Consider the following 226,052-nt stretch of genomic DNA (forward strand, 5'->3'; position numbering starts at 1 on the left):
CACTGGGAGCAGGGGGAGGGAAGCTGATGGGGGGGCTGCTGACGTATTACTGTGGCTCTTTGGCAATGTACATTGGTAAATTCTGGCTCCTTTTCAGGTTCAGGTTGGCCACCCCTGCTCTGGGCCTTGGGGGAATAGGTCTATTTCTAAACGGGATAAGGTACAAAGGAATAAAGAACGAAGTGACCAGGTAAGCCCTCCAACTTAATTAAGGAAGATCTGGGAGGTTTTCTACAGTGAGGATTTACAATAGAAAAGCACTAGACATAACATACAGATTTCTATTAATGTCTTTATTAATCTCATTTTGATACAGTATAACAAATACTACATTGTCTTGACATTCACATCCCGTAACATTTAGTTTCCACAGCACTTTTCTTTTTCTCTAGGCTTTAGAAGAGAAAGAATGCATAAGCTTCCAGAGCAGCACAGGCACATAAGGTGCCTGCTGGTATATGTAAACCAAGAATTACCATGATGTAAAGAAAACTGGCTCCAGTTTCACAAAGGGTGAAATTTACCTGCAAGGGGCTAGCACAATGTCTATGCACCAAACTAAGTCTCTCTTAAACTATGCTGCACAGAACAGGATGGAGGCGGTTGTATTACCTTAAACTGTGTTGAACTAGAAGCTCAGCTTTAGAAGTAGAGGGAGAAACCTTTATTTCAATGGTTGCCTTTCACACCATCTTAAGGGTAATAAGCAGAAGGTAGCCTTCTGCTTGCCTGGCTTCCCCTGTACTAGGGCCCAGCCCTCCATGGCATCATCTGGAGGCTAGCTAGCAAGGGTCGGGTTGGGGGCAGGGGCGATGGCTTGGGGACTTGGGGAGGTGACGGTGGGGCAGCACGAGGGAGGGAAGATTCCCCCTGGGGCGGGCCCTCTCCTATGCCCGGTGGTATTCCTGTTGCACCCTCCTCCACAGGCCCCACCAGATGGCAGACAGCAGGGGCGGGGCTCTCCCGCTCATCTGGGCATACTGGAGGAGGTGCCCCTTGGGCTCGAGTGGGTGCAGTGGTGGGCTGGGAAGGAGGAGGGGCAGCGCCGGGCAGCCAGGGGCACTGGCGATGACGCAGTTAGCACCCTGCCGAGGCTCGGGGATCCCAGACGCTCCTCCGTGCTGGGCCAAGGGGCAGTCCCTTTGGACGTGACCCATCGCCCAGCAGAGGTAGCACCGTGCCTCCCCCATTGAATAATGCACCCGGTAGCAGGTCCCCTGGTAGAGGACCAGGAAGGACCCCTCCAGCACCTCTCCGTCACACGTGCTGCCGGCAGCAGTTGAAGCTGCACCTGCCGGCGGAATGAGAGGATGTGACAGAGGGCAGGGTCTTTGCAGCCCAGTGGGAGAGGGCAGATAATGGAGATGGGTTTTCCCAGGGTAAAGAGGGCGGGTAACAGGGCAGCACTGGGAAGGAAGGGAGGGACAGAGGTCAGGACTATTCGGACGCCCAGGTCCTCTAGCGGCTCCAGGGGGACGAACATGCCCCCCCACCGCCAGGCTCTTCTCCACTGCCTCCTGGGAGGCGGCCTCCGATGCTAGGAAGAAGACAACTTTTCTGTACATTTTGGAGGCCGCCATGATGGCCGTGGGCCCCACCACCCTCGCCAACACCCGCCGTGCTTCCTGGTCCAGGTGGGGAAGGGGCACCGGCTGCTATAGATGGTAGCAGAGGAGTGGTCAGAGGAGATGACATAGCAGCAGGCGGGGGGGCTGCTGCCACCTGGCTGTCTCCCCTGGGGATCGGGGGGGGGGGGTACCCGCAGAGCTGGTGGAGGGAGCAGCGGGGAGGGACACCGCGGCCAGTGGCAGGGCCATGGCAGTGGGGGCAGTCCCTGCCATGGAGGTCCTGGTCTTTTTAGCATGGTCTTTCCCTTTCTCCTTGCCCTGGCCCTTCCCGCCACCTGGGAGGGTTCCCCCAGAATCTGAGGGGGCAAAGGACATGGCAGCAGCAGAGGTCACCAAAGGTCCATCCAGCTGAGTATCCTGTCTACCGACAGTGGGCAATGACAGGTGGCCCAGCGGGATTGAACCTAACGGGTAATGATCTAGTGATCTGTCTCCTGCCATCCATCTCCACCCTCCGGCAAACAGAGGCTAAGGATACCATTCCTTACCCATCCTGGCTAATAGCCATTAATGCACTTAACCTCCATGAATTTATCCAGTTCTCTTTTAAACTCTTGTTATAAGTCTTAGCCTTCACAACCTTCTCAGGCAAGGAGTTCCACAGGTTGACTGTGCACTGTGTGAAGAACTTTCTTTTGTTTTAAACCTGCTGCCCATTAATTTCGTTTGGTGGCCCCTAGTTCTTATATTATGGGAACAAGTAAATAACTTTTCCTTATTCATTTTCTCCATACCCACTCATGATTTTATATACCTCTATCATATCCCCCTTAGTCTCCTCTTTTACAAGCTGAAAAGTCCTAGCCTCTTTAATTTCTCTTCATATGGGATCTGTTCCAAACCCCTAATCATTTTAGTTGCCCTTCTCCGAACCTTTTCTAATCCCAGTATATCTTTTCTGAGATGAGGAGACCACATCTGTATGCAGTATTCAAGATGTGGGCATACCATGAATTTATATAAGGGCAATAAGATATTCTCCATCTTATTTTCTATCCCTTTTTTAATGATTCCTAACATCCTGTTTGCTTTTTTGACTGCCGCTGCACGCTGCATGGACATCTTCAGAGAACTATCCACATGACTACAAGATCTCTTTCCTGATTAGTTGTAGCTAAATTAGCCCCCATCATATTGTATGTATAGTTGCAGTTATTTTTTCCAATGTGCATTACTTTACATTTATCCACATTAAATGTCATTTGCCATTTTGTTGCCCAATCACTTAATTTTGTGAGATCTTTTTGAAGTTCTTCACAGTCTGCTTTGGTCTTAACTATCTTGAGCAGTTTAGTATCATCTGCAAATGTTGCCATCTCACTGTTTACCCCTTTCTCCAGATCATTTATGAATAAGTTGAATAGGATTGGTCCTAGGACTGACCCTAGGGAACACCACTAGTTACCCCTCTCCATTCTGAAAATTTACCATTTATTCCTACCCTTTGTTCCCTGTCTTTTAACCAGTTCTCAATCCATGAAAGGATCTTCCCTCTAATCCCATGACAACTTAATTTACGTAAGAGCCTTTGGTGAGGGACCTTGTGAAAGGCTTTCTGGAAATCTAAGTACACTATGTCTACTGGATCCCCCTTGTCCACATGTTTGTTGATCCCTTCAAAGAACTCTAATAGATTAGTAAAACATGATCTCCCTTTACAGAAACCATGTTGACTTTTGCCCAACAATTTATGTTCTTCTGACAATTTTATTCTTTACTATTGTTTCAACTAATTTGCCTGGTACTGATGTTAGACTTACAGGTCTGAAATTGCCGGGATCACCTCTAGAGCCCTTTTTAAATATTGGCGTTACATTAGCTATCCTCCAGTCATTGCGTACAGAAGCTGATTTAAAGGACAGGTTACAAAACATAGTTAATAGTGCCTCAGTTTCACATTTGAGTTTTCAGAACTCTTGGGTGAATGCCATCTGGTCCTGGTGACTTGTTACTGTTAAGTTTATCAATTAATTCCAAAACCTCCTCTAGTGACACTTCAATCTGTGACAATTCCTCAGATTTGTCACCTACAAAAGACGGCTCAGGTTTGGGAATCTCCCTAACATCTTCAGCCGTGAAGACTGAAGCAAAGAATTCATTTAGTTTCTCCGCAATGATTTTATCGTTTTTAAGTGCTCCTTTTGTATCTCGATCGTCCCCACTGGCCCCACTGGTTGTTTAGCAGGCTTCCTGCTTCTGATGTACTTAAACGTTTTGTTATTACCTTTTGAGTTTTTGGCTTGCTGTTCTTCAAACTCCTTTTTGGCTTTTCTTATTACATTTTTACACTTAATTTGGCAGTGTTTATGCTCCTTTGTATTTACCTCACTAGGATCCGACTTGCACTTTTTAGAAGATGCCTTTTTATCTCTCACTGCTTCTTTTACATGGTTGTTAAGTCACAGTGGCTCTTTGTTAGTTCTTTTACTGTAGTTACTGAATTTGGGGTATACATTTAAGTTGGGCCTCTATTATGGTGTCTTTGAAAAGTGTCCGTGCAGCTTGCAGTGATTTCACTCTAGTCACTGTACCTTTTATTTTCTGTTTAACTAACCTCCTCTTGTTTGCATAGTTCCCCTTTCTGAAATTAAATGCCACAGTGTTGGGCTGTTGAGGTGTTCTTCCCACTACAGGAATGTTGAATGTGTCCACTCTGTCTGTTTTATACCCTCAGTCCATGTGCTTGGGGAGCACAAGGCCAGGCATGTCTTGGGTCATTGCTGAGTCTCTCCAAGCAAGGTTGAGCAATTCCCCTGGTGTGGCCTCACGCAGGTGAATCATTGTCCAGCAAGGGAGCTACAATGCAATGGTTGTTGATGGGTTGTTTGACACCCCACCTGGGCTTGGTTACTTTCCTTGCTGCCGCTTCTGGGGAGCTAATATCTGGCTGATTCCCCAACTTACAGCATGTTTTAGTGACCATCGTACAACATAATTCTCCTAACTTCATAGGCATTAATGATACACATATATGGATAGAGAAATGACTTTCAGAAGATATGGTTCTGAAATGGTTCTGACTGCAGAGTCTGCTGAATCGAGGGGAGGCTTGTAATGAAATCTTAGCCACTGTCTTCCCTTCTTCGATTAAAGTCGCAAACTCAGAGTGAGTCCTGGGGCAGGCGATCCTTAAACTTGGACACTGCCATCCAAGAGTTGAAATTATGTCTATTAAGGATTGCCTGCTGCTTGGCTATGCATAACTGGAGGCCTCTGGAGGAGTAGACCTTCCTACCGAAGAGGTCCAAACGCTTGGCTTCCTTGGCCTTTGGGGCCGAGGCTTGTTGGCTCTGTTCCTTTTTGTTGACCGCTGAAATGACTAGGGAACAGGGAGTTGGATGGCAGAACAGGAACTCATAGCCCTTGGAGGGAGCGAAGTATTTCCATTCTACGGCCCTGGCCATCGGCGTGATGGAGGCTGGGGTCTGCCATATTGTTTTGTAATTCGTTTGTATGGTCTTTATGAGAGGGAGCGTGACTCTGGAGGGACCCTCGGGCGTCAGGATATCCTCCATTGGATCCTCCTGCTCAACTGTTTCTTCCACCTGGAGGCCTATATTGAGGGTGATCCTACGGAGCAGCTCCTGGTGAGGCCTGTGGTCCATCGGTGGCAGTCCTGAGACTGATGTACCTGCCACTGCCTCATCTCGGGAGGAGGAAGTGAGGTGCTGCAGGTTGCCCTCATCTAGACCCTCCTGTGTGTGTCCTCATATGCCTGGGTCATTTCAGGGCCTTGAGGGGCTGACACCTCTCGAGGTGTCGCAGAGCTTAGCACCACCTCGGGTATTGGGCCTGGGGGCGCCGGTTGCTCTTGTGGGTCCAGTGGTGGCCTAGAGAGAGTGACCTCCCTTGCCCTTGATGAGTGCCTGTGTGGTGACCTGGAATGGAGTCGCATAGATTGTCCGGACCTAGAGGCTCTGGAGGAGATGCCCTGTTGCTGGTGGTAGGCCCATGGGGTCCAGAAGGGCCACTGACCCGGAGGAGGCCACTGTGGCTGCCATACTGGCTGGGATTCTCTGCTGGCTATTGTTCTATGTCTGCTATAGCTAGAGTGACTGGAGTCAGCCTTGGAGCCAGAGGATGCCAACAGAGAGGATCAGGGCGGTGCCGAACCTTGAGCAGTGGCAGGGTGCCAGGGAGCCGGGGAGCAGTGCCTGGCTGACCGGGAACGCGAATGGTACCAGAAGTCTCAGGACTGGGATCGGTGTCTCGCACTCAGTGCTGGTGAGGTTAGCGGTGCCGTACTCCGGTGCCGGGTGACCGATGGCTGGTTTGCCTCCAGTGCTGTAAACTCACGCTGGGTCGTGGGGAATAGTAGCTACAACACTGCCATGGAATTATAGGGACCTCAGGAGGTCATATAGTCCAGTCCCCTGCACTCAAGGCTGGACTAAGTATTATCTAAACCATCCCTGACAGGTGTTTGTTTAACCTACTCTTAAAACATCTCCATGATGGAGATTCCATAAGCTCCCTAGGCAATTTATTCCAGTGCTTGACCATGCTGACAGTTTCCAAGTTTTTCCTAATGTCCAACCTAAACTGTCCTTGCTGCAATTTAAGCCCATTGCTTCTTGTACTATCCTTGGACGTGACTGAGAACAATTTTTCTCCCTCCTCCTTATAACAATCTTTTATATACTTTAAAACTGTTACCATCTCCCCTCAGTCTTCTTTCTCCAGACTAAATAAACCCATCTTTTTCCATTTTCCCTCATAGGTCATGTTTTCTAGACCTGTAATCATTTTTGTTGCTCTTCTCTGGACTTTCTCCAATTTGTCCACAGCTTTCCTAAAATGTGGCACCCAGAATTGGACAAAATACTCCAGCTGAGGCCTAATCAGTGTGGAGCAGAGCAGAATTACTTCTCGTGTCTTGCTTACAACACTCCTACTAATACATCCTAGAATTATATTTGCTTTGTTTGCAACAGTGTTACACTGTTGACTCATATTTAACTTGTGATCCACTATGATCCCCAAATCCCTTTCTGCAGTACTCCTTCCTAGGCAGACATTTCCCATTTTGTATGTGTACAACTGATTGTTCCTTCCTAAGTGGAGTACTTTGCATTTGTCCTTATTGAATTTCTTCCTATTTACTGCATCCTATTTCTTCAGTTTTTCCAGATTATTTTGAATTTTAATCCTATACTCCAAAGCACTTGCAACCCCTCCCAGCTTGGTATCGTCAACAAACTTTATAGGTGTACTCTCTATGCCATTATCTAAATAATGGATATTGAATAGAACTAGACCCAGAACTGATCCCTGTGAGTCCCCACTTGATATGCCCATCCAGCTTGACTGTGAACCACTGATAACTATTCTCTGGGAATGGTTGTTTGTCTTAGCAATTGGCTGAACAAGAAATAGGACTGAGTGGACTTGTACGCTTTAAAGTTTTACATTATTTTGTTTTTCAATGCAGTTACGAAATTTTTTACATACATTGCCCTTTCACAATAAAGAGATTTCACTACAGTACTTGTATGAGGTGAACTTAAAAAAATTAATTTAGTTTATCTTCTTCAGAGTGCAAATATTTGTAATAAAAATAATAGTTATCACTGCACACTTAGTATTCTGTGCTGTAATTTAAATAAATATATTTGAAAATCTAGAAAAACATCCAAATACATTTAAATTGGCATTCCATTATTAACCGTGCAATTAAAACTAAACTATTATTTTAATCTAGTTAATTTGTTTTGCATTAATCACTTGTGTTAACTGCAATTAATTGACAGCCTTGCTAGCAACCAGGGGGTTGGAAGATACCAATCTACTATCCATTCCCCCATAGAAGGGAGTGATTGCTGCCAAGTGAATCTTTAGAAAACTCACTGAAAGGCCTGACGACTTGAAATGTAAGAGGTAGTCTAAAATGTCCTGGATTCTTGCTTAAACAGGTTGTATCCCCCAGGCAATGGACCAAACAGAGAACCTTTTCCAGTTGGCCAGTAAGCAGACATAATTGATTGGTTCCTACTGTTGGACAGAATCTCTTGAACCACCAGGGAATATTCCCACTCTTTATCTAGACACTCAACAACCATTTTGAGAGGTGGAGACTGATGGGTCTGGATGTAGCATTCGATTGCGTTCCTGTGATAGAAGGTCTAGGCGGAGAGAGAGAGAGAAAGAAGAGGTTGAACTAAGAGAGAGAGGAATTCAAAAACCAATACTCCCTTGGCCAGACCAGGGCCATCAGGATTAATTTGGTGTAGTCTTCCTTCAATTTGTGGATGATCTGCAGAATGAGAGGGATCAGGGAAAGGTGTACACTAAATCCCCAGTCCTCTTCTATGTGAAGGCATCAGTGAGGAAGCCTGGACTATGGAAGGCCTGAGAACAAAACTGATGACACTCCTGTTTTCTTTTGTAGCAAACAGGTTGACTGAAGATCCCATATGTGAAAGGTGGGCCTCATTACGCTGTCAGATTTATGGGATTTTTCCATTCGTTTCTCCTTTGATTTAATCAGTGAGTGGAACAGCTATGAAAAACAAGTAAAGAAGGTTTTCCCTATAGCAGGTTCAATTGTTGTAGCGCTAGAATTAGATGACCTTTTCTGGGGCTTCTGTCTCTCTTAGATGAAACATATTGTGTCTGGGAGGACAGAAAGGTTGTCTGTGACGGTGATCAGAATATTGCTGTGGGGGCTTATACTGATCCTTCTTAGAGGTTGGAGGATAAATTCTCAGAGAGCTGTTTGTGAATCTTTAAAAGAGTGAAACACCTCATCTCTCTAGTTTGAAAATAAAAACTGTCCATTAAAAATAAGCTGTCCACTTTAGATAAGCTATTACCAGCAGGAGAGTGAGTTTGTGTGTGTATGGGGGTGGAGGGGGGGTGAAAAAACCTGGATTTGTGCTGGAAATGGCCCACCTTGATTATCATGCACATTGTAGGGAGAGTGGTCACTTTGGATAAGCTATTACCAGCAGGAGAGTGAGTTTGTGTGTGTGGTTTTTGGAGGGGGGTGAGGGAGTGAGAGAACCTGGATTTGTGCAGGAAATGGCCCACCTTGATTATCATACACATTGTGAAGAGAGTGGTCTCTTTGGATGGGCTATTACCAGCAGGAGAGCGAGTTTGTGTGTGTGTGTGGGGGGGGGGGCAGAGGGTGAGAAAACCTGGATTTGTGCTGGAAATGGCCCAACTTGATGATCACTTTAGATAAGCTATTACCAGCAGGACAGTGGGGTGGGAGGAGGTATTGTTTCATGGTCTCTGTGTGTATATAATGTCTTCTGCAGTTTCCACGGTATGCATCCGATGAAGTGAGCTGTAGCTTACGAAAGCTCATGCTCAAATAAATTGGTTAGTCTCTAAGGTGCCACAAGTACTCCTTTTCTTTTTGCAAATACAGACTAACACGGCTGTTACTCTGAAACCTGTCATTAAAAGATAGATCATCTACAGATTATTGGATATCTGATGCTATTCTAGAATTAAATAACCATGGTACACTCCTCATGATGATTGCAGAGGCTATTGCTCTAGAGGTCTCATTAACTGCCAAGACAACTAAGGAGTTTGGTTCAAATAGAAAAACTCAAACCCTGGGGACAGTATACCTTTTTTCCATTTGCTTGGCTGTTAGGGCTAGCGATGCCAGTGTGTGCCTGTAGTGGGGTGGTTACTTGCTACGGCCCTGAAAGGGCTGAGGCCAGCCCTGGGAGAGGGCTGGGGCTGTGGGAAAAGCCCAGACTGATTAAAGGAGCAGCTGCAGCTGTGGCCAGCTCAATCAGGCCCAGCTGGCTCCTATAAGAGGCCGTGAGCCAGAAGCCTACTCACTCTCCCTCTGCCTGTAGAGGGAGAAGGGCCTGGCTGCAAGGTGCCAAGCAGGACACCTAGATTGGAGCAGGACTGGGGAAGGGCCAGAGGCACTGTTCCCTCTAAGCTGTGTGTGCACACGCAAATCCTAAACCCCGTGCATACGGCGAAACACTGTGTGCACAATAATTTGCACAGAAGAATTTTTTGAGCACGCAGCCTGTCAAAAATTAGAGGGAACACTGGCCAGAGGAGCTGGGAGCTCCAGCCTGGAAAGCCTCAGGCTGCAGGCTGAATAGGTGCAGGGTTGTAGAGGGGCAGCGCATGGGTAGGTGGAGGCGGCAGGTCCAAAACCCCCTTGCCTGTGATGAGTGATGTAGACACTGCAGTCTGTTCCCAATACAAGGGGCTAAGTGTGGACTGGCAGTAGCCCAGACTGAGGAGAGGTGGGGTTAGAGCGTGTGGGTTCCCCTGGGTGGGAAGACCCAGAACCTGAGTGTGTGGGGGTACTGCTGGGGGGGGGGGGCAGCACTCCAGAGAAAGGGGCACCGGGTCCTGGGAGGGTCACAGGGGGCCAGCGGTAAGGCGGATCACCAGCCTGCAGAGGGCGCTCCAGTGGCTGGACGAGCTAATTCCTGACGACTACCAGCAGGAGGCGCTGGAGGGGTGAGGCTGAACCTTTACAGTGCCACATAGATTTGGCCAGCTGTAATAGGGCATCATTAAGAGGGAAGGCAACCCTTCTGGGGCTGAAGTCTGGCCACCAATTTGTACCAGCTCAGCTTGAATACTCAGAGTTGCAACCATTCTCCTGAGCAATTCCTAGTAGGACATGAACTGAAACTGAAGAAGCTGAAGTCAGGACCACTGAATAGTTCAAGGATGGTGATGACTGGGCTGCTGGAGCTTGTTAGGATATAGATACTGCGGCCTGTCTGTAAAGGCCTATACTCTAAGAATTTAGGTGTATTCTTATCACTTAGCTAGTTATAGAAGTATAAAAGAAAATCAAAATCACTGTCTGCTAGTGTAAGGGTCTTCTCTTACTGTGACTGTCTGAGGCCCTGTTCTTAGGCTAAGGCCTTTGGCTAAGCAGCAGAGGGAGCCATAAGCTGGGAAGCGACCGGTCACATCCTCACATTCCAAACTATTCATGCTGAAATAAGGCAATCTGGGGCTGTTAGAAAGGTGATCTGATCTATCACCTCCCAAGAAAGGGAAGAGCCTAGAGGATGTAAAAGGAAGTTTAGTTTGATAGTTTTCTGTTCGGTAAGAACTCACTTATCAATAGACACAGCTGGAAAACCCTTATGTCTTTATAGATGTAGTTGTGAAATCCTCACTTCTGTATTGTTTTGTCATTATAGTTCCCACTTTGCCATTGTTTATTTACATGGTCTCTGTTTGGTTCTGTGATTTTCTGTCTGCTGTATAATTAATTTTGCTGGGTGTTGTCATAAATATAAAGGGAAGGGTAAGCCCCTTTAAAATCCCTCCTGGCAGGAGGAAAAATCCTCTCACCTGTAAAGGGTTAAGAAGCTAAAGGTAACCTCGCTGGCACCTGACCAAAATGACCAATGAGGAGATAAGATACTTTCAAAAGCTGGGAGGAAGGAGAGAAACAAAGGGTCTGTGTCTGTTTTGTATGCTGCTTTTGCTGGGGATAGAGCAGGAATGGAGTCTTAGAACTTTAGTAAGTAATCTAGCTAGGTATGTGTTAGATTATGATTTCTTTAAATGGCTGAGAAAAGAACTGTGCTGAGTCACAAACTGTGATGCAGCAGGGAAATTGTGAGGCGAATCCAACAGAGGGAGCTCCAACTCAAGTTGCAGGTGGTAAGAAGGAACTGAGTGGAGTCAGGGTGCTGGCACCCTTATGTATCATAGAATATCAGGGTTGGAAGGGACCCCAGAAGGTCATCTAGTCCAACCCCCTGCTCGAAGCAGGACCAATTCCCAGTTAAATCATCCCAGCCAGGGCTTTGTCAAGCCTGACCTTAAAAACCTCTAAGGAAGGAGATTCTACCACCTCCCTAGGTAACGCATTCCAGTGTTTCACCACCCTCTTAGTGAAAAAGTTTTTCCTAATATCCAATCTAAACCTCCCCCACTGCAACTTGTAATATGTAGGCTGCAATATGTAGCCTCAGGAAGGGCCATGAGAAGGTACAGGTGTGGCAAAAAAGTCTCCAGCTTGCAGTGGGCAAGACACCAACACACCAGTGTGGAATACACATCTGCACACACTGTAAGAAGAACCAGTGGTATCATACTTTCTGATCACTTTGCACTCCCAGTTAAATACACAGAAGTCATATGAGGCATTAAATCTTAGAAAACGATCCCCAGACAAAGGAACCAAACTTTTTAAAAAACTGTTTTGTTCCTTCAATATGCTTCTCCCCTCTCTGGTTGAATCTGTCAAACACAGCACCTACTGGGAAGGAAACAGAATTTTAATAAGTTTTTGTTAACCACCTGCCAAAATCCAAAAATGACGAACAGTACAGCAAAGCTGCTTTAGAGGGAAGGAGATGGTGAGGAGGTTAATTTCAGTGTGAGTAGGCAAAGTCTGCCTTGTTGGTCTGAACTGGGAGGTAGGTAGCCTCAAATGATGTTGGAATTAAGATAAGGCTTTAAAGAAGGCAATACACCTAAGCTTTGTTTGTCTTCAAAGCAGCACTTGAGATCTAAAAAGTGTCCAGGCATACTGAGACTATTTAAAAGGTAACCTCCCAAGGAAACAAAAACAACCCTCCTCCCTTGACCTCACCCAAAAAAGAGAAACTGGGCTTGTGTCTTTCCTTAGGATTTAAATAAAGGAAAACAAAATTGTTAAAACACTTTCTGCTTGTTTTTTACATTAAAGATTCAGGACTTATTCCTACTTCTCCAGTTACCATAGTCTTTTAGAGTAGATATCACAAGAGAAAGGAGACTGAAAGCTGAGCAACTGGGAAGAGAAGAGATTTTTAAATCACTATTTAAAACTCCATTTACTTTTAGTCTCTGTTTAAAACCCAGCAATTAAGTCTCTGTTTAAGATTCAACAGCCCCACTCTTTCAGTTAAGGTACTAGAACTCTCGTGAGTTTACTGTGAGCTTACCGAAGTCATTTAGCAAATCTAGGAAAGGAGAACAGACTTGACATTATTAAGGTAAAAACAAGTATTCAAAAATCTGTTTTCTCTTTGGAAAACAGATGTCATCCATGCACTTATCACAAAGAAGTAAAAACATTTTTGAAAAATTCTCTATAGTTCTCGTGAAGTTTGTTATTTTAGGCAAGCCAGAAAACAGTGCTACCTAAAACTGCTAAAAGTGTCAAAGACCCTAAACCTCCTAAACCAGAAATAGATACGAAATGTAAACTGCAGAAGTCATTAGGGGACTAGTAAGCAATTAAGGCAAATCGTTTACCAGTAACACTAACATTCTTGTATGAAAAATAAAAAGTGGAACAAAGAGTACAATGGAAAAAATAAGGAAAGCAGAACATGTCATGGAAGTGGGTGAGAAGACAGCCCCTGAAAAGTACTTGAGAGAGTTATCAATCTGGAGGAAGACGTAAATCTTAACCCATTATTTGCCAAAGTTACTGCTACTGTCATAAGTAGTGCATGTCGTGTTAACAGTGTTCTATTGTTTGTGCCTGCACAGATGTGTGGGGGCTGAGGTACCTCTCACCACTACTCCTTGCTCAGTGGCTGGGTATAATACTGAGTACAAAGACTACATGTAGTGACACTACTAGCACTAGATTATCCATGGGGGGTAAGGCAAGTCAATCCAGTGTTTGTGTGGGGGTAGATAGTACACAAGCACCCACTGCTATGGTGCAATATATGAAATCTTGGAGGTGTTGTGCCTGGCTGAGGCAGAAACAGCAACAGGTAGAGGCAGGATAAGAAGCAGTACAGGCACCACTGTAGTTCCAATGATGAAGATATGATCTTACTAAGGCATTTATTACACTGTGCTCCAGATAGGAACAGGATGGCTGATTCTTCTGTCACTATCACCTTATCCATCAGTTGTATTTTATATGTTAGGAAACGAACATAAGTGGCACTGAAAATGTTCAAAGAAAACCTTTAGGCTAACTTGTTGGGAGTTGTTTGTGAACTGAATATTTTCAGAAGAGCAGCCACCATCATTCAAAGTCAGCCAACTCCATGACGCACACCTCAGAACACAAATGGAATCACAATCTTCCTGGACTTTGGGTAGTCTTCAAATTTCTCAAGATACCATCTGAAAAAAGAAAGCACTTGAATTAGTATTCATCTTCAAAATACTACAAAAGAGACTAAATTATTGTAGGAAACGGACAGAGAAACATTTATAGTAATATAAGTAGATTAATCTACAAAGGAACATCACCAGGCCTCACTTCATGTGCAGAACTCCTATTTTAAAATTATCACACCCATCCTCATGAGATCAGAGTGCTGACTACAAAAATGAATTCAAACCTATTGTTGCCAACAATGGTGAAATCAAATTAATGAGAGTGGTGTGTGTGGAGCCAGTGTTGGACTAGATTGATGACTGATATCTTTCTAATATGGGAAATGTAAGAAAGAGTGACTCCACAGCAGACCCCAGAATTTGGCCTGATCTTTAGAAAGAAATATGTTTCGCAAAAAGAAAAGGAGTACTTGTAGCACCCTAGAGACTAACCAATTTATTTGAGCATAAGCTTTCGTGAGCTACAGCATCCGATGAAGTGAGCTGTAGCTCACGAAAGCTTATGCTCAAATAAATTGGTTAGTCTCTAAGGTGCCACAAGTACTCCTTTTATTTTTGCGAATACAGACTAACACGGCTGTTACTCTGAAACCCATATGTTTCTCAGGTACCCTACTGAGCTTGTGTTGACTGAAATTGTCTGCCAGTTTTACAACCTCAGTGTTAATTGCAGAAACACATTCAGAGACAAAGAGTTTGTTCTAAAAGTAACAAGATAACAGCTGACCTTTATGGCTGGTACAACTTTGTTTTTCTGAACTCTGGAGTAAGATTTGTGAAATCTCCCCACTCTTGTATGCTTATCTTGTTCATTTCCTTTTTGATATAACAAGTGGGATGAATAGACTTATTGAAGTCTGCCATGTCCCACTGATTTTAGAGCGGTTGTGTTAAAGGATGGGTAGGTGATAAAATACAGATGTGACAGGATATACATTGGAGTGTGAATATAGTTGTATGTAGGTTTGAATGAGGAATGAAAGATTAAAGGTTCAGGTGCCAGCCTTAAAATAAGACCGTTTGGCTGAAGAATGCAGTGGACGAGATAGCCCGATAACCCTGAGGGCATACTTGCCCCAAGGACAGGAGGGCTGAAGTACAAGATAACAACATACCATCATTTTGTCATTGCTGTGCCATCTGCGTGATTATCACTTCAAACATGAGAACAGCATGATGAAGCAAACCCTACACACCACACAACAAAAACACTAACCCAGGAAACAAATCCTGCAACAAACCCTGGTGCCAACTATGTCTGCATATCTATTCAAAGGACACCATCATAGGACCTAACCACATCAGCCACACCATCAGGGGCTCATTCACCTGCACATCTAACCAACGTGATATATGCCATCATGTGCCAGCAATGCCCCTCTGCCATGTACATTGGCCAAACCGGACAGATTCTACGCAAAAGAATAAATGGACACAAATCTGACATCAGGAATTATAACATTCAAAAACCAGTAGGAGAACACTTCCATCTCCCTGGTCACTCAATAACAGACTTAAAAGTGGCAGTTCTTCAACAAAAAAACTTCAGAAACAGTCTCCATCGAGAAACTGCAGAACTGGAACTAATTTGCAAACTGGACACCATCAAATTAGGCCTGAATAGAGACTGGGAGTGCCTGGGGCACTACAGAAACTAAATCAATGTGTTAGTCTCTAACGTGCCACAAGTACTCCCTGTTGTTTTAAAAAAATCTAATTTCCCCTTGCTAAATACTCACACCTTCCTATCAATTGTCTGAAATAGGCCAACTTGTTTACACTGGCCTCATTAACACAACAAAAGTGACTTCCACTCCTTCTTGTCAACTGGTTGAGAATTGCCTACCTCCAACTTAAACTGAATTGGCTTGTTAGCACTGACCCCCCCCCCCACTTGGTAAGGCAACTCCCATCTTTTCAAATGCTGTGTATTTATACCTCCCTACTGTATGTTCCACTCCATGCATCTAATGTAGTGGATTTAGCCCACAAAAGCTTATGCCCAAATACATTTGTTAGTCTCTAAAGTGCCACAAGGATTCTCGTTGTTTTTGCTGATACAGACTAACATGGCTACCACTCGGAAACCTGTTGCCTATAAACTTGTATGAGGATAAGTTCCTATAAAAACAGACCCTGAAGATTGAGGACTTTGGTCTGATTCTGCAAACCAACCTCCAAGAGCATCGGATGCGCATCTGACAAGACCCTGCTCCACCCTCGTGTCCAGGCCACCTTGCCAGACACCTGGCACAAGCAACTTCTAGGCTGGTAACTATAACAACCTTGCAGAACTTGTGGGTGTATGTGTAGAATATCAGGGTTGGAAGGGACCTCAGGAGGTCATCTAGTCCAACCCCCTGCTCAAAAGCAGGACCCATCCCCAATTAAATCATCCCAGCCAGGGCTTTGTCAAGCCTGACCTTAAAAACTTCTAAGGAAGGAGATTCCACCACCTCCCTAGGCAACACATTCCAGTGTTTCACCACCCTCCTAGTGAAAAAGTTTTTCCTAATATCCAACCTAAACCTTCCCCACTGCAACTTGAGACCATTACTCCTTGTCCTGTCCTCTTCCACCACTGAGCATAGTCTAGAACCATCCTCTCTGGAACCACCTCTCAGGTAGTTGAAAGCAGCTATCAAATCCCCCCTCATTCTTCTCTTCCGCAGACTAAACAATCCCAGTTCCCTCAGCCTCTCCTCATAAGTCATGTGTTCCAGACCCCTAATCATTTTTGTTGCCCTTCGCTGGACTCTCTCCAATTTATCCACATCCTTCTTGTAGTGTGGGGCCCAAAACTGGACACAGTACTCCAGATGAGGCCTCACCAATGTCGAATAGAGGGGAACGATCACGTCCCTCGATCTGCTCGCTATGCCCCTACTTATACATCCCAAAATGCCATTGGCCTTCTTGGCAACAAGGGCACACTGCTGACTCATATCCAGCTTCTCATCCACTGTCACCCCTAGGTCCTTTTCCGCAGAACTGCTGCCTAGCCATTCGATCCCTAGTCTGTAGCTGTGCATTGGGTTCTTCCATCCTAAGTGCAGGACCCTGCACTTATCCTTATTGAATCTCATCAGATTTCTTTTGGCCCAATCCTCCAATTTGTCTAGGTCCTTCTGTATCCTATCCCTGCCCTCCAGCGTATCTACCACTCCTGCTAGTTTAGTATCATCCGCAAATTTGCTGAGAGTGCAATCCACACCATCCTCCAGATCATTTATGAAGATATTGAACAAAACCGGCCCCAGGACCGACCCCTGGGGCACTCCACTTGTTACCGGCTGCCAACTAGACATGGAGCCATTGATCACTACCCGTTGAGCCCGACAATCTAGCCAACTTTCTACCCACCTTATAGTGCATTCATTCAGCCCATAGTTCTTTAACTTGCTGATAAGAATACTGTGGAAGACCGTGTCAAAAGCTTTGTTAAAGTCAAGATACAAGACATCCACTGCTTTCCCTTCATCCACAGAACCAGTAATCTCATCATAGAAGGCGATTAGATTAGTCAGGCATGACCTTCCCTTGGTGAATCCATGCTGACTGTTCCTGATCACTTTCCTCTCATGTAAGTGCTTCAGGATTGATTCTTTGAGGACCTGCTCCATGATTTTTCCGGGGACTGAAGTGAGGCTCACTGGCCTGTAGTTCCCAGGATCCTCTTTCTTCCCTTTTTTAAAGATTGGCACTACATTAGCCTTTTTCTAGTCATCCGGGACCTCCCCCATTCGCCACGAGTTTTCAAAGATAATGGCCAATGGCTCTGCAATCACAGCCGCCAGTTCCTTTAGCACTCTCGGATGCAACTCGTCCAGCCCCATGGACTTGTGCACGTCCAGCTTTTCTAAATAGTCCCTAACCACCTCTTTCTCCACAGAGGGCTGGCCATCTATTCCCCATGTTGTGATGCCCAGCGCAGCAGTCTGGGAGCTGACTTTGTTCGTGAAGACAGAGGCAAAAAAAGCATTGAGTACATTAGCTTTTTCCACATCCTCTGTCACTAGGTTGCCACCCTCGTTCATTAAGGGGCCCATACTTTCCTTGGCTTTCTTCTTGTTGCCAACACACCTGAAGAAACCCTTCTTGTTACTCTTAACATCTCTCGGTTGCTGCAGCTCCAGGTGCGATTTGGCCCTCCTAATTTCATTCCTACATGCCTGAGCAATATTTTTATACTCTTCCCTGGTCATATGTCCAATCTTCCACTTCTTGTAACCTTCTTTTTTATGCTTAAGATCCGCTAGGATTTCACTGTTAAGCCAAGCTGGTCGCCTGCCATATTTACTATTCTTTCGACACATCGGGATGGTTTGTCCGTGTAACCTCAACAGGGATTCCTTGAAATACAGCCAGCTCTCCTGGACTCCTTTCCCCTTCATGTTAGTCCCCCAGGGGATCCTACCCATCCGTTCCCTGAGGGAGTCGAAGTCTGCTTTCCTGAAGTCCAGGGTCCGTATCCTTCTGCTTACCTTTCTTCCCTGTGTCAGGATCCTGAACTCAACCAACTCATGGTGTGTGTGTGTGTGAATGAGATGTTATAGCTATAAGTGATTGCTTACTCTGATTCTTTTTGTATTAGCAATAAACACGGCATATTGCCATATCCAGTTTAATAAGATCCTGCTGGTTTTTATTTTCTTGGTATAACACAAGGGCAAGTGGGTGGCCCAACATCATACGAAGTAGATAATGTACCACAGAAAGTGCACAGATTCCATTACAAGATGGATACATTGGGATGATGAAAGTGAAGTGGGTGGATTTTAGAGCAGCTGCAAGAAACAGCATGAGGAAGGACTGACAGGTTGGAACAATAGTACCTTCCTCTAGGTAAGGATCTATATCAACTCTCATCAGAATTTAGATATACCAATTCAGACTGCTGGTGAGAAAGAAAACAAATCATGAGGCTTAATCATCTCCAAACCTGGAAAAAGACCCAGGCTTATTTTGGTAGTATTGTAAAAGATTTGTCAGCTTTCAAGCTACTACACCCTCAAAAGGGACGCCATCAACTTCAAAACAAGACCATTTTAAAAAATGAGTTAAGTGTTTTGAGGTACTACACCTGTTCCTGGGTCCTTGTTTTACAAACATATTTTCCTGTTTTAAAAATATTTTTCTTCCCCTTCTTGCTGTGTGAATTGGGATCTGACTCTCACATCCTGGTGAAATGGGATCTGACTTGTGTTCATATTACCAGATCCAATGGCAGGATCAGGGTCTAAGTAACTATTAAGGGGAAACATTAAAACTGACTACACAGAAAAGACTGTCAAATGCACAAAATAAATCATCTGGCATAATTTTTCTCTACTCTTTCATTTAGGGTTTTTTCCCCCCACACATCCCCTCCTGCTTGTCTTCTATGACACTCTTTTTTCCTCCTCCTCGACCTTTTCTACCTTTCAACAGGCTCCCTGTGCAAAAAGTTTGCACAAGGCAACTGGCAAGGATTATTCAGTTTTCTTCTTCTTTGAAGGAGTTGGCAAAAGCTTGATGTAGGAAGAAACTGGAAAAATCCTAGGCAATTTGCCTTGGCAAGCTATTTATACCTGATTGTGTTTATATTGAGCTTTAGGAACTCTAGCCACAGTTGATCTCACATCACTGCAGCTCGACAGTGCTAGCACCTTGTGGAAGTGCTCGTGTAGAGCAGTGGTAGCAGGGAGGATTTGATTTAAATCAAATTGACTCAATTTGGATTTCTACATAAAAATGCATTCTTGTTGGTTGTTATAACCTTAATACATATTCTTCACAACTCAGAGATAGATGAAGATTTCATTTTTAGAAAGTACACACTGTACATTTTAAAAGTGATTTATTTTGAAAACTTTTCAGATTAGTTTTACAGCTATATCAGAAAATGAATGATTGTTTGGTTATTTCATTTACCAAAGGTAACTGAGGCTGATATTTATGAAGTCATTGGGAGATGAAATATCTCCAATTCAACAGGTTAATCATTAATATTTGGAGGATTTTCTTGCTGTGCTGTATTAGGAGGACAACACCACCAGACCGACATTTAAATTGTTTTATTTAACTAAAACAACAATGTTATGTATTCTGTTCTTCAACAGCAAACATATAATATTTTAACAAAACAAGCATATGAAGTTTTGAATTTAGTTAAACATTCAAGTTTTTTAAAATCAGGTTTGTTTTTGTTAAAATTGTTTTTAACTAAATTATTTTTATCCACCCTGAGTGGTAGAGATTTATCACTATGTCCTAAGTCTGGAAGAATTGCCTATAATTTTAAGGAGTCTACTACAAAAGGAGTAGGTTTAATCAGTTTAATTCTGCAGTTGTCATTATCAGCCTCCAGCTACTTAGTCTAATCCAATTGCTCCATGCCACGTATCAGGGTGGATAAAAATCAATTTAAAAAAAAATCAAGAAAATCAGATTTTTTTTATTTAAATCGGATTTTTTTGATAAAACACTTTTTGAGGAAAAAACCTATCTAAAGATAGTTTTAATTACAATACATTATAGCTCAAAGATATTTCATCATGGAATAGAGATAATAAATTCTAATTCTATAGTATGAGACCACATATTCATGTAATGTTAAAGAAAAGTTTTGTAAATGAGTTCCAATAGTTCATGGATTAGGGACCCAATCTTACGGGGTTTCAGGGGCTTCTGTTTAGATTATTTAGGCTAATCTTTCTATCCACCCAATGGGACTTAGCGCTCAGTCTAGAAGATACCATCCGAGGTGCTTAGTTTTGCAGTTCTCAAACTGGATTTGTGTCGCCAGAGACAACATACTTTTTAACAGCAAAAATGTTTTATAATAAATAAATAAATACATAATATACAGAGGTGAGAAATCACAGACCTCAATCCATTTGTCCCTCTGCAAATTTGTGTACACAAAGTCAATCCCCTACCTCTCTCTAAAAGTGCAAAGTTTCAAAAAGTTCAATGAATAGAAGATTGTTGGGGGAATAGATCTGGACATGGAGAAGAAGTCTGGAGATAAATGCAAGAAGGGAGGAACAGGCAGTAGAAACAAAAGTGAAACTGAGCAGCATATTCCAGAAGTCTTGAGGTCTTTCTGAGTGTAGCCTTCATTGATTTGAGATCTACCATACCAGTCTCTCACTAGAAGGGAAAACCTATAATGGCAGCAGGCCATAAAAGAGACTCAGTTGGGAATATTTTAATGAAGTTCCTCTACCTGTGGGTAAGACAGGTATGTGTGCACAATGCAAAGAGTACAACAAAGAAATGCAAGGCCTGGTTTCCCGAATGAAACAACAATATGAGAAGTGTTCCTTCTCAGGAGGAAGCTCCATTGAAGATGATGAAAGGAACATGTCTGAACATGCAGGATCTTCAGGTTGGTAAACGTTTTATTTCCTGCTTCTTTCTTAAAGACTGCCTGTCTTCCTTCTGGACTATTCTTGAATTCTCATGTTTGAGCAAAAAATATAGTTGTTACTCTATGGTACTATCGTTTTAGATGCAGTTGTGATAAAAAAATAAATAGCTGAAATAGGCAGATCTTCCTTTTACAATTTCACTTTTAAAGTAGTACTGAGTGTCAGTAAATGCAACGAGTAATACTAAATGAGCAGTATGATAATAATAGTGAAATAACTGCATTGACTTATTTTGTTTAATCATAGCCCTGGTCTACACTAGGACTTTAGGTCGAATTTAGCAGCCTTAAATCGATGTAAACCTGCACCCGTCCACACAATGAAGCCCTTTATTTCCACTTAAAGGGCTCTTAAAATTGATTTCCTTACTCCACCCCTGACAAGTGGATTAGCGCTTAAATCGGCCTTGCCGGCTCGAATTTGGGGTACTGTGGACACAATTCGATGGTATTGGCCTCCGGGAGCTATCCCAGAGTGCTCCATTGTGACCGCTCTGGATAGCACTCTCAACTCAGATGCACTGGCCAGCTAGACAGGAAAAGAACCGCGAACTTTTGAATCTCATTTCCTGTTTGGCCAGCGTGGCAAGCTGCAGGTGACCATGCAGAGCTCATCAGCAGAGGTGACCATGATGGAGTCCCAGAATCGCAAAAGAGCTCCAGCATGGACCGAATGGGAGGTACGGGATCTGATCACTGTATGGGGAGAGGAATCGGTGCTATCAGAACTCCGTTCCAGTTTTCGAAATGCCAAAACCTTTGTCAAAATCTCTCAGGGCATGAAGGACAGAGGCCATAACGGACCGAAGCAGTGCCGCGTGAAGCTGAAGGAGCTGAGGCAAGCCTACCAGAAAACCAGAGAGGCGAATGGCCGCTCCGGGTCAGAGCCCCAAACATGCCGCTTCTATGATGAGCTGCATGCCATTTTAGGGGGTTCAGCCACCACTATCCCCCGCCGTGTTGTTTGACTCCTTCAATGGAGATGGAGGCAATACGGAAGCAGGTTTTGGGGACGAAGATGATGATGATGAGGAGGAGGTTGTAGATAGCTCACAGCAAGCAAGCGGAGAAACCGGTTTTCCCGACAGCCAGGAACTGTTTCTCACCCTGGACCTGGAGCCAGTACCCCCCGAACCCACCCAAGGCTGCCTCCTGGACCCAGCAGGTGGAGAAGGGACCTCCGGTGAGTGTACCTTTTAAAATACTATACATGGTTTAAAAGCAAGCATGTGAAAGGATTATTTTGCCCTGGCATTCACGGCTCTCCTGGATGTACTCCCAAAGCCTTTGCAAAAGGTTTCTGGGGAGGGCAGCCTTATTGCGTCCTTCATGGTAGGACACTTTACCACTCCAGGCCAGTAACACGTACTCTGGAATCATTGTACAACAGAGCATTGCAGTGTATGTTTGCTGGCGTTCAAACAACATCCGTTCTTTATCTCTCTGTGTTATCCTCAGGAGAGTGAGATATAATTCATGGTCTCCTGGTTGAAATAGAGTGCTTTTCTTCAGGAGACACTCAGAGGAGCCCATTCCTGCTGGGCTGTTTGCCTGTGGCTAAACAGAAATGTTCCCCGCTGTTAGCCACAGGGAGGGGGGAGGGTTGAGGGAGTAGCCACGCGGTGGGGGGAGGCAAAATGCGACCTTGTAACGAAAGCACATGTGCTGTGTATGTAATGTTAACAGCAATGTTTACCCTGAAAAAGTGTAGCCACTGTTTTATAAAATATGTCTTTTTAAATACCACTGTCCCTTTTTTTTTTCTCCACCAGCTGCATGTGTTTCAATGATCACAGGATCTTCTCCTTCCCAGAGGCTACTGAAGCTTAGAAAGAAAAAAAAACGCACTCGAGATGAAATGTTCTCCAAGCTCATGCTGTCCTCCCACACTGACAGAGCACAGACGAATGCGTGGAGGCAAATAATGTCCGAGTACAGGAAAGCACAAAATGACCGGGAGGAGAGGTGGCGGGCTGAAGAGAGTAAGTGGCGGGCTGAAGACAGGGCTGAAGCTCAAATGTGGCGACAGCGTGATGAGAGGAGGCAGGATTCAATGCTGAGGCTGCTGGAGGACCAAACCAGTATACTCCAGTGTATGGTTGAGCTGCAGCAAAGGCAGCTGGAGCACAGACTGCCACTACAGCCCCTGTGTAACCAACCGCCCTCCTCCCCAAGTTCCATAGCCTCCACACCCAGACGCCCAAGAACGCGGTGGGGGGGCCACTGGCCAACCAGCCACTCCGCCACAGAGTATTGCCCCAAAAAATGAAGGCTGGCATTCAATAAATTTTAAAGTTGTAAACTTTTAAAGTGCTGTGTGGCATTTTCCTTCCCTCCTCCACCACCCCTCCTGGACTACCTTGGTAGTCATCCCCCTATTTGTGTGATGAATGAATAAAGAATGCATGAATGTGAAGCAACAATGACTTTATTGCCTCTGCAAGCGGTGATTGAAGGGAGGAGGGGCGGGTGGTTAGCTTACAGGGAAGTAGAGTGAACCAAGGGGCGGGGGGTTTCATCAAGGAGAAACAAACAGAACTTTCACACCGTAGCCTGGCCAGTCATGAAACTGGTTTTCAAAGCTTCTCTGATGTGTACCGCGCCCTCCTGTGCTCTTCTAACCGCCCTGGTGTCTGGCTGCGCGTAACCAGCAGCCAGGCAATTTGCCTCAACCTCCCACCCCGCCATAAACGTCTTCCCCTTACTCTCACAGATATTGTAGAGCACACAGCAAGCAGTAATTAACAGTGGGAATATTGGTTTTGCTGAGGTCTAAGCGAGTCAGTAAACTGCGCTAGCGCGCCTTTAAGCATCCAAATGCACATTCTACCACCATTCTGCACTTGCTCAGCCTGTAGTTGAACAGCTCCTGACTACTGTCCAGGCTGCCTGTGTACGGCTTCATGAGCCATGGCATTAAGGGGTAGGCTGGGTCCCCAAGGATACACATAGGCATTTCAACATCCCCAACAGTTATTTTCTGGTCTGGGAATAAAGTCCCTTCCTGCAGCTTTTGAAACAGACCAGAGTTCCTGAAGATGCGAGCGTCATGTACCTTTCCAGGGCCATCCCACGTTGATGTTGGTGAAACGTCCCTTGTGATCCACCAGAGCTTGCAGCACTATTGAAAAGTACCCCTTGCGGTTTATGTACTCGGCGGCTTGGTGCTCCGGTGCCAAGATAGGGATATGGGTTCAGTCTATGGCCCCACCACAGTTAGGGAATCCCACTGCAGCAAAGCCATCCACTATGACCTGCACATTTCCCAGGGTCACTACCCTTGATATCAGCAGATCTTTGATTGTGTGGGCTACTTGCATCACAGCAGCCCCAACAGTAGATTTGCTTACTCCAAATTGATTCCCAACTGACCGGTAGCTGTCTGGCATTGCAAGCTTCCACAGGGCTATCGCCACTCGCTTCTCAACTGTGAGGGCTGCTCTCATCTTGGTATTCATGCGCGTCAGGGCAAGGGAAAGCAAGTCACAAAGTTCTATGAAAGTGCCCTTATACATGCGAAAGTTTCGCAGCCACTGGGAATCGTCCCAGACCTGCAACACTATGTGGTCCCACCAGTCTGTGCTTGTTTCCCGAGCCCAGAATCGGCGTTCCACAGCATGAACCTGCCCCATTAGCACCATGATGCATGAGGACTGGAGTGGTTATTTGTACAAACTACCTAATGTCTCATTCACTTTATAGGGTGCTTTAAGCAATCACTTAACATTCCTTAGAAGTGACAATTAACATACTCGGTTAAGAAAGGAAAAAATGAAATTGGCTATGCTATCATTAGGTTACAGAGTAACAGCCGTGTTAGTCTGTATTCGCAAAAAGAAAAGGAGTACTTGTGGCACCTTAGAGACTAACCAATTTATTAGAGCATAAGCTTTCGTGAGCTACAGCTCACTCTAGCTCACGAAAGCTTATGCTCTAATAAATTGGTTAGTCTCTAAGGTGCCACAAGTACTCCTTTTCTTTTTATCATTAGGTTAGGAGCTTTTAATAATTATTCCTTACAAATCTTTCAGACCTTATGTAATTTCTTAAGAGGGAGGGAAGATCTGAAGCCTTTGATCCATACCCTACTCCTAATGAATCAGCTTTATAACTAGATATAGTGTTTAACTCTTCATAAATGTTGGTGGTTTACATGATAATGTTCTAAATATGGCCCCAAACCTACACATGCACAGTTCCATTGAGTTCAATAGGAATAGCTACATTCATAAAGTTACTGTAAAGTTTTTGCATGATCAGGACTTGTATCATGATACACTATCTCTTGGTCAGCAACTAGACAGCATCTTGATTATTTGTATTACCATAGCACTAAGGCGTCCCAGGCATGGAGCCAGACCCCAATGTGAGGTGGTACACAAAAACAGAACAAAAAGATTGATGTAATCTCTTTGTGGCAGGGACTAATATAATACAAGACACAACAGATGGATATAGAGAGATTGAGAGGGGATGTTAGGATATAGATATTCAGGCCTGTCTGTAAAGGCCTATACTCTAAGAATTTAGGTGTATTCTTATCACTTGGCTAGTTATAGAGGTACAAAAGAGAATCAAAATCACTGTCTGCCGGTGTAAGGGCCTTCTCTTACTGTGACAGTCTGAGGCCCTGTTCTTAGGCTAAGGCCTTTGGCTAAGCAACAGAGGCAGCCATAAGCTGGGAAGCGAACGGTCACATCCTCACATTCCAAACTAATCACATTGAAATAAGGTGCTATTGGGCTGTTAGGAATACAATCCTGTCCTGATAGTGCCTATCACATCCAAAGAAAGGGAAGTGCCTAGAAAATGTAAAAGGAAACTTAGTTTGATAGCATCCTGTCTGGCAAGATCTCACTTATCAATAGCTGGGATGTGAAATCCTCACTTCTGTATTGTTTTGTCATTATAGTTCCCACTTTGCTATTGTTTGTCTGTATAATCTCTGTCTGGTTCTGTGATTGTTTCTGTCTGCTGTATAATTAATTTTGCTGGGTGTAAACTAATTAAGGTGGTGGGATATAATTGGGTACATAATCATGTTACAATATGTTAGGATTGGTTAGTTAAATTTCAGGAACATGATTGGTTAAGGTATAGCTAAGCAGAAGTCAAGTTTTATTATATAGTCTGCAGTCAATCAGGAAGTAGGGGGGTGGGGGTGGGGGCGGGCATGCGGGTGGGGGAAATGGGAACAGGGAATGGGGGTAAGGAAACTGGAATCATGTTTTGCTAAAAGGGGAAATGGGAACAGGGAATGGGGCTGGGGAAACTGGAATCATGTTTGGCTAAGGGCAGGAATGGGAACAGGGACACAGGTGTAAGGCTCTGTGGTGTCAGAGCTGGGAAGGAGGATACTAAGGAAGGAAACTGGAATCATGCTTGCTGGAAGTTCACCCCAATAAACATCGAATTGTTTGCACCTTTGGACTTCGAGTATTGTTGTTCTCTGTTCATGCGAGAAGGACCAGGGAAGTGAGTGGGTGAAGGAATAAGCCCCCTAACAGGGGAGTACAAGGAGATCAGTGGAACAGTTTTGGTCACCATGATAGGCTGCAATTTCAGCCCCCCCGTAGTCTAACTGTTGTCATGTTGTGTGGCTGCCAGGGAACTGGTTATGGTGCCCCGATTTTCAGGGTAGAGCTGTACTGATACTGTGAATGCCCCACCTATGCTCCTCTCCATGTCCCCTGTGTCATAACTGAGTGTGGAGAGGCTGGATGCATCAGCTAAGGAGTTCTCAACTGAGCGGATCTAGCTGCTTTCTGGCCCTCTTGTACTCTGCAGGCAACATAAAGGGTCCAAAACACAACTATGAAGCCAATCCTCTGTTTTTTAAAAGCCCAGTATTAACTGAATTACTTTAGGGGGTTAATATAGATATTTCTCTGGAGTATTTCCATCCCAAGTATTCCAATATTAATTGCTAGCACATCCAATTTACCAAGGCTAGTGATATTTTTAAAACCAAGACTGGACGTTTTTCTAAAAGCTATGCTCTAGGAATTATTTTGGGAAGTTATACGGCCTGTGTTATACAGGAGGTCAGACTAGATGATCACAGTGGTCCCATTTCGCCTTGGAATCTATGAAAATTAGAATTGTTTTTATTGCTTACTACTTACTTTTCACTCAGCTGAAACAAGCAACAATTACCTGCAAGTAAATTTGATTTTAAGCATTCCTTTAGGTTTCAGAAAAGTGTTCTTAGTAACAAAGGCAATGAAAGGAACATTGGGCAGGGTCCTCCTCTAATGACTTAATTCAACTGAGTTATGCCAACTTATACCTGCTCAGGAAATGGCCCTCATTTTTTTTAACATGCTATTCTCCCTCTGCCATTTCTTAAAAAGCCCCATAAGATTAGGATAAATTATTTTATTTTAAAATGCTTTCAGTAATCCAAATGTAAAGTTATCAAAAGAAAAAATACTTCAGAGTCAACATTTTTGTATGGCTACATATAAAACCCTCTTATATCTTTATGTTCTAGAAATATTTTTACACCCTAGAATTTGAGACTCAATAGCAGATAATTTAGAGGAAAAGTGAAGAAGAGGAGATTGAAATTTTTAAATTTTGAAAACTTACTGATGATGATGGTGTGCCCTGGAACCTAGGATGAAAAGTGTGCATATGGCAAAAGCAGCACTTTCAAAGGTGCAGCTGGCAAGAGCAAATCCAAACCATTCAAGAATCTCTCCAAAAAAGTTGGCTCCAGTTACATATTCAAACAATCCTCCTAAAGAACACAACACATTATTATAATTCGATGCAAGGAGAGTTACAATGGCACCTGTAACTGTAGTAATAGTTGAATCAGGAAGGGCTGGCTAGATTTCCTTTATTAACCCCATTTGTGGTAAAAGAATTACTTCTTTGCAAGGTTTCTACTATGAATGAGTTTCTTTTGGGCTAAGCAGTTCTGAAATCTCAACTTTCAGACAATTTTTGTAAATTACTAAAGTATGGGCAAAATAAGTTAACTGATTTCAGAAGGCTTTGTGCCTACATACATCGCTATTTTACACTGAAAAAAGCTGACTGTTCCATCTACAAAGAAGTCTTTTTGTATTGTAGAAAATTCTAAAATGGTTGAATTATTCATATTTGTGTGTGCTGTAGGGCCCAGTCTTCCTCAGTTAGTGAGACTACTCCCAGTAGTAATAAGAGCAGGAAATGGCCCTAATTTTTCCCTCTAAGGTTAACAAGCATATCTACATTCATAACGGTGCAACACATAATACAGAGTATTCTAGACATCAATTATGTTGGTACAGTAGGCTCTTATGACATATATTTCTGAAAGTAGGAATATAGATATATAAGACTGATAAATGACTTCAAAACATCTGTAATAATTTACCATGTCAGTTTGCAAGCAACCAGACAAAATATATTATAAGTGACGAGCAGGACAAGCTATTCCACAGCTATCTTAATAGCTATAAAGACTATGCAAAACTTCGTTGATTATATAAAAATCATAAATTCTACTACAAAACACAGTTTTCATACAATCATAGAATATCAGGGTTGGAAGGGACCTCAGGAGGTCATCTAGTCCAACCCCCTGCTCAAAGCAGGACCAATCCCCAACTAAATCATCCCAGCCAGGGCTTCATCAAGCATGACCTTAAAAATATCTAAGGAAGGAGATTCCACCACCTCCTTAGGTAACGCATTCCAGTGTTTCACCACCCTGCTAGTGAAAAACTTTTTCCTAATATCCAAACTAAACCTCCCCCACTGCAACTTGAGACCATTGCTCCTTGTTCTGTCATCAGCTACCACTGAGAACAGTCTAGATCCATCCTCTTTGGAACCCCCTTTCAGGTAGTTGAAAGCAGCTATCAAATCCCCCCTCATTCTTCTCTTCCGCAGACTAAACAATCCCAGTTCCCTCAGCCTCTCCTCATCAGTCATGTGTTCCAGTCCCCTAATAATTTTTGTTGCCCTCCGCTGGACTCTTTCCAATTTTTCCACATCCTTCTTGTAGTGTGGGGCCCAAAACTGGACACAGTACTCCAGATGAGGCCTCACCAATGTCGAATAGAGGGGAACGATCACGTCCCTCGATCTGCTGGCAATGCCCCTACCTATACATCCCAAAATGCCATTGGCCTTCTTGGCAACAAGGACACACTGTTGACTCATATCCAGCTTCTCGTCCACTGTAACCCCTAGGTCCTTTTCTGCAGAACTGCTGCCAAGCCATTCGGTCCCTAGTCTGCAGCGGTGCATGGGATTCTTCCGTCCTAAGTGCAGGACTCTGCACTTGTCCTTGTTGAACCTCATCAGATTTCTTTTGGCCCAATCCTCCTATTTGTCTAGGGCCCTCTGTATCCTATCCCTACCCTCCAGCATATCTACCTCTCCTCCCAGTTTAGTGTCATCTGCAAACTTGCTGAGGGTGCAATCCACACCATCTTCCAGATCATTTATGAAGATATTGAACAAAATTGGCCCCAGGACCGACCTTTGGGCACTCCACTTGATACCATCTGCCAACTAGACATGGAGCCATTGATCAGTACCCGTTGAACCCGACAGTCTAGCCAACTTTCTATCCACCTTATAGTCCATTCATCCAGCCCGTACTTCTTTAACTTGCTGGCAAGAATACTGTGGGAGACCGTGTCAAAAGCTTTGCTAAAGTCAAGGAACAACACGTCCACCGCTTTCCCCTCATCCACAGAGCCAGTTATCTCGTCATAGAAGGCAATTAGATTAGTCAGGCATGACTTGTCCTTGGTGAATCCATGCTGACTGTTCCTGATCACTTTCGTCTCCTCTGGGTGCTTCAGAAGTGATTCCTTGAGGACCTGCTCCGTGATTTTTCCAGGAACTGAGATGAGGCTGACTGACCTGTAGTTCCCAGGATCCTCCTTCTTCCCTTTCTTAAAGATGGGCACTACATTAGCCTTTTTCCAGTCATCTGAGACTTCCCCCGATCGCCATGAGTTTTCAAAGATAATGGCCAATGGCTCTGCAGTCACATCCGCCAACTCCTTTAGCACTCTCAGATGCAGCGCATCCGGCCCCATGGACTTGCGCTCGTGCAGCTTTTCTAAATAGTCCCGAACCACTTCTTTCTCCACAGAGGGCTGGTCACCTCCTTCCCATGCTGTGCTGCCCAGTGCAGTGGTCTGGGAGCTGACCTTGTTCGTGAAGACAGAGGCAAAAAAAGCATTGAGTACATTAGCTTTTTCCACATCCTCTGCCACTAGGTTGCCTCCCTCATTCAGTAAGGGGCCCACACTTTCCTTGACTTTCATCTTGTTGCTAACATACCTGAAGAAACCCTTCTTGTTACTCTTAACATCTCTTGCTAGCTGCAACTCCAAAACTTCCTGATTTCACTCCTGCATGCCCGAGCAATATTTTTATACTCTTCCCTGGTCATTTGTCCAATCTTCCACTTCTTGTAACCTTCTTTTTTGTGTTTAAGATCAGCAAGGATTTCACTATTAAGCCAAGCTGGTCGCCTGCCATATTTACTATTCTTTCTACACACCAGGATGGTTTGTCCCTGCAACCTCAATGAGGATTCTTTAAAATACAGCCAGATCTCCTGGACTCCCTTCCCCTTCATGTTATTCTCCCAGGGGATCCTGCCCATCAGTTCCCTGAGGGAGTCAAAGTCTGCTTTTCTGAAGTCCAGGGTCCGTATTCTGCTGCTCTCCTTTCTTCCCTGTGTCAGGATCCTGAACTCGACCATCTCATGGTCACTGCCTCCCAGGTTCCCATCCACTTTAGCTTCCCCTACTAATTCTTCCTGATTTGTGAGCAGCAGGTCAAGAAGAGCTCTGCCCCTAGTTGGTTCCTCCAGCACTTGCACCAGGAAATTGTCCCCTACACTTTCCAAAAACTTCCTGGATTGTCTGTGCACTGCTGTATTGCTCTCCCAGAAGATATCAGGGTGACTGAAGTCTCCCATGAGACTTCCTTTTACTATTCTTGCAGCTGTGTATTAGCAGAGTTACTAATGTATTCTGCAGGAATTATTTCACAACAGGAAATAATTTTTTCCCCAGCTGACAGTGATTTTTATGTAAGAAGGCCTTAACAGAGTGGACTGTCCCAGTGAGGGCTAGGACGCTTGGGGCCAGCCAGCCCTATTTAGTTATCAGACCCAGCTGGTATGGAATCAGGTCAGGTGTTTGGTTTCTGTGATTAGCCCTTAAGTAGAGAGAGGGGCTCCTGGGTCCTGGCCGCTTGTTACTATTTATGGTTGCTGGTGAGTATTTGCTTCAGGTTGGGGGGCTGTCTGTAAGCGAGGCCTGGCCTGTCTCCCAAGATCTGTGAGAGTGATGGGCTGTCCTTCAGGATAGGTTGTAGATCCATGATGATGATCCTGCAACCACATACCACACAACAAAAACACTAACCCAGGAACCTACCCTTGCAACAAAGCTCGTTGCCAACTGTGTCCACATATCTATTCAGGGGACACCATCATAGGGCCTAATCACATCAGCCACACTATTAGAGGCTCGTTCACCTGCACATCTACCAATGTGATATATGCCATCATGTGCCAGCAATGCCCCTCTGCCATGCACATTGGCCAAACCGGACAGTCTTTATATAAAAGAATAAATGGACACAAATCAGACGTCAAGAATTATAACATTCAAAAACCAGTCGGAGAACACTTCAATCTCTCTAGTACAGACCTAAACGTGGCATTATTACAACAAAAAGACTTCAAAAACAGACTCCAACGAGAGACTGCTGAATTGGAATTAATTTGCAAACTGGACACCATTAAATTAGGCTTGAATAAAGACTGGGAGTGGATGTGTCATTACACAAAGTAAAACTATTTCCCCATGTTTATTTTTTCCCCCCTACTGTTCCTCACAGGTTCTTGTCAACTGCTGGAAATGGCCCACCATGATTATCACTACAAAAGGTTTTTTGTTTGTTTTTTTCCTCTCCTGCTGGTAATAGCTCACCTTACCTGATCACTCTCGTTACAGTGTGTATGGTAACATCCATTGTTTCATGTTCTCTGTGTATATAAAATCCCCATACTGTATTTTCCACTGCATGCATCTGATGAAGTGAGCTGTAGCTCACGAAAGCTTATGCTCAAATAAATTTGTTAGTCTCTAAGGTACCACAAGTACTCCTTTTCTTTTTACAATGTATAGTCATTCCAAAAAAAAAGTAGCAAAATGTGTATGATTTCCACTGTTTTTAAATGTACGATTCACCTAACAGTACACCTTTATTCACATGCAGATGTCATTCTCTCATGAATTCTCTCATGTTGCTAGTACCTACGCTTGAAAATGTGGTACAAAGCCTACTAGAAATCCTGACAAATGCCTGTAAAGCAGTGGCCAATCTGGTCACAGAGCCCCACAAGTACACATTCAATTAACTGCTTCCAAGTTTTGAAATATGTGAGAGCCAGAATTTATGAGAACTCAAAAGTGTGATATTTCTATTTATAAATTATAGCCTTTTTGAATAGTACCAAAGTGTTTTCAAAGCGTCATTTAGTTAGATTAATACAATGTTTAAAATCTGTATCCTAGTGGGATACCTTAGAAATTAAGTTAGTGCCGAACTCTCCACAATTTTACTCTTCTGAATGACAGTTTAGTCCTAAGTATTTTACCCACTTAAACCACAGAATTCGTTTGCTTAAAGTTTGGTTAAAAAAACAACACCTCACTAGGAAACAGGAATAAAATAATCTCAGGAGAATAGTCAACTTTACTGTTTTAACTCTGGCCCCTATTGAAAGAGACAAGGTATTAAAGAGTCCCAAATTGTATTTCACAGCTGTGTGAGCCTAAAGTCAACTCTTCACTACTGGGAATTAGAAGTAAAATAAATAAAAGGATTCTCGCACTCTTATTCATTTAGAAGAGCACTGACTCAGATAGTTCCATTGTCATCAGTAAGAGTACTCAGATGAGCAAATGCTATTCAATTTAAGGGAGGCAAAAATCAGGGAAAAAGTTTTAAAACTGTTTTCTTTAAGTAATAAAAATGAAACAGGTATCAGAAAAGTACAGTGGATGCCAAGCACAGTACTTACTTTTGACATGAAAATTCCTTACATCACATCTTGGTTTAAAGTTGTTGATTTTATTTAGGTAAATACATTTTTAAAAACAGCATCCTTCTACCTGTGCAGCAATTAACCTCTCACTTCTTTTGCAAAACTTTATACGTTGATCGTTTCATAGGAAGCCTGCAATCAAGTCCTGCGTGGGTATTTTATTCACAATTGTCAATGTGAGAGGGTAATCTCAAAATTCAAATAAGAAGAATGATTGCCAAGGAAAGATTGCAAAATGATTGCAAAAGATGGTTGCAAAATTCAGTGGAAAGGCTTGTTAATTCTCAGAAGAGTGAATAAACACATTAACAATAACTGTGAGAAAGCAGTGCAGAAATGGAGTATCTCAAAAAACTGCAGAGCAACAAATATTAACAGACCTTGGGTCATCACTAGGTTACTAGACTCTACAAAAGCAGCCTTTTGCTCTGAGGCAGTTACACAGAGATAGGCAGGGTTTTTGCGGTGTAGTCAGATCGTTTCCCTTCATTTAGAGTAATAAAGGCAATTTCTTGTTTCAGGAAATATGCTTGAAAATCCTCTTGCCATTGGTTTCCTGATCTTGATATTTGTTATGTCCCTGAGCAATTTATGTCCTTTAAATACAATAGAACCAAGTTCTGAGACATTCCTTTGCAATTTTAAATTCCTTAACTTTTTACTCACCTCTTGGTATTTTGTAGCCTGTTTCCCCTGGTTTTCTCAGATTTCTGAGAATGTGATCAGAATAGATATTAATTGCCATGCCACTCAGCCACCCTGCAAAACCTAAAGAAAAAGAGTCAAAGTAATAATATTAAAATACTGGACTGAAAACACCTGTTTTAATAGAACAAACTATGGTTTATACAAACAAATAACCCTACGTTTATATAAAAAAACATAAGCAGTAGTGTACCTCTAACTCTACATGAACCTGTAAATCCATCAAGCAGTTCTGGTGACACTGTAAAGTATGGCCCCAATCCTCCAAAGAACCAATTGCAGGATTGGGAGCTATGAAAACAAGGACAGAAGGCTTTATTCTTACCACTACCCCAGATTTAAATTATACTTTTAATATATGCATATGTTCTCACACCCATATTGATAAACTGAACTGCTCAAATAAACTAACATTCAAAAAGATGTTAAAGAAATTAATCTACATTGATCACTGTCTAAAAAGCATGCTTTAACCTTCTCTTTCACTGGATGTGTTCCTGAATTTTCCACAGCAGATTCATCATTTTAGTTTACACAGAAGTAAGCACTGCAGATCCTGTTGCAGGCCCAGCACAGAAATGTACATCCATGAGGCCCCTAATTCTAAAAATATTTATGCACTTATAATTTTGTGCATGTGAATAGCCCGATGGTCTGCATCAGGTTGTCTCTCAGTATTTTCCAGATACAGCTTGTACCTTGTTAATATTAGAAATTCCCATTTTTCCTACATTTCCTTGACTTCAATGAGACCTCTCATATGAGTAAACTTAAGCATGTGCAGGTTTGCAGAATCAGGGCCTAAAACAGGAACACCTACTTCTAAAAATTCTGCTACAGAGACTGAGTGCTGAGACTGCTGTCCAACTTGGATGGCAAGCTTTTGAGTAAACTGCAAAGGCTCCATGAGCCCATATGGAGGCAGAGTTCTCTAGATTAGTAGGTCTGTCAGCCCGGCTGAGAGCAGATCAGAGATGAGGAGACTTTTCATATTAACTTTCTGCAACAACGGAAAATAAAGAATATTAAATATTCCAGATTCACTCGCTGCTATCTGTTCCTACAAACCTCCTCCTTTTGTTTGCAGCCAAGAAATTGAATGCAAATGCTGACCTTCTTTCCAAATGGTGTGTGTGTGTGTATACATTAGTGTGTGTGGTAAGTGGACACTAAGGGCTGGTCTCCACTATGGGGAGATCAATGGTGCTGCAATAGATTTAGTGGGTCTAGTGAAGACCCGCTAAATCAATGGCAGAGCTCTCTCCGGTGGACCCTGGTACTCCAGCTCTCAAAAAAGAGTAAGGGTAGGGTGGCCATATTTCCATATGCTGAATATGGGACACCTCGTAAAATTACTTGTATTCAAGTGAGTTCAATGGCAATCAATTGTACAAACATTCAAATTAACATCAAGTTGACTGAGCCCCTGTTAAAAAGAAATACCTCATAGTTGGATTCTTTTTATTTACCTTATCTTTAAGGCTTTATAGTTCACACGGGGAGGAGTGACACCCCCCCAACCCCCGCACACAGACACACAGGGAGGGGTGACATACACACACTTCTATACACCTCTCTCACACAGGAGGGTGACCGACTGACCCCACCCTCCCTGCCTGATGCTCTCCGCCCTCCATGCCTGACTGGGCCCCCGGGATGAACCCAGCTCTCCTAGTACCTGCCACCACATCCGCATCTTCCTGAGGCAACACGTGGGGGAGCATGCAGGGTCATATGTCCCCCCTCCCCACATTTCTGCCAGGGTTCACACCAGAATGTGGTCAGCAGCAGCCTTTTGGCACTGCGGGAGGGAACGGACGGGAGCTGCTTCCAGCCACAGAGAAGGTGGGAGGATGAAAGAATGACCTGGCCTGTGTCTTTGCAGAGCTCGTCTCTTGCCATCCACCACCTCTCCTGTGTGGCTGGAAGCAGCTTGTCCCTTCTTGTCCATACGGTGCCAAAAGGCAGCTAACACCTCCAGATTGCTGCTAGCCAGCACCATAACCCAGCCGCCTCCTGTCCTCCGGCTACAGTGTGGGCAGGAAAGGGTTAAGCCTAAGGCTGCATTGTGCAGCAGGGCCCAGGGAACCTGACTTCAGGGGCTTCAGTGAATCTGACCAGAGAAGTGGCTCAACAGAGGAGGGTGCCTAGGGAACAGAGCAACCCTGTGCTCCTTGGGGGCAGGACCCGGGGTGGAGGACGAAGAGGGTTCTAAGCTCCTGCCCCAGGGGCTGCTGTGGACCCTACAGGTTCCGGGTGTGAACAAGCTGGAAATCGCTTCCCCTACCCTGCCATGCCAGAGCTTAGGTGAGGGGCGGAAAGGCTTCCCCATGCCAGTGCTGTGCGGGGCTTTGTCACATGCAGGGCTTGGCTCCTCCTGGCCAGCGCCCTGGACCAGAGGGTCTTGAGCTTTCTTGGGGCACTGGCCCAGCCAGAGGCAGTGGGGGAAGGAAGGAGCCTGCTGACCAGGCTGTTGGTGACCTCAGCACGCCAACCAGAGCCTGGTTCTCCGCACAGTGCTGGAAGCAGGACACGCCTCACCGAGGTGGGATATGGAGGAGCCGCAGGGCTAGGAATGGTGAAGGGGCAAAGCAGGGAGAGGACAATGAGAGGGGGAGAATGTAAAGGGCTAATGGGTGGGTGACAGAGGCAACACGTAACCAGCTGGCACCTACCCGCACTCATCAACCACTGCAACTCGCAGAGCACAGACAGTGCCAGCTGGAAACAGGACAGGGGGAGGGGCTCTGCTGGCCAAGAGCCAACACACAGTGTGGGCTGCACAGATGGAAAAGCAGGGAGAGTGGCATGCTGCATCTTTGCCCTGCCACCAGCCTTGCACACCTACTCCCATCGTCAGCTACTGGTGGGTAGGCCGCTGGCAAGCAGGGATCCAGCCAGCAGCAGGACCCACCAGTACTGATGTGGTGGGAGACAGAAAATACGGGACAATTTGCCTGTTTTTAAGAAAAAGTTGGGACACCTGCAGGAGGTCTTAAATACGGGACTGTTCCTTTAAAAATGGGACGTCCGGTCACCCTAAGTAAGGGAAGTTGACCGGAAAGCATTTCCCATCAACTCAGCGCTGTGAAGACACTGGGGTAAGTTGACCTAAGCTACATCAACTCCAGCAATGTTATTCACATAGCTGGAGTAGCATAATTTAGGTCAATTTACACCCGTAGTGAAGACAAGCCCTAAGCTTCCAACAAATATGCCTTTAACACTCAGGGATGAAGAAAAAGTGAGGATTGAATGTACAAAGGATCTTGCAACGATGGGATTACAACCATACCCCTAGCAGCCCTGAGCGGCAGGAGAATGGAGACCTCTGTCAAACAGGCTGCATGCAATCAACTAATGAAGACTGGTGAATCAGCAGGATCTCATGAAGTCTCCTTAACCCCAGGAAAGAATATAAACCAGAGCAAAGAGAGAGAGGTGATATCTGTAGAAAACTAGATGACTGATGCTCCCATTTGTTGTCTTTGGGGGTCACCGTTGAAGACAGCCCATTTCCATCATACTTTAAAGGACAATGCCAACTTAAAAATCACAGTCTGAAAACATACCTCCTATTGTTACAAGAAATATATACGATCACTATAACTGACAAAATTAACAATATTTTCCTCTGTTTCCAGCTTGCTTAATTTTGTGAATTGACTGCATTTTGGCCCAAACCCACTTACATGCCTAACATCCCAGACTCAGGTGCCTAAACTGGGGGTTTAGGCACCTTGGGTCCCACTTTAGGCTCCACTGCAATTCACAAAACTCCCACTGAACCCTGTGGTTGCCTAAACTTGCTCAGTGTCTAAGTTTTCAGAGTAAAAGTTCCTTACGCGTCTACATTTCTGGGCAAATGCATGGCTGCCACCCTCTAGGCGTCCAGACATTTATCTCCTGCCTAAGGCCCCAGAGAAACTAACAAACTGGGGGAGAAAATAAGCGTGCAGCCACCTCAGTTGCATGCAGGGCCCAATCCGGCATGTGACCTCTGAGCACTACTACCAGAGCAGGTCCCTTTCGGAATGCAGCAGAAGGAGGAGGATATGGTTGCGCCCACCTAAAAACTTTTAACCCAGGGGTTAGAGCACTCACCTGGGTTCAATTCCTCCCTCTGCTGCAGAGAGGGAAAGGATTTGAACATGGGTCTCCCAAGAGAGTGCTCTAACCACCAGTATAATGTGGGACTCCCTCAGTATCTCCTGTTGAAGCTGTGGGTAAATAATGAAAGAGTGATAAGAGCAGCGGGACTGGGGACTGGACCGTGGGTCTCTCACATGAATGGCCTAACTACTGGACTCCAGTCATTCTCTTTCTATATATAAGTATTTATGCACAGTGGAACAGTTTCAACAGGCACCCACATCAGACTATTCCATAGCTCAGTGGCTAGAACATCCTCCTAAAAAATGGGAGACCTTTGTTCAAATCCTTTCTTCCCCTCTGGTGATGAGTGGGGTGTCACCCAAACCCTAGATGAGTGCTCTAAACACCAGGCTAAAAGTTATAAGGTGAGCAAGGAGTGAGGTAGACAGGTAACTCATTCACACAAGAAATGACTTAGGCCCCTCAGGCACCTAACTCCAGGTGGCAGGTTCCCTTTCATGGATTGCTAAACAGAGATAGATGCCTATCTCAGAGGACATAGTTTAGCACAAACCCCTATCATCAGCATCTCTCATTGGCTAGTTTGGGCAGCTCCCCACCTACTGTGTTGTTTTTGTGAATCATGCTGTAAGGCACCTTTCCCTCCCCCATTCCCCATTCATTGTATAGTGAGCCTAGGCACTTAATTCAGATTTTGTGGATCACAGTGTTGTTCCTGTGATTTCCTAGGCACCTAAAAGTTTGATGCCATGATACTGAGCATGGCAACAACTAAGTGCCTGTGTGGATCCAGGCCTTTGTATATAGTTAGGCACCAATCCAGAATGAGCTCTGAGTGAGCATAAAAAACTATTGCTTACCTATACTATAACTGTTGTTCTTCGAGATGTAGGTGCAGATGTGTATTCCACTCAGGTGTGCACACCCAGTGCACTGAAGCCAGAGAACCCTGTAGGCTACGCCTACTTGTGGTCCCTCCTGAGACTAATTAGGGGCAGTGCTGCCATGGGTGGCAGTTTTAATAGCCCAGGGTACACTATGCCTCCCCAAACATGATGTGGCACACCTCCCTTTGGAGGCACACTGACGACCCACCACATTTGAGAGTGCGGATGCCTGGGCCGTAGCCTCGCCTGCGTTTCGCCTCAAGACCCTGCTCCACTCTTCCCCCATGGCCTTGCTCATGCTGCTCCTCTTCCAGCCCTGCCTCTTTCCGCCAATGCCTGCCCTTGCTTAGCCCCTTCCTGTCCCCGCTGCACCCCTTCACCTAAGACCCCCATAGCTCATCAAGTCACTCCTCTCCTCCAACCCGCCTTCACTGAGGCCCCCTACAACTGCTGCCGCTGCTCACTCCTCTCCTCTACTGAGGAGAGGAGCGAGCGGTGATTGTGTGGCCTCAGGGGAGGGGGCCAAGCATGGGCATGGCCTCAGGGGAGGAGGCCGAGCAGGGGGCAGGGCCACAATCTGGGTGCTGGGGGAGCTTCCAGCACTCATGCCAGCCTTCCTAAATTCCCTCCTAGCAGACGTTATAGCAATAAGAAAGGCGGTCTTTTGGCAAAGGACGGAAAGAGAATGTGATGCTAGGGACTCAAATGGAGGTCCCACAAGGGCAACAAGCACAATGTTAAGGTCCAAGAGGAGAACCACTTCTTTTACTGCTGGTGGAAAGCGACTGACAATACCTTTCAAAAATCTAACTACCACGGAGTTGGAAAATACTGACTTCCCTTGGATTGGGGGATGAAACGCTGAGATCACTGCTATGTGGGCCCTCAATGAGTTGAGAGACAGACCTGATTTACGATGTAACAGGGAATCTAAAATGATGCATGCTAGCTGCCCTATGTGGACAGTGCTCAAGTGAAGAGAAGGTTACTCACCCAGTACAGTAACTGAGGTTCTTTCAGATGTGTCCCCCTAGGGGTGTTCCATTGTAGGTGAGATTGGAGAACTTTGGTAGCAATGCCTGCTGGCAGAGGGGAGGAGGGCAGGTAGTGGAGCACCCATAGGAACACACATCTTGAAGAATCTCAGTTACTGCCCAGGATGACTAAACTTCTCTTATGCTTATAATAGTGTCTTTATGGGTGCTCTACTCAGACCTCCTCATTCCACCAAATGGATACACTTCAGCGTTCCCCTACCCCTTTCTTTTCCTTGTTTAAAGTCAGACTCCCTCCTCCAGAGCACTGCAGCACTACACCAATTTGAGGCCAGATTCACAAAAGGACTTAGGTAGCTAAAAATCAGAATCAGGCCCAACTGGAATTCACAAAACCCACGCTCAGCTACGCCCAAAATCCTGTAGATGCCTAAATTCTCTCAGCAACTAAATTTTTACAGTAAAAGTTCCCTAGGTGCCTATGTTTCTGCCTCTGAACAAAAACACTGCAGTCCCACACCAAGCATCCAGACGCTGAAGCTCCAGAGCAATGCATGAACCAATGGAAAACAGGGGTTTCTCCACCTAACTTGCCTATCTGGTAAGCATGCTCAAAGCCTGCCTATCAGATTGGGCCACTGTAAGAGAGCTTATTTAATAGCAAAGAATAGACATGCAAGTGATAGAAAATAAGAAAATTAGAAACAAATGGTTACATATAAAACAAAATCATAATATGCTTTCTAGAGCCCAAACTTAACTGACAAGGCATTCACCTATCTCCTACAAAATAGCTTACTCCTAATATTTTCTCCAGCGTTTTCAACCAGTTTGGCTGAGATGCCTCCTCAGACGTTCAAGCCCACTGGCGTCTTGTCCTTACACACTGAAGGAATAACTGGAGATTCATCTGTATCTCAGATATAGTTTCAAAAGTTCATTGTCTTATCCTTTAACAGGATAACCCATGCTGTTTCTCTTTTTTCCCGCAACTTCCACAATCTGTTAGCATTTTGCTCAGGCTGTGAAGGGCCATCCACTGTGAGCCTTAGAATACTTAATCAGTGACCTGCCTTAACTCACAGACCTAAAGAACATACATTTTAGTACATATACATAACTTCACATATTACCCATACATACATCTCAAAATGATTATGATAACCAGTTTCAGCGGGGTAGCCGTGTTAGTCTGGATCTGTAAAAGCGGCAAAGAGTCCTGTGGCACCTTATAGACTAACAGACGTATATGAGCATGAGCTTTCGTGGGTGAATATCCACTTCGTCGGATGCATGGAGTGGAGATTTCCAGAGGCAGGTATAAATATGCAAGCAAGAATCAGGCTAGGGATAATAAGGTTAGTTCAATCAGGGAGGATGAGGCCCTCTTCTAGCAGTTGAGGTGTGAACACCAAGGGAGGGGAAACTGCTTTTGTAGTTGGCTAGCCACCTCAACTGCTAGAAGAGGCCTCATCCTCCCTGACTGAACTAACCTCGTTATCCCTAGCCTGATTCTTGCTTGCATATTTATACCTGCCTCTGGAAATCTCCACTCCATGCATCCGACGAAGTGGATATTCACCCACGAAAGCTCATGCTCCAATACGTCTGTTAGTCTATAAGGTGCCATAGGACTCTTTGTCGCTCTTATGACAACCAGTGTGATTCAGGTTTTTATTGGAGTCCTTACATGGCACTCTTTGGTGGATTAGTAGATAGATGCCTTACCCAAGAGATCTCTGTAATCCTTTTGTACCACTGTGCATCTCTCAGTTTGCATCAATTTGTCCTTGAGTCACATCCCCGTCTCCACCTCAGGGGGCGAAGGGATAAGAACAGGGATCTGCCACCTCTGTTAGTTAGTATTCTAATCACTAGACTATAGGATATTCTGATGTGGAGTTCCCTCAGCCTCTCTTGTTGAAGCTGTTCCACTGTAGATAAATACTTGTAAAAAGAAATTGGGCCAGACAAAGAGAGTGAAAGCACACAAGCCTGAGAATGACTAGATTGACTGGTGTTAAAGCACTCACCTGGGAGGTGGAAGACCCAGGATCCAGTCCCCTGGCTCCAATGACTCCCTGCAGCCCAGACATAGGTGCTTATCTTTATGAGAGTGGCAGGGCTTAACATATATACCTTGCTTTTGGCAGCTCCCATTGGCTAGTTTAGGTGAGAAACTGCCTAGAATGCTGACTTTTGTGAATCTCATTGTGAGGCACCTATCTCTCCTTATTCATTGTATAGGAAGGCTAGGTGCCTAACCTAGGCTTTGTAAATCCCAATGATTTTCTAGGTGCCTCAAAGTTAGGCATGGTAGTGCTCAGTGTCATCACACTTATGTTTCTTTGTGACTCTAGCCCAGCAGACAATTTCCAAAAGAGAGTTTTTCATAAGAACATAAGAATGGCCATACTGAGTCAGACCAAAGGTCCATCCAGCCCAGTATCCTGTCTTCCGACAGTGGCCAATGCCAGGAGCCCCAGAGGGAATGAACAGAACAGGTAATCATCACGTGATTGATCCCCTGTTGCCCATTCCCAGCTTCTGGCAAACAGAGGCTAGGGACACCATCCCTGTCCATCCTGGCTAACAGCCATGGATGGACCTATCCTCCATGAACTTATCTATCTACTAACGTATCTTTTTTGAACCCCATTACAGGCTTGACCTTCACAACATCCTCTGGCAAGGAGTTCCACAGGTTGACTGCTTTGTGTGAAAAAATACTTCCTTTTTTTTTAAACCTGCTGCCTATTAATTTCATTTGGTGACAGCTAGTTCTTGTTTTATGAGGAGTAAACAACACTTCCTTATTTACTTTCTCCACACCAGTCATGATTGTATAGACCTCTATCATATCCCTCCTTAGTTGTCTCTTTTTCAAGCTGAAAAGACCCAGTCTTATTAATCACTCCTCATATGGTAGCCATTCCATACACCTAATCATTTTTGTTGCCCTTTTCTGAACCTTTTCCAATTCCAATATATCTTTCTGATATGGGGCGACCACATCTGCATGCAGTATTCAAGATGTGGGTGTACCATGGATTTATATAGAGGCAATATGATATTTTCTGTCTTATTATCTGTCCTTTTCTTAATGATTCCCAACATTCTATTTGCTTTTTTGACTGCCGCTGCACATTGAGTGGATGGTTTCAGAGAACTATCCACAATGACGCTGAGATCTCTTTCTTGACTGGTAACAGCTAATTTAGACCCCATAATTTTATATGTATAGTTGGGATTATGTTTTCTAATGTGCATTACTTTGCATTTATCAACATTGAATTTCATCTGCCATTTTGTTGCCCAGTCACCCAGTTTTGAGAGATTGTTTTGTAGCTCTCCGCAATCTGCCTGGGACTTAACTAACTTGAGCAATTTTATATCATCTGCAAATTTTGCCACGTCACTGTTTACCTCTTTTTCCAGATCATTTATGAATATATTGAATAGGACTGGGCCCCGTATAGACCCCTGGGAGACACCACTATTTACCTCTCTCCATTCTGAAAGCCGACTATTTGTTCCTATCCTTTGTTGCCTATCTTTTAACCTCTTTTAACCAGTTTTCAATCCATGAGAGGACCTTCCCTCTTATCCCATGACAGTTTACTGAGCCTCCATTTACGCTTACGTTGAGACTTGTAATTTAGCCAGCCTTTAATCCATTTAATGTATTCCATGTTCATTTTCTTGTAGCTTCTTAATTAAAATGTCATGTGGAACCAAGTCAACTGCAGTACAGAAGTCTAAGGATATTACATCAACACTATTACCTTTATCAAACAAACTTGTAATCTCATCAAAAAAGGGTATCAAATTGGTCAGTTTTCCATAATCCCATGTTGACTGACATTAATTTTATTGATTTCCTTTAATGCTATATTAATCCAGACCCATTTCAGCCATTCCATTTTTTTGCCCAAGACCGATGTCAGGCTGATAGATATACAGTTGCTGAGACGGCACATCAGAAAAGGGAATCAAAACTCAAAGATGGAAGTAAGGAGAGAAAAATAAAGATTAAATGACCTCCATTGTATCACAGTAAGGAGGTCTAACAAACAAAAAGTCTAGACCACTGGATCCCCATGTATGAGAACTATAATTTTATGTTCATTTTTTATAAAGATTTACGATAATCAATTTTGCTTTTGGTTCTCATAAAACAGCATGCTTTTATTCACCTCACCTACAATGAAACAAGGACCTTTCAGCCAACCAGAAGGATATTCTGCATAATTACTTAAGCTACGACCTTGCAAGTATCCATTATAGACACAGAATATGAGTGCTAGCGCAAAAGTAATGAATGGTGTTGGTTTTCCTCCACGAATCAAGACAGGAAAGATGAGTGCCCTAGAACAAACAGAAAAAGAAACATTTTAAATTACCTAGTTACTATTATTGCAATACATAACAGTAGGGAGGAACTGTATTTTAAGGGCCCAAATCTGCAATCCTTATGCTTGGAAAACTCTTAGTTTTGCCTATGATCCCAATTCAACAAAGTGCCAAAGCATGTGCAGAACAATAAACGTGAATATTCTGATTTACTATGTTTGGACTGCATGATCAGGTCCCAAGAGGCAAGTTTAGTCTTTACCAAATCATCTTATTTTAGTAAGGTCTTTACTGAAGATAAATAAATATTAAAATTCAATATATTGTAGTTTTATGGTAAATTTGTTATATTGAGTAAAGCATCTTGGATAGCTCCTTGCTTGGAAAAGGACAACATGCAGCTGGTGTGTAATGCAGCACATAATTTGAGCCTTATTTTGTCCAAAGCCTTCATCATGGCGCTACCAAGCATTTCCTTTAAGGCAAACATGACCTCATAATTCCTGTGTAAAACCTGCTGAAACTAAGCATAGGGGGAAGCAACCTGAGGAAGGCTGATGCTTTTAACCCTAAGGGACCCCAACAGGTTACCTCTGGAAAGCTGATCTAGCAAATGCATCTTCCAATTCCGTTTTGTTTTTGTCACTGTCTTCTCATAAAGTACTAAGGACTCACCCTCTGAAAAATCAATTCTATTTAAGGTCTCTAACTGAGCTCCCCCACCCCCAAATGCACACAACATCATCAGTCATTTGGAAGTGACTACTTGGCCTCAATCTCTAGCAGGTTTCATAGGAATTAATTAAGGATGTGGCAAATCCCCAACTGGCGGTCATCTGTGAAAATGTGGAAAATTGTTCAGATAACATTCCAGAAAAAAACATGGAATATCATTTGATGTCTTGATGATGTGCCATGTTCATTCAGCCAAGTTCTGATCACAGAAATATTAACTTTATTATTCAAATGATATAGTCACAGTATTTAGGAGTAAATCAAATTAAAACAACATCATGTAAAAGCTGAATATGCTTTAACAGTGCTGCAGTTATCCAGTAGTAACAAATCTTTGAAGTGGATAAAATGACCATCAAAATACATCTTTCCTCCCTTCTTCCCCCCGAGTGGAATACACATGTGCAACCACATCTTGAAGGACAACACTTACAGTATAGCTATGCAACCATTTTTTTCCACATTGCCATATGACATATGGTAGTTACAGCTGTTTAAACATTTTTTCCTAGAAGAGTTCTGGCATGATTTCCCTAATCACTCATATGGGGAAGTGTGGCAGTCTATAGCAACATGGTTGTACAATGGTTATATATTGTACAACATGGTTATACTTGAAGAAAACAAAATCTGCTGACAATGATACCTTTTCAGAATCTTGTTAAATTATGTTTAAACAAAGTAGTAGGTAGACTTCTGATTCTAGGTGCAATGTCTATACTGGCAAAAGTCTGACCTGTAATTCACTGCCAATGCAAATTCACCTGTGGTACCAACAGTGGAAGTGGTACTGCAGACTCAAGCTCTTTTACCATCTTGTCATAGATTTTTTTTGGCAAAAGTTTCCCACCATTGCTAACATCACTGATAATAGCAATGGCAGGAACATTAGCACAGATAAATCTGCAGCCACCCGTGGTTTTTACCACTCTGCTCAGAGGAGTCTTAAACAATGTAAGAGTTGTCATGGCAATCTTGTCTATGCCAACAGCCCCAATGTTGCTACCACTAGTAAAACTGCATATGGCATTCCCCTGAGACCTCTTCCACTAGGTTACCCAAGAACTTAGTTCGACTACAGTCTTGTCACTCAGAATCCTTTATTTAGCATACATCAAAGCTATGCTAAATTGATCAGACTCAAGTTTATGGGGTGGGACATAGGGTGTGGCTCACATTCGAAGTTACACAACAAACCTCTTCCTTTATATACATTTACACATTACATTGCATTTACTACACATTGCGTCACACATTTTGGGATTGGCTTGATCACTTTGCAGAAAACAGTTCCTGTACAGCATGCACTGTCCATGCACGTACTCTTTACCTCATTTTACAATTCAGGCTTATTTTCTCCATTATCTTATCCATTGTGCATGATCCCTGGGTGTTCAACCTTATCTTAACTCACAAAAGCTCATGCTCAAATAAATTGGTTAGTCTCTAAGGTGCTACAAGTACTCCTTTTCTTTTTAACTAGTACAGACATTCTGTTTCCAGCCTGCTGATTTATTTACCTCCCTTAACCTGTTTCCCCAGAAATAAGGCCTCACCCATGTCCAATTACTCATGTCAAGCCAGGCCTATATTGCATTGGGAAACTCTTGCAAATTCCTTACCACAGGCAAGGTTTAAGAGTAAGATTATATGACATGATTGAGACCGGTCTGCAGTACAGTTTCTACTATTGCCACTATGAGCTGTTAATTACAGGTCTGCTGTTTCTTAATGTAGGTAAATCAAAATGGTTTTGGCCCTGCCTATTCTTTAATCACAACATTGAAACACTTCTTGACTGCATACCTATTTCTGAAGATGACGGAAGTTTTCAGTGGGTGCAGCTGAATAAAGTTTAGTGGCAAGTGTGAGCAAACAAAATGTTTAGCACCATTTCAGAAACTAAGCCCTGGTCTATACTACGAGTTTAGGTTGAATTTAGCAGCGTTAGATCGATTTAACCCTGCACCCGTCCACACAATGAAGCCATTTTTGTTGACTTAATGGGCTCTTAAAATCGATTTCTGTACTCCTCCCCGACAAGGGGATTAGCACTGAAATCGACATCACCGGGTCCAATTTGGGTTAGTGTGAACGCAATTCGACAGTATTGGCCTCCGGAAGCAATCCCACAGTACTCCATTGTGACCACTTTGGACAGAACTAACTCGGATGCACTAGCCAGCTACACAGGAAAAGCCCTGCAAACTTTTGAATTTCATTTCCTGTTTGGCCACTATGGTGTGACCACACAGAGCTCATCAGCAGAGATGACCATGGAGTCCCAGAATCAAAAGAGCTACAGCGTGGACCGAACGGAAGGTACTACATCTGATCGCTGTATGGGGAGACGAATCCATGCTATCAGAACTCTGTTCCAAAAGACGAAATACCAAAATATTTGAAAAAATCGCCAAGGACATGAAGGACAGAGGCTATCACAGGGACCCACAGCAGTGCCGCGTGAAACTTAAGGAGCTCAGGCAAGCCTACCAAAAAACCCAAAAGGCAAACACCCACTCAGGGTCAGAGCCCCAGACAAGCCGCTTCTATGATGAGCTGCATGAATTCTAGGGGGTGCCCCTACAACTACCGTACACCTGTACATGGACTCCTGCAAGGGAGTCTCACGCAACATGGATGAGGATTTTGGGGACGAGGAAGATGATGAAGAGGGGGAGGTTGAAGATAGCGCACACCAGACAAGCGGAGAAGCCGTTCTCCCTGGCAGCCAGGAACTGTTTATCACCCTGGAGCCAATACCCTCCCAACCCTCCCAAGGTGGGCTTCCGGACCTTGAAGGCAAAGAAGTCACCTATGGTGAGTATACCTTTGTAAATATAATACATGGTTTAAAAGCAAGCGTGTTTAATGATTAATTTGCTCTGAAGACTTGGGATGCATTCGCGGCCAGTACAGCTGCTGGAAAAGTCTGTTAACATGTCTGGGGAAGAGGCAGAAATCCTCCAGGGACATCTCCATGAAGCTCTCCTGGATGTACTCCCAAAGCCTTTGCAAAAGGTTTCTGGGGAGGGCAGCCTTAGTGCGTCCTCCATGGTAGGACACTTTACCACGGCAGGCCAGTAGCACGTAGTCTGGAATCATTGCATAAGAAAGCATGGCAACGTGTGGTCCCGGTGTTTGTTGGCATTCAAGCAACATCCATTCATTATCTCTCTGTGTTATCCTCAGGAGTGTGATATCATTCATGGTCAACTGGTTGAAATAGGGGAATTTTATTAAGGGGACATTCAGAGGTGGCCATTCCTGCTGGGCTGTTTGCCTGTGGCTGAAAAGAAATCATCCCCGCTATTAGCTACGCGGTGCGGGGAGGGGTGAAGCGATTATCCCAGAGAATTGGATGTGTGTGGGGGGGGCGGCTTAGTTGGGTTTGTGCTGCACATTAACCTGAAAACATCAGCCCCTCCTTTTAAATGGCCAATGCGTCTTTTTCAATTTTAATCTCCCCCCCCCCCGCAGCTGCAAATGTTTCAACGCTGCCACTAGGATCTCCATCCCAGAGGTTAGCGCAGATACGAAGGCGAAAAAAATGCACTCATGATGAAATGTTCTCTGAGCTCATGCAGTCCACCAAACTGAAAGAGCCCAACAGAATGAGTGGAGGCAGATAATGGTAGAGTCCAGAAAAGCACAAAATGAACGTGAGGACAGGAGGGACACGTGAGAGGACAGATGGCGGGAGCAACAGGAGAGGTGCCGGAATCAAGAGGAAAGGTGGCAACAGCATGATGAAAGTGTTGCCGGCACCCAGTGCCCAGAGGCAAAACAACAGCAGGGGTTCGTTACCCGGTGAGCTTCACTCAATAATCACAACGGGGTGGAGAAGCAGAAAAGTTTATTTGCAGCTGCAAACAAGGTACAGGGAGAATAGAATCTCAAATCCTGCACATTAGAGCAGGTCATTACACACACTTTTATATTCCTTAATGCTACTGCACTACGCATTAGCCAATCAAAACTTTGCACAATGTTTATTTCCTGCAACCTCTAACAAGCATTCCTAGCAACTTAAACAACCAGCACATTCTGTCTGGCCTTGTAGTTGTCTCTCCTATTATCTTTAACTTGGCGTCAGCAAATCTTACACTATAAGGCATTATCTGCGGCTGCTTTAAGAGCAAAAGAGCTTACTCAAACCAGCCAGGCCTGAATTCTATTAAGGGGGGTTGAGAAGAAGCCCTTAGGCTTTCAGCAGGGAGACCTCCTCGACCCTTATGGCCTTCCATCCCCTCGACTTAACTAGTGGCCATGCCCTGGGGTCTCCAACAAAAGGAAGCAGGATACAATGCTGAGGCTACTGGAGGATCAAACTGATATGCTCCAGTGTATGGCTGAGGTGCAGGAAAGGCACAGAGTGCCACTGCCGCCCCTGTGTAACCAACCTCCCTCCTCCCCAAGTTCCATCGCCTCCTCACCCAGACGCCCAAGAACGTGGGGGAGCACCTGCATACAGAATGGAGAACTGCACTGAACTCTGGGACCAGAAAAGCAGGGAAGCACTGCATCATGGGAGATTGTCACATGTTAATGAACCTATGCCCGCACACCCCCAGCTCAGCAGTTATCAGACGAATTCTAGTAATGAATCTTTGATTGATACCCAAAATACTGAAGCAAGCTAATTGTATTGTGAGCTCCCTGGAAGGAACATCATCCATATCCAAGAATGATCAGCTCCTATTGTCTAGCCTAAAGAAAACTCTTGAGTCACCAGTTTACCCATAAACAAATCTAGTGTTCTCCCTTGAACCATTGTATTCTCCCTACAAAACCCCCTACTCACACTCAGTAAGTGTTCTTATGCTTGGATCGAAACTATGCATCAGTTCCACTGGGACTCCATCTTCTCCTGACTGACCATGGTGGGGGCTCTGCCTGTCTCCAGAACTCAGGACCCTGAGCTACTACCATCACCTGGGAACCCCAACCAGCTCAAGCTTCATGGAAGTGGTGAGATCCCCCTCTTTTTCTCTCTCTGTTTTCCTTTCTACCTCAGCTATTAACCTTTAATAATGTAACTGCTACATTGGTTTAGGCTCTCCTTGTGTAGTTATCACTACTACTTTTATGGTTAAGCTGGTTGCTTCCCTCTCTCTCTCTCTCTAAACTTCACTCTTTTGTGTTTTTAGGTTCCACATTTATTCTGCAGCAACGCTTCTCTTACCTAAGCTAAAGATCCCTGTAGAGCCCAAAAATACTGTGGGGTTTGCTCATCAAGGGGGTTACTACCAGCATAACTGTGATGTGAAAGAGGGGATAGGGATGTGCTAAAACTGTGACATACGAGGGTGGCAGCTTGAAAGCGCTGCTAGACCCAGACTACTGAGTCCAGGGGTATACGAGGGTGGCAGCTTGAAAGTGCTGCTAGACCCAGTCCGCTGAGTACAGGGGCATATAAGGGTGGCAGCCTGGAAGTGCTGTTCAACCCAGCCTGCTCAGGCTTACTCTGTTCCGGTGTGGTACTTGTGGCACGTAAGGGTGGCAGCTTGAAAGTGCTGCTTGGCCCAGCCTCTTGAGCCCAGGTACATATAAGGGGTCTGCTGGAAAGTGCTGACTGACCTGGTCCACCCAGACTTGCTCTGTTAATATGTGGGCGTGCGCGTTCGTTCATCTGGTTCTGGGGCTGGAGGAACCCAGCCCTGGGGAACCTAGGTCCTGCAGGATAGCTCCATTGGGAGGGGACTTACAGAAGGGAGGAGCAGAGCACACCATGAAAACACAAGTGACACAAGCAGTACATTAATAGAATTACAGAAACAACCCCCAGAAGAGGAACCCTAATAAATGAGCGTACCCCAAAGTAACGGGCAAAACTGGTAACATTAAATACCAATTAACACCACCCACAAAAGGCTTCATGGGAAAGGACATAGCTATGAGAGCCTACGCTGCCCTGCAATGTTATGTGTAAGTCCTGCTATCATTTTGGAAGCTGAATGAAGGGGTGAAGTGAACGTGATAGGGAGATGGAATGTGTGGGAAGAGTTTGGGGAGAGCATGGAAAGCCATTCTGTATCAGCTGCGGTGGGGAAGCGGCAAGCATGCATGTGTTCAGCGTGGAGCATTATTAGGGACTACAATATCTCTGTTTGTGCCTCCATCACTTTAATCATCTACTCCTGGTCTTTTACAATTCACTCCTCACTCTCCTTTCTGTTCCGTCTTTCTATTTTACATTTTTCCTTGAGGGTCTCTCTCCACTTCCTTGTTTCTTCCCCCCGTGGCCTCTGAAGATTGGAGCACCTCTCTGAAATGTCCTCCTTGCTCTGCCTTGGTTGCTTCTTTATCTGGAATGTACACAAGCCACTGTGTAAGGGGTTGCCCTGAAGGCCACATCTGCAGAAGCACGAGAAACAATATACAGAAGCATGATTGTTAGTTCATGCACAGAATTGAATCAATACACCTCTTTTAACATACAAATCACTTTCTCACTGTCCCCTCACAAGCACATATCTCGGCGAATGCCCTGAACATGGTGAGTGTGGCCTGGGTGGGGGTTCGGCGTTCAAGATGGGACTAAGGGTCTAGGTGTTTTCTTAAGGGGATCAGTGCAGTCGACTAGGGACAATATTGTAAATTCTGCCACCATTTTCCATGGGGGGGAGGGGGAGGGGCGGTCATTGTAGCTGATATCGCACCCTGAACATAAGCAAGGATGCTATTTCTTGCATGTGTGTGGCTTCAGACCCAGCCTGTATGCTGCTCACCTGTGTGCTGCTTTGTTCCCTACACAAATTATTGCTGAGTGGCACGGGAAAGTTTCCTATAATGGTGGGAAGGAACAAAGCAGCTCTGCCATGGAACCTTTGGCAGAGAATTGGCAAGTACATCCAGGAAAGTTTCCTAGAGATCTCTTTGGAGGATTCCTGAAATCTTAGTGTGCATTAATACACGGTTCCACCACGCTGCTTAGTTGTACAGGGGAATGTGGAGCACACTCGAATGTGGAGCACACTCAAACACAAGTAGTCCTGGATATTTCCAACCCTTCACCCACTTCTAGAATACACAAAGCAAAGGAGAGCTCTATCTCATATAACTGAGCAGCATCTACTCAAGAAGATCACTTACCAAGGCTCTCCTCTCCTGCATTATACGTGTCAGAGACGGACTGCTGGTACTGGCTAGACCCCTTTGGTGTGGAAAACAGTTCCTGACTTGCTGCGCCACCAGAAACCCTGCTGTGTATTCCACATCATCCTCCAAATTTACCTCCTCATCCATGACTTTGTCCTTGGTGTTAAGTCCACTGCCTCCAGCCCACCGAAGTATCCACAGGGCTTGTGGCAGTGGAGGCTGGGTTGCTGCCAAGGATGGCATCCAGCTCCTTGTAGAAGCAGCAGATCTTCAGTGCAGGACCAGAGTGATGGTTTGCCTCCCTTGCCTTCTGGTACGCCTGTCTCAGCTCCTTTATCTTCTCCTTTATCTTCGCATGGCACTGCTGCATGTCCTGTTTGTAGCCCTTTTCCAACAAGCCATGAGAAATTGCCTGTAGGCATCGAAGTTCCTGTGGCTGGAGTGGAGCTGGGACTATACAGCCTCTTCTCCCCACATACTCATCAGATCCAGCACAGCTTTGGTGTGCTCCAAGCGGAAGCTGCATGGAGTCACCATAGTCAGCTGGGAAGATGCGATGTCCACACCAAGCAAACAAAGTGGAATTTCAAAAATTCCCAGTGCTTTCAAGGGGGAGGGGCAGATGCCTGTGTGCCTTAGTGCAGCGCAGCTGAGTTCAAACTGCTGACTCAGAGTGGTCAGGATGGGCACTGTGGGACACCTCCTGAAGGCCATTTACGGTGACATAACCAAGCGTGGGGTCTACACTCACACTCTGTCAATATGAATTTGCCACAAAAAGCTCTATACCTCTCATCGAGGTGGTTTTATTTTGGTGGCAAAGCAGGAGAGTTTTGTCCGCAGAAGGAGCATTGCCGTTTGTACACCTCCCGTGTTTCGTCAACAAAACTGCGTAGTGTAGACCAGGCCTGAGACTGTTAAGTCTTTCTTGAACTGTTGTAGCACATAAAGAACTTTTTATCCTTTTTAAATGTGAAAAAAGACCTTTCACCACTGCACTTTGAGACTGGTAGCGTCAGGTAAATGCGTTGTGCAATAAAGACATTTGGAAATGCTGTTTGCAAATTATGCATGTTGATTATCAGCATTTGCAGTGGTGTAGGCAGAGCTTGTGATAACAGCTTGGAGGCAAACTGCTTTATAAGCATCTGATGAAGTGAGCTGTAGCTCACAAAAGCTTATTCTCAAATAAATTTGTTAGTCTCTAAGGTGCCACAAGTACTCCTTTTCTTTTTGCGAATACAGACTAACACGGCTACTACTCTGAAACTTGCTTAATAAGTGAGCACCATTGTACCCATTCTTCAAATATCTCTTTATTGAGGTCTTCTGAATAGAATTCAATTAAACTTCTGAGAGGCTAACAACAGTACTGTCAAGGTCACCTTTTAAAAAACAAACGGTTGTTTATTCTTGAATATGCACGAATTCTTCCGTTGAGATGGCTGACAAGTGAGTCAGCTAAAATTATTCAGCTTTAGGAGGCTTTAGGGGATTAAGTCTTTCCCAGGAGCTGTGTTTTTTGTTTTTGAGAGTCTGGCCATCACTTCCTTGGGTGTAAAGTCAGTTTCCAGGACACCTGCTTCGTCGACACGGGGGCGCTCTGGGCACTGTGCGTCATTCTGGGCTATGCAGTTGAATACATCCTTGAAGTAGCTGTAGAGACGCTCAGATGGGTTCCTGCAGTAGGGCGAGGGCCCATCTAGGATCTCCCTCATGGCTTTTGAGCGGTTTGCCCGATACAGCTTTTGGATCCTTGAAGCTGCTGCTGGATCGTAGCGGCGGCTCGCGTCTCTACTTCTGGCTCCCTTGGTGGTGGTGTTGAGGTTTGGAGCAGATGTTCTGTGGGCAGGCGGGGCGTTCTCCTGGTTCAAACTTCTCCTGGGAGCGGTTTCAGCAGACAGTTCTTGGGTGAGCTGGTCTACGAGGAGGTCAAAATCGTCAAAGGAAACTGTTGCTTGTAGCTCCTTGGTCCAGGCAGTCTGCCATGGAGTGGCAGCCCTCACCATTAGCTTCTGGCCCTCATGGTCCTCGACCCCGTCTGGTGCAGGCTCAAAGCCTGCACGGTTGGCCTGCCATCTATCTTGTGGGTACTACTCCAAAATGTTGTCATAAATGCTATCTCCAGCCAATCCATGGTTTCAACACATGAGTTTGCCTCTGCTTGTGTGTCACTCTTCTGCAGGGTCTGCACCAACAGCCTGAAGCACAGATTTGTAGCTTTTGTAGTTGAATGATAAAACTGCAAAGTGCATCTGTTAGAGCTGACCACCTTGTGTCACTGCGGCACCTTGGGAAAAGTTCTCTCTTACTGGCCACAGATGGCTCCTCATTCAGAGAATCTCACAAGAGGCCCCAGCAATAAGTTGATCCTGTGAAAAACATATGCAGTTTTTGGACAAATTGAAAAACTGATTGCATGAATGCATGACTCTGCAGCAGCAACACCACATAGGTCATGCATTGGATGTAGACTCGGGTATAAGCACTTGGGTCATAAATTGGATGTACACTGCTTTCTCATTAACTGCAATTACCTGAACTTGCACACCAGAAAAAGTGTCAGACATGTTACTAGTATTATCATATGTTTGACCTCTGCTGTCCTTTAGATAGATATTTAGTTCATCACTTAGGATTTCCTTGATAACAATAAATGAACAAACAAAATTCAAGAAGTGTTCCACAGGTGTACAGTTATTCAGCACGTAGCTCACAGTAAACGTCAGCTGATCAGTATGACGTGAAATCAACGCTGAAGGTAAAGTACTTAGCCAGTTTTAGCTCATCCACAATATCGTGCTTTACCTTGTCAGCCATGAATTTGATGAACTCTTCACAGATTGTTGAGGATAGATTTGATGTTGTGCCATGACCAGCATTCCCATACTTGTTGATGTGGCAGATCAGGAAAGGGTCGTATTCTGCTAAGAACTCTAAGCAGCCAAGGAAATTGCCATTATTAAGACTCCCAAAGGTTTCATTAGTCCTTCTCAGTGCCAGACCTCATGTTGTCAAAAATTTTATTGCTGATACAACTCACTTCAACACTTGTGTCCAATAATTTCCTTCTTTAATACATCCATCTGCTATATGTTTATCAAGGTTTGAGCCTTTGATAAACACATTATGTAAGTGGTGAGAGCTGGTTAGTGCTCAGTAGAACTTTCATCGTCACCAAGTCTGCCAATTTGATTCCATGAATCAAATCCTCTCTTGGCTAGTGCAGATATATTATTCACAGAAAACAATTTGTACACAAAACAGAAGACACAGCCAGTCAATGGTGTACATATGAGCCAGGGCCTCTCAATTGTTGCATCATTCGGGGACACCTGATCGAAGACTGTATCACAGAGTTTCCCAAAATAAAAAACATTTTAATATTAATGCACACTCTCCAACATTTATAATGAATATAGTCACATTTGTGGAGACATTAAGAGAGTAAGCAACATACAATGTACATTTTTATAATTAGAGACAACAAAAAGTAGTTTATTTCAATTGTCTCACAAAAGCAAAAGTAAGTCAACCCCTGCTGGAAAAAGTTGATCTCATAAAATAACTCAAGTATTAAAAAAAGCATAACAAAAGTTAATTACCGTGTTTTGTTCTTATGTTGCCTTGGTGATATTGCATATTTTCCATTGCGATTTTGGCAGAAATCAGGGCCCGTGTCTACACAATACTGCTGAGTGAAAGCATCAACAGTCCACAGGGTAGCATTGGAAGAAGGTAATCACACTGGTATGTTTTGCAGCAGCAGGTTATCACTTTTTTTTTATTTGGCAAAAGGATTTCATCTGAAGAAACAGCATGTTCTTCACAGCCATCATCAATGTAGGCTGGACCCACTGCCATAATAGTATAATTTATTACACACTCATCGGTACCAGTAGTATTAATATCATCACCAGGAATCTCTATACTGTTATTAATGAAATAACTGTTTACGCAACACAGATTTGCATTCTGATCTTCAACTTCTGCTTTATGGCTCCGTTTTTGAGTGACACAAATGGTTTCTCATCATTATTTTCTTTATCATTTGGACTTGTTCATTTGTTCTTCTAGATTTATAGTCTCCTGCTCTGCTCCTCACCCATGCCTGCAGTATATCTCAGTGCATACATACGAACCTACGCTGCTGACAGCATGACACCATGTTCATTACCGTAAATGACTGCAGTGCAGAAACAAAACGAAAGGGCTGGGCTGGCAGGGAGCTGTGGATTGGGAGTGAGGGGTACCAGCAGAGTGTGGGGGGGAATTCAGGACTGGGGTAGCAGGAAGCTGCAGGGCAGCACGAGCGGCAGCATGGAGGGTGTGGGGGATGAAGAGACCAGAGCTGGGCTACTAGGGGTCCTGCCTGGGTTGGTCTCCGAAATAAAGCAGGGGCCAGGGCAAACACAGCAGAGAAGGAGGCAGATCAGTCCCCGGAGCGAGATAGGGGCCAGAAACAAGAGCACAGCAGGGTGGGGGAGGGTCTACCCCCAGACTGAGGCAGGGGCTGGGGGTAAAGACAGTAGGGTGTGGGAGAGGGCAGATAGGATCCCTCCCAGGGCTGCACGGAGTTGGATCCACTCTGACAAAGATGTAGGTACCTTGGGAGACAGTTCTCTCTCCCGCTGAGCTGCAGCTCCTCCAGGCAGCAGCAACTGCTCTGATTGCGGTTACTGCTATAACCGAACTTTTAATGTCTGGTCAGGCCAGGTCTGTGGACACCTGGCAACTGGGGCACTGGAAAAAGGTAGGGAGGGGGGGAGAAAGAGTCACAGGGCCATGGCCCCATCACTTTTAAAAGTGGGAGGGCTATGCCACAAGGATGAATAACAGGTGTGACGGGTTGGATCACAGAAACTCCCTTGGGGCTGCCAACTGACGTGCTAAGACTACTTCTGTCCCTGCTTTCCCTGGCAGCTTGGGACTCCTGTCTTGTTGAGCCAGACATGCACCCTGTCTTGTAGAGCCAGACACGCCAGTCTGCTCCAACAGAGACCCAGGGTCTGAACCACGTGCCCCAAAGCTGCAGGCTTAAACAGAAAGCATCTTTAACACTCAGATGTATAACTCCCAATGGGGTCCAAACCCCAAATAAATCCGTTTTACCTTGTATAAAGCTTAAACTCATAAATTGTTCGCCTTCTATAACACTGATAGAAAGATATGCACAGCTATCTGTCCCCCTCCCAGGTATTGATACACACTTTGGGTTAATTAATAAGTAAATAGTGATTTTATTAAATACAGAAAGTAGGATTTAAGTGGTTCCAAGTAGTAACAGACGGAACAAAGTGAATTACCAAGCAGGTATCCTTGGGGGTGGAGAGGCTCTCTCTTTAGCCAGCTGAAGACCAAATGGTCTCTTGTGGGTGGAGACCCCTTCCTCTCTCCTATGCAAAGTCCAGCTCCAAGATGGAGTTTTGGACTCACCTAGGTAAGTCACATGTCCATGCATGACTCAGTTTTTACAGGCAGCAGCCATTGCTCGCATGCGACCTTGAACATCCTCATGTAGACTTCTTATGTGGATTGGAGCCTTCCAAGATCCACTGTCCCTTAAGTGCTGGCACTTAATTTGTACATTCCTTTCTCAAGAAGCTGACCAAATGCTTTACAAAGGCTACTTAAAAATCAAGCAAGTACACAGCCAATATTCATAACTTCGAATACAAAAATGATACATGCATACAAATAGCATTAATAGATTCAGTAGATCACAACCTTTACATCTCCTCACTGTATTTTCCACTGAATGCATCCGATGAAGTGAGCTGTAGCTCACGAAAGCTTATGCCCAAATAAATTGGTTAGTCTCTAAAGTGCCAGAAGTACTCCTTTTCTTTTTGCGAATACAGACTAACACGGATGCTACTCTGAAACCTTTACAGAGATATGTTACATGGCATATGTAGCATTAAACATATTTTAGTTATGAATATGACATAAGCATATTTCCATAAAGCCTTATGGGGCGGCAACATCACAAGAGGGGGCAAAAGACAGTGAGCAGTGGGTGTAGAGAGAGGCAAAGGAGCAGAGAGGAGCGAGCGGCCAGCAGGGTCTCAGGGGAAAGAGACTGAGCGGGTGGGGGCCTCAGGGGGAAGCACAAGTAGGGGGGCCACAGGGCCCCTTTCGAGTGTGGTCCTGGTACCACAGGCACCAGTGTCAACCCAGTACAGCAGACAAGTACAAAACGCTGTCTACACAGCTAGTTATCAGATTTCAGAGTAACAGCCGTGTTAGTCTGTATTCGCAAAAAGAAAAGGAGTACTTGTGGCACCTTAGAGTCTAACCAATTTATTTGAGCATAAGCTTTCGTGAGCTACAGCTCGCTTCATCGGATGCATACTGTGGAAAGTACAGAAGATCTTTTTATACACACAAAGCATGAAAAAATGGGTGTTTACCACTACAAAAGGTTTTCTCTCCCCCCACCCCACTCTCCTGCTGGTAATAGCTTATCTAAAGTGATAACTCTCCTTACAATGTGTCCTTACAATCAAGTTGGGCCATTTCCAGCACAAATCCAGGGTTTAACAAGAACGTCGGGGGGGGGGGGGGGGAGGGAGAGAGGGTAGAAAATAAAAAGGGGAAATAGGTTACCTTGCATAATGACTTAGCCACTCCCAGTCTCTATTCAAGCCTAAGTTAATTGTATCCAATTTGCAAATGAATTCCAATTCAACAGTCTCTCACTGGAGCCTGGTCTTGAAGTTTTTCTGTTGTAATATCGCAACTTTCATGTCTGTGATCGCATGACCAGAGAGATTGAAGTGTTCTCCGACTGGTTTTTGAATGTTATAATTCTTGACGTCTGATTTGTGTCCATTTATTCTTTTACGTAGAGACTGTCCAGTTTGACCAATGTACATGGCAGAGGGGCATTGCTGGCACATGATGGCATATATCACACTGGTGGATGTGCAGGTGAACGAGCCTCTGATAGTGTGGCTGACGTTATTAGGCCCTGTGATGGTGTCCCCTGAATAGATATGTGGGCACAGTTGGCAACGGGCTTTGTTGCAAGGATAAGTTCCTGGGTTAGTGGTTCTGTTGTGTGGTATGTGGTTGCTGGAGAGTATTTGCTTCAGGTTGGGGGGCTGTCTGTAGGCAAGGACTGGCCTGTCTCCCAAGATTTGTGAGATGAAGGGTTAATGTTTAGCTATTCCACCTGGAAGCAGGCAGGGCACACCCTGACTGTTTTGTAGAAGCAATGCACACATTGCTCTATCCAAGGACAAGGGCTAGATATGAACCATGAGAACTTGATTGTTGGGACAGCGTCCGTGGGAAGCTTTCTTAGCCTGGGCTCAAGGCCTGAGAACCAGGATTGTAGTAGATAAAGGATGGTAAATAAGTATATTAATCAACGTCATAAATTCCTTTGTGTATCTTTTTGCGGTAGCAGTGTGTAATGCTTAGGGGGGAGAAATATAATAAAAGGAGAGGGTGGAAGGCGGGGGGCAGAAAAGCCCATCTCAGCTAACCAGCCTGCTTGCTTGCATAAAGCTGTGTTCTGTCTCATCATTGAACTGCCACAAGGAGAGTGTTGGGTCAACCTTCAGGATAGGTTGTAGATCCTTAATAATGCGTTGGAGGGGTTTTAGTTGGGGGCTGAAGGTGACGGCTAGTGGCGTTCTGTTATTTTCTTTGTTAGGCCTGTCCTGTAGTAGGTGACTTCTGGGTACTCTTCTGGCTCTATCAATCTGTTTCTTCACTTCCGCAGGTGGGTATTGTAGTTGTAAGAATGCTTGATAGAGATCTTGTAGGTGTTTGTCTCTGAGGGGTTGGAGCAAATGCGGTTGTATTGCAGAGCTTGGCTGTAGACAATGGATCGTGTGGTGTGGTCAGGGTGAAAGCTGGAGGCATGTAGGTAGGAATAGCGGTCAGTAGGTTTCCGGTATAGGGTGGTGTTTATGTGACCATCGTTTATTAGCACTGTAGTGTCCAGGAAGTGGATCTCTTGTGTGGCCTGGACCAGGCTGAGGTTGATGGTGGGATGGAAATTGTTGTAATCATGGTAGAATTCCTCAAGGGCTTCTTTTCCATGGGTCCAGATGATGAAGATGTCATCAATATAGCGCAAGTAGAGTAGGGACGTTAGGGGACGAGAGCTGAGGAAGCGTTTTTCTAAGTCAGCCATAAAAATGTTGGCATACTGTGGGGCCATGCGGGTATCCATAGCAGTGCTGCTGGTTTGAAGCCAAGGAAAGTGTGAGCCCCTTAATGAATGAGGGAGGCAACCTAGTGACAGAGGATGTGGAAAAAGCTAATGTACTCAATGCTTTTTTTGCCTCTGTCTTCACGAACAAGGTCAGCTCCCAGACTGCTGTGCTGGGCATCACAACATGGGGAATAGATGGCCAGCCCTCTGTGGAGAAAGAGGTGGTTAGGGACTATTTAGAAAAGCTGGACGTGCACAAGTCCATGGGGCCGGACGAGTTGCATCCGAGAGTGCTAAAGGAACTGGCGGCTGTGATTGCAGAGCCATTGGCCATTATCTTTGAAAACTCGTGGCGAACCGGGGAAGTCCCGGATGACTGGAAAACGGCTAATGTAGTGCCAATCTTTAAAAAAGGGAAGAAGGAGGATCCTGGGAACTACAGGCCAGTAAGCCTCACTTCAGTCCCTGGAAAAATCATGGAGCAGGTCCTCAAAGAATCAATCCTGAAGCACTTACATGAGAGGAGAGTGATCAGGAACAGTCAGCATGGATTCACCAAGGGAAGGTCATGCCTGACTAATCTAATCGCCTTCTATGATGAGATTACTGGTTCTGTGGATGAAGGGAAAGCAGTGGATGTATTGTTTCTTGACTTTAGCAAAGCTTTTGACACGGTCTCCCACAGTATTCTTGTCAGCAAATTAAAGAAGTATGGGCTGGATGATTGCACTGTAAGGTGGGTAGAAAGTTGGCTAGATTGTCGGGCTCAACGGGTAGTGATCAATGGCTCCATGTCTAGTTGGCAGCCGGTGTCAAGTGGAGTGCCCCAGGGGTCGGTCCTGGGGCCGGTTTTGTTCAATATCTTCATAAATGATCCGGAGGATGGTGTGGATTGCACTCTCTGCAAATTTGCGGATGATACTAAACTGGGAGGAGTGGTAGATACGCTGGAGGGCAGGGATAGGATACAGAGGGACCTAGACAAATTGGAGGATTGAGCCAAAAGAAACCTGATGAGGTTCAATAAGGATAAGTGCAGGGTCCTGCACTTAGGACAGAAGAACCCAATGCACAGCTACAGACTAGGGACCGAATGGCTAGGCAGCAGTTCTGCGGAAAAGGATCTAGGGGTGACAGTGGACGAGAAGCTGGAGATCAGTCAGCAGTGTGCCCTTGTTGCCAAGAAGGCCAATGGCATTTTGGGATGTATAAGTAGGGGTATAGCGAGCAGATCGAGGGACGTGATCGTCCCCCTCTATTCGACATTGGTGAGGCCTCATCTGGAGTACTGTGTCCAGTTTTGGGTCCCACACTACAAGAAGGATGTGGAGAAACTGGAGAGAGTCCAGCGAAGGGCAACAAAAATGATTAGGGGTCTGGAACACATGAGTTATGAGGAGAGGCTGAGGGAACTGGGATTGTTTAGTCTGCGGAAGAGAAGAATGAGGGGGGATTTGATAGCTGCTTTCAACTACCTGAGAGGTGGTTCCAGAGAGGATGGTTCTAGACTGTTCTCAGTGGTGGAAGAGGACAGGACAAGGAGTAATGGTCTCAAGTTGCAGTGGGGGAGGTTTAGGTTGGATATTAGGAAAAACCTTAATTAGGTCTAATGGGGCAGAAAACCTGGATTTGTGCTGGAAATTGCCCAACTTGATTATCATACACATTGTAAGGAGAGTGATCACTTTAGATAAGCTATTACTAGCAGGAGAGCGGGGTGGGGGGAGAGAAAACCTTTTGTAGTGGTAAACACCCATTTTTTCATGCTTTGTGTGTATAAAAAGATCTTCTATACTTTCCACAGTATGCATCTGATGAAGTGAGCTGTAGCTCACGAAAGTTTATGCTCAAATAAATTGGTTAGTCTCTAAGGGTATGTCTACACTACGGAATAAGGTCGAATTTATAGAAGTCGGTTTTTTAGAAATCGGTTTTATATATTCGAGTGTGTGTGTCCCCACAGAAAATGCTCTAAGTGCATTAAGTGCATTAACTTGGCGGAGCGCTTCCACAGTACCGAGGCTAGAGTCGACTTCCGGAGCGTTGCACTTTGGGTAGCTATCCCACAGTTCCCGCAGTCTCCGCTGCCCATTGGAATTCTGGGGTGAGATCCCAATGCCTGATGGGGCTAAAACATTGTCGCGGGTGGTTCTGGGTACATATCGTCAGGCCCCCGTTCCCTCCCTCCCTCCGTGAAAGCAAGGGCAGACAATCGTTTCGCGCCTTTTTTCCTGAGTTACCTGTGCAGACGCCATACCACGGCAAGCATGGAGCCCGCTCAGGTAACCATCACCCTATGTCTCCTGAGTGCTGGCAGACGCGGTACGGCATTGCTACACAGTAGCAGCAACCCCTTGCCTTGTGGCAGCAGACGGTACAGTACGACTGGTAGCCGTCATCGTCATGTCCGAGGTGCTCCTGGCCACGTCGGCTGGGAGTGCCTGGGCAGACATGGGCGCAGGGACTAAATTTGGAGTGACTTGACCAGGTCATTCTCTTTAGTCCTGCAGTAAGTCCTATTGAACCGTCTTATGGTGAGCGGGCAGGCGATACGGACTGCTAGCAGTCGTACTGTACCATCTTCTGCCGAGCAGCCATGAGATGTGGATGGCATGCAGTCCTTCTGCACCGTCTGCTGCCAGCCAAAGATGTAAAAGATAGATGGAGTGGGTCAAAACAAGAAATAGACCAGATTTGTTTTGTACTCATTTGCTTCCCCCCCTCCCCTGTCTAGGGGACTCATTCTTCTAGGTCACACTGCAGTCACTCACAGAGAGGGTGCAGCGAGGTAAATCTAGCCATGTATCAATCAGAGGCCAGGCTAACCTTCTTGTTCCAATAAGAACGATAACTTAGGTGCACCATTTCTTATTGGAACCCTCCGTGAAGTCCTGCCTGAAATACTCCTAGATGTAAAGACACCCCCTTTGTTGATTTTAGCTCCCTGAAGCCAACCCTGTAAGCCGTGTCCTCAGTCGCCCCTCCCGGCGTCAGAGCAACGGCAAACAATCGGGCATCTGAGAGTGCTGTCCAGAGCAGTCACAATGGAGCACTCTGATGGGGCTAAAACATTGTCGCGGGTGGTTCTGGGTACGTATCGTCAGGCCCCCGTTCCCTCCCTCCCTCCGTGAAAGCAAGGGCAGACAATCGTTTTGCGCCTTTTTTCCTGAGTTACCTGTGCAGACGCCATACCACGGCAAGCATGGAGCCCGCTCAGGTAACCGTCACCCTATGTCTCCTGGGTGCTGGCAGACGCGGTACGGCTTTGCTGCACAGTAGCAGCAACCCATTGCCTTCTGGCAGCAGACGGTGCAATACGACTGGTAGTCGTCCTCGTCGTGTCCGAGGTGCTCCTGGCCACGTCGGCTGGGAGCGCCTGGGCAGACATGGGCGCAGGGACTAAATTTGGAGTGACTTGACCAGGTCATTCTCTTTAGTCCTGCAGTCAGTCCTATTGAACCGTCTTATGGTGAGCGGGCAGGCGATACAGACTGCTAGCAGTCGTACTGTACCATCTTCTGCCAGGCAGGCAAGAGATGAGGATTGCTAGTAGTCGTATTGTACCATCTTCTGCCAGGCAGGCAAGAGATGAGGATGGCTAGCAGTCGTACTGTACCATCTTCTGCCGAGCAGCCATGAGATGTGGATGGCATGCAGTCCTTCTGCACCGTCTGCTGCCAGCCAAAGATGTAAAAGATAGATGGAGTGGGTCAAAACAAGAAATAGACCAGATTTGTTTTGTACTCATTTGCCTCCTCCCCTGTCTAGGGGACTCATTCCTCTAGGTCACACAGCAGTCACTCACAGAGAAGGTGCAGCGAGGTAAATCTAGCCATGTATCAATGAAAGGCCAGGCTAACCTCCTTGTTCCAATAAGAACGATAACTTAGGTGCACCATTTCTTATTGGAACCCTCCGTGAAGTCCTGCCTGAAATACTCCTTGATGTAAAGACACCCCCTTTGTTGATTTTAGCTCCCTGAAGCCAACCCTGTAAGCCGTGTCGTCAGTCATAGAATCATAGAATATCAGGGTTGGAAGGGACCCCAGAAGGTCATCTAGTCCAACCCCCTGCTCAAAGCAGGACCAATTCCCAGTTAAATCATCCCAGCCAGGGCTTTGTCAAGCCTGACCTTAAAAACCTCTAAGGAAGGAGATTCTACCACCTCCCTAGGTAACGCATTCCAGTGTTTCACCACCCTCTTAGTGAAAAAGTTTTTCCTAATATCCAATCTAAACCTCCCCCACTGCAACTTGAGACCATTACTCCTCTTTCTGTCATCTGCTACCATTGAGAACAGTCTAGAGCCATCCTCTTTGGAACCCCCTTTCAGGTAGTTGAAAGCAGCTATCAAATCCCCCCTCATTCTTCTCTTCTGCAGGCTAAACAATCCCAGCTCCCTCAGCCTCTCCTCATAACTCATGTGTTCCAGTCCCCTAATCATTTTTGTTGCCCTTCGCTGGACTCTCTCCAATTTATCCACATCCTTCTTGAAGTGTGGGGCCCAAAACTGGACACAGTACTCCAGATGAGGCCTCACCAATGTCGAATACAGGGGAACGATCACGTCCCTCGATCTGCTCGCTATGCCCCTACTTATACATCCCAAAATGCCATTGGCCTTCTTGGCAACAAGGGCACACTGCTGACTGATCTCCAGCTTCTCGTCCACTGTCACCCCTAGGTCCTTTTCTGCAGAACTGCTGCCTAGCCATTCGGTCCCTAGTCTGTAGCTGTGCATTGGGTTCTTCCGTCCTAAGTGCAGGACCCTGCACTTATCCTTATTGAACCTCATCAGATTTCTTTTGGCCCAATCCTCCAATTTGTCTAGGTCCTTCTGTATCCTATCCCTCCCCTCCAGCGTATCTACCACTCCTCCCAGTTTAGTATCATCCGCAAATTTGCTGAGAGTGCAATCCACACCATCCTCCAGATCATTTATGAAGATATTGAACAAAACCAGCCCCAGGACCGACCCTTGGGGCACTCCACTTGATACCGGCTGCCAACTAGATATGGAGCCATTGATCACTACCCGTTGAGCCCGACAATCTAGCCAGCTTTCTACCCACCTTGTAGTGCATTCATCCAGCCCATACTTCCTTAACTTGCTGACAAGAATACTGTGGGAGACCGTGTCAAAAGCTTTGCTAAAGTCAAGAAACAATACATCCACTGCTTTCCCTTCATCCACAGAACCAGTAATCTCATCATAAAAGGCAATTAGATTAGTCAGGCATGACCTACCCTTGGTGAATCCATGCTGGCTGTTCCTGATCACTTTCCTCTCATGCAAGTGCTTCAGGATTGATTCTTTGAGGACCTGCTCCATGATTTTTCCAGGGACTGAAGTAAGGCTGACTGGCCTGTAGTTCCCAGGATCCTCCTTCTTCCCTTTTTTAAAGATTGGCACTACATTAGCCTTTTTCCAGTCATCCGGGACTTCCCCGGTTCGCCACGAGTTTTCAAAGATAATGGCCAATGGCTCTGCAATCACAGCCGCCAATTCCTTCAGTCGCCCCTCCCTCCGTCAGAGCAACGGCAGACAATCGTTCCGCGCCTTTTTTCTGTGCGGACGCCATACCAAGGCAAGCATGGAGGCCGCTCAGCTCACTTTGGCAATTAGGAGCACATTAAACACCACACGCATTATCCAGCAGTATATGCAGCACCAGAACCTGGCAAAGCGATACCGGGCGAGGAGGCGACGTCAGCTCGGTCACGTGAGTGTTCAGGACATGGACACAGATTTCTCTGAAAGCATGGGCCCTGCCAATGCATGCATCATGGTCCTAATGGGGCAGGTTCATGCTGTGGAACGCCGATTCTGGACTCGGGAAACAAGCACAGACTGGTGGGACCGCATCGTGTTGCGGGTCTGGGATGATTCCCAGTGGCTGCGAAACTTTCGCATGCGTAGGGGCACTTTCATGGAACTTTGTTACTTGCTTTCCCCTGCCCTGAGGCGCATGAATACCAAGATGAGAGCAGCCCTCACAGTTGAGAAGCGAGTGGCGATAGCCCTGTGGAAGCTTGCAACGCCAGACAGCTACTGGTCAGTTGGGAATCAATTTGGAGTGGGCAAATCTACTGTGGGGGCTGCTGTGATGCAAGTAGCCCACGCAATCAAAGATCTGCTGATATCAAGGGTAGTGACCCTGGGAAATGTGCAGGTCATAGTGGATGGCTTTGCTGCAATGGGATTCCCTAACTGTGGTGGGGCTATAGACGGAACCCATATCCCTATCTTGGCACCGGAGCACCAAGCCGCCGAGTACATAAACCGCAAGGGGTACTTTTCGATAGTGCTGCAAGCTCTGGTGGATCACAAGGGACGTTTCACCAACATCAACGTGGGATGGCCGGGAAAGGTGCATGATGCTCGCATCTTCAGGAACTCTGGTCTGTTTCAAAAGCTGCAGGAAGGGACTTTATTCCCAGACCAGAAAATAACTGTTGGGGATGTTGAAATGCCTATATGTATCCTTGGGGACCCAGCCTACCCCTTAATGCCATGGCTCATGAAGCCGCACACAGGCAGCCTGGACAGTAGTCAGGAGCTGTTCAACTACAGGCTGAGCAAGTGCAGAATGGTGGTAGAATGTGCATTTGGACGTTTAAAGGCGCGCTGGCGCAGTTTACTGACTCGCTTAGACCTCAGCGAAACCAATATTCCCACTGTTATTACTGCTTGCTGTGTGCTCCACAAAATCTGTGAGAGTAAGGGGGAGACGTTTATGGCGGGGTGGGAGGTTGAGGCAAATTGCCTGGCTGCTGGTTACGCGCAGCCAGACACCAGGGCGGTTAGAAGAGCACAGGAGGGCGCGGTACGCATCAGAGAAGCTTTGAAAACCAGTTTCATGACTGGCCAGGCTACGGTGTGAAAGTTCTGTTTGTTTCTCCTTGATGAAACCCCCCGCCCCTTGGTTCACTCTACTTCTCTGTAAGCTAACCACCCGCCCCTCCTCCCTTCCATCACCGCTTGCAGAGGCAATAAAGTCATTGTTGCTTCACATTCATGCATTCTTTATTCATTCATCACACAAATAGGGGGATGACTACTAAGGTAGCCCAGGAGGGGTGGTGGAGGAGGGAAGGAAAATGCCACACAGCACTTTAAGCACAGCACTTTAAAAGTTTACAACTTTAAAATTTATTGAATGACAGCCTTCTTTTTTTGGGGCAATCCTCTGTGGTGGAGTGGCTGGTTGGCCGGAGGCCCCCACACCGCGTTCTTGGGCGTCTGGGTGTGGAGGCTATGGAACTTGGGGAGGAGGGCGGTTGGTTACAGAGGGGCTGCAGTGGCAGTCTGTGCTCCAGCTGCCTTTGCTGCAGCTCAACCATACACTGGAGCATACTGGTTTGGTCCTGCAGCAGCCTCAGCATTTGGTCCTGCAGCAGCCTCAGCATTGAATCCTGCCTCCTCTCATCACGCTGCCGCCACATTTGAGCTTCAGCCCTGTCTTCAGCCCGCCACTTACTCTCTTCAGCCCGCCACTTACTCTCTTCAGCCCGCCACCTCTCCTCCCGGTCATTTTGTGCTTTCCTGCACTCTGACATTATTTGCCTCCACGCATTCGTCTGTGCTCTGTCAGTGTGGGAGGACAGCATGAGCTCGGAGAACATTTCATCGCGAGTGCGTTTTTTTTTCTTTCTAAGCTTCACTAGCCTCTGGGAAGGAGAAGATCCTGTGATCATTGAAACACATGCAGCTGGTGGAGAAAAAAAAAGGGACAGCGGTATTTAAAAAGACATATTTTATAAAACAGTGGCTACACTCTTTCAGGGTAAACCTTGCTGTTAACGTTACATACATAGCACATGTGCTTTCGTTACAAGGTCGCATTTTGCCTCCTCCCACCGTGTGACTACCCCCTCAACCTTCCCCCCTCCTTGTGGCTAACAGCGGGGAACATTTCTGTTTAGCCACAGGCAAACAGCCCAGCAGGAATGGGCTCCTCTGAGTGTCCCCTGAAGAAAAGCACTCTATTTCAACCAGGTGACCATGAATTATATCTCACTCTCCTGAGGATAACACAGAGAGATAAAGAACGGATGTTGTTTGAATGCCAGCAAACATACACTGTAATGCTCTGTTGTACAATGATTCCCGAGTACGTGTTACTGGCCTGGAGTGGTAAAGTGTCCTACCATGAAGGACGCAATAAGGCTGCCCTCCCCAGAAACCTTTTGCAAAGGTTTTAGGACTACATCTAGGAGAACCGCAAATGCCAGGGCAAAGTAATCCTTTCACATGCTTGCTTTTAAACCATATACAGTATCTTAAAAGGTACACTCACCAGAGGTCCCTTCTCCGCCTGCTGGGTCCAGGAGGCAGCCTTGGGTGGGTTCGGGGGGTACTGGCTCCAGGTCTAGGTTGAGAAACAGTTCCTGGCTGTCGGGAAAACCGGTTTCTCCGCTTGCTTGCTGTGAGCTATCTACAACCTCATCATCATCATCATCAGAGGAGTGAAGTTTTGGAATAGCCTTCCGAGGGAAGTAGTGGGGGCAAAAGATCTATCTTGCTTTAAGATTAAACTCGATAAGTTTATGGAGGAGATGGTATGATGGGATAACATGGTTTTGGTAATTAAATATTCATGGTAAATACGCCCAATGGCCTGTGATGGGTTTTTAGATGGGGTAAGATCCAAGTTACCCGGGAAAGAATTTTCTGTAGTATCTGGCTGATGAATCTTGCCCATATGCTCAGGGTTTAGCTGATCGCCATATTTGGGGTCGGGAAGGAATTTTCCTCCAGGGCAGATTGGAAGGCCCTGGAGGTTTTTCGCCTTCCTCTGTAGCATGGGGCACGGGTCACTTGCTGGAGGATTCTCTGCTCCTTGAGGTCTTCAAACTACAATTTGAGGACTTCAATAGCACAGATATAGGTGTGAGGTCTTTTTTAGGAGTGGTGGGTGAAATTCTGTGGCCTGCATTGTGCAGGAGGTCAGACTAGATGATCATAATGGTCCCTTCTGACCTAAATATCTATGAATCTATCTATGAATCTTCTTCGTCCCCAAAACCTGCTTCCGTATTGCCTCCATCTCCATTGAAGGAGTCAAACAACACGGCTGGGGTAGTGGTGGCTGAACCCCCTAAAATGGCATGCAGCTCATCATAGAAGCGGCATGTTTGGGGCTCTGACCCAGAGCGGCTGTTCGCCTCTCTGGTTTTCTGGTAGGCTTGCCTCAGCTCCTTCAGTTTCACGCGGCACTGCTTCGGGTCCCTGTTATGGCCTCTGTCCTTCATGCCCTGGGAGATTTTCACAAAGGTTTTGGCATTTCGAAAACTGGAACAGAGTTCTGATAGCACGGATTCCTCTCCCCAAACAGCAATCAGATCCCGTACCTTCCGTTCAGTCCATGCTGGAGCTCTTTTGCAATTCTGGGACTCCATCATGGTCACCTGTGCTGATGAGCTCTGCATGGTCACCTGCAGCTTTCCACGCTGGCCAAACAGGAAATGAGATTCAAAAGTTCGCGGTTCTTTTCCTGTCTACCTGGCCAGTGCATCTGAGTTGAGAGTGCTATCCAGAGCGGTCACAATGGAGCACTCTGGGATAGCTCCCGGAGGCCAATACCATCAAATTGTGTCCACAGTACCCCAAATTCGAGCCGGCAACGTCGATTTAACCACTAATCCACTTGTCAGGGGTGGAGTAAGGAAATCGATTTTAAGAGCCCTTTAAGTCGAAATAAAGGGCTTCATTGTGTGGACGGGTGCAGGTTTACATCGATTTAACGCTGCTAAATTCGACCTAAAGTCCTAGTGTAGACCAGGGCTAAGGTGCCACAAGTACTCCTTTTCTTACAGCTAGTTATAGAGCAACAGCATGAGCCCCCACTACCTTGAGTCTAGCAAGCTGCTGCCACCGGGCCGTGTGGATGGACTCTCACTTGAACTGTGTCGACACTTCAAAACACATGAGTTCTGAGCTACGTCAGAGGAGGATTTGAGCTCTGACCCACCACCTCCAGCAGGGTCCATAGGCCCAAATTCAACTAGTTTCTGTGTGGACAGAAGGCGGGTTTGGACTCGAGCCTAAGTTTGCGTGGACATACCCTGATACACCAGTGAGCCCAGCCCCATGGGAGCCCATGTGTGCAAGATGTAGAGATAGGGTAAATTACTCATGCATTCCCAGAATCCTGACATTTCAGTACCCTGCTCCAGGATCCTCACACCCCATCTCAGCATGACCCTGTTCCCACATGACCAGCATTACCTCACACACAGGACATCACCTCAACCTACTGTCCTTACCCTCAGCCCCTGCCATTTTGAAGCACATGCCACTCCAACCCCTCTGGCATGACCAGGCAAAAAGTTAGGATGAGGTAGACTGACCAGATCGCAAATGTGAAAAATCGCAACGGGGATAAGGGGTAATAGGTGCCTTTTATTAGGAAAAACCCTGAATACTGGGCCTGTCCCTATAAAATCAGGATGTGTGGTCACCATAGGGCAATGGTTTTCAAACTGTGGGTCGCAACCAAGTACTGGGTCACGGAATGAAAGGCACTGTGTTGCGGCAGCTCTTGTCATCACTGCCAACCGGGACGTTAAAAGTCCTGACGGTGGTGCTCTCCGACTAAGGCAGGGTAGTCCCAACCTGTTCGGACACTGCGCTGTGCCCCAGAAGCGGCCTCGAGCAGGTCCAGCTCCTAGGCAGGGGGTGAGTGGGGGAAGACAGATATGGGGCTCTGTGTGCTGCCCTTGCCCTGAGCACCAGCTCCGCACTCCCATTGGCCAGTTCCTCGCCAATTGGAGCTGGGGGAGGGGGCGGGGATGATGCCTGCAGGACAGAGCCGTGAGGAGCCGGACCTGCTGCTGGACGCTTCCAGGGCGCAGCATGGTCCGTGGTGCCAGGACAGGCAGGAAGCCTGCCTTTGCACCCGGCGCTGTGCCGCTGACCAAGAGCCACCTGAAGTAAACCCATGCCCCAATCCCCTGCCCCAGTTCTGAGGCCCCCCCCGCCCCTTCCTCCACTCCAACATCCTCATCCCCAGCCCAGAGCCCTGACCCCCCCCACACCCTGGACCCAACCCAGAGCCCTCACCTGCACACCCCAAACCCCTCATCCCCAGCTCCCTTGGGTCACAGGCATCAATAATTTTTTTCAATTGAGTCACCAGAAAAAGTTTGAAAACCACTGCCCTGGGGTGAAGTCACAGGGGCAAGGGGCTCTTCAAGATTACGTCACACCCTTCCACACCAATACCTGGCAAATCTTGTGCCTTTTCCTCTCAGGGCCAGACCTGGACAAACCCCCAGGCTAGGCTGAGCCTCCCGGCGGAAGCTCGGGCGCCCAGCAGCCCCCTGCACGCTGTGATTTCCCCGCGGGGGCTGCGCAGCGGGGGAGCCCGGAGGGACACTCCGCGTGGAGCCGCACTGGTACCTATGCGCGTAGTGCACGATGAAGAGCGCCACCAGGACCCGGTTCGGCCACTCGGAGAGGCGGGCCGCCCCGCTGAAGAGGCTCAGCCCCAGCGGGACCAGCAGCGACGGCAGCTCCTGCAGCGTCCAAGCCAGGCGGGCGGGCACGGGGTAGCCGAAGCGGTGACTGAAGTAGCGCCCGTACGGCATCCGCACGAAGCACAGCAGCAGCGCGGAGAGCGCCCCTATGCCCACCAGCCCGTAGGACAGGATTTCCAGCAGCCGCCGCTCATCCGTCCTCGACTGCCACTGCCACAACTCGCCCGCCGCTTCCATGGCCTTTCGCTCAGCCCCCACCGGCCGGTGCCGCAGCGCCGCGCGCGGGGAGCAACGGCGGGGTTTGCCCACGCGGCACCAGTGAGACCACTGGGTGGAAAAGGCGCTGGCGCCTCGCCGGCGTGGGCACGGCGGAACACTCGCACCGGCGGGACAGGCAGCAGGCCAGCCAATCTGTATGATGGAGTAGGAAGAGCTGCGCTGAGCCAGAGCCCCGCCTGCCTGCCTGCCCTCGCCCTGAGCCCGCCCACGCAGATGTCACAATCGGAGAGGCGATATTTGGGGTGCGGCCTTGGGGGGGGGGGGGATTCTGTTGCAGCTTTTCATCGACATACGACGGCACGAGTCAGGTACCCAATCTCTGCAAACATCGACTGGAGAAGTTGTGCGGTCAATCGTTTAGATTAGCTAATACAAATTTGAGACATCGGGCCGAGTTCCTACCCTTATTTCCTCATGTGGGCGACACACAGGCGCCTAAAGACGGCATGCTCATGGGCTAGTCCAAAAAGATAAAACAATGAATCCCCACAAGTGACACAGAGATGTCCTCCCCGCCGGCTAGACCCCGGTTCATTAAAACAACGGCGCTTCCCGCTGTTGGCTGGCTCAACGAAGAAGACCATTAGCACCCGTGAGTTTATGCTGCATGCGAATCCGCGGTCAGCCCTTAGGGGGCTTTCTATGCAGTGCCGTCAGCCGGCAAGGACTCTGCGCACGCGCAAAACCTCGGCCACGGCATGCGCCACGTGACAACATTGGGTGACGGCTGGCCTTCGGCTGCGGGACAATTGCTCCGTGGCGCGTGGTAGCCGCCGGTTTCGTGCGGCGCGCGATGGGCCGCAGGCAGCGCAACCGCCAGAGGCAGCAGCAGCGCCGCGAGCGGGGCGGCGGCGGGGACGGGCAGGGCCGGGAGCAGGCGGTAAGCAGCTGCCGGGCGGGCTGGGCTGGGCTGTAGAGGCTCCGCGGGCCGAGCGCCTGTGTCCCCCGCACGCATAGGTTGCTCGGGCCCGGGGCGCGCTGACGGTCTCTGACTCCTAGTCAGATCCTCGCGCGCGAGACCCCCCCCCCCGCCGGGAGCTCCCTGTTGCCAACCCGGGAGCCGCGCCCATGGGGCGATCTGCTCCCCTGCCTCGCGCCGCGTCTGACCCGCGGACCGCCGCCGCCTCTTACAGGGCTGGGAAGGCGGCTACCCCGAAATCGTCAAGGAGAACGCGCTGTTCGAGCGCTACTACCGGGAGCTGCGAATCGTGCCCGAGGGCGAGTGGGAGCCGTTCATGGCGGCGCTGAGGGAGCCGCTCCCCGCCACCCTGCGCATCACCGGCTACAAGAGGTGAGCGCGGGCCCGGGGGAGGGGGGGGCGTAGGAAGCGCTCCGCAAAAGGCTGTTTCTGCGGAGAGTGGGGGGAGCCGACCACGCCCGCTGGGGACGCCGATGGCGCGATACACGGAAGCGGCGTCACCCGCCCCCTGCTCTTACGCCTGCCAGGCGGTGTGTCCAGGTCCGGCAGGGGTTGTCGTGGGGGTATTTTCTTTCTTCTGGCCTAATCTGTACCTGTTTTCATCTGTAGGGTAGAGATGGCAATGGTGGCGAAAAGGTGCCCCACGTGAGAGGGGTTTATTGTGCTCTGTAATTAATTCTTCATTCGTCTTTTTTCTGTTTTTACACCCCCTGACCAGTGCCCCAGCAACAGGAGCAGCAGCACAGAATTGCACTAGTGCACATAGCACTTCACCCAACAGGAGCAGCAGAGTGAAACTGGTGGCAGTTTCTCTGTGTTGCTGGAGCTGCTGGGCAGATGGTATATGCAGGACCATCAACAAAAGTGTGATCTTGCTTCTTAAAGTGGGAAGGATAAAATCTAGGTGGTAGAAGGTAACCATCAAACAGAAATGGGAGAGAATTGATGATGGTGCCCTCAGCCCCAGATGGAAGTGTTGTAATCAGAACAGTTTTGTTTCATAGAATCATAGAATATCAGGGTTGAAAGGGACCTCAGGAGGACATCTAGTCCAACCCCCTGCTCAAAAGCAGGACCCATCCCCAATTAAATCATCCCAGCCAGGGCTTTGTCAAGCCTGACCTTAAAAACCTCTAAGGAAGGAGATTCCACCACCTCCCTAGGCAACGCATTCCAGTGTTTCACCACCCTCTTAGTGAAAAAGTTTTTCCTAATATCCAATCTAAACCTCCCCCACTGCAGCTGGAGACCATTACTCCTTGTCCTGTCCTCTTCCACCACTGAGAACAGTCTAGAACCATCCTCTCTGGAACTACCTCTCAGGTAGTTGAAAGCAGCTATCAAATCCCCCCTCATTCTTCTCTTCTGCAGACTAAACAATCCCAGCTCCCTCAGCCTCTCCTCATAACTCATGTGTTCCAGACCCCTAATCATTTTTGTTGCCCTTCGCTGGACTCTCTCCAATTTATCCACATCCTTCTTGAAGTGTGGGGCCTAAAACTGGACACAGTACTCCAGATGAGGCCTCACCAATGTCAAATAGAGGGGGATGATCACGTCCCTCGATCTGCTCGCTATGCCCCTATTTATACATCCCAAAATGCCATTGCACTCTTCAAATCAATCAACTGTTTTTTAATCAAAAACATTTTGTTCTTTCTTTAGCCATGCAAAAGAAATTCTGCACTGCTTGAAGAACAAGTATTTCAAGGAGTTGCAGGACCTGGTAGTTGATGGGCAAAAAATTCAAGTGCCACAACCGCTAAAGTGGTAAGAAAACTAAGACACTTTGTAAACTCAGAATATGTTGTTTCAAGAGTTTAGCTTGCTCTATTCCTTTGCTACCTTATCTAGTAATTAATGTATATACTATTAGTAGTGGAATTCACTGACCTTAAAGTTGAACCCTGGATTTGGCTAGTTGTTCTTGAAAGATACCCACTGGCTAATCAAATCTTATTGCTTATAACTAATGACCCCTTTTAGCATTAAGCATATTTTTTATACATATTATAACTTTTTGGTGCTACTAAAAATGGATTTAGGGTGCTCAGTAGTACTGTTCTTGGCAGATATTTCTCTATCGCATTTTAATACCCAAAATGAAGTTTCTTATAGAATTAATTTTTTTTTTTTTACATCGTATATATTTTTTAGTAAAAGGAAAACGCCACATAGTTATTTGAAAAGTTTTGTATCCATTGTAGTTACTAGTGACCACCTAAGATTATTATAACTGAACGGAAAAAGATCTGGGGGAGGGGAGAATCTCTATTTTTCAGTTCATTTTTCAGAATCAGTCTTAATTTGTCTGATTGCAGAGCTAAGTTAACCAGAGCTAAGTTCCCTCTAAGCTGTGCAGCCGTGCAGCAGCCTATTAACCACTGTGCAGGTGCTCAGTGCTGTGGCAGGGAAAGATGCTTCTCCCCTGGCCCCAACCCAGCCTGGCCTGGACCTGCCGCGGACAGGGAAGAGGCGCCTATTTCGTGGCCCCGGCCCCAGAGCTCTCTCCTTGCCGTAGCCCTGGGCAGCCTTCACCCCAAACCCCTTATCCCTGGCCCTACTCCAGAGCCCGCACTCCCCTGCACTCCAACCCCACCCCCGCCACGTGAATTGTTTCTCCATATTGTTGCACATAACAAAATTCATTCTGGACATGTGTGTAAAAAATTAGAGGGAACGCTGTTGTGGCTGTACTTCGCTGTACGCTGACCGCTTGCCACAGCACAACTAAGTATAGTCCAGTGGAAGTTTTTGGGGCAGTGGTTTGTGTGATCTTTCTGATAGTCTGCTATGAATCACAGCTATATCCGTTGTGATGCTGCTGTAGTGTAAAGGTTAATAATAGCCTCACAAAGTGTATCCAGTACTGACATAGGTAGGAGCGGGAATATTGTAGTTTGATAATGTCCTGTTCTGTTGAGTTTTTACATTTTCTTACTTTTTCTTTCTTATGTTCTTATGAGATCAGATGGTCCCATGACAGATTTTGGCCTGGGTATCTGTGGTGTGGATTCAGCTAAGCTGTTACAATGAAAGAGTCATAGTGAGAGTTGTAACAGAATTGTTTAAAGCCTGGAATCTTAAAAGTCTAATATTTCCCTTACTTGACCATCTTACATATTTTAATTTTGTACTGTGTTCTGCACGCTTCAGACAACTTGTATGTAAATAATTTAGACAATTTGTAAATTGCCTAAAGAAAAGTGGGTGTATATTTTCATTTAGAAAGATTTTTGAAGTTGCATTAGTTTCTGGTGAGTTTGCACTGGGTGTCTCTCTTTGTTTATTCAGGTATCCAGAAGAGCTAGCATGGCACACTAACTTGAGCAGAAAAATCTTGCGGAAGTCACCACAACTGGAAAAGTTTCATCAGTTTCTGGTTAGCGAGACAGAATGTGTAAGGCTTTTTTTTTTTTTTTTTTTTAAATAAAATGTAACAAACAAATAAATGAATTGTGTCCAAAGCTGAATTTTCTTTTTAGAACCAGAACACTTTTTATTGGGAAGTGAAGACTTGTCTACGTATTACTGACAAAGTGCTCTATAGGGTGTGATTTGTAAAGCCCTAACGTGCTCAACTCTTAACTGCTTCATGTAGGAAGTCCTAATGCACTCTGAACAGGTCCCTAGTTCACGTTAATGCCAGCAAGATCTACGTGGGACAGTTAATATGAACTAGGTACTTTTTAGATTGAGCCAGCAGGGTTTATGTGGGGCAGTTAGAACGGCACATGTTAGCGTGCTTACAAATCACCCCTGTGGTGTACTTTGCTACACTGAGTAGACAATCCATGATAGTGATCACTTAGTCTATAATTATGGCTTCTGTTTTTGTGGATTTATTAATTTGATGATTTGGGTTTGTTTATTAGCAATTTTTGTGTTTTATGTAGCTGTTCATATCAGAGTTGTGGGGGGAGGTTTTTTCTTTGTGTATGCTTTAATGAGTAATGTGTATTATATACATTACTCACTGTAGAAGTATATACTCTGATGAGTAGTCTCTTTGTAATGTTTCCTAGTGCACTTCGTGTAGTACTGTTTCAAACAAAACTGTTAAAATGCTCTAGGGAGCCTTTTATACACACCAACAGGTTTACACGGCCTAATTAATGTGCAACACGTTAGTGTGCCTTAGAAATCACACCCCTGTAGTCCACAATACTGCTCTGTATAGACAAGCTTTCAGGTACAAGTAACTGTTTCTCCCAGTGCTTTTCCAGTGTTTATTGGATAAACACTGCTATCTTTATTATTATTTATTATTATTTATTTTGTATTTGGGGTGTTTTATCGGTGTTCAAAAGTCCTGTCTATGATTTCTGGAGAGGTAGGTTAAGGTCACAATAGGTCTCATGAAAATCTATTTGATCTCATCCTAGTCCATTTTGGACAGTGTTTAATATCACAGGACCAGAACAGAGCAACAATAACAAAAAGTTTGGCCTAAATTTTAAAAAGTGACTAGTGGATTTTGAGTACCTCTAATTTTGAATTGCCCAACTTGACGTGCCTTAAAGGTGCTTTAATACCCCTCCCCCCCACCCCCTTTTCCCAGAAGGGTTATGCAGTGCTGAGCATTTCAGGTGGTTCAAGGTAAGTATCTGAAAATGCATGAACCCAAAATCACTAGTTACCGTTTGAAAACATAGGCCTTTGGCTGTCTCTGTTAGAAAGGCTTTTGTTGAGAATAATAGAACATAGGTTTCAGGATTCAAATTCATTAACAGAGAAAGGTGGGGAAGCTTGTACAATGCTTATCTGAACTATGCTTGACTGGAGACACTTGCTGTAGTTGCTTGCTCTTGAGTACCAAATACATCCCTAATCTTAAGGGAAAGAAGAGACGTTCGAATAGGATAAACTAATGTTGTTGTTCGTTTGACTCATGTTTGTCAGTTTTGTGTGAGCTTGATATTTAAATTTGTAATGAAATTTAGAATGCATGAGTGCAATGTCAGAATTATTCTTATTATTTATGTTACCATAGTGCCTAGAAACCTTAATCATGGAACAGCACATTATTGTGAATGGATATGAGCAGGGCAAGATTGTATTTAAGGCCGGAGAAAAAGATGTTTGTAGTAATTGAGGTGTGAGATAAGCACTTGACTGAGAGATTTAGCTGTGTGGATGGATTGGAAGGGCCACATTTTAGGGATGTTGTGGAGAAAGAATTTGCAAGGTTTAGACAGCCTAGATGAGAGGGCCTAGAGAAAGATCTGAAACTACGATGATGCCCTGATCATAGGCCTGAGTGACAGGCAACATGGTGGCATTGAAGAGAGGTTTTGGAGGGAAAATTAAGACATCTGTGTTAGCCATGTTTTGCTTGAGCTGATTGGTAGGCATCTGTCAGGGTTCCCTCCCCACCCTGAACTCTGGGGTACAGATGTGGGGACCCACATTGAAAGACCCCCTAAGATTATATTCCACCAGTTTAGGTTAAAAAATTTCCCAAGGCACAAATTCCTTTCCTTATCCTTGGATGGTATTGCTGCCACCAACAAGTAATTTAAACAAACATTCAAGGAGGGGCCACTTGGAGCCCTATCTCCCCCCAATATCTCCTCCCAAGCCCTTCCAGATTTGAAAGTATCTTCTTTCCCCATTGGTCCTTCTGGTCAGGTGCCAACTATGTTATTTGAGCTTCTTAACCCCTTACAGGTAAAGGAGGGATTTTATGCTACCTGTAGCTGTATGTTTATGACAGCATCCATGAGGGAGAGGTCAGAGAGACGTGTTGAGATTTTTAGTTTGGACAGAAGGACTTAGGTCTGGAGGAGGGGAGAAAGATTGGTGAATCATTGGCAAAGAGATGGTAATCGAATTTATGATTGTAGCTAAGATTACCCAGAGAAAAGGGGCAAGAGAAGGGCAGACCAAGGGCAGAGCCCTGTGGAATCCCCCCAGAAAGCTGGAATGGGAGATGAGGATCCTCCAAAGAACATGTTGAAGAAGCAATTAGAAGCCAAAAGAGGACACGATTTCAAGACAAGTGTAATTGGTGGTGTCAAAGTTGGCTGACTTCAAAGAGGATGAGGATGGATTACTGGTTCTGAGTTTTGGCTAAAAAGAGATTATTAGGAATTTTTGCAAGAGGAGTTTCAGCGGAGCTCAAGGGGCAGCAGCCAGATTGGAGAAGGTCTAGGATGGAATGGAAGGAGAGGAGCTCCATCCAGGGATGGTGGACTGTAGATTATAGTTCTGGAAATTTAGTAGGGAGGGAGATGGGACAGTAGTTGGATAGACAAGTGGGGTGAAGAGTGGGTTTTTTAAGATGGGAGAGACTGAGGCATGTTTATATTGTGAGAAGAAGGAGTCGGAGGAAAGTTAAGGAAAAGAGTAAGGAAGCGGAGGAGTGAGTGTGAGAGAGATCAGAAGATGGGATGGGCTCATTGGAGCAAGTGGAGTGGTTAAAGGAGGAGAGCAAAGGAGGAACTTTCTGCATCTGTGACAGAAGAAGGAAAAAGTTGTGGGGGGGGGGGAGTTGCATGGTGTTTTGTAATGCTGACTTTTTCAGTGCACATTCATTTATACAGCACTATTAATGTTTTATTGTGAAGTAAATCACATTTGTATCAGATCTAATGGATGCTGCACATATGTTCATTTTATTTCAGGGAAACATTAGTCGTCAAGAAGCTGTCAGTATGATCCCTCCTCTGCTGCTTAATGTTAATCCTCATCATAAGGTAATCTTCAAAGTAATGTGAGAATTGGAAGTATTACAGGAAAAATAAGAAAATTACAAACCCCATAGCATTTGTGTTGATGCTTTATTTGTTAGAACAGACCATGTGTTCTGCATACAGAGATTAGCAATGACTCTAGGTTCCAGTTCGTGTATACTGAAAAATAAGAACAGATTTTTTTTAACTCTGTATGCTTAAGTTTTTGAATCAATTCATTGCCTCCATCCTTCAAAAAATATTTTATCTTCAAAATTCAACTGTATTCATGTATTTTTACCTCCTTCCTTTTCTGTGGCTTTCTCTGTTTATAATATTATAGTCACTGTTTTTAAGCTCTCCATTGTGGCTCATTTTTTCATTTTGAGCAAGAGCTATTTAGGAGCATTGTTTTGTTTTGCTTGGAGTGCTATCAACACCACAAGATGTGTGACTCAACCCAGGGTGATTGGTGGTTATATTTCAAGATGCCAATTAACTCAAAGTAGTTGACATGTTTGTAAAGGGTAATCTAGGCAGTTCCCATAGGTTTGTCCATGGAGGGAACAAAGGGTTGGAATAAATGGTCAGTTTTCAGAATGGAGAGGAGTAAATAGTGGTGTCCCCCCAGGGGTCTGTACTGGGACTAGTGCTGTTCAACATATTCATAAAAGATCTGGAAAAAGGGGTAAATAGCGAGCTGGCAAAATTTGCAGATGATACAAAACTACTCAAGATAGTTAGGTCCGAAGCAGATTGAGAAGAGTTACAAAGGGATCTCACAAAACTGGGTGACTGGGCAACAAAATGGCAGATGAAATTAATGCAAAGTACTGCACATTGGAAAACATAATGCCAACTTTACATATAAAATGATGGAGTCTAAATTAGCTGTTACCACTCAAGAAAGAGATCTTGGAGTCATTGTGGATAGTTCTCTGAAAACATGCATTCAGAGTACAGTGGCAGTCAAAAAAGCTAAGAGACTGTTGGGAATCATTAAGAAAGGGATAGATAATAAGACAGGAAATATCATATTTAAGGCTACATTTTAGTCATGGGTATTTTTAATAAAAGTCATGGACAGGTTGTGGGCAGCAAACAAAAATTCATGGCCTGTGACCTGTCCATGATTTGTACTATATACCCCTCACTGAATCTTGTGTGCTTTCGGGGGTAGGGGGTCGCACAGGACCACCACCGCTTCTGGGGGCGGGGTGGGGCTTGGCGGGGCTGGCAGGCTCCCTACCTGGCTCCACGTGGCTCCCCAGAAGCGGCATCATGTTCCTCGGCTGCTAGGGCCAGGAACCGTGGCCAATGGGAGCAGCACCTGTAGGCGGAGGCTGTGCATGGAGCCACCTGGCCTCGCCTTCACCTAGGAGTTGAGGGAGGGACATGTCGCTGCTTCCGGGGAGCCTCCCGAGGCAAGCGCTGCCTGGAGCCCTAACCCCCTCCCACACCCCAACCCCCTGCCCCAGTCCTGAGCACCCTCCCACACCCAAACTCCTGCTGCTGCTGGGGGGAGGGAGGGCGCGGTGGCCTGAGACTGCCCCAACAGTGGCTCCCAGGCCAGTCGCATTGGCCGCAGCAGAATCCGTGACTTCATGACAGATTCACAACCTTAATCATATTGCATCTATATAAATCCATGGTACGCTCACATATTGAATACTGTGTGCAGATGTGGTCGCCCCATCTCAAAAAAGATATATTAGAATTGGAAAAGCTTCAGAAAAGGGCAACAAAAATTATTAGGGCTATGGAAAAGCTTCCATATCAGGAAAGATTAATTAGACTTGGACTTTTTAGCTTGAAAAAGAGATGACTAAGGGTGGATGTGATAGAGGTCAATAAAATTATAGCTGGTGTGTAGAAAGTGAATAAGGAAGTGTTGTTTACTCCTCATTACACAAGAACAAGGGGATTGGGTTTAAAACAAACATAAGGAAGTATTTCTTCACACAATTCACAGTCAACCTGTGGAACTCTTTGCCTGGGATGTTGTGAAGGCTAAGACTAACAGGGTTCAAAAAAGAACTAGATAAGTTTGTGGAGGATAGGTCCATTAATGGCTATTAGCCAGGCTGGGCAGGGATGCAAAACCATGCTCTGAAGTGTCCGTAGCCTCTGTTTGTCAGAAGCTGGGAATTGGCAACAGGGGAAGATCACTTGATGATTACCTGTTCTGTTCATTCCCTCTGAAGCACCTGGCATTGTCCACTGTTGGAAGACAGGATACTGGACTAGATGGACCATTGGTCTGACCCAGTTCTTATATGAAAATTTGTAGTTTACTGTAAATTGTCCCTTAAGGTAAACCACAAACTCCTGGAGAGTGTCCAGACTGGCCTTTACAAATGTGTTAATTTTTAGTTCACCAAAGATAATTAATATGAAGTAAAAAACTGTAGTTTAAAGGTATCCTTAATGTGTATGAATAGTTCTCATTAACTCTAATGATAGTTGCTCAAGTGCATGGAGACTGAACTAGAACGCCTGTCTCAGGCTTTGTCTACACTAGAGAGCTTACAGTGGCACAGCTGTACCGATACAGCTGCGCTGCTGTAAGATCTCGTGTAGTCTTTCTATGACAACAGGCGAGAGCTCTCCCATCAACATAATTAAACCACCCTCAACAAGCAGCAGTATCTGTTAGCAGGAGAGCTTCCACTGTCCACATTGGTGTTATGTCGGTGTACCTTATGTTGCTCAGGGGTGTATTTTTTCACACCACTGTTGGCAAAACTTATCTCGCTCAGAAGTGATAGGGTAGCTACAGCCTTAGCTGATGGATATATGCTCAGAATAAGGGTAACTCATCTGAGAAATAGCTAGAATGAACTCTTTTGTGTCATACTTTTGAACTTTCTATTTTATGCTCAAAAGAAATCTTTGCAAGAAATCACAGTTTAAAATCAAAACTGCTGAACATATTTGAGAAATCTTGAAATGTTTTACTTTTAAAACTTTTTATTGGTAGATTCTAGATATGTGTGCTGCACCGGGGTCTAAGACTGCGCAGCTCATTGAAATGTTGCATGCAGACATGAATGTTCCTTTTCCAGGTAAGTCTGAGAGTTGAAGTAACATTAAATGTGATTGGAGCTTAATTTGTCCATGTAATTAAGCAAGTGTGAATTCAACAGACTGTATCTTGGAAATTTTTGTTCTAGTGCTCTCCTTAGATATTACATTAGGTTGTGTTAGTTCTTCATTATAAGAACCATCTGTTTACAGTCACTTTTCTTTAACTTTAGAATTCTTTTTACTTTCTATAAAATTGCTGCAAAAATATCACGTGTTGCGTTCAGCAGAGCAACTTTGTCCTTTTCGGGCATCAGTGCATATCATCTCTGCGATTAAGCTCTGCTAACTCTGGGATGAGATGCGGAAGAACTGTATTTTCTTGCAGTTGCATAGTGTCAAGATTGATCACTTTTAATTTAAACAGAGCACTCCATGTTCCAAATGTTTGAAACGAGGCTTAAAAATTAGGACTATAAAATGCTCATCTCCAAACAATTTATGTAATATGAAGGGAAAAGTGTATTTTAAAAATATAATTATTGAATAGTAAAGCCACGATTTGGTTTCTGTGATATATATTTTTGTAGAATATTTGCTGGCTAATATATGAATGCAAAACACAGATGCTTCCTGTTAACCTGTAAATTTTATTTTGTTCCCAGAGGGGTTTGTAATTGCTAATGATGTTGACAACAAGCGCTGCTATTTGCTGGTTCATCAGGCTAAGAGGTTAAACAGTCCTTGCATCATGGTGGTAAATCATGACGCTTCCAGCATCCCCACTCTACAAATAGAAAATAATGGAAGAAAAGAGGCTCTCTTCTATGATAGGATTTTATGTGATGTCCCCTGCAGGTATATTGCATTTACTTCTTAATACACATATTAATTGTGCTACTTTTAATGTAATCTTTTTTGTTATTAATTTGTCCTGCTGTCTTTCTGCGAAGAAAGGCAGGGTTCGCTGTGATTTCCAAGACAGGCTGTTTCTCCTTTCACATCAGATTAAATAAAGAATTTTAGTTTAAAATAAGTGATCTTTTGCCTCACTCCAACCTATCCTTAGCCTCCATTAGCCAATGAGCTAAGTTTGTCTTCTAAACCTTTACATCAGGAATGGGAGGGTATATATGGAGCATATATATGCGATATAACACCTTTTAGTTTTTGTTTAATTCCAAAACTGCAGGAATTAATGGAAACAAAATTCATATTAAAAGCAAATACAATCTTATACACTAATACTGTATCTAAAATGAGATAGCCAGTCTAAATACCTATGGGAGAGCAGGCACTACTAAATCATGCACTAATCTTAATTTCTTTCATTTGAAACAAGTTGAACAAGCATAGTTGTTTGTACTTCTTTCAGGGCTTAAAAGTGCAGTTCTGTTCTGAAAAGCGACTCTCTCAAAAAATGGCGTTGTAGGATTCCTAGTTATTGTCTCAATCACTTCCATATCAAATCTACCTAATTTACAAGTAAAACCTCTTCACCCCCACCCCCGTTACCCCCAACTGTTTGGAAATTTAGCTTGGAATCTGAAAGTCAGAATTCTTCCTAGTTCATCACCAAGAAAAAAGAAAGTTAAGGGAAACGTAAATGGAATTCAAAGGGATGCAGTCAGGAAAAATACATAAATTATTTTCCCTCTATTGCTATCATCTTTGCCTACTAAAAGGAATTTTTTTAAATAATTCAGCGTAGTTGCCCTTGTTTACTTTTTGCACTTCTTGGATAATGAAAATCAGTAAAGTCATTTTCATTTGTTTATGATCACTAATTTCAGGTTCCTAGTGCTGCAGTGTTTCTTTCAAATACTGCAAGGGTATGTTTTTAAGACTCTGAAAAAATCTGGAAACATTTTTATTTTTTGTAGATTTTCTAAAAGCTTGCTTTTTTAAACAAAATGTAAATTTTTGCACAAACGTAAGTTAATGTGCATTTAAGTATTCTGTTGGTAATGCATGAGCCAGAGTAGAATCTAGATAGTTCTTTCAGAGCTGGGTTGGTACTTGAAGAGTACATTGGATTTAAAAGTAAAAATTAGTTTAATGAGTAATGTGAACAGATATGACTCTGAATACCTTGAGTTAGAAGGTGCCGTTTTCACTGATTTTTTTTTTCTTCAGAGAAGTATTCTTTAATCATCTGTGAGTAGGATCACTCCTGCCTGCTATGTCAGCACCCTCTCCCACTGGAAGATTCCAAATGCTTGGTCAGAGGGAAAGATGAGACTTGTCGTCATTTAGCTACTTTTGTATTATTAAATCAATTGATAGTTAATTGGATTGGAAGCTAAAAACTGAGGGAGAATTCCTATTCTGTGACTGAACAATCTTCTGTATGTATTTTTTGTTAGTTCCATGTTTTTTGGAATTTTATTGTCCCTGTTACACCCCTTTGATCATCTCTTCCCCTTGCTCCCTTCCCCTTTTGTCTTCTTTCCGGTGTCCTCTTAGTTGTTCTGTAGGCACTCAAGCCATTTTTCCTTTAAAGTTATGTTCACGCTCTTATTTTTGCTGCTGATGCACATTGAAGAGTAAGGATTTATTTGTGCTGGTTATGGGTGGTGGGCGGGTAAACTGCTCATCCCACTTAGTGAATGGAGAATGAGACAAATGAGTGGCTTCAAGCCCCACCACATTCAGCACTGTGTGAGAGAGGGGTATAGAAAAAAAGTCTGGCCTGCTGAACAGGCCCTCAGTGCAGTTCTTTAACCAATTAGTGTCAGTGGCTAACTGGCCATAGCTTAGAGCCTTCCTGTGTAGCGCTGACTCTAATTGACTGCTTGGGAAGGAGAAAAGTTGCAGGAGCAGCTTCAATTTAAAGCTCTCCTCATCTAAAAATGAATTTGAAAAAAATCAATCTGTCACTACAAAAGCAGCTTTTTATGTGCCCTTATCCTGTATCATATTTTAATGAACATTCACATTTTTATTATTGTGCATTTTTAAATTAAAAAAAAAAACACTTTTTTTTTTTTTTTAGTCTGGAAAGAAGTCCTTTAGTATGAATAGCCGCATCTTAAAGCTTTTAAAGCAACTTGTGTACTTTGGTTCTATTGTAAAAAGCTGGGGCAGGAGGGGAGGCAGGGCGGTGTAGACCCCATATGTAGTGGCCTAGATGTTTCTATTGAGAGTATCAACAAAAATAACAGATGAGATGTTGTTTCTTATTGTGTGGATTATTGTCCACTGTAACTGGGATGGAGACTACTATTTTCACATCACCATCTGCTGTATGATTTGTTCTCACTTTTGGTTACAAGGAATCTACCATGACTCTTGATAAACTGTTCCAGTGGTGAATTACCCTCACAGTGAAAAATGTGCACCTTATTTCCAGTGCAGTGTTTGACATTACCAGCTTCCTGAACCGTCCAACCAGCCATTTTGTATGAGTAAACCAAGTCACTTTCATATACTTACTTTACTTTCTCTTTAACTTTTAACTTCATTATACATCTTCAAAATGGAATTCTTTTAGTGACGAGAGTACTTGTCGTGAAGAAGCATTTGTCAAGAATTTACTTGAGCCCAGTGATATAGCAATATGAAGTTCCAACTGTTGTAAATTATGTCACATTTTTGTTAAATCTCAATGCATAGTCTGAAATAAGTTAATTTAAGCAAAAATATTAACTCTTTGAAAAGCTCTCATGTTTTATATTAAAATAAGGAGTGAAATCCTAGCATCATTGAAGTCAATGGGAGTTTTTTAATTTATTACTTGGGGCTGGGATTTTATATGTTAGGTCTGTGAAATTAACTTCAGTGGGTGCATTACAAGGTTTTGTTGCCTATTGGACTTTCTTGATTGATTCTCAGCTGGTAAAACTAGTCTGGTGCTGGAAATCCACTCAGAGTAGAGATGGGTTGCATAGTTTCTGAGACTTTGGATCTAAATAGTTGGATTAAGATGGAAGATCTAGTTTGCCCTAACTTAGAGGTAGGAGTCTGAGCGCTGCTCTTGGGTCTGGTAGGTTACAAGGAATGTGTTGAAGTGAGTAACTGGGGTAAGATAACCAGCAGCATATGCATCAAATTAGATAGTAAATTTTTTAGTTCAGGATTGGTATTCCTACATGTGTTCAGTGCCTAGCAAAAATGGGGTTGTAATACTGACTGGGCACTATTGCAATAATAGTGAAGAAAGTACTTGTTTAGTGATGTATTTTTTTTATTTTGCTTTATCATGTTTTGATTATTAACTTTGAAAACTTAATTTGTTTTCAAAGAAATTATTTTTTTGCCTGTAAATAGTTGTTCCACAATTTTCTTATCTTGTGACTGCCTTTAATCCCTAAAGAAATAATTAGAAAAGGGGGAAATCTATGTCTAACTTGATTGCTGTTCCAGTTTTTAGTGGGAATTCCAGGTAATAACTGAGACAGATTATTGTTCCGTTGTCTCACGGTTGGCTAATATTAGAGTCTGAGACAAGATCTGCTCGAGGTTTAGCATGCTCTTAAGATGAATCCCCTGGGGTTAGAATCAAAATGGATTGTCGCCTCATGGGTTAAACCACCATTTTTGTATTTACTTATTTTTCAGCATAGAGTTAAATGTAGATCATAAATCTTTTATTTGTGAATTAACATATAAACTTCTGTTGCAGTGGAGATGGAACCATGAGAAAAAACATAGATGTGTGGAAAAAATGGACAACACAAAATAGCTTACAGCTACATGGGTAAAAGTGCATATTCTAATTCCTGTATATATTTGCAGAAAATGTCATAAGTGTTACAGTTTTACAAATAGAAATTATGAAGTGTTGCCACCTTTCCCTTCCCCAACAAACCGCTAATTTCCTTGTACTTTCTTCTGAGAAGGGGATAATCTTCCGAATGTGGGATCAGTCTACATTAAAGATAGGGTAGCATCACTATTGTTTTTGGTTTTTATGAATACCAAAATAACTGGAGCCCTTCCAAATTCACAGCCATGAAAAACACATAGTGAACTGTGAAATCTGATCTCCCCTGTGATATCTATTATAGGGGAGGGGCAGGGCTGGGGGTGCCCCAGTGGGGGATTCCTACTGTGCACTGGACTCCAGCTGCTAGTCCTGGTGGGGCTAGGCAGGGATGGGACTTCCTCTTCCCCTGCAGGGGCCATTCTGGGGCTGGATCAAATCCCCAGGAACTTCCCCCTGCTGCAGGAAACTCCATGGTTATGCTGGGCTCTGAAGGCAACATTCCTGCCAGCAGCAACACAGAAGTAAGGGTGGCAATCCTGCAACTCCCCACCCCCATCCACACACATGCAATAGCTTTGCAACACCCTACACTCCCCTTTTGGGTCATGACCGCCACATTTACAACGCCATGAAATTTCAGATGTAAACATCTGAAACTGAAATTGACTTTTAAAACTCTTATGACTGAAATTGACCAAAATGAATTGGTAGGGCCCCACAAATAATGCAAAGGCAGGGAATCCATTGGAAGTGAGTTGTTAGCAGTGGGGGGCACAGTAATGGCAGTGAGCCAACTAGTTGGATAGGAGGCGAATGGCAGGAGCTGCAGGGAAGACCGTTTAAGCCTAAAATGGCAGTGTCCACTTTGTATACCAAAAGTCTAATGTAAAATAAAATACAAATATTGTTGAAATCCCTGTATTGTTATCTCTGATAAATATGAATAAAAGATTGGTCCTGACCTTGTTTTACAAATAAACAGCTTGGGTTCTTGGCTATTGTAATGCATCAAACATGGCTGTTAATTTAACACTGTAGTTTGGTGGTAGAGGGTTTATGTGAATTCTGGAATTAAGCATATTTTTGTAAATTTGATTTTTTTTAAAGAAAAATGAGATTTCTAAAATCTTATTTTAAAACCTAAAATTATTTAATTTTACTAACTTCTCAATTTAGATATGGTTTGATATGTAAATATTGTACTAACTTTCTGTTGTACAGATTTATATATGCTGCTTTTCAACACTACAAATTATTGCAATCCATAGAAATTTTTTTATAAGGTTTTTGGGAAATAGCTTAATTGACTAAGTTCTTTAAAATTTAACAGTGTTTTGTATACCTAAGAAAGTGTATTTGAAACAGTAGTATTCTAGTAGTTGAAATAAATTAGTTGACGGGGTTTATTTTAGGGGCAGGGTTGTATTGTGGATGCACATCCCCATCCAGGATATTGTATTGCGTGATATGTGTCTTTCTGGTACAACACTAACTGTTGTGCTGGCCGTGCTTCTCATTCTGTTGATTTTAATGCTAGAATTCCTGGTCCAGAGAGGGATAGTGGCCAAGATAGGTTGCCTGCATTCAGATACTATGGTAATGGACACATTCAATAGAGGCGTGAGGAAATTAAGCTCTGTGTTTAAATGTTGTGTGTCCTGTTTTAATGCCTAATTTAATATAGCTAGAATGTCTGTAATGAAGTTTTCCCTGAGGTTTCAAGTAAGCGTCACCTGTAACAGGGTGCTTTGTACAAGGGATAATGGGAGTCTTGCTGGTCCCTGAATCGTTTAGACAAACGCTTTTCTTTTAGATTGCAGTTAAGGATTGCAACCCGTGGTGTAGAACAACTGGCGGAAGGAGGTAGGATGGTCTATTCTACATGTTCTTTGAATCCTGTTGAAAATGAAGCTGTGATTGCATCCCTGCTGGAAAAAAGTGAAGGTGAGAAAATGAGTTATCTTGGCTGAATATTTACTGAACAATACATTAAAATCTTACTGATTCACAGTAACGGGAGATATGCAGATTAGAATGCCGGGGATGAGTGCAGTATAGATGAGAAACTCCCAGTGTGTGAATGGGAGGGAAGCTGCCTAATTTTCTCCTCTTACATCAACAGTTGTAATAAAAGTTCTCTAGACCAAATAAGGTCTCCTGCAACATCCTATCAGCACCAATAGCGTAGCTGGGGGCGCCCCGCTCCCCCACCGAGCAGAAGTGGCGCCGTTTTAATTCTTTGGCGCCTTTTAAATTTTTACTCACCCGGCGGCACTCTGGGTTTTCAGTAGCACTTCGGCGTCGGGTCCTTCACTCGCTTTGGTCTTCGGCGGTATTGTGGTGGCAGGGAGGTCCTTCAGCGCCAAAGACTGGAGCGAGTGAAGGACCCGACGCCGAAGGGCTGCTGAAGACCCGGAGCGCCGCCGGGTAAGTACTAGCGGGTGGCGCCTTTTTTTTAATCTCCGCTCCCCCTGTTTTTTCCACCTGGCTACGCCACTGATCAGCACTGGTAGATTTTATAGCTGTAACTGTTGGATCTTAAACAGTTCTGTAAATGATGTACCAAAGACTCATTTAGACTCAGCTGTGTTGCCTTGGTAGCATCAACAGGAGTAAAAAGTAGTTAAACCTTTATTTTTGTCACTGTAGCAAGCACATATGGAGCACAACTGTTAAGTAAGAATGTGCCATTTTATGGGAGGAGGATCAGATGCAGCAGTATTTGGTAGTAAGTAGCCTAGGCCTGTTTGAGGGATGTTACCAAATATCAGGGAATGACACTAGCTCATGGGCAACTGTGTTCTAGTGCCTTCCGCCTGGGGACTGAGAGTTATGAGGCCTGGGTTCTGTTCTTGAGTCTGCTGACATCCTTTGTGTCCTTGACTAAATCACTTAACATCTTTGGTTTTTATCCCACATCAGTTTCATGCCATCTGTAAGGTATTTCTAGACTTTCACATGAAGATTTTTATAAGCTATATTATTATCCACACTAGACCCACCCCAAGCAAACATTTCTTTTCTGACTGAATCAGCAAACTGCATACTTACAAATTATTTCCAGTGGTTTTGAATGTCTGTCTTTACTGAAGCTCAAATCAAGGAGTTTTACTGTACATGGAGTCCTTCTAATATTTGTGACTAACTTCCAATTGAGACAGCTTTGAAAAATGACATCCCAGGCCAATTTGGTGGGTTTACAATTATGTTTTTCTATTTTAAGATTTTCACCTTTTTATTATTGGGTGGAATACCTGTGCAAATAAAAGACGTGACCGCTTGGTTGACAAAGGGGAGTGAATTGACAAAATACTATAAAATGCATAAAGCAAGTAAACTGAAAATCAGTAAAGAAAAAGACCTTTCTCTGTTCTTTCATTTATAGCAATCCTGAGTTACAGACATTTATTAATAATAAAAAAAAAACCAGTAGTGTGTGGCTTTTTTTTTTTAATGGGTGATGATTCAAGTACACTTAAAAGAATCATAGAAAATGTAATTTTGTTCATGTTCAGAGCATCTTGAAGCATTTTACCAAGTAATGAGTTAAATACTAGAAATAGTGTTTTGCTGAGGGACTGTTAGATTGAAAGTCTGATGCCTCATAACCTATCAGGGTTGGAAATGGGCATTTTATCGAATTATAAAGTCATTTTCGACAGCCAGTGTTGTGTAGCATTGTCTTTTTATCCTTTACTTTTATCTGTTGTCAAACTTCTTTAAAATTCTTATTGGATTTTTAAAAATCTGTTCATAATGATGTGTAATTTCGTATCTTCTTTGTTACCTTGAAGTACAAAATGTATTTCAAAATAAATCTCTCTATCTTACCCAACATGGTGTATAATTTTATAGAAAATCATGTTTTGAAAGGTTACATAGAAGTACACCTCTAAACAATTTCCCTGAAGTTTATGTTTTCAAAAATACTTATTTGCTTTTGCGTATTTGGCTTTCTAGGTGCCTTAGAACTTGCTGATGTCTTTTCTGAGTTGCCAGGCTTGAAGTGGATGCGAGGGATTACACAATGGAAGGTACTCAGAAGATATTTCTGTAAAGATATATACCATAGTCCCAGTCTTGATGCATGCTTTGTTATCTGCACAATTTAGGGCTCTCAGCCCCCACCCTCTCTTTTTGGGTACTTAGGAAGTAAGGGACACAACTTTAGCCCTCCAAGTGTAAAGGTGGGCTCCGGGCTCTACTCCTCCTTGGACTCAGGTCTAACACCCATCCCCAGTGGACTCAGGGCTCTGCAGGGCCTTTTAGCAGGGAAAGAGTCTTACACAGTAATATCCTTAATTTCTATTTGTTAACAATTACCAAAACAGAATAAACACACTAAGCATTACAGTGCTCACCACACCCAATAAGGCAGATGAACTTTTCTCGATTGCCAGTCAAGATTAGATCGTCCGGGGCTCTAAGGGGCTCTAGTTTCTGCATGGTGTGGTCAGCAGATTGTTGAGGTCTGACAGCTCTGAACTTGGGCTGTGTCCTAGAGTTAGGTTCCAAAGAACTTCCCTTTGGACCCCAGTGTATATAGTTAAAACTACCTAGCTATACCTTAACCAATAATTTTAAACTAAAGTACTACAAAACAGTGTTTTTCACCAATCCTAGCCCATAATGAAACAATTCTTTAACCAATCCTAGCACATTACAAAATAATTCTTGAACCAATTAGACCCCACCACCTTAGTTCATTTAAAACTTGTGAATTTAGTTATTCAACAGACAGAAACAATTAAAGAATCGGACAGAGACCAAACAGATAAACAGTAGAGAAGTAGGGACCATAAAGGACAAACAATAGAGAAGTATAGATTTCACAATCACAGCTGTTGATAAGTGGTTCCTTGCCAAACAGAATATCAAACAAAGTTTTCTTTGAACATCTTATACTCTGTTTCTTTATCTGGAGATGGTGAGTACTATTAGGACAGGAGTGCCTGCCTAACAGCCCGGTATTACATTGTTTTGATGCAATTTAGATGGAACGGGAGAATGTGACTCTGAGTCTTAGCTCATATCTGCTGTTTCTCACTCTTGCTGCTGCTTTTACTGCAGAAAAAGGCCTCAGACCTTACAGCTTTGGGTAACTCAAAGAGCTCTAAAATTGAGGTATTAGCCTAAGCTAATAAAACTGGAAGAAGTTAAATGATATCAATAAATATGACACCAAGGTTTTTAATCCTCCCCAGCTAGAGTACACTCTACACATTTTTGAGGCTCCACTAATACAGTCTCCCGGGGGAGAAAAAATCGCTGTCATGTTTCTTAATTTACTTCACCATTTCAGGCAATTCTATCTCCCATTTTGTTGATAATGCTGTCAGATCCACTTTAAATTGTCTCTTACCTTTAGGCATGAAAAGTTATAATCTGTCAAAAGAGGAAGCCACCTGGCTTCTTTCCCATCCCTTTTTATCCAGCCAGTTATCTATCCCTGAGGTTCTGTAGCTGAGCTGGATGCTTGGGAAAAAGGGTCAAGAAGTGGACAGGTCCTTCAGACTTATTGAAATACAGGGAGTCCTCGATTTTCGACTTATGATGTTTCTGAATTGACACCCTGATTCGACTTCAAATTTACGACGCTCAGTCCTGCAATGGAGTGGATTGCGGTTTCGATGTTTCGACTTACAACGCAATCTTCAGGAACCAATTGTATCATAAGTCCGAGGATTGCCTGTATTCTTTCAGCAGAAACCGACCTTAGAAGGTTGCTTTAAGTTTCCTACTCCTTCTGACACTGAAGGCTGAACCTTAAAATGTGTACCCATGTTGTAAATGCAAAATGTGTAATGGCATATGCAATTTGGAATCTTGTGTTTTGCATTTACAATTTAATTTACACTTTTCGAAGCTTCACCATGAAATAGAATCTGTCTGCAGAGTCATTAGCAAAATAGACCTGCCTGCAAGTAGAGGTGAAGCTAAAAGAAAGGAAAACAGAGGTAACTTAGGATGCCAAACTTATAAAACAAATCTTGCTTCAGAGGATCCTGGCAGATTAAATGTATTTACAGATAGAATGGTGGTTGGGGAGCGTGATTCCAGTTGTTTTAGGCTGCATCTCCAGCTTGACCATAAATGGAAAGGGGTTCAAGTAGCATCCATAGTTGTACGCAAATAGCAAAGCACAAAGTGAAAAGATTTTGCTTTCCCTTGACTGGGATTCATACTTTACTTTTTAAATAAGCAAAAAGATAGGGTTTACACACACACTGCTGCAGTCAGACACAAAATATCCAGAAAGAATGTTAACTGATGTACTGCATTTCTGTGAATGTTTATGCTAAAAGTTGATCTCGGGATAGAAATCTTCTCCATAACATTAAGATGTATATTCAAAATAATGCATAAATACTATGTAGAGAAATACTGGCAGATTTACTTGTCCTGAACCTATGTCATCTACTTGAGAATGTACATTAAGCCTTATTTTAGTGCATTTGTGGATGTGAAAACAGCAGTAAAGATTAAGTGCAAGACTCATTTTAAATTCCTGGTTTTCACTGCACATAATTTTCTCAAATAAATCTTTACCACTGAAACTTTTAATGCTCAGGTCTGTCCAAAGGTTTAACTAGCTTCCTTTAAAACTACAGTCTTTATGGCAGCTTTTAAGTTAGCTGATCATTATGTAGGGGGAGGAAAACATATCTTATTCAAAAATGCCCATTACAATTCCAACACACCAATATGGATGGAACTCTCTCAGGTCAAAATTGTGAGGTTCAGCAGAGGTCACCTTATGCTTTTTCTGCTGAGGTGTGTAGGCTTTCCTTGGTATTTCCATGGCTGTTTCCTTTCTGACTGTATGTCAGAACATCCTGCTGAAGGAGACCTGATAATGTCCATGGGATGTGTACCAGAGAATGAGAAACTGTTGTGATGTATGTTTTCATAGATTTTAAGGGTAGAATGGACCAATAGATCAATCCAGTCTGACTACCTGTATAACACTTACCATAGAATTTCACCAAATTACCCCAGCATTGAGTCCAGTAATTTGTATAAAGTACATCTTCAAGAAAAGCAGGTTTTGAACAAGGCTAATTAAAAAATGGCTGAATTTTAGAAGTTGAAACTTCATGTGCTAGTCTTGACAATTCGTAAAATATTAGTGACTGAAATTTAGTACAAAACCCCTTCATTATCGAATTGTATGTGATGACAGAGTAACATAAAACTGTAAATATTGTGTGAGCAGTTGTGGTTTCATGCTGTTGTTTCATTGGAGTTCCACAACTATGTAGTTTTGATATTATCCAAATGTGAGAGTATGCAGTTAATTCAGCAGAATAGAGCTACTCCTTTTTTGTCTTAAATAGGATGACCCGATGTCCCGATTTTATAGGGACAGTCCTGATTTTTGGTTCTTTTTTTTTATATAGGCTCCTATTGCCCCCCATCCCCTGTCCTGATTTTTCACACTTGTTGTCTGGTCACCCTTCTTAAACATATATTAATGTGATAAGAAAGATTAAATTAATCGTACAAGTCAGGAAAATGTTACCATTCTTACAGAAATGTTGACTTGATATCCTTGTCCATTTGTAATGATTGTTTTTTCTTGGTAAATGTATCCCATACAAATATACTCAGACTAATATTGCCAAGTTAAGGTTCCTACAGGAATTTTGAATTTCCCGCCTTTTTTGGTGTGGTTAGTTTTTCAACCTGCATTATTTCTTTATGTTCCATCTATATTAACAAGTAAATTAACCTCAAACTTTATTCCTAAATGGACAACTGGCACTAGTAATCTTGATACAGCAGATTTTAGTTGTTACACAGGGTTGCCAACTTTCTAATTCCAGAAAACCGAACACCACTGCCCCGCCTCTGCTCACTCCATTCCCCCCTCCCTCTGTCACTTGATCTTCCCCACCCTCTCTTGCTCATTTTCACTGCAAGGCCAAACAGGCATATTTATTGTTTTGACCCATGTATTCAGGGTTTATTTGTTACATGACGCTAGAGCTGGCAGCCAAATAGTCATAAAGGGTAATTTTTTAAAAAAACGAAATTTCACAAAGGTTTTCATGATTCTTTCCCTCCCCTCTTTCCATTTTTCGTAACTAGCTCTGTTTTTTGTTCACTAAAGTTATTTTAATTTTATGTATGGAATTAGGACCACACATTATCACAGCTACAATGGGTCCATTAAAGACCCACTCCTGAAGCCCAAATACAACCACAGAAATGCACACCTGTCCAGATACCTATATAAATAAATCTGTAGAAACTGATACCCACATCTACATGCAGATACACACTTGTGTTCATGTGTACACATCTAGCATGCACTAACACATATACTTCCACATTATTTAATATTACAATTGTTTAGTGCCTAGAGACCCCAACTAAGATCAGGGCTCCAGGGTGGTAGGTGCTGGACATACACATAAAAAGAGAGAATCTGCAACAAAGAGTTCATAAAGTAACTAGACAAAGGTGGGGAGAAACATATGATACATTGGCTCTTCTGCAATTACTAGTCAACAACAACTAGTCAACAACAGGGATTGGTCCTGCTTTGATTAGGGGGTTGGACTAGATGACCTCCTGAGGTCCCTTCCAACTCTGATATTCTATGATTCTGTGATTAACTTTTTTTAAGAAATAATACTTCTTTTTTTTTTTTTTTAAGAGTTCCCTTCTCTTTTAAAAACTTGGTATGAAATGAATACACATTTTATGTCATCAATTTTTTTTGCACAAGACAGCAAAAGGAATAAAAGTCAGAGTTAGGCTGCAAATTTTATTCACACAGGTATATACACATGTGGCAATACACACAGCCCCCTATACAAAGACTCACAGTCTCTTACACACATACAGTGCATGTGTATTAATAAGACACACACTTGCCTACACAGAGACACTTTTCCATACACTTTTCCAGGGGCTACCTAAATCACCCAACCGGGAAGAGAGGAAGGTGGGCTGGAGGGGAAAAGATGGGGGTGGGGTGTGGGTGGAGGAGAGAGGATGGGGAGGGAAAGAGGCTAAGGATGAGAGCAGGGTAGGAGTAAGAGGGGGCAGTAAAGGAGAGAGGAGATGTGTTGGGGGTATGTGGGGTGGATGGCAATGCAGGGGGAGGCAGAAGGTTATGGGTGCATGAGGAGGTGGGGGGCACAGGGGTGTATAGGGACATAATGGGAGTGGAGCAGTGTATGGACGTGAATGGGATACAGGGCTGTGGGGGGTGAAGGACATGGAGGTGGAGAGGATGGGTGGGAGAGCGCTGTATGGGATACAGGGCTGGGATGGGTAGGTGTGCGGGGGCAGGACAAGATGGGATGGGGAGGGATGCTGTGAGGGAGGCGGAGGTTGGGATGCAATGACGGGGTGATGGGGGTGCAGGGGAGTTGAGACAGGGAAGGATGCAGTGGTGGGGAATGGGGGTGCAGGGGGGTTAGAATGGGGAGGGATGCAGCCGCATTCCCAGCACTCAGACAGGGATACACATACTCCTGGGTGCTGGCAATGGGCAGACAGAGAGACTCATTGCGGTTCGCCACAGGCCCCGCACTGCAGCTCAAGCCCAGCCACACAAGGCGTCCGAGGAGAAGAGGGCCAGGCAGCAGCGGGAGAGGTGCATGCCACGCAATCCCTCAACAGCTGCATGCTGAGCGCTCACGAATTGCGCTTGCGCTAGCTCCTCCCCTGCCATGACCCAGCCAATAGGAGCTGCGGGCAGGGAAGCACGTGGACCTAAGGCTAGGAGCTGGACATGCTGGCTGCTTCCCAACCCAGGCGCCGCACAGCGCGGAGGCAAGCAGGGAGTCTGCCAGCCCCGCTATGCCGCGTGGCGGCACCACCAACCGAACAGTCAGTGGCCCGGTCAATGGTGCTGACTGGAGCCACCAGGATCCCTTTTTGACCAGGTGTTCCGGTCCAAAACCGGACACCTGGTCACTGTATTGTTACGTGATGCAAAATTGCAGGCTGAAATGACATTGTCCCATTTTCCCATGCAGGTAATGCTAAAAGATGGACAGTGGTTTGAAGCCTGGAAGGACGTGCCTTCTAACAGGCAGACCCAAATTCGGCCCACCATGTTCCCAATAAAAGATGAAGAAAAACTAAAAGCAATGAACCTGGAGCGTTGGTACGTTTTCCCAAAATGATTTAAAGTGGTACGGAATTTTGAGGTTTAGCTTTTATGGTGGTGGGAAGACACTTTGCAGTAACTGGCAGTTAAATTTTAGGAATGAACTGTGAGCTAACGCTAAACTTTTTAGTGTCTAGGATGGGGTTCATTATAAGCATTGGTAACTGGATACTATGATTAGAACCCTAAAAATACATATGGCAGTGAGAAGTAATTATAGGTTGATTTCAAGGAAGATTGTACTACTTGATGACAACATAAGGACAAATTCTGGCTTCATTTACAGTCTGGCAGAATTACTACAAGTGTGTAAATGGCATGAAAAGTGCTATGTAACAGCTAGGTGGTATTGTTAGATCTCTTGATTAAAATAGTAGTGCAGTTAAACAACCAGTTGTGTGCAAATTGGAAAGACTTTCGCAGTGAATAATCGTAAAAAAAAAAAAAATCAAACATTTAAAATTCTCATTTTATCAATGCTAAAGTTTAGTCAAATATAAAACTAAGGCTATTTTACAACTGATGCAATTCACTATAGGAAGCTAGAATATTTCATTTAGACTCTGTTTCTAACTTGATGATTTCATCTTCCTAATTTTAACAGATACATAATTTTCACTAAAATAAATGTGAGCATGTTTCTTTCATAAAATATTTCATAAAGTATTTCATAAAATCCCAATTGCTGGTATTGACCATGAAGTTCTTTTTTCCCTCTCCAGCATTAGAATATTGCCACATCACCAGAACACTGGAGGTTTCTTTGTGGCTGTATTAATAAAAAAATCTCCAATGCCATGGAATAAACGCCAATCTAAGGTAATGTTCCTTTTTAAAGAGCAGTGATGACAGCATATATTGTGTTTTGGAAGCTTTCATAAACTATTTAGAGTATTATTGGGAAAACCACAGTTCGCAAAAGTAGTTGTCTTTAAAAATCCATGAAGTATTTTTTAAACAGTGCAAAAGTTTGATTTTTTTATTTTATGGAAACGTAAAGTATGGATTTATATAAAATATTAACCTTTTCTAGTTGTATATTAAACTCATGTGGTGGCTCTTCCAGTGTGAAACTTATTTGCAAAAACATTCCATGAAAACTCCAGAACTTGATTCAATGCTAGAATGACTTTTCCAAGTATTTATAAATACTTTTCATACTGATAAACACTCTGCTTTACAGGATTATTGTAATGTTTATGTCTGAATTTCTTTTGTCTACTATTGTTAGAAGTAATACCTAAGACTGCAATAACTGAAAGAAATTAAAATTATTTTTCTCTGTTTTGTCAGTTTATTTTGTGTAGTCAGTCAGCTAGCTTGTCAGTTCTCTTTTGTTTGTGTGGGCCTTTCACACAGCAAGAAGGTAAAGGAAAACATTTAGAGGTGGTCAAACTACAGCCTGTGGGCCACATCTGGCCCGTGGGACCCTGCTACCCGGCCCCTGAGCTCCTGGCCCAGGAGGCTCGTCCCCAGCCCCTCCCCCGCTGTTCCTCCTCCGCCGCAGCCTCAGCTCACTGCACTGCTGGCGCAGTGCTCTGGGCAGTGGGCTCCTGGGACAGCGCAGCTGCAGAGCCTGGCCTGACATGGTGCTCTGAGCTGCGCGGTGGCATGGCTGGCTCCAGCTGCGCGGCTGGGCTGTAACACCGCCAGCCACCGGTGCTCCAGGGAGCCGGGGGGGGTTGGATAGAGAGCAGGGGAGTTCGGAGGGGTGGTCGGGGGCGGGAGTGTGGATAGGCGTGGGGCAGTCAGAGGGTGGGGAACAGGGGGGTTGAATGGGGGCAGGGGTCCCGGGGGGGGCAGTCAGGAATGAGAGGAGGGGTTGGGTGGGGTGGCAGGGGGCAGTCAGGAGCGGGGACTCTGGGGATGGTCAGGGAGTGGTGGATGGGGCAGGAGTCCCAGGGGGGCCATCAGGGAACAGGGCAGGTTGCATGGGGTAGGAGTCCTGGGGGGGCCATCAGGGGCAAGAAGCAGCTGGGGGTGTAGATCGGGGTTGGAGGCTGTGCCACACTTGGCTGTTTTGGGGGGAGACAGCCTCCCTTAACTGGCACTCCGTACAATTTTGGAAATCCGATGTGACCCTCAGGCCAAAAAGTTTGCCTGCCCCTGATTTAGAAGAAGGTTTTCAAAAGCACTTAAGGCAGGGATTCTCAAACTGGGGGTCAGGACCCCTCAGGGGGTTGCAAGGTTATTCCGTGGGGGGTTGCCAGCTGTCAGCCTCCACTCCAAACCCTGCTTTGCCTCCAGCATTTATAATGGTGTTAAATATATTTAAGTGTTTTTAATTTATAAGGGGGGTCACACTCAGAGGCTTGCTGTGTGAAAGGGGTCACCAGTACATGAGAACCACTGACCTAAGGTATTTAGGGTCCCATAGTCTGTAAATCCCTTTTACAAATAGGAAAATGGGATTATGAAACCACAGTAAAAAAGAAAGGCAGATAGTGTACTGAAAAATAACTTTTTTTTTTTAAACAAGATTTCAAGTTGGTGTCCTTTTAACTTAAAACATTGCGTCTCTTTAGAGGAGAATATTCCTCTTGGGAATCACTTGGACCAATGAGGTGAAGTGACTTGCCCAGCAGGCCAGTGGCAGAGCTAGAAATAATTTCAGTTCAGTGGTTTCTCCACTACGCTGCTATGTGATTCCTCAGTGTTCAGTCCCCCCTTCTGTACATGTTGTTTCAATGGAATGGAGATAATGGTCGTACTTTGAAATGTTTGCAGTGTGTAGTTGCTGACAGAGCTGGTGAGAGAAATTTCATCTCTGGTCAAAACCTAAGACAGTTTTATTATATTGTTATTTTATAATTTTCAATGTGTGAGAGAAGACAGGTGTGTCTTCCTCTCTCATTCTGCCTTCCATCTCACCATTCCCCTCAACACATACCCCTTCCCCCATCAAAATGTCCAGCACCCCTTCCCATCCCATCCCATTAAGCTGTTAGTTGGCACTATAGAAACCATTAACATGTAAAAAGTTGCTCCTTGCTGTCTCATGCCCTGTGCTGCTGCATGCACGTATCACAGGCTGAGCAGCAGCAGCTTCAAGGGCTACACACGACCTTGGCTATATAGTCTGAGCTGCATGCTGAGCTGGCCCCTCACTCCTACTACCAGTCTCCAGCTGTGACTTCTGTGCCTGTTTCAGCCAGGCTTTTCCAGCCATCATGCTCCACCCGCACCCAGCCTGCCCCTCCTCCAAACTGTACCACTTCCCCACAGCTTGACCAGCCTCCACACCCCACACAGGGAGTATCTTAACTATTCATTTTCTGGATTTCATGTCTTTAAATTTGTTACCTTCATTCCCACTCCCCAGATCCCCCAACACCATGAGAAAGTAGAGGGGCTCAGCCCCCTGCTGAGGGGTGGGGCTTCCATATATCCCAGTATGCACACCAATGGGGAGAATTGAGGACTGACATCCTTACCTCCCAGTTTCTACTATTCCTGATATTTTCCAACCACTCCTGTCTTCTCCCTTTCCACTTTCCTTAATTTCTACCCCCTCCACTTTACCAGAGGTCCCCTCCCCCCATTCCTCTTCCCATCCTTTAATGGAGACCCAAACCCCTCTTCCCCTATTACCACCTACTCTTGTACCCTTAGTTGCCTCTCCTCTCCCAATAAGCATTCTTGTGGGGAGGAGGGAGGGGAAAATTTCCAGAAAAAGTTTCAGTGCGTTATGTACTCAGATTACATTTCTCAAAACAGACACACTCCCAAATAACTTGACAAATGTCCCAGAATTTGAGCCACTATTAGTATCTCTCGCCTCCAAGATGCGTGCCAGATATCAAGGCAATCTGAACAACTGTGTAGATTTTAGAGGACTTAGAAAAGTTGAGGTCTAAATGGATAGCTGGTCTTAACCTTAACTATAGCAGAGTTCTCGCTCAGCTATAATGGGGTGTATAGAGACCAAATACACTACATGTAACTTTGAATGGATGGTAACTTGACCTTTGGGGAGCTACTTTATCCATGATATATACAATTAACTTTTATGTAAATGTTAGTGAGAGCTGAGCATATGTTCATTTTAGGGATAATGTAGGCATTTTGTTATAATAGTTGTATCTAACTTTTTCTTCATAATCTGGAACAGCTTCAGCGCAAGTTATCACAAAGAACAGGAGATGTTTCAGTGAGTGCAGCTGCTACAGAAGATGGCTCTGTAGAAATTGTTGAAGAACCACCAGCTGCTGAGGATGAAGAGACTAAGGAAACTCAACACTTGCTGAATGTGGAGAGTGAGCAAAGCAAGAAAGATGGAGTATGTGGGTAAGAGACTACATTTAAGCATCTGTCCTGTCCTTGTTTCCTGAGTGTCTAACAGAAGAGTTCCATGGTCTGTGGAGAACTTCAGTTCTGTTCAGTTCTTAAATTGTATGTCTAATTTTAAAAAGTGGACCTAATAGAATACACATTGCACTTTCCATAACATGATCATTTGCTTTAATTTTGCCCTTTTCCTTGCCCCGTCCTTAGATTGGTGCTAAAGTCATTTAAAGAGCTTACAAACACATTGCTGTACAAGACTCAGTGGAGGATGCAGTTCCAGTCTTGATTATCTTACTGTGTGAATACTCAAAGAACTGGTCTAAACAACTGGGCAGCCCAGAGGGAAGGGTGCTGGCTTAGAATGCCTTTTTAATAGTGGAATGATGGTGGCTTTTTGCAGTTATGTCTTGGTATTTGTCAGCTTTTTAAGAAATGAGTTTAAAAGAGGAACTTTAATGAAGAGAGTAGGTCTGTGGTACACTGGGATAGGAATGGAGTTCTTCGAGTAATTGCTCATGTCTATTCCACAATAGGTGTGCGTGCTCACCACGTGCACTGGTGCCGGAAGCTTTTCCCCTAGCAGTACCCATAGTGGGGAGGGCCCCAGCGACCCCTGGAGTGGTGCCTCCATGCATGGTATAAGGGGAGCTGTGCGCTCCCCCCGTCCTCAGTTCCTTCTTGCTGCCAGTAAAGGTGCGTCGGACCTACTCTGCTCCAGCTTTGCTGTAGCTCATCCGCAGAACTGCTTGTTCGTTCAGTGCTAGTACCTATAGTTAGTGGTTTAGTTAGTTCAGTTAGTTAGAGCGCCCGGGCTGGGACATGCCCCACGCCCTGGGTTTTGAGTTGTGCGACACTTGTAGGCGATCTGTGCCAAGGAGTGACCCACCCTCGGACTGTCTCTGCTGTTTGGGAGAAACCCATATCAGCGATCTTTGCAAAATTTGCAAGTTGTTTAAGCCCTGGACCAAGAGAGAAAGGGACATTAGGCTCCGGGCTATTCTGATGGGGTCGGTGCTGACCCCAACTCCGGCGTGCCACTCCACTCTGAGTTGGCACCGGGCACCACGGTGTCGGTGCACTGCGACCTTCTGGCACCATCGATCAGTCGGCACCGCTCCCCATCCATGGAGCACGCCAAGAAGACTAGAAAGACGCCTTCTTCGCAGCGGCACCAAAGTAGACCAAGGACAGAGGCTAGACCCATGTCGGGCAGTCCTCAATCCCCACCGGCCTCTAGGCCTCCGACTCAAGTCGAGCAGAGTAGCCCAGCCCATTCGGAGCAGACCTCCCTGGATGTCCAGATGCCCTCCACGCCAGAGACCCTCCAGGCGGTCCGGGACGTTATGTCCATGCCAGTACTAGGAGCTCCACCTATGTCGGCTCTGTACTCCAGAGCAAGCCACCGCTGGGATCTCCACAGTCAGTCCCAGCTTGGAACCGGTCTCTGTCGAGGGTACGTTCCCTACGCCATTCACCACCCAGCAACCGTTAAGGGCAAAGTCCACATGCAGTGGCACCGAGCGGGGGCTCGTTCGGTGGCCAGAACCTCAGAAGCACCATCAGCCTCCCTCTCCAGACCTCCAAGGAAAGAGTCAATGGGACATACATCCTCGGCACCGTGCCCGGAGACTGACCAGGTGGTGGACCCTCTGGTGCCGGCAGACACCCGGAGTACCGCACCAGCCTCCTCGCCCTCCTTGGATGAGGCGATTATGGCCCCGCCCGCCTCCGTCCTGCAGGAGGATTTTAGGGTTCACCAAGAACTCTTAAGAAGGGTGGCATCAAGCCTTCACCGCCAGGCAGAGGAGATGAAGGAGTCCTCGGACTCCCTCTTTGGCACCGGGCAGGGTAGCCTTGCCTCTCCATGAAGGGGTGGCAAAAATTTCAAATGCCCTGTGGCAAACACTGGCCTCATTGGCCCTCATCTCCAAGAGGGCAGAACGCAAGTACTTTGTACCCACCAAGGGACACGAGTACTTATACACCCACCCGGCGCCCAACTCCCTGGTGGTTGAGTCGGTCAACCACAGGGCCAGCCAACCCCTACCCCAAAAAATAAAGATTCACAGAGGCTGGACTCTTTTGGAAGAAAAATTTATTCATCCTCAGGTTTTCAGTTACAAGTGGCAAACCACCAGGCTCTCCTGGGCCGGTATGAGTTCAATCTGTGGGGCTCTCTGCCCAAGTTCGAGGACTCCCTCCAGGAATGCGATAGGAAGGAGTTCAAAGCGCTGGTGGAGGAGGGTACAGTGGCTGCCAGGGCGACCCTGCAGGCAGCTTTGGATGAGATGGACACGTCCGCACAATCCATGGACCCCGCAGTGTCCATGAGAAGGGCATTGTGGCTCCTGCTCTCTGGGCTGTCCTGCAAGGCGCAGACCTCCATGCAGGATCTCCTATTTGACGGCAAAGCTCTGTTTGCAGAACAAACGGATACAAGGCTGCATGGCATGGAAGACTTCCACACGACCCTCCAGACTCTGGGACTCTACGTTCCGGCTCCAGCTAAATCTAAATTCAGGCCTCTGCAGATTCCCGCTCAGGCCACTCACCCGAAATACGAGGCTGCCTATAAGAAGTTGCGGGACTACAAGAGGCACCCTCAGAGGCAGTCTCAGCCTGCCCCCCAACCTGGACCCTCCAAGGGCAAGCAGGCGGGGAAAAGGCGGTTTTGACAGGACGCTTGGGGGCACCCTGCTGGTTCTCATCAGGGATCCACCCTCTATAAAGCTTCCCTTCTCCAATCGGTTGTGTGCTTTCCTCCCGGAGTGGTTGCAGCTGACCTTGGACCGTTGGGTCCTCAACACCATCTCCCCAGGCTGCACCTTCCAATTTACTTCCTCCCTGCCCAACCATCCCCTGCTCCCATCCCTCCTGGGAGACCCCTCGCATGAAGCTCTGCTCGAGCAGGAGGTGGGGCGGCTCCTGGGCCTAGGAGCAGTAGAAGTAGTGCCCAGGGAGTTCAAAGGCAAGGTGTTCTACTCTTGCTATTTCCTTATCCCGAAGGCTAGAGGGGGACTCAGGCCCATCAGGCCCTGGACCTGCGAGGTTTGAACCAATATGGTGTCCTCAAGTGAAGCTCAAGTTCCGCATGGTGTCCCTGGCCTCCATTATCCCCTTCCTGGATCCCAAGGACTGGTACGCTGCCCTCGACCTGCAGGACGCATACTTCCACATTCATATATTCGAGGGGCACAGACACTTCTTCCATTTTGTGGAGGGGCAGAATCACTACCAATTTACAGTACTCCTGTTTGGCCTGTCCACTGCCTCCAGGGTGTTTACAAAATGTATGTCAGTAGCAGCGGCCTACCTCAGGTGATGGGGTTCCAGATCTTTCCCTATCTGGACGATTGACTGATCAAGTGCAGCTCCGGGTCGCAGGTGGGGGATCATGTGATGCTTCTGTCCACGTGCACTTCTTTGGGCATGTTGGTAAACAACACTAAGTCCACGTTAGTCCCAGTTCAATGCATAGAGTTTATTTGGGCACTCCTGGACACCTTTTCGGCCAGAGCCTCCCTCCCACCAGACAGGTTTGAGACCCTGAAGGGGCTAATCGACACAGTCACAAGGTTCCCGGTGACAACAGCCAGAATGTGCCTCCAGCTCTTGGGGCACGTGTCGGTGTGCACGTACGTGGTCCATCACGCCAGACTCAGGATGAGGCCCCTCCAGCTCTGGTTGGCCTCTGAGTTCTCCCAGGCCAGGGACAGGATGGACAAAGTCCTCACTGTACCTCACTCGGTGATCGACTCCCTTCGATGGTGCTCCGTCCCAAGCAACATGCTCCAAGGGGTCTTGTTCAGGGACAGGGCCCCGTCGTTGGAACTGGTGTCCGATGCGTTGGACCTGGGTTGGGGGATCCACGTGGGGAACGTTCAGACCCAAGGTCTGTGGTCGGCTCAGGATCTGACGCTTCACATAAATGTCAAGGAGCTCAGGGCGGTACGGCTGGCGTGCGTGGCCTTCCGCTCGCGCCTGGAGGGCAGGGTGGTCAGGGTCCTCGTGGACAACACGGCCTCTATGTTCTATATCAGCAGGCAAGATGGCGCCTGATCCTCTGCTGCAAAGCCCTCATGTTGTGAGATTTCTGTATAACCTTTCTCAGGCATAGAAGGCACCATGGAAGAAAGCATAAAAGAGTGAGGAGGAGAAAAGGGTTTCAATAGCAAAGAGATGAGACTGATTATAGATAGGTAAAAAATGAGAGCACCCAACTCTGTATTGTCTATATTAAGGTATCTGTGTTTTATGGAATCATAGATTTTGTTTATACCTTCAAAAACATTTTATGGGTATTTTAAACCCTTCATTTCAATGTGCCAGCTGTGCAAGCAGAGGTTTACATCACATCTAACACACTTCAATGCTTGATTTTCACTCACACTACATCAGTCTCCTATCTGCACTAACTGCTTCTTACATCAATCTCCTATCATAGCAGTATGGAAACAGTTGCCTCTTCTGGCTCCTCCAGAGTCCATTATTTCTCCCTTCCCTACTTAGGAGGGCAGTACTACTTTCAAGAGTTGAGCTGTTGCGTTCCTGACCCTCTTCTCTTTACCTTATCTCCCACCTGCCTTCCCATTTGTGTCTGAGAAAACTTCTCAGCGTGCTTCACAATTGCTCCTCAATAAGCCTCTGCTCATCTTCCAGCTGCCATATATTTCCTTTCTGCCATCTCCATCTGTGAGTTTTCAGTGGTTAAAATTGTAGAATAGTATGGAATGCCAGGTAAAGTATGGGAAAATGTCAATGCCTGGTTTTGTACGTTTGTTACTATTTGTAGAACAAGCACTGACTAATGAGTAAATCTGCAGTGTTTAACTAAGTATTTACATGAATTTGCTTCTAGACCACCACCATCTAAGAAAATGAAGCTGTTTGGATTTAAAGAAGATCCGTTTGTGTTCCTCTCTGAAGATGATCCATTGTTTCCATCCATCCAGTAAGGAGAAATTCTGTCCTTTTATTCTGTAATAAAGGTTTCAAAGTAATTCAAGATTAGTTTCACAGGGGACTAGATCTAGTTGTAGTTCTTGGGGGGGTAAGGGGGGAAATCTGGATTATTGCTCATACATACAGCAAGTTTCCTTAATTTTAAGATGAGGTGAACATACTCAAAACTATAACTCTTCCTTTTAAATGGAAATAGCCAAGTAGGAATGAAAATTGAGTTAAATTTAGAAATATATTCGGAATGCAGGCAAGGCATTCAGCATGGAAATTTTCAACTGAACTTTATTTTTAAAATGTATTTTTTCTCTGTGAGTTTTCTAAAATGCTTTGATTCTATGAAGCGCCTGGATTAACCTCATGTATTCTGAAGCTGATTTGAGAGTGGCTGATTTGAGAGGGTGTTGTGGGGAATAGGTCAGTCAATAAATTGTCATTTACTCAATCTTGAACTTGGGCAAACAAAACATAAATATTATGACCACAGGAAGTTTTATGCATTGGATCCTTCATTCCCCAAGATGAATTTACTAACTCGAACTCAAGAAGGAAAGAAGAGGCAGCTATACATGGTTTCTAAGGAGCTAAGGAATGTATTGCTGAACAACAGTGAGAGAATGAAGGTATGACTCTTATTTTTAGATTTTTAGCATGGGGCCCACAGGCATTCAGTGTGTGGATACTTGTTTGTCTATCCCTCCAGAACCTAATGTCTGTCTACAGAAGCTATCTGCTGCTGGGACCTTCACTTAGTCTGAATGGGTGTGTTTTGTTTCCTCTTACCTTATTGTCAAGGAAGTGACTGTCTGAATTTTTGGTACCCAGTCTCCTCCAAGACTGGAAGGAATACTACTTTTACAAGATGGGGGAAGGGAATTCTTTAAAATGGAGATGGTGCCACCCTGCATAATGAAAATAAAATAAGTGGAGAGGACCGTACAATAGAATTTGTATAGATACATTTTATTCTTATGACCTGGGATTTGTAACAGTGGAGTAGAGCTGGCTGGGAACTTCTCAAACAAGTGAGTGCTCGTCTATATGTGTTCCACGTCAGGTACACATGTGCTCTATGTGCCGAAGATTGGAACACTTTGATCAGCAGTGTTTGTTGTTCACACCTGCTTCCTACAAAGCCTAAACCCCTTCTCCCTTGAGGTTTAGGGTTGCCAACCCTCCCAGTTTCACCGGGAGTCTCCCGGATGGGGCTCTATCTCCCGGAGGCTACTGAAGCCAAATGGGGAAACTTTAGGCCTCTGAAAGTCCGGCTGGGCTCAGACAGGCTCCCTGCATGCCCTGGTCCTGCACCACTCCCGGAAGCAGCCAGCATGTCCCTGTGGCCCTTGGGGGGGGGTAGAAGATCTCCGCGCGCTGCCCCCACCCCGAGCACCAACTCCACAGCTCCCATTGGCCAGGAACTGCAGCCAGTGGGAGCTCCGGGGGTGATGCCTGTAGGCATGGTCAACGCGCAGAGTCCCCAGCCTTCCCCTCCTCCTCCTCCTCCTACCCCCTCTACCCCCCCCGCCCCCACTGCTGCCACAGGGACATGCTGGTCTCTTCAAGGAGTGGCCTGGGGCCAGGGCAGGCAGGGAGCCTGTCTTAGCTCCGCTGCTCCACCTGGCTGAAGCCCACACCCCTCACTCCCTTCGCACCCCAGCCCCCTCCTGGAGACGGCATCCCAGCACATAGCCCCCTCCAGCACCCAAACTCCCTCCCAGAGCTTTCATGCCCTCCTGCGCCCCACCCCCCTGCCTCAGGCTCAGCCTGGAGCCCCCTCCCACACTCTGAACCCCTTGGCCCCAGTCCAGAGCCTGCACCCCAACCCCCTGCCCAGTGAAAGTGAGTGAGGGTTGGGGAGAGTGAGGAGGGATGAAGTGAGTAGGGCGGGGCCTTGGGAAGGGGCGGGGCAAGAGCGTTTGGGTTTTGTGATTAGACAGTTGGCAACCCTACTTGAGGGGATAAAAGAGGGCAGAGCAACCAACCAACCCTCATTTCCTTTCACTGTCCTTGACTGTTAGTCAGAACCAGTTGATAGTGTCGCATCTTGTCCACTCATATTCGTTTACCTGTAAATAGTTAGTTATTGGTAGTTAGGGTATATTGTAATTGATCTGATAGGTTTTTAGTTTGTTTGGGGTTTTTTGTTTTGTTTTTCTCAGTAGGGAAATTTCCTCATGTCTGCTCAAAATTCCGCAGGTTTTAAATTGTGTTTGTCATGTGAGGCTGCTGTGCCCCTTAATGACAGTGCTCTAATTGTTTTTACTGCCTGGCTAATGGACTTGTTAGGATCGTAAGTCGCTTATGAAAAGGTCTGCTAAATTCAAAGAAAACAAGCTAAAACTTCCTCTGATAGAAAAATCAATGTAGCCTAGTTCAGTCTCTGAAGGGAGATAGGAGCTTCCCAGTCTGGAACAGTTGTCAGCTAAAAGTGTTCCTGCCATGGCCTGAACCTCAGAGGGTCACTATTACCTAAGCCTCTTCTGATTGTGAGGATGCCTCACCTTCATCAAGGTTGCCATGATATGAGCCATATAAAGTGGGGATGCAGACTAGCATTAAAGGCAAACTAAAGTAAATTAAGCCAGTTCCCTCTGCCTGATATCCAACCCCCAGCCACATTTTTTTCATCTATGTGGTCAAAGCTCTTGAGCTTCTTGGCCCCTGTAGTCCTATCTACACATCACCGGACACTCTTCAACATCTGCTTCCAGAGACAGGTCGCCTTCGCCTGTCTGTGTTTCAGTATCAGCAGTTGTGTCAGCAGTTTGGGGTCTCTGCTTTTTAGCTCCCTTGGCTTTTTAGTAAGGATGTTACTTAGCATAATGCTATTGATATTATCCTCACATACACATCCCCTTCATTACCAGATAAAGCTGATTCATCACCTTCAGCTTTACCAGGATTATAAATCAAACTTTGGTAAATGGCAACGATACTTGGAATGCCAATTCAGACTGTCTAAGATAAGGGATATAAATTATTGGACATTTTATGTATGTCCTAATCTGAGGGGCTTGCTTTGCCCATAAACAAGATTGTTTTAGAACTGTCACAGTTACAATGGTAGACACCAGCATCACTACCTGCAACTTGTAGAAAGGTGAAAAAATGGCATTGGGTTCCTTCAGCTGAGTTTGAATATTTCCCATTTTTGGTGCTGGAAATAATTCAAAAAAGTTAGTCTATCCAGTAGCCAACCTCCTTCCTTGTCCCTCTCCTGGGAGGGGTCCCTGAAGAGTCTGCTTTAGCAAGGGGTTCAGTTGCTTCTGACTCTAGGGCCTGTCAAGGAAGTCCCCTGTTCAGCATTGGGCGAAAGGCTTCTATGCCCAATATCTTCCGATTCCCAAGAAATCGGGAGGCATGTGTTTGAGATTAGACTTGAGAAATCTAAAATCCTTTATGCATCAATTCAAGTTTCAGATGGTAGACCTCTCTTCCTTTCTGCCCATCCTGGAACCTCCTGATTGGTTTGCAGCTCTTGATTCACCTAACACATTGGACATACCTGTGTTTTGTAGTGGGCAGTATGCATTACTAATGCAGGGAGCTGCCTTTTGGCTTGCTGATGGCCATGAAGTCCCTGGCTGTAGTTGTAGTGCATTTAAGTTGAAGGAATATCTTGGTTTACCTGTAATCAATGGTTAGTTCAGGTTTCTTCTCCTTGATAGCATTTACTACATGAGAGTAAACAAGTGCCTGTCTCTCTTGACTGTTTAAAAGAATTGAATTTATTAGGGCACTCACAGATTGCACAGTTGCAAAGGTGTTTCTATCTCAGACCAGGTTCAACAACATGTTGGAACTGATCAATCAGCTACAGAACAACCCTCAGACAGAACATGCCTTTTTGCCTGTTGGGTCATATGGTCTCATGCACTCTGGTAAGTCCATTTGTAAGGCTGAGTCTTCAGGAGTGGCTAAAACCCCTTTATTGGTTCAGAGTATGTATGTGAAGCTTCCCTCAGTTGGGGAAGGATCAGCAACAAGTTTGCAAGGGCATTCCTTTCTCCCCATCACTTCTTGCAAGTTGATTGTCACAGATGCATTTTTAGAGTTATTTTAGAGATCTCTCAATTCAGGATCAATGGTCTCATTGCATTACCTGACATCCTATTAACATTCTGGATCTCCGGTCAATACAGGTTGCATGCAGATTCTTTCTCTCTCATGTTCTACATCAACATACTGAAATTTGATTGACAATACTGCAACAGTGTTTCACATGAATAAGTAGGGCAGAGCCAGGGAAGCAGTCCTTTTATGGAACTTATGTATTACTTGGCATAACTTAACAATATCTGCTGTTCATCTGGCATCTCTTCACAATTTATTAGTAGACTGTCTAAGCAGGAATTTTTTGATGAACCGCAAAAGGACTGTAAAGGACTCTGTCGTTAAGTCTGTATTTGGTCAATGGGGCATACCTCAAATAGATTTATTCCCACCAACCACAAGAAATGCATGTCTTTCTGCTCAAAGTGGAAACAGAACCTGAGTTTTTTAGAGGATGTGTTTCTGATTCCATGGACTCAGGGTCTCCTTTATGCTTACCCCTGTTCCCTTAATTCCTTGTGTTGAGGAAAATCAAACAAAATGGATTCCTGGTTATTCTGGTAGCTCCAGTGTGGCACAGACGGCATTGGTTTGCGGAACTCAGGAAACAGTTGCTTCCTCTTCCTCTGTGTGCTGACTTAGTCAGCCAGAACAATAGGGCCACTTTTCACTGACTTGTGGCATCTTTGAGCTCTCTGCATGGAAAGAATCTGGCTGACAGATTTGGAGAAAACTTGTTCTGTTGATATTCAAAAGGTATTGATTGAAAGTAGGAAAACTTCTATGAGTATTTACACAGCAAAATGGAAACATTTTTCTATTTGGTTGACACAAAGCAATCTTTCTCCAATGGACATGATGACTGTTGATAATCTTAATTACCTTTTTATCTTTGAAAAACTTGAAGTTTTCAGTTAGTTATCTGCGTGTCCATTAGGCTGCTATTTTAGCTTATCCTTCAGTTCAGGATTATCCTGTGTTTTCTTCTCATCTTTCAGTGAAAATATTTTTGAAAGAAGTTGTAAGAATTTTTCAGTTGTGTGGCAGCTTTCTCCTTCATGGGATCTTAAGGCTGTTCTTACAGGGCTCATGGGTCATCCTTTTGAGCCGCTGAACTCCAGTACCTTGCTGCATTTGTCCATGAAGACAACTTTCCTTATGACCATTACATCAGCACTGTGGGTGAGCAAGTTGCAAGCACTTATGGCAGGGCTGCCATACACAATTTTTCCCAAAGAGAAGTTGATTCCCAGACTACAACCTAAATTTTCCTAAGGTGCAGTTTGATCGATTTTAAATGACAATCTATACGTTTATCACTGTTCTTTCCCAAAACCATACTTTCAGTTGGATATTACAGAATCATTTAGGACATCCCTTAGGCTGTTTGTTTCTATTGCTGATAAGGGTCCTTCTGTTTTGAATACTGTGCGACCAATATGGCTACAACAACTAAGGGTCAGGCAGTTTCAACCCAAAGAATTTCTAGATGGGTGTTGGGTTATATAGAGTTACAAGATGGCCAGTTTACAGCTCCCTGGGAACGTTAGGGCCCATTCAATCAGGGCACAGGCAGCCTCTGCAGCCTCATTTAGAGGTGTTCCTATAGTTGATATTTGTAGGGCTTCTACCAGGAGTGATGTACGTACCTTCACAAAACATTACTCTATTGTGGAAGTATCATGTGCACATTCTCAATTTGGCAGGGCTGTATTAAAATTCCTATTTTAATGTACCCTCCACCTTTTAAGATTATACTGCTTGACAGTCTCCAGATATGGAACACGCATAGAAAAGCATGCAAAGAAGAAAGGAAGTTAATTGTTCAGTAACTGGAGTGCTTTGAGGTGTGTTGTCTTTGTGTTCCACAAAACATTCTCCTTTCCCAGCTTCTGCTGAGTCTAATATGTTGGAGTGGGTAGTGGTAAAGGAACAGAGGGTCAGTTTGTTTTTCCACCCTGCTTTATATACTCAAAGTGGTGAAAGTCTTGAGGCTGTGCAAGGAGTGGAGACACTGCAGGCTAAAGTGTTATGATCTCCAGTGCATGGAGTGCTTGCTCAGCAGACGTGGAACACACATAGATGACACATCTCGAAGAACTCCAGTTATTGAACAAGTAAATAACTTCCCTTTTTTGTGGAAATGTAGTGGCTACTCTCAGAATAGTTGTTAGGGTCTGATTCATAGAATCATAGAATCATAGAATATCAGGGTTGGAAAGGACCCCAGAAGGTCATCTAGTCCAACCCCCTGCTCGAAGCAGGACCAATTCCCAGTTAAATCATCCCAGCCAGGGCTTTGTCAAGCCTGACCTTAAAAACCTCTAAGGAAGGAGATTCTACCACCTCCCTAGGTAACGCATTCCAGTGTTTCACCACCCTCTTGGTGAAAAAGTTTTTCCTAATATCCAATCTAAACCTCCCCCACTGCAACTTGAGACCATTACTCCTCGTTCTGTCATCTGCTACCATTGAGAACAGTCTAGAGCCATCCTCTTTGGAACCCCCTTTCAGGTAGTTGAAAGCAGCTATCAAATCCCCCCTCATTCTTCTCTTCTGCAGGCTAAACAATCCCAGCTCCCTCAGCCTCTCCTCATAACTCATGTGTTCCAGTCCCCTAATCATTTTTGTTGCCCTTCGCTGGACTCTCTCCAATTTATCCACATCCTTCTTGAAGTGTGGGGCCCAAAACTGGACACAGTACTCCAGATGAGGCCTCACCAATGTCGAATAGAGGGGAACGATCACTTCCCTCGATCTGCTCGCTATGCCCCTACTTATACATCCCAAAATGCCATTGGCCTTCTTGGCAACAAGGGCACACTGCTGACTCATATCCAGCTTCTCGTCCACTGTCACCCCTAGGTCCTTTTCCGCAGAACTGCTGCCTAGCCATTCGGTCCCTAGTCTGTAGCTGTGCATTGGGTTCTTCCGTCCTAAGTGCAGGACCCTACACGTATCCTTATTGAACCTCATCAGATTTCTTTTGGCCCAATCCTCCAATTTGTCTAGGTCCTTCTGTATCCTATCCCTACCCTCCAGCGTATCTACCACTCCTCCCAGTTTAGTATCATCTGCAAATTTGCTGAGAGTGCAATCCACACCATCCTCCAGATCATTTATGAAGATATTGAACAAAACCGGCCCCAGGACCGACCCTTGGGGCACTCCACTTGATACCGGCTGCCAACTAGACATGGAGCCATTGATCACTACCCGTTGAGCCCGACAATCTAGCCAGCTTTCTATCCACCTTATAGTGCATTCATCCAGCCCATACTTCCTTAACTTGCTGACAAGAATACTGTGGGAGACCGTGTCAAAAGCTTTGCTAAAGTCAAGAAACAATACATCCACTGCTTTCCCTTCATCCACAGAACCAGTAATCTCATCATAAAAGGCGATTAGATTAGTCAGGCATGACCTTCCCTTGGTGAATCCATGCTGGCTGTTCCTGATCACTTTCCTCTCATGCAAGTGCTTCAGGATTGATTCTTTGAGGACCTGCTCCATGATATTTCCAGGGACTGAGGAGAGGCTGACTGGCCTGTAGTTCCCAGGATCCTCCTTCTTCCCTTTTTTAAAGATTGGCACTACATTAGCCTTTTTCCAGTCATCCGGGACTTCCCCGGTTCGCCACGAGTTTTCAAAGATAATGGCCAGTGGCTCTGCAACCACAGCCGCCAATTCCTTCAGCACTCTCGGATGCAACTCGTCCGGCCCCATGGACTTGTGCACGTCCAGCTTTTCTAAATAGTCCCTAACCACCTCTATCTCCACAGAGGGCTGGCCATCTCTTCCCCATTTTGTGATGCCCAGCGCAGCAGTCTGGGAGCTGACCTTGTTCGTGAAGACAGAGGCAAAAAAAGCATTGAGTACATTAGCTTTTTCCACATCCTCTGTCACTAGGTTGCCTCCCTCATTCAGTAAGGGGCCCAAACATTCCTTGGCTTTCTTCTTGTTGCCAACATACCTGAAGAAACCCTTCTTGTTACTCTTGACATCTCTGGCTAGCTGCAGCTCCAGGTGCGATTTGGTCCTCCTGATACCGTTCCTACATGCCCGAGCAATATTTTTATACTCTTCCCTGGTCATATGTCCAACCTTCCACTTCTTGTAAGCTTCTTTTTTATGTTTAAGATCCGCTAGGATTTCACCATTAAGCCAAGCTGGTCGCCTGCCATATTTACTATTCTTTCGACTCATCGGGATGGTTTGTCCCTGTAACCTCAACAGGGATTCCTTGAAATACAGCCAGCTCTCCTGGACTCCTTTCCCCTTCAAGTTAGTCCCCCAGGGGATCCTGGCCATCCGTTCCCTGAGGGAGTCGAAGTCTGCTGTCCTGAAGTCCAGGGTCCGTATCCTGCTGCTTACCTTTCTTCCCATATTCACATCAGGGACTCGAATACGAGTCTCCCACATGCCGAGCGAGTGCCTGGATCATTGCCTCTTGGCTATTCTGCAGTGTGGCTTTTTTCACTAAAAATATTAAAAGTTTTGTTCACATCAGAGCAGAAATGTTAAAACCTCAAATTTTTTTGTGAAGTGGAGTTCTTATTTTCCGGACGGACCTATAGTGGAAATACATTATAGCCCTCTGGATCGTGTGTGAAAGTGTTCAGATTCCATAGCCTCCCAAATAAAGGAATGTATATGGCCTTCATCAGAGAAGTATCTGGGCATCTCACAAACATTAAAGGCTTATCCTTGCAACACACCTGTGAGATAGGGAAATAGTCTCATTGTACAGATGGGAACCGAAAGATTCATGGCAAGTTTTTTTTGTTTTTTTATGGGTTACACTGCTAAGCATGGGTGCTTAAAATAGATTTAGGATCTTAACATTAAATGTGTACGTGTGTGTGCATTTTTTATTATATAGAAAATTATTTATAATTTTATATATAATATATATAAATAAAATAAAAATACACGCACACACATATACGGAAAAGTCACTTAAAGCCAAGATTAAAAACACATACGTGTGTATGTGTGTATGTATGTATGTGTGTATATATATATATATAGAAGGGGTTACCTCAGGTCAATTAGGGACACCTGAATCCAATTAAGGGCTGCCTGAGGCCTTTAAAAGCCCCTCCTCTAGGCAGAAGGAGGCGGGGGCGAGAGAAGAGAGAGAAGCTACTGCCAGGCTAATGGCAGCTGGGAAACAAGCTTTTCCAGGCTGAGAGGCTGTGCTCCTTCCCATAGGGGAACAGCCAAACCTGAGTGCCTGCTAGGGAAAGGACTGGCACCTCAGGGGAAGCAACAGGATGACACTGTGCCCCAGCGAGGAGGCAAGGAAAGGTATTCCCTTTTGTTTTGGGATTTAAGAGACTGTTCCCTTTTTCTTTGATGAAGGATCACCCATTAGGCCAACCATGGGGCCTATCCTGGAAACACCGCTAAAGGAGCACAGAAGTGGGGGAGGCAAACACTGCCCAGAGTGGGACTTATTTACCTCAGGCCCGCCATTGCCAGAGAGGGAAGTGCTAAGTCTGGCAAAACAAAGGAGGTGCCTTGCCACAGAATATATGTTTTTAATCTTGGCCTTAAGTGACTTTTCCAAGGTCACACAGGAAGTCCTAAACAGAGCTGGGAACTGAACCCATTTCTTAGAAGCATTTCAGTGCCTTAATTGCAAGACCACCTCTTCTCCCCATAGGAATAAGTGATCAATTTTCAACAAGGAAGTGGTTAACAAGAGGATGCCCCAAGATGTATAACTGTATCTTCAGAGTTGGGAACTTTTATTCATCCTTTTCTTCCAAAGCACTATAACTTGAACAGCACTAATAATGTAAGCTGGTCTAAATTTTGATTCTGACTTTTGAGTTTAATTTAATCTCCAGCAGAAATGAAGACCTCTGTATGGCAGAGTTACTCTTCCCTGTGACTGCTAGTTAAGCAGTTTCAAGATGAGTTACGTAACTCTTAAACTTGGTTTTCCTTAAAAACTTTATTGATACTTTTTTACTTTGACTGACAGGTTATTAACACTGGGATAAAAGTCTGGTCTCGCAACAGTGATGGTGAACAGTTTGGCTGTGCCTTCAGACTAGCACAAGAGGTAATTGCAAAGCACTTTGCTTTCATATCATGGGATTTCTGTTCATATTTCCCATAGTGCCTGCTGTATCGTCAATATGAATGTTACATATTATGAAATGCAGCCTCCAAACTTAGCGTTTTAAACTTCATTAAACAAATGGATTGCATTCTGATGTTACTGTTCATTCAGAGCTTTTCTTTAATTTGATCTTCTATCAGAAAGCAGTATGAGCATGGCTGGTATGGTATACAGATGAGAATGCCAAACTCAGGACAGACTGATAAAAATAGGACAGACACCCCCCAAACTGGTGGTTATTCTAACATTAGTTTCACCAAACCAGCAACAAAATGAGCTTCTGTAGCACCACACTGGTTAACAAGAAGCTAACAACCCAGTCCCCTTAGGCAACCAGCCCATATCACCACCCAGACACCTGGGCTTTGATGGGAGGTTACTGAAAACCAGATTCATCACATATGAAGTTCTTCTTCCTATCCCAAAGGATTGGCCACTTCCCCAATTATATATACTTAGACCTTACCCAGATATCACACTGAAGCTAATCCCTTTAGTCTAAAGGTTTTATTATTTAAAAAAAAAAGAGAGAGTTGTTAAATGGTCAAAGGAATCCTATACATTACAAGTGACTATAGAGATGTAAATCAGGTTCATAGCAGAGATGATAATTCTGGTGGCTTGCAAAAGTTATTTTCTGGATCACACCCAAAAGCTTCAGGGTCATTCAGTCCTTTGTTCAAAGCTTCCATAGAAAGTTACAATTCAGAGGAATGAAGCAGGAATGAAGATGATGCAGTGATGTCATAGCTGCAGTTTATAGTTCACAACATAGGTACATGGAAATTTATTAGCCGAAATGGAGTCCAGGGTCACATGCCTTTACTACATCTCCTTACATGCTCTGTTGAATCATAGGGCATCAGTGGCTCCAGGCTGTCTGAGGCATCCTGGAGAAGAACTGCAGGGCGAATTAAGTCCCTTCAGTGGCCTGTTACCTCATGGATGGGCCATAGTGCAGAGATGGTCAGTGCTGATGCAAATTTGTCTGGGGGTGTCACCTAGGAACACAAAGCACAAGTTTTGAGATACAACTATATAGCTGATATTCATAACTTCAGATACAAAGATGACACATGCAAATAAACAGGATTATCAGATTTAGCAAATCATAACTTTTCTAATGATACTTTAGATGACTTGCATAAGATTTATTGCAGTTATATAATTATAATATGATAAATAGCTACCCATCTTTTATATAGCATCACAAGCAGAGATTGCATTTTAAAACTAATTGTGTTTTTTTACCACCAGGGAATATATACACTGTACCCATTCATTAATGCAAGGATTATAAACGTGTGCATAGAAGATGTTAAAGTGCTGTTAACTCAAGAGAATCCATTCTTAAGTAAATTTACCAGTGAAACACACAAACGGATCAAAGACTTGGGTAAGCTTTCTTTTTTTATTATGGCAATATAGATCACTATTTTGCATCTGTAAAACTTTCAAACTCTTTGCAATGAGTTATCCATTCAAATGAATGGAAAATCCAACATCCAGTTACTTTAATATATTAGTCTTCACCATGACTTCTAGCATCTATAGTGCAACAGTTAATATAGACATTCTAATGTTGCTGGAGACAAGAGCCTTTCCAGAGGCTGTGGCTCCATCTGGCCCCAACCCTGGAATCTTAGTAGACTAAGGTCTGTAAATCCTGCAGGACCCAGAGAGCCTGGACTCTTGCAAAGAACATGACCTTCATGGAACCAGAGGAGTCACCAGGTCTGGGATTCCCACAAAGCATAAATTCAGCAAGAACTTCTGACTAGCCACATTTCTTAACTCTGCCTATTTTTGTTCCTGAATGTACTTTAGTTGAAGCTGTTCCTAATCCCTGCAGGTGTCTTTATTCATTGTATGTTTTAAGGATGGCATTGGCCATCTCTAGATTAAATATACTAATATTTTATCTAAACAGGTAGGAAAAGACACCCACTCTAAACTTTTTTTCCTCTCCCTATTATGTGAAGAACCCTTACAAACAGGTCACTGACTATACAGGAGAAACAGAAAAATTACTATAGGCATAGTTCTGTCAAATGTACACAGTAAAGCAAAAGAAAATTTCTTTTTGTTTAAACTCTTTCAGCTATAGTAGTCTTAAGTATTACTTGTAAAAATTCAGACAGAAGTTTGATTTTAGTTCTTTCATGCTATAGTGATAAGGCTGTTATAACATTTTGGAATCACAAGTATTTTTTATGTTTCCAAGTAAATTTTATCTAATCTTTCTTTTCTAGCTATGGGGAGCATTGTCCTGAAGTATGAACCAGATCCCAGGTAAATAGATGCTTTACTAATACATTTTTTTTCACTTATCCCCCCTCAAAAAATGTGTAAGATAAATACATGTGAATATAGAAACAAGCACGTAACTCATTACAGTGGGTCTTTATCTTGAATTTCAGTGTCAGTTTAAAGCATTTGAACATCTTTTGAAATGAAAATATTTGCTGTGAATTAATTGTCACTGTATTTGCTGATTAGAAAAATAGGCTTCAGTTAGTTTAGTGGTTATGCCTAGCAACAGCCAAGTGGTATTTCACTCCATCATAGGCCGTGCTGGAGCATGAAAATTGTTCATAACTGTGGCATTAGCACTTCTTACATTTAAAAAAAAAAAAAAAAAAGTTAATGTTGATTCTCCTTAAATTTGGTCAAGAAATGTTGTTCTTTTAAAATTATCTTTTAGTCATGGATGTTACGGCCCCTATTTTTGTTTGGTCCTGAACTTGTCCTTCAGCATTGCAGGTGCAGCTTGATGCTTCTAATTTACATGCCAAAGTGATTTGTAAATGTGATTGGGCAGTTAGAATTCTAAATGGGTGCAGTTGTGGAGGCCATTTTTGTAAACTTGCTTTTCTAAAAAGTTATGGCAGATTAGAGGTTAAGCAGGCTTTGCACTTCACCTTCACTATTGTCAGAGCTCTGAATGTAAATACAAGGCTTGAAATACTTGTTAACTCAAAGACTAAGCCAACTAGCCTCCAGTAGATGAAGAAAAATATGAATGGAAGCCCACCAGTAAGGTCGAGCAATACCAGGCAGGGGAGACATATCCAACACACAGTCTCTATTCCTCCTTACGGTCTTGGGGTTTTTTGGCTTCTCCTTCCAATACTTACCTCTGTTGCTGCTAATAGCTTTGCGGAGCACAGCTCTACAGTGAAATTGACGTGGTTCTTTACCAGTTTCACTGCTGCCTGCAGAGTTTGGAATAGAAAAAGTGAAAATGACTATTGTCTTGTCTGTCTTTACTTCCTAAAATGTAGAGCAGTAGCAGAAGTATTGGAGTTGTCAGTTGACTCAGGAAGGTAACAGCTTACATTTAGTTCACATTGAGAAAATTACCTTTGAAAGTGTAAGGACCAGACAGTTTTATTTTAAAGAAAAGGGTAAATGATGCAGACATGGATGGCTTAGTAGGAAAACATTGTTTGTCAATGGCAAGTTGGATGAGTATATTTTTTTTCAAACTTCTATATATCTGGTTGAATTTTGATCAATGGATTCTCTCAGTCTTTTCCATATATGGAAAGAATCCTGGGATTTAAAAGTTCTTCCCTTCCTTGCTACTGTGTAAGGAAATGGAAAAGTATGTTGAAAAATTGGAAAGGGTGCAGAAAATAGCCACAAAAAATTATTCAAGGGCTGAAGAAAATGCTTTGCAGAATTCAATCTGTTTCGGTTATCAAAAAGAAGATTGAGAGGTCACTTGATTGCAGTGCATAAGTACCTTCGTGGGGAGAGAATACTGGGTTCTCAGGGCTTTTAAACCTAGGGGAGAAGGATGTAACAAGAACCAGTTTTCGGAAGCTGAAGCCAGACAAATGAAAATTAGAAATAAAGCTTTTTTTTTTTTTTAAACAATGAAGGTGATATTCCTTGGTAGTTTGTTCCAATGGTTAGTGAGAGATTCTCCAACTCCATGCTTTAGGCTCAGTACAGGGTAATTAGGTGAAATGTAATTGCCTGTGAGAAATAGGAGAATAGACTGATCAAATAGTGCCTTTTGGCCTTAAACTCCGTGAATATATGAAATATGAGTTTACATAGTCACTGCTCTACTTACCTGTATGTGCCTCTCCCAATCTGTAATATTGACTTGTCCTTATCAGTGTTTAAACAGTGCTGGATTAGGTATTGCATTAAAAGTAAAGTTGCTGTTAGAGTTGCATAATACTGTTGCCTTGCTCTATTGAAATCATGTGTATAGCTATTAAATTAAAATATTTCTGTAGAAATGAATTGTCAAGATTAATTTACTCAATCTTTACCAAACACTAATTTTTTAATAGCAAACCTGATACTCTTCAGTGCCCTATTGTTCTGTGTGGCTGGCATGGAAAGACCTCACTTCGTGCCTTTGTGCCCAAGAATGAGAGACTTCATTACCTGAGGATGATGGGAGTTGAAGTGTTTAAAGCAAAGAGGAAAGAGGAGGATTTTGAAAGTAAAACAGAGGAAGGAGATCAGGACAACACAAAGCACATGGAAGAAGAGATGGATATAGAACACAATGAATTAGCCACAAAAATGGAGGCAGAAGTGGACGAAGAACCTAATCATGAGCTTATGGAAAGCAGTGTTATAGAACCAGAGAATAAAATGGAAAATGTCCAGCCTTCCAGTGAAAATGCTGAAAATAGAGACATTACTGACCTTAGTAGTGTGAAAGCTTGAGTTTTCACTGTCTGTCATTTTGGCATTACTTTCATGATATGTAATCTAGACATTTGTCTTCAGTATGTAAATACACTTTTAAAACTGTTTCAGTTTCTTGGGGGAAGTTGAAATGTTGGCACGAGGTATTCTTTTTACAGAAGTTCCTCTGTTATTTTTTAAATAAAAAAAAATCTTTCCCTAAGAGTCTGTCTTGTTCTTCCCATTTAACTCCATTTCATTGATAATGTGGTATGTCTGTTGCCATCGATGGACTATGCACCAGTAAATTCCAACACCTGGTGTGTAGAGATGGATTTTCAAATATGAATTGTTTATTTAATTTGTAAATCCTGTCTGAGTCTATCTTGATAGGATCATTTTTGAAAGAAGATCAATAGGTTTTCATGCAAAAAGCATGAGGTTTTCAGAGAAACATAATTACAAGAGAAGTAATTTTACTCTATAGTAAATGATGCTAAATAGTTTATTGTAAAAGTATAAAACATTGGGCCAATGTACCATAGTACAGTTACCAGAAAAATTACTCTTGTTATTGAGTATATTCAAAGTTGTAAACAAGAGACAACCCCCCTGAATAGGAAATACAGAACATATATATTTGTACATTGAGTGATCAGTATGTGCAAAAGTCCTAGATGGAAAGGCAGTTTCCCAAGTTTGAGAGCCAGTAAATGTCTATGTAACATTTCCAGCTCTTGTTGGCTGAGCGTACAGTAGCAATGTCCAGGAACACTATTGGTCATAGGTTTCAGAGTGGTAGCCGTGTTAGTCTGTATCAGCAAAAACAACAAGCAGTCCTTGTGGCACCTTAGAGACTAACTAATTTATTTGGGCATAAGCTTTCGTGAGCTAGAACCCGCTTCTGGGAAACTGCAGCCATCTCTTCCTGATGCCCACCATGCTTTTGTAATCCATGCCTCTGTCACTTCAAGACTAGACTGCTGCATTGCACTCTACCTGGGCACTATACCTTAAGTGTGCCTGGAAACAAGCTGCCACAGAAGGCAACCCTAGGTAAGCAGGGCTTCCTAGCAGGAGCACATGACACCAGTGTTCCATAATCTGTATCAGTTGCCCTATGAGTAATTATGGGTGGAATTTAAAGTGTTGGGTTTGATACACAAAGTACTAAATGGCTCAGAACCACTTTCACCAATTCAGTGATACCCCACAGCTATGACTTGCTGATCCGTAATCTCAACAACAATATCAGACAAATGGTCTCTATTTCAGTTTTGTATAATTTCATAAAGAAGAATGTCCTATCTTCTGGCGTGTTAAAGAAAAGAAAAAACAAAGCGGGTGAGGTAATGCCTTTTATTGGACCAAATTCTGTTGGTGAGACAGACAAGCTTTTGAGCTACACAGAGCTGCTCTTCAGGTCTGGGAAAGGTACTCAAGTGTGGGTTTTTTGTTCATTTTTTTAATAGTCTCATGTAGTAAACTTTTCAATTAAGAATCTATGAAAAAAGGTTAAGAAAACTATTCTTCAAACTCATATTTCATTTGTTAAAGATGAGTCCATTTTGGAAATGAAAAGCCTGCTAAATATATTTTAAATGAAAGTTAGGATTCTTTCCTCTATTGTTTGATCAAATCAACTTGAAATTGACTATGCTACTTTTGGGCAGCTTTATAAACTGAAAAATGACTTAGCAGAGCTTTCCCTTGAGAGAGAGGTTTGTATGCCAACAAGTTCCAAATAAATTCCTGACTCTCTCTAATTCTTTCTTTTAGGGTGAATTGGATTTCATGCTGTTTTAATATTGGCATCCAGTCAGTACATATTTGCTTGTCTGCATTTGGGAATTAAGCATTTGCTTTAAGTGGAAGACGGGTGAAATATTTGTAGTATTTTTGAACCTTAAGGTCTCATGTACAAGGCCTGCAATGCCCTCTCCCCATAATATAGTAACTCTTATCCAATCAGTACTGTTGATCAAAGCTGTTAGAATATAGTGTAAAAATTCACCCACTCAAATTCTCATTTGTGTTTATGGATTTTTATTTTAATGATGCCTGCCATTATGTTGCTCTCTAAGGAAAAGCCACCCATTGAAGGGGTCATGTTTAGCTATTCCACCTGGAAGCAGGCAGGGCACACCCTGACTGTTTCCTAGAAGCAATGCACACATTGCTCTATCCAAGGACAAGGGCTAGATATGAACCATGAGAACTTGATTGTTTGGACAGCAACTGTGGGAGGCTTTCTTAGCCTGGGCTCAAGGCCTGAGAACCAGGATTGTAGTAGATAAAGGATGGTAACTAGGTATATGAATCAACGTCATACATTCCTTTGGGTAGCAGTGTGTAATGCTTAGGGGGAGAAATGTAATAAAAGGAGAAGGTGGAAGGCGGGGGGGCAGAACAGCCCATCTCCGCTGACCAGCCTGCTTGCTTGGATAAAGCTGTGTTCTGTCTCATCACTGAACCGCAACAACTGGCGCCCAAACGTGGGGCCCTCAGCACTCACCTCGCCCGGCAAGGGTTTCAGACGCGTCACTCATCCGCTTCGTGGATCCCAGTGAGTATTTTTCATTGTGGTAAGTATGGGAAGCTCTGTCATAAATATAAAGGGAAGGGTAAACCCCTTTGAAATCCCTCCTGGCCAGGGGAAAGCTCCTCTCACCTGTAAAGGGTTAAGAAGCTAAAGGTAACCTCGCTGGCACCTGACCAAAATGACCAATGAGGAGACAAGATACTTTCAAAAGCTGGGAGGAGGGAGAAAAACAAAGGGTCTGTGTCTGTCTGTAGTCGTCTTGGCCGGGGACAGAACAGGAATGGAGTCTTAGAACTTTTAGTAAGTGATCTAGCTAGGTATGTGTTAGATTATGATTTCTTTAAATGGCTGAGTAAAGAATTGTGCTGAATAGAATAACTATTTCTGTCTGTGTATCTTTTTTGTAACTTAAGGTTTTGCCTAGAGGGGTTCTCTATGTTTTTGAATCTAATTACCCTGTAAGATATCTACCATCCTGATTTTACAGGGGGGATTTCTTTATTTCTATTTACTTCTATTTTTTATTAAAAGTCTTCTTGTAAAACACTGAATGCTTTTTCATTGTTCTCAGATCCAAGGGTTTGGGTCTGTGGTCACCTATGCAAATTGGTGAGGCTTTTTATCCAACATTTCCCAGGAAAGGGGGAGTGCAAGTGTTGGGAGGATTGTTCATTGTTCTTAAGATCCAAGGGTCTGGGTCTGTAGTCACCTAGGCAAATTGGTGAGGCTTTTTACCAAACCTTGTCCAGGAAGTGGGGTGCAAGGTTTTGGGAAGTATTTTGGGGGGAAGGACGCGTCCAAACAGCTCTTCCCCAGTAACCAGTATTAGTTTGGTGGTGGTAGCGGCCAGTCCAAGGATAACGGGGGTAATATTTTGTACCTTGGGGAAGTTTTGACCTAAGCTGGTAAAGATAAGCTTAGGAGGTTTTTCATGCAGGTCCCCACATCTGTACCCTAGAGTTCAGAGTGGGGGAGGAACCTTGACAAGCTCCCTCTCTGCTTTGCAAGTGCAACACCGCAATGAGCTGCAGTATTTGCTGCGTAAGGTTCAGCATGACTGCCCGGCTCGAGCACTTACTCTCCTGCTACAGGAGGTGCGTGCCAAGTGCCCGTGGTATCCTGAAGCCGGAAGCCTTAAGCTAGCGGACTGGGAGCGATTGGGCCAGACATTATACGAAGAGCCTCGGGCGCCCGTGCAGGCTTTACATGCCTGGCACCTCTGCCGCGACGTGGTAAAGCGTGTCGCCTCTGACAGGCCCTCCCTCGCGAGGCTGGTGATCTCGCCACGCCCGTCCGCTCCTGCAGCCATCCCCCCCACCCGGCGATGCGACACAGCGTGTCGCCTCAGAAAGGCCCTCTCCAGCACCAACAGAGGGGCTGCCGATCCCGCCACCCTCGTCCGCTCCTGCAGCCATCCCTCCCCCTGCTTCGCCCCCAGTGCCTCTATTACCACCGCCTCCCTGGCCTTCCCCACCGGAGCCGGTGTATGATCACCCTCCCCCCGTGGGGCCCCCCGGAGGGTCATCTGCATCTGCTCAGAAGCTTTCGCTGGTGCAACAAATGGTTCACGCAGCGAAAGCTCGATCAGCTCTTACAGCGGAGGAGCTGGCTGATCTGGTCTCCGTTTGCCCGGTGACCTGGCAGAATGATGACCAGGGCAACCCCGTGGGCACCTGGACCACTTTGCCATACTCGGTGGTTAGAGAGGTAAAGAAAGCAATTCGTGAATTTGGCCTGACTAGCACCTTTGTGCGTGGTCTCATTGAAGGGATGGGTACTGAGTACTCCCTAATCCCTGAGGATTGGAAAACGCTGCTGCGCATGATGTTGTCACCCAGTCAGTATGTTATTTGGCTTAGTGAGTATCGGCAGATGGCAGAACGCCAAGCTCAGGTACATAGAGAGCACGGTATCATTTATGAGCATTTGGCAGGGGAGGGCCCGTTTGCTACTATTGAGATGCAGTCTCAACTCCCTCAGGCCGTCTTCCCCATTATTTCCACCTGTGCCCAGCATGCTTTCAAGAAGGTCCCGGATTCAGGCAAGCCTACCAAAAGCTTTGTCAGTATCCGTCAGGATGCCTCAGAGTCCTTTTTGGATATTACCAACAGATTGCATGAGGCTATCCTCCGACAGGTGGAAAACACTGAGGCAGCTCACGAGCTCCTGTTAAAATTGGCAGTTGAAAATGCAAACGAGGATTGCTGCCGTGCTCTCCAGGCAGCACAAGCCTCTGGTATTTTAGAGCTCTCAGACATGCTGCGGGCGTGCCAGAACATTGGCACACAAGCCCACAAGGCTGGAGTTCTGGCTGCCGCCCTCAGAAAAACTGGGAAGGAGGGGAAGCGCTGTTACCGCTGTGGTAAGGAGGGTCATTTTCAGCGGGAGTGCCGCTCATCTAAGGCACCAGCCCGACCCTCAAAGAAGTGCCCCAAGTGTGGGAAAGGTTATCACTGGGCTAATCAGTGTCGTAGCGGGTCGGGAAACCGCGCGACGGGTCCCCCCCGAACCCAGGGCCAAACGGGGGTGTTTCCTACTCAGACAACCGCTCCTCTGCCTTGGAATCTGTAGACTCTATGAGGGCGACAACTGCTGGAAGTGCAGGGCTTGATTTGATCATGCAGGAGGACACTGACTTTCGGCTGCCAGGGGAGGTCTGTGCCATACCTACACAGGTGACGGGACCTCTCCCTGCCGGCTTTGTGGGTCTTGTTCTCCCTCGCTCACATGCTGGGAAACAGGGCTTTTTTGTCATTCCAGGGGTCATTGATGCTGATTACACTGGCATTATTAAGGTTCAGGTGTGGACTCATCTTCCACAGTTGCTCCCGCGTGGACGGTCAATTGCACAATTGATTTTAGTCCCCTATCAGGTGCCAGCTGCCGAGGATCGAACTCTGGGCGGAGGCGGCTTTGGATCGACGTTGTCTCACTCGCCGTCTCACAGCACGTCTTCTCCACTTGTTGCTCTGACAATGTCAGTCCGCCCCTCGAAACCTCAGTTAACACTTCTCTTAAATGATCCTTTTACAGGGCTGGTGGACACTGGAGCTGACGTTACGGTGATTCGTGATCTGGAGTGGCCGGTTAGTTGGCCTACGGTTCCTTCTAGAGAATTGTGGGGGATCAGGGGTAGTAAACCCGGGCGCCAAAGTTTGTCTTGGGTCACGGTCTCTAAACCGGGAGGCCGTACCCTTGCTACTATCCGCCCTTTTGTGCTCCCTGTCCACCTCAATATTTGGGGCCGTGATTTACTTACAAAGTTAGACACCACCCTCGATATTAACATCTGATGGCCCAAAACCCTCCCTCACCCACCGTGCCCTCCGCCTTACCCTTGGTATGGCAATCCTTAGAGCCCGTATGGATTGATCAGTGGCCCCTCCCTCTAAAAAAGCTAAAAGCACTTCATTCGCTTGTGCAGCAGCATTTGCAAGCACAGCGACTGGAGAGCTCCACTAGTCCCTGGAACACCCTGGTGTTTGTTATTAAGAAAAAATCGGGTGCTTGGCGGCTGTTACATGATTTAAGGGAAATAAATAAATGCATCCAACCTATGGGCCCCTTGCAATTTGGCTTGCCAAATCCAAATTTAATTCCTCAAACTGATCAACTTTGTGTGTTAGATTTAAAAGATTGTTTTTTTACCATCCCCCTTTGCCCTCAGAATTAGCTGCTGTTGTTTTGGCCTTTCAATCTTTTGCTGATTGTCCCTTTGATTTCATTGTGGATATCCATTATGTTTATTAGGTAATTGATTATTTACCCCTTGCCCTCATTACCCCTCAGGTTGATGCAGACCTCCTTCGCCTGTTTTTGTTTTTGCAGCACCTTTTTGCCACTTGTCATTTCCCTTACTTTGTTGCTTATATTCGCAGTCATACCCCTCTGCCTGGGCCACTCACTGAGGGCAATGCACGTGCTGATCGCGCGTTGCGTGGTCAGGTAAATTCCCTTTTTTCTGACTCCATTGAAAGCATCAGTCTGCCTCTGTTTTGGCCCGGCAGTTTCACATTCCTGCTGATCATGCACGTTCCATTGTTTGTTCCTGCCCCCACTGTGCTGCTGCTGCTCCTACTTTTTCTTATGCCGTTAACCCCCGAGGTACCGCAGCAAATCAGCTGTGGCAGATGGATGTTACTCATGTGCCACAATTCCGCCCCTATTTGTTTTTACATGTTTCCGTTGATACTTATTCAGGCTTTCTGAATAAGCCTGTGGGGAAGCCACTAACAAAGTTATCCACCATTTGCTGGCCTGCTTTTTTGTTATGGGTCGCCCCTGCCAAATTAAAATAGATAATGCCCCAGCCTACTGCTCTGCAGCCCTCTCCACCTTTTGTGCCCGCTGGGACGTCCGTCTTAAACACGGAATCCCTTATAATTCCACGGGCCAAGCCGTTGTTGAACGTGCCAATCGCACACTCACAACCTTGCTAAATAAACAATTAAAACAAGGGGAGCTGCATCTCCGAACCTTAGGAGACATTCAACAACAAATGCATATCCTCTTGTTTACTTTAAATAATTTAACACTGAATGCAGATCAGCAGACCCCTGCTGATCGGCATTTTCACAAATTTGAGGTACTGGAAAGACCGCATGTCTTTTATCGTCAGCTGCCCGATCCACAGTGGCTGGGCCCAGTACCTCTAATCACTTGGGGTCGGGGATATGCTGCTGTGTCTCTCCCTGCAGGACCGTTGTGGGTTCCAGCTCGGTGTGTGCGACCGGCACTTAAACAACATGGCATGGCACCAGGGACTGTCGAATCCCATACCAGAGTTTCAGCTGACCTTGGAGGAGACCGCGTTGCCCCCCGAGTCGACAACGACGGGACGGAAACGGAGGAGGCGTAGCGTCCCAAGCCAGCCTGTGACATGGGGAGCAGTAAAAGCATTGGTCGCCGCGGCCCAACGAAGACTGGCAGCAGATCAACAGCCAGAGACTCCTGAGACTTTGTGGCGATTCTCGCCCAAATCACTGCTAATTCTGTGATGATTGTGTGCCTTTTGTGCCTGCTATTTCCTGTAGGGGTTGGCTCGGAAGCACTTCCCCCGTTACAAGCCCGAATGACATATAACATATGGGAAAGATTGGCTTCAATAGCAAATGTTACCCACTTTTGTTTATCTAATTCTGTAGCAGCCGGAGATTTGTTAGGTACATGCCTTATTCCAGTATGTCATCACCCTGAGGAGATGGAGAATAAGACACTGTTCTCTGCTTATGCGAATCTTTCCTCCCAGTACTCTAGCATGGCTAATTGGGGCCCGGCCAACTATACTCTGCCTCGCACGGCTATATCCCTCCACACACCGTACCTGGCCGGGGCTCACAATGTCACCTGTGCGCGTGTAGTTAACTGCACTAGTACAAAGGTGCCCTTGGGCTGTCGAAAAATTTCTCAACCCCTTTTAAATTGTTCCCATGCTGTTAATGTTTCATATAATTATGGCCATATCATCCTACCATCAGGATGGTTTTTTACTTGCGGTTCAAGCACCTTTAATTATATTCCTGCAAATTTAAGTGATGGCACCCTTTGCTGTCTTAGTAGAATGACACTTATATTGCCTTTTGCTGGTCACAATTGTAGTAAAAGAAGTGTACCCCTTTTAGATGATTATATTGCAGATGTTGAGCTTTTTGGTTATTCTGTGTTTGCAATCATTGGGCTTATTTTTTGCTGCTGCTGTGTACAATGTATTCCTTCCTTGTTAAGACTTTGTAAAATTTTGCCCTGGAAAGCTCCCCAGGTTATGTCCTTGTCTGTCTGGGAGTTAAATAGCATGACAAAACAAATTGACGGCTACCATGAGATGGCCAAATATCATTAAATAAAAAACGGGGAGATGAAGGGGTCATGTTTAGCTATTCCACCTGGAAGCAGGCAGGGCACACCCTGACTGTTTCCTAGAAGCAATGCACACATTGCTCTATCCAAGGACAAGGGCTAGATATGAACCATGAGAACTTGATTGTTTGGACAGCAACTGTGGGAGGCTTTCTTAGCCTGGGCTCAAGGCCTGAGAACCAGGATTGTAGTAGATAAAGGATGGTAACTAGGTATATGAATCAACGTCATACATTCCTTTGGGTAGCAGTGTGTAATGCTTAGGGGGAGAAATATAATAAAAGGAGAAGGTGGAAGGCGGGGGGGCAGAACAGCCCATCTCCGCTGACCAGCCTGCTTGCTTGGATAAAGCTGTGTTCTGTCTCATCACTGAACCGCAACAACCCATGAGCAGGTTGCATGAGCTGTTAGGATTGACTGACTTTAAGTCAACAAGTTCACATCAGCATCAGTTTATTTAAATACTTCCAAATAGTATTTTTTTCCTGTTTACATCAAATGTCATAGGTTCTCCCCTGAATGGAAGTACGCAACCCCCCCCCCCAGCTTGTATTAATAACTCAATAAGCCCATAAGCTGGAAATCCCTCCCATCCATATATTACTAAAAACAAACATGGAGGCAGAAACTTACAGGCTCCAGCTCCAGCGTAGCTTCTGATGCTGTATCTGCAGCAGACTGCTCCCCAGGGCTATCCCTAAATGGGTCCTCTGAGTCCAGATCTAGGATGTTCTGTAGTTACTCCAATGGCATAACCACTTTGGTTATTGGCATTGGCTCCAGGGTTGCTTCTTGCCCTTCATCTGGTGGTTGACTCTCCTCTGGTGGTACTTGTGAGGGGTGTTAAGAAGTCATCATCCTCATCATTGTCATGCACCCTGGAAGCTCAGAGCTTAATGCAGTTTCCATTAGTAGGCTGAATTCCTTGTAAAAGAGGCAGGAAGATGGGGAGTTCCAGAGGTGCCATTAGCATCCTTGACTTTGCAGTAGTCTAGCTTCAGCCATTTGAGCTGGTCTCTGCACTGTTCTGCTGTCCAGTCAATCCCCCCCGCTCTCACCAGCTGCTCAAATATAGATGTGATAATTTCTCATGCTCTTGCTAAAGTCAAATATCTTGCTCACCTTGCACCAGAATCTGAATCTGTTCCTCTGGCCAGCTACCAGTGCACTTTGTTCAGGAATTCATCTTACTGCTAATCACAGCTAATACATATTACAATAGCCTGTGTCAGTTCCTGTTGAGCAGGCTGCTTGGAAATGAAGTGTTAAAATGCCAAGCAGCTGTATTTGAACCAGGGGGTTGCTTCCAATTCCTGGGAAGTGAGTTGCAAGTTTTGGAATTGCAGGGCTGTGAAGCATAGCCCTCAAGAATTGTGGGATGGTGTTAGTAAACTCTTCAGACCCAAGTCTTGTGGTGTGGACTTGAGCTGTGTCCAAACTGCAAAATGCCTGGGGTCCACCCCTCTTAGCATGGTCCACAGGTCCAAGTCAAGAGAGTGTTCCTGGCCGAATCAGACTAATTTGTGATGATGGAAGAGAAGGTTGGCCCTGAACCTGAGTCTGGGCTTAGTGTGTTGTGTAGACTACCCCAGGGTACCAGGACTTCCTCAGCCAGCACTAGGGAGATACTGAATAAGGCTCTGATTCACCAGGATGTCTACCTTTAAGCATTTAGTCCCTCTGAAGTCAATAGGACATGCTTAAAGTTAGGTACTTGCTTGATTACATAGTTCCACACAAATGTCACAAGGGCTAAAAAATGGTTCTGTGCTGCTTACATTCTATTTGTTCAACTGCTTCTCTCCTTCCTTCTGGGAGGTGGGGTGATCAGTGAAAATGTGAAATTGCTGCCTCCATCCTTTGGCTTCTTGGAGAGGGGAGAGGAGATGCTCTTTTACACTGACAGTCTATACTATTATGGTCACCACTTTTACAAGACTATGACAAACTTTGTACAAAGTATGCCTTGTGAGGGATCATTTGAAAAGTCATTATCTGCTAGTGTATCTTCGTCGCAGAAAAACTGGTTTGTGGGTGTTACCCAGAATTACAACGTATTTCAGTGACAATCATACAGTAGAATCTTATAACTTTGTATATAGTGTTGCCACACGTATTTTAACAGGATAATGATACATCATGAGTGGCTGGTCAGAGTGCTCATGTATTTAGCTGGTAGTGAATTTGCATGCTGAAGGCTGTGTGCACAGGGCAGAACTGGAAATTCTGACAGCAAAACAGTGTGAAAGGCACCCCCTGCTAGAGATTAAGGGGACACAGGTGTTCAACAGGCCAGATTGTACTCTGGGTAATGTCATACACACACATCCCTCCAGCCTTCCCAAAAGTAGAGGATCCCAATGTCATCCTCTCTGAAGGCTAAAGGTATTTGAGAGGGAGGGTTACTTCTGCCAGATTGAGTACGCCACGATGCCATGGTTCTGTGTGGGCTATTCATAGAGGTGCAGGATTACTCTGGGTTTTGTCGGATTTTCCCCATACCATAAAATTTATGGGAATAGTAAAAACAGACTTGTTTGGGCTGAAATTAGCAATGAGGCAGAGGGCGGGAAGGCCAAAACTCAGGCAAATTTCTTGATTTTCTCTCAGGACAGCAGAGTTGAACAGAGCGATACAGCCCCCTGCCTCCTTATTGAAATTGGCAGGTACAAAGGACACATGGGGGGGGGGGGGGCTATTTCTTTGTTAATTGCTATTGATTCTGTTTTGCCATTTAAATACAGTGTTTGAACTTGTTGGCTGGTACCTTGTTTTTCTTTCGTTGTAACACCATTTTGCCCATTTAAACCAGCTTTGTAACTGTTCCCCTGAAACCGTTACAGAAATGAAATAGCACTGCCAGAGCCCCATTTTATTTTTATACTTTATTCTGATTAGAAGCCGTCGCTACCTGTACCTTCTGCGGGCACCAGAATGAGATTTGGCCAGGAGCAGGTGTTTGCTCTCTGTAGATGCTGTCCAGATGCTCAGAGATGTGATCTGACATTGTAACTTCCTGCTTCAGTTGATATAGATAATATTGACAGAGTGGGCTCGTTCAAAGGTAATAGTGACTAGAAATGTCTTCTGTGAGAGGAAGAAATACAATCACATACATTATTACCTGAAAGATGGCTGTTGGATTCTGTAATGGAAATACAGAGTCCCCAGCTAGTAAGTTGATTCTCTGTAACTTGAAGTCTTCAAATCATGATTTGAAGTGCACAAGATGGGAGAGAGCACACAAAACCCCACGAGGCCCCAGCCACAAGTAGGGACCAGACCAGTCGCAATCTCGGTACTCACCTGAGTACAGTGACATTGCAGGGCTTGTGTTGCTAGCAGCACACGATTCCAAATGGGGAGGTAGGGTCATGACCCTGCTGCCCCCAGAGCTGACAGGAGAGCTGACTTGCTCTAGAAATGAACGTGTGCTGCTCTCCTTTATGCAATAACATTCCCATTTGCCTCTGCATGTTACAGCACTCCAGAAGCCGTTGTGCAGTGCCTGAACGAGGTCATAGCCAGAGCCTTAATGGTGCTGTGTGCCCCTAATGTTTATCAAGACCTTTGAAGATGAAAAAGCATTGTCATTGGTTGGAAGTAGCTATTATGACCACTCCCCCTGAATAATTTATAGCTCGAGGTCTTAGGAGTGGAGTATGGGAGGGAGCCCAAGTTACATGTAGCCCTGTTTTCAATATACATTATTTTCTTCTGGTTGTTAGCGCTCATGTCCCAAACATCCAAGTCAGAGTATCTGCTTCAAAGGTAACAATTTTAATTGCTACAAAGTTTGTTTTTGGATATGCACTTTAATTGGTGGATTAATAAAAGCAGTGTTCCTTCTTTCTGCTGTCTTCCCCCATTCTCCTCTATATTTTCTAAACAGACAGCATTTCCTGTCCTGTCCTGTGTTATACTATTGAGGATAATGATCACCGCTCAGAGCAGCTGAGTTCTGCAAAACTCACTGAGAGCTTTTGTTCCTGTAGGATCTATAGATTTTTATCACTGCAAAAGTCATTCTGCTGGAGCATATGTAATTACATAAAAATGGACATAAAAGCTTTGGAAGTTAATGGTTGAATTATCTCTGAAATTGAATGTACATGGCAGAGAATGGTGATTGTCGACCTGCATCAAGAAGAGCCTCATTAAATCAATCCCAAGAGTCAGTAAAGAGCTTGAGCTGCATGCCCTTTGCTAGGAGAGAGGGGGAAAAAGTCAGCATCCTTCATGCACCACATGGGCTTATGTGCAGTCAGAAATTGTAGGTATGTTGCACTATGTAAAGCCATTTCACCCAAAGCAGAAGTATATTTCACTCTCCAGTATTTCCTGGGGAGGGGTTCACATTTGAGACATTATCATTTCTGTCTTTAGAACATTACAGTTTAATGTTGTGAGCTTTAAGTTTGACTAGGTTTGAATGACTCTGAGTTTAACAGGAAGAAAGTGCCCTGTACTCTTTCCAGCTAAAATTCGTAGGTTCAGTTCAAATAATTTTTAACTTGTTCTACCTTAACTATGAATTTTTCTTTGTAGTACAGACAACCCTTGGAAGACTATCCTTTTCAGTTCAGCAACAAAATTATAGGAGCCTCTTATGTGTAATACACAAGGCTATTCATGCCTAAGTCCTAAAGGAAGCTTGGAAACCATTTAACCAAAAAGTGCCACTATCTGCTTTGTGTTCTTAGGTTTTATTCACTGTTATGAAAGGTTCATATTGAGAACACTAAAAGGGATTAGTTATAAAACTGGAGAATTACTAAATGATTTCCAGCATTTCTTGGCTTATCAAATTGAAAGGGAAAAAAATGTTTTCCTATAGACCCCATGATATCTTTTCCCATAAATATAGTTTCTATGTATTTAAAAGTGGCCTTACTGACTTGTGTATACATTTCCTTTAAGGCTGCAGTATTGTACTCAAGCTCTGTTCACAATCTCAGAATAGCTGTTTTTTCTACTAAAATGATTAGTGATTGGTAGTTAACCAGAGTAACATTAAACCTGTCAGGTTTCACTCCCCACTCTGAACTCTAGGGTACGGATGCGGGGACCTGCATGAAAGACCCCCTGTCATAAACATAAAGGGAAGGGTAACCACCTTTCTGTATACAGTGCTATAAAATCCCTCCTGGCCAGAGGCAACATCCTGTTACCTGTGAAGGGTTAAGAAGCTCAGCTAATCTGGCTGGCACCTGACCCAAAGGACCAATAAGGGGACAAGATACTTTCAAATCTTGGGGAAAGGAAGGTTTTTGTTTGTGCTCTTTGTTTACGTGTTTGTTCTCTCTTGGGACTGAGAGAGGCCAGACAGAAATCCATCTTCTCCAACCCATCCTAATCCAAGTCTCCAATATTGCAACTAGTATAGGTAAGCCAGGCAAGGCGGATTAGTTTCTTTTGTTTTATGTGAATTTTCCCTGTGTTAAGAGAGAGGTTTATTCCTGTTTTCTGTAACTTCAAGGTTTTGCCCAGAGGGGGATCCTCTGTGTTTTGAATCTGAATACCCTGTAAAGTATTTTCCATCCTGATTTTACGGAGAAGATTTTTACATTTTTTTTTTAAATAAAATCCTTCTTTTAAGAACCTGACTGATTTTTCCATTGTTCCAAGATCCAGGGGTTTAGGTCCTTGATGATTTTGTAACAAATTGGTTAGGATATTATTCTCAAGCCTCCCCAGGAAAGGGGGTGTGTAGGGCTTGGGGGGATATTTTGGGGGAATAGGAACTCCAAGTGGTCCTTTCCCTGTTTTGTTTAAAACGCTTGGTGGTGGCAGCATACTGTTCAAGGACAAGGCAAAGTTTGTACCTTGGGGAAGTTTTTAACCTAAGCTGGTAAGAATAAGCTTAGGGGGTCTTTAATGAGGGTCCCCACATCTGTACCCTAGAGTGGGAAAGGAACCCTGACACCCCCTAAGCTTATTTCTACCAGCTTAGGTTAAAACTTCCCAAAGGCACAAATTATTTGCCCTTGGAGGGTATGCTGCCACCACCAAGTGATTTAACAAAGAATCAGGGAAAGGACCACTTGGAGTTCCTATTCTCCAAAATATCTCCCCAAGCCCTTACAGCCCCTTTCCTGGGGAGGCTTGAGAATAATATCCTAACCAATTGGTTACAAAGTGATCACAGACCCAAACCCCTGGGTCTTAGGACAATAAAGAAATCAGCCAGGTTCTTAAAAGAAGGATTTTATTTTAAAAAATGTAAAAATCACCTCTGTAAAATCAGGATGGAAAATAACTTTACAGGGTAACAAAAGATTCAAAAACATGGCAGAACTTCCTCTAGGCTTAGTTTCAAAGTTACAAAAAACAGGAATAAACCTCCCTCCAGCAAAGGAAAAATTCACAATTCACAAAAGATAATCTAACAGCCTTGCCTGGCTTTTACTTGCAATTTTTGTAATAAGAGAGACTTTTAGGATGGTTTCTAGGCTCTTCCCTTTCTCTGGAGGTGATAGATAGGATCACCTTTCTAACAGTCCCAGATTGCCTTATTTCAATGTGACTAGTTTGGGATGTGACCGCTCGCTTCCCAACTTATGGCTGCTCCCACTGCTTAGCCAAAGGCCTTAGCTTTTTGGAAACTGTAGGGGACAATTTCCTGGTGCAGGTGCTGGAGGAACCAACTAGGGGTGGATTTCTTCTTGACCTGCTGCTCACAAACCGGGAAGAATTAGTAGGGGAAGCAAAAGTGGATGAGAACCTGGGAGGCAGTGACCATGAGATGGTCAAGTTCAGGATCCTGACACAAGGAAGAAAGGAAAGCAGCAGAATACGGACCCTGGACTTCAGAAAAGCAGACTTTGACTCCCTCCGGGAACTGATGGGCAGGATCCCCTGGGAGAATAACATGAGGGGGAAAGGAGTCCAGGAGAGCTGGCTGTATTTTAAAGAATCCTTATTGAGGTTACAGGGACAAACCATCCCAATCTGTAGAAAGAATAGTAAATATGGCAGGTGACCAGCTTGGCTTAACAGTGAAATCCTTGCTGATCTTAAACACAAAAAAGAGGCTTACAAGAAGTGGAAGATTGGACAAATGACCAGGGATGAGTCTAAAAATATTGCTCAGGCATGTAGGAATGAAATCAGGAAGGCTAAATCACACCTGGAGTTGCAGCTAGTGAGAGATGTTAAGAGTAACAAGAAGGGTTTCTTCAGGTATGTTAGCAATAAGAAGAAAGTCAAGGAAAGTGTGGGCCCCTTACTGAATGAGGGAGGCAACCTAATGACAGAGGATGTGGAAAAAGCTAATGTACTCAATGCTTTTTTTTGCCTCTGTCTTCCCGAACAAGGTCAGCTCCCAGACTACTGCACTGGGCAGCACAGCATGGGGAGGAGGTGACCAGCCCTCTGTGGAGAAAGAAGTGGTTCGGGACTATTTAGAAAAGCTGGACGAGCACAAGTCCATGGGGCCGGATGTGTTGCATTCAAGAGTGCTAAAGGAGTTGGCGGATGTGATTGCAGAGCCATTGGCCATTATCTTTGAAAACTCATGGTGATTGGGGGAAGTCTCAGATGACTGGAAAAAGGCTAATGTAGTGCCCATCTTTAAAAAAGGGAAGAAGGAGGATCCTGGGAACTACAGGCCAGTCAGCCTCACCTCAGTCCCTGGAAAATCATGGAGCAGGTCCTCAAGGAATCAGTTCTGAAGCGCTTAGAGGAGAGGAAAGTGATCAGGAACAGTCAGCATGGATTCACCAAGGGAAAGTCATGCCTGACTAATCTAATTGCCTTCTATGATGAGCTAACTGGTTCTGTGCATGAAGGGAAAGCAGTGGACGTGTTATTCCTTGACTTTAGCAAAGCTTTTGACTCCGTCTCCCACAGTATTGGCTAGATTGTCGGGCTCAACGGGTAGTGATCAATGGCTCCATGTCTAGTTGGCAGCCGGTATCAAGTGGAGTGTCCCAAGGGTCGGCCCTGGGGCCGGTTTTGTTCAATATCTTCATAAATGATCTGGAGGATGGTGTGGGTTGCACTCTCAGCAAATTTGCGGATGATACTAAACTGGGAGGAGAGGTAGATACGCTGGAGGGGAGGGATAGGATACAGAAAGACCTAGACAAATTGGAGGATTGGGCCAAAAGAAATCTGATGAGGTTCAATAAGGATAAGTGCAGGGTCCTGCACTTAGGATGGAAGAACCCAATGCACAGCTACAGACTAGGGACCGAATGGCTAGGCAGCAATTCTGCGGAAAAGGACCTAGGGGTGACAGTGGACGAGAAGCTGGATATGAGTCAGCAGTGTGCCCTTGTTGCCAAGAAGGCCAATGGCATTTTGGGATGTATAAGTAGGGGCATAGCGAGCAGATCGAGGGACGTGATCGTTCCCCTGTATTCGACATTGGTGAGGCCTCATCTGGAGTACTGTGTCCAGTTTTGGGCCCCACACTACAAGAAGGATGTGGATAAATTGGAGAGAGTCCAGTGAAGGGCAGCAAAAATGATTAGGGGTCTAGAACACATGACTTATGAGGAGAGGCTGAGGGAGCTGGGATTGTTTAGCCTGCAGAAGAGAAGAATGAGGGGGGATTTGATAGCTGCTTTCAACTACCTGAAAGGGGGTTCCAAAGAGGATGGCTCTAGACTATTCTCAGTGATAGCAGATGACAGGACAAGGAGTAATGTTCTCAAGTTGCAGTGGGGGAGATTTAGGTTGGATATTAGGAAAAATTTTTTCACTAGGAGGGTGGTGAAGCATTAGAATGGGTTACCTAGGGAGGTGGTGGAATCCCCTTTCTTAGAAGTTTTTAAGGTCAGGCTTGACTAAGCCGTGGCTGGGATGATTTAGTTGGGGATTGGTCCTGCTTGGGCAGGGGGTTGGACTAGATGACCTCCAGAGGTCCCTTCCAACCCTGATATTCTATGATTCTAAGAACATGGCCTCAGTCTGTCACAGTGAGAGAAGGCCCTTACACAAGCAAACAGTGACTCTGATTCTTTCTTTTATACCTCTATAACCAGCTAAATAATAAACATATACCTACATTCTTAAAGTCTATGCCTTTACAGACAGGCCTGAATATCTATATCCTAACAGAGGTAAGAAGGGAAATGGCTGGCTTGATTAACCTATCCTCTCTCCTTGGCTGAACTCAGTGGCACAGAACTGTTGTATGTCTTGTACTGTCATGGCCCTTAGTGCTTTGCTTCCCTGTACTTCTGTGGTTGTTTGAACCAGACTGCGTGAGCTTTGGAAGAATCCAACTACTTTTACTTTGTCTGGGTGAGGTAGTTTGTAGTTAACTTGCTGCAGAGTGTTACTGTCTAGATATCTGTTAGTGTGTCCTACAAGAAAGTAGCTCTATACCCACTCCAAGAACTGCCCCTACCAGCTCCAGCCCTTGGGAATTCCCAGTAAACACTCTTCCATTTCTATTAACTAAAAGAGGATTCTTTACTAGGTCTGGCAGGAAAGACAGTATGCAGATACCCTAGGACACAAGTCTTAGGGAGCAGTTACAAAAAGAAAGGCAGAGGATTTCCATATTATCCCCATGGGAGGAAGGCCAAAAGTGTACAAGTTTCAGGATTTCTTGGGTCTAGTATACAAGCTGACTATTTATATCCAGCCATGTCAGACAGAGTCATAGAATCATAGAATATCAGGGTTGGAAGGGACCTCAGGAGGTCATCTAGTCCAACCCCCTGCTCAAAGCAGGGCCAATCTCCAATTTTTGCCCCAGATCCCTAAATGGCCCCCTCAAGGATTGAACTGACAACCCTGGGTTTAGCAGACTAATGCTCAAACCACTGAGCTATCCCTCCCCCCAGTGAATGAGTCTTGGTCTCACAGTCCTGAGCTTGGTTGCCCACCTGGTGCTCTGGATGGTGCCCAGTGGTCATGTTGAGGGTCCTCCCATGTGGTCTCCCTGTGCCTTGTTACACTGTTGGTTTATGTCTTTTGCTGGGTGAGTGACTTCTGCTCATGTAGGTGATAGATGGACTGCATGATGCTCCCCACTCCCCCCTGTGGTACCTACATGAGGCTCTTCTCATACCTTGTTCTCTGCTTCCCCTTATCTTCTGTTAGTCTAGCTCCCAAACCATTGGCCAGCCTGCTCTATCCCCCAGCACTAACTCTTCTGCAGCAGCTGCTCCTCAATAGCTCCTTTGGGCACCTTGTATCTCTGCCCTTCCTGCTCCCAGCTCTTCCAGACTTGATTTGTGGCTGCCCAGCTTTAATGCAACTTTCTCTCCACAGCCAGGTCTAAGGCTGCTATGCACACACTTCACCTTCCATCTACCAGGTCCAGTTGCTGATCCTGTCTGTGCCCTCACTTCCTTATCCTGGTCACTGTGGGTAACACAGAGACCACTACTGGCTGGATGCTAATCTAAGTCACTCCCCTTCCTAAGAATTGGATGTGTTACCCAGTAAAGATTCAGCAGTCTTGCTACAACTAGTTTCTCCTCTGAAAAGGTTGCTACTCTGTATTCACAGTTAAACCAGAAGGGGATCCAGTGCGCTGCCCTGTACAGTCATCCTCTGAGCTCATAACTTACTCACAGCATCACCACTTGCCTTGCTTGGGTGCAGAAATGGCATGTGGTCAGATTGTTCAACCAGCTGCTGTGTGTGTCTCATCGGCATGACTTGCTCCAATCTTTGCTCAAGACTGACCAGTAATGGCTTCTTCTATGTGCTCTCCTACTGTGTGCCACATAGTGATCATAAAGCCTAAGATATCTCCCACTCTGGGGACCTCTCTGATTGTGGAAGACCATGCTTTCCTTTGGCCTTAGCTTTCTAATCCAAAACTCTTGTTCCAAATGTAGCGCAGGCCAGACATGCACGGCTGCATCTTTGGCTTCTGCTAGAACAGGGGTGGCCAACCTGAGCCTGAGAAGGAGCCAGAATTTACCAGTGTACATTGCCAAAGAGTCACAGTAATATGTCAGCTACCCCGCATCTGCTCCCCAGCTCCCAGTGCCTCCCGCCTGCTGGCAGCCCCCACCAATCAGCACCGACTCCTCCCTCCCCCTGCCCACCACAATCAGCTGTTTCACGTGCACAGGAGGCTATGGGAGGAGGGGAAGAAGCAAGGTCATGCAAGGCTCAGGGGAAGGGGCAGGGGCCTTAGGGGAAGGGGTGGAGTGGGTGCCGGGCTTGGGGCAGAACAGGGGGTTGAGCAGTGAGCATCCCCCAGCACATATAGCTCCAGCCCCGGAATCAGTGCCTAGGTAAGGAGCTGCATACTAACCGCTGAAGAGCTGCATGCAGTTCCAGAGCCACAGGTTGGTCACCCCTGTGCTAGAAAGTTCATTCATCCATCCTTTTTTCAGCATCTCAGCAGGATTCATTTCCTGGGATTTTCTTATGGCTTCCACTGGCTTGTCTCTTACTTAAACATCTCCCCCCACCCCAGTGCTAGTGTCCTCATGTTTCAAGGCCATCACCCAGAATCTGAAGCAATTCTTTCCTATGTGCACTCTGATTCTTTATCCTTCTTCCCATCCTTGTCACTGTGATAGCTCTGTTGGCCATTCTATGGCCTATCTTTCCATGTGAGAGTGCATCTATTATTTTCTGCTCCATATTCACAGCCTTGTTCCAACATCCTACCAGAGCCTGTGACGTTCACGGCTACTGGGCCCTTCCTGCCTCCAGCCACATCAGACTCCCCAGTCTCTCTCAATAGAGCTGGTCAGGAATATTTTGATATCATGTGTTTTCATCAAAAATATTGATTTGTCGAACCTGAACTATATCTGTTGTATCCTTGGGGGCAGCAAGTTTAGGAAGAAATCACTTGAGACACAGAGATCTGAGAGCCATGAAAGCAGACGTTTATTTTCACACACTGAACTACCCAAACCAGCCAAAACTGGCTGGGCTATCCCCAAATATTCTAACTCAGTTGCCATAGCAACAACAAGGTGCTATTACCACAACAACCAAATACACAACATATTCCTCCCCCCTTAATAAGAACATCCCCTAAATAAAACAAACACTAAACTAGAGAAGGAGGGTAGACTGCCTCCATTCCCGGCTAAACCCAGGGGATTATTTTGCCCCATAACCGTGGGTTCGCCCTAGCTAAAGATCCAGCCATTGAGGGGGTCTTCTGTCTCTAAGTGGATTACGGTGAACTTCTGGCATTGTTGCACCTGAAAGTACCTTGGGCGCTGGCCTGACAATGGGCTCGGGGTTCGTAGCATGAACGGGTGAGGAGGTGGCATCAGCTTGTTCCGGGCAAGGGGGTATCTCAGCCGCCGGCAGTAATGGAGGAGAACAGTCAGAAACAGGTGATTCTTGATTCGGTGTCTCGCCAGAAGGGGTGAAGTCAGACAACGCAACTGAAGATGTGTCCTGACGACTGGCAGGACCTGGCAACAGCTGATCTACATGTCGCTGCCAGGTGAGATTCTTTGCAGTCCGGACTGTGTAGGAAACAGGTCCTGTTTGAGTGATGATCATGGCAGGGACCCATTTAGCTCCAGAAGTATAATTCCGAGCCAAAACTGGCTGTCCTGAGCTAAAGGTTCGGTCTTTTGCTCTGGGTGCATGCCTGATGACTTCATATTGCTGCTGACTTTGCACAATTTGTCTGGGTTCAGAAGGTTTCAGCAGATCAAAGCAAGTGCGCAGCTGTCGTCCCATCATTAGAAAGGCTGGGGATGCCTTGGTTGTAGTATGAGATGTGTTTCTGTAGGAAAGTAAGAAGGTATCCAGACGCTTTTGAATGGAGTGTTGTCCCTTTGCTGATTTCAAAGCTTGTTTCATTGTCTGCACAAATCTTTCAGCTAATCCATTGGTTTGATGGATGATATGGTGCTGAAGTGATGTGATGTATCCCATTTGCCTTAGTAAAATTTTGAAACCCCCGAGAGATGAACTGCCGTCTGTTGTCGCTCACAAGTTGTTCCGGCAGACCGAAACGATGAAAGAGTCCCCTTAGTTTTTGGATAGTATTCCCTGCAGTAGTGGACTGCATTATAGAGACTTCTGGCCATTTAGAATGGGCATCTACCACCACCAAGAACATGCTTCCTTCAAGGTGGCCAGCGAAGTCAACATGAACACGTTGCCAAAGGTTTTCAGGCCAGTCCCATGGGTGTAGGGGCGCCCACTGGGGTGCATTCCTGACACCCTGACATGACATACAAGCTCTTGCCTTCTCTTCAATAGCACTGTCCAATCCAGGCCATCAAAAATAGCTTAGTGCAATTTCTTTCATGCGCACTATTCCACAGTGACCAGAATTCAGCTGTTCTAACATCTGTGATCTCAGTGGTGGTGGGATAATGACACGTCTCCCTCACAACAAACAACCAGATTGGATTGATAACTCTGTCCTCCTGGACATGTAGGTAACAAAGTTGGGTGAGACCGGAGAGGTTTGTCGAGATTTCCCATGCATCACCAGGTCCATAACTTGGGACAATACTGGGTCAACGCGAGTTGCCTTCTTTATCTGAATAGCAGTGATGGGTGTATTCTGTATGTGTTCAAAGTAGAAGATTTCCTTTTGGGCAGTATCTTCATGTTTGACTGGCAAAGGCAACCGTGAGAGACCATCTGCATTGCCATGCAGAGTGGATTTCTGATATTTGATTTCATATGTGTGCGCTGAAAGTAACAATGCCCAATGTTGCATATGACTAGCAGCTAATGGGGGAATGCCTGCATAGGGTCCAAAAATTGATGTCAGAGGTCGATGGTCTGTAAGAAGAGTAAACTTCCACCCAAACAGGTACTGATGAAACTTCCGAATTCCAAAAACGATTCCCAATGCCTCACGTTCGATTTGGGCATAGTTAGTTTCTGCTTTGCTTAGAGTGCGTGAAGCAAAAGGAATAAGTCTCTCTTCTCCCGAAGGCATAATGTGTGGCACAACTGCTCCCACTCTATAAGGGGAGGCATCGCAGATCAATTGTAGGGGTAAGGATGGATCAAAGTGTGTTAGAACTTCAGAATTTAGCAATGCATCCTTAGCTTTGTTAAATGCAACATTATAGGCTTCAGTCCACTTCCAGGTCTTATTCTGCCCAAGGAGTTCGTGAAGTGGTTTTAGCAGTGTGGCTAACTGTGAGATGAACTTTCCATAATAGTTCAATAGTCCTAGAAACGAGTGCAGCTGGCTAACATTTCGAGGTTGGGGAGCCTCCACAATAGCCTTAACTTTTTCAGGGGCCTTCTGAGACCCTCAGCATCAATGATGTGTCCCAAATATTCAACAGAGGGCTGGAAGAATTCATATGTGTGTTTGCGGACTCGTAGGCCATATTCTTCCAGTCTTTGTAGGGTAGCCTCTAAATTCTTTAAGTGATCCTCTTCATTCCTTCCAGTGACCAGAATGTCGTCCAGATAACACTGAACTCCTGGCAAGCTGCACAAGATCTGGTCCATAGACCTCTGGAACAGGGCAGGAGCAGATGTTATTCTGAAGGGTAAGGACAGTATCGATAAAGCCCCTTATGAGTCACAATAGTCAACAGCTCTTGGGACTTTTCATCAACGTGCATCAGTAAATGCGCTTGACTCAGATCAATCTTACTGAATTTTTGTCCCCCAGCCAGGCCCGTGAAGAGGTCATTGATGCGGGGAAGCGGGTATTGCTCTGCACACAACACAGTGTTGACAGTGACTTTAAAATCACTGCAAATCCGGAGGGAGCCATCTTTCTTCACTATTGGAATGATAGGAGTGGCTATGATTGCTATGGCTACTAGGCTTTATTCTATCCTCTTCATTATCCCTGCTTCTATGAGAGCCCTGGTTCTTGGTGATATTAGTGCCTCTGCACTATTCTGACTGCCAGTGTTCAATTTAACCCATCTGAAAAGAAGTGTCATTTTTTCTAATGAAATATTTTTAAAAATGGTCCAGCTGTTGAAGATCCAAGGGGGGCAGTGTCTGCTTTCAGCAGCAGCAGAGCACATAGTTGAGAAGCTCTGTCTTAATCAATAGATGTCAGTGTATCATCAGTAGAAATTATTCTAGGAGTGGCTTTCACCAACTGAAAAAAAAATGTAAGTGGCTAGTCCTTCGACCATATTAAAGAAGCAGCATACTGACAGGTTATTTTTCAGGCTCTGCAATAATCAGATTGGTTTGCTGTTGGAGGCAGAATTGCTTGTACTCTATAGCACAGTAAAGAGATTATTCATCTGTCACTAAAACATAGATACAAATTCCAAGGTGGAATTTAAAAGCTGTGCTACACAAACACTAGTTTAGGGGAGAAAAAATAAACTTTTCTGCTGCAAGAGGAATGGAGGTAAGCAGAACGCAATTTCTCACAATGGAAGCTGGCTCAAAACATCAAATTAAACCTCCCACATAAGCAAAAAGTGCTGTAAGATCTTTAATGTCCATGATCTGTCAGAGTTTTGTTTTACATTGTCTCTGAAAAAATACTCCTCTATATGTAACAGTGGTGTCCTTATAACCAGGTCAAGGCATTTCCAGGAGGAAAGATTTAAAAGTTTGAGCGCACACTACCACTTCCCTTAACTCTTGTATGTTCCTAGGAGGTCTCATATCCTAAGATATCATATCATATCTTAATTGACAAGAGCTGAGCCCTTGCCAGCCCAATGTGTGGTATATTTGCAGGCTGGGGAATAACACCCTTCCCCATTAATGAATGTTTCCATGCTCAATACTGAACCAGAGATTAGCACACCTTATCTGTTAATACATCTGCTGAATACCAGTTCAAGTCAGTGCTTTCATCTGAGGTGCAATCTGGTAGCAATACGCTATTTATGAGTAATTCTGTTCAGGGAAGAGCATTATGGCTAGACTTTTCGGAAGGTTTCAGTGGGCTGTATTGTATCCTTTAACAATACAATAAACATAGATTTTTTATTGCCATATAAATTTTGCATGAATGATAAGCTCAAGAGTTATAAACAGCATTTAACACAGTACTTTTCAGTGTCCTGTAATAACAGACAGACTATAGGAAGAACATATACAAGATCAGTAGCTCTGGCTTTATTTAACAAGACAATTTCTGTGACAGGGAAAGGTCATATCACAGTCTTTGATTTATTTCTTTTCATAGTAACAATGTCTATTTATAAATGATGATTAAATGAAAGCATATTATGGAACAGAGGCTGGAAAACTGACCCCAGGCTATAACTGTACAGTAGTGTAATATTTGCTCTGGGTGAAATAAAGTTTTGGGGCTACTTGATGAGTCATTTGTTATAGCTGTAATTTGATTTTTAAATAAGGATGATTAGTGTTCCGCAACTGAGAAAATCATGCTGTCCTGTTCTCCTTCCTCCCACTATTCTCTGCTTCAGTATGGAAGGTGAATAGTGCAGCTAGGCTCCTCAAAACAAATTGTAGAATGCAATTATCAGCAAATTCCACTTCTTAATAGATAGCCTTGCTGCTTTGTGGGATGGGGTTGTTTGCATAACATGATACTTAGCCTCTGCACTAAAAAGAGACAATGTAGCATCTAGACAGAGGTGTTTGTTTGGCTAAGGCTATGTCTACACTAATGAAGTCCATGCAACTTATGCCGATGATCATAAACCACTAAAATTATATCACTTGTGCATGTTCACACAACACTCCTTGTGTCAGCAGAGCAAGTCCATAATTGGTGCTCTAGCACTGAAAGAGATCAGTGCACTGGGGGTAGAAACTCGCCACCTTCTGCCGCTAGAAGTTGTGGGAATGGATCACTGTGCATCATGGTTGCAGGCTCACCATCACATGATGCAGTTTTTTCTGTCCCATCATTTCATGGCCTTCCAGTTACATTTTGTGCTTTTTTTTAACAGCCCGTGCAAACTGTGTGCCACCATCTCTGCCTGAAAGCATGGATCCTGCATTACTGTCCAGTCTTGTGGTAATTGTTATGAACACAACATGGCAGATCATGCAGTATTTCATGAACTACAAGTCCAAACAGGAATCCCTGGGGCTTGCCCTGCTATGTGCCAGGGGAAAAAAACAATTCCAGATTACTTTTGGCATTCATGGAGCAGCTGCACGTGATGGATCATTGCTACTGGGCTTGGGAAACAAGTACTGAATGATGGGATAAGATCATTATGCAGGTATGGGATGACAAGCAGTGGCTGCAAAACTTCTGGTTGTGCAAAGTCATATTCCTGGAATTGTGTATGGTGCTCGCCCTTGCCCTCTGGCACAAGGACAGCAAAATGAGAGCTGCCCTTGAAGAAGAGCGTGATGATCGCTGTGTGGAAGCTGGCAACTCAGACTGCTACCGGTCAGTCACAAATCTGTTTGGAGTTGGGAAGTCGACAACTGGGGCTGCATTCATGCAAGTATCCTCAGCCATTAATCACCTCCTGCTGAGAACGATTGTGACTCTGAGAAATGTGTGAAATAGCAGATGGCTTTGCTGCAATGGGATTCCCTAACTGCAGCGGGGCTATAAATGGCATGCATATTCCAGTTTTGGCCCAGGACCATTTTCTGATGGAGTACATCAATAGAAAGGGGTACTTCTCCATGATATTTCAGGTGCTTTTGAATCACTGGGGTAATTTCACTGATATCAATGTGAGGTGGTTCGGGAAGGTGCATGATGGATGCATCTTCAGAAACACTGACCTGTATAGAAAGCTGCAAACAGAGACTTTCTTTCTAGACCAGAAGATTCCAGTGGGGGATGTTGAAATGCCCACTGTGATACAGGGAAACCCAGCCTACCCCTTAATCCCTTGGCTCATGAAGCCTTATACGGGAAACCTTGACAGCAGCAAGAAGTGCTTCAGCAGTCTCAGCAGGTGCAGAATGACCACTGAATGTGCGTTTGGAAGATTAAGGGCTTGCTGGCACTGCTTTTATGGCAGGTTATACCCCAGTAAAGAAAACATTCCCATGGACATAGCAGCCTGCTGTGCTCTGCATAACATTTGTGAAGCTTAGGGGGAAAAGTTTCCCCAGTGGTGAAGCATTGAGGCAGATCGACTGGTGGCTGATTATGAGCAGCCAGATACCAGGGCTATTAGAGGGGCTCAACAGGGCTATTCAAATCAGGGAGGCTTTGAAGCAGCATTTTGACAATGAGCCCCAGTTATGTGTCTTTCTGGAATGAATTCAGCCAGGCTTTGTTTACTTGCCCCCTGGAATGACCCTTGTAATGATTGCTTCCTGAGTGTGATTTGTAGTCTGCAAATGTGCCAATTGCTACTGTGTATGATGAATTCCAGCAGCAACCTCTGTGTGTAGGAGAAAAATAAAGATTATTTTTCTTTCTATGAGTATATCTTTATTAAAGAGCAATAACCAATACACAGAATTTGATGTCTTACAAGGGACATGACACTGAGGAGCACTCTCTTAATGGACGCTCTCATAGCTGTGTGTAAGTACAGCTGTAATTAGGGAACCTATCCAAAGGGGTGGAGTGAAAGGGGTACTGTGATGGGCCGAGAACACACAAGGACTGAGGGGAGTGGGGGGGAGTTTGGGGAGGGCATAGCATGCAGTTCTGTATGGGCTGCATGTGTTTTGACTGCACTGCAATCAGGGACTTCAGCTTCTCTGTTTGGTCCTCCATCAGTTTTATCATTTGCTCCTGGCCCATTAAAATATTTTTCTGGCCTTGCTTCTATTTTCAGTTTTTTGTAATTGTCTCTCTCCATGCCCTGTGATCATTATCTGCAGCATCAGACGATTGGAGCAGCTCCCTAAACATGTCCTCCATACTCCTCCTGGGTTGCTTCCTTATCTGACAGGAGGATCCAATGAATCCGATGAAGTGAGCTGTAGCTCACGAAAGCTTATGCTCAAATAAATTTGTTAGTCTCTAAGGTGCCACAAGTACTCCTTTTCTTTTTGTGAATACAGACTAACACGGCTGCTACTCTGAAACTTATCTGACAGGAACACTCAGCCAGTGTATAGGGAGTTCCCCTCCAGGGCACATCTGCAGAATCACAAGAAACAATAAACAGAGCACAGAGGCAGTATTGTGAGTGAAGTCACAGTATCAAATCATAATAGTTAAATACACCTCTTTCTCACTCTCCCTTGGCAAGCACACAGCTTGGCGAGCTCCCTAAACATGGTGAGGTCAGCCCTGGGGGTTGTGGAGGCAAAGGTCCAAGATGGGGCAAAGGGTCTAGGTGTTTTTTTAAGGGAATAACTGCACGTGCCTAGGGACACTATTGTATATTTTGCCACCATTTTCCACAGGCAGGTATCTCACTGAAGCTGGTATCTCACTCCTGAGGGTAAACGAGGATGCAAGGATGCATCTTCCACATGCGTTCAGTTTCAGATTGGGTCCTTATGCTGCTCACCTGTGTGCTGTTTTGGTCCCTGCACAAGTCATTGCCCATTGACATGGCAAAGTTTCCTGCAGTGTGGGAAAAACAAAGCAGCTCTGTGCCAAGAAACCTTCATCACAGGATTGGTGAGTACCTCCCGGAAAATTTCCTAGAGATCTCTCTGGAGGATTCCTGTGAAATCTCACTGTGCATTAACAAAATTTTCCACAGAGCCCCCACTGTGTAGCTGCATAGGGGAATGGGAAGCAGATACAAAATCTGCTAGTCATGTACATTTCTATCCTTTACCCATTTCTAATATATAATGAAACAAAGAACAGCTCTGCCTCATGTGTCTAAGCAGTATCAAATCAAAATGAGTACTTACCAGAGCTCACCTCTCCTGCATGCCAGAGCCAGAGTGCTGGGACCGTCTTGAGCCCTCTGGGATCAAGATAGGGTGACCAGATGTCACGATTTTATAGGGACAGTCCTGATATTTGGGGTTTTTTCTTATATAGAAGCGTATTACCCCCTACTCCCATCATGATTTTTCACACTTGCTATCTGGTCACCCTAGATCAAGAAGAGGTCCTGGATCACCTGATGCTCTGCAACCAGGCACACAGGCATCTGACCCTTCCACGTTAAAGGACTGGGTATTTTTCAAATTTCTCTTCCGTGTGCTCGAAGTGGAGAGCTCACATGGCATCTTCCCAGCTGATCATGGCAGTTCCACATAGCAAACACTCTCCTGCTTGGAGCACACCAGAGTTGCTGGATCTTCTGGGTCTGTGGGGAGAGGTGGCTGTGCAGTCCCAGCTCCCCTCCAGCTTTAGGAACTTTGATACCTATGGTCAGATTTCTCATGGCATGTTGGAGAAGGGCGATAGATCGGCCACATATTAGTGCCATGCGAAGATCAAGGAGTTGAGGCAGGCATACCAGAAGGCAATGGAGGCAAACCGTCACTCTGGTGCTGTGCCAAAGACCTGCCTCTTCTACAAGGAGCTGGATGCCATCCTCAGCGGTGACCCCACCTGCACTGCGAAGAGTCCCGTGAATACTTTACGGGGGCTGGAGACAGTGGCCAGCAGAATCAACCCCTAAGATGAAGTGGTGGACAAGGAAGTGCAGTTGGAGGATGAGGTAGGAATTTGAACCACTGACTAGAGCAGTAAGGATGGGCATTGTGAGACACCTCCTGGAGGCCATTTGTGGAAATATAAGCAAGTGCAATGTCTGCACTGACACTGTGTCAATCTAACTTTCTCACAAAAAGCTCTATGCCTCTTGTTGAGGTGGTTTAATTTTGTTGGAGTAGCAGGAGAGTTAAATTGGTGGGCAGAGCATTGTAGTGTGAACATCTCCATTGTTTTGTTGATGAAATCTGACTTATGTCGACAAAACAGTGTCGTGTAGACCAGGCCTAACCGAGTTGTTCACTGCAAGTGCTTGAGTAATTAGGAGACCTCATTTCCATTTTCCTAAAGCTTTCTGGAAGTCTCCTGAACATTCAGAAATAGAGCTTATAGGCAAGACAGTTAGGGAGCAGCTGGTTTCCAGGATAGTCTGCTTCTAACAAAAATCAATTACAGCAAAAGATAAGAATGTAAGGACATAAAAACAGCCATACTAGATCAGACCAAAGGTCCATCTAGTCCAGTATCCTGTCTTCTGACAGTGGCCAATGCCAGGTGCCCCAGAGGGAATGAACAGAACATGTAATCATCAAGTGATCCATTCCCTGTCTCCCTTTCCCAACTTCTGGAAAACAGAGGTTATGGACACCATCCCTGTCCATCCTGGCTAATAGCCTTTGATGGACCTATCCTCCATGAACTTATGTAGTTCTTTTTAGAACCCTGTTATAATCCTGACCTTCATAACATCCTCTGACAAAGAGTTCCACAGCTTGACTGTGTTGTGTGAAGAAATACTTTCTTTTTGTTTGTTTTAAATCTGCTGCCTATTAATTTCATTTGGTGACCCCTAGTTCTTGTGTTATGGGAAGGAGTAAATAACATTTCCTTATTTACTTTCTCCACACCTGTCATGATTTTATAGACCTCTATCATATCCCCCCTTAGTCATCTTTTTTCCAAGCTGAAAAGTCCCAGTCTTATTAATCTCTCCTCATCTGGCAGCTGTTCCATACCCTTAATAATTTTTGTTGCCCTTTTCTGAACCTTTTCCAATTCCAATATATATTTTTGAGATGGGGCCACCAGATCTGCATGTGGAATTCAAGATGTGGGCATACCATGGATTTAGAGACAAGATGATATTTTCTTTATTATTATCTATCCCTTTCTTGGTGATTCCCAACATTCTGTTCACTTTTTTGACTGCCACTGCACACTGTGTGGATATTTTCACAGAACTATCCACAGTGACTCTAAGATCTCTTTCTTGAGTGGTAACAGCTAACTTAGACCCCATCATTTTCTATGTATAGTTGGGATTATGTTTTCCAATGTGCATTACTTTGCATTTATCAACATTGAATTTCATCTGCTATTTTGTTGCCCAGGTACCCAGTTTTGAGAGATCCTTATGTAGCTCTTCGCAGTCTGCCCTTCCTCCTACCTACGGCTGTATCCATTCTTACTTCATTTTCTTTCCACTCAATGCTAAATTCTGGTGTGGAGATTACCTGGACATCTCCCAACCATCTCCCCCAGATTCCTAGTTTAAAGCTCTCTTAATCAGTTGTGCCAGCCTCCATCCTAGAAGTCTATTTCCTTCCCTACTCAGATGAAGTCCATCCCAAGAGAACTGTCCTCTATCCATGAACGCCTCCCAGTGGTCATACATCCCAAAGCCCTCCTTATAGCACCACTGCCTAAGCCATCTGTTGATAGTCATAATCTTGTCACACCTTTGTTGCCCTTCTCTAGGAACAGGCAGAATCCCACTAAAGATCACCTGAGCCTCAATTTCCTTAAGCGTCTTCCCCAGCCTAGCATAGTCTCCCTTAATACTTTCCAGCGAGAATCTAGCCGTATCATTTGTTCCCACATGAAGGATAATTAGGGGATTCTTTCCTGCTCCCTTTAGAATCCTTTTCAACCTCAGGTCTACATCCCGTATCTTAGCACCTGGAAGACAGCACACCCTCCTATTTTCCAGATCAGCTCTAGTTACAGGCCTATCTATTCTTCTCAGTAAAGAGTCCCCAATCACATAGACCTGCCTTTTCCTAGTGACGGTGCTATTCTCCAGTCTATCCCCTGTTCCCTCTGGCTGCAAGTTCTTTCCATTCCCATTCTCCCTTGTAATCCTTTTTAACCCATCCTGTATCTTCCTGGGGCTCATATTTGGTGTAATCTCCATTAACTCTTCCCCTTTTCCTATAGGACTAGCCGCTCTTCTCTTCTTCCTTGCCCCTCCACCTTCAGTGACTACCTGCTGAGCCCCTTCTTCATTTTCCAACTCTGCAAACCTATTCTTAAGCTCTATTTCTCCTTCACTAGCCCGTCTTTTCCTCTGCCTAGTTCTTTTAGTCACATGCTTCCACTGACCACTTTCCTCACCCAGTCTCCCCTCAGAATTCCCTAGCCCTGCTTCCATCTGCAAGTCTGAGCTTTTCCCTTCAGGTACCTCATGTCTTTGCTCCATAATCTGCTCAAACCCCTTCCTAAACTCTACCAGACTTTCCACCTGCATCTCCAAGCCTCGGATCTTTTCCTCCATCAGCTCTATCAGGTGGCATTTCATGCAGACAAAACTCTTACCAGGTGCCCCCTCCAGGATCATGTACATACCACAGCTTCCACATCCATTCATCTTCATTGTGGAAAATTCATGGTGGATCATGAATTTTCAGTCATGTATATGTTGACTTTAAAATCTTTAAATCATGTAGACTGGGCTCAGAAATAGCCAACACATGGTGGTAAGTTATACTGGCGCAAGTCTGAAGATGTTAGCTTCTTCTACAGAATCTCACTTTTTTTAAAAAAAAATGAAAGCTAGTCTCTAGCTGGTATGGTTGTGAATAAAACCAGAAAAATGCAAACCAAATGTAACCAACACAGGGATATCTGAGAGTCTGCAGAGAGCCAGGAACAATAGCACTGAGAGGTGTGAACTGCCCCATTAATCTTGGGAGGTGTGAGCTCAGATGCCCAGTGACTATGATTTAAATATCAACATTATGAACTATTTCATTCCTCATGCAGAAAGAGAGAGAGGGTCACAGAGTTGCACTATGAGCACACTGCTCATTGACTGTAAGCAGAATCTCATTCTGGCAACTCACATGGTCTGGAGCATATTTTGTGCACAGAGCTTGGTGGTGGTACTCTTTATCTCTCCCCAGACCCCCTCTAACTAACCCCTGTAGCTATGAGTGGGATTCTGGGGGAAGGTACTTCTAACTTCTATAGCACTTTTCATCTGAGGATCTCAAAGCATTGTAAAAATAATAGAATCATAGAAAAGCAGGACCGATCCCCAATTAAATCATCCCAGCCAGGGTTTTGTCAAGCCTCTCCTCCCAGTTTAGTGTCATCTGCAAACTTGCTGAAGGTGCAATCCACACCATCCTCCAGATCATTTATGAAGATATTGAACAAAACCAGCCCCAGGACCGACCTTTGGGGCACTCCACTTGATACCGGCTGCCAACTAGACATGGAGCCATTGATCACTACCCATTGAGCCCGACAATCTAGCCAGCTTTCTATCCACCTTGCAGTCAATTTGTCCAGCCCATACTTCCTTAACTTGCTGGCAAGAATACTGTGGGAGAAAGTGTCAAAAGTTTTGCTAAAGTCAATGAACAACATGTCCACTGCTTTCCCTTCATCCACAGAACCAGTTATCTCGTCATAGAAGGCAATTAGATTAGTCAGGCATGACTTTCCCTTGGTGAATCCATGCTGACTGTTCCTGATCACTTTCCTCTCCTCTAAGCGCTTCAGAACTGATTCCTTGAGGACCTGCTCCATGATTTTCCAGGGACTGAGGTGAGGCTGACTGGCCTGTAGTTCCCAGGATCCTCCTTCTTCCCTTTTTTAAAGATGGGCACGACATTAGCCTTTTTTCCAGTCGTCCAGGACTTCCCCCGATCACCATGAGTTTTCAAAGGTAATGGCCAATGGCTCTGCAACCACATCCGCCAACTCCTTTAGCACTCTTGGATACAACGCATCTGGCCCCATGGACTTGTGCTTGTCCAGCTTTTCTAAATAGTCCTGAACTACTTCTTTCTCCACAGAGGGCTGGTCACCTCCTCCCCATGCTGTGCTGCCCAGTGCAGTAGTCTGGGAGCTGACCTTGTTCATGAAGACAGAGGCAAAAAAAGCATTGAGTACATTAGCTTTTTCCACATCCTCTGTCACGAGGTTGCCTCCCTCATTCAGTAAGGGGCCCACACTTTCCTTGACTTTCTTCTTATTGCTAACATACCTGAAGAAACCCTTCTTGTTACTCTTAACATCTCTTGGTAGCTGCAATGCCAGGTGTGATTTGGCCTTCCTGATTTCACTCCTGCATGCCCGAGCAATATTTTTATACTCATTCCTGGTCATTTGTCCAATCTTCCACTTCTTGTAAGCTTCTTTTTTGTATTTAAGATCAGCAAGGATTTCACTATTAAGCCAAGCTGGTCGCCTGTCAGATTTACTATTCTTTCTACAGATCGGGATGGTTTGTCCCTGTAACCTCAATAAGGATTCTTTAAAATACAGCCAGCTCTCCTGGACTCCTTTCCCCCTCATGTTATTCTCCCAGGGGATCTTGCCCATCAGTTCCCGGAGGGAGTCAAAGTCTGCTTTTCTGAAGTCCAGGGTCTGTATTCTGCTGCTTTCCTTTCTTTCTTGTGTCAGGATCCTGAACTCAACCATCTCATGGTCACTGCCTCCCAGGTTCTCATCCACTTTTGCTTCCCCTACTAATTCTTCCCGGTTTATGAGCAGCAGGTCAAAAAGAGCTCTGCCCCTAGTTGGTTCCTCCAGCACTTGCACCAGGAAATAGTCCCCTACATTTTCCAAAAACTTCCTGGATTGTCTGTGCACCGCTGTATTGTATTGTAATAGCTGAATATCACAATGCCTCTGGGAAGTGCAATAACACAATTGTTTAGCAACACTATGCAACTATACAAGAAGTGAAGAGAAATACTATAATAAATTGAGTCTGCAAATTTAGATCCATAGATTCCCTACTTTGACTCAGGCAGAGAGAATATTTGAATCCACACCTCCTCCCTCCCAGATGAGTGCCTTCAGGGAGGTAAGCCCCTGGTACTGCCCCTTCCACCTGAGGCCCTGACCCTCCCCTGCTCTTCCGCCCCTCCCCTGCAGAAGCTCTGAGCCCCCCATCACGGATGAAGGAGCCCACAGCCCAGCCAGCCAGAGTCCCGGCCTGCTGCTAGGCCAGAGTCCCAGCTCACTGGTGACCCTAGCCACGTTGAGTCCTGAACTGCTGTATGGCTGGCCCTAGCCCCAGCCGCAGACCCAGCACTCAACTGCTTTGGGAGAGGGGCTGAGCAAGAGCAGGAAGAGAAGTGAGCAGCCTGGGCTGGGGCAATGAGGGAAGAGCAGGACCCAGGAGGGGGCCTCAGGTTGGATTGTGGGTGTGACCACACCTGGCTGTTTGTGGAGACTTCGCCTCCCCTGGCCTGTGATACCCGCTGCCCCTGGCCTCAATCAGCAGGCTATAGAGTTGTTCTCTCACACACTCTGGCCCAATGGATATTTAGTATTTATATGTAACTCCCTCCTCTCTTCCTTCCTGGGTAACCCAGAAGCAGGCAGAACTCACCTGTATACCAGGATACCTGATATTGTTGACAGTAAAGGAGATCCTGCGTATTCCTATGGTGATGTTGGCTAGGTGTGAATCCTCTATCCACCCCACTGCCACAGTCCTTTTACTTATAAGGAAATGAATCTCCAGCTGGTTGGGACCTGTATACACACAGGCCTGCCATGCAACCTCCAAGAATAAACCTGAGCTAAAACACTTATAAACTCTGTACAACCAATATGCTCTTAGATTAGAGATAACACATCTTTACTTAGCCACCCAGAAATATATAACATAACAGACTGAGATTAATTAACATGTCACAACCACTTCATGTAGGGAGCACTTCAAAAATCAATAAATGCAGTATACAGTAGTAAATAAAATGTAATCAACTTACATTTACCCCACCACCAATTCCCACACCACTGAGTTTCTCTTAATTTCAGAGTTCTAGATGCTTTTGTGGGGATGCCTGAAGATCATGAAGACAGGGACTGCATCCTGTTCATCAGCAATGAACAGCGATTCTAACTTGGGATCATTCCAAGCTGTGCAAGCCCTCTGAAGAAGGGAGCTGTTATAACTGGAGATCAGTAATCTCGGATCCTGGTAAGACAGTGTCATAAATATAAAGGGAAGGGTAAACACCTTTAAAATCTCTCCTGTAAAGTGTTAAGAAGCTAGGATAACCTCACTGGCACCCGACCAAAATGACCAATGAGGAGACAAGATACTTTCAAAAGCTGGGAGGAGGGAGAACATCAAAGGGTCTGACTCTGTCTGTGTGATGCTTTTGCCGGGGACAGAACAGGAATGGAGTCTTAGAATTTAGTAAGTAATCTAGCTAGGTATGCATTAGATTATGATTTCTTTAAATGGCTGAGAAAATAAGTTGTGCTGAATAGAATGAATATTCCTGTCTGTGTGTCTTTTTGTAACCTAAGGTTTTGCTTAGAGGGATTCTCTATGTTTTGAATTTAATTACCCCGTAAGGTATTTACCATCCTGATTTTACAGAGGTGATTCTTTTGTACCTTTTACTTCTATTAAAAGTCTTCTTGTAAGAAAACTGAATGTTTTTTCATTGTTCTTAAGATCCAAGGGTTTGGGTCTGTGGTCCCCTATGCAAATTGGTGGGGTTTTTTTTTTTACCAGACTTTCCCCAGAAAGTGGGGTGCAAGGTTTTGGTGAAGATTTTTGGGGGAAAGATGTTTCCAAACAACGTTTTCTCAGGAATCCAGAGAAATGTTTCGTGGTGGCAGTGGAAGTCCAAGGGCAAAGTGTAAAATAGTTTGTACCTTGGGGAAGTTTTAACCTAAGCTGTTAAAAGTAAGCTTAGGAGGTTTTCATGCAGGTCCCCACATTTGTAGCCTAGAGTTTAGAGTGGGGAAGGAACCTTGACATGGTGGCGGAGTGGTGAGATTAACTTGAAATCATTTTGAGATCAATTTGAGATTTTTTTGAACCAGAAACACAGATTTTAAAAGGAATTTTTTTTTCTTTGGGGTTGCTAGAAAGCAGATTTCCAACTGGGAATAGTTGGAGGCTTTTTGCTTTGCTTTGGGGCCAGAGTACAGACAAAAGAGAATTATCTTTTGTGAATTATAGGTTTTCTTTGCCTGAAGGCAGAGTAGTTAACCTCCTGCAGGGAAATTCACAAGACTTCATAGACCTGAAGTTGTTTTTTTTTAATAAGAGCAACTAGAGGGGTTGTCTGCCTATTTGCCTGGAGACAAAGGTGTTAGTTTTGGGGGGGGTTTTTTAGGATTTTGATTTTTTTTTTAACAAGGAGCACAGATTTGAAAAGGAATTTTTTTTCCTTTGGGCTGCTGGAAAGCAGATTTCCAAGTAGTTGGAGGTTTTTTGCTTTGATTTGGGGCCAGAGAGGAGAAAAAAAGGGAACTGTCTTTTTGTGAGCTGCAGGGAACTTCACAAGTCTTCACAGACCTGAAGTTTTTTTCCCCCTAAATGTAACTAGAGGGGTTTTCTGCCTATTTGTCTGGAGACAAAGGTGTTAGGGTTTTTGGTTTGTTTGGGGTTTTTTTCATTTTTTTTTATTATTACTGTTGTTGTGGTTTTGTTTATTTTTGTGTGTGTGGATTTTTCTGTAGGCTGACAATCACTATCAGAGAATATAGGTATCCTATTCCAGCACAGCAAAATTTTACAAGCCAAGTTTTGTTTGTTTTATTTCTAACCCTCGGGTGTAAAGTTAGTTAAAAACAGAGAGGTAAAGATGACAGACACCAAGGCACTACACTAAACTGGGAGGAGTGGTAGATACGCTGGAGGGGAGGGACAGGATACAGAAGGACCTAGACAAATTGGAGGATTGGGCCAAAAGAAACCTGATGAGGTTCAATAAGGATAAGTGCAGGGTCCTGCACTTAGGACGGAAGAACCCAATGCACAGCTACAGACTAGGGACCGAATGGCTAGGCAGCAGTTCTGCGGAAAAGGACCTAGGGGTGACAGTGGACGAGAAGCTGGATATGAGTCAGCAGTGTGCCCTTTTTGCAAGAAGGCCAATGGCATTTTGGGATGTATAAGTAGGGGCATAGCGAGCAGATCGAGGGACGTGATCGTTCCCCTCTATTCGACATTGGTGAGGCCTCATCTGGAGTACTGTGTCCAGTTTTGGGCCCCACACTACAAGAAGGATGTGGATAAATTGGAAAGAGTCCAGCGGAGGGCAACAAAAATGATTAGGGGTCTGGAACACATGACTTATGAGGAGAGGCTGAGGGAGCTGGGATTGTTTAGCCTGCAGAAGAAAAGAATGAGGGGGGATTTGATAACTGCTTTCAACTACCTGAAAGGGGGTTCCAAAGAGGATGGCTCTAGACTGTTCTCAATGGTAGCAGATGACAGAACGAGGAGTAATGGTCTCAAGTTGCAGTGGGGGAGGTTTAGATTGGATATTAGGAAAAACTTTTTCACTAAGAGGGTGGTGAAACACTGGAATGCGTTACCTAGGGAGGTGGTAGAATCTCCTTCCTTAGAGGTTTTTAAGGTCAGGCTTGACAAAGCCCTGGCTGGGATGATTTAACTGGGAATTGGTCCTGCTTCAAGCAGGGGGTTGGACTAGATGACCTTCTGGGGTCCCTTCCTACCCTGATATTCTATGATTCTATAAATTGGAGTTAGCTAAACTGGAGGCAATGAAAGAAGCCGAAAAAGCCCTAGAAGCTGCTCACAGGAGAGAAATGGAGGCAAAGGACAAAGAAAGGGAGGCAAAGGATAAAGAAATGGAGGCAAGGGCCAAAGAACTGGAGGAGAAGGAAAAAGAGAGGAAGCATGTGGAGGAGGAGAAGGAAAAAGAGAGGAAGCATGAACTGGAGATGGAGAAAGTAAAGGCTCAGCAGAATATACCAACAAACCCTAGCAATCCTTCTCCAGGTACCACTTCCCATCCCAGAAAGTTCCCCACCTACAAGGCAGGCGATGATACTGAGGCCTTCTTAGAAAACTTTGAAAGGGTCTGCCTTGGGTACGGCATCTCTACAGACCACTACATGGTAGAGCTGAGGCCACAGCTCAGTGGACCCTTAGCTGAGGTGGCGGCTGAAATGCCTAAAGAACACATGAACAAGTATGAACTGTTTAAATCCAAGGCGAGAGTCAGAATGGGAATAACATCCGAGCATTCTCATTGGAGGTTCAGAGCCCTAAGGTTGAAACCAGATGTGTCATTTACCCGACATGCCTACCACATTGTGAAACACTGGGATGCCTGGATATCAGGAGCAAGTGTTGAATCTCCAGTAGATTTGCCCTTCCTAATGCAAATGGAACAATTCTTAGAGGGTGTTCCTGAGGAAATAGAAAGATACATCCTAGATGGGAAGCCCAAAACTGTAATCGAGGCAGGGGAGATTGGAGCCAGATGGGTGGAGGTGGCAGAGAAGAAGAAAACTGGTCGCAGTTGGAGCGGAGACCAGAAGGACAACCCCAGACCACACCCTATTCCCGGGGGCCACCCAAAGAACCCTCCAGACACCTTATCGTCCCACCACACCATTCTCCAGCAACCGACCTCGCCCCAGTGACCCGTCAGCTGGACGATGTTTTAAATGTAAGGAGTCGGGACATGTAAAGGCCACCTGCCCCAAGAACCCCAACAGATTACAGTTCATTGCACCGGAATCACACCAGAGGTCCGCAGGCCCAGATACCTCCCAGATACCCTTGGAGTGGAGGGAAACTATGAGTGTAGGCGGAAAGAAGGTCACTGCGTGGAGGGACACCGGAGCACAAGTGTCAGCTATCCATGCTTCCTTAGTGGACCCCAATTTAATCAACCCAGAGATCCAAGTGACAATTCAACCCTTCAAGTCCAACTCTTTCAATTTGCCGACAACCAAGTTGCCTGTCCAGTACCAGGGCTGGTCAGGAACGTGGACTTTTGCAGTCTATGATGATTATCCCATCCCCATGCTGTTGGGGGAAGACTTGGCCAATCATGTGAAGCGGGCCAAAGGGGGGGAGGAATGGTCACCCGCAGCCAGGCTAAACAAGCCGTGATGCCTAGCTCTGTTCCAGAAATTTGTATCAGGACCCGGTCGGAGGTGAGGGACCCGGACCCCAGGCCAATGTCTGCAACAGCAGTAGTGGATTCAGTGCCAGAAACCCAGATGGAACCAGTCCCAGAACCGGAACCGGCGGAACAACCAGCACCAGACCCATTGCCAGCACTGAATCCAGTACTTGCAACCTCAACACCAGAGGGCCCCACCGAACCTGAACCGGCAGCAGCCCATAACCCTACACAAGAGGCTCAGCCGGAGCCTGAACCCCAACATAGTGCCCCAGCGGAGAACGGTTCACAGTCACTGGAAACAGCCCCATCCCCTACATCACTTCCAGAGGGACCAAGCATAGGTCCACAATCCAATGAGGAACTGATGTCTCCAGCATCAAGAGAACAGTTCCAGACCGAACAGGAAGCAGATGAAAGCCTCCAGAGAGCTTGGACGGTGGCATGGAGCAACCCACCGCCTCTCAGCTCTTCTAATCGATCCAGGTTTGTTGTAGAAAGAGGACTTTTATACAAGGAAACTCTTTCTGGTGGACACCAGAAAGACTGGCTTCCTCAGAGACAGTTGGTAGTTCCAACTAAATACCGGGCCAAGCTCTTGAACTTAGCCCACAATCATCCTAGTGGCCATGCTGGGGTGAACAGGATCAAAGACCATTTGGGGGGGGTCATTCCACTGGGAGGGAATGGACAAGGATGTTTCTATCTATGTCTGGTCTTGCGAAGTATGCCGAAGAGTGGGAAAACCCCAAGACCAGGTCAAAGCCCCTCTCCAGCCACTCCCCATCATTGAGGTTCCATTTCAGTGAGTAGCTGTGGATATTCTGGGTCCTTTTCTGAAAAAGACATGCAGAGAAAAGCAGTACATACTGACTTTCATGGATTTTGCCACCCGATGGCCGTAAGCAGTAGCTCTAAGCAACACCAGGGCTAAAAGTGTGTGCCAGGCACTAGCAGGCATTTTTGCCAGGGTAGGTTGGCCCTCCAACATCCTCACAGATGCAGGAACTAATTTCCTGGCAGGAACTATGGAAAACCTTTGGGAAGCTCATAGGATAAATCACTTGGTTGCCCTTCCTTACCACCATCAAACAAATGGCATGGTGGAGAAGTTTAATGGAACTTTGGGGGCCATGATACGTAAATTCGTAAATGAGCACTCCAATGATTGGGACCTAGTGTTGCAGCAGTTGCTCTTTGCCTACAGAGCTGTACCACACCCCAGTTTAGGGTTTTCCCCATTTGAACTTGTATATGGCCATGAGGTTAAGGGGCCACTACAGTTGGTGAAGCAGCAATGGGAGGGATTTACACCTTCTCCAGGAACTAATATTCTGGACTTTGTAACCAACCTACAAAACACCCTCCGAACCTCTTTAGCCCTTGCTAAAGAAAACTTACAGGATGCTCAAAAAGAGCAAAAAGCCTGGTATGATAAACATGCCAGAGAGCGTTCCTTCAAAGTAGGGGACCAGGTCATGGTCTTAAAGGTGCTCCAGGCCCATAAAATGGAAGGATCGTGGGAAGGGCCATTCACGGTCCAGGAGCGCCTGGGAGCTGTTAATTATCTCATAGCATTCCCCACCTCCAACTGAAAGCCTAAGGTGTGCCATATTAATTCTCTAAGGGTATGTCTACACTACGAAATTAGGTCGAATTTATAGAAGTCGGTTTTTTAGAAATCGGTTTTATATATTCGAGTGTGTGTGTCCCCACAGAAAATGCTTTAAGTGCATTAACTCGGCGGAGCGCTTCCACAGTACCGAGGCAAGTGTCGACTTCCGGAGCGTTGCACTGTGGGTAGCTATCCCACAGTTCCCGCAGTCTCCGCTGCCCATTGGAATTCTGGGTTGAGATCCCAATGCCTGATGGGGCTAAAACATTGTCGCGGGTGGTTCTGGGTACATATCGTCAGGCCCCCGTTCCCTCCCTCCCCCCGTGAAAGCAAGGGCAGACAATAATTTCGCGCCTTTTTTCCTGAATTACCTGTGCAGACGCCATACCACGGCAAGCATGGAGCCCGCTCAGGTAACCGTCACCCTATGTCTCCTGGGTGCTGGCAGACGCGGTACGGCATTGCTGCACAGTAGCAGCAACCCCTTGCCTTGTGGCAGCAGACGGTACAGTACGACTGGTAGCCGTCATCGTCATGTCTGAGGTGCTCCTGGTCGCCTCTGTGAGGTCGATCAGGAGCGCCTGGGCAGACATGGGTGCAGGGACTAAATTTGGAGTGACTTGAGCAGGTCATTCTCTTTAGTCCTGCAGTCAGTCCTATTGAACCGTCTTATGGTGAGCGGGCAGGCGATACGGACTGCTAGCAGTCGTACTGTACCATCTTCTGCCGAGCAGCCATGAGATGTGGATGGCATGCAGTCCTTCTGCACCGTCTGCTGCCAGCCAAAGATGTAAAAGATAGATGGAGTGGATCAAAACAAGAAATAGACCAGATTTGTTTTGTACTCATTTGCTTCCCCCCCTCCCCTGTCTAGGGGACTCATTCTTCTAGATCACACTGCAGTCACTTACAGAGAAGGTGCAGCAAGGTAAATCTAGCCATGTATCAATCAGAGGCCAGGCTAACCTTCTTGTTCCAATAAGGACAATAACTTAGGTGCACCATTTCTTATTGGAACCCTCCGTGAAGTCCTGCCTGAAATACTCCTTGATGTAAAGCCACCCCCTTTGTTGATTTTAGCTCCCTGAAGCCAACCCTGTAAGCTCCCCTCCCAGCGTCAGAGCAATGGCAAACAATCGGGCATCTGAGAGTGCTGTCCAGAGCAGTCACAATGGAGCACTCTGATGGGGCTAAAACATTGTTGCGGGTGGTTCTGGGTACGTGTCATCAGGCCCCCGTTCCCTCCCTCCCTCCGTGAAAGCAAGGGCAGACAATCATTTCGCGCCTTTTTTCCTGAGTTACCTGTGCAGACGCCATACCACGGCAAGCATGGATCCAGCTCAGGTAACCGTCACCCTATGTCTCCTGGGTGCTGGCAGACGCGGTATGGCTTTGCTGCACAGTAGCAGCAACCCATTGCCTTCTGGCAGCAGACGGTGCAATACGATTGGTAGTCGTCCTTGTCGTGTCCGAGGTGCTCCTGGCCATGCTGGCTGGGAGCGCCTGGGCAGACATGGGCGCAGGGACTAAATTTGGAGTGACTTGACCAGGTCATTCTCTTTAGTCCTGCAGTCCTATTGAACCGTCTTATGGTGAGCGGGCAGGCGATACGGACTGCTAGCAGTCGTACTGTACCATCTTCTGCCGAGCAGCCATGAGATGTGGATGGCATGCAGTCCTTCTGCACCGTCTGCTGCCAGCCAAAGATGTGAAAAATAGATGGAGTGGGTCAGAACAAGAAATAGACCAGATTTGTTTTGTACTCATTTGCCTCCTCCCCTGTCTAGATCACACTGCAGTCACTCACAGAGAAGGTGCAGTGAGGTAAATCTAGCCATGTATCAATCAGAGGCCAGGCTAACCTCCTTGTTCCAATAACAACGATAACTTAGGTGCACCATTTCTTTTTGGAACCCTCCGTGCAGTCCTGCCTGAAATACTCCTTGATGTACAGGCACACCCTTTGTTGATTTTAGCTCCCTGAAGCCAACCCTGTAAGCCGTGTCGTCAGTCGCCCCTTCCTCCGTCAGAGCAACGGCAGACAATCGTTCCGCGCCTTTTTTCTGTGCGGACGCCATACCAAGGCAAGCATGGAGGCCGCTCAGCTCACTTTGGCAATTAGGAGCACATTAACCACCACACGCATTATCCAGCAGTATATGCAGCACCAGAGCATGGCAACGCGATACCGGGCGAGGAGGCGACATCAGCGCAGTCCTGTGAGTGATCAGGACATGGACACAGATTTCTCTGAAAGCATGGGCCCTGACAATGCATGCATCATGGTGCTAATGGGGCAGGTTCATGCTGTGGAACGCCGATTCTGGGCTCGGGAAACAAGCACAGACTGGTGGGACCGCATAGTGTTGCAGGTCTGGGACGATTCCCAGTGGCTGCGAAACTTTCGCATGCGTAGGGGCACTTTCATGGAACTTTGTGACTTGCTTTCCCCTGCCCAGAAGCGCATGAATACCAAGATGAGAGCAGCCCTCACAGTTGAGAAGCGAATGGCGATAGCCCTGTGGAAGCTTGCAACGCCAGACAGCTACCTGTCAGTTGGGAATCAATTTGGAGTGGGCAAATCTACTGTTGGGGCTGCTGTGATGCAAGTAGCCCACGCAATCAAAGATCTGCTGATATCAAGGGTAGTGACCCTGGGAAATGTGCAGGTCATAGTGGATGGCTTTGCTGCAATGGGATTCCCTAACTGTGGTGGGGCTATAGACGGAACCCATATCCCTATCTTGGCACCGGAGCACCAAGCCGCCGAGTACATAAACCGCAAGGGGTACTTTTCGATAGTGCTGCAAGCTCTGGTGGATCACAAGGGACGTTTCACCAACGTCAACGTGGGATGGCCGGGAAAGGTGCATGATGCTCGCATCTTTAGGAACTCTGGTCTGTTTCAAAAGCTGCAGGAAGGGACTTTATTCCCAGACCAGAAAATAACTGTTGGGGATGTTGAAATGCCTATATGTATCCTTGGGGACCCAGCCTATCCCTTAATGCCATGGCTCATGAAGCCGTACACAGGCAGCCTGGACAGTAGTCAGGAGCTGTTCAACTACAGGCTGAGCAAGTGCAGAATGGTGGTAGAATGTGCATTTGGACGTTTAAAGGCGCGCTGGTGCAGTTTACTGACTCGCTTAGACCTCAGCGAAACCAATATTCCCACTGTTATTACTGCTTGCTGTGTGCTCCACAATATCTGTGAGAGTAAGGGGGAGACGTTTATGGCGGGGTGGGAGGTTGAGGCAAATCGCCTGGCTGCTGGTTACGCGCAGCCAGACACCAGGGCGGTTAGAAGAGCACAGGAGGGCGCGGTACGCATCAGAGAAGCTTTGAAAACCAGTTTCATGACTGGCCAGGCTACGGTGTGAAAGTTCTGTTTGTTTCTCCTTGATGAAACCCCCCGCCCCTTGGTTCACTCTACTTCCCTGTAAGCTAACCACCCTCCCCTCCTCCCTTTAATCATTGCTTGCAGAGGCAATAAAGTCATTGCTGCTTCACAGTCATGCATTCGTTATTCATTCATCACACAAATAGGGAGATGACTACCAAGGTATCCCAGGAGGGGTGGTGGAGGAGGGAAGGACAATGCCACACAGCACTTTAAGCACAGCACTTTAAAAGTTTACAACTTTAAAATTTATTGAATGACAGCATTCTTTTTTTTGGGCAATCCTCTGTGGTGGAGTGGCTGGTTGGCTGGAGGCCCCCCCACCGCGTTCTTGGGCATCTGGGTGTGGAGACTATGGAACTTGGGGAGGAGGGCAGTTGGTTACAGAGGGGCAGCAGTGGCAGTCTGTGCTCCAGCTGTCTTTGCTGCAGCTCAACCATACACTGGAGCATACTGGTTTGGTCCTGCAGCAGCCTCAGCATTGAGTCCTGCCTCCTCTCATCACGCTGCCGCCACATTTGAGCTTCAGCCCTGTCTTCAGCCCGCCACTTACTCTCTTCAGCCCGCCACTTACTCTCTTCAGCCCTCCACCTCTCCTCCCGGTCATTTTGTGCTTTCCTGCACTCTGACATTATTTGCCTCCACGCATTCGTCTGTGCTCTGTCAGTGTGGGAGGACAGCATGAGCTCGGAGAACATTTCATCGCGAGTGCGTTTTTTTTTCTTTCTAAGCTTCACTAGCCTTTGGGAAGGAGAAGATCCTGTGATCATTGAAACACATGCAGCTGGTGGAGAAAAAAAAAGGGACAGCGGTATTTAAAAAGACACATTTTATAAAACAGTGGCTACACTCTTTCAGGGTAAACCTTGCTGTTAACATTACATACATAGCACATGTGCTTTCGTTACAAGGTCGCATTTTGCCTTCTCCCACCGCGTGACTACCCCCTCAACCTTCCCCCCTCCTTGTGGCTAACAGCGGGGAACATTTCTGTTTAGCCACAGGCAAACAGCCCAGCAGGAATGGGCTCCTCTGAGTGTCCCCTGAAGAAAAGCACTCTATTTCAACCAGGTGACAATGAATTATATCTCACTCTCCTGAGGATAACACAGAGAGATAAAGAACGGATTTTGGTTGAATGCCAGCAAACATACACTGCAATGCTTTGTTCTACAATGATTCCCGAGTACGTGTTACTGGCCTGGAGTGGTAAAGTGTCCTACCATGAAGGATGAAATAAGGCTGCCCTCCCCAGAAACCTTTTGCAAAGGCTTTAGGACTACATCTAGGAGAACCGCAAATGCCAGGGCAAAGTAATCCTTTCACATGCTTGCTTTTAAACCATGTAAAAAGGTACACTCACCAGAGGTCCCTTCTCCGCCTGCTGGGTCCAGGAGGCAGCCTTGGGTGGGTTCGGGGGGTACTGGCTCCAGGTCTAGGGTGAGAAACAGTTCCTGGCTGTCGGGAAAACCGGTTTCTCCGCTTGCTTGCTGTGAGCTATCTACAACCTCCTCCTCCTCCTCATCTTCTTCATCCCCAAAACCTACTTCTGTACTGCCTCCATCTCCATTGAAGGAGTCAAACAACACGGCTGGGGTAGTTGTGGCTGAACCCCCTAAAATGGCATGCAGCTCATCATAGAAGCGGCATGTTTGGGGCTCTGACCCAGAGCGGCTGTTCGCCTCTCTGGTTTTCTGGTAGGCTTGCCTCAGCTCCTTCAGTTTCACACGGCACTGCTTCGGGTCCCTGTTATGGCCTCTGTCCTTCATGCCCTGGGAGATTTTCACAAAGGTTTTGGCATTTCGAAAACTGGAACGGAGTTCTGATAGCACGGATTCCTCTCCCCAAACAGCAATCAGATCCCGTACCTCCCGTTTGGTCCATGCTGGAGCTCTTTTGCGATTCTGGGACTCCATCATGGTCACCTCTGCTGATGAGCTCTGCATGGTCACCTGCAGCTTTCCACGCTGGCCAAACAGGAAATGAGATTCAAAAGTTCGCGGTTCTTTTCCTGTCTACCTGGCCAGTGCATCTGAGTTGAGAGTGCTGTCTAGAGCGGTCAGAATGGAGCACTCTGGGATAGCTCCCGGAGGCCAATACCATCGAATTGTGTCCACAGTACCCCAAATTCGAGCCGGCAACGTCGATTTAAGCTCTAATCCACTTGTCAGGGGTGGAGTAAGGAAATCGATTTTAAGAGCCCTTTAAGTCGAAATAAAGGGCTTCATTGTGTGGACGGGTGCAGGTTTAAATCAATTTAACGCTGCTAAATTCGACCTAAAGTCCTAGTGTAGACCAGGGCTAAAGCCCTTTTGTTCCAGAGAATTAAAGGTTTGTCAGTTAACAGCCCAGGGAGGAGACGATGCTGAGTGGCCTAAAGGTGTCTACTAGGAAGGGAAAAGTGCTGGTGGTGTGGAAGAGGTAAACCTCTCCATGACCCTTGGGCGTATGCAGCGACAGCAGATCAAGGAGCTGTGCACTAGCTATGCGCCAACATTCTCAGCCACCCCAGGACTGACTGAACGGGCATACCACTTCATTGACACAGGTAATGCTCACCCAATTAAAGTCCAACCTTACCGGGTGTCTCCTCAAGCTAAAACTGCTATAGAACGGGAGATCTTGGATATCCGCCCCTCTGGAAGTGCATGGGCATCTCCAGTGGTTCTAGTTCCCAAACCAGATGGGGAGATACGTTTTTGCGTGGACTACCGTAAGCTAAATGCTGTAACTCACCCAGACAACTATCCAATGCCATGCACAGATGAACTATTAGAGAAACTGGGACGGGCCCAGTTCATCTCTGCCTTGGACTTAACCAAGGGGTACTGACAGGTACTGCTAGATGAATCTGCCAAGGAAAGGTCAGCCTTCACCACACATGTCGGGCTGTATGAATTTAATGTACTCCCTTTCGGGCTACGGAATGCACCCGCCACCTTCAAAGACTTGTCAATGGTCTCCTAGTGGGATTAGGAAAATATGCAGTCACCTACCTTGACGATGTGGCCATATTTTCGGATTCCTGGGCAGAACACCTGGAAGATCTACAAAAAGTCTTTGAGTGCATAAGGGAGGCAGGACTAACTGTTAAGGCTAAGAAGTGTCAAATAGGCCTAAACAGAGTGACTTACCTTGGACACCAGGTGGGTCAAGCAACTCTCAACCCCCTACAGGCCAAAGTGAGTACTATCCAAAAGTGGCCTGTCCCAAAGTCAAAGAAACAGGTTCAATCCTTCTTAGGCATGTCCGGTTATTACAGACGATTTGTACCGCAATACAGCCAAATCGCCGCCCCACTGACAGACCTAACCAAAAAGTTAAACAGCCAAATGCCGCTCAATGGACCAAAAAGTGTCAGAAGGCCTTTAACCAGCTTAAAGCGACACTCATGTCTGACCCTGTACTAAGGGCCCCAGACTTTGACAAACCGTTCCTAGTAACCACAAATGCATCTGAGTGTGGTGTGGGAGCAGTTTTAATTCAGAAAGGACCGGATCAAGAATTCCACCCTGTAGTGTTTCTCAGCAAGAAGCTGTCTGAGAGGGAAAGCAACTGGTCAGTTAGTGAAAAAGAATGTTACGCCATTGTCTACGCTCTGGAAAAGCTATGTCCATATGTTTGGGGATGGCGTTTCCACCTGCAAACCGACCATGCTGCGCTACAGTGGCTTCATACTGCCATGGGAAATAACAAAAAACTTATTCGGTGGAGTTTAGCTCTCCAAGATTTTGATTTGGACATCCAACACATCTCAGGAGCATCTAACAAAGTGGCTGATGCACTCTCCCGTGGAAGTTTCCCAGAATCAACTGGTTAAAATCGTCCTTGAGATGTGGAAAATATTGTTAGTCTTTATATACTTGGTAGTATATTTAGAGGTGCATGTGTCTTATTAATTCTGTTCTTCCTAGAGCTCCGGGAAGAAATCCCAGCCAGTGTTTCACCCTAACTGTGATTTGCGGGACGTGTCATAAATATAAAGGGAAGGGTAAACATCTTTAAAATCCCTCCTGGCCAGAGGAAAAATCCTTGCACCTGTAAAGAGTTAAGAAGCTAGGATAACCTCGCTGGCACCTGACCAAAATGACCAATGAGGAGGCAAGATACTTTCAAAAGCTGGGAGGAGGGAGAACATCAAAGGGTCTGACTCTGTCTGTGTGATGCTTTTGCTGGGGACAGAACAGGAATGGAGTCTTAGAATTTAGTAAATAATCTAGCTAGATATGCGTTAGATTATGATTTCTTTAAATGACTGAGAAAATTAAGCTGAGCTGAATAGAATGAGTATTCCTGTCTGTGTGCCTTTTTTGTAACTTAATGTTTTTGCCTAGAGGGATTCTCTATGTTTTGAATCTGATTACCCTGTAAGGTATTTACCATCCTGATTTTACAGAGGTGATTCTTTTGTACCTTTTACTTCTGTTAAAAGTCTTCTTGTAAGAAAACTGAATGTTTTTTCATTTTTCTTAAGATCCAAGGTTTGGGTCTGTGGTCACCTATGCAAATTGGTGAGGTTTTTTTTACCAAACTTTCCCCAGGAAGTGGGGTGCAAGGTTTTGGTGAGGATTTTGGGGGGAAAGACGTTTCCAAACAATGCCTTCCCAGCAACCCCAAGAAACGTTTGGTGGTGGCAGTGGAATCATAGAATCATAGAATCATAGAATATCAGGGTTGGAAGGGACCCCAGAAGGTCATCTAGTCCAACCCCCTGCTCAAAGCAGGACCAATTCCCAGTTAAATCATCCCAGCCAGGGCTTTGTCAAGCCTAACCTTAAAAACCTCTAAGGAAGGAGATTCTACCACCTCCCTAGGTAACGCATTCCAGTGTTTCACCACCCTCTAAGTGAAAAAGTTTTTCCTAATATCCAATCTAAACCTCCCCCACTGCAACTTGAGACCGTTACTCCTCGTTCTGTCATCTGCTACCATTGAGAACAGTCTAGAGCCATCCTCTTTGGAACCCCCTTTCAGGTAGTTGAAAGCAGCTATCAAATCCCCCCTCATTCTTCTCTTCTGCAGGCTAAACAATCCCAGCTCCCTCAGCCTCTCCTCATAATTCATGTGTTCCAGTCCCCTAATCATTTTTGTTGCCCTTCGCTGGACTCTCTCCAATTTATCCACATCCTTCTTGAAGTGTGGGGCCCAAAACTGGACACAGTACTCCAGATGAGGCCTCACCAATATCGAATAGAGGGGAACGATCACGTCCCTCGATCTGCTCGCTATGCCCCTACTTATACATCCCAAAATGCCATTGGCCTTCTTGGCAACAAGGGCACACTGCTGACTCATATCCAGCTTCTCGTCCACTGTCACCCCTAGGTCCTTTTCTGCAGAACTGCTGCCTAGCCATTCGGTCCCTAGTCTGTAGCTGTGCATTGGGTTCTTCCGTCCTAAGTGCAGGACCCTGCACTTATCCTTATTGAACCTCATCAGATTCCTTTTGGCCCACTCTTCCAATTGGTCTAGGTCCTTCTGTATCCTATCCCTCCCCTCCAGCGTATCTACCACTCCTCCCAGTTTAGTATCATCCGCAAATTTGCTGAGAGTGCAATCCACACCATCCTCCAGATCATTTATGAAGATATTGAATAAAACCGGCCCCAGGACCGACCCTTGGGGCACTCCACTTGATACCGGCTGCCAACTAGACATGGAGCCATTGATCACTACCCGTTGAGCCCGACAATTTAGCCAGCTTTCTACCCACCTTGTAGTGCATTCATCCAGCCCATACTTCCTTAACTTGCTGACAAGAATACTGTGGGAGACCGTGTCAAAAGCTTTGCTAAAGTCAAGAAACAATACATCCACTGCTTTCCCTTCATCCACAGAACCAGTAATCTCATCATAAAAGGCGATTAGATTAGTCAGGCATGACCTTCCCTTGGTGAATCCATGCTGGCTGTTCCTGATCACTTTCCTCTCATGCAAGTGCTTCAGGATTGATTCTTTGAGGACCTGCTCCATGATTTTTCCAGGGACTGAGGTGAGGCTGACTGGCCTGTAGTTCCCAGGATCCTCCTTCTTCCCTTTTTTAAAGATTGGCACTACATTAGCCTTTTTCCAGTCATCCGGGACTTCCCCGGTTCGCCATGAGTTTTCAAAGATAATGGCCAGTGGCTCTGCAATCACAGCCGCCAATTCCTTCAGCACTCTCGGATGCAACTCGTCCGGCCCCATGGACTTGTGCACGTCCAGCTTTTCTAAATAGTCCCTAACCGCCTCTATCTCCACAGAGGGCTGGCCATCTCTTCCGCATTTTGTGATGCCCAGCGCAGCAGTCTGGGAGCTGACCTTGTTCGTGAAAACAGAGGCAAAAAAAGCATTGAGTACATTAGCTTTTTCCACATCCTCTGTCACTAGGTTGCCTCCCTCATTCAGTAAGGGGCCCACACATTCCTTGGCTTTCTTCTTGTTGCCAACATACCTGAAGAAACCCTTCTTGTTACTCTTGACATCTCTGGCTAGCTGCAGCTCCAGGTGCGATTTGGCCCTCCTGATAACATTCCTACATGCCCGAGCAATATTTTTATACTCTTCCCTGGTCATATGTCCAACCTTCCACTTCTTGTAAGCTTCTTTTTTATGTTTAAGATCTGCTAGGATTTCACCATTAAGCCAAGCTGGTCGCCTGCCATATTTACTATTTTTTCGACTCATCGGGATGGTTTGTCCCTGTAACCTCAACAGGGATTCCTTGAAATACAGCCAGCTCTCCTGGACTCCTTTCCCCTTCAAGTTAGTCCCCCAGGGGATCCTGGCCATCCGTTCCCTGAGGGAGTCGAAGTCTGCTTTCCTGAAGTCCAGGGTCCGTATCCTGCTGCTTACCTTTGTTCCCTGTGTCAGGATCCTGAACTCAACCAACTCATGGTCACTGCCTCCCAGATTCCCATCCACTTTTGCTTCCCCCACTAATTCTACCCGGTTTGTGAGCAGCAGGTCAAGAAAAGCACCCCCCCTAGTTGGCTCCTCTAGCACTTGCGCCAGGAAATTGTCCCCTACGCTTTCCAAAAACTTCCTGGATTGTCTATGCACCGCTGTATTGCTCTCCCAGCAGATATCAGGAAAATTAAAGTCACCCATGAGAATCAGGGCATGCGATCTAGTAGCTTCCGTGAGCTGCCGGAAGAAAGCCTCATCCACCTCATCCCCCTGGTCCGGTGGTCTATAGCAGACTCCCACCACTACATCACTCTTGTTGCACACACTTCTAAACTTAATCCAGAGACACTCAGGTTTTTCTGCAGTTTCGTACCGGAGCTCTGAGCAGTCATACTGCTCCCTTACATACAGTGCTACTCCCCCACCTTTTCTGCCCTGCCTGTCCTTCCTGAACAGTTTATAACCATCCATGACAGTACTCCAGTCATATGAGTTATCCCACCAAGTCTCTGTTATTCCGATCACGTCATAGTTCCTTGACATCACCAGGACCTCCAGTTCTCCCTGCTTGTTTCCAAGGCTTTGTGCATTTGTATATAAGCACTTGAGATAACCTGTTGATCGCCCCTCATTGCCAGTATGAGGCAGGAGCCCTCCCCTCACAGACATTCCTGCCTGTGCTTCCTCCCGGTATCCCGCTTTCCCACTTACCTCAGGGCTTTGGTCTCCTTCCCCCGGTGAACCTAGTTTAAAGCCCTCCTCACTAGGTTAGCCAGCCTGCTGGCAAAGATGCTCTTCCCTCTCTTCGTAAGATGGAGCCCGTCTCTGCCCAGCACTCCTCCTTCATGGAACACCATCCCATGGTCAAAGAAACCAAAGCCTTCTCTCCGACACCATCTGCGTAGCCATTCGTTGACTTCCACGATTCGACGCTCCCTACCTAGGCCTTTTCCTTCCACGGGGAGGATGGACGAGAACACCACTTGCGCCTCCAACTCCTTTATTCTTCTTCCTAGAGCCACATAGTCCGCAGTGATCCGCTCAAGGTCATTCTTGGCAGTATCATTGGTGCCCACGTGGAGAAGCAGGAAGGGGTAGCGATCCGAGGGCTTGATGAGTCTCGGCAGTCTCTCCATCACATCACGAATCTTAGCCCCTGGCAAGCAGCAGACTTCTCGGTTTTCCCGGTCAGGGCGGCAGATAGATGACTCAGTCCCCCGGAGGAGAGAGTCCCCGACCACCACCACCCGCCTTCTCCTCTTGGGGGTGGTGGTCGTGGAACCCCCAACCTCAGGACAGCGCATCTCATGCCTTCCAACCAGCGGAGTCTCCTTCTGCTTTCTCGCCCCAGACATATCATCTGGTCCACTCTCCGCAACGATACCTGTGGAGAGAACATGAAAGTGGTTAGTTACCTGTGTCTGTGTTACTGGAACCCGGACATTCCGCTTACCTCTTCTGGAGGTCACATGTTGCCAAGCTTCTTCACTGGCCTCTTGGCTCCTCTGTGCAACCTGCTCTATATCTGTAGAGCTTTGTGCCCCTAGAAGCCTATCCTGAGTTTCGTCCAGGAAATCCTCAGTTTCCCGTATGCAACGCAGGGTTGTTATCTGTTGCTCCAGACCTTCAATCTTCTCTTCCAATATGGAGACCAGCTTGCACTTTGTACAGACAAAGTCGCTTCTGTCCTGTGGAAGAAAGACAAACATGGCACATCCAGTGCAGGTCACAACAGCTGAACCCCCCCTTCCATATCACCTTCCTACTATGAGCTTCCTCAGGGCAGTTTGCAAGACGTAAGCCTCACTGGGCTCACTCCAGGCGAACTCCCAGGCAAACTCCTGCTGTGTGCTGCTCTGCTGTCCCCGCTGCTCAGCTGGTTCGTGAAGCTCTGGCTATTTTTAAACAGCCAGGCTTCCCTGTCGCAAACAAACAGACACCCTACTGCCCGCCCCCTGCAGGCTAGCAGCCAATCAGACACTCACTCAGGCTCTCACACTGCCCCCCCAGCAAACACACGCTCGGATACTTCCTCAGCAAGCAAACAAACACAGACTCGGATACTTACCAGTCCCAGGCAAACTCCTGCTGTGTGCTGCTCTGCTGTCCCCGCTGCAGAAGTCCAAGGGCAAAATGTAAAATAGTTTGTAACTTGGGGAAGTTTTAACCTAAGCTGGTAAAAGTAAGCTTGGGGGGTTTTCATGCAGGTCCCCACATCTGTAGCCTAGAGTTTAGAGTGGGGAAGGAACCTTGACAGACAGTAAAACCACTTCTTCTCTTCTTAAATTCAGGGAAACCCTTTAAAGTCTCTATGGTATCCCCATTCTCCTGGAAGCACTTTCTCTAACAAAAAAGGTGTTTCTGACACTGTTTTCACTGCATGTCAACTTCAGGCAGTTGTGGTCACAGCCACAATCTCTGCCCTGGCTCCAACGAAGCCCAGCAATAGCTTCCTTGGTGCCCCAGTTGGTCAAAACCCCAGCAGTTTCTCAGCAGCAGCATCTGGCTTTCTGGCAACAGCTTAGCAGCTGTTTCTGTCTTGGACAGGCTCCACAGAGCAATCTCCTGACCCCTGCCCAGGGGACCAGTAACACAGCTTTATTTCCTGAGTCAGAACAGAGGACTGCAGAAGCTGGCTGATATCCTGTTTGCACAGAACTTAGACAAGGCTCTCAGACACTCAGTATCTAGGGAGGCCACTCATCTGGTTTATGCCAGATGGTACTCTTTTTGGCTGGTTTGCCAGTCCAATACTGGGACAAAACTAGACCTGGTTTTGTCCAGTATCAGATGGGGAATGTCATTTTGAAGAGTGCACTGCTTTGCCTCTACTGGTATGACCTCACACCAGCATGGGTGGGGTCATGCAGGCAGGGTCAGGGTCACACAGGTAGTGTAGGGCCTATGCCGTTCCTGGAAGTGCCAGAATGTCCAGTATTCTTGGAATGCATGAGTGGAAACCTTATCAACAGCTACTCCGTTTTCTTTTTTTAAGTCGTCTCCCCCCCAAATGGAGCCCACCACATACCGCCTCTGCATCCAGAATGAGGCTTCCCTCACCCTCCATACATGGAAGTTTCTCTTTTCCACAAGGCATCCTGTGAGTTTTAGTCTCCAAGGCTGTACTGCAACATACAGGACCTTCCTGATTGGAAAACCCTGAATTAAGTGCAGGGGACCCTCTAACATGGGGTATCTACATATACCAAGTGGATCAGGCTTCTACAGGAGAAATTGAGAGCAGACTAACCTATAACTTAGTGGTTAGGATGTTTGGGGTGGTGGGGAGGAGAGATCTGAGTTCAAACCAGTGTCTCCCACAGCCCAGACAAGTGACCTAACCTCTGGGGCAAAAGTAATGACGGCAAAAGTTTTCTGAATTTTTCCAATTTGATGACAAATTCCAAATATTTTTGGAATTGAATCTAATATTTGTTCTATTTTTTTGGTTTGCTAGCTGAACCAAAAAATCAATTATTCACCCAGCTCTACTCATGACTAAAGATAATCTCTTCAGAGCAGGTTGAAATTTATTGGCAGTGGGGTGGAAAACAGCGTGGGGAAGACCACACTGCTGTTGCCATGTTACAGGTCTTCTGTGAGTAACAAGAAGGATTTGGTCTCCAAGGCTGTTAAGCTATTATCTATTATTAGCATTAAATTCACTTTAAAATAAATTCCCTTTTGTAGTCCCAATATCCATTAGCAAACCCTAGGCAGTCTTCACATGAAGTGTGTTGAGATAGGGCATAAGAGGGAAATTAAAAATAAGACACTACTGAGGACTTAACTCCTAAAACAGCAGCTATTGATAGCACCACAACTGAGTCAGACCCTACATTGGTCTGTTATCTGAACGTCGGCTTGAACAATAGAGAGTTGAGGACATCCTGGTTGTTTCATCAGCACAAAACCATGGGAGAGCAACTCCTGAATAATCCAACACAATATCAATATTTTCTCTCTAATGCAAAATCATATTTTTAACCTGCAACAGCAGCATTAGAGCCCCTCATCAGCCTGGACTCCGAAATTCTGCATTTCCCCGGTCTCCCAGCTTCCTGGGAACCCTGGCTGATTGCCTGGTAGGCTGCCAAGGCTCTCAGGCTCCATGTCACCTGGCTGCCCGTGTAGTGGGCTAGCTGTCTCCCAGGCTATCAAGGTCGGGAGCTAGTGAGTGGGTCAGAAATATTTGAAAAATTCTGTTTTGGGTCTTTCAAAATGGATTTTTTTTTCAAACATTTCTGTTCTGTAGGAAATGTTGCATTTCTGACTCTTGTAAAAAATGCAGGACGGATTACCATTGGTGATATTGAAATGCCAGTCATGATCCTGGCCCTTACTCCCCTGGCTCATGAAGCTGTACACTGGCCACCTCAACAGAACCAAGTCAAGACTCAACTATGGCTCAGCCTGTGTAGAATGGCTGTTAAAATTGCTTTTGGTAGATTGAAGGGACACTGGTGATGTTTACTCACTAGATTGGGATCTCTGTGAGAAAAAATAATCCCAATGGTTATAGCTGCCTGTTGCGTCTTGCATAATATTTGTGATGCAGAGGAGGAAAAGCTACCGCCAGGGTGGAAGGGCTGTCTGCTGACTTTGAACAGCCAGACGCAAGGCCTGTTACAAGAGCCCATTGTGGAGCTATGTGGTTGAAGGAGGCTTTGAAACTGTATTCTAATGGTCAACCACAGTAGTGTTCTGTCCTGGGATGTTCTCTGGGCGTGGAGCTTTGGGTGCTTCTAAGAACTGTGTAGTGTTGGTTGTAAATTGATAAATATGACTGGGTGTTTTCCTGAAGTCATAAGTTCGGTGGTGCTTGGTGTGCCTTTACAAGTATTGTTTGCTTTGACAACCACTATGTAGTCTGAAATGTTTGCTGTGAACTAATAAAGATGATTTGTTTCTCCAAAAATAAAACTTGTACTGGGTGAAAAAAAACCCACAGTGCAGAAAATCAATGTGCAAAATAGCTCCACAGGCAATGTTATACACATTTTAACATAATTTAATTTAAAGTTAAAAAGCTAGAAAGTAGACAATTCAGTCCATTTCAGTATAAATGCAGTCCATTGTGATACACATACACCAACAGTGCTTCTCACAAGTCAATGTATATGAAGCTGTGGTTTTCCTTGCTGTCTCCTGGCATGGAGTAGCAGGGGTAATGAAAGATGTGCCCTGTGATGCCACATGGTGTGTTGTAGGGTGTGTGGAGCAGCAATCATGGAGTTTTCCAAGGACTCAAAAAGGTGGAGTGTCAGGGATTTTGGACCAGTATGCCTGCAGCATTTGGGTTTTCTGTCTGAGAAGATCCATCATGTCCTGCTTCATTTCTTGCTCCTTGTCTTCCTGGGACCAGTAGGCCTTTTTCTTGTCCTCTCTGTCTTTCTCTATGCTGTCGGTCAGATTGACTCTTCAAGCCAATTGTTCATGGTCTGATGCAGCAGTGGCTTGCCTGATCTCACTGAACATCTCCTCCCTAATCCTCTTCTTTCTCCTCCTCATGAAGGTCAGTATGTGTGAGTGAGTATGTGTGTGTGTGGGGCGGGGCGCAGCACACCCGCAAGGCCACCACGTCAGAAGCTCCTGATAAAAACAGACAGATGTACCATTGGATTTACAGTCACAAGGAAAAGATAAGTTTCAAAACTTCCTTCCTTTATTCCAATCAACACTTTTAGTAAGAAATGCTTATTCACACCTCAGCTTTGGAGTGCTTCAGCAGAGTACCACTCTCTGGCCCCAGCTATGGTGAGTCTGGCCTGCCAGGGGCAAGTTGGAAGTGGGGTGGATTTTCTATTGCATGAAGCTATACAATTTTAATCCCAACTCCACAGGATTACGACACTGAATATTGACATTATATTCCACAAGTGGTGGTGATAACTGACAGGTGATAGCTGGTGGTGGTTTTAGCTCATATCTCACTCCTGAAGGTCACAAAGGCACAATTGCTACAAGTGTGTCCCAAGGTCTTCTGAGCCCATATGCTACTAGCCCGCTTACAGCAATGGTGCCGGCAAAACTCATTGCAGAGAGCCATGGGAAAGTATCCTACTGCAGTTGAAGAACTAAGGCTGCCACTCCTAGCAACCTTCAGAGAGGACTACAGCGTACCTCCATGAATGTTTCATCAGGATCTTTCAGGAGGATAAAAGGGAATAAATGAGGATAAAATCCTATGCACATAAACAAAGCCCTCTGTCTGCCTCGCCACCTGTCCCAACCCACCAGGGGAATGAACAGCAGATAATTCTGTTTTCTGTTTGTGGTCCTCAATCTCATCTCATACATATAAAACAATGAAAAGTCAAAACCTTTGTCTTGTTAACTTGGAGATGGGCTGGGTATCATCTTGAAATGTAAAAAAACATAAGAAAAAAATGCACCTGCTCACTTACCCAAGTTCCCTTCCCCTTCATCAGGCTCATCCGCGCTTCTCTGGCAGGGCTGGCTAGACTGTACTGGAGTCTCAAATGTTGACTGAAGTCCTTGCCACGTCTCTCCCCTCATCTTCCTTGCTGTCCATGGCAGAGATATCTGTCTCAGCATGCAATTTGTTGTAGAAACAGCAGAACTGGTAGATGTATTATTGCACTCCCTGGCCTTGTGGTATCCCTGGTGAAGTTCCTTCGCTTTCATGTGGCACTGCTGTCATTCCCCTTTCCCTGAATCAACCATGTAATCTGATTGTAAATGTCCCTTTTCTATAGGTGGTCCATAGCTGTGTTTGTACAGCATCTTCTCCCCACAGGCCCAGGAGATCTAGTACTTCCTGTCTACTCCAGGAAGGAGTATGTCTAGTGTGTGGAGCTGGCACGGTCAATTGGGCAGTTGCACACAACAGATGTGAGCTGCTAAGTGTGCTTCCCAAGGTAGGCAATCAGGAAATGCATTTCAAAAACATGCAAGAGTGTTTAAAGGTTAGGAAGGGTGGCTTCCAGTCTCTGTGACCCGTGGGTTTAAAATTATCAGCGCCATCATTGTCACAGGGAATGGGGCATTGTGGGACAGCTGCCAGAGCACTGTTAGGGTCAATATAAATCAAGCAATGTCTACCCTTACACTCTATCCACCTCACTAGGTCGACCAGGGCTCTACTCCATTCGGGTAGGTGATTTTACTGTGTCGCTGTAATAGAGTTTTTATGTCCACCAGAGACAAAACTGAATGTAAACATATGCACAAATAGATCAATGCCAGGTTACTTACATTCATCTAACTTAGTAGTGTAGATCAGGCCATGGATTTAAGTTTTATCCTCTATGTTGTCTCTGCACACATGCAAGACACCTTAGGCCTGATCTACACTTAAAAGTTAAGTCGACGTACTTACGGAGTTCAGAGGTGTGAAAACATCCACATCATGAGCGCTGACGCTATATCAGCCTCTGTTATAGATGCAGCTAGGTTGATGGAAGAATGCTTCCATTGACCTAGCTACTGTTGCTCAGGGAGGTGGAGTTCCTACAGTGATGAAAAACCCCTTTCTATTGCTTTAGGAAATGTCCACACTATAGCACTACAACAGCATATCCATGGTTCTGAAGCTGTGCCACTCTTGCACCCATAATGTAGACATGGCCTTAGTCAAAAAGGTCCAGAGACATCTAGAAGAGGGAAGTGGTAGTTACTAGACATGCTCAGGAACTGTTTCCAAAGTTATAGAGAGAGTTTCCGTTAAAGGCAAGTTATCTTGCAAGTTCCACACATTTACCATCTGAGGAGCACCTCACAATATATTTCAGAAACAGTACCTCGTAACTTCACATACAATGATAGCACATATAATCCAACAGGATATTATTGTTCAACAAATCAAGACTTACAAAATGATATCTCACAAGGCATATTATGTGTTGTGTACAAAGTCTTAATCACAGTTGTGAATATGGAGGTTCCAGGGTGCTACTTTGAGGTACAGAATATCACACCCCCCTCATCTCTTTTGGAAAACTGTCCCCCCCACCCCCCGCTGTCTCACCCCCTTCAGCTAACATTGATATGCCATGTGATAATCCTCTTCCATTCATCTTCTTTCATGAGGCTGATTCTGCTCCTTTTTTCTGCCCTCCCTCTCCCCTTACTGGATGAGAGGCCTCCCATGCCTTTGGCACATTAGATGTCCTGTTACAGAATTGTGTAACACACACGTCTTTCTATTTTTGGGGGTGAAATTGTTATGATGGATAAAGTTGTGAATTTCCATACTTTCATATGTTTTGGTTTCTTTTAAGTTTAATGTTAAGTCTGACTTTCCTGGCTTTCTTATGGCTGCTTGTTTTAATAACTACAATGTTTGGGTAAGATTTTTTTGTTGTTGTTAAATGTTAAAAGATACTGTCAACTTTAATTTCTTTTTTCTTTTTCAAATCATCTAGATTTCAAATAGTTTAAGGTGCTGCACCTCCCCCTGAATCCTCCTATCAAGCTTGCATGGCTTACAACTACATTTACCTATTTTATTCTTTTAAACTTCTCTGTTGCTGTGTGAAAGAATCACACAAACTCAGGAAACTGATTTAACTTGCTATACCCGGGAAACAGTGAAACTAGATTTGTGCAAAGTACTGTAAAGTGCACAAAGTAAAAAAAAAAAATGGGAATTTTTTTTCTGTAATCTTTGTTCTGGTGATTTTAGGTTTTCTCCACCGTTCGTTTAAAAAGTTTATTTTAAAAAGCTCATTTCACGCTGTACTTAAGGTTACTGTTATTTATATAAAAAAGAAAAGGAGGACTCGTGGCACCTTAGAGACTAACAGATTTATTTGAGCATAAGCTTTCGTGAGCTACAGCTCCGATGAAGTGAGCTGTAACTCATGAAAGCTTATGCTCAGATAAATTGGTTAGTCTCTAAGGTGCCACAAGTCCTCCTTTTCTTTTTGCGGATACAGACTAACACGGCTGCTACTCTACAACCTGTTGTTTATATAACTCTGTAGTCAGTTGCCACTGGTTAGAACCTGAGAAGGTATGAAATGGTTGAAGAAGTCACTATTTATGTTAAATAAGCTGAATTATTTTGTTCAGAACCATAGAAAACTGCTGTCTGATGAACGATATGGGTAATTAGACATCTTTCTGAATCTGTTAACGTTAGAAAGATGGCTCCAATCAGCGTAACTCAATTAAAACTACATTTTCTAAAGAGAACAGTTCACAGGTGAAATGTATTTCCTTGTGGAAATTAGAATCACTGCTTGGGGGTGGAAAATGGGAAAAGGAACAACAGTAAGACAGTCAGGTTGCAAATTAATGCCATTCCAAGTGCCAATTTATTTTCTTTCTTGCCATAATTTTGAATGATGCTGTGTAAATGTCTGTCTAATAATGACTGACATTTACATAGTACTTTTCGAACAAAGATGCCAAACTGCAAATCTGTCAGACTGAGTTACAAACTCGCTTTATAAATATGTGTATATGCTTAGCTGACGTGAAAGTTAAAAGTACATATCACTATGTTAAAGGAAAACAAGCAATTTAAAAACATCACTCTTCAGGGTATTTTTCAGCATTATTTTACTGTTATTACATGTAACACCTTACAGGCAAGGCAGATTGCACAGACCTGGGTACTGCACAGCTACAACTGATGTTACTATGATTGTGATAGCTCCAGCAACACTACATAACAATTTGGGGAAGGTAAAGGGTGATTGATTTTACTGGATTTAATAAAATTGTCCAAATACTAATATGCACACCTTTTGTCATTATTTTAGAAGATATTTTACACAACTCCTGTTTACTTCTGGTCACCAAAGATCTTGTGTCACGTTGGTTTTATTTTCAGCTCTGTTACTAACTCACTGTGGGGCTTTGGGCAAACGTAACCTCTCTTTCCCTAAACTTCCTTATCTAGCCCTTTCTTATATATATACTTTTTGTCTGAGGCTCTCAGAGCAATTTACAAAAGAGTTAAGCATTACTATAGGTTACACAATAGAAAGAACTCTGGTTTCCTGGCCAAATTCCTATGTGGGTAATTATTAACGAGTCTATATATAGCACTTCTCATCAGATGATTTTGAAGTGTTTTATTAATGAAGGTAAATAGCTCCATTTTTCCAATGGGGAAACTGGGACACAGAAGTAGAGTGATTATTCCAGGGTTACAGAGCAGGTCATGGACAGAACCAGGAATAGAATCCAGTCTCATGACTTCCAGTCTGGTGTCCTATCCAGTGGAACATTTTGCCTTCCAGAATTATATAAGAAGATAAGAGCTACCATACTGGGTCAGACCATAGTCCATCTTGTCCAGTATCCTTTCTTTGAATAGTCCATATTGGAGCTTCAGGGGGCGTGTACAGATCCAGGCAATTATGGAATGATCCTCTGCTGTTTTCCACTTCAAGCTTCTGGTAGTCAGAGATTTTGGGTTGCCCGAGCATGGGGTTATGTCTCTGACCATATTGGCTTATAGCCATTGATGGACCTATCCTCCATTAACTTATCCAGTTCTTTTTTGAACCCATTTATACTTTTGGCCTTCAAAACATTCCATGGCAATGAGTTCCACAGGTTTGTTGTGGATTGTGTGAAAAAGTACTTCCTCTTGTTTATATTATTTATTTCATCAGGTGACCCCTGATTTGTGTATTTTGAGAAAGAGTAAATAACATTTCTCTATTCACTTTTTCCACACCATTCATGATTTTATAGACCTCTGTCGTATGCCCCATTCTTAGTCATCTCTTGTCTAAGATGAACAGTCCTAATTTTTTTTAGTCTCTTCTCTTATGGAAGCCATTTATCTTCTTTGTTGCCTTTCTCTGTTCCACAATATCCTTTCTGAGATAGGGCGACTAGAACTGGACGACAGTATTCAAGGTGTGGACACACCATGAATTTATATACTGGCATTATGATATATTCTGTCTTATTTTTTATCCTAATAGTTTTTAACATACCGTTAGCCTTTTCGACCATGGCTGTGCATTGAGCAGATGTTTTCAGAGCACTATCCATGGTGACTCCAAGATCTTTCTTGGATGATAACAGCTAATCTAGACCCCATCATTATATATATGTAGTTGGGATTATTTTTCCAATGTGCAATTACATTTCTGTTTGTGTAAATTCTCCCTTTTCCTTTCACTGGGTGAGATCTGTCTAACTAGATACTTCTAAAGTTCCCATCACTGTAGTATCTGAGCCTCTCATAAAAATATATTTATTCTTTCAATTCCTCTCTACAGTAGGTAGTTTTTATCATCCTCCTCATTTTGTAGGCAGGGAGCTGAGACACAGAAAAATTAAGTGCCTTCCCCAAGGTCTCAGAAGAAGTCTGTGGCAAATGCAGCAACTGAACCCCAATCTCATTAGCCCCAATTCAGTTCTTTAAACACAAGGCCGCACTTCCCCGAATTGTTATGTAATGCTGCTGGAGCATCCCAATGGTTGTCACATCAGCCATAGCTGCAGTTTTGTGGTCTACAAAGTGCCCCTGAGATATAAAAGGTAGTCATCCTTCAAATGCTTACACACACACACACACACACACACACACACACACATAACTTTACACACAAGGAATCACATTGATTTCAATGGGCTTACTCACATGTGCCAAGTGTTTGCAGAATTGGAGCCGTAACTCTGTCAAGCACTTCCGGGCTTGAGAAAGGACTATATAAATCAACAGTTAAAAAAAAAGTCAAGATACTAGTTATAGATGTATCAAGAAAATGTGTTGAATAACAGTTAATAAATATTGTTATTATTCATATTGAATATAGATTGGAAGCTCTATGAGGCAGGGGCTTGTGTAATATGGGGCACACCAATGCAAATAACAATTATTACTCGTATTTGAATATAAAACATAAGCTATTTATTTACAAAGAACTATTTATGTTCCAGAACTATTACAAGCTCAGCAATGGGCCACAGCAAGAGAAGGCCACTGCAGTTGGAGACCGATCATATTTCTAGATTTCATGAATGCAAAAATCATATGTGAAATATGGGCCATGCAGGAGTGTCTCAAGTGTATTATGCTTGTTCTCTGTACGGCTGCAGCAGTTAACTGCACTGTGTTGACATACTGAGAAGACTAAGGTAAACTCACATTGAATTGCATTGACAAAGCCAAGCCCAGAGCATATGGCAATTACTTCTGAGTTTGTATCTTTTTCAACACCATGGACAGTGTGAAAAGTTTGACTTGTTATCTGAACCCTCCTGAAATCAGCATGGATTCAGGTCCTAGCAACACCCACAAACATCACTCCCTGACCATTTGCAAATTGCACAGCCTTACTCCACCTTCCTTACCCATGGATATTCCACCAGTCTCCAGCTTCTAATGTCTTCCCTGCATGTCTGAGTGTGTGACAAGAATGGAATCTTGACTTCTTTCTCCTACTCTTTGCTACTGCTGAGTGTCTCCTCATAACAGTCTCCAAGGAAGCAGCCTGTTGTTTCGCCCAGCATCATGGGAGTTATCAGGTAAAAGTGAGCAAGAGCACCCTGACCTCATCTCCCCTTCTCACACTGTTAATGTAGAAGCTGGGAAACATCTCTATGCCTGCTGCATCAGCTTCAGCACTAATAAGGCAAAAACACAGATGTCCTGGGCACTCACTAGAATGCCTCATAATCTATGCACATGGTTGCTAGGTTACCCTAGAATTATGGGGAATTTGTGGTCAATCTGGCTGTAGTGGCAGGAGATGTGTTTGTCAGCTCTTGCTGATGGATGGGGAGGGAGTCAAACTGTTTTCCATCCCCCAGCTGAGATCCTTCTTGGATTTAGAGCAGAGATCTGTGCTTACACAGCAGGCCTCCTGAATCTGCAAGTGGGAAGTGTGGCCAACTGGCACCTCCTGAAGACTCTGGGAAAGAGAGCACCTGAAAGCAGGTTGTGGGATCAAGCCACTTTCTTTCCCCTGCTCAAAAAAGACAACACAGGCTGGTAAAGGGAGAGTTGTCAGAGGAAAAGGATTTTTGTAAGGTTTGGATTCCTGAGAACCTGAACCTGCAGGGTGGGTTCATTGCCTACCCCAGGGCATGAACTCTGCAGGATCCATCCCTCTGTCCGCTCACACACTGACCCTTTCAGCTTTGCCAACACCTCCAAGAGCACAGATGCTAGCCCTGAAAGGGGTTGAAGGTCATCATAGAATTACGTTCCTTCTGGTATCCTTGGTACCTTGCAGCAAGCCAGCAAGTTAACCTATATTGCTCTGTATTCAATCCACTAACAGGTGGCTTCTAGAAAGCCAGAATAGTACAGTCTGTATAATGTTTGAGGTAGGGCCCTAGCAATAAAAAACAGCTTTCATAGAATCATAGAATCATAGAATATCAGGGTTGGAAGGGACCCCAGAAGGTCATCTAGTCCAACCCCCTGCTCAAAGCAGGACCAATTCCCAGTTAAATCATCCCAGCCAGGGCTTTGTCAAGCCTGACCTTAAAAACCTCTAAGGAAGGAGATTCTACCACCTCCCTAGGTAACGCATTCCAGTGTTTCACCACCCTCTTAGTGAAAAAGTTTTTCCTAATATCCAATCTAAACCTCCCCCACTGCAACTTGAGACCATTACTCCTCGTTCTGTCATCTGCTACCATTGAGAACAGTCTAGAGCCATCCTCTTTGGAACCCCCTTTCAGGTAGTTGAAAGCAGCTATCAAATCCCCCCTCATTCTTCTCTTCTGCAGGCTAAACAATCCCAGCTCCCTCAGCCTCTCCTCATAACTCATGTGTTCCAGTCCCCTAATCATTTTTGTTGCCCTTCGCTGGACTCTCTCCAATTTATCCACATCCTTCTTGAAGTGTGGGGCCCAAAACTGGACACAATACTCCAGATGAGGCCTCACCAATGTCGAATAGAGGGGAACGATCACGTCCCTCGATCTGCTCGCTATGCCCCTACTTATACATCCCAAAATGCCATTGGCCTTCTTGGCAACAAGGGCACACTGCTGACTCATATCCAGCTTCTCGTCCACTGTCACCCCTAGGTCCTTTTCTGCAGAACTGCTGCCTAGCCATTCGGTCCCTAGTCTGTAGCTGTGCATTGGGTTCTTCCGTCCTAAGTGCAGGACCCTGCACTTATCCTTATTGAACCTCATCAGATTCCTTTTGGCCCAATCTTCCAATTGGTCTAGGTCCTTCTGTATCCTATCCCTCCCCTCCAGCGTATCTACCACTCCTCCCAGTTTAGTATCATCCGCAAATTTGCGGAGAGTGCAATCCACACCATCCTCCAGATCATTTATGAAGATATTGAATAAAACCGGCCCCAGGACCGACCCTTGGGGCACTCCACTTGATACCGGCTGCCAACTAGACATGGAGCCATTGATCACTACCCGCTGAGCCCGACAATTTAGCCAGCTTTCTACCCACCTTATAGTGCATTCATCCAGCCCATACTTCCTTAACTTGCTGACAAGAATACTATGGGAGACCGTGTCAAAAGCTTTGCTAAAGTCAAGAAACAATACATCCACTGCTTTCCCTTCATCCACAGAACCAGTAATCTCATCATAAAAGGCGATTAGATTAGTCAGGCATGACCTTCCCTTGGTGAATCCATGCTGGCTGTTCCTGATCACTTTCCTCTCATGCAAGTGCTTCAGGATTGATTCTTTGAGGACCTGCTCCATGATTTTTCCAGGGACTGAGGTGAGGCTGACTGGCCTGTAGTTCCCAGGATCTTCCTTCTTCCCTTTTTTAAAGATTGGCACTACATTAGCCTTTTTCCAGTCATCCGGGACTTCCCCGGTTCGCCACGAGTTTTCAAAGATAATGGCCAGTGGCTCTGCAATCACAGCCGCCAATTCCTTCAGCACTCTCGGATGCAACTCGTCCGGCCCCATGCAACTCGTCTTTCCCATTATATCTGTCTATTTATTATAGCTCATAGGCAGCTGATCCCACTGAGGATTACCAAAAGAAACTATACCATCTGCTCAAGAAACTCCCTGAAAAAGCACAGGAACAGATCTGTGCAGACACATGCCTAGAACCCCGACCAGGGGTATTCTATTTGCTACCCAAGATCCATAAACCTGGAAATCCTCTCAGGCATTATCTCAGGCATTGGCACCCTAACAGTAGGATTATCTGGCTATGTGGACTCTCTCCTCAGGCCCTACGCTACCAGGACTCCCAGCTATCTTCGAGACACCACTGACTTCCTGAGGAAACTACAATCTATCGGTGTTCTTCCTGAAAGCACCTTCCTAGCCACTATGGATGTAGAAGCCCTCTACACCAACATTCCACACAAAGATGGACTACAAGCTGTCAGGAACAGTATCCCCAATAATGTCATGGCAAACCTGGTGGCTGAACTTTGTGACTTTGTCCTCACCCACAACTATTTTACATTTGGGGACAATATATACCTTCAAGTCAGCGGCACTGCTATGGGTAACCTCATGGCCCCACAGTATGCCAACATTTTTATGGCTGACTTAGAACAACGCTTCCTCAGCTCTTGTCCCCTAATACCCCTACTCTACTTGCGCTGCATTGATGACATCTCTTCATCATCTGGACCCATGGAAAAGAAGCCCTTGAGGAATTCCACCATGATTTCAACAATTTCCATCCCACCATCAACCTCAGCCTAGACCAATCCAAACAAGCGGTCCATATCCTGGACACTACTGTGCTAATAAGTGATGGTCACATAAACACCACCATATACCAGAAACCTACTGACCACTATACTTACCTACATGCCTCCAGCATCCATCCAGGACACACCACATGATCCATTGTCTACAGCCAAGCTCTAAGATACAACCACATTTGCTCCAATCCCTCAGACAGAGACAAACACCTACAAGATCTCTATCAAGAGTTCTTAAAACTACAGTACCCATCTGCTGAAGTGAAGAAACAGATTGACAGAGCCAGAAGAATACCCAGAAATCACCTACTCCAGGACAGGCCCAACAAAGAAAATAACAGAACGCCACTAGCTGTCACCTTCAGCCCCCATCTTAAACCTCTCCAGCGCATCATCAAAGATCTACAACCTATCTTGAAGGATGACCCATCACTCTCACAGATCTTGGGAGACAGGCCAGTCCTTGTTTACAGACAGCCCCCAACCTGAAGTAACCCCACACTACACAACAAAAACACTAACCCAGGAACCTATCCTTGCAACAAAGCCCATTGCAAACTCTATCCACATATCTATTCAAGTGACACCATCATAGGACCTAATCACATTAGCCACACCATCAGGGGCTCATTCACCTGCACATCTACCAGTGTGATATATGCCATCATGTGCCAGCAATGCCCCTCTGCCATGTACATTGGCCAAACCGGACAGTCTCTACGCAAAAGAATAAATGGACACAAATCTGACATCAGGAATCCTAACATTCAAAAACCAGTAGGAGAACACTTCAACCTCTCTGACCACTCAGTAACAGATTTAAAGGTGGCAATTTTGCAACAGAAAAGTTTCAAAAACAGACTCCAATGAGAAACTGCTGAGCTTGAATTAATATGCAAACTAGATACCATTAACTTGGGTTTGAATAGAGACTGGGAGTGGCTGGGTCATTACACATATTGAATCTATTTCCCCATTTTAAGTATCCTCACACCTTCTTGTCAACTGTCTAAATGGGCCATCTTGATTATCACTACAAAAGTTTTTTTCTCCTGCTGATAATAGCTCATCTTAATTAATTAGCCTCTTACTCCACCTTTTCATGTTCTCTGTATGTATGTATATATATATATATCTTCTTACTATATATTCCATTCTATGCATCCAATGAAGTGGGCTCTAGTCCACAAAAATGTATGCTCAAATATATTTGTTAGTTTCTAAGATGCCACAAGTACTCCTGTTCTTTTCTATAAGCAAAAGATGTTTTTTTTGTGTGAGAACATTGCACTAGGATCACCTCTGAGGCACAGTCAGCAAGGAATTTTCTGCCTACTTGTGCCTTTATACATCGTCTAGCTAACTTAGAGATCTAACAGTTGCATTTAGCAATCAGGGACAGCAGGTGGGTTTATGACACTCTCTGGAAGACTATAAATGACTGGATCATCTATATATAGATATTTTGTATATGATTTAATATTGCGATTGATTTGCATTTAATATAATCCAAGTAAAATTAAATGCAATTCACTAAGCTAAATTAGAAACAGTTTTCATACTAATTTAACTATGTCATAACATGTAGGTGTAGAAACTAGTAAAATGGAATTATTGATAAAAATGTCAGAGGTGCCAGTCAAAAATCCAGATGTGACATGCCTTTCATTTCACAGAGATGTGTGCTGTGCAATATGAAATGCTGCATTACAAACTGCATAGTCTTGTTGTATATATGAATAAAGTATACAATATTGCTGAGACATGTAAAATTTGTGATTGCACCAATTATGCATAGGATATGAGAAATGATAGCAAATATCACACATATTGCATTCTTCTGTGTTGGGTAAGTGGTTTGGAGCCTACAGTTTCAGCTGTAAATGTTATATTGCTTCCATAGGGCCATCCTGAGTCAGTTTACTGGTGTGTTAGGGCCAGTATATTTTTATGTGTACTAGACAATAGATTAATGGATACATGGATTCCAAGGCCAGAAGGGACAATAAGATCATTAGTCTGACCTCCTGTATAACACAGGCCATAGAATTGCCCCAAAATAATTCCTAGAGCATAGCTTTTAGAAAAACATCCCATCTTGATTTAATAATTCTCAGCAATGTAGAATCCACTACGACCGTTGGTAAATTGTATCAATAGCCAATTATCCTCACTGTTAAAAGTGTACACCTTATTTCCAGTCTGAATTTGTCTCATGCCTCATGCCATTGTCTCATGTTGTACCTTTCTCTGCTAGGTTGAAGAGCCCATTATTAAATATTTGTTCCTCATGTAGATACTTATAGACTGAAAGCAAAGCACCCTTCACCTTCTCTTTGTTAAGATAATTAGATGAGGCTCCTTGAATCTACCACTATAAGGCATATTTTCAAATCCTTTAATCATTCCCATGACTCTTCTCTGAACCCTCTGCAATTTCTCAACATCCTTCTTGAATTGTGGACCACTGAACTGGATACAGTATTCCAGCAGCAGTTGCACCAATGCCAAATACTGATGTAAAATAACCTGTCTACTCTTACTCAAGATTCCCCTGTTATGCATTAACCTCTTTGGCTGCAGTGTTGCAATGGGTGCTCAAATTCAGCTGGTTATCCACCACACATCCCAAATATTTTTCAGAGTCACTGCTTACCAGGATAGAGTCCCCCATCCTGGAAGCATGGCCTACAGTCTTTGTTCCTAGAAGTATACACTTACATTTTGCCATATGAAAATGCATATTGTTCACTTGCGCCCAGTTTACTATTCGATCCAGATTGCTCTGTATCAGTGACCTGTTCTCTTCATAATTTACCACTTCCCCAATTTTTGTGTCATCTGCAAACGTCATCAGTGATGATTTTGTGTTTTCTTCCAGGTCACTGATAAAAATGTAAAATAGCATAGGGCCAAGAACTGATCCCTGTAGGACCCCACTACAAACACACCTGTTTGATGATGATTCCCCATTTACAAGTATATTTTGAGGTCTATCAGTTTCCAGCTTTTAATTCATTTAATACGTGTCAAGTTAATTTTATGTCATTCTATTTTTGTAATCAAGGTGTCATGCAGTACCAAGTCAAATGCCTTACAGAAGTCTACTACATCTTTATTAACCAAAGTTGTAATCTCATAAAAAAGATAGCTTGACAAGATCTATTTCCCATAAACCTTTGTTGATTGCCATTAATTACATTATCTTCCTTTAATTCTTTATTAATTGACTCCCGTGTCATGGGGAGGAGGATGCCCTTCATGTTGAGTGGGGCTAACCCTATTGGCCCAGTGTGGGGTTGGTACACCCCATCACACAGCTGTCTGGACTCCCTGTGGGATCAGGTAATTGTAACAAGGAGGGCTGAGGACCCCTGGTGGGGCCAAGCAAACAATCAATCTGCAGTCCCCAGGCAGGGGAGAGCAAACAAACAGTCTATGGCCCCTGAGCCTCCTGGATGGGGCAGGCAACAGTAATTGGAGTTCTGACCTTCTGGGCAGGGCAGAACAATCAGTTTGTCTGTAGTCCCCGGGCGGGGCAGAGCAAACAAAAGGTAGTCACACCTAGTGGCAAGTGGGGGTGGGTAGGGGAACCCGGGTCCACCCAACTCCACTGGGTTCTTGCCTAGGAAGCCAAAAAATTCCCCATAAGGGTTTAAGCATCAGCTTCTACTACATTCCCTGGGTCACTTCCTACCACAAGGTGCATCTCGGGCATATCCTTGGCTGGCAGCAGCTCAGCATCTCAGTCAGTCTCCGTGGTGGGTTGGTTGACTGCAGTGTCATCTGGATCCACGGTTCCCACTGCTTGGAGAGTCACAGGTGCCTCTGCAGGCGCCTGTAGCACACATCCTTCCTCCTCCTCAACCAGCCCAGACTAAGCCCTGGTCTACACTACGAGTTTAGGTTGGATTTAGCAGTGTTAGATCGGTTTAGCCCTTTACCCATCCACACTACAAAGCCATTTTTTCCGACTTAAGGGGCTCTTAAAACCGGTTTCTATAGGCTTCCCAGACGAGTGGATTAGCGCTGAAATCGATCTTGCTGGGTCCAATTTGGAGTAGTGTGGACGCAATTTGACGGTATTGGCCTCTGGGAGCTATCCCAGAGTGCTCCATTGTGACTGCTCTGGACAGCACTCTCAACTCAGATGCACTGGCCAGGTAGACAGGAAAAGCCCCGTGAACTTTTGAATTTCATTTCTTGTTTGGCCAGCGTGGCAAGCTGATCAGCACAGGTGACCATGCAGAGCCAGAATCACAGAGCCAGCATGGACCGAATGGGAGGTACTTGGACTAAATGCCAAAATATTTGAAAAAATCTCCAAGGGCATGAAGAACAGAGGCTATAAAAGGGACCCACAGCAGTGCTGCGTGAAACTTAAGGAGCTCAGGCAAGCCTACCAAGGAACCAGAGAAGCAAATGGCCGCTCCGGGTCAGAGCCCCAGACATGCCACTTCTATAATGAGATGCATGCCATTCTAGAGGGTGTCCCTATAACTACCCCAGCCCTGTGCTTGGACTCCATTAATGGACTCTCACGCTACAGGGATGCAGATTTTGGGGACAAGGAAGATGATGAGGAGGAGGAGGTTGAAGCACAGCAAGCAAGCGGAGAAACCGTTTTTCCTGGCAGCCAGGAACTGTTTTTCACCCTGGATCTAGGACCCTCCCAACACACTGAAGGCGGGATTCCGGACCTAGAAGGTGGAGAAGGGACCTCTGGTGAGCGTACCTTTGTAAATATAATACACGGTTTAAAAGCAAGCATGTTTAATGATTAATTTGCCCTGAAGACTTGGGATGCATTCGCGGCCAGTACAGCTGCTGGAAAAGTCTGTTAACGTGTATGGGGATGGAGCAGAAATCCTCCAGGGACATGTCAATGAAGCTCTCCTGGATGTACTCCCAAAGCTTTTGCAAAAGGTTTCTGGGAGGGCAGCCTTATTGCGTCCTCCATGGTAGGACACTTTACCATGGCAGGCCAGCAGCAGATAGTCTGGAATCATTGCATAACAAAGTATGGCAGCATATGGTCCCGGTGTTTGCTGGCATTCAAGCAACATCCATTCTTTATCTCTCTGTGTTATCCTCAGGAGAGTGATATCATTCATGGTCACCTGGTTGAAATAGGGGAATTTTATTAAGGGGACATTCAGAGGTGGCCATTCCTGCTGGGCTGTTTGCCTGTGGCTGAACAGAAATCATCCCCACTGTTAGCCCCACGGTGCGGGGAGGGGTGAAGCAATCATCCCAGAGAATTGGGTGTGTGTATGTGGGGGGGGGGTGGTGGTTAGTTGGGTTTGTGCTGCATGCTAACCCGAAAACTGCAGCCCCTCCTTTTAAATGGCCAACCATTTTAAAGGGTCAACCCAATGGGTGTTTGGTATGTGAAATGAGGGCACTGCTGTTTGAAACCATTCCCACATGTTAGGAAGGTTAAAGAAGCCAAAAGACTGTGGCTTACCATGTCCACCTGCAAGCCAAATTCTGTTGCCTGCCAGACCTGTATGTGTGATCTCTCACACCATACCGGCAGGCCCTCAATATAAGAGGCAAAATGCGACCTTGTAAAGAAAGCACACATGCTACGTAATGTTAACAGCTTGGTTCACCATGAAAAAGTCTACCCATTGTTCTCTAAAATGTCTCTTTTTAAAGACTAATCTCCCTTTTTCCCCTCCGGCAGCTGCAAATGTTTCATTGCTCCATGTATCATCTCTATCCCACAGGCTATCAAAGAATAGAATCATAGAATATCAGGGTTGGAAGGGACCCCAGAAGGTCATCTAGTCCAACCCCCTGCTCGAAGCAGGACCAATTCCCAGTTAAATCATCCCAGCCAGGGCTTTGTCAAGCCTGACCTTAAAAACCTCTAAGGAAGGAGATTCTACCACCTCCCTAGGTAACGCATTCCAGTGTTTCACCACCCTCTTAGTGAAAAAGTTTTTCCTAATATCCAATCTAAACCTCCCCCACTGCAACTTGAGACCATTACTCCTCGTTCTGTCATCTGCTACCATTGAGAACAGTCTAGAGCCATCCTCTTTGGAACCCCCTTTCAGGTAGTTGAAAGCAGCTATCAAATCCCCCCTTATTCTTCTCTTCTGCAGGCTAAACAATCCCAGCTCCCTCAGCCTCTCCTCATAACTCATGTGTTCCAGTCCCCTAATCATTTTTGTTGTCCTTCGCTGGACTCTCTCCAATTTATCCACATCCTTCTTGTAGTGTGGGGCCCAAAACTGGACACAGTACTCCAGATGAGGCCTCACCAATGTCGAATAGAGGGGAACGATCACGTCCCTCGATCTGCTCGATAGAATCCAAATAGAATTGATAGAATCAATAGAATAAAAAAAAAAACGCACTCGTGATGAAATGTTCTCTGAGCTCATGCAGTCCTCCCATGTTGAAAGAGCTCAGCACAATGCATGGAAGGAGACAATGTCAGAGTCCAGGAAAGCACAAAATGAACACGGGGACAGGAGGTACAAGCGAGAGGACAGGAGGGACAAGTGCGAGGACAGGAGGGAAGAGCGAGTGGAGAGATGGCATCAGCATGATGAGAGGAGGCAGGATTCAATGCTGAAGCTACTAGAGGATTAAACTGATATGCTCCGGCACATGGTTGAGGTGCAGGAAAGGCAGCAGGACCACAGACCACCACTGCAGTCCCTGTGCAACCAACCGCCCTCCTCCCCAAGTTCCATGGCCTCCTCACCCAGGTGACCAAGAATGCAGTGGGGGTGCCTTCGGGCACCCAACCACTCCACCCCAAGGACTGCCCAAGCAACAGAAAGCTGGCATTCAATAAGTTTTGAAGTGAAGTGTGGCCTTGTCCTTCCCTCCTCCCCTCCACCACCACCACACCTGGTGCTTCCCTCCTCCCCCACCCCTCCCGAGCTACCTTGGCAGTTATCCCCCCATTTGTGTGATGAATTAATAAAGAATGCATGAATTTGAAACAACAATGACTTTATTGCCTCTGCAAGTGGTGATCGAAGTTGGGGGGTGGGGTGGGGGGGGTGGCTTACAGGGAAGTAGAGTGAACCAAGAGGGTGGGTTTTCATCAAGGAGAAACAAACAGAACTTTCACAGTGTAGCCTAGCCAGTCATGAAACTGGTTTTCAAAGCTTCTCTGATGCGCAGCACACTCTGTTGTGCTCTTCTAACCACCCTGGTGTCTGGCTGCGTGTAATCAGCAGCCAGACAATTTGCCTCAACCTCCCACCCTGCCATAAACATCTCCCCCTTACTCTCACAGATATTGTGGAACACACTGCAAGCAGTAATAATGATGGGAATAGTGGTTTCGCTGGGGTCTAACTGAGTCAGTAAACTGCACCGGTGCACTTTTAAACGTCCAAATGTACATTTTACCACCATTCTGCACTTGCTCAGCCTATAGTTGAACAGCTCCTGACTACTGTGCAGGGTGCCTGTGTATGGCTTCATGAGCCATGGCATTAAGGGGTAGGCTGGGTCCCCAGGCATAACTATAGGCATTTCAACATCCCCAACGGTTATTTTCTGGTCTGGAAAGTAAGTCCCTTGCTGCAGCTGTTCATACAGACCAGAGCTCCTATAGATACCTTTCCCAGCCACCCCACACTGATGTTGGCGAAACGTCCCTGGTGATCCGCCAGTGCTTGCAGCACCATTGAAAAGTACCCCTTTCGGTTTATGTACTGGCTGCCAAGGTGGTCCGGTCCCAAGATAAGGATATGCATTCCGTCTATCGCCCCACCACAGTTAGGGAATTCCTTTGCAGCAAAGCCATCCACTATGACCTGCACATTTCCCAGAGTCACTACCCTTGATAGCAGCAGCTCAGTGATCCCGTTGGCTACTTGGATCACAGCAGTCCCCAGAGTAGATTTGCCCACTCCAAATTGATTCCTGACTGACTGGTAGCTGTCTGGTGTTGCAAGCTTCCAGAGGGCTATCGCCACTCACTTGTGAACTGTGAGGGCTGCTCTCATCTTGGTATTCTTGCACTTCAGGGCAGGGGAAAGCACATCAAAAAGTTCCAGGAAAGAGTCCTTACGCATGCGAAAGTTTCGCAACCATTGGGAATCGTCCCAGACCTGCAACTCTATGTGATCCTACCAGTCTGTGCTTGTTTCCCAGGCCCAGAATCGGCGTTCCACAGCATGAGCCTGCCCCATTGCCACCAGGATGGCCAAATTGCCGGGGCCTGTACTTTGAGAGAAGTCTGTGTCCATGTCCTCATCACTCTCCTCAATGCACTGCTGTCACCTACTTGCCTGCTTTTGCAGGTTCTGGTTCTGGTTCTGCATGTACTGCTGGATAATGTGCATGGTGTTTAGAGTGGTCACAACTGCTGCGGTGATCTGAGCAGGCTCCATGTTTCCCATGGTATGGCGTGAGCAGGAGAGCATAGTGGCAGCAGAAGCGGCAGGTGGATGTCAATGCCGACAGGAATATGGCACCTGCGTGGAAAAAGGCACAAAACCATTGTCAGCTGTTGCTTTCACAGCAGGAGGGGGAACAAGGGGTGGCTGGCAGCACACGATGCAGTATGACTGCTAGCTGTCGTCGGCTGGGTGCTCGCCAGCAGACAGTGCAGTACAACTGCTAACTGTCATTGTCTCCTGGGTGCTCGCGGTGCTGCTGGCTGGAAAAGCAGCCTGAGGCAGAATGGTCCCCTCAGGGACTGAACTCACAACCCTGGGTTTAGCAGGCCAATGCTCAAACCACTGAGCTATCCCTCCGCCAATATTACAGGCAGGACTGAATCTCCATTAGACAAAACTTAAAGAAGAGAATGACCCATTTATGTCCAGGCGCCCTGGACAGACCTCACCGAGGCCGGCCAAGAGCACCCAGGAGACAATGAGGACAGCTGCCAGTTGTAATGCACCATCTGCTGCCACAAGGCAATGAGCTGCTGCTGTGTAGCAATGGAGTCCTGCGTCTGCCAGCACACAGGAGACGTACGGTGATGGTGAGCTGAGTGGGCTCCATGCTTGCCGTGGTATGGCATCTGCATGGGTAACCCAAGAAAAAAGGCGCAAAATGATTGTCTGCCATTGCTTTCACGGAGGGAAGGAGGGAGGGAGGGGAAGCCTGACGACATATACCAAGAACCACCCATGACAATGTTTTTTGCCCCATCAGGCATTGGGATCTCAACCCAGAATTTCAACGGGCAGCGGAGACTGCGGGAACTGTGGGATAGCTACCACAGTGCAACGCTCCGGAAGTCGACGCTAGCCTTGGTACTGTGGACACACTCTGCCAACTTAATGGTGTTAATGGTCTTAAGTGGAGACACACACAATCGACTGTATAAAACCACTTTCTAAAATATCGACTTCTATAAATTTGACCTAATTTCGTAGTGTTGACATACCCTAAGCTAGGTTGCCTCCCTTCCATTTGGAGCATGAACAGCAGGGGAAGGGGGTGGTCTCCTGGGCCCATGATTGGTCCTGCTCCATTGGCCCAGTATGGGGTTGGTACACCCCGTCACATGCCTTACCAGCTGTTCCATTATCTTGCTCAGGATCTATGTCAGACTGACAGGACTATAATTACCTGGCTCATCCCATTTACCCTTTTTAAATATTGGCACAACATTACTTTTCTTCCAGTCTTCTGGAATCCCCCCCAGTGCTCCAAGACTTATTGAAAATCAACATCAATGGTCCAGTGAGTTCCTTAGTCAGCTCTTTAAAAACTCACAGATACAAGTTATCCAGACCTGCTGATTTAAAAATGTCTAACTTTAGTAGCTGCTGTTTAACATCCTTCTGCCTTTTCTGCATAATATCCTGTCTTCATACTAAAACACATTTTGGGGAGAAGAAAGAAAGAAAGAAAGAAAGAAAGAAAGAAAGAAAGAAAGAAAGAAAGAAAGAAAGAAAGAAAGAAAGAAAGAAAGAAAGAAAAAGAAAAAGTACTTGTGCTTCCTCCAGCCCACACTCACAGTTTCCCTTCGCTCTGGGGGTATTTGAGAGGCATCTGGGCCTGAAGGATCTCGGTGGGACTCGGGGGTGATGAGTTGTAGTCGGCCGGTGCTCTTGGGGCAGCTGGCCTTCACATGCCCCAGCTCATTACATTTAAAGCATCACCCAGCTGACTGTGGGCTGGGGCAAGGTGGGTAGTTGGAGAGTGGGATGAGAGGGCATCTAGGGTCTCCCTGGCTGTGTGGAGGGCTCCTCCTTGCAAGGTGTGGCTTTGGGCTGACCCCGATGGTAGGGTGTCGTCTCGGGTTGCCCCTTCTGGTATCCGCTCCAATTGATACTAGCTTTCTCCTTCTTCTCTGCCACCTCCACCCACTTGGTTCCGATCTCTCCAGACCTGACCAGGAAAAAACAGCCAAATGCAGTTCAGTGGACTGAGAAGTGTTAGAAAGCCTTTAACCAGCTGATGGAGCCCTTACATCTGACCCTGTACTAAGGACCCCAGACTTTGACCAACCATTTGTCTTAACCACAGATTCATCCGAGCGTGGCGTAGGAGCAGTTTTAATGCAGGAAGGACCAAATCAACAATTCCATCCTGTTGTGTTTCTCAGTAAAAAAACTTTCTGAGAGGGAAAGCCACTGGTCATTCGCAGAAAAAGAATGCTACCCCATTGTGTATGCTCTGGAGAAGCTATGTCCATACATTTGGGGACAGCGGTTCCACCGGCAGTTTGACCATGCTGCACTGAACTGGCTTCACACAGTCAAAGAGGCTAACAAAACACTTCTTCGGTGCAGTTTAGCTCTTCAAGACTTTGATTTTGAAATGCAACACATTTCAGGAGCCTCTAACAAAGTGGCTGATGCACTTTCCAGGGAAGGTTTCCCAGAATTAGCCGGGTGAAAATGTCCCTGTATTCTAAGTCATTGTAGTCCTTAAAATGTGAAAAATACTGTTTAGTTCTTCATATAATTAGTAGTAAAATTAGAGGTGCAAGTATCTTATTAACTCTGTTTTCCTAAACCGCCAGGAAGAAATCCCAGCCAATGTGGACCCAACCTGAACCAGGCTGGCCAGCACTGTCTGTGATTTGGGGGTCATGCGATAAATGAGATGGGGAAAGCTCCCTTTTGTGGACACTCAGCCAGCCAGTTGGCTATGGAATCCCTCTTGGTGGTAGTTCTCTACTTGCTTTACCTGTAAAGGGTTAACAAGCCCACAGGTAAAAGGAAAGGAGTGGGCACCTGACCAAAAGAACCAATGGGAGGGCTAGAACTTTTAAAAATTGGGAAAAAACTTTCCTTTCTCTCTGTGTTTTGGTTCTCTGTGAAAGAGGGAAACAGGGAGTAGTTATGCTGTGAGAAGCAGATCATATCTAGAATTAATTTTAACAACCCCTAATATGTAAGTAGATCAGGAATGTTTAGAAAGACGCAATTAGATTTATTTCTGTTTATTTCTTATAGCTAGTGGACTCATCTGTGTTAACCCCAAATGCTTTTTGTTTTGCTTGTAACCTTTAAGCTGGACCTCAAGAAGGTTATTCTTGATGTTTAAATTTTGTAAGTGGGTTTTTTAAATCTGTCAAAAGCCTAAGTTCCAGATATATTTTCTTTCTTTTTGTTTTTAATAAAATTTACCATTTTAAGAACAGGATTGGATTTTTGGTGTCCTAAGAGGTTTGTGCATGTTGTTTAATTAGCTGGTGGCAACAGCTGATTTCCTTTGTTTTTCTTTCTCAGCTCTTCCCTGGTGGGCTTGAGGGTACCCCACAGGAAGGAATTCCCAAGTGCGCTGTTAGGATATAGATATTCAGGCCTGTCTGTAAAGGCCTATACTCTAAGAATTTAGGTGTATTCTTATCACTTGGCTAATTATAGAGGTATAAAAGAAAGAATCAAAATCACTGTCTGCTGGTGTAAGGGCCTTCTCCTACTGTGACAGTCTGAGGCCCTGTTCTTAGGCTAAGGCCTTTGGCTAAGCAGCAGAGGCAGCCATAAGCTGGGAAGCGAACGGTCACATCCTCACATTCCAAACTAGTCACATTGAAATAAGGTGCTATTGGGCTGTTAGGCATTATCAGGACAGGATTGTATTCCTATCACCTCCAGAGAAAGGGAAGTGCCTAGAAAATGTAAAAGGAAACTTAGTTTGATAGCATCCTGTCTGGCAAGAGCTCACTTATCAATAGCTGGGATGTGAAATCCTCACTTCTGTATTGTTTTGTCATTATAGTTCCCACTTTGCTATTGTTTGTCTGTATAATCTCTCTGGTTCTGAGATTGTTCCTGTCTGCTGTATAATTAATTTTTCTGGGTGTAAACTAATTAAGGTGGTGGGATATAATTGGTTACATAATCATGTTACAATATGTTAGGATTGGTTAGTTAAATTTCAGGAAAATGATTGGTTAAGGTATAGCTAAGCAGAACTCAAGTTTTACTATATAATCTGTAGTCAATGAGGAAGTGGGAGTGGGAGTGTGGGTGTGGAGGGAGATGGGAACAGGGAATGGGGGTAAGAAAATTGGAATCATGTTTTGCTAAAGGGGGAAATGGGAACAGGGTACGGGGGTAAGGAAATTGGAATCATGTTTGGCTAAGGGTAGTAATGGGAACAGGGACACAGGTGTAAGGCTCTGTGGTGTCAGAGCTGGGAAAGAGGATACTAAGGAAGGAAACTGGAATCATGCTTGCTGGAAGTTCACCCCAATAAACATCGAATTGTTTGCACCTTTGGACTTCAGGTATTGTTGCTCTCTGTTCATGCGAGAAGGACCAGGGAAGTAAGTGGGTGAAGGAATAAGCCCCCTAACATGCGCCTTTCTGGTTTCAAAGGGTTTTTTTGCTTTCGGGTGGTGGCAGCATCTACTCATCCAAGGTCAGAGAGAAGCTGTGACCTTGGAAGTTTAGTAACAGCCTGGAGTGGCCAGTATTAATGTTTAAAATCCTTGCGGGCCCCCGCCTTTTGCACTTAAAGTGCCAGAGTGGGGAATCAACCTTGTCACTTGTATTATGAGTAGGAGTCTTCTTAATCTCTCCTCATATGGCAGCCCTTCCATACCCCTAATCATTTTTATTGCCCTTTTCTGTACCTTTTCCAATTCCAAAATATCTTTTTTGAGATGGGGCAACTACATCTGCATGCAGTTTTCAAGATGTCAGTGTAACATGGATTTATATAGAGGCAATATGATATTGCCTGTGAATGTTTTGTTTCTATTACAGTACACAAAAAAGAAAAAAAAATTCTAGTGTGAAATTTTTTATTTTTGGAGGTTTTTGCTTTTTGTGTGTTTTTCCCCAAACAAGTACATAACTGATTCTCCAGTTGTGAGAGGTAGATAAACAAGACCTGGAAAAGTAATTTTATTGAAAACTTGTGATCCAACTTGATTAGCGATTCAAATTGACTATATTTTATTTTTTGGGCTTTTTTCTGGGAAGTAATGTCTAAATAGTGAGAGAGAAGCTGGTCTAGTGATCAGCACCCCAGGTTTGAAAGCCAGAAACTCTTTGAGTTCTAATCCCACTGCTCTCACACACTCCCTCCTACCTCTTATGTAGCAGCAGCCCTTATTAGTTGCAAGAAAAGCTTTTTCCTCCTTGTTTCCAACTGCTTTGACTGGCTTACAGGCTCTTAGAAAGCAGCTGGAAACAAGTCAGATCCTGTGACCAACCAGCTCAGGGGAAACTCCCTCATCCCCCAGAAGTGACCAGAAACCACAATTCGGGCGCTACTGCTATGGCATATGAAAAATGAAGAGTGCTAAATAAATGTGAAGAATTATCTTGAAATGTGTCTTATGCAAAAACTTATGGGAAGGTTGATGCTTAATGTGGGGGGCAGAGGGACTCCTAGTAAAGGTGGCTTTTAATAAACATAATATTTAGTTGGGGCATCTCTGAAGACAGGTGGTCGGATAATAGAAAAGTGATCTCTAGTACAAAGAAAACCATACATTTTATTCATATTTCAAAATCAGATTCAGTGGAGAGTGTGATGTGATTGAAATAATTTCTATTTAAGGATCATTTTACTGTAAGGAATATTTCTATTTACGCTATGTCTGAGTTAAATCACAACATAACTGGGAAAACATCTTTTGTTAAAAAAAATATGAAACAGCATTTCTAGAAATTCTCTTTTACTTCTAAAAAAGCTGTTGAAGTGATTTAAACTCAAAGGTAGTGAAGCCCACTGGCAAACTTGAAGAAGCTTTTGGCACCTGCCAAGAAAAAATGTACATCAATTCCATCTTTATTACCTAAAATCTGTAGTAAATTGAGCCAATAGATAGCAGTCTTTTTGACCTGAGGAGTAATTGAATAGTTTTTTAAGAATAATCATGCTTTATTAGTTGTCTTGGTCAGAAAGCAAAGCAGCAGACCTTGTCTAGAGGGGGCAGTAATGCAGAACAGGCTTGTGACTTAGACAATCCAAACCTGTTGAAGGGGTGTAGGCAGTTCCCTGACAAGTTAATGATATTGTGGAACCAAAGTCATCTTAGCCACAGGGGTGTGGTTAGCCTATTACAGTGTCTGAAAGTCTGAAATCTTGGTCTCTGTGGTCTGAGAGCTGAGGAAAGTTTATACTTTCTGTCCTTTGCTCTCAGATGACAGAGACTAAGATTTTAGGCCTTCAGTCCCGGTAGTAGGCTAATAGCACCTCTGACTTGGGGGACTGAGGTTCAAGTTCCTGCTGTAGAGCAAGGACTTGAACCTGGACCTTCCACATCCTGAACTATTCTGGGCTTCCGATCTTGAGAAATCTTCCTGACAGACACTTTGCTCAAAACCAACAACACTTTTGTTAAACATTTTAGTTTAAATGAAAAAGCGGCATTTTCTGATGGTAAAAAGTTTGCTCAAACAATTTCAACCACCTCTGCTTGAAAGCAGCACAATGTACCCTTTAACAGTGTGTTGTATACACCCACTACCTCTTGTCTGGCTCAGCTCCATGAGCCAGTGCAAAAAGAAAGTGGGACTCTGTCCTGTTGGGGTTTCTGGAAACACCACTGGCACTGGACACTTCCAATCCTTGCATTCAGGAAGCTAGGCATTGAGACAGCTAGGAGATGATGCTTGCCATAATTCACTGCAACTGCAACTGTATTTCCCCTTAATGGCCCAGCAAGGACACCCACTCTTGGGGTTTCAGTTTCCCAGCTGTTGTCTCTCTTGAGTGGAGATACATATCCCTCTCCCTTCTGATGGGTATTTCCAGGCTGCTCTCTTTCCTGCCTTCCCAATGTATTTCCAAGCATAGACAGGTTGCCCAAGGACACCTGCTTGCTTTCTCTTCAGGGATGTTTAACAGGTGTTATAAGGTACCACACAGCTCTTTCTAAACAAGCCTACTTTAGTCTTAAAGTAAAAAGCATTACGGAGACAACATATTAAAACAATGACAGAACCTGCATCTGTGCTAGTAAGCTTACCAGAGTTAGCCCCAACTCTAACATGGATTCTGGCAGGAGCAGTCCTTCAACCCCCTACCCAAGAGGAGTCCTTGTGGTAACAAGTTCATCACAGTTTCCGCTCAGAACAAGCATCCAGTCTCATGAAGTTTAAGTAGGCCACGTCCTCCCAAACTTTCCATAAGGATTATGGCCCCCTGTGGACCAGAGGTCCTGTCTGTTTGATGGATTGGGAAGAAGGCCCTGAATCAGCTTAAAACCAGGCTAATTACGCCAAAACCCTTTCTTTGGATAGTTTGTTCCTGGGGAATCCCATTTGAACTAGTATAGCCATATCTCTCCAGGAGGGTGGCTTTCAATGTGCTGATAATGGAGGAATTAAATTAACATCCCCCCTCCCTACTATAGAAGGTACCTACAGTAACACAGTTGCATTTTAATACAATGTACCCAGCAGGTATCAACCCTAATTTGATAAGGTTTAACTTAATTCTATAAAGTTTATCTTATTTTCATAAGGTTTGTTCAGGGTATTATAGGATAGTGTCCATCTACCATAGTGCTGTTGACTTTTGATGTAAGGAGACGTAAGGCTGGAGTTCTGCTGACCCTTTAGCCCATGTTGTCTCACCAGCTGTCTCAGCAATTCCACACAGAGGTTGAGTAATATGAAGGAGAGTCCTGAGCCTTGTGGGCCTCTGAAAGTGAGGTCACTGGAGGTGGAGGAATAGTTTTCCATAATGACCCTTTGGATTCAAACTGAGAGGCACCTCCCTTTACCCCTGCAGCCTCTTGGAGGCAGGACAGGAATAATCTGTGACTAACGGTATCTACTGGCACAGAGAGGTCCAGTAGGATGAGTATGAATATACTTCCTTTGTCCACAGCCAGGAGGAGGTCAGCCACCAGAATGAGGGCTGTCTCTGTACCATTCACTGACATGAACCCTGTCTGACAGGGATCTACAAATCTGGCAGTTGACAGGTGGTAAAGGAGGCAGTTGTTTGCTGGTATCTCTATTAGCTTGCTTCCAACAGGCAGATTAGACACTGAGGGATAGTCTGGGAGTCTCTAGTGATGAATGATGGTTTCTTTAGTTCTGGTTGCACTATTGTATGTTTTAGAGTGGTGGTAAAACTCCCTCTTCAAAGAAGGTGTCAACAGAATCTGTTAATAGGAGTTCTAGGTGTTATCTACTCTCTTTTATACAAAAAGGGATGTGTCAGTCACAGGCCCTTACTACTGTCAAAACTTCCATGACCTCATGAGTGAATGACCCTAACTCTGAGAGGGGATTGTGTGATTCCAATCATGTGCTTGGCTTGTTCTGGATGGCCCATGAGAGTATTCCAGATGTGGCTGACCTCTGTGAAAATAATACATATCTGCACATATATCATATTACTGATATTGGTCCTTCAATATTTGACTAATTAAAACAAAAAAACTTTTCAATTCACCTTTAGTTTTCTTTATAGAATGATGAGTATGTTGTGGAACAAAAAAGATCATTTTAGGTAACATTGATGCTCCCTGGGTTGGGGAAGAGGAAGATAAAGACAAAGCAGAGAAATGTATGTGTAATATTAACACCAGTACTGTCAAAGGAAGAATAACTATTTCTGTACGTCATACTGAGGATGACGCTACGGTGCACCCTACATCTAAAATACCACTTGAATGTTCAGGGAAATTCACTTAACAGCTCGTTCAAATCCCTCATCTAATAACTAGCTCATTTAAAGCTTTACTTGTGGGAACTGTAGCAAGCTTTGAGAAAGACATACTTTATTAGAAGTTAGTATTATATAAATGCTCCAAGAAGCTAGAGTGAAATGAAACATCTAAACACTGTACTGTGAAGGCCATGCTATCTGCCCTTGCAAGAAACAATAATAAAAAATTATTAATAATAATGAATTAATAATTATTTGGACTTACTGAGGAGCCTTGCCTTTAGAATTCATTCCCTTTGGCAGAGCATAAGACTAGCACACTTCAGAGCATGGTGCATGGCATTTGTTTGTTTTAGCTTTTGTTTATTTTTTTCCTGGAAAAATCACACCATAGTTCCTATCATCTCTGATGCCAACAGCAGTGGTTCTTCAATGCTACTCACTGTGTGTAACTGTTTTCCTAGTTTAGTAATAAGGGCATAGGTGATCTAGGGACAGGTGTTCTATACATTACTGAAATAATAATAATAATAATAATAACAACAACTAATAATAAATAATAATTAATAAAATAGCATTAGCACCTTCCCTCCACTGGTCTCAAAGCACTTCACAGCTGTGCTGTTGTCCCTTGTTTACCTGAGCAGCTAGCAAAGTTTGGGGCCCTGTGAGTGTTCCAGCTGGAAAAAGGGGTAAACAGTGAGGTGGCAAAATTTGCAGATGATACAAAACTATTCAGGATGCTTAAGTCCCAAGCAGACTGCAAAGAGCTACAAAAGGATCTCTCAAAACTGGGTGACTGGCAACAAACTGGCAGATGAAATTCAATGTTGATAAATGCAAAGTAATGCACACTGGAAAACACAATCCCAGCTATACATAGAAAATTATGGGGTCTAAGTTAGCTGTTACCGCTCAAGAAAGAGATTGTGGATAGTTTTCTGAAAACATCCACTTAATGTTCAGTGGCAGTCAAAAATGTGAACAGAATGTTGGGAATCATTAAGGAAAGGATAGATAATAAGACGGAAAACATCATATTGCCTCTATATAAATCCATGGTACACCCGTATCTTGAATACTGTGTGCAGATGTGGTCGCCTAATGTCAAAAAAGATATATTGGAATTGGAAAAGGTTCAGAAAAGGGCCACAAAAATGATTACGGGTATGGAACAACTTCCATATGAGGAGTGATTAATAAGACTGGGACTTGTCAGCTTCGAAAAGAGAAGACTAAGGTGGGATATGATAGAGGTCTATACAGTCATGACTGGTGTGGAGAAAGTAAATAGGAAGTGTTATTTACTCATCATAACACGAGAACTGGAGTCACCAAATTAAATTAATAGTCAGCAGATTTAAAACAAAAAAAGGAAGTATTTTTTCACACAATGCACAGTCAACCTGAGGAACTCTTTGCCAGAGGATGTAGTGAAGGCCAAGACTATAACAGGATTCAAAAAAGAACTAGATAAGTTCATGGAGGATAGGCCCATCAATTGCTATTAGCCAGGATGGGCAGGAATGGTGTCCCTAGCCTCTGTTTGCCAGAAGCTGGGAATTGGTGATGGGGGATGGATCACTTGATGATTACCTGTTCTGCTCATTCCCTCTGGGGCACCTGGCTTTAGCCACTGTCGGAAGACAGGATACTGGGCTAGATGGACCTTTGGTCTGACCTAGTATGGCTGTTCTTATGTTCTTATGTATAAATTGATGATAGTTTTGTTAATTTACTCAGACTGTACAAAGTCTTGTATCTCTGAATGCAAAAGGACTAAAGTAGCAGGAAACAGCTGCCTTTGTTCACTGCTGCAACAGCACTCTCTTCAGCCTGCTCTCAGACCCAAAAACTTCTTCCTGGGTTTATTCCAGGATCAGACACTGTACTTCCCGTGGTTCCCTCAAGCTCTCTCTCTCTCTCATTCTCTTAGTCTTTTCCAGTTTTTTGTGTCTGTTTGTTCTATTCCACCCACACCCACACATCTCCCCCCATGCACCCACCTAAAACAATACTCAGCAAAAGCTCCTGGGCAGGTTCACACACTCTTTTTGTTTGAGCTGGGAGCTTATGCTTACAGTTATATTACTTGAAGGGTGACTTCATAGTGTCAATTCCAGAATGCCACCCAGACTAGTGAGGGGCTGTGTCACCACCTGCCCTATAGCCTTGGGTGCCTCACACTGCTTTGCTGCTGTACCTTCCAAACTGCCCCCCCCCCAAAAAAAACAGCCCTGAGTGTCTGTGTGTAGCTGCAGCCTTCCAGCCACACATCAGTTACAATCTAGCTTCCATCATCCTTGGTTACCACTTGCAGGGTGACCCCAACACACTTCCAGTCCCGGATTTCCCCCAAAATGAGGGTTATGCACTGTCCAGCCCTCTCTTGGACAGTCCAGATTCATTGCTCTTGTAAGGGGTTGATATCTAACAGTTTGCTTTTTAACTGGAATTACCCAAACAGTGCAGTTTAAACACAAGTCTAGATTAACTTTAATTAAAGAATAAAACCAGTTTATTTTAATGACAAAGGAAGAGATTTTAAGTGAGTAGAAGTACAAGGTATGAAAGTCAGAAATGGTTACATGAGAATTGAAGATAAAATGCTTTCCAGTAGCTAAAATTTAACAAACTCAACTTAGTTCAAGGTAAAATCCTTACCACATGTTCCCAGCAACAGAGCTGATCAAATTCTCTGGCCAGGATTCCCAACCCCAAAGTCAAAGGGTTGGTTCATTTGCCATCTTAGGTGATAGAGAGAGAGAAAAATAGGCAGAGAAAAAAAGATAACACTGGGATGTTTCTGTCCCTCCTGCTCTACCACTAAGTCCCTTTTAGAGTGGTAGCCGTGTTAGTCTGTATCAGCAAAAAAAACCGAGGAGTACTTGTGGCACCTTAGAGACTAACAAATTTATTTGGGCATGAGCTTTCGTGGGCTAAAACACACTTCATTGGATGCATGCAGTGGAAGATACAGTAGGAAGATATATATACACAGAGAACATGAAAAAATGGGTGTTGCCATACCAACTGTAACAAGACCAATGAATTATGGTGGGCTATTATCAGCAGGAGAAAAAAAAAACTTTTGTAGTGATAATAAGGATGGCCCATTTCAAACAGTTGACAAGAAGGTATGAATAACAATAGGGGGAAAATTAGCAAGGGAAAATAGTTTTTACTTTGTCTAATGACCCATCCACTCCCAGTCTTTATTCAAGCCTAATTTAATGGTGTTCAGTTTGCAAATTAATTCCAATTCTGCAGTTTCTCATTGGAGTCTGTTTTTGAAGTTTTTTGTTGGAGAATTGTGACATTTAGGTCTGAAATTGAGTGACCAAGGAGGTTGAAGTACTCTCCAGCTGGTTTTTGAATGTTATAATTCTTGACATCTGATTTGTGTCCATTTATTCTTTTGCCTAGAGATTGTCCGATTTGGCCAATGTACATGGCAAAGGGGCATTGTTGGCACATGACGGCATATATCACATTGGTAGATGTACAGGTGAACAAGCCTCTTATGGTGTGCCTGATGTGATTAGGTCCTGTGATGGTGTCACTTGAATAGATATGTGGATAGAGTTTGCAATGTGCTTTGTTGCAAGGATAGGTTCCTGGGTTAGTGTTTTTGTTGTGTGGTGTGTGGTTGCTTCAGGTTGGGGGCAGTCTGTAAGCAAGGACTGGCCTATCTCCCAAGATCTGTGAGAGTGATGGGTCATCCTTCAGGATAGGATGTAGATCCTTGATGATGCGTTGGAGAGGTTTAAGTTGGGGGCTGAAGGTGACAACTAGTGGCGTTCTGTTACTTTCGTTGTTGGGCCTGTCCTGGAGTAGGTGACTTCTGGGTATTCTTCTGGCTCTGTCAATCTGTTTCTTCACTTCAGCAGATGGGTACTGTAGTTTTAAGAACTCTTGATAGAGATCTTGTAGGTGTTTGTCTCTGTCTGAGGGATTGGAGCAAATGCAGTTGTATCTTAGAGCTTGGCTGTAGACGATGGATCGTGTAATGTGGTCTGGATGAAAGCTGGAGGCATGTAGGTAAGTATAGTGGTCAGTAGGTTTCTGGTATAGGGTGGTGTTTATGTGGCCATCGCTTATTAGCACTGTAGTGTCCAGGAAGTGGATCTCTTCTGTGGACTGGTCCAGGCTTAGATTGATAGTGGGGTGGAAATTGTAAAATCATGGTGGAATTCCTCAAGGGCTTCTTTTCCATGGGTCCAGATGATGAAGATGTTATCAATGTAACGCAAGTAGAGTAGGGGCATTAGGGGATGAGAGCTGAGGAAGCGTTGTTCTAAGTCAGCCATAAAAATGTTGGCATACTGTGGGGCCATGCAGCTACCCACAGCAGCACCGCTGACTTGAAGGTATATATTGTCCCCAAATGTGAAATAGTTGTGGGTGAGGACAAAGTTCAGCCACCAGGTTTGCCGTGACATTATTGGGGATACTGTTCCTGACGGCTTGAGGAGAGAGTCTACATAGCCAGACAATCCTTCTGTCAGGGTGCCAATGCCTGAGATGATGGGCCATCCAGGATTTCCAGGTTTATGGATCTTGGGTAGCAGATAGAATACCCCTGCTCGTGGTTCTAGGGGTGTGTCTGTGCAGATTTGTTCCTGTGCTTTTTCAGGGAGTTTCTTGAGCAAATGCTGTAGTTTCTTTTGGTAACTCTCAGTGGGATCAGAGGGTAATGGCCTGTAAAATGTGGTGTTAGAGAGCTGCATAGGCATTGGCACCCTAACAGTAGGATTATCTGGCTATGTGGACTCTCTCCTCAGGCCCTACGCTACCAGCAGTCCCAGCTATCTTCAAGACACCACTGACCTCCTGAGGAAACTACAATCCGTTGGTGATCTTCCAGAAAATACCCTCCTGGCCACTATGGATGTAGAAGCCCTCTACACCAACATTCCACACAAAGATGGACTACAAGCCGTCAGGAACAGTATCCCTGACAATGTCATGGCAAACCTGGTGGCTGACCTTTGTGACTTTGTCCTCACCCACAACTATTTCACATTTGGGGATAATTGATAGTGGGGTGGTCCTGCTTCAAGCAGGGGGTTGGACTAGATGACCTTCTGGGGTCCCTTCCAACCCTGATATTCTATGATTCTATGATTCTATGATAATGTATACCTTCAAATCAGTGGCACTAAATTTGTTAGTCTCTAAGGTGCCACAAGTACTCCTCTTTTTTTTTCACTAAGTCCTTTAAGACTGATCATGACAGGTGCCTGTTGGGATGACAAATGTACATCCTATCATGTGGTATTGTTTACATGTTCCATGCATTATGTCCTCCCAAATATTAGCACTGATGACATTGAAGCCAGTGGCAAACCTCCCATTTACTTTAACTGGAGCAAGTTTGAGTCCATACTCTGCCAACATAAAAGGTTACAGCTCAAGTGAGCACATGGGTACCAAGGTGGTTTGCTGCCTTCTCAAGTATTCCTTTATTGGTTAGTTGAGGAAACATCGCCACTACACCTGCCTCTGTCCTTGGCTTTTTTCCTTTTTTGCAGTAGAAACTTTGATCGGGTGGTTGGTTTCATTTTCTTTCCTGCTCCATCCTTTATTTTTACCATCTGTTCATTCCCTTTGCCATACTGTATCATTTTAATACCTACACGATCTCTTTTCCCTGCCAAAGCTGCCTTGGTGCCTGCTGTGTTCGTCACCTGGGTGACAGTTTGATATAGACCAAACAGCAGAGAGCTGAATTTGAACTTTGCCTTCTTCTCTCCTTCCCCCTTTTTTCTGAAATACACATCTTTGAGTTTTACTCACTGAAAGTAATGAATGACAAAAATGCACTAAGCATTAGGCAAAAGGTTGATTTGTCAAATTTTTCACCAAAAAAGTAAACAAGGAACTTACATCACAGGGTTTTTGTTGTGGTTGTTGGTTGGTTGGTTGGTTACTTTAGGGGTGGGGGAGGTTAGGTGAGGAGGGTTTGCTCTGGTTTTACATTACTCTTGTAGCTCATTTTCTGATGTGATAAAGAAATATGTATCTGCTAAATTAAACATCTTCTAAATTCTGCTTAAATTAAATTCTAAATTCTGGGCTAAATTCTGCTTAGTTACACCAGTGTGACCACAAACTAACTTCAGTGACTTCTCTGGAACCACACAGGTTGAACTGAGAGCAGAATTTAGCTCAGGACCTAACTGAGATCCTTGGAAAAACACACTGGATTAGATTTGGGCAACTGAAGCTACAGAGGATAAAATGGGGGCTGGGTGGGACTCCTTCCAGTTGAGTATTGGCTTCACAGACACCATAGTAGGGTAGACCATACTATTCCAATTCCACCTCTGTGTGGCTGCAGAACTAGGATTGTAGTTGGACAGAGGAGGGCATTAGAGAGAATGAAAGCACTTGTTTATAGGAAGGGAACAGTTAGATCAAACCAGTTAGATGTCATGGTAAGAGTTTCACATGTATAGATGCAGTTGTTACCTGGGGTTCCCTAAACCCAAAGTTCTCAGTAACATTACTCTCTGCGAGGCTGTATCAGGAAATAAACCAAGGGAAATGTAGCACCTCTGTCTGCTATATGGCTGACACAAACAAATCAAAATCAAGTGCTGTTACTTAAAACCTTCACTTTATTAGTCTCCAGCACTGTCACCAGAATGTCTTTACTCAAAATCTCTGCTTTTTTTAGTCTCAAGCACATACAAACACAATAGGTCATAGAGCTCCTCAGCAAGACAACCGGCAAAGGTTCTTGCAGCAAACACCAAATTCCAGTTCCTGAGCTGATAGTTGACGGTCTCCTTGGTTTCTAGCAAGATCAGGAATCTGTAGCCTGTATCCAAAGTGGTACGGTATTGGTGTGCAGCCTTCACAGCAGACACAGCTCTTGATCCTATATTGTTTAGCCAAGGAGTCCACAGGGCAGTCTCCCACTCCCCTTCTAGATGTCTCTGGGCCCTTCTAACTAAGCTGCCCTGCTCTGCATTCTGCACCTGTGCAAAGTCACAGAAGATTCAAAATCCATGTCCCCTCCCCACTGCTTCTCCCTTTTTCTTTGGACTTTAAAAATAATAATAATAAATCAAATGCTGCAATATAAACGTGGTTACACAGGCATTGATCCCTCTGTGGCCTCCCGAGCCAAAAGGGGATTTACATGGCACAATTCAACTTTAATTGCCTCTTTTGCCAGTTCTCCATAGTAGTTTGTCAGTTTCACAATGGGAAGTGGTCAGTACAGATGGCATGAACAGCATTGTCAACCCTCAGCACTCAAAATGTCTGAGTCAAACCCCACACAATCACAAGACTGGCTTAAGAACTATGAGGTTTTAAAATTAGTCAATGCTGGGGTCATTTTACTTGCCGTCTGGTCTGTGAGCCTTTCGGGGTTATATTTTCAAGCTTTCCTTCCTAATCATGAGGGCTAGAAATTTACTTTTTTTGTAAGTGAAACTTAGAGTCACAGATGAACAGATGACAGATGAACTTAGGTTTTTTTGGAATGCAATAGGGACATCACTCCCAGAGCTAGTGCTTTGAGACAACCACCAAATATTAGGAGACTAGTGGTAAAATCAAAGAGTTGGCAAGAATGCTCAGGAAAATAGCCTTGAAAATAGCAGGTTTCAGCAGAGCTTTTTTAAATTTTGTTTTTGTTTTTTTTCTAGAAAATGTCAGTCCAGTCCATTTTTTCCCAGAAAACACCAAAACCTGTGAATCTCAGGATGCAATGTACAATGTGTGCAATGAGAAATCACATACTGCTCCTCAAAGAGAGGAACAAGAACAAATGGATATAAACTGGCCATCAGGAAGTTTAGACTTGAAATTAGACAAAGGTTTCTAACCATCAGAGGAGAAGCAGTAGGGGCAAAAGATGTATCTGGCTTCAAGACTAAGCTTGATAAGTTTATGGAAGGGATGATATGATGGGATAGCCTAATTTTGGCAATTAATTGATCTTCAACTATAAACAGTAGATATGCCCAATGGCCTGTGATGGGATGTTAGATGGGGTGGGATCTGAGTTACTACAGAGAATTCTTTCCTGGTTGTCTGGCTGGTGAATCTTGCCCACACGCTCAGGGTTTAGCTGATCGCCATATTTGGGGTCAGGAAGGAATTTTCCTCCAGGGCAGATTGGCAGAGGCCCTGGGGTTCTTTTGCCTTCCTCTGCAGCGAGGGGCATGGGTCACTTGTTGGAGGATTCTCTGCACCTTCAAGTCTTTACACCACAATTTGAAGACTTCAATAGCTCAGACATAGGTTAGAGGTTTGTTACAGGAGTGGGTGGGTGGGATTCTGTGGCCTGCATTGTGCAGGAGGTCAGACTAGACTATCATAATGGTCCCGTCTGACCTTAAAGTCTATGATTCTATGAAATACCTTTGTTGGCAAACACAGTAAAATGGACCCTTGTACCTTATGTTCTTCTTATACACTGTGCTCTCTATCTAGCTTAGTTTTCTTAGGGAGAATGAATGTACCATTGGCTTGGTGACATTGAAGTGAAAATTGCCTGTAAATAGTGATATTTGCCATGTGGCTTGCTGGAGGTTCGGTCTTGAGACTTTTGGCCAGACTGTGACTTGCATTCATACAGATGTGCAAGGGGGTATGACACACAGAGACTTTCTCCTTCCCCTCTGTACCCCTCCACAGGGACCAGCCATATATGCAGTCTCGGTGCTCTTCTAAACACAGGGAATGCTGGTATGTGAGTCACATAAAAGGGTCAGGAAGGGTTTCAGAGGGGCAGTAGCCATGACTGAGCATCTCCTTTGACCAGCAAACAATGCTAGCCAGCCACAGAAGGGAGTGCACGATGCACCATCCCAGGCATAGTACAAGTGTGTGTCCGCATGATCTTGGAGACAATATACCTTGAAGAGGTGACGGAGCAAACTGATAATTTCAAAACAATAAGTCACCAGGCCCAGCTGGAATCTCTCAGGAGCTCTGAAGGAGCTTACAGATGAAGTGACTGAGCTGCCAACAAAAATGCATACTCTCATTAAAACAGCCACTGTTCCAGAGGATTGGAGGTAGGTTGAAATGTTGTCGTCCTGTCTGTTATTTCTAAAACACTTTATCTTTTCTTCTTCCAATGCCTGGTGGTTTCTTTACTGTGCACTGATATCTTCTGGTGTCTCAGGTCTGTGGGATGCAGTCTTAAACAGCTTAAGTTGGCTAACATTTGTTAGTTCTTAACATTTCTCTTGCTTTTATGAATCTGAATTTATAGACAGATGAACTTAGTTTTTTTTAGAATGCAATAGGGACCAAGTCATTTATAACACAAGCCGTGTTTTGGTACAGCATATGACAGAAGAATGACCTGGTTTTTTACTTTTTAGTTTTTTCCCCTTAATTAAAATAAATTTTTGCTTTTTGTTCTAATTTTTCCAATTCTTTTGCACAAATATGCATGTTTTAGATGTTTTTGAATAAAGATGTTCATTTTTAGTTCCTTAACATGTGCATTACTAGTTTTCCATACTATAGTTTACCTGTTTGCTAAATCATAGAATCATAGGACTGCAAGGGACCTAATTTTTTCAATCTTCCCTTGTAGGTCATGTTTTCTAGACCTTTAATCATTTTGTTGCTTTTCTCAGGACTTTCTCCAATTTGTCCATATCTTTCCTGAAATGGCCCCAGAACTGAACACAATACTTCAGTGGAGGGTTAATCCGCGTGGAGTAGAGTGGAAGAATTACACTCCTGCAAATACATCCCAGAATAATATTTGGATTTTTTTGCAACAGTGTTACACTGTTGACTCATATTTAATTTGTGATCCATTATGACCCCCAGATCCCTTTCCGCAGGACTCCTTCCTACGCAGTCATTTCCCATTTTCTATGTGTGCAACTGATAGTTCTTTCCTAAGTGGACTATTTTACATGTGTCCTTATTGAATTGCATCCTATTTACTTCAGACCATTTCTCCAGTTTATCCAGATCATTTTGAATTTTAATCTTATCCTCCAAAGCACTTTCAACCCCTTCCAGCTTGGGATTGTCCATAAACTTTATAAGTGTACTCTCTATGCTATTATCTAAATAATTGATGAAGATATTGAACAGAACCAGACCCAGAACTGATTCCTGTGGAACCCCACTTGATATGCCTTTCCAACTGGACTGTGAACCCACTGATAACTATTCTCTGGGAACGGTTTTCCAACCAGTTATGCACCCATCTTATAGTAGCACTATCAAGGTTGTATTTCCATTGATGCTCACAATCTTCCATCAGAAGATGTATTGCCATCCCCTGCCGAGTACTCTGTTTTAGCAAGAGAGTTAGCAACAGAATTTTCACCCAAGCTTTTTAGTGTTAATTTGCTTGCGATTTGGAGACAGAGATAGAAACCTTTTTGAAACTTGTTTGGTTAGCTTTAACATTTTGCATCACATATATTGTTATATTTTTAAAATTTTAGCTATAATATACCTATAACTATAGTTTAATATTTAATAGAGGTACATAGAAGTTTATAAAAAACGTTAAAAAAAGTTAGGATTTTATCAATTTTGCCTTTACATTAATGTTGAGGTATTTCCCCTACCATTCTTTTCTTTGAACAAAAAGCCTTTGATTAATTAAAAACATATATATATATTTTGTTCGCAAGTGAATTATTTTTGAGACATATATATATATATATATATATATATATATATATATATATATATATATATATATATAATGGAGGCCTTTATGAACTTTGCAAAAACCTTTGAATTGCTGTAACGATGGTTATGACCCAACCACAATATTAAATTAGTGTGGTACTGCTAATGTTAGTATATAACACACACACATATAAGTATAAAATTGACTTGCAACAGAATAAAAAGCAAAAAATAGTCGTGTAACACACATACAACAACACAGGACAACATACATGACATATAGGACAAACTTACAAGTAAAAATGAATGGTTCCAACATTGTATTTATAACTCTACAAGATAAGGGATTAAGAGTTTAAAGTTATTAAAGCAATGAATTTTGTAAAACAAAAAAAAGTAAACAAAAGAATTAAACATTTAATTAAGTTATTTGTTACCTTTCTATTTAAAAGGTTTAGTAAGAATTGCTAAAAATTCCTACTATTTTCCCACTTTATCATTTTAATTTAGTTAATTTAAGGCAGTTTCCATTACTCTACATTACTTTTACCTTAAGAATACTAGTACATAAAAATAAGAAAAAACAATGTTTGGTATATTAGATAGTGACAAGGATTAAAAGCAAAGATAGTATTTCTGTTTCTTGGCAGCCATATCTTCAAGAAAGTTACAAGTTTCTTTAGCTGTTTCATGCCTGAATGGTTAAAACATTTAATTTTACAGGACTTATTTAAAGTAAAGTTTTGACCTTAAGCATTTTGAAGATTTGTTTTTTCAGTTTCTCTGTCTCTTTCTGTGATGGGTTTCTGTAATAACTATAACTTTTAACTATTAAAACGGAGGGAGGGCAGAAGCAAGGAGAAAAAAATGTAGGCAGGGAGGGAGGCATGAGCCAAGAGAAATTAACTAACTCTGTGAGAGTCTTTCAAAATACAGGAAGCAGCAGCAAGTCCAGCAAACTGAGCTAAGTGAGTAATGCAAGAGAAACAAAGGTTATACTATTGGCTCTGGGAAGAGAGAGGGGTTCAATGGATTAGAGCAGGTAGCTGGGAGTCAGGACCTCTGGTTTTCCTGCTCCCACAAAATCTGAATTTGTTCCCCAAGTGCCTGTTGCTTTTGTAGGCACTTCAAATTGTTAACAAGTGTACTTGCTGCAGTTAGCTGTTTTTGAGCAACTCCATACATGGTTTTAAGATTTTTCATCTGTATTTGCAAGCCTAATTTTTCTACCCTTTGCTGACTGCATCTTGCCTGACAATCTCCTACTTTTCCTTAAATTTCTTGTAAACTGTAAGATGGGTAATATAGTTTCTTCTACCTTCCAACTGATGTTTTCATTTCCTATTTTGACCTTGTGCTAATTTTAAGTTCTTTATCAGCTCTTTTATGTTATTGTTCAATGCTAAACAAGTGAGACAATGCATTATATGATTTTGCTCCTTATCTAGCCCCTTTTTACTTTTCCCCTCTATTTCCAGTTTAAACAAGGTCCATATATGACCATGAGGCTCAAGATTATTTACAATATTGAGCCTGAACAACAGACATAACTCGTTACAAATTGTACAAAAAAAGGTGTCCAATGTCTCCCGTTTCTCCCTTTCGTTTGCCATAGCTGTAAGTTTCATATTTGAGAGAGAATTATTTTCCTCTCTCTTTATTCAGTATCTGGCATTTAGCCAAGAAATGCATGTTAATTCTTATTTATACTTAAAATGTGGCTTTTTGCCCAGGAATTCCTGAAGTATTGGTGTTTCACCTAAAGTACTTTATCATGCATGATTTACAAAACTGATTACTTTTAAAAGGTAGTACACTGCAGCAGAGCTTATAAAAATCCCCACCATCCAGGTCTGGCCTAGCTTGCTGCATGAGTATACATGAGATTAATAAACACTAGCATCTCATTGTTTACTGACTGTTATCCCACTCCCAGCAATTATGTCACGAACCTGTGCTGCTTGGTTTGACTTATGTTTTGGATAGATGGGTCCTGATTGGCTCGCCAATTTGATTGGAGGGTAAAAAATGTTTTACCTATGTTTAAAAGGTCCTTAAATGTGATCTGCTGGCTTACAGGCCAGTAAGCCTTACATCTGTATCGGGAAAAATGGTAGAAAAGATCATTAAAAACAGAATAACAAAGCACCTGGATGATCATGATATGACAGGGTCTAAGCAGCATGAATTCTGCAGAGGAAAATTGTGTCACATGTGTCTCTGATTCTTTGAAGGCGTCATTAAAATGGTGGATAAAAGTGAACCAGCTGACATAACTTTATACTTTCAAAAGACCTTTAAAAAGATCCCTTGCTACTGAGAAGCTACATAGTCCTAAGTGAGAAATATAGTATTGTCATGGATAAAAAACTGATTAGGAGGCAGAAATGGCAAAAGGTTAACAACAGGGTTCCTCAATGTTCTGTACTAGAATCATAGATATGTAGGTTTGGAAGGGACCTCAAGAGATCCTCTTGTCCACCCCCTGCTCTGAGGAAGGATTAAGTATGCCTAGATCATCCCGCGTTGGACCTATTTGTTTAATATAATTAATAATGTTCTGGAAAGGAGTAGGGATAAGTCATGAGGTACCAAAATTTGCAGATGATACTAAGTTATTTAGGTTAGACCAGAAAAAACTGAAGAACTTCATAGAGACCTAAAAGACCTTCACCCTAAGAGACCTTCACCTAAAGCTAGGTGAATGGGCAACACAATGGCAGACAAATGCTGATAAACACAAATAATGCACATTGGAGGGGAAAAAGTAAATACTCATACAACTTACAGAATTCTAAACTACCTATATCTTCTCAGGAAAGGGACCTGGGTATCTTGTAGAAGGTTCAACAAAGACCTCTGCTTCATATGCAACTGCAGTCAAAAAAGATAACAATATGTTAGAGTTCATAAGGAATTGGATGGGGAATAATATGGAAAATACTATATTGACACATAAATCAATGGTGCAGCCTCATCTAGAATATTGTGTGCAGTACTGATCACCTCATCTCAGAAAAGATATTGTTTAACTAGAGGGGGTTCAGAGCAGAGCAATGACACTGACTGAGTGCATGAAAAAACCTCTTATGAAAAGAGTGTAAAACTGGGATTGTTTATTGCAAAAAGGGGAGAAATAAGAGGAGGATGATAAAAGTGCATAAAATAATGAATGGTTTAGAGGAGGTTGATTGGGAACTTCTGTTCTCCCTGTCATAACTCAAGAACACAGGGACAGTCAATGAAATTAAAACATCCCACACTGCAACTTGAGACCATTACTCCTCATTCTGTCATCTGCTACCACTGAGAACAGTCTAGATCCATCCTCCTTGGAGCCCCCTTTCAGGTAGTTGAAAGCAGCTATCAAATCCCCCCTCATTCTTCTCTTCCGCAGACTAAACAATCCCAGTTCCCTCAGCCTCTCCTCATAAGTCATGTGTTCCAGTCCCCTAATCATTTTTATTGCCCTCCACTGGACGCTTTCCAATTTTTCCACACCCTTCTTGTAGTGTGGGGCCCAACACTGGACACAGTACTCCAGATGAGGCCTCACCAATGTCGACTAGAGAGGAATGATCACGTCCCTCGATCTGCTGGCAATGCCCCTACATATACATCCCAAAATGCCATTGGCCTTCTTGGCAAAAAGGGCACGCTGTTGACTCATATCCAACTTCTCGTCCACTGTCACCCCTAGGTCCTTTTCTGCAGAACTGCTGTCGAGCCATTCGGTCCCTAGTCTGTAGCGGTGCATTGGATTCTTCTGTCTTAAGAGCAGGACTCTGCACTTGTCCTTGTTGAACCTCATCAGATTTCTTTTGGCCCAATCCTCTTATTTGTCTAGGGCCCTCTGTATCCTATCTCTACCCTCCAGCGTATCTACCTCTCCTCCCAGTTTAGTGTCATCTGCAGACTTGCTGAGGGTGCAATCCACACCATCCTCCAGATCATTAATGAAGATATTGAACAAAACCAGCCCCAGGACCGACCCTTGGGGCACTCCTCTAGATACCGGCTGCCAACTAGACATGGAGCCATTGATCACCACCTGTTGAGCCCAACAATCTAGCCAACTTTCTATCCACCTTATAGTCCATTCATCCAGCCCATACTTCTTTAACTTGCTGGCAAGAATACTGTGGGAGAATGTATCAAAAGCTTTGCTAAAGTCAAGGAATAACACCCATAGTAGTAGTTTGAACCCACTGCATCTTACTCTGCCCTCTCTGGCAAGAGAAACATTTTTCTGCTTCTTTTTTCATGGCAGCCTTTCAAGTATTTGAAGACCACTATCATGCCCCCCTTCCCCTCCTCAGTTTCCTCTTTTCCAAACTAAACATACCCAGTTCCTTCAGCCTTTGCTCACATGGCTTGCTTTCCATCTCTTTGATCTTCTTTGTCTGTCACCTTTGTCTCACCTTTGTCTCTCGCCTTTGTCTCTCACCTTTCTAGTTTCTCTACATCCTTTCTATATACCAGTGACCAAAATTGGACACAGTACTCCAGCTGAGGCCTAACCAGCACTGAGTAGTGCAGTACTATCACTTCCTGTGACTTGCAAACTATGCCTCTGTTAGTGCAACCCAAAATTTACTTTGCTTTTTTTGCAACAGCATCCCCTGTCTTGTCCTCCCCTAGTGTGTTTATCAATCATGTGTTGTCTCCTGTCTCAAACTTAGATTATATGATCTTTGAGGCACAAAATTATTTTTGTTATGTGTGTGTGTACAGTGCCTAGCACAAAGGGGTCATGATCCCTGAGTGGAGCCCCTCCACTGTAATGAAAATAAATAAATAAAATAAATAAATAATATAAGCTGGAAAACAAAACAAAACAACCCCACAAACCCTAAACCCAGATTCATCAAGCTTCATACATTACAACTGCAATACCTGATTTTTAAAATTTAAATCTGATGTTTTAATTTAAACTGGATTTTTTAAAAATTTAAATTAAAGACAGGGTTGTTTTTTAAAAAAATAAACCAATTTAAAATAATATTTGAAATTGTAACAACCTATTTTAAGCTCTAAATTTCCTATAATACTGTAAAATCATTTAAATTAAATTAAATAATATTAGTATATGTTTGCTGCCAAGTTTTAAAGAAAGTGAAATCACTGAATTGGTGGAAGTCACAGGCTAAGCACCTGGAACCAGAGTTTGTTGAAATGCTAAACTAGCTTTTGATAGCAGTAGCCTCTTCCATAGGTGCAGAGAGAATCTTTTCATTTCAGTTTATTCAACTGGTTCAGTTCAACGATTAGTTCATTCAAATATATAGGAAACCAACTGGGAGCTGAAAAAGCAGGAAAGCTTGTCTTCATCTTCCAGGCTATGAATAAAAATGAGGTCTGAGAGGATGAGAGCTACTACTTCTAAAATCTTGAAGGGGATGGTGGCCAGAAACAATAATTTTAATTCACTAACTTCAGATAATGCTTAGTTTAATAATCTGTTTTAGATTTAGTTTTAGATACAAAACATGGTTTGATAAACTTTGTTTCTTATGTATTCAGCACATTTAAGGTAGATTTATTTAACTAATAAAAAACTATTTAAAAATGTTTGTGTGCACTGAATTGAATTTTAGTTTCAATCTAAACAGAGCTTGACCCAAATCAAAAGTAAAAATTAATCATAATCTAGTACATAAGTGCATCATTCACCATTATCTAACATAATAACATAAAAAACAAAGAATCTGAATAAATGTAAGATAAACTATATAATTGCTTAAATAAATGTATATAGATATAGTGTATCCTCCTGACTAACAAAAATAAACATCAAATTTAGTGTAAGTGCTCTATTTAATTGCAAATTAACATGTTTTAATGGTTACCAATGACCAACAATCAACCTTTCTTTAGGACAATAACTAAAAAGTACAAATGCAAAATAAGATTAAAATTCATTATTACAATCCAGGTTTTCTGCTTGCTGGTTTAAATCATGATTAAAATGGGTGATTTTAATTACTATTAAAATGGGTGATTTAAATTGCTTTGATTTAAACCAGTCCACCCTGATTGGAACTACTCACCTGAGCTGAATCAGTCACATGCATAAGTGTTTGCAGCATTGGGCCTCAGTTTGTAAATTCTTGCAGGCAGGGAACCATGACTTATACACGGTTATGGTGCTGTATGGATAACAGTAATGAAACTCCCATTGTAACTGTTCAAAGAGCAGGAGAAAATGTTTGCTGCAGCTCTAACATATGTCGTTGCTCAGAAAATGGGTGACAAGGAGTCTGTTCTTCCCTGCTGTAAAAGAATAGAAAAATTATTGTTACTAGGAGATAAACACTAAGTAAATCTACCCCTGCAGCTATTTTAAAATCATTATATGTGGTTTATCTGAAGTCTGTTTGCAATTAATTATATCTTGATGCTGTCACATTTTACTGCAGCTCACTTAACTATACAATTATATTCAATGACATGTCTCCCCTTTCATATTTTAATCCTTAGATTCCACACATTTTTCTTGAATAATAACAAAAATGAGTTGTACAAAATGAAAAGCAAGTTCACACATCACCACCATTTACAATAACATAGCTAGGAAATACTAGGGAGAATATGGATTTCTGCAGGCATGTTCAACAAGACAATTACAATTTTGGACATTTGCCAAAATAGTGACTAATCTATAAATATCTTACATAAGTCTAGAGTGTGCCAATATCTTACATTCTGGTAAGTGCAGCTCACCGTAAGTGGTGGTAAACAAACACACATATTAAAAATAGCCTTTATGTATATAACAGCACTCTTGAGCATAACTGTTTAACCAAGACAGATTTTTTCAAAAGAACCTACATCCCACTGCGATTCAATGGGACTTGAGCTTTTAAATTACTTAAGGACTTTTGAAAGTCAATAGGCTTCTAAGTCACTTAGATGCTTTTGAAAATTTTAGCCTGACTAAGGCATATTCATGGAGACTATGGATGAAATCCTGACCCCGCTGAAATCAATAACAAAACTTAAATTGTCTTCAATAAGGCTAGGATTTCACTGAATAAATGTAAACCTTTCAATTCCTTGAGTTTCTAGATGGGATTTTCAAAAGTGCACCAGCATTAGCCTAACTCCCATTAAAGGCTTTTGAAAATCTCACCCTCTCTCAGAAAGTCTGTTCAATTAACAGAGGGCTTGTCTACACTGGCAAGTTTTTTCAATGAAACTAATGTCGCCAAGGAAAAATCAACAAAAACAAAGTTGCCAAAGCGTGTCTACATTTTCTCCCTGTCAAAGGATTGTGTCCACATTCAGGGCACCTTTGTTGACGGCAAGAGCAATGGACTGTGGCTGGTGACACCATCCATCGCTAGGTGTTGTGGGAATGCAGAAACGGAATGTGGCGCATCCTGGGATGTGTAAAATGTACTGTCATACACCACTTTGTGTCCCACCCTGCCAAAGGTCTCGGGCTTCCTTTTGTGCCGTTTTTCCAAGGGTCATTCTTTTGTAGTGCACGCCAGCATCTGCAGTGAGAGAGGATGGATCCTGCACCTTTTTCCTATGCGCTGTTAGTTGTCATGAGGACATCACACATGGCAGCACAGTTACTCACAGAGTTACTCACAAAGTTAGCAGAGGATGAATCGCAGGGACTGAAGCGTGATATGAACAGCAGCAACTTATCAGTGCTTTTGGCATTCACAGAGCAGCTGCATACAGTAGATTGTCGCTTTTGGGCTAGGGAAACAGGCACTGATTGGTGAGATCACATTGTCATGCAGGTGTGGGATGACGACCCAAGGGTACAGCACTTTAGGATGCGTAAAACAACCTTCATGGAACTATGTGCTGGAACTAAGCTGTCCCCAGACCTGTGGCGCAAGGACACCCTTTCGGTAGAGAAGCATGTTGCAATCACTGTGTGGAGAAGCTGGTGAATCCAGACTGCTACCGGTCAGTTGCTAACCAATTTGGAGTAGGAAAGTTCACTGTTGGGGCTGTATTACTCCAAGTGTGCAGGGCAATAAATTGCATCCTGCTGTGAAGAACCGTGACTCTGGGAAACGTGCATGAAATAGTGGATAGCTTTGCAGAGATGGGTTTTCCTATCTGTGGCGGGGCGATTCATGGCACACACATTCCAATTTTAGCAGCAGACCACCTTGCCTTTGAGTACATCAATAGGAAGGGATACTTCTTCATGGTGTTGCAGGCGCTTGTGGATCACCGGGGTTATTTCACAGACATCAATGCAGGCTGGTCTGGAAAGGTGCATGATGCACGCATCTTCAGGAACAGTGGCCTGTACAGAAAGCTGCAGGTGGGGGCTTTCTTTCCAGACCACAAGTTCACAGTGGGGGATGTGGAAATTCCCATAGTAATCCTGGGAGACCTGGCTTACCCCTTACAGCCCTGGCTCATGAAACCTTACACAGGGAACCTGGACAGCAGCAAGGAGCATTTTAACAACAGGCTGAGCAGGTGCTGCATGGTAGTTGAATATGCCTTTGGCCATTTGAAAGGTCTCTGGAGGTGTCTCAATGGCAGGCTAGACCTTACTGAGGATAATATTCCCGTGGTCATAGCCGCGTGCTGCACTTTGCATAACCTGTGTGAATCTAAGGGTGAAATGTTTGCTCAGGTGTGGAGCACTGAGGCAGAGCGCTTGGCTGCACAGTTTGAACAGCCAGATGCTAGGGCTGTCAGAGGAGCCCAGAGGGCTGCTATTAACATCAGAGAGGGTTTGAGGAACCACTTTGACAATGAGGGGCAGTAACACACGTGTGCTTTGGAATTGCTTCCCTGTTGCATCCATGTACAATTTTGGGGCCCAAGATCCAAGCAACACAATGGTTTAGAAGCCTGTTCCTGGGCGTGAATTGATTGCTATACGCTTTTGTAGAACACAGAATAAAAACTGTACCATTAAATACCTTATCCTTTATTGTTAAAAAGGGTATAACCTCACAACTGTGTGTAGCCCCAGCTATCATTATTCCAGCTGCGATTGGGGGTGGAATGATGGGGAAACTCAGGAGTGCTGTGGAGTGAAAAGGAATGTGTGGGCATAGAGGGGGCGTAGGGTTGGCAAAGAATAGTGTATCTGCTGCAGTAGTGCTTGAACTCAGATCTGCTCAGTCTGCAGCTGTATCAAAGACTTGAGCATCTCTGTCTGATCCTCCATCACTTTTATCATCCGCTCTGTTGCTTGCCTAGCAAAAGCAGCATTCTCTTTTCTGTCCTGCCTTTCGGCTTCCCAGCACTTTTTCCGTTCCCTGGTCTGTCTCTCATTGTGCAATAGAACCTCACGGAACACATTGTCTTTGCTGCGCCTAGGTTTTTTTCTTATCTGCTGCAACCAGTCCGCCGGGGTGCGTATTGTGTTGTTCAGGGTCTGTGCTGAACAGAAGAGGGATTGTTACATTCCAGCAAACAATTGAAACAATTTAGCAAAAAGGACATTTTGCTAGTAGAAATCACTTTCTCTCTGAGACTCTAGGCAGCCACACAGCTCTGCAAGCACCCCGATCATAGTGAGTTTCAGGAGTGGGGGGAAGGTGGTTGTGCATATGGACAAAAAGGTCATGGCTTGTAGGTCAGCTTTGCAGGGAACTTATTCTAAAATTATCCCATACTTTTTCACAGGTGGCCAACCTGCTGGCTGACATCTCGCTGCTGTGGGCGACCAGAGAAACCAGGGCTCAGCTGCTGAATGCTTGCGTCTTTTACCCCGGTCTATAAGCAGCTCAGCTATGTGCCACTTTGGTCTCAGCTCCAGCGATTGCTTAATGGCATGGTACAGTTTCCTACAATGGGGGAACTGACAAGGCTGCAATCCCTTGGAATCTGTGTCAGAGGATTAACAAGTACCTGTTTGAAACTTTTCAGAGCCTCTCTCTGGAGGATTCCCTGCAGGTCTCGATGTCCATCGACACCCTTCTTGGTCATGCAGATTAGCTACACAGGGCAATGTCCAGCTCACAGAAAACACTACTTGCCTCCCACTTTTCGATTCCCTACACAAGCCACAGAAATTTATCCGGAGTGTCATCTACTTCCTACTCCCCATTGAGGACTTCTGGAGTGGAGAAAAGTTCCTGGCTGAATTTACTGCTGCACATTAAAGGACAAAGGAGTAATATTAAGTTGATTTCTATACATTTGAGTTATTGATATACTTAAAATTACAAAATTATCTTAAATCACTTTGAAGAAAGTGTCTTGAAGGAAGAATATTTTTTGAAGTCTATTCTATTAATAGATAGCATGGCATGTTCAAGTTGTGGTTGTGGCCCAGAAATGGTCCACAGAGGCACTTCCTGGTGGTTTCCAGGGAGTTGCTGGTTACAGTGGCCCTATCAAGCAAAGTTTAAGGATTTTTTAAACTATGAACACAAGGAAGTCAATGACATTGCTCAAATGCATATAGTTAAGCACTCGCTGAAG

At 44.6% G+C, this 226,052-nt stretch overlaps 3 protein-coding genes across 7 annotated transcripts; 1 reads left to right on the forward strand and 2 right to left on the reverse strand.

Annotated features, from left to right (window-relative positions):
* Positions 1–7,264: 7,264 nt before the first annotated feature.
* SRD5A1 (steroid 5 alpha-reductase 1) lies at positions 7,265–73,064 on the reverse strand. 4 transcript variants are annotated; one of them, XM_073332406.1, is made up of 6 exons: positions 71,447–73,064; positions 44,062–44,228; positions 33,824–33,925; positions 27,667–27,817; positions 13,597–13,664; positions 7,265–7,750 (listed from the first exon to the last, which is right to left on the reverse strand). In XM_073332406.1, exons 1-5 carry the CDS (start codon positions 71,935–71,937, stop codon positions 13,598–13,600), a joined length of 978 nt encoding a protein of 325 aa, XP_073188507.1. In that variant the 5' UTR covers positions 71,938–73,064; the 3' UTR covers positions 7,265–7,750; position 13,597. The 4 variants fall into 4 exon arrangements, with proteins under 4 accessions (XP_073188507.1, XP_073188509.1, XP_073188510.1 ...); XM_073332408.1 differs by lacking the exon at positions 27,667–27,817; XM_073332409.1 differs by lacking the exon at positions 7,265–7,750 and having other exon boundaries at positions 11,450–13,664; positions 71,624–73,064.
* On the forward strand, positions 72,674–121,744 carry NSUN2 (NOP2/Sun RNA methyltransferase 2). 2 transcript variants are annotated; one of them, XM_073332404.1, is made up of 19 exons: positions 72,674–72,859; positions 73,113–73,270; positions 74,564–74,668; positions 76,193–76,298; positions 79,525–79,596; positions 82,553–82,637; positions 83,262–83,454; positions 87,221–87,295; positions 89,118–89,248; positions 91,265–91,338; positions 97,300–97,430; positions 98,156–98,252; positions 101,545–101,720; positions 106,579–106,671; positions 107,167–107,302; positions 116,725–116,805; positions 118,123–118,261; positions 119,118–119,157; positions 121,176–121,744. In XM_073332404.1, exons 1-19 carry the CDS (start codon positions 72,773–72,775, stop codon positions 121,558–121,560), a joined length of 2,364 nt encoding a protein of 787 aa, XP_073188505.1. In that variant the 5' UTR covers positions 72,674–72,772; the 3' UTR covers positions 121,561–121,744. The 2 variants fall into 2 exon arrangements, with proteins under 2 accessions (XP_073188505.1, XP_073188506.1); XM_073332405.1 differs by having other exon boundaries at positions 76,193–76,280.
* A 43,956-nt stretch (positions 121,745–165,700) lies between these two features.
* LOC140905977 (uncharacterized) lies at positions 165,701–167,435 on the reverse strand. The gene is made up of 2 exons (XM_073329470.1): positions 166,838–167,435; positions 165,701–166,258 (listed from the first exon to the last, which is right to left on the reverse strand). Exons 1-2 carry the CDS (start codon positions 167,418–167,420, stop codon positions 165,717–165,719), a joined length of 1,125 nt encoding a protein of 374 aa, XP_073185571.1. The 5' UTR covers positions 167,421–167,435; the 3' UTR covers positions 165,701–165,716.
* Positions 167,436–226,052: the final 58,617 nt, after the last annotated feature.

This window comes from Lepidochelys kempii, chromosome 2 (assembly GCF_965140265.1).
Source record: "Lepidochelys kempii isolate rLepKem1 chromosome 2, rLepKem1.hap2, whole genome shotgun sequence".
Lineage (NCBI taxonomy): Eukaryota > Metazoa > Chordata > Testudines > Cheloniidae > Lepidochelys > Lepidochelys kempii.

Coding starts and splice junctions, on each gene's coding strand:
- SRD5A1 (XM_073332406.1), bottom strand. CDS start 71,937: ATGGAAGCGGCGGGCGAGTTGTGGCAGTGGCAGTCGAGGACGGATGAG. Junction 44,229..71,446: donor AAAGGCACAAGATTTGCCAG/GTATTGGTGTGG, acceptor TGTTTGTTCTAG/GGCACTCATCTTTCCTGTCT. Junction 13,665..27,666: donor AGGGCACACCATCATCATCA/GTAAGTTTTCAA, acceptor TTCTTTTTTCAG/ATGGTATCTTGAGAAATTTG.
- NSUN2 (XM_073332404.1), top strand. CDS start 72,773: ATGGGCCGCAGGCAGCGCAACCGCCAGAGGCAGCAGCAGCGCCGCGAG. Junction 79,597..82,552: donor ATGTTAATCCTCATCATAAG/GTAATCTTCAAA, acceptor TTTTATTGGTAG/ATTCTAGATATGTGTGCTGC. Junction 118,262..119,117: donor CAAACGGATCAAAGACTTGG/GTAAGCTTTCTT, acceptor TTTCTTTTCTAG/CTATGGGGAGCATTGTCCTG.
- LOC140905977 (XM_073329470.1), bottom strand. CDS start 167,420: ATGCAGAGCTCATCAGCAGAGGTGACCATGATGGAGTCCCAGAATCGC. Junction 166,259..166,837: donor AGGCGGAGAAGGGACCTCTG/GTGAGTGTACCT, acceptor TTTCTCCACCAG/CTGCATGTGTTTCAATGATC.